The 268,628-nt window shown below is 47.1% G+C and overlaps 1 long non-coding RNA gene across 1 annotated transcript; it reads left to right on the top strand.

The window, feature by feature from the left end:
• The first annotated feature begins 85,501 nt into the window (after positions 1-85,501).
• Positions 85,502-255,237, top strand: LOC144140874 (uncharacterized). Its single transcript, XR_013316377.1, has 5 exons — positions 85,502-85,634; positions 133,322-133,461; positions 133,535-133,641; positions 175,990-176,097; positions 254,898-255,237. It is a non-coding gene; the product is annotated as an uncharacterized LOC144140874 (long non-coding RNA).
• The last annotated feature ends 13,391 nt before the right edge of the window (positions 255,238-268,628 follow it).

Raw genomic sequence — 268,628 nt, 5'->3', positions numbered from 1 at the left:
GCCCTCCTCTTTTTTCTCTCCCCTCACCCGCACCGCCGCGGTCCCTTTAACTCCGCGCCGGGGCCGCCATTTTTGTTGGCTTCTTCAGAGCAGACGCCCCCGCAACGCTTCGGGCCGCTCGCTGCAGTTTTTCGCGCAGTTTGCTCTTGTTTTCGCACCGCAATCGCTCTTTGGTAGCACAAATAGTATTTCTAGAGCCCCGTTGTACCAACACGCATTAAGTGAGGCTGTTTTGTTGTATATTTTTGTCTAGAAGGGGATATTTGCGGGATGGATGCAGCTGGCGCATACGGACAGCGCGGTGTTTGTTTACGCGTGCGGCATGCTCAGGATAGGTAGAGATAGCGAAAGGATCGAACGTGGACGTTTCAAGTTGCTCTGTTACAGTAATTCCGTTCTTGCATTTGCGTGATTAAGTTGTGGTCGTGAAAGCGCTGCACAGAGGGCTTGCGCATGGTTCGCGGTGACCTTGGTTCGAGGCAATTCGAGCGCTGAGCTGGCTTTTTTTCGTTCGCGTTTTTTGCGTTAGTTGCAGATCATTAGGCAGCGCTCAGTTTGCGTCCCGCATTAGCTACTGACATTCATGCCACCTTTATTCCGTGCACTTTCCGGTGCTTTTACGCTGTTGCAAAATTATGTCACCTTCACGTCGTTATACGCTGCTTTGGGGGTCAAAGTTCTCGCGTCTCCTCGTTGGCCTCGCCCATGACGGCTGTACTTTTGGCAGTGCGTCCGTGGCATAGCAATGTTCGTGCGATTGACGTTCACAATTACTTCGAGTAAGGCCCTGTCGGGCATATCTGGAAAAGGCTGGCACAAAGAACGCGCAGTTAAAGAATGCGCTCAGCTTACAATTAGCTGTAGTGCCCAGTTCTATAATTGTCATGTTTCAGGGCACCCCCTGAGAGGGGGACGCATCAAACCCCCGAAAAACAGGACAGAAAAGAACAAAGGAACGGCCAGTTGAAGTTCGCGCCAGGAGCGCTCCAATCAGCAAGCGCCAGCGCCGACGCACCGAGGAATCATGGGCAAAGGTGGCAGCGCACTGGTCGGCCAATCAGGGAAGGCCACGCATGGCACAAGTGGCGAGATAGCCATATAAGGACAGGGAGGAAGCAAGAAGCCAATGGGAGTGCGCCACGGGAGAGCCCAGAGGGTATAAAAAGGGGGCGCACAAAGAGAAGGGGGAGGCAAGAAACCGAAGAAACCAGGGGGCGGCCGGAGCACGTGCGCTTCAACGAACGAGCCAGGGGGACGCGGCCAGGCCATCGACCATGCTATCCGAGCCTGGGCGGGAGCGGGCCGACTTCGCAACGGCACCGTCATCCTAGGTGCAGTGGCCCCAGCGGCATCGGTCGGGCACCAGCGGCCAGCGTCCACGCTCCGTCGACGTTCGTCCCGACGGCCCCGAAAGGCGACGTTCGTGCCAAGCCTACCTGAGAACTCCAGCGGCAGCGGAGGTCTCAGCCACAGAGGAGGCTCACCGCCGAAGGGATGACCGCGCGCATCGAACGCCGGCATCAAGGACATCCAGCGGGAGCGGCTACCAGGAAGTAGCCGCAGAGGAAACGTCACGACGCGCGGAGCCCACGCAGTCCACGTAGTGACCGCGCGCATCGAACGCTGGCACCGAAGGGAGAGGAGGACGGCTACCACCGGGTCCCGGCCACGCAACGGGTGCGACTCGTCAGCGCCCAGGCGGTACAGAAAGTGTGCCCCAAGAGCGGCCCGTCTATGACCGCTTTCTGGCATGTCCGGCCAGCATCCAGGTTCTGGCAGCCACTGACCATGCGTCGAACGGCGAGCATTCGGCAAACAGCGCTTCGGTATTTTTCCGTCCGCCCATGTACGGACGCACAACGGCAGCCAACCGGCTGCCAGATATTCAGTTCTCTTACGGCTGCCGATGTTGAGAAAGAGGACGGCCGAAGTACGGCCTTCGGGCATCCCTTTTTTCTTCGGGAAGCGGTAATCGGCCGAAGCACGGCAAGCGACCGGCCACAGAATATGCGTATTCTTGCGGCAGTTGGTGTTCGAAAGGAGACCGGCTGGAGCGCGGCTGCCGTGCATTCGTTGTTTCAACGGTGAACCGCGCGTCCGGCGGTAGAATATTCGTTTTCTTCGGGCAACCAGTATTATGAAGAATACCGGCCGACGTACGGTCCCCGAATATACGTTTTTCATTCGGTTAGCTGTCCTCAGCCGAATTACGGCATGAATGGCCACAGAATATTTGGCAAACAGTGTTCAAGAAGAGACCGGCCTACGTAAGGTATATGGTTATACGTCATTTTTTTGGCAAACGGCATACAGCCGAACAACGGCACGCGCCTGGGCGCCGAGAATTCATGCACAGACGTGTTTGGAAGGAGACCGACCGGTTTTTTCCTGGGGGGAGAAAAAGCCGTTAAGGAGCCGAACGACGGGGACGCGTTTTTCATCCGCTCCATGTTTCTACGTTTTAAATGAACGAACACCGTTTGTCAAGCAGTAATGAGTGTTCTCCGTGAACGGGCAAGGTGCAAGGACTCACTGGACATTAGCAGGGAACCTTTTAGCCATCGAAATGCCATTTATTGCCACAAGAAGACTGTGCCACACCGATGGGTGAGCTAAGCCTCGCCAGTCATCGCCGCTACCACGCCTCTGCCGCCGGCTTCGTCGACGCATCAGATCGAGGCTATTCGCCCCCTCAAGAAATGGAGAGCATTGGAGACATCGACCCGGCAGAGATGTCCGGTCCGAGATGGAGATGGTTCACAAAAATAACTGGCCTTCAAGGGCGTCGAGCAAGCGCCCACCACGCAGGAGCTAAACCGCCACCATGTCAAGGACTCCCCACCAAAGAAAGGCAAGTGCGAGCAAAAGCGCAAGTTATTCTGCTTACAATTAAACTGCGACAAGCAAAGTTGCACTAGGTTGTTGGTGATAAACGTAGAAGAGACTCGCTCGTGCATTGGTAGGATCAACTTCATGCCCTGCACTATCTTACTTCATGGGATTTTACGACTGCCTATTTAGAAAAAAAATTATGTTAAATTTGCGATAAAAACAGAGCCTTGTCACTGACGAAGCCTAGCTGTTAATTTAGTTCCGATGTTTGAAGGTGAGCTTAGCTACTCTTCGGATATGACTCATTTGGTTAAACATAATCGCCAGCATCCTAGCAAACACGTATTTTGTCAGGATTTTCTTGCTCAACGCAGATTGTTGAGTTCACGCACGATTGGCTCTTGCAATAGATAAGCTTAAAGTGGTTGACTGTATATTCTTGGACTGCAAAAAAGCAAATGATGTTGTTCCATATCACCTTCTGCGTAGTACATTTCATCCTATGAACTGAATGAATTGGTTTTTGCATTGTTATTAGTATTGGCCCTATAGCTTTGTTTAAAAGTACTGTGTAGTTTACCGGACCTTAGCGCATCAACATGATTCCGTATACCTGCAGCTTTATTCGAATTTAATAACATCCTGGTGTGCTGATTCAGAAAAGTTTTTGGATGTTAAACAGTGTGTTAACGGCACCTTTACAAAAAAAACCGTCATTCCAATTGAATACGTATACCGTAAATTATGCTGATGTGGCAAGAGCCGAGGAATATAAATACCTAGGAGTTAATTTAGGGAGTGGTTAGAGGTTAAATAGGCAGGATCACACCATAAACGTTACGGCTGCATATGTTTTTGGCTTTCTGAGACGAGATTTCAGTAAACCTCCATCTAACTGAAAAGAACACCCGTATTTCACTCATGTGCGCTCAATCTTGGAGTATACGCATGTGTTTTCGTGGATCCTTACACCAAAGAGCTGGTTGATACGCTCGAAAACGTACAGAATATGTCAGTGCGGTTCGTATTAGGTAATTGGCACGCTCAACTTGTCATGAGAGAAAGTAAAAGTAAACTGAAATGGCAGGACGTGAAAGATAACAGACGAAACCACAGCTTCAACTTTTCTCGTAATATCTATCATTCGAAAACTGGAGTAGAGGGGGAGAAGTATGTCCAAGCTCCATTCTACGTATCGCAAAGTGGGACCGCTAGCTTAAAGCAAATTATTAACTCTCCTTTAAAGGTGCCGCCTTGCGCGATTCATTTTATTTTACATCAATACTGCAGTGTAATTATCTTCCACGTATAATTGCATTACTGTTTATATTGACGATTTTCAGCGCGCTTTGTAGAATTATTTTGTTATTTTGTCTCATATTTCATGCTTAGTGTTATGTATCTCCCTTCTGTAATGCATGCAGGCATCAAATAAATAAATAAATAAATACATAAATAAAACAACGAATAAACAAATGAATAAAAATAGATAAATAAACAAATAAATGAATAAATAAATACATAAATAAATAAATAAATAAACTTCCAGAGGCGCACGTTTGCCTCCGACGGGTTGAGAACCCTACGCATTCAACCTTGACCAATAAAATATTTATTGCTCTATTCGTTGCAGTATGCAAGGTTTCCTGTATAGATGCTACCATTGCTATGTTATTGGTTTGAAACAAATTATGTAACTCTAAATTTACGCCTTTTCTTGCGTGAACACATAGGGATACAACTGCAGCCACCTGAAGCAGGGCGTCATTCGCAACGCGTCTAGAATTTTCTGAACGTAGTATGACATTAGAAGAAAATTAAGTTCTTTTGGACTATTAACTGGTGTGGACGTGTACTCATGAAAACAACATTAAAATATTTTGAAAATGAAAGTACCTGTTCGCTCCTTCTTAGGATGAGCCCTGCGCAAGATCATCAGAAAAGTTGATCGAGTAGAAAATGTCTTTGCAAGAAAAATGGGCAAAAACTGGACATACTTTTGCTGTGAAGGAGTTATAATAAATGCTCCTGAGTGCTTTGTTGAGAACCAAAACGCTTCGTAAAGGCATTCACGCCGGTTTTATATATATACATCAAAATTAGTCACGCAACTGTTATAAAAATAGTTTTTGTAGTCATAGCATGAAACTGTTCCGGAATATTGCCTTAAAAGAAATTGGCTAAAACGGCGCAATTTATATCTCTGAAATTCAACCCACTAAAGTATGTGCCCTCCGCCCCCCCCCCCCTCTTCTCTTTCCCCGTTTATTACAGGTAAGTCGCCCCACAGAGGATACCAGGACCTGGACAATACATCTAATAAAGCTCTACAAAGAACTGAATATTTTCTGTGTTCGGCAGTAAAAGAGGCACAGCAATTAAAGGAACGACAATTTGTGAGCACTGTTTAATAAATGAATTTCGCTGTCAACTGAGGCTGGTAATTAAGCAAGGCTGCGCTGAAAGCTTGACAGCTGGTGGTTGCGCGCGAGCTCACTTTGATGTGGCTGCATTGGACCCAAAATGCTGGGTTTGTGCTGCTTCTGCACTGCGCGAATGAGTCATCTGCTTGCGCGACATGCAGTGACCGGCCTCAGTACAGTTAACGTACTGTGGCTGAACTCCAATGCCCGTAGCACGGCCGTATTTCCGGTAGCTTTAGTCCGGCTGGAGTCCGACGACCGCATCTCGGCTGTCCTCCGGCGGCCGTACTTCGGCCGTACACGGGTGGCTTTGGAATGGCCGGTGCCCTACGGCTGGAATGTGGTCGTATGACCGTAAGCCGGTCGACTGGCCGACGGACACTGGCCGTTGGACAGCCATGGGAGTACGGCCGTATACGGCCAAAAGGCCCACATTTCGACATGGGCCGAAGATGGCTGCCGGAAAACGGCCGGACAGAAAATCACCGGCCAAAGTACACCGGCCTGTTTTAGGCCGAACAGTCCTGTGCTGCCTGGGGGGGTAGGCCCGCCCAGTAGGCACGTAGTTGTAAGGGACATAACTAGGGAGTTGTGGTACGAGAGAAATGAACTAGAACTTGATTTGAACTGATAGTGCAGGACTTTATGGTAGATTTTTGGGTTTTGATTTGAATTGTATATTGACCTGTTAAGTTAGGGGTTTGTATGTGAGTTTTATTTTTTGAGATTGTAGAGGTTTGAGTGTTTATCGGTTGGGTGTAGTTTAAATATTGAGTGATTTGCCTGAGGGTTTTTTTGGGTGTGCATTAAATGTGTCTTGTTAAACGTGTCAACGGCTTCCCTGTGTCCATTGTTCCGAGCTGGTAAAGACCACCCCACCATCCGTTCACGTGACAAATAATTGGCCAGCCTGCGAGAATTGATTTATCCTCACCCAGAATATTTCCATCGGGCCCAGTCACGTGTCTAACCAGTTTGGAGAATGGATTTGGAAAGGTTGTTGATGCTAGTTCAATCGCGAGGTTTGAACAAAAAACAGTTTTTTGACTTCTTGAGATCAAGATAGCCGCAAAATGCATTTGAAATTGCATGCAGAAATAGAAAAGCTACGAAAGAAGGTAGAACTAAAAGCATCGAGGCGGCATTTCGTGAAAAATAGTTTGTGCGAGCAAGGAGGGAGCATTGAACCTAGCTCACCTGGCAGTAAAGGCACGCGCCTAGCTCACAGCGATGATGCCGAGAGCAAAAGAATAGAAATAGAAAAGGTGCGTTCGCGACAGAGCTTGCAGGAAGAAAGATGAAATGAGAGCGGTGGACGTGCCGCACGTGAGATCGAAGGCACGCGGAACGCCGACCGAGACGAGGCACGTGATATAGAAAGAACGCGGCTCGGAGACAACCACGAGGCCGCGAATAGAAATGAAAATAAAGATTAATTGATTGATTGGCTGTTTATTGGAGGAGGTCATAAGACCCTGAAGGGGATGGGGGAGAGTGGGAAAGGGAAAAAAATATGAAAATAAAAGTAATTCATAAATCATTTGCACTTTTTGTCCCATTTAGAAAATCAGTTCGCACTTGTCACAGAATCACTGACCCATACAGGGCTGAGTAAATCACCAATCAAACTGCTTTATAGAGACCATTCTCTAATTGCCTCTAATAAAGAGGGACTAGCACGCATTTGGCTAATATGGTCCTGTTCATCACACGGGATGGAGTGTATACCGTCCTTGTGAAAAGGCAGAGCACAGCCAGATAAGGTGGTAAAGATTGGAAACGACTGATTCCCCACAAAATATGCACTTTAGAGTATATGCTGTACGAGGATAGGTCCATTTGAAGAGAATGTCGGGGGTATATGCACAGTTTGCGTATATCTTGTTTGCAATAACTTCTCCTTTTCTGGGGAGACGTTTTAGAGGTGTGAGGAAACCCACAGGGGAGGATTCCTGGAGGCGCTGACGACTAAGGATCTTTGCTTTGCGGTAGTTTTCAGGCCAGGTCGCGTCCTGTGGGGGCGGGTCAGAAGAAACCACGGGAGGATGTGAGAGACTCTCCCGGGCAGCCATGTGGGCTAACAGGTTCCCTGTGTCACCCTCGGTGTGCACCGCGGTCCAAACCAAACGAACAGATACGAATTCTTGCCGTAGCTCCTGAATGTTTCTCAGTATAGTAGTGGCAGTTGCGTTTGGGGTGAAAGAACGATTTAATTCACGGAGCGCCACGTGGGAGTCTGTGATAACGCGTAGCTTTGTTTGGGGAAGTGACGGGCGATTCTTTTGGATGCTTTGAAGGGCACCTAGAATTCCGAAAAGTTCGGCTTCTGCTACTAGGCCATGGATTTGTGAGATATTGGAGGACCCATCCTGGGGTGGAAATTCAGGGCAAGTCCAAGCTACCGCTGCGGCATTGTTGGCCACTGCTGTGTCTGTAAAAACATCTAGTTCGTCAGTGGCTTTGTCTTGCCGTATACGCCAAGGCGCTCTCTAGCCGCCGGGTTGGAGCGCCGTATAGGCCGTCGTCTGATGAGTCCAAGCGGTGGACGTTCCCATGGGGGGATAGTACCTTGAAAGGGTGCCTCCTCAAAGACGCTGTTTAACGCGTCCCATTTTAAGATTGCTTGTCCTTGCGGTGAGCATTCTAGGCGCGTTTGAAAACGTAGCTGAGTTTCCTCCACGAGTTGTCGTATCGGGGGAAGAGGAACTGCCAACTCTAGAAGATCATTTCAGGTGTGTCGAGGGAGACCCGTGATGGTTCGAATCATAGAACGATTTAGTATTTCCAAATCGCGCAGATGCCGAGGGCTGAAGTTATATATTGGAAAACCGTATGCTAGCCGGCCATGGGCCACTGCTCTGGCGAGTTTGACAAGAGGCTTGTTGTGAACCACCGTACTTGCTTGAGATACGAGTAATAAGATGCATCGTAGCACGCCAGGTGGTACGAAGGCTCCGAATCCATGCTTGAGGGCTATTGCAGCTGCTCAGTTGGAGACCGAGACGTCGGACGGTTCCTTTTTGGGATGAGATTGATGTACCGCCGAAATGAAGGGGAAAGATATCAGACAGATCAGTTTTGCATTTGCCGTTGATGCTGACAAATTCCGTCTTCTGTGGTGAGAGTTCCAAGTTGAAGGCGGACAAAGAGCGTTCTAGGCTAAAAACGGCAGCCTGAAGTTCTGACTGCATGGCTTTCTTGCCATCGTAGTCGGCGGCTTCTGTCCAGACGACGACATCGTCGGCGTACAGGGCGAATCGAGCGGAGGTATCCTTTTCGAGCTGTCGGGCCACACGGTTCATTGCAAGGTTGAACAGCATTGGTCCGAGTATAGAGCCTTGTGGAACTCCTCGGTCTACGTAGTAAGTGGTGACTTCATGGCCTGGAGAGTTCAGTTGTATAGGGCGATGTTGCAGGAAATTTTGGATCCAGGCTTGTGCCTTGGCACTGGGAAAAGCCTGGGACAGCTCCTGTGGGATGCCGTTTTGGCAAACATTGTCAAAAGCCTTGCGTATATCTAAAGAGAGGACGTAATCTGGGATGCATTTTCTGGATTTACGGTTGATGACTCGCCGCAGGAGCCATAGGAAATCATGCGTTCTGAGATTTGGGCGGAAGCCAGTTTGAGCTGGGTGGAACCAGCCTGTGCGTTCCAGATGATACTTCAAACGATTTATCAGTCTTTCCATTATCTTGCTTAGAGTAGGAGTGAGTGCAATGGGTCGCAGATTTTCAGGTTTTCTAGCATCCTTTCCTGCCTTGGGAATAGGGTGTATGATCGTTGTTTTGAGGTGTTCAGGAACTTCGCCTGACTCCCATGACCGATTAATAAGCTCGAGAAGAATAGAATGCCCTTCTGGGGGCAGATTCCGGAGATCCTGCCAGGTGACTACGTCGTGTCCTGGGGCAGACTTAGGCTCCCCTTCGTTGAGTGCTATTTGGAGTTCCCCATGTGTAAAGGGACTATCTAGAGAAGGGTCAGATTCTGGTATCTCAATAACAGAAAGGGGTTGCAGGCAACTGGAGTCGGATGTCGCATGGGGGAACAACGTTTTCACGATAGCCTTTTCAACATCCGTGTAATTCATGTGTAGGCATAGTTCTTCGACGATTGAGAGCTTGGTCTTATTCTTGCCACACAGGCCACGAAAGATCGCCCAAAGGCGTGCGAGCCCTCTCTCCTGACCTAGTCGTTGGCAGAGATCATGCCATTTCTCGTTTTGGAGGGTTTTCTGGTATTCGTGAATAATTTTATACTGCCTTTTAAGCTTCAATAAATCGCGATGTTTCTTTCCTTGAGATCGGTAGCGATTAGTAAGTCGCTCCGCAGTTCGCAAAAGGTTATGCATGTGGAGGTCTGGTTGGGAAATCTCAACAGTGCTTTCAACAGTTTCGATAGCATTCGTGCGAGCAGTCGTGATATTGGCAACCAGTGTAGGGATGTCGGAAATGTCCGTTGGCGTAAATAGCGTCCGAAACGAGTTCCAGTTAATTGTAGAGTACTGAAATTTACGTCGGAGTTTCTTGGCATTCAAATGAAGAAGAATAGGGTAGTGATTGCTACCCCAGGTAGAAGGGGCAGTATGCCATGACTTGACTATACCAGGTGTGGAGAAGGTGAGGTCTGGCGTTGTGTCTCTTTGGGAGGAATGTAGGCCCACGCGAGTGTAAACAAAAGGCTCGTTTCGCAATTGTAGGTGGCTAAACTCTATCGCTTGCTCAAGAAGCTTCCCACGGAGATCACTAGTGGGGTATCCCCAAAGCGTGCTTCGAGCATTGAAATCTCCACCAATTATGATGGGTCCAGAAAAATTCAAAGAACATGAGAAATCCAGTCGTATGTGCCCCGAACGTACGAGGTGCATTGAGGGCGATAATAGACGCAGACTAGTAGAAGGGCTTTGCCACCGAGGGGGTCGATTCGCACAATTATTACCTCGCGAGATGAATCGCTCGCTTTGTCCCAATGATGCTGGGCAGCTTTGCAAGACTTGTGAACAAGAATAGTGGCCTGACCACTAACGCTGGGTGCTTTGTTAGGGTCTTTTGACTTGTGGGGTATGGTAGGGTCCGCGAAAGAAATATAATTAGGAATTTTGCATGTGCCTCTAGTTTCTTGCAACAGTAGGGCCAAAGGCTGTAGAGAAGAGATTTGGTGTTTAAGAAGAGAACCTGTTTGAGCAACGCTGCGACAGTTCCATTGAACTATTAGCCTTTTGAGAGGAGGGGAGGGCTAGAAGGACATCTACTGAGATTCTTTGTTTCTGCGTTTGGCTTCCTCTGGCGTCATCATTCTAGTGAATTCCTGCATTTGCTGTGTGACTTGTTGGATGTATTCTTTAAGGCTGTTTAATTCTTCTTGTAACGACGTAATGCCACTAAAAGCCTTCTGGCACTCTTTCTTGTTTTGAAATCTTAGCTGCGCCTCTCGCTGCTCAAGCATCTGCTCCGTGATAAACGCGGAGGAGGCGTCAAGAAAGGCGTTTTTTTGGCGCTGAACACGAGAACGGCTTCGGCGTTCCAAACTCTTCGGTGGAGGTGGAGAAGCCGACTCCTTGCGACGCACAGATTTTCGGAGAGACCCAAGTTCCTTCTTCAAGTTTTGCAGCTCAGTGCGTAATTCATGAAGTTCTTTTTTAAGTTGTGCGTTCTCCACCATTACCGGGTGACTTGGAGGTAGAGAGTGCAAAGATTGTGCGTTATCCTTATTCATGCCAGTCACCGGGAGACTCCAGAAGCCCAGGAGACTCCAGTAGAAGCTGGGCTGGAGGCACTCATAGACCCGGATGCTGGAGGATTGTTGCGTACAGTTGGGGTTTGAGCAGTTTTCTCTTCGGCTTTCGGGACACGACTAGGGAAAAATTTGCTAACAGATAAGTGGCCAGTCTTCTTGCATGCCACGCAGAATTCAGTGTCAGCGCAATCATCAGCTTCCGTATGACAGCGGCCGCATTCTTTGCAGAGACTGGGAGAGGAGCAGAATTTTGCCATGTGCCCAAGGTCATGGCAGGTAAAGCAGACTACGCGTTTTGGGCGATATTCTGCAACCCGAACTAGCTCCATGTAGTATTTCACCACTCTCGGTAAAGTAGTCGTGTCAAAAGTTAGCACAGCTCGGTCAGTCTTTCCAATCTTTTGAACACGAAGGATTTCCGCTTGTTCGCAGCGAACCCATTTCATAATGGCCTCGTTGCTTTCCGCCGGTTCTACTTGTATCACACCTCGTATGGTGTTTTTGTAAGTTTGAAGGGGTTCGATTACCACTTCAATTGATTCTGTCTTGTCATCCTGTCAAAAGGTTAATCTGTCTACTTGAAGTAGCTTGGCCGCGTGGTTTTCGTCATACAGTGCTATATGAGCGCTATTGGCTGCGTCGTCAAAAGTCACTGCAGCCATTTCAGCCAATTCTGCCGAGGGGGCAGTACAACCGATAGCATTGGCTATAGCGTGTCGAGGAACGCGTCTGATTCTAATTTTAGCTAGAGGTCTCAACTGCAGGTTGATTCGTGATCGACTTACCCGGTCGCTGCGTGTGGGTCTCTTCTTTTTGACTAGAGGAACTCGCTGCCAGCCTTCTTCGTCGTCGAGGTCATGCTGCATCTGGTCGTCTTGCGAGTCGTTGTCTTCACCTTCATCCTGGCGGGAGCGTGCATTCGACGGCATGGTCATGGGTTCCGATGGGCCGTTCGTGTCTTCGTGCAGCATCGCCGCTTCATGCGTCTTGCAAGAGACGCAGTGTCCACTCGATGGCTTCAATGGTGCCGGTTGAGATCTCGCAGCAACCCCCGCAGGCACAGCCGCCGCCAGGAAAGCGGCCGCCGCGGCGCCGGTAGCCGCTGTTGCAGGTATGCGAGTTTTGGAACGCCGCTGGTGCGTTAGGCCTAGCCGCCGATCCGAGGAATCCGAAGCCGTTTTCGAAGCACTCGGTGGTCCTAGGGGCCGAATCTTGGTGTCCAGGTGTTCAGCACATGTTCACGAAGACTCGTATTCACTTTAAAATCCAGGATACTAAAAAGTTCGCCAACCCAGATCAAAATTACAAGAGCCCACACACGAGGCGCTCTTCGAAAGTGGCTTTCTCGTCAGTGGGCTGCCTGCAGACACAATCGTTTTCTTTATTTTCACAAAGCCGCTTTCGAAGAGCGAGGGGGTGAACGTAGTCAGTATGATACGTTATCAGAACAGATGCGGAGAGATGAGCGCTCTGAGAAGAATCGCGGCGAGAAAGGTTTGATGCCTCCAAGTAATTATGATGTTTCAAGGTTGCCCAGCTTCTCTGCGCAAGCATTGATTGAGGACGAGGGGTCTTTTCTACCGTGTACCGGTAGGAATAGCCTGCGGCAACAAGGCTTTAACTGTGTGATTGTCGAGGAAAAGGGCAATGACAGTCAGGCAGTACAATCGGAGTCTGAGCTTGTAACCGAGGTGAACGGGGCAGAACCCTGGGACGATGTTTGCAGACAGATAGGGCCGCGCCCTGAGACCGGATGCTTTGCAGTCGACCAAAGCAAGCGAAGAAAGGAATCGGGCGGAGGTGTCGTGAAGGAGAAAGTGGGTGCAGACAGAAAGGTTGTGCGAGCCCCCACTAAGCAATCTCGCATGCACATCAGCGAGAAAGAGCATGCATCCCATATTCACCTTCTGGGGCAAAGGGAGAAAGACGGTGTGAGGTGTAGAGTGCGTGAGCGTAGCCATTCCAAGAAAGAGAGGCTAACGGGTAAAATTGTCCGGATAACAATCAAAGTTAACAAGAGGAGCAGACTAAGGGTCAAGATAAGAATAAGAAATAAGAAGGCCAAGAGTGAGCAGGAGAAGGGTAGCTCTCTACGAAGATGTTACGCGCTAAGCAGCTTGCGAGCTAGTAGCTAGTAGTGGGCAAAGAACCGCGCTAAAGGGCAGAGTGACAGGGGGGATTGTAAAGCGCTGGTTTCTTGCCAAACCATCGGGCCAGGCTGTGTGCCAGCTACACATGAGCGATGTGAAGGAAGGAAGTTGTGATAACGGAGTGGATTGTGTAGAGAAAGGTACTGAATGGTTGAGGCGGAAGAAGGTGAAGATGAAGCCATAGGTCAACGAACCTGATGGAAAGCACGGAATTGTGCTGGAAAGAAATAGGACCTATTACGGTGAGGTATAAATTGTGTGTTGTGGTAAGGGATACATGTTGTAGTATAGTGAAAAGGCAAGCTTGGTGTAGAGGTATGTAATAGAGATAGATATGAATGAGTGAGGGACGAAGTTTGTATTTGAGAAATAGTTTGTGTATTAGGGTAAAGCACTAATGTTGTGGTATCGTGCGGATTAAAAAGCGTAGTAGGGGTACTACGTGTACATGGAAATGAGGTCGCTTAGAAGTGTGTATAGATAAGGAGGGTTTGCTAGCTTGAGATTTATTCATGCGTTTGATTTGATGATGTGTTCGAGTAGGTTGTATGAGTATGGTGGTGTAAGTGTAGGAAGCGTACATGGAAGTGGTGTAGCTGAAAAGTGCGGAGTGAGTAAGAGGGTTTTCAAATTTGAGTTTTTGTGATGTTGTTGATTTTGGTGATGTTAGATCAAATTGTATGAGGAGTTAGGTGTATGTGCATGAAGTGTAGATATGAAAGAAGTAGTTGCAAAGTGCGGTTGAGGGGAAGGAATAGGAAAAACGTTAGTTTGGGCCGCTTGATGGAGTGTTGTCCAATAAGAGTTCACTGAAGTGTTTGATTGCAGTGATGTGCTAGAGGAGTTCGTCTGAGTAGATTGGTGTTTAAGAAAGTGATATATTGGTGATAGAACGCGAACATGGTGTGAACCAAATGTGTGTGTTCGGTACACGAGTGAACTACAGACAAGGGTGAAACAAGTGGTGAGGTGAAGTATGAAGTGAAAAGTGCGTAGAAAGAAGTGAGCAGTGGTGGGGAACAGTGGACTCATGAGAAGTGACCAAGGGTTGTGGAAGAAGAGGACAACGGCGGACACGATGAAGCAGTTTTTTGAGAAAAAACTCTTAAAGCGGAGGGTAATTGTCATATTTCAGGGCCCCCCTGAGAGGTGGACGCATCAAACCCCCGAAAAACAGGACAGAAAAGAACAAAGGAACGGCCAGTTGAAGTTCGCGCCAGGAGCGCGCCAATCAGCAAGCGCCAGCGCCGACGCACCGAGGAATCATGGGCAAAGGTGGCAGCGCACTGGTCGGCCAATCAGGGAAGGCCACGCATGGGACAAGTGGCGAGATGGCCATATAAGGACAGGGAGGAAGCAAGAAGCCAATGGGAGTGCGCCACGGAGAGCCCAGAGGGTATAAAAAGGGGGCGCATACAGAGAAGGGGGAGGCAAAAACCGAAGAAACCAGGAGGCGGCCGGGGCACGTGCGCTTCAACGAACGAGCCAGGGGGACGCGGCCATGCCATCGACCACGCCATCCGAGCCTGGGTGGGAGCGGGCCGACTTCGCATCGGCACCGTAATCCTATGTGCACCACGAACCTGTGTCTTCGTGGCCCCAGCGGCATCGGTCGGGCACCAGCGGCCAGAGTCCACGCTCCGTCGACGTTCGTCTCGACGGCCCCGAAAGGCGACGTTCGTGCCAAGCCTACCTGAGACCTCCAGCGGCAGCGGCTACCAGCGGGTAGCCACCGAGGAAGCGCGCCGCCGAAGGGATGACCGCGCGCATCGAACGCCGGCATCAAGGACATCCAGCGGGAGCGGCTAGCAGGAAGTAACCGCAGAGGAAACGTCAGGACGCGCGGAGCCGACGCCATCCAAGTAGTGACCGCGCGCATCGAACGCCGGCACCGAAGCGAGAGGAGGACGGCTACCACCGGGTCGCGGCCACGCAACGGGTGCGACTCGTCAGCTTCGACGACAGCGGGGTAGGCCAGTCCAGTAGGGACGTAGTTGTAAGGGACATAACTAGGGAGTTGTGATACGAGAGAAATGAACTAGAACTTGATTAAGGAGTGTATTTGAACTGATAGTGTAGGACTTTATGGTAGATTTTTGGGTTTTGATTTGAATTGTATATTGTCCTGTTAAGTTGGGGGTTTGTATGTGAGTTGTATTTTTTAGGATTGTAGAAATTTGAGTGTTTATCAGTTGTGTGTAGTTTAAATATTGAGTACTTTGCCTGAGGGTTTTTTTGGTGTGCATTAAATGTATCTTGTTAAACACGTCAACGGCTTCCCTGTGTCCATTGCTCCGAGCTGGTAAAGACCACCCCACCATCCGTTCACGTGACAAAAATAACTACCGTATTCCAAGGCCAGAAGCGCGCTAGCAAGCTCAATTGTGAATCCTTTTTATGCTGTAAAGCTAACATTGATTCATGTGTGGGCTTTGATAAATTACACCTTGCTACACCCCAGCTGCCCCTGACTGCACTGACCTTATTCTAGCAGCCGAAGGAACAACAACTCGGCATCGCGAAAATACATAAAGTGACGCCGACGTAACACTTGTTTGAAACGAGCAGCAGACTCTTCGGATGTTATCGGTTGTTATACGCTGGCGGCTTCGATAAGGCCTGCTCCAAGGCAGCTGAGCCGAAAATGGCGAATTTAAATGGACGGTGGCGGCGAAGAGAAGAACAAACAAACAATGCGGGGACGAGATACTGCGTCACTGGCCGTTGTCCAATGGCGCGCGGCGTTCGCCGGTGAAAAAGAAAATGGCAAAAAACGAAGGAGGAAAGGAGTGCGGGCGAGGGCAAAAGGCGGCGAGATCTAAAGATGGCGCTATTTTAGTAATTTCAGGGACCTGAAATCCACTGTGACCGCAGCGCCGCCACGCCAACTTTCCGCATACTGCGCCTCGCGACGAAGCAGGCGCTGAGCCGGCGGCTCGTCCCACTCAATAGCGTGCAACAGGTGCAACCGTCAGGCGCGTGCTGCGCCATTCAGTTTAAACGTGTACAGGATGAGAGCCTTGATTTTTACTCAAATGCCTACTGTTACTACTGTGAATGAATGAAGACTGTGTGCAGCTGCGTGAGTTGTGTTGTGAACTCAAGTCGTCTGCAAGAGCTCAGCGAGTCGAAAGCGCGACGACAGTTGTCACCGATGCAACCCTATTTAGAGCATTGCCGTTGCGAACTTGTTCATCGCCTTCCCCTCGTGAGTATTGTGCATCTCTACGTCATTACTAAAGAAATATCACGCTTTATTAGTTTTGGCAGCATATCTGTGAAAAGGCATATAGGTTGTACTTTGTTGGTGGGGTTGTGTGAAACGTGCCTTCGAAATAAAGCGGTGCCGTTACAGACGGGACGGAAGCGATAAGTAGAACACAAATTGCGCTTTGTTTCTTTAGTTTCCGCCCCGTCAGCTCCGTTGGTTTCCGCCTTCTCTCCAACCAACCAGCCGAAGTTCAAACTCTTGTGAAGCGTGCCTCAACAAAAACGGTTGTTGGCGACGCGATCTTCAATAGATTAACAGCGCACGTAGACGAGGACATAACAAGACAAGACAGGACAAAGCGCTTAACTGTAACTGAGTTTTGTTCAGACAAGAAAGACATAAACCGGGACACATCCGATAGGAATGGCAACACCAACTGCCAGCTACAGCCGTTGCTCCTACTGGCACCGCAATGCTGATTTGCCCCAGTGGCCTAGCTGTGTGTAATGTTGTGGCCCTATTCTTTAGCGCAGACTCGTTCCCCACTCGTGCGTAAAGGCACAACGCCTTAGAAGTGTCTTCGGGATTTGTTTTTGTTCACAGTATAGAAGGCGCCTTTTGTACAGTCATTAAAAAAAACACAATGAGAGATTGTTCACTAGAACGGGTAAACCCTGATGTGCGGCAGTGATGTAATGAACACGAGTGGCAGACATTTCCGTTTTTACATCCTGAGTGTATATATTTCTGCGATTTTGGCGGACAAACTGCAGAATGAGAAACTTTGTGCGATGGTACTTACCATGCAATGGAATGGAAGCGCCCAACCACTAGCGCGCAATGGAACGGAAGATGTTAGGTATAATAATATGCGACAAGAAGAGATCGGAGTGGATCGGAGAACGAACGCGTTTAATGACATATTAGTAGAAATTAAGAAGAAGAAATGGACGTGGGCAGGGCATGTAATGCGAAGGCAACATAACCGTTGGTCATTAAGGGTAACAGAGTGGATCCCTAGAGATGGCAAGCGTGGCAGGGGGCGGCAGAAATTACGTTAGATTGGCAGATGAAATCAAGAAGTGTGCGAGGGTAAATTGATCACATTTAGCACAGGACCGGGGTAACTGAAGATTTATTAGGGACGCCTTTGCCCTGCAGTGGGCGTAGATTGGCTGGTGATGATGATGACTCGCTTTCAGTCTATCATTTTAAGGATAAGCAGCTTAAAAGAATGCAATTGTGACATTTCTATTTTTAGAACACCGTTCTGCTGAATACAGCAACCTTGTTTTCGCACGAGTTGGTGTCTCGTTTATGTCTTGCGCTGAATTGCAAATGCAACACCAAACTCGTGACAAGACTGAATGCCAACTTTTTCTTGGGGAAGTCCTACCCCGAATAGCATGCTATACAGTCAAGTCATCTCACTTATGCAACAAACAAAGCCTGCTGTATGCCATAAAATTGAGCCAGTATCAATTGCAGATTACGTGTATCATGTTTTACTTTACGTGCATCTTGTTTGTGTCCTGAATATTTCGTCCGCCAATCAGGTTTGTTACCTAAATGCCACGCAAGTCCTTATGTTTTGCATGTGCTTCATTGCTGAGACAAAGATTTCTTGTTTTCCACATGCAGCCCCTGGTGCAACCCAATGCCGTGTCATGCCCCACCCTGAACTGCATGTAGGAATTGTGCGGTAGGTGTTCTTATGTGGCCTCATTACGGTGCATTGATGCAAAGTTGAATTGCAAAAATATTCAGCTTGCTTGGGATCACGGTATAGTAGGTGCAGTAGTAGCCAAAGTGAGTGGGGGTTATATTATTTTGGTTTTATTCCCACCAGGTTTTTAAGCAATGCCGCAGCCACCGACGTCACATGGCCGTTGTTTAAATGCAATGGCCACTGGCTAGAACATAAGCAAAATGCACTTAATTTCATGAAAGCCTGCCTAAACAACTGACTGCAGTCAAATTTTAACCTCGGCAATTCGAATACAATGGCCACTGGAAATTTGACATAGAGTTTAAATTAAGGGAAGACTATGTTAGTATGTGATTGTGCAGTAAAAATTTCTTGCCCTACTTTGATGCTTCCTGCTATAGAACGTATACTTCAACTAAAAATGTAGGCCTAACTGGAGAAGCGAACAGGAGAACAGGACGAGTTTTTCAGTGATGCACTTTTTGAAGGTTTAGTTATGCATATATACCAACCAGCCTACCTCGCCATTCTGCTGCAGGAAGTATACGTCCATGGCAGTGACGCTGTCCGGGTTTGTGCATGTTTCCTTTTGCCACATTTTGTGGACATGGCTTCATTCGTGTATATATTGTCACTTCAATCCACCAAGCGGTTAGGATAGACACAGAAATATATTTTGCAAGTTCAGATGGGACCTGTTGCTGGGCTAAAATGTCCTCAGAGTGCCCATTCACGAAATATAGTTCTTGTATATTCTGGTACCTCACATTAGCTGTCATAGTTAGTGTTAAGATTGCCTTAGAAGTGCCAATGCCGACATTACATTATATCCACTCCACCCTCCTCCTCTCCCTTATTGTTACACCCATCTTCTAGCGTTCTATTGCCTGCTAAGTCGTCCTTAATTTAAGTTAGACCCTTTTAGGTAGCCTGGAAGTTTCTGCCCCGTAGGCGAGTAACGGTAGGATGCAGCTGTCATACACTGTCTTTTTCAGAAACAATGGTAGGCGGCCATTCTGTATTATACCAGTCTTAAAAAGATGTATTAACAACACAGATTTTCCTGTACCCATGACTAGATTGATGAACTGGCTTGCAAGGGAGGTGCTACTGCAACAGTCTGCACAAGGCGCCTGCTCAAGCTACTGTTGACGGTCAACTTGGCGCAGGACCTCTCCTGGTTTGGGAAACAGGAAACACGCTTTTTTCCACCCGCGAGTGGCATCCTGCATTGTGTGTAACTAGATATCTTCGTTTAGTTACAGACATCAAATTCTTCCACCGGACAATGTATAGGGCCCATATTTTTATTGTGAAGCACATCCAGCGCAAATATCAGCTTTCTCGACAACCAGCGGCTTCTTAGTTTTTATTGCTAGAAGCGGTATTAAATTTCTTTCAGCCTTTGGATTATGAAATTTTTACTCACTTTCCAACCAATCCGGTCTGCACCTGTTTTGGCAATTTCTGGCACCAAAACGAAGAAAGCAAACTGTTCAAGAATCCCTATCATAACTGATGATGGAGGCATGCACCATTGAACCCCCATTAATCATTTCCGTGCTTCCATGCGATTTTATTTTGTTTTATTTTTCTTTGAGCGTATCACTTTGTGCGAATCACGTAGTCATGTACATGTGTCTTCTTGTAACTAATAATAAATCATTTCCGGGTTCCCCATTTTTTCGTTTGTTCCCAAATCATATCACTTTGAGTGAAATATTGAAATAGTGGAATATTTTGTTTTCCCAACCAGCATTCAATAAGTTTTTTCTAAAGTTATTTGTTGTTTTTTTGTCCTGCCATTTCACTAAGTGGAATCATTTCTTCACGTAAATTTCTACTGCTCTTGTAACCGCCGTACAGTCATTTCTTTATACACACCTTTTCTATAGATCATAACCATTTCCATGGATGTTCGTTTGTTTAAAGTAGCTTAAATTTGTATGGCACTCACAACCACCACTTAACACCACTTCTGTGTTTCCTAGGTGCTTTTGTTTTATTGTTCCACAAACTTTTCACGACGTGTGATCTATTTAGTTTCGTAAATTTGCTATGTTTTTATAACCACCATTCAATCATTTCTTTGTTTTCACACTTTTCTTGCGTTGTTTTTCAACCAATTATTTTATGTGCGAAATTTGAAGTTGCACAACTATCTTGTGCTTGTACCCTGGGTTTAAATGTTCGGTTTTCTTCCTATTTTTTGTCAACCTTTCTGCTGTGTGTGACTTATGTATAGTCATGAATATTTGTACTATTCTTGTAATTGTACAATGTGTACCCTGTGGGCCACGACAGATAGGAATGAAAGATAAAGTGGTTGTGTTGCGAAAGCATACTACATAATTTCGAAGTCAATATAAACTATTTTACCTGAACTCTTCTATGTTTTATGTGTAATTTTAAAGCTTTCTTAAAACCCAGCTGCAGGTACTTACAGATAGGATGGGAGACTGTCATTTTATTTAGTTTAATTTTTGAATTGTTTCTGTGATAGTTTATTTGCAGAAGGCCTGTACAGCCGTGCTTTATGGTACAATTCGATGGCGCTACTGTGGTTGTCTTATTGTCCAGGGCGCTTGTGCTGATGAGGACTGGTTTGCTGTTACTTACTGCCTCTTGTTTTCGATCCAATATTTCCTGTTTAGAGCTGGTGTTGGCGTTGTGTTGGCAAAATATTTGAGCACTTGGTCCGTTGATTTCTAAACACGCACCTCAAAGCAACCGGACAGTATCCCAACAGCAGTTTTGTCTTTCGTACTCGACTATCCACTCAAGACGTGCAGCTACAACTCAAAGAGCAAGTAATCCAAACCCTTAGCCGCCGCCACCCTAAAATGATCATGACTCTCGACTTGTAGGGAGCATTTGATAATGTTTACTGTTCGGCAATTCTGGACAATCCTTCCGCGAAACACTACGGCCATCGAACACCACTACGTCAAGGCTTTCCTCTACAACCGAACGGCCACACTTCGACTTGGCCCGCACTTGATCCCCTTTTTTTACAAGCCTACGCGCGGCATTCCGCAAGGCGTAACAATGTAACCTCTCATCTTTATTATGGCTTTACTTCATCAGCCCGTAGAGCTAGGCTACATCACAAATGTTCACCATGCCTTCTATGCCGACGACATCACGCTGTGTACCGTTCTAGGCTCAGTCGGTTCCCAACAAGACACCCTACGGCAAGCCAAAAACACAATAACTACGTATCTCATACTCCGAGGGCTTCACTGTCAAACCGAGATGTCTGCAGTGCTGATGCTCGCTCACGCACACGAGAGACCTCCTGAACACCCAATGAATCCTAATTAAAAACCAGAACACTTCTATTCCCCAAGTACCTACCTTATGTATTCTCGTCGTTTCTTTCCATCACGATGGTTCCGGTGTCGCCCTTATCCCTCAACTCAGCAAAACATGCGCCCAGGTTACTCATCTAATGCAACGAGTAAGCCACCAACATGCAGGGCTAAATAATCAATCAATCAATCAATCAATCAATCAATCAATCAATCAATCAATCAATCATTTATTTGCGTGCCCAAGGAACAGCCGGGGGGGCCTTTGTGCTGGCGCACGGAAACAGAAACACACGAAACTTAATGTACACATCTCTCTAATACAAAATAAAATGCGAAAAAAAACGAAAGGATAGCTTATGTTGAAGTTACGGAATGAAAGTCATTTAAGTGCATGAACTCAAGGATAAAAGACAAATGCAGAATAAGAAAAGTTGGCAGTTACGCCAATACAAACTCACAGACATGTTTGCGAAACAGAGTAGGACAATCATTAAATATATCAAGGTAATCCGAGTACCGATTGTACGTGCATTGCAGTAGGCACACAGGGCACAAGACACCCAGACAATTGGAGTTGCAAAAGGTATCATGTTTCCTGGTCCACTTTTGCGGCACATAAAGACGAACATGTTGTAGCAGCTCACCACAAGACACTATGCCGTGCATAATTTTAAAGGGCAAGAGAATATCAGCCTTGTTCCGCCTGGAAGTTAAGCATGATAGCGTCAATGAAGAGGGCGATCCAGGGTTATAATTACTACTATCGCCAAATCGATGGTTGAAGATAGATATGAACTTATTTTGGACTCTTTCTACAAGCTTACGGTTTGTTTTACTCGTGCTGTTCCAGACAACAGATGCATATTCAAGCTGAGGACGACATATAGTTGTGTAGAGCTTGAGAAGAGAAATCGGCTCCTTGAACTCCTTGGACACGCGACAGACAACGCCAAGCGATCGAAGAGCTCTACGAGTAATTACCTGAATATGTGGAGAGAAGCTCAGTTTACTGTCGAAAGTGACGCCTAGGTCATTAACCTCTACCACACGTGGGAGTAATTCACCGTTGATGTTATAGGGAAACAAGATGTTGTCAGTCTTTCTTGTGTATGTCATTACCTTAGTTTTAGATGTATTAATGAGGAGTTTGTTGCATGAGCACCAATGCGAGAAGGACGAGATTGCTCTCTGGAGAGCGGAACAGCTGGCAGAGTTGGAAACAGATTTAAATATTTTACATCATCGGCATATAAAAGAAAATTACAATCATTAAATATTGTCGCGACATCATTTATAAAGATTGAGAAGAGAAGTGGCCCGAGAACTGAGCCCTGAGGGACACCACTGGTGACCTCATAGGAAAGAGAAGACTGTCCATTTACATGCACGAAACATGACCTATCACATAGATAATTGCATATAAGAGATATCAGGGATGGTTGTATATCAAGCTCAGGTAGTTTTTTGGCTAAGAGCTCGTGGCAGACGACATCAAAAGCCTTGCTTAAATCAAAGTAGACTACATCAAGTTGACCTCTCCCTTGCACAGCTTCCGAAGCATGCAGCATGAAGTTGACGAGATTAGTGGTGGTCGATCTCCCAGCGAGAAAGCCGTGTTGCTGAGGTAATATTATAGTTTTTACGCTGAAAGAGAGTACTGTATGTAGTACAGTCTCAAAGAGTTTTGAAGCAGCGCAGAGAATAGAAATCGGGCGGTAGTTTGTGGGGTCTAACTTTGACCCTGACTTAAATATAGGAACAACCCGCGCAGTCTTCCAATGAGTAGGGAACTTGCCGGTATTGAGTGACGTTCGAAATAATCGCGCCAAGACCGGAACAAGAAGATCCCCAAACGCCTTCAGTAACGCCGAAGGAATGCCATCAGGGCCGCACGAAAATGAGGGCTTAACTCGCTTTAGAGCTCTTGATACAAGACTTTCCGAAATAAAACATTCTGAGCTTTTATCATACCCCGGAAACACTTGAGGGGGGCAGGCTGCACTTTTCTTGCCGAATACTGAACTGAATTGTTGAGCAAAAGCCTTAGGAACGTCAGGAATGCTGTCACCCCTCTTGTCAATGAGGTTAATATCTCCAGGGTTGTTTTTGGAAGTTTGTGCACGGACATGACCCCAGAAAGCTTTAGCATTGCGCTGCGCATCGGCTTCAACCGCGGCTATATAACTGGACCTATCGCGCTTAAGCAGATTTTTACAATGCGACCTGAGTTGACGAAACTCGCTCTGCCACCTCTCTTGGCCAGTTTTTTTTTTGCTTGTTTGTGAGCTCGATTCTTTCTACCAAGGGCCTTTCTTAGTTCAGATGAAAACCAGTACGGATAATTGGTACTTTTTTAGTTTTTTTGGTTACAAATCTGCTTAAGCCATCGTGAAGTACTTCGGTGAAAAAATCAGTCATTTCGTCTACGTCATTGAGAGTGTCCAATGGTGAGCAATCCGTCTCAGCAAGGAAGTGAAACAAGCCAATATAGTCCCCACGAGCGAAGTTGTAACCACGGACGCCTGGTCGGTTGACGGGAGGACTGTGGTGGGCAAGGGATACGTTAGAAATTGAAATGAGTAATGGGGGGTGAAACCTGTCTGGTTTTACGAGGTCAATATAACTACGCGACACCTCAACGTGTTCCATGTTAGTAAAAGACAAGTCCAAAACGTTTCCACACCGATTCCTAATGAAGTTGCATTGCTGTAACGAAGTGAAAGAAATAAAATCTAGCAAAATTTCACACTTCTGTGATATCGGATGGGACGCCCGATCAACCAACTGAGTTTCCCATGTAATGCCGGGTGCGTTAAAGTCACCAGTTATTAGAAAATCGCGATCACTGTGAGAGGTTACAACATTCTCTATTGAATTTAGGGCATGTTTGAAGTCAGTGGCATTTGTCTCGGGTGGTATGTAGTAAGTACATAGTAAGAGGCGTTTTCCCCGAGAGCAAAGCACCTCTAACCAGATAGACTCAGTTTCCAATTCAAGGTCCAGGCGCCGTTTACATTTAATCGAATCGTTTAGGGCAACCAAAACGCCACCTCCCCGTTGTTTGCCGCACGAAGGGTCGCGGTCATGCCGAAAGACTTGGTAGTTTGGGGGAAAGAAGGAATTAGAGCTAATTTCCGGGCACAGCCAGGTTTCTGTAAGAATTATTACTGGAAAGCAAGAAGAAACTACATTAGAAAAAAATTCGGCAGATTTAGTACGTAGCCCACGGACATTTTGGTAGAAAAAATCAAAACTGCAGTTACTCGCCATCAAACGGTGTTCCTCGACATAGATCATTTGTTCACACAACTCAACGCGGAAGGGTTTAAACAGGCAGTGCCGCGGCCAAAGCGCAGGGTCTCTCAGTTTCTCGAAACACACGTCGTCCACGGCGACGTAGAAGGAAGCGTACGAGTCATGCCTCGTTTTCAGTCGCTTGCACATGATCGGCACAGCACCCACAGAGCACAAGTGCTTGGCTACTTGCGCCGATGTTGTAGAAGGACGCAGCTTGGTGAGAAACATAGCTTTAGGGGGCCTGGGACGACCGACCGCTGCAAGTACAGTCCCGTCAGAAACGCCAACTGTCAGCGGACGCGGGTTGTGCCTTGCACGGCGTTGCTGCTGCTGCGTCGGTGGCGATACGTTCTGGAGAGGCGGAGAAGCCGAATTCACCGGCGTCGGGCTTGGAGGGGCAGAGGCAGGCAGCACGGGATTCTGCGAAGAGCCGGGCGTCCGCGGGGTAGGGGGTTTTGTTTCCGCGACCGTCCTGGTTGGCAGCGGCGGGAAATCGGCCAGCCGAGGCGCACCCCTCAGCCGGGCCAAATCGCTGCGCAGGGAATGTACCTCTTGGCGCAGCGATCTCACGGCATCGGCGTGAGCCTCTGCCTTTGTTGCGCCCTCACGGCGGAGCTGCTCGTTGTCCTCCCCCAGCTTAACAACCTGGTCAGAGAGAAAAGAGATTCCCTCCAGGGCGTCCACGAGAAGGGCACGGAGGGAAACCAGCTCGGCGGCGAGGTCAACGGGGTGCGTGGTGGCGGCTGCGAGGGAAGGGCTGGACGAAAGAGCCGGCAACGCTGCCGCTTGCGAAGAAATGCCGGGGTCCATGTTAGGACTAACCGGCGGCGAAGCAGTCTTGCACGGATTGCAGACGAAGCACCTTGCACCTGACTTGAGTAACTGGAGGTCGTCGTCCGGCAACGTGATACATTTCGCGTGAGCGCGTTTGTTGCACTCGCCGCAACGCAGAAATTTCTGTTTTCCGAAGAAAACGCAGGAACAGAGTAGGCAAGCGTCCTTGCTAGGCGCCATCTTGGAAGGAATAATAATAATAATAATAATAATAATAATAATAATAATAACAATAACAATAATAACAATAAATGTATTTATTTGTCGTAGAGGTACAGAGTACACGACGGGTCAGGCCAAGCCAAACATGCTTGTCGGGCTGCAGCCGGCAGCCAGTGACAGGACACTATAAATTACAACAGGAAATAAAAATAAAAGGAAAGAAAAGAAAGGTGAAGGCGAAAAGAAACGAGAACAGAGAGAAAAAAACATGAACAAAGAGCAAAATAACAAAAGAAGAAACGATCAGAAGCAGTAAAGCAGTGTGTTATACATACATACAGAAGATACAACGCAGGGTTACTCAACTTCAGAAAAGTTTTTCTTTAAACACAGCTTCAGAGCATGTGTCGATGAAATGGAGTAGATAGCAGTGGGTATAGAATTGAATATATCGGGAACATAATATTTGCGCACAAAACGTCCCAATCGCGTATAACATCGGGGTATGCAAAACAAAGGATGACTCCTCAGGGGTCTTGTAAGCACAAAACAAAACAAAAAATCACAATCTCAGACATGGCAGTGTGCAAATAACAGTGTGCAAAAATAATGCATCAAAAGAGGGCAATTGCAAAACAGAAAACAAGCTTTTGCCTTCGGGAATGTTGATATTGTAGGCTACATTTCGTAGCAACGATTTCCGAATACAGTTTATTTTCGAACGCCGAGTGAAAGAACAATGATAAAATACCGTGATTCTATATCTCAAGATGCTGTAACCAAGTGCATGTACGATAATCTTACGTACTTGGATGAAACGGCTGTTATACATAGTACATGACAAGCCCCGGAGTTTGTTGCAGAGCATAGATAGGTGACTTCCATGTCATATCAGTGTTAAAGAGAGTTCCTAAATACTTTACATTCGGTGATGGTAGAAGAGGAGAGTATTGACAATTATTACATCGCGAGCCATGAAAAAAAGAGGTAGATTATGATCAATTTGCTTGTGTGGATTGTGGAAACAAACCAGATTTGTTCTTTTGCTTATTTATAGTAATAAAGTTTCGGGCAAACCAGTCCATGGCAGACTGAGTATCACCTTGTAACATTGCAACAGATTTGTTGTAAGCGGAGTGCCTGGCAAGAAGAACAGTGTCATCAGCATATTGAAATATTTGGCAATGGGATGTATAATTAGTTATGTCATTTACGTAGACGTTAAACAATATGGTTGATAATACGGATCCCTGGGGGCACCAGATTTTAGAAAAACTTTTGAACTAATGTGGTCACCGGTCTTGAGTACCTGTGAACGATTGCGGAAATAGTTAGCTAATAATTTGTTAAAAGGACCTCGAAATCCCAGGAAATTTAGCTTGCGCAAAAGTATTGTTGGGATAACAGAATCAAATGCTTTGCTTGCATCTAAAAAAAGAGCCGTCACTACTTCGTTGTTTTCGAAAGCAGAAAACATTAAATTAGATAGTTGTTCCAAAAGAACAACAGTCCCTTTTCCAGGAGCTAATCCGAATTGCGAACTTGGCAATAAATTGCGTTTTTTTTTTGAGAAAGTTTGTTTCTACTCGGGATAAGTGTTTTTCTAAAATTTCACAATTCGCTGGCAAAATTGAAATCGGCCTGTAGTTGTCAGCCTGTTTAAAGGAGCCAATTTATGTAACGGTTTAACAACTGCAGTTTTAATTTACCTGGAAGATATATTGGTTTAACAACTGCAGTTTTTAATTCATCTGGAAGAAAACCAAGCTCAGTGTAACTATTCAGCATAAATAAAACAACATTTTCAAGAGCAAGAAAGTTACGTTACAACTCGTAGACAGATATACCATCTAAGCCCGCGCCGTCTGTTGCTTAAAGCTGAATTGCATGTTGTGCAAGTCATTAGAAGTAATCAAAGGAAGGAAAGCAGAGGACTGTAAACTGCTGATGTTGTCGAAACTATCGATAGAAGCTGAATGCGTAGCTGAAGATGTTTAGTGAACTGAACATTGAAATCAATAACTGCTGATTCCACATTGTCGAAATTTTTACGAAAGACATCAACTGGTTGGGCAGGATGTCGACCAAATATTTGAATAATTGTTGACAGAGTTTATGTAGGATAGCATCTGCTTTCGTAGAAGGCTTTACTATAAAATGAAGGCTTCTCGGACCACAGTGACCACAGTGGCCCAAGCTACGCCGTGTCCGTGGCGCATTGGCTATGTCTGTGGCCGTTTCCAGTGTTGCTAAGCGAAGAAATTGACAGCTAAACTTTTCAACAAATACCGTCTATAGATTCCTCAGAGCAGTGTTATTAGGAGAGCGCCTACACTTCTCCCAAAGTTTAACTTTTTCTGTAATAGCCCTGAGAACGGCAGAGGTAAGCCAAGGCAATTCCTTATTGCGTTTTTAATTTTGATTGTTTTTGTGCGCAGTGCATTATATTTCGCCGATAACATTACAAATTTATTATAACTATCACGTGGAGTTACCCCTTCCATGAATGAATTCCAGTCAAAATTATTAACTAAACTATCGAATTTAGCTACGTCGAGAATAGATACCTGCAAGTGCCCGGGCGGAACCTTCTTAAGCACGGGAAAATAAACATGGCAACCCACAAAATATTGGTCGGCCAGTTTGTGTTTGATTACTGCCGAATCAATACGATAAAACGGTGCCCTAACGTTGATGTGGTAAATACATAAAGTTACATATTTTTTACCAAGGTATTCTTCCTGTGTAGGAGAGCAGATAGTTGGAATAACCCCTTATTTGGCCAACACATTTAAATATTCGCAACCAGCTGTGCGCGCCGGAGATAAAGTATTTATGTTGATATCACCAACCAAACAAAGAAGAGAAGTGTAGGACAATGAAAGGAAGAAGTTGTCCAGTAGCTTACAAAAACATTCACATTTTCAGAGGGTCGTCTCTAATGGCAATAAGTGTTATATTTGTATTAACAAGGCGATGCGCAGTGCCAGGCATTCTGCCGAGCTGAACCCTGATATCAAGAACTACGTCACATATTGTTGATGTACAAAGGCCATGATGCCACCGCCCCTACTGACACGGCGCATCAGCGCGAAACTAGAATAGCGCAGAAGCTTAAAAAATGGAACAAGTTCCTCATGAATAATAATTTTAGTTAGTACGAAGGCACCAATAACAAAGCCGATATTTTGTAAGATACCAAGGAATTCGTCCCAGTGCCGACGGATACTGCAGATATTAACCTGCACAACCGTGAAGCGCTTGCATCCTTGATTTGCAAAACTAACAGAGACAGCGAAGCTGTCACAACTGTGAAAAACATTGCGCATTATGGGATGAGTCTAGGTCGTTGTCCTTGTTCACTTTTACACAAGCTTGTTTAGTTCAGCCTACTCCGATATGCGGATAAGGGGCAATTTCTCAGCTTTCCTGGCGAAAATAGTGGCATGTTTAGCCCAGACGTACTTGTACAGCTTTTCGTTTTCTCTTCTGTGGCTGCCCAGTACATTTCTCTGTTGCAGTTGGTCAAGTTATCAGCGAAGTACAGCGGAGGAATTGTGCCCTGTTCCGCAAGGGCCCTCAAAGAGCCTTTACAATTCCACCGCATTTTTTTCAGTGTCACGGAGGCAAATCTAACCAGCAGAACTGGCGGACAATCTCGGTTAGCAGGAAGGCGATGTATCGCTTCGATATAAGACTCAGTGAAGTCTAACTCCAGCTTTTGTGCCATATCAGACATGATAGGCAAAAGCTTCTTGCCTTTCTGTTGTGCAAGACCGTGAATTCCCAAGTTCTGCCTCCTGCTATGTTGTTCAACCTTATTTAACTCTTTGCGCAGCCTCGACAGTTCTTCCGCTTAATCTGATACAGTGACTTTCAGGGCACAAACCTCACTTTGCAGTTGACCAATAGTGGCCTGTTGCATAGCAGCAGTAGCTATGACTCCATCGTAGTTTCCCAAAACAAAGTTTACTGTTTTGTGAACGGCGTCGACTGATTTTTGAAGAACATATACAGTTGATTTCAGTTGCAGAAGCTCATGAACTTTGAGAACAAGGGAGCTGATGGTGTCCCTTATCGGCAAACCAGACTCAATTTTAGCCGAGAGCTCTGAAAGTGAGTCGCAATTTGGGACAACATCTACCACAGCTGCGGTGTTGTTTTGGGAACGACAATCTCGGGAAAGCCATGAATGAATCCTGAAAGCTTATACAAGCTCTGCTACTAAGTCGCATTACCTATGAGACGCCGTATGTTCCACTCAAACCCGCCGAATTGAGAAAAGTTGACATATTAGTACGGAAAGCCTACAAAATGGCCCTTCATCTGCCCACCTTTACGCCCGCACAAAAAATCCTCGAATGGGGTACTCTTTGAAGGTTCGCGGGCTGTTTCACCCAGCCCCAGCCTTGCCATGATCTCCTCCTGACCATGCTCCCCCATTTTGTCCCGAAAGCGTGGACCGACAATGATGTTAAGGCAAAACCAGCCGATCATGCCCTGATGAGACCTGCTGACCATGCCGTACTCTCAGCGTCTTTGTGCGGTGCGGTTCGCAGAACCCTCGTGAGTTTGTATTTTGCTTGCGGGTGTCGCTCTTCGGGAAGCAGTCATCACCAAGACTATCGTCGTCATCCGCGGTGGCAAGGACATCACTGTTTAAACTCATCGCTTCCCATTGTCAATGGCACCCTGATCTGGCATCGAAGACACTGAAGCAGTTGCTGGCGTGAAGCCTTGCCGACTACTTTTTGGTCGCATGAATATATTGTAAATAGTAAGAAGCCGGGCAGGGAGGCTTGATAGACGGAGTTTATTCGGTGAGCGACGGCAAGGACAGAATGAACTGAGCAGACTGGTGTTGATCGTTCGCGCAGAGGAACGACGATAAAGATAGCCAGATGTGGCGGCGTGGTGATTTTTATTATCGTGCAGACCAAAGGTAAAGGTAGATGCTAAGCATATTCCTCTCCCCGCGGCTGAATCGCCGGCCATCCGCGATTTAAGGGGGTGAAGAACGTCGAAGAGGCGTGAGTGGCGAGACGTGGACGATTTCGACTGAGTGGTAGCGGTGGTCGGGTACACCACAGATAGGAGCAACACAGTAATTCATCGAAGTTGTCAGCTAGTATTAGCCTACGAAACCAGGTAGGAGCTTCTCGCATGTTCCTGAGGCATGCGAAGGGGTAGAGAGGAGTTCTTCATAAACAGGCCGATTGGTCTCGTAATGGCATGACTTGCGCTCTGCTTGGCGAGCTTCTGTTTTCATCCGGGCCAAATAGCAACAGTGTACAGTGTGAGTCAGAAACTCGATATGAAAGGTTGCGCTATGTTAAGTAAAGAATCATTAATGAAGTCACCGAAGGAGTAGGCCAGCCATATACAAGGAAGAATCGATAGAATCCAGTGGCGCTTTTAAGAGCCGCATTGCAAGCAAATGTGACAAACGGCCAAATGCTGTCCCAGTTGGTTGGGTGGGGTGAATGTAGACGGACATTATGTCGGACAGTGTGCGGTGGAACCGCTCAGTTAGTCCATTAGTCTAAGAGTGATAACTGGATATCGTTTTCTGAACGGTTTCGATAGCCCCTGCAAGAATAGCTGACAGGAACGTTTGTCCCCGGTCACTAAGAAGCACCCGCGGCGACCCATGCCGGAGAAATGCGGCTCTATAGAAAACTTCGGCAACCTCAGGAGCGCTGGCGGTATGAAGAGGGGCAGCTTTGGCACAGCGTGTTAGATGGTGTAGTGCCGATGTCCAACTGAAGTCATTGTTAGGGGCCAATAGATATCAATGCCGACGACATCCAATGGCGTTGTAGGACATTAAAGAGGCTTCAGCGGCCCCGGTAAAGGAGACGTTGGACTTTTACGACGTGGACAGGGAGCACACGAGACCACATAATTGGCGACGCTGTTGCCAAGGCCCACCCAAACAAACGGCTATTTACTCTATCGTAGGTCTTACAAATGCAAGATTACCGGCGGTGGGATCATCGTGCAGTGCTGTCAAAGTATCGCTACGGAAACAACGGGGTACAAGAGGAACCCTTTTGTGGCCGGCAGGATGATAGTTTTAGCTACATAGGACGCCTTCCAAAATTCGAAACTTGGTGAGCAGTTCCGTAGGAGGGCAGAGCAATTTAGTAGGTCGATTACGCCGCGAAAGTAGCCATCCAATGTTGATACGAGGATTGTTGAGAGGCTGTCGAAGCGCAGACTGGGTCAAGAGGTGCCACCGAAAAAGAAACATTTTGAACGTTCCGTTAGCACAATGTCCTCTGGCGGCGACAAGGGGCAGCGAGAAAGGGCGTGGGCATCCGTATGTTGCTTCCCAGATTTGTAAATAATGGTGTAATCAAACTCTTCAAAATCTAAATCAAAAACTAAAGGCATCACGATTGGTTTTTCAGGAACAAAAACCAACAAAAAGCGTGATGGCCTGTTGCCAAAGTGAAACGGCGCCCTTACAAAAACGGCCGAAACATCTGAACACACCAGACAATTGCCAGGCATTCCTGTTTTGTCATGGTATAAAAATTTTCGGCGGGTGTTAAAGCACGGCTGCAGTGGGCGACAACTCGTTCTGATTAATTTTCCTGGCGCTGCAAAAGCACGGCGCCAATGTTGTGACCACTTGCATCGGCGTGGAGTATTGTTGAAGCTGTCGCATCGAAATGGCAGAGAACGGGTAGAACTAAGGGATTCCTTTAGTTTCTCCGACGCCGTTTCGTAATCTGGTGGTCCCACAAACAGAGTATCTATGATCAACAGTTTACGAAGTGGCGAAGCAACAGTTGCAAAATTCTGACTAAAGCGACGGGAGGATGACGCTAGGCCGAGAAAGCTCTGTAGTTATTTTTGTAGTTGGGGCAGGGGAAAATCGAGCACGGGGTTAATTTTTTCTTACTCGGGGCGGAGTCCATCTCGACTGACTACTTGACCAAAAACGTTTATTGATTTGCTAGCAAACTAGCAGTTTTTCGTGTAAAACTGGAGGCCGGCATCGGCAAGGCGCGTGAGAACTTCGTTCAGGCGCAGTAGGTGCTCAGCAAAGGTACATTACATATTAACAATATCGGCCAAAGAACACAGACAAGTTACCTACTTGAGGCCTCGAAGAACATTATCTACCATAACTTCAAAGGTTGGTGGAGTGCTGAACAAACCAAAGGGCACAACGATAAATTCATAGAGTTCCTTAGGGGTCAAAAGGTGTTTCTTTTTTTCACGGCCTGTAATTCACAATACGACGAGGGAGCGGCTAGCATGATGCCTTTGCAGTCACTATCATGGCTGCTTGTAACTACTGTGGATATATCGTTCCTAATAACTCATGGTTCGTGTCCGGTCACGGCATAACAACATATACATCTTTCTGTGAAGTGTAATAGCTTCCGAGTAATTAAAACACTAATAATGCGGCAGGTTTATCACGTGATTGAGCCAGTGGTAACAGAAATAAATTTGTTGTTTTAATGTGCGCGATGCATGCTACTGCAGGCTGGGCTGGCCGTTGCGTCAGAAGGCGGGCCGCCCGCGCCCACAAATTCTGCACGGCGCCTGTGGCCGACGGGTCAGGGCTGTGGACTAAAAGACGCAGACGCAGTGCTGGCGTTCGAGCCTCTGGGACCAACGTCGTTCTATTCTTTATTAGACCACGCAACCGCATAGCGATGACAATGGTGCTGTTGCGGATGCTGCTACACTACCATTAGGGCAATTTTCACTAAGCTATGCATTAGTGTATAAACATGGCTCCACTTCCAATAATGTGAAACTGTATCGACGGGATTTCAAAGCACGGCTAGGTGCCATCCCTGTTCCCAAGAGGCGTATTTTTTCGGTGGAATCCGGCATTACCCAACAAACACAACCATAAGCTAAGCGGTCAGGTGATTGGTAATCAGCGTATCCAGCACCTCGATTTGGCTCACAGCACTGCTTGCTTATACGTTTCGAGCTTATCCCGGGTTATGCGTACCAAAAGTCTGGATTCCACGTCCAGCAGAATTCAGTTTTTATCTTAAGAGCAATCCGCTTCGACTTTGAAAAGGAGCAGGTGAACAGCAAATATGTGCAGTAGCGCAGTGTCACAGTTAGGCAGGCCCGCAAATATGTGATGGTGAAGTACTGCTTTTCGGAAGTTCCATTCGTGGAATTCAGACTTTCCTTTCAACCGAATTTATGAATAGGCGTCTCCCTACGAAGTGACATAAACCAAATGTTATCGGTTTAGATACAAAAGGGGTACGCTTAAACTGCACCGCAAGGAATTTAACAAACAAACGGCCTGCCAAAACGGTCACGTCGCGCATCGCATAGCAAACAACACTTCTCTTCGAAACAATACTAAAATAAATCGTTCGGTAACCTTCGCGTGACTTATGTTAATACCGTAGCAGTTTATCCATCTGAAAAGCGGTAAAAATACCGGAACGTAGACAATTGTGTGTCAAGCAAGGGTAAAAAGACCATAACATTGTATTTTATGTTACAACAAATACATACATTTGAACTATTCCGGAGAGCTTTCATCAATCTTTCTTAAGTAACCTTTTCTTCACCTATCAGAATGTGCTGCTGCAAGGCTTAAATATAGTACGCAGTCACCGATATGTGGGTCAGGTGTACGGCAAAACAGAAGGGCGTTATTATTTCTGAATATATGGATCATTTTTTTATTATGTACAGAGTGCATTCATCAGGTGATTAGAGGTAACCTTCTCATGGCCTATGGTAATACGGTTGTTTTGCAAAGTTTAAGTTTCACTGGCAGATATAGAGGAAATGTGTTTTTAAACGTCCGGTAAACACTAAGGCGTCTTTTGTATATTCGAAATTCCACCCCTTGAATTTATCAAAGGCATTCAACATTCTTGGCAACTTTTTATTTTTGGCTTTTTATCACCATACAGCATTGAACTCACACGACCGAAATTAGACTTTCGGATTTTAGTTCTGGCGTGAGCGTAAGGTTGCCGGTTGGGGTTCACTTGCAAATGTTAAAAGCCCACCGAAATCTATACAAACTGCTTACGACCACGAGCAACGACAGTCACCCGCAGCTACAGTAAGCGTAGGTCAATGGAAGAAGCATGTCCGTCGTACCTTGAACAATGAAGGTGCCGCTGACGTGGGGAAGTGATTTTGCTTCATTGTATGCGAAGTTGTTGTCAATGCGGTGTTCGAACCAAACCTCTCAATTGATAGTTTTTGTTTTCACAACCAAGACGCAGCGGAGCTACTGGTTGGTACACGGTTTGAGGATGTTATTTGGAATTCGTTCCTGCTTTTTATGAGAATATCGCGAAAAACTCGGTACAATTTCCTCAAATGGTTCTGGCACCTTCGCTGTTGGTGTGCTACAACAAGTTGAGGTTCCTTCATCTGTTTCTTCATCTTCATCAGCGGAGAAATGTTGGTGTTGGCACCGGCGATGCTGTTAACGAGGTTGTATGTGCACGATGGGGTTACTGCTTCGAGGTGTGAGCCCATGTTTAGATGAAAACGTAGTAGTGGTTAGCCAAGGGAAATATTACTGCCGATGCTACCCCATTGGAAATATAATCAAGCCGTATGTGTTGAGGATGTAATAAAACATCTTACATTTGTTCGTAAGGGTCTGCCTGCAGGCTCATGTGCCAGCGACATGCTGGAATGAGTCATAGGTTCTGAATTATTTTGCAGAAGGCCGGTGCGAAAAAAAGGGAAAACATTATGTAAAAGGGATAACTAGCGACATCACAGAGAACTTCTTGGCACGAGAGGAGCCCAGGCAGCAAAGGACTGTTCGGCCTTACTCAAGCCGGTGTACTTTGGCCGGTGATTTTCTGCCCGGCCTTTCTCCGGCAACCCTGTTCGCCCCGTGTCCAAATGTGGGCCTTTTGGCCGTATACGGCAGTACTCCCATCGCTGTCCAACGGCCAGTGTCCGTCGGCCAGTCGACCGGCTTATGTTCATACGGCCAGATTCCAGCCGTAGGGCTCCGGCCATCCCAAAGCCACCCGTGTGCGGCCGAAGTACGGTCACCGGAGGACAGCCGAGATGCGTTCGTCGGACTCCAGCCGGACTAAAGCTGCCGGAAATTCGGCCGTGCTACGAGCGTTGTAGTTCAGCCACAGTACGCTGTACTGAGGCCGGTGGACGACCACTGCATGCAGCGCAAGCAGATGACTCAATCGCGCTGTCCAGCAGCACAAACCCACCATTTTGGGTCCACTGCACCCACATCAAAGTGAGCCCGCGCGCAACAACTAGCCGCCCAGCCTTCAGCGCAGCCTGGCTTAATTATCAGCGTCAGTTTACACCAAAATTAATTTATTCAACAGTGCTCACAAATCGTCGTCCCTTCAATTGCTGTGCCTCTTTTACTGTCGAATACAGCAAATATTCATTTCTTTGCAGAGCTGGAATAGATATATTGTCCAGGTCCTGATATCTTCTGTGTGGCGGCTTACCTGTAATAACCAAGGAAGGATGGGGGGGGGGGGGAGAGAAGGGGGGTGCGGAAGGCGCATACTTTAGTGGGTTGAAGTTCACAAAGAATAGAGTGCCGCTTTTAGGCAATTTCTTTTAAGCCAATACTTTGACGCTCTGACTAAATCAACTATTTTTACAACAGCTGCTTGACCAGTTTTTTTGTATATAAACCCGGTGCGAATGCCTCTACGAAGCGGTTCGGTACTCCACAAAACACTCAGCAGCATTCGATATAGTTTACTTCACGAAAAAAGTATGTCCAGTATATGCCCATTTTTCTTGCAAAGAAATTTTCTACTCGATCAACTTTTCTGATGATCTTTCACACGGCCGATCATAGAAGAGATCAAAGAAGTACTTTCAGTTTCAATATATATTTTACCTTGTTTTCATGAGTAACGTGCACACTCCTTAATAGTCCAAAAGAACTTAATTTTCCTCTAAAGTCGTACTGCGTTAAGAAAATTCTAGACCTGTTGCGAATGACACCCTTCTTCAGATGGCTGCATTTGTACCCCTCTGTGTTCACGCAAGGAAAGGCGTAAGACAAGAGTTTAATATTTTCTTTCAAACAAATAACTTAGCAATTGTAGTATTCATACAGCAAACCTTGCATACTGCAATGAATAAAACAATAAATATTTCATTGGTCAAGTTTGAATGCGTAGGGTTCTCAACCCGTCGGAGGCGAACTTGCGGCTCCGGAAGTTTATTTATTTATTTATTTATTTATTTATTTATTTATTTATTTATTTATTTATTTATTTATTTATTTATTTATTTATTTATTTATTTATTTATTTGAAACCTGCTTGCCCTTGCATGCATTACAGCAGGGAGATACATAACACTAAGCATCAAATATGAGACCATATAACAAAATATTTCTACAAAGCGCGGTGAAAAATGTCATTATAATTATAATACTATAGCGCAAAGGACGGGAAATGAAGACAAGTAAGGCATCACCTTAAGGAGTCTTCCTAAAGGAAAGTTAATAATTTGCTTCAAGCTAGCGATCCCACTTTGGCATATGTAGAATAGCGCTTGGATATATGTCTCCCCTTCTATTCCAGTTTTCGAATGATAGATATTACGAAAAAATTCAACCTCAGGTTTCGTCTATGATCTTTCCCGTCTTACCATGTAAGTTTACTTTTACTTTCCCTCATCCTAAGTTGACAGTGCCAATACGTAATACGAATCGCACTGCCCTGTTCTGTATGTGTTCGAGCGTATCAGCCAGCTCTTTGCTGTAGGGATCCCAGAAAACACATGCGTACTCCTACATTGACCGCACATGAGTGAAATACGGCTGTTCTTTTAAGTTAGGTGGAGGTTCGCTGAAATTTTATCTCGAAAAGCCAAAAACACGTGCAGCCGTAACTTTTATGTTGTGAGCGTGCCTATTTCTCTAACAACTCATTAAATAAACTCCTTGTTATTTATATTCCCCCGCCGTTTTTAAAGCAGTGTAATTTGCTGCATGCGCGTTCAATTAGAATGAAGGTTTTCTTGTAGAGTTGACGTTAACACACTCTTTAAGATTCAACTTTTCTGAATCAGCGCATCAGGATGTTATTAATTTGAATCATGCTGCAAGTATTCGGAATCACGTTCATTCGCTATAGTCCTGTAAATTACACAGTCATTCGCGAACATTTTTACCAAGAATTTGAGGCCACACAAACAAAAGAGGGCACGCAACTGAGCCTTGCGTAATTCGTAAGGTGGCGGGAACATATCCGGATGAACAACCATTGAGAGCGACCAACTGCTGTCTTAGAGAGATATACTCGGCTATCCATGCAAAAACCGATTCATTCAGTTTATTGCCCGCAATGTACTAACAAGAAGGTGATGTGAAACACCGTGAAATGTTTTTTTGCCGCACAAGAAAATAGTCAGCTACTTTAAGCTTATCTATTGCTAAAGCCAAATCGTGCGTGAACTCTACAAGCTGCATTGAGCAAGAAAAACCCGACGAAATCCGTATTTGCAAGGATGCTGGTGATTATGTTTAACCAAATGATTCATCCCAAGTGTAGCTAATCTCAATTTCAAACACCGCAACTAAATTAACATGCAGGCTTCGTCATTCACAAGGCTCTGTTGTTATGGCAAATTCAAAATAACACTTGTTTCTAAATAGGCAGTCATAAAATCCCATGGAGTAACATAGTGCACGGCACGAAGTTGAGCCTACCAATGCACGAGCTTAGCATCTTCTACGTTTATCACATACAATACAGTGTACATTGTTTTTCGCAGTACTATTGTGAGAAGAATAGCCGGAAACTTTCGCTTTTGCGCGCCCTTGCCTTTCTTTCGTGGGGAGTCCCTGAAATGGCGCCGGTTGAGCTCCTGCGTGGTGGCCACTTGCTCGACACCCTTTAAGGCCACTTATTTTGGTGAACCACCGCCATCTCCGGTCGGACATGGCTGCCGGGTCGATGTCTCCAATGGTCTTCATATCTTGAGGGTGCGAATAGCCTCATGCGTCGACGAAGCCGACGGGCGAGGCGTTGTAGCGGCTATGACTGGCGAGGCTTAGCCACCCGTCAGTGCGGCACAGCCTTCTTGTAGCAATAAATGACATTTAGATGGCCTAAACGTTTCCCTGGTCATGTCCAGTGAGTCCTTGCACCTTGCCCGTTCACCTAGAACACTCAGTACTGTTTGAAAAACGTACTTCGTTCATTTAAAACGTAGAAACACCCAGCGGATGGAAAACGTGTCTGCGCCATTCGACCCCCTACGGCTCTTTCTTCACCCAGAGAAAAACCGGACCTACATCGGCGGGTCTTCTTCCAACAACGTCTGTGCATGAATTCTCTGCGCCCAGACGCGTGCCGTTGTTCGCATAATGACGTATAACCTGATACCTTACGAAGGCCGGTCTCCTCTTGAACACCGGTTGCCGAAAATTCTGCGGCCGTTCGCTTGCCCTAATTCGGCTGAGGACCGCTAACCAAATGAAAAAAATTCACCCCACCTCCCCGAAGGGAATCGTGAGGAAATGCGAATGCATTTCTTTTGCGCGAGAGTGCACGGAATTTATAATTAATGAGGAGACGATGATTTGTAGCGTAACCATTTATTTAACACCTGTTTGTGTTGTCGTTGTACTTGACGGCCACGATCACTGCCTTGTGGTCGGTAAAGTGCACAGTCAAAGGGTCTTTGAGAAGCATGCGGGCGTGGGAGAGTGGGGCGAGCGTCGAGAGGAGAAGCACCGAAGCACCGCGCCTACCCTCGCCTACACTCTCCCACACACGCGGGAGCTCCGGCGAGCTCCCCCGATGCGAGCGCGCTGACACGCCCGAGCGCGCTCCTCCTCTCCACTCACTCGCCGCTGATCCGCCCGCACCACCTGCTCCGGTTGCTAGGGGAGAGGAGGAGCGCTTGCGCTCGCAGCTGTTGCTATGGGAGAGGGGCTGAGAGCGGAGAGATAACACCTGCGGGCGCGTGGACGCCGCACGGCGCCTGACATGGCTCGACTAAGACATGCATTCGCATTTAAAACGTACATTCTGAGGCCGTAAGTCGGCCGGCATCCTTTATAACACCGGCTGCCCGAAGAAAACGAATATTCTGCCGCCGGACGCGCGGTTCACCGTTGAAAGAGCGGATGCGCGGCAGCCGCCCTACGGCCGGTCTCCTTTCGAACACCAACAGCCACAAGAATACGGATATCCTGTGGCCGGTCGCTTGCCGTGCTTCGGCTGAACACCGCTTCCCGAAGGAAAAACGGATGCCCTAAAGCCGTACTCAGGCCGATTTCTTTCTCAGCATCGGCAGCCGAAAGGCAACTGAATATCTGGCAGCCGGACAGCTGCCGTTGTGCGTCTGAACACGGACGGCCGGAGAAATACCGAAGCGCTGGTTGCCGAATGTTGGCCGTTCATCGTATGATCAGGGGCTGCCAGAACCTGGATGCTGGCCGGGCATGCCAGAAAGCGGCCATAGACGGGCCGGTCTTGGGACACACTTTCTGTGCCGCCTGGGAGAGGCAGACAACGATTGCTAGATTTTCTAGCGAACGTAAAAAAGTAGTCACAAATACCTGAAGGGTAAAGATACAACTTGTCAGACAAACTGCCAAAGCTGCTGCTGCCCCCCCTGGAAAGGTGAACATTCTACCAGGCTCTTATGCAAAACTCGGCAATTGAGGTCACCAATTGCATCGATACGCACGCGGCCGCTGAAGAAACTGCCGGCAAGTCCATAAAAACGGCTTGTTGGTCTCTGGAAAATTGGTGGCTAGGTTTTTCGGTAACGAGTGACGCTGTTGTTTGCGGTAGCTTCTGTTGAAGGCCATAACAAGAGATCGAAAAGACGACCGCTAAATGAAAAGAAGCGACATGTCAGATGCTCTGGACAAGATGCTCCCATGCTTACAGCGTAAAAGCAGCCTCGAGTTGAAGCAGCTCACAGCGTTAAATCGATACCTCCAATATTCAGTTCCTAATAGTGTCTTGACCCGCACCTTGGATAGAATAAGACTCGAATGATAACACATAGGGGGTATATTTTGGCAGTCTGACTTCCCCATAAAGAGTCACCGATTTTAGTGGCTTTTACCTATATGGCAACCACCAGTGCTTAGTACTAAGACCATACATTCCGTAATATTCAGAGCGTAAAAAAGAGGATGAGAAGACACAGTTTCGAATTCATAGAAGAGAGAAGCAGATGTATTCTTCTCAGGGGCACAGGCTTTTTCATCCAAACCCAAATATTTTAGAAAAACATTTGCGCACCACGATATTCTTTTGCAGCTTTAGACGTGGCATCTAAAGGGAACCAATCTCAGTTTCTTCTTTGTTCATTATTATTCCCGATGTTTGAGCGCTTTTCAAAACCGCTTTATTAGCATCCTTCTAGCTGCCCTTATTGGCATCTGTTTTATCTTCTACCACGGGCATTTATTGGCAACGATTACATTTTGTACCTACTCTGATCAAAACAAGCACACAACCACCAATGAAACGTCCGTACCAGAGAAAAGTAGGCCAAAAAAATAAAAAACACAACAAACCAGAGAACTGAAATTCCAGCAGCAGGCGTAATTTGTTTCACCCAAGGGTTGACAGCAGAAAAACAAAGAAGCCAAAAGAAATGTGTTGGTGCTATGGTCGTGTTTCCTCTGGTGTTAAATTGTATTTTTACATCATTACGCTACACCTAGTACACCGTCTAAGCTGTTTCTTTAAAGGGACACTGAAGTGATTTGTCAACAATGCGGGATTACGACCGCAAATTGTAGTCCGGAGTCTCTAGGCCCTGTTTCGACCACTCTGAGCGCGTTTACGCGAATTTATTTAGTAGAAAAATCAATTCGAAAATGCTGTCTTCCTCTCTGCACTCTTGCCCATTTTCTTTGGCGTTTTCGTGTGACGTCAGCAGGAGAAGAGCTGGCAATTGGCTGCGCTACTGCACGGCTCGCCGACCATCCGCGACCGAGTCAGTCGGCCCAACGTTTAGTCCGCCGGCCGCCGACGGGTCATGGCAATTCGCTCGATCAGTTGAAACTAAGCCACAACACGTTTGTGCATGGAAGAATGTGCCTTTCTTTACTTCGTTAGTTTGTACTCTGTATCTGTAGCGGGAAGCACTTTTTTTGCGCTGGGCGAACAAGCACAGCGGTCAGCAGCACGATTACGCATCTGCGAACGCTTTTCCGTCTAAGAAATGCAATTGCTAGACGTGAGCTACTGTGAAAACTCGGGTGACGCTTAGTGCACGAGCACAATAGAACAAATAGTCACCTAAGCTGCTTGAAATACTAAAACTAAATAACACTGCAAACTGGTTATACATTATATACCTTATATTTCCGTTATCGGAAGCGCTCTCGTTCGTGGCCGTGTTGTCTGGGGCGCTAGGTTTATCATCACAACTGTTTTGCCCGTTACAAGTTCGAATCCCCGCGGGTACAGGCTTTTTTTTTTTATGAGGTAACTTTTTCGTTTTTCGCCGATGTTTTCTATACTGAGTTCACCTTTTTTTGGGCCGCAACGTTCACTGCTGCACGAACTAGTCCGCAGAACTCGCGCAGCCTGGCACTGGCGCGCTAGCGAGTTCTCGTTGGCGTGCTGTTGCCATAGCACCGACTGCATGCGGGCAGTGGGCACAGGCCAGAATCAACAGACTCTTGGCCTGGTGCGAACACGCTTTTTACGGTACAGGCATGAGTGAAGCAAGCTCCAAATATGGGGGAAAAGCGCATGCATTTGTGCGTCTGCGGGGACGCGGAGGGCGTTCATGCACTGTGTAGGCCTCGGCTAGTGAATGCTACGATTCCAAGCCGTCCTGGGAGGCTTATCTTATGCATTTTACAGCTGAAAACATGGCAGAAGCGCGGTACTACGATTACTGGGATATTGAGAATGCCCATCCAACGACGCCATCGGATGTCAAACATGTTGTTTTACAGAACCGAAACCGAAACTTGTTTGATTGCTAACGTTGGGCATCGTCCAATCACGGTGCCCGCTCCTCGCAACGTCATAGCTTAGTTGGTGCGGCCGCCGCAAACCGCGCATGGTAGTTTTTCTTCTTTCGCGCTTTGTAAAATAATTGCCGATTTGTCAACCGGATAAACGATGAAAAGTGTGCTAATCTGAGCCAGTCTACACAGTACAAGCAAAAACGGGAGCTTGACAAATTCACTTCAGTGTCCCTTTAAAATACAGGCGCTGATTAAGAGCACACTTCTATGATAGATTTTGAAAAAATTGGTACTGTAGTCAGTGCAAGTATTCTTTCAAGCAATTAAGTACAGATTCAAACACCTCAAATATACGGCAGAAAAGCGTTCCATTCTTTACCATGCACATGCGAACCTCGTACAGTTCGAAGCAGAACATGTAGGTTTATCGCATTACTCAGCATTGTGCTTCAAATTGTAGACCATCACCACCCGCGGCGAGTGCCAAAAAATTGTATATTGACGCTGCTAGCAATGTGGTGATAAGTTTTTTGATTACCAGAATTTTTTGTTTTGTTTTGGCATAATTTGAAGAAACGTGCACCACAAAATGCAAATTTAAATCTTGGCACACACCATGACGCTATGGTCTATAAGCTTTTCCTGCCGTAATTACTACCTATCATAAATATTAGATATGACAAATGAGATATAGGAACTTTGGTCCCAATTTGGACATTACCCATATAATTGCGAGGCGCTATATTTCAGAGGCTGAGTAATTTTTCTCCTCTTTCGACAGACCACGGCTGGCAAAGGCGATTACTTTTTCGCAATCGCTTTGCTTCTGGACGAGAACGGCCCCCAAGCCTATATCACTGGCGTCGGTGTGCATTTTAAGTGCGAATGCACTTTATAAGCGACCCCAAACCATCCACCGCCGGCGGCGGCGGCGGTGTCCGCAGTGCTCCTCCATATTTAAAAAAGGAACAGCATCCGGCGCCAGGTTTCGATCCGAGGACTTTGCGGCCGCAGCGCGACGCTCTACCGACCAAGCCACGGACGCGACGCTGATATCAGTGTTAGTGACGCGCCTTATATCTTTAACGCATTCAAACTACGTCGTCAGCGGCGTGCGTTGGCGACTCAGCGGCGTTATAGCGGCTTGATAACTGCGTGGTGTACACGTGATACTACAAACCCGATGGAAGAGATGGAAGAGCAGGCGGAGAGGCGGTGAGGCGGCGGGGGCCGAGCGCCAGCGCCGCAAGCGGGCCGACAACCGTGCATTCGCACTTTCACATTCTCCCCCTCGGGGAAATGCGGGGGAATTTTTTTGTTTCGGCGTTTTCGTCGAAATGAGCGAGCATGGGAGGGTTTTGCAGGCGTTGTTGCAGCTCGCAGAATGCTTTTAGATGCGGCGCTGAGAGCATCTCTTGTCGGCGGCCCTGTCCTTCCTGCGTGCGTCCGTCATCGTCCGCGTCCGCACTCTCCTCCGCTCACCCCCTCTCCTCTCCGACAGCGAAGACTCTCTCGCGAGGGGCATTGGATTATATTCAATTGAATGGCTTGGCTTGGCTTGGCTGGATTGGATTGCATTTGGATTGGATTGGATTAAAGTGGATTGGGTTGGATTGTCTTATGTGTCATAGCCGCGGCAGACGCACTGGCGCCGGCGCGTGCCCACGTGAGAGCGAACACTCGCTCTCAACATCTGCGGGTGTGCGGCCCACCGCGCTCTCACTCCGCTGGTGGGCGGCGCTGCGCGCGGTGCTGCGCATGTGCAGTACTCTCTCTCTCCACGATCTCCTCTCCGGACGCGCTGCGCATATAACCGGTGTGCCGCTCTCCGGTGGCCTTTCGGTCGACGGTTGCTCTCCGCTTGCGCTTGAACCCCCCTCAGCGTCGCATCACACCAGGGTTCCCGCGAGGGGAGGTGGGCGTAATTTTTTCTTGGGCGTTTTCCCAAGCATCTTCAGAGTAAACCGTGATCATAAAGCTTGTTCGGGGTGGCAGGGTGACACAATCATCGGCGATACTTACAGCAGCACGGTTTTCGGGTTGCGGTTCCGGCGTCATGGAGTGATCTGAGGAAAAAGTTATGGACTTGGCCTGTAGATCACTTATTGCACCGTTGTCCGTCAAAAAAAATTCCCCCGCACCTCCCCTAGGGGGATTGTGAGGATGCAGAAATGCGAACGTCGAACGCAACGTCCTCGGGTACCATGCGAGGAAGGCACCGCACAACCTTCGATACGTCGATGGGCACGTTCACCGCCTGTCCCTTGATTCCAAACTGCCCGTTGCCTCAAGTCAGCCGCGTGATGCTCATGAAGGGGAGTCGAGCCGCGATCAGCCGCTCTTCGACCGGGTTCAGATCGGGAAGATGCCCCGGCCGAGGAAGATAACGGTAGCCAAAACTCACGCAGCCCTCCTCTTCGCAGCTTTGTCTTCTTCTCCTTCTTCTTCTTCAGCGGTTCCCCTACAGGAAGATGACGATGGCGGTCGAACGCGAAGCTATCTCGTGATGGATTGTTTGGTTGGCCAATCCCTAGGGGCATCATGCCACAATCATCATCAGACGCGCTGCGGACGCCGGTCAAGGGACGCACGACAACCCCCGAATATAATGCATTTCTGCATAAAAGTTCATTCTAAGGATGACGTCACGGGAGCAGTTAGGCAAAATGACGAACGCCGCAGGGTACGTTGTGTACGATCGCACTGCCTCGTTCGAACTTCCAGCGTCTTCTCCATCGCGGCCGCCTCAGACGCGAATTCAGTCACTGTCTTAGGAGTGCTGCGGACAAGGCAAGCAAAAAGCACCTGCTTTAGCCCTCGCATGAGAAACCTTAGTTTCTTTTCTTCTGTCGTCTCCGGATCCACACGTCGAAACAACCTGTGCATCTCCTCAACAAAGATGTCTACCCCTTCGTTGGGGTGCTGCGTACGCATTTCCAGTAAAAGTGCAGCTCGTTCCTTTTGCACGACGGTGGCGAACGTTTTAACGAACTCGCACTTGAAGAGAGTCCAGTCAGTCAAAGAGCTTTCATGGCTCTCGAACCAAGTTCGAGCTGCATCCTCCAAATAGAAGAAGACATGCCGAAACGTTTCTTCGTCATCCTACCTGTTCAAGAACCCGCTCCACTTTCCCTACCAGTCCTCGGGATCTTCCGTGGGTGATCCATGAAATGATGGTGGTTCCCGGGGCTGCTGCAGAACTACAGGATGGCTCGTGGCCATTGTGGATGCGTTGTTCATGCCAATGGCCGTGACGTCTTCCGCCTTTAATTTATCTGGCAGTTGTCCAAACTCCGGCTCTAGGCCTTGCTGTCGGCGGCTGGCACGAGTTGGGCTTGCTTGATGATTATAAGAGGGTTGAAGGCGCATGTACCCAGCCCCGACCAGATGTCCTGTTGCCAAAGACGACGCAGTTGTCTTCAAGAAAAACAAGTTTATTGGAGCGAACTTGTGTTCCCCTAACAACTCAAAGAATACAAGGCGGCGACACAGCAATCAACAAAGTGACGTGCGTAAACTGGTGTCGGCGATTCGACTGCCATGGCATCTGCTCTGCAGGCTTTTATCTTTTGGCGCGGGTGTTTCTGGAACCGTCGATTTACATCCAGGACATTGTAGATCAAAGATCATTCTGGGCTAGTGACGTTAGGGCGAGACAGTCTGCTTATCTGAATGTGATAGCCCATGCGGCATAAAAATAAAAAACTGAGCACGCGCTTCGCTGGGGACGCAGATAACAAAGCCGGTCATGGCCGGGCAGCAAGAGCAAACAATAAACTTCCACATGGTTCGCGGCAATATGCAGTACATAGGACAGACTGATGGACCTTTTCGAATACGGTTTAACAATCGCCGCTATCACACCAAAGCACTCCCAAACTTTCGCTTCTCTAGACACCTAGCGATGCAAAATCACTCTTTCGATGACAGTAAAGTCACACTTCTACAGAGCAGTTTTTCTAGCTGTAGGGAGCGAGAACAATGTGAGTCTAACTTAATCTATAAATTTATTACCCTGAAGAGGGATCTTAATGAGAGTCCTGTTACGATGACTGTACTTCGTACGCTGCATGACCATTGAGGCATTGTGACCCCGGGACATACGAGACCTTGTAGTTTTGTTGTCCTTTTGCTATGATTGCAATAAGCCCTCCGTGTGCATCGGCGTTTCCCGCCCACAGCGTTGCACGCTCTGAGGTGCACGGGCAGGCTGTTGCTCCAGGTGTGAGGTTGTGCATTGAAACGCCAACAACCTACCGCCTTGTTCTGCCGTCATTATAACTGTCTCGTCGGCTTCCGACCCCCTAACAACACTTCCCTTCCCGCCCCGCTATTTTATATTTTTGATTTTCTCTCTCTAATTTTCTTGTCTCAGCGCTTAGCAAGCATAACACGCCTCATTTATAGCCAGATTGTACCCATTGCCTGTTTACGTCACCAGATGTCATACCCATTTTATCCTTGGGAAATGTGAAATCCAATGTTGAAGCTTTCAATTTCAACCAACCGTATATGAAGTATTTTATTTTGGTGTTTGTTGTGGTTTATGCCTCGGGTGTCTTGTATTCACACTGTGATCCCCAATGCTAATGCTCACGGGGTGCGCACGTCCTTCCTGTCTTTTCGCTCATGTTTTGCTTTGCTTCTCTTTTCCACTGTTGCCTGCTTTTACTTTTCTTTTCAATTTTTTGGTTGCCCCGGAGGCATAGCACACACCGACGGTCGCCTTTCTCTTCTTGTTTTTATGTTTTTAGAAATTGCCGCGCTCCGCCTTATTTTCGTAAAACAAGCCCAGGAGTCCCCGCGTGCCGGCAACAGGCCGAGTGCTAACAGTTAACACGCCGTGCATTGACCTGGCGCCACATGACGCGACGCCGTGTACAGAGGGAGGCGTAGGCGCGGAAGAGGACGCCTCAAATGCGCTCCCCCATTGGCTTTTGTAGCAGCCCCAAATTCGCGCAAGCTACCTCGCCTCAAAATACAGTAAAGGGCCCGCTTGCATTCTTGAGCTTGCCGCTGAAGACGGTCGGTAGTTAATTCTTGTTACCGGTGACGCGGATGTAAACTCGCTTCTCGTGACGGCATATGCTTTGTAGTTTTCCCCTCTTGGAGACACCGGATGTTTTTCGGACCTTCCCCATTCATGAACTTGTCGCATTTCCTGTCATCCCCACTACTCCGCCATTTTTTTTCGATTTTTGTTTGTTTATTTGGTGGTCTTTTTCGCTTGCCTTTGGCAGAATAAGCTCTGTATGGTGTGGGCGGTAGTTCGTGTGTTTGTTTCCCATGTGGCTTGTGTTTCGGGGCGCCGCCCCCACCCTGAGTCCGTACGATGTTTTCCCAAAGCTTTCCTTCCTGAGGAAGACCTGTCTCAGGTAGAGCGAACGTCCACCACTTTGTGCGCATTCCTCCAGCAACTAAGGACTCGACTTCACCACTAATAATATATACATATATATATATATATATATATATATATATATATATATATATATATATATATATATATATATATATATATATATATATATATATATATATATATATATATATATATATAAGGTTAGTAGAGACAGAGACAAACGAGAAAGACTTAGAAAATAAAAATAAGTTTACTGACGTTTCAGGGAGAGGACTCCCTTTCTTCAGAGTACAAAATAAGTTCGTTTCAGAGCTATATATACAGAAAATGTAGCAAGCACGAGGGCAAGGTAAGAGGAGGGAGAGTTTGTACAAATGGATTCATGGTTGGTGGGTAGCAAAAGAATGAAGGGAGAGCGGGAAAATTAATTACAACAAGGATAATAAGAACACACAGTCACGCGGTAGGAACTTGGAAAAAAAAGAGAGAGAGAAGAACCAAACACAGAGAAAAAAATAATACACAATTAAAAAATAAAAATAATAATAAATAACAAGGTAATTTTCCTCCCCCGTGGCAACGGGGGTGAAAGAGGGGTCAAAACAAGATAGGCCCATGCCCGTGTTTGACATGGGCAAAAAGATTAGTATCGCGGAAGACGTTCCAAAGAAGATATGCACACAAAGGGCGAACATCTGCCCATTCACACCCGTTCTAGGAATCCAAGTAAGGTCATTGAAACAAGAGACACGTGGCTTCTGTTGGTGGGAGGCGGGGGTCGCGTCCAAAAGCAGTAGGACAGGCAGTTTCGACAGGAAAGAGTGTACATTGGTATACAAAGAGCGAAAAAAATAAATAAATAAAAAATAACCAGGTAATTTTCCCCTCCCTTGTGGCAACGGGGGTGAAAGAGGGGTCAAAACAAGATATGCCCATGCACGTGTTTGATATGGGCAAAAAGATTAGTCACGCGGAACAAGGAAACGAAGATATGCAAATGCACACAAAGGATGAATATCTGCCCATACACACCCATTCTAAGAATCCTGGTAAGGTAATTGTAGCGTCACTAAATAAAAGGCTTTTAGAGTATCGGCACTCTTTTCTCTCATTGTTATGTGCCGCCAGGATTTTCATTGGTCGGTCGGCAGCACGTGATATTTGTTTACGTATGGGCGCAGCCATTTTGTTTCAGAGCGCCTCTCCCACCTCTCCTCTCTCTCTCGCTCTCCTGCCCGGACGCTAGAGCGGCTGGTCACGAGCGAGTTCGTGCTTCGGTGTGTGTTTTTCTGCTTTCTCCGCCGCCTGATGAGCCTCTCGCGATGCCGTCTTGTTGCGTCATCGACTGCTTCAGCAAGCTCGGCGATGGAAAGCGACTCATGCGATTTCCCTTGGGGAAAAAGGACGGCGAGAGACTCCGAGCGTGGGTTCAGCTCGTCGGTCGCGTCGATTTTAAGCCTACTCCTTCGTCGAGGATCTGTGAGGTGAGTTTGCTTGAAGCGGAATCCTGTCAGTTTCGCTCGCTTTCGTCCAATGTACGCACGGGCCTTACGGCTACACGTTCGGAGTCGGTAAAGCACTACCGTTGAGGAGTTCACCTTACATGAAGGTACTGACATGAAAATGATAAAAACTTCGTACCTCGCACGATCATTTGCTTCAATAGCATGAATAGAGTTCTAACGCGCTTCGTGTGGTTTGATCTTCCAGAAAAAAGGAAGCAGCGGAAAACAACGTAGCGGAGCTTATTTAGTATAGCGTTTTAGCTGTGGCGTTTGCGGGCCGCGATCGCAAACGGGTAGCGCCTCGTTACGCGACGGTTAGCGTGCCCGCTAACGCTATGGGCTTGCTAAAGTGGTGCTGTCCGCTATACTAAAACTCTCTAGTGACTGATATAAACAGCCTGCGCGCTCGGTTAAAATACCGTGTGAGGTCGAATATTTTAGTCTCTTCTGGCACCTAATGAACGTTTTGCGTGTGCAATCTGACTTTGCGCCTCGTAACTCGTAATAAAGCATCGTTGATACAGCAATTACATTACTGTCGCTTAGCTGCAGTGAAGTCATTTTATTTACTGCATGAATATTCAGTTTATGAATTTTCCCGTTGTGGAATAGACCCATTGGATCTATATTTATCTCAGCTTTATTTCACTACCTTCCTTCTATGTTTCCAGCAGTTTCATGTGAAGTTTTACTTTTGGAAAATATTTGAGTAGCCGTCGTCATGTCTACTATTCTTCTTAAGGACCACTTTGAAGAGGACCAGTTCGAAGGACGCCGGGCTGATGGTCGAAGGCTGCTGAAGTGGAACGCGGTGCCCACCATCACAGCGTTCGAGACTGACTGGAAGAAAAGCCTGATCGCCCACAAGTCGGACTATGGTGTGTGGCTTGAAGCACTTAGTACTTGGTCATTTCAGTGCAGCCACACATGTAGGGCAAGGAAATGCAACCTTGGAACACATTTTGTGCTTTCAGGGATGTCAGCAATCACAGGAACTAACGGAGCCCCACCCCAGGTTGGTGTTGCCCAGGGGTGTTTTGTGCAGAACGCAACGCCTGGAGCCGCAGTCGGACTTCCACAGGACAACACGAGTAAGCAATAAGAAAACAGAAGAAAACACGAGTAAGAAAACAGAATTATTAAGGATAAAATTGACAAGCTACAAGCGCACAGAAAACAGGCTTTTTTTTTGTTTTTTTCATACCACCGGTGTCGAGCGTACCAAGTTACCTTGCAATCGTATATCGAGCGATAGAACACAAAAACAAGTGAAAAATTAGGAAGACTGCGCACCTTGAAGCCAAGTTAACTTGTCAATAATTCTTTTTGTTGATACGGCATGTAGAAACTGTGTTATACAGTACAAGCTTTCACGTTTCAAAGGCCTTTGATATTCTCAGAGGTCAATTTTCGTGCTCCCTTGACTCAAATGGAATTTCAACCAAATGCCTCTGAAAAACGTGGTGTAGCATCTCGAAGGTGTCATTCAAGTCAAATGACATTCGACTCGAAGGGCTTTCAAATGCTCGTGTAGCACAGGTATTATATTTAACCATAATATCAATTAGATTATACGGGCAGAACAGCCACTCCTTTGCTCGGCCAAATTGGGACACTGTGCCTGAACTAAGACATGTTTTTTTTTGCATTTCCAGCAACACCAAGCATGGATGAAGTTTCAGAAGTGAGGGAACCTTCACCTGACATGCAAGGGGAAGGCTACGTTGTGCCACTGCTTACAGTGGAAGTGCAAGTACAAACAAGTGAGTATTGCCTTCAGAACCAAGGCACGGTGGCCACCACTGCTTTCGAGTTCACGCACACCAAGAATGTAACTATTAGTGAGTGTTGAATTAATTTAGGCAGGTTCGACGTCAGGTGGAGCAGCCCCACTGGTTTCATTAATGCGCCCTGACTCATCACTTCGCAATTTAGTTAAAATAAATCCAGGTCAAGTTTATGGCCTATTGCACACTTATTGCAGAAGAGTTGCAGAAAGAGCCAAAAAAAGCTGGGCTGATTCAATGCAATGGCATCTGGGGTGACCAGCCATCCTGTGGTATGCACAAGAGCCTGCTTTGGGGGTTACTGCCTCGCATTTCCCCAAAATTTTATAAGCAGCAAACTTTGTAAAATTCAGTGTCTTGTTGCAAGTAGCACTTCCGTTACCTAACCAAAAAGTTGTGACTGGAAATACAAACCTGCAACTTGTATTTTTTTAAATTATTTCTGAGTTTTATGTATCAATGCTCTAGCCTAGATCATGAAGCCCCTTCCAGTAATGGGCTGTGGATTAATACAGACCAGAGGGCTTTAATGTACAGCGAAATCTCGATGCCAGCATTTTTGTTTTTGGACCCGCCGCGGTGGCTCAGTGGCTAAGGCGTTGCGCTGCTGAGCACGAGGTCGCGGGTTCGATTCCCGGCCGCGGCGGCCGCTTTTCTGATGGAGGCGAAAAGCAAAAACGCCCGTGTGTACGAGATTTCGGCGCACGTTAAAGATCCCCAGGTGGTCAAAATTAATCCGGAGCCCTCCACTACGGCGCGCCTCATCGCCTACGTTGCGTCGGCGCGTTAAACCCTACAATCAATCAAATCATCAATTTTTGTTTTTGGTCTCTTTTTCAATTCGAAAGTTTGCCCTGCGGCATAACTGTACACAGGTGCACAACCAAGTTCACAGGGGCACAACCAAGTTTGCTTCGTGTATAAAGCCCAGAAGTTGTTGATGAATTGGTCCATGAACCCAGCGCTGCAGGTTTTGAGGGCGGCAGGGTGAATGGCTGGTTGCTTGATGGTGCCGTAGCCGGATTTGACTTTACAGGCACGGGCAGAGTGGTGCTTGTGCACCAGCTCATTAATCGTGTTAAGTTGGGCCTCAGCCTCCAAAGTTCGTATCGGGGTAATTTGCAGCAAGGAAACTTTTTTGATATTGAAGCTGTTAACCTCTCGTTGGTCGGAAAATTTCATGTAAACAAAACTGTTTTCTGTCTGAGCAGTTCTCGCTCAAGATGCCCAGTGCATGCACCAGGCTAATCAAACATAAAGCATAGAGCTCAGTATTCGTGTAAACAAAACCACAAGACATGCACTGAAACTACATGATGGATGATAAAGCACGATGAACAATGGGAAGTTACACCCCCCTTTTCCATAAGGATTAGGTTTGCAGCTGCTCGAAAAGGGGGTTGATGGCATTCAAGGGCAAAAGCCGGCGTCAGGCTATGCAGGACCCAGAATTTGCCACCAGAGAAGCCGAGCGCCAGGGACAAGCCCACTGACGTGTTGGTTTACAACAGCTTTGCTGGACATCCACTTTGGCAGGGTAGAATTGCGTCCATTTTTTAGCTAATGCTTTTTTCCATGCCTGTATTGTAAGCTCCAATAATGGGTCTGTGATTTTTTATTATAATTAGTAAAAATAAGATGTTGAGCAAAGAGCAGAGAATAAGAAACAAATGTTCAGTTGTGCTGTTCCTGGTGTTTTTTGTTTGACAGGTACATGTGTTGTGGAGGCCGAGACCATGGACACCTCGACAACCATGCCTGATGAACCAAGTAAGAAAAGTAATCGACCAGATTTAGGGGAAAACCCCAAGGTGGAGTAAGTTTCTGCGAATGAAAGTTTTACATCCACCTCGGTGCAGCCATACGACTACAAAGGAAAGCTATACAGCTTTCTCAGAAACTTCGCAGTCGAAGAAAAAAATTCCCCGCATTTCCCCGAGGGGAAGAATGTGAAAGTGCGAATGCACGAGTTGAATTTGCGCGGTTCGGTAATGTTCGCGAAAGAGAGCTCACACACACACACACAACTACAAAGAAAGAAAGATGCATTTATTCACAGACACCTATTTGTGTTGTCGTTGTACTTGATTGCTAGAGCGGATCTCAGCTTTGAAATTTCGTGTCAGTACTCCTTTAAGCGGGTGCATTAGCCCTTCTCACGCCCGATTCCTGGCCAATCCCCCACGTGGGTATGTGCCATGTCAGCGGCCAGGCAGCACGCGCCCATCTCCCCCCGTTGCCAAGGAAGACGAGGAGATTCCTGGCCAATCCCCCACGTGGGTATGTGCCATGTCAGCGGCCAGGCAGTGCGCGCCCATCTCCCCCCGTTGCCAAGGAAGACGAGGAGCGCGCACCCGCAGCTGTTGCTATGCGGACGGCGGCGGACGCTTCAGGCTCGCTTAAGAAGTGCATTCGCACTTAAAATTCGTCCTGGTCCAGGATTCGAACCCGGGACCACTGCTTAACCGGAGCAGTCGCTATACCAACTGAGCAAACCAGGAGGCTAGTAGTTCGTAGCACGAAAGCGAATTGATCAACAACTCGAAGTGAAGAACAAGTGTTAATCGACCAGTTTTAGGGGAAAACCCCAAGGTGGAGTAAGTTTCTGCGAATGAAAGTTTTACATCCACCTCGGTGCAGCCATACGGCTACAAAGGAAAGCTATACAGCTTCCTCAGAAACTTCGCAGTCGAAGAAAAATTCGTCCTGGTCCAGGATTCGAACCCGGGACCACTGCTTAACCGGAGCAGTCGCTCTTCCAACTGAGCAAATAACTGAGCTCAGTTGGTAGAGCGACTGCTCCGGTTAAGCAGTGGTCCCGGGTTCGAATCCTGGACCAGGAAGAATTTTTCTTCGACTGCGAAGTTTCTGAGGAAGCTGTATAGCTTTCCTTTGTAGCCGTATGGCTGCACCAAGGTGGATGTAAAACTTTCATTCGCAGTAAAAGTAGTATTGTTAGCAATGCAGGACTCTAAGGATTGAGTTACTGTGCACATGTGCTGCAAACGCAAGTTCATAACACAGTGTGTATATTTACAGGTAGGGGAGTGCACAGGAGCTCTTCGAGTAACCAACAGTGTGCTGTCGATACAACCGACCAGGGTGTTCAAACGGTATGAAAAACCTCTGCTCTTTTTCGAGACCGCATCGGAAGCCTATGAACTTGACTGCATGTGTTCCAGAATTACCTCAAACAATGCTTAGTCTACGAATGACTACCACCTGCTTTTGTGTTGTTTCTCAAGGGTGCTTCCAAAATTTTAAAATGTTACAGGAAGCCTCCTGCAGTGGACCTAGTGGAGCGAAGTGCGTGCACGAAGCCATTGTTGAGGAGCTGAAGCGCAAACTGGACCTGCAACAGAAGCAGACCAGGAAGCTGGAAAAGCAGTTGGAGGCTGTTCTGGGTGAGCGTTTTGTTTCACCCTATAAACTCCGTCTGCGCCTGCTATTCTAAATCATCAGTTCATTGATTGTAGGGTTTAACGCGCCAACGCAATGCAGGCGATGAGGCGCACCACTGAGCCACCACGGCGGGGCTAAATCAGCAGTTGTGCTCATACCTACATTGAAAGGTTGCCTCAGTGGAGCTTGTTTATTACATCTAGCAAGATTGGCATTCAAGGGGCCATGACGACAAAACACAAGTTTCGTTCATTCAGTAGGGGAGTCCTGTAGGTAACTGTCTGTGAACACCTCTTTTGTAGCGCGTGTGAAGAGCAAGACAGGTATTTGAAGAAAGGGCACCCGCAGTGCGTTACACACATAGGGGGCCAGCAGAGTCGAGCTCAGCTACCTGAAACTGTCCAGGCGCCAGTGCACCTCCCTGCCTGTCATCAGGCGGAGAAGTATGTTTACGTTGCACGTCAACAGGTCTGGCGCTGAATTGTTTACAGCGAAAGCAAGCACTAATCGCCTTATTCACCCCGTGCTGAGCATGATTAACACAGAAATGTTGATGTAATTGGGCTACTGGGCTACCTACTCCCCTCCCCCCTCCTCCCCCCCCCACCTGCCTCATGAAGCACGGAACAGTGGGCTTCACCCGCTACATCTAAAGTTGAATTTTGAAGGTACATAATATCTTTCCATAATAACTGCAGTGAATACTGCATTTCCGCTTTGTCTAATGTTGCATTTCTTTCTGGAACTTTATTCTCTTGCAGGCAACAAACTTCCACACCTTGCTCCTGACCAGGCTATGAATGCTGGACATCCTGATCCACGCGGCAACAGGTGGTCGGACAAAACCGTCCAAAAGGCTCTGCAGGTGCGACTGGCATGTGGCTCTAGGGGGTACGAGCTCCTGAAGGATGAAGTTGTACGTCTTCCATCTGAGCGGACGCTACAAAGGCGCATTGAGGACGTCAAATTCGAACCTGGTGTGTACGCTAATTTGTTGGTGGTCATATATTGTCAGAATGTTCTTGTTTATGACAAGCAGCTAAAAGATTGATTGCCTTTACTTCATTTTAAGGAATCCTCAACGAGCTTTTTCCAGCTTTGAAGGCAAAGTTGGAAGCCATGAAACCAGAGGAGCGACACTGTGCCCTACTGTTAGACGAGATGCAGCTGACTACTGGTATGGACTTCGACCCTACAGTCAAAAAGCCGATCGGCCTGGCAACTGCTCCACTAGCAAAACAAGGGCCTGAAGGCGAACTGGTGTATGCAACACATGGTCTTGTCATCATGCTCACCGGATTGTCCTCCCGCTGGAAGCAAGTTGTTGCCTACCATTTCACAGGCAAGTGCGGTCTTCTAAATAACAAAATATTGAGCAACCACTCCTTCAAACCCTTAAAACCTTAACTCCTTAAAACCCAACTGCACGACAATTTTCTATTACATAAAAATACTGGCATCTAATAGTACACATAAAAAGTCAGTAACTTTAAAGTAGTGCGTTTAAAATAGGAGTGTGTCCTACACAGACAGCTTGAAAAAGTAGGTGTTTCTGAAACTAAACCTAGAAAAAGTCAGCTATTACCAGTGGCCAGACGTGACATAGGGGAAGGAATGAATGCTGGCACGCCAGTACTGGATTCCTGGTTTAGCTGGTGTTGCATTGCAGAAAAAATTCATAGCGCATGCGGACAAGGACAAGAAAAGAGAACAGAGATGCCATGTAGCACTCCGTGGTGTGTCTGTTCTCTTATCTTGTTCTCGTCCGCATGCGCTATGAATTTTTCTGCAATGCTGCTGGGGAGCAGCTTCTGCTCTTTTGACCAGCCATGTTTGGCTTGCAGTGTTTACATTGATCTGTAGTGGGCCTGTTATATGCTTTTATTATGCTGTTTTAAAGTTGCTTGTGTTCAACCGTCTTGCAGGGGACTCTGTTGACGGCACATTCCTCAAACATTTGGTGTTTGAAGTGATCAAGAAGAGCGAGGCTGCTGGCTGCCATGTAGACGCAGTTATTTCTGACATGGGTTCGGGCAACAAGGCCCTCTGGAAATGCTGTGGCATCAGCGCGACGCGGGCAGCTGAGCCTGTAGTCAGCTGCAGACATCCCTGTGCAGCTGACACCGACCGGCAGCTCTACTTCCTTGCTGATGCGCCCCACGTGCTAAAAAACATCAGAGGCCACCTAGTCAAGGGACAGACCATCTCCTTGCCGAAGGAGACTGTTGAAAAATACAAGCTTCCAACAGAAAAGGTGAACACACCATTTTGCAGAGTTCTGGATTAGTTCATGCTACTTGTGGCGTAGATTTATAAGGTTTAGATTTAAGGCGTAGATTTATAAGATTTATAAGTGATTTGCGGCTTTGACTGACACAGCTGTGCCATCGCTGTCCCGTGTACCTGCTTGTAGAATGTGCGCTCGAAAGTGAAGTACGTGTTCTCGAGGCAGAACCTCAGGAGCCGCCGCAAATACGGGACTTCAATAGGCGTGCACTCTGGTAGAGTTGTGTCTCTTTCAAGGGCAGCGACGCATGCGTCAACTGCCAAGTCCGTTGGTATACTCGTGAACAGGGACTGGATGTCAAAAGACACCAGAATGTCGCCATTGCCAGGGCGATGTCCCGTACCTTGTCTACAGTTCCCAGGCATTGTCTACAGCATTCCCTGCGCAGACTGCGACCGAAGCTATGTCAGCGAGACAGGAAATTTTCAGCAAAGGCTCAAGCAGCACATGTACGATGTTAGAAATAAGAATGTGCCTTCTAACGCTCTCGCTGACCACACAGAAGCAACTCACCATGAAATAGATTGGGCCAATGCAAATACAATCGGAACAGAGAAGTATTGCCCCTCACGGCTTTATCTTGAATCCCTGACAACCCAGACCACGGAGCACACACTTAATCGCAATTACAGCAACTTATCACACGTGTACGCATGTTGCCTACGTCACATCTTGAAGCAAACATAACCGCATCACTTTTGCCCCCAATTTTCATTGTGAACAAGGCAGCCGTACGGGAGCCGAAACGTCTTTTTTGGTTTTGAAACATTCTTGGTCAGTGCCAGTTTTTGTTGTCATGTGTTTTCCTGACCAGACGGGTTTCCGTCCAACCCTTGATTTCAAGGTTTTGCTAGCGTTATGTATTACATATCCTATTATGTATTACATATCAGAAATATGCAGCTGTTCCTATTTCATTCTTTCCTATGCTATTTTTGCACCTTGCAGGTGTCCGTGGAGTACATAAAACAACTGGTAGAGGAGGATCAGAAACGCGACCTCAAGCTGGCACCTCATCTCAAGGCTGCCTACCTTGAGCTGAATCATTTCGACAAGATGAGCGTTTCCTCAGCTGTTGCAGTACTCAACCACAGTGTGGGGGCAGCCATGCGGGTGCTCGTGAAAATGGAATTGCTCCCAGTGGAGGCAGTGACAACGGCGTGGTTTGTCGAACAAGTATTTCACTGGTTTACGCTGATGACATCCCGCTACATTGGCACGGCAATGAGCCTATTCAAGGAGACCTCGCACAATGAAGCTGTAGCGTTTCTTGAAGAGTTCATGCTTATGTTTGCTCAGGTTACAATACGCAACGAGACACAGAAGAAGTGTTTCAAGCCTGTCCAGACTGGGGTTCTCATCAGTACAACCAGTGCCCTCCTCCTACAGCATGAGCTCCTCACAGTCTACAACTTCAAGTTTGTGTTTCTCTGCCGACTGACTCAAGATGCCCTGGAGAATCTCTTTTCGTGCGTGCGAGCGAGAAGCCCAGTGCCCAGGGCCTTAGAGTTCAAGTTGACCCTGCGGCTCATCATGCTGAGCCAGTTTTTCAGGCCAAGCCGCAAGGGAAGCTACCAGATTGACGACAGTGTCGACCTGCTGGAGTTCCTGGAGGTGAAGAAGGCAGCATCAGAGAAGAGCCTCGAAGCCGGAGAGGAGGTTTTGTTTGAGGACAGTTTCCTTGATGACGAAACCACTCCACTTGACGATGTCGAGATGGAATCGTTGGTGTACCTGTCCGGCTACATCACACGCTCTGTGAGCAAGCGGTACACGCTGTGCAATGCCTGCAAAGCTTATCTGAAGGATGAGCCCATTGAGGAGCATGATGAGCTTTTGCAGTGCAAGTCGTACCGGGCCCAGTCACAGCCAAACCCTTTGGTTCGTCCCTCAGCCCACGTGGTGAGCCTGCTGAAGCACGCAGACAGCGTCTTCCGGAATCACGAGCATGACATCTTGAAGGTTTCGCTGCCAGCGCTCACAAAGGCTACCCTCGACTCCTACCATGTGCCAAACGATTTCCCACAATGCCACGACCTGAAAAAGCACCTAACTTCGGCTTTTCTCATGCTGCGACTGCGGATAGCCCTGCGAAAGTTGAGTGCCATGGTGAAAGCTGCCAAATCCAAGTGTGGATCAAAAAGTGTTGGGATGCGAGCAGCTGTGGCTGAGGTCCGTTAAGCCTTTGGTATAGATGAGGTACCAGGGTTTTTTTGTGTGTGTGTTGTGTAGAAGGTCATGCACGAAAGCTACACCTGAACTGTGATGCGTCAACGTGCACCGAAATTTCGAAGCACACTGGCAGTTTTGCTTTTCGCCTCCATCAGAAAAGGGTCCCCAGCGGCCGGGAATCGAGCCCACGTCCTTGGTGAAAGTGATGGTTGCAGTGACAGCGCAGTGTCCAAGAAGGAAGCAGGGTTACCAAAATGAAGATCAACAACTGTGCCTCTGCATAGCTGCTGAGGTTGGAAGTCAGAAGGCCAATCGAGGAAGAGATGACAGGGAGACATTGAATGACTGCGAGCTCGGCAAAACCCGTTGAAGACAGCACTGACGAAATTAGCAACAAGTGTTCCTCCAGGTGCTCCACAACAAAACAGCCTTTCTAAAGGCTACGTACATGTTCCATGGCGGAATTGCAAAAAGCTACTCCCCCAGTATGCCCTTTCTCAAAAAAAGAAGCTCAAGCAAATGTTAAATAAAGTGTAATCAACTGCTGTTAGTGCCAAAAAGCAGCTCAAAAGATTATAATGAGCAAACCCCTGCTCGAGTGTTTGTCTGATGTGCTTTATCTTCGTCATTTGGTGCTGTTTTATGTGGCTGTGATCATCCAACATACTCAAGCTACCGCATGAATGGGACTAAATGTCCTGGGGAAGCTTACGGGTCGTGGTTGAAGCCACAAAATGTTTTGGTGCTCTTTGGACCCAGGACGTGCTTCACCAATAAATTACACATAATACAGCAATAGTCATACAAGCTGTTTTTTGGGTGTAGTCGTCAGCCGCAGTAGAATTTATTTTTATTGCAGCTGTAGAAAAAATTGCTGTCGTGGTGTGGTCATTGAGCCCTGGTTGTAAAAGACAAGCTATTTAACAGCCCTTCAGGTGTTTTCCATTATCACTCCAGGCAGCCAAGAAAGAAAAACTCCAGGTGACCAAATAAGCATTGCAACCACCTATTGTACAGTGAGCACGAAGAGACAGAAGCCACCACCCACCTCATACAGGATCAATAACCGGCAATTGACATAAGGCAAACATCGTTGTAACAGTTACTACATGTTGTGACAGATAATTAGATTTTAAAGTCTACATGCTGTGACTTAGATAATTAGAGTTTGGAGTCAGGTTTGCAGGAGCCGCTGCACAAAGGGAAGTGATTGTGAACACCCCCTCCATTGAACCTTAAGTGCCAGCCCCCCTCCCCATGTCATTAGCCACACTTCACAAGACTGCAAGTGAATGCTGAAGTTTTATTCGAACAACGTTAGTATTAGTTCATCATGCTGCTCCTACCAAAACACTGCAGTGGAGACATGGAGTACTGTCGAACCCCAAAAGTGCCGTGCTTTGACGACATTTTTTTAATATAGCTAGTACAATTAAATTTCTTAACAAACTGACTGGTGTCTGGCCTGTTATGTTATTTGACGTTAGAATATATACTTGTGCAATTACATTTCTTTTCTTGGCAAACTGACTTGTCTTGGGCTTGATATAATGGTACTGGCAATTATATGGGCTGATTGCATGTATTCTTGCATAATCCACATTACACAATTACAATAAATTGCTTTATTGGTTCTGTCTCCTTGTGTGTGTGCGCGCCCGCGCGCGTGTGCATGCGGGAATGTACGCGCAAGCGTCTAGCTCAGTAAATGTGGCAGGTTTCAGTTCGATGGCAAATGAAATAATGCACGCGTTCTGAACTCTGAAAAAGGTGTACGCTAATCCTATGTTCGTGAATCGATGGTGGTTGCAGGAGCGTACGTATTTGCATGTTTTTATTTTTGACGGGAGAAGGTGCATAATTAAAGAAATACCTAGTTCGAATGCCCGTGACCCCGTCAGTCTGACGCATTACTTTCCACGTCGGTGTTAATCGTGCAGTTTCTTAATAATGTGTAGAGTTTTGGATTAAAGGCTAGTTATTGAAAGCATTTGGACGTGGTGTAACGCCACTCTTACTATAGTTATTGCAGTTACAAATGCACGAGTCAGTCATTCGCTCGAACACGGTACGCCATAATGTTATGTCGCCGCCGAATAATTTTTTGGGCATCTAGTAAAGTTATTGTGCAAGCCGCAAACGAACTACGTGAGTCCTGTTTCAAAAGCGCGCCTGGATTCAAACTGAAAACAAACAATCGCCTTTATTTTTTTGTCCGGGAGAGCCAACGCAACTCGCAATTTAAATTTTAAACACTGCTTCTCAAACAGCCGAGCACCGTTGGAACCATTAATTAAAACAGAATAACTTACTACCGACTATGATAATATCTGGGAATAGATTTCAATTTTTAAGACCACCCCCGTGCCCGAACATAACTTGATTTTTAAAGCGCAAATGAACAACACCACGCGCGCCGCGCGTAAGCGAAAGTAAGCACAGCCCCACAGTTGACGAGCACCGCGAATGACCGCACACTCTGCCCGTCACAACCGGTGGCGGCTTCGTTGGTAGAGATGTCAACACTGCAAGCCAGAAACAAAATGGCCCCCAGACGCTTCCGGGTGCACGAAGTGGCGTTACTCTTAAGCGTAGCTTATTTAGTGACGCTAGGTAATTGAAACGTGATACACGTGGCTTCTGTTGGTGGGAGGCGGGGGTCGCGCCCAAAAGCAGTTGGATAGGTAGTTTCGACTCGAAATGAGTTTACATTGATAGGGGAAAAAGACAAGGTCAAACATGTCATGAAAAAAAAAAAAACAGGCAGGTGCACGCGTATGACGCGGCAGCAAGTGGTATTCATCTGCCCGGCGCATGGTGCCAGTTCAGGGAATGCCGAGGCGGTCAGCAACGAATATTAGAAAACAACAATACAAAAAAGAAAGAAAGAGGACACGAAAACAATCACACACGCTCGCGTTCACAAATTAATTGCAAGGTGAGAATATCAAAGCTAAAAATGGTACTGCAGCCTTCTACCCAGAACACAATGTCCAGACTTGTTCATCGAATTTGCTTCAGTGAAGCCATTGTGCTAAAAAACGTCGTGCTAGCACGAAACTATACCCAACTACGAGAGCTCGCCAACTAATGGGAGAATATTATTGAGGGAAAGAAATGAACAGGCATAACACTAGCCTGAGAAATGCAGCCGAAATTTTAATCGGAGGAAAGACAGGTTAATTTCCCATAACTTTCATTTATGCCAAACGACGCTGATTTAAACTTATAGATAAGGTAAGACTCACGAACCTCGCGATCGTTATGCGTTTTAAAACTAGATTCAAGAATTGTGGCCTTCAGTTGTTCAAAAGAATGACCAGGAGTGTTAACATGCTTTGATAGAGGCAAAGAAGGGCAGGTTTTTGCATGGGAGCGGTGATTGTTAAACCTCAAACGAAAGGGTGTTTCAGTCTGGCCAATGTATTGTTTGCCGCAGAGGGTGCATTCCAGCAGGTATACGACGTTGGCGGAATCACAGTTGAAGTTCCCTTTTACATTAACATAATAGTTTGAAGCTGTGCTGGCGGCGCGCTGTGTGGTGGTCATTTGTGGGCATACCTTACACCGTGGTTTGTTACAGGGCATGCAACCAGTAGTCTGTGGTCGGCTGATGCTGGATTTAGTGAGAACGTCGCCCAAATTTTTGCTGCGTCTATAAACAACACGTGGTGGCTCGGGGAATATTCTCTTTAGGCGTTCACTTTGAGCGAGGATATTGTGATGTTTCCTTAGTATGGAAGCAACTTTCGGAGAAGAGGCCGAATGGGTCAAAACGAGGTTGGTTTGTTGATTGGGTTTTGGAGCTTTTTTTCGGAGAATTTCGGTGCGGTTCAACTGGTTAGCTCGTGTAATCGCGTCATCGATCACGTGCTCTGGGTATTTTTGATTTAAGAGTGCGGTTTTAAGTTCTCTGCAGTTAGAATCGAAATCCGCCTGGCTTGTGCAGATTCGCCTAAAACGGTGAGATTGGATATAAGGTATTGCAGTCTTGCAGTGCCTGACATGGCTGCTGTGGAAGTGCAAATACTGGCGCGTGTCCGTAGGTTTCCTGTAGAGATTAGTCTGAAGTCTGCCCTGAGAAAGTGTGACAGTAACATCCAGGAAATGTATGCTGTGCGTAGAGTAGGAATGAGAGAGGGAGATGGTAGGATGCGCAAGGTTAAAAGCCTCAATAAACGCAAGAAGTTCCATTTCACCGTGCTGCCAAATCATGAATATATCATCTATATACCTTTTGTAGTACAATGGCTTCAAACTTTGGGTTGCGAGGAAGTTTGTCTCTAGACATCCCATAAAGATGTTCGCATAGTTGGGCCCGATTTTGGTTCCCATTGATGTTCCGCTGACTTGCACGTAATTGACACCATCAAACTCAAAATTGTTAAGTTCAAGGATAAGGTGAAGGAAAGTTTCAAGGGTGAGAGAATCGATAGGTTTGTCACCCGCCGACCCCTCATACGCACATGATACAGCGGTGATCCCATCGGCATGCGGAATGTTAGTGTACAGCGACACGACATCTAGGGTAACAAGTAAACAGTTGTTGGGAATTTCCATCTTCATGATATCTGAGAGAAAATCATTGGTATCCTTAATGAAGGATGGAAAGCTGGGGGGAATGTCGCGAATGAGAGAGTCGACATACCGCGAGAGGTTCTCGGTGACAGTACCAATGCCAGAGACAATGGGGCGACCTGGGTTGTTATTTCTATGAATCTTAGGAAGAAGGTAGAATCTACCGGCTACTGGGCTTAAGGGGATAAGAGAACGAGCAGTTGTTTCAGTTATTTCCTGATTTTGAACAAGTGCAGTGAGTTTTTCTTTTACAATTAGCTTATAATCATTAGTGGGATCGCTAGGGAGTACTTTGTAGAACGCAGATTCTGATAGTTGTCTATGAGCCTCGTTGACATAGTCAGCTTTGTCGAGGATCACGATGGCGCCTCCTTTATCGGCCGGTTTGATTACTATTTCGGGGCAACCTGCGAGTTCCTCCAAGGCTTTCTTTTCCTTGTTGGTGATGTTACAGCGGAAAGGGATTTGCTTTTGGTATGCTGCTCGTACATCGCGATGAACGGCTTTAATATACATGTCGAGGCATGTATCGCGCTGCGTGGGAGGGGTCCAGTGCTTATGGCTAGGTAATGCGGTTCGGGCTTCGTCGGTTGGAGGACGGTCATGGAAGTACTCTCTCAGTCTCATATTTCTGGCGAAGTTGTCTAAGTCCTTAAAAAGTTGAAATTCGTTGAAACCGCCAGTTGCCGGGCAAAAATTCAGACCTTTTGACAAGGCGCTCATCTGATCTGGTGACAGGGTAATACTAGAGAGGTTCATCACATTTCCGGTGAGATTTTTGTTAGTTTCAATAGCCTGGGGAGAGGTTACAGAAGGGGAATAAAAATTTGGGTTTGCGTTGGCAGACTCGCTAGTACTGGCACTAATGAGAGCTTGTGAATGGTTAGTATTTGGCGCGTTTAAGGGGCGATTTTCATGTGCATTCCCAGATAATGGACAGCCATTTGTAATGGGGCTAACTTTATTCTTGCGGATGTTGTCATTGCTAGGGATATTATCTCGGGAAAATTTACGGACTTTTGTTTCGGATATAGCGGATGCCTTTTTGGATTCTTAGCTGCGTAGAAGGCCTGATTCTCTTTCGCTTAGATCCTTACAAAGAATTTCCTCTTCCTGGCGGAGGGAATGGGACATAGTCTCGTAGTGATCTAGAATTATCTGCGTTAATTGCAAGGATGCGTTGTCTAGTACTTGTTGCCACTTTTTTTTGTTGGAAGGGGACAGTTCGGCAGTTGCAGGTCTCAGTCTAACCCTCAAACCCATGGGAGCTACCTCGGCAGACAAATACTGTGAAAGTGCGGAAACGTGCATTTGGGAACGTATGCGTTTTTCAGTAATCTTTCTTAATTTTAAGAACTGTTTTGATACTGGGTAGGAAGCTGCATTACCGGGTTTTTTGGAGCTTAGTCACTTTGTCGGCGCAGAAGACACTTTCTTGCGGAGGTTGTAGGCTGGCTTTGGGGCGTCCGATAGCAGTGCGGATCCGCTGCTGGTGGGGGGGGAAATTACCTGGTTATTTTTTATTTATTTATTTTTTTCGCTCTTTGTATACCAATGTACACTCTTTCCTGTCGAAACTGCCTGTCCTACTGCTTTTGGGCGCGACCCCCGCCTCCCACCAACAGAAGCCACGTGTCTCTTGTTTCAATGACCTTACTTGGATTCCTAGAACGGGTGTGAATGGGCAGATGTTCGCCCTTTGTGTGCATATCTTCTTTGGAACGTCTTCCGCGTGACTAATCTTTTTGCCCATGTCAAACACGGGCATGGGCCTATCTTGTTTTGACCCCTCTTTCACCCCCGTTGCCACGGGGGAGGAAAATTACCTTGTTATTTATTATTATTTTTATTTTTTAATTGTGTATTATTTTTTTCTCTGTGTTTGGTTCTTCTCTCTCTCTTTTTTTTCCAAGTTCGTACCGCGTGACTGTGTGTTCTTATTATAGCAGGGTGGCGAGTTGGGCGAGTTGGTGTACTTGCATCTTGGGGAACAGCGCGAAATAACAGGGACACAAAAAGAAAGAAGTGGACAAGACTAGCGCTACTCTTGTCCACTTCTTTCTTTTTGTGTCCCTGTTATTTCGCGCTGTTCCCCAAGATGTTCTTATTATCCTTGTTGTAATTAATTTTCCCGCTCTCCCTTCATTCTTTTGCTACCCACCAACCATGAATCCATTTGTACAAACTCTCCCTCCTCTTACCTTGCCCTCGTGCTTGCTACATTTTCTGTATATATAGCTCTGAAACGAACTTATTTTGTACTCTGAAGAAAGGGAGTCCTCTCCCTGAAATGTCAGTAAACTTATTTTTATTTTCTAAGTCTTTCTCGTTTGTCTCTGTCTCTACTAACCTTATTTTTTTCGCGCTCTGTGTGAGTTTTTATCTTTTCAGTCTATATATATATATATATATATATATATATATATATAGATATATATATATATATATATATATATATATATATATATATATATATATATATATAAGGTGAATAGAAACAGAGACAAACGAGACACACTTAGAAAATAGAAATAAGTTTACTGACGTGTCAGGGAGAGGACTCCTTTTATTCCTACTCCCTACTTTGAAGAAAGGGAGTCCTCTCCCTGAAACGTCAGTAAACTTATTTCTATTTTCTAAGTCTTTCTCGTTTGTCTCTGTCTCTACTAACCTTATTTTTTCGCGCTCTGTGTGAGTTTTTATCTCTTCAGACTATATATATATATATTGCCCCGAACCATACATTGGGTTTGTTTATTTGTGTTTTGCTTTTACCGCCCGGCTGCGCCGGTCTGCGTTATCTCTGCGCCAAGGGAAGCACTTGTTCCATTCTTTCTTTCTGTGCCGCATGTCTTATCTGTTGTGATAGGGAGAGCATTCCGATCTAACGTGAACAGCCCAGAATAATATTATTGGATTTACTATGTTCTCGATGCGAATCGACGTTTCGAGAACCACGCGCGCCGAAAGATAAAAAGCCTGCAGTGCGGACGCCGGGGCATTCGATTCGACGACACTCGCGTGTGCAAGTCACTTTGTTGACCGCTGCTTCGCCGCCTCTGTATTTTTTTGAGTTGTTAGGGGAGCACAAGTTCGCTCCAATAAACGTATTTCTCATTCAAGACAACTGCTTCGTCCTTGTCTTCGTGACATCTGGTGCAGGTGCGGGGTACGCACCCTTCATGCCCACTACAACCTCTGGAAGCCGCCAAGCCAGTCCAACAAGAGCCAGCCTCGGCGTGCAAGATTTACCACCCGAGTTCGGTCTACTACCGGAGAAGACGAAGAAGAAAGACGTCGCAACCAGCACCATGCTCAACCAAGCCAATCCTCCTGTCGTTCTGCACCAGCCACGGGAACCGCCATAATTCCACGGGAAATTGAAGTGGACGAGAGAGACCGAGAGAAGACTGCATTTATAACCCCAGACGGCCTATACGAGTTCAAGGTGATGCCGTTTGGGCTGTGCACAGCACCAGCGACGTTTCAAAGAGTCATGGACATTGTGCTAGCTGGCCTTAAGTGGCACACCTGCCTCGTATACCTCGACGACGTAGTGGTATTCGCCCGGACTTTCGACGAACACCTTGCAAGGTTGGAGTCTGTACTCGAGGCCATTCGTACGTCGGGGTTGACGCTGAAGCCTGAAAAGTGCCGTTTCGCATACGAGGAACTCAAGTTCTTGGGCCACGTCGTCAACGCCGCGGGAGTCCTACCTGACCCGGCAAAAACTTCAGCTATCGCGAACTTCCCTAGGCCGAAAGACAAGGGCGTGCGAAGATTTCTCGGGCTGTGCGCATACTACCGGCGCTTCGTCGCAAACTTCGCACGCATTGCAGAGCCACTCACGCGCTTGACGAAAGACAGCACCCCTTTCAGCTGGGAAAACGACCAAGAAAAAGCATTCTCCGAGCTGCAAAAACACCTGCAAAGCCCGCCCCTGCTCACTCATTTCGACGAAAATGCCGAAACGGAAATGCACACGGACGCCAGTGATATAGGCTTGGGTGCCGTCCTTGTCCAAAAGCAAAGCGGCTGCGAAAGGGTAATCGCCTATGCCAGCCGTGGTCTGTCGAAGGAGGAGAAAAACTATTCTGCCTCTGAGAAAGAGTGTCTGGCTATTATATGGGCGATTTCAAAATTTCGCCCATACGTGTATGGAAGACCATTCAAGGTTGTAACAGACCACCATGCGCTGTGTTGGCTCGCCAATTTGAAGGACCCCTCTGGCCGTCTTGGGCGGTGGAGCTTGCGCCTGCAGGAGTTCGACGTTACAGTCGTTTATAAATCCGGCAGGAAACACTCCGACGCCGACTGCCTGTCCCGCGCCTCCGTCGACCCACCACCAGAAGACTCTGATGAAGACAGCGCCTTCTTCGGGATCGTGACGGAGAGTGACCTAGCCGCCCAGCAGCGTGCCGACCCCGACTTACGCGTCATAATCGAGTACCTCGAGGGATGCAACGTTGCCGTTCCTAGGACCTTCAAACGCAGCTTACCAGCATTCAGCCTGAGAAACTCCGTCCTCGTGAAGAATAATTTCAGCCACGGAACAAGAGCGAATTACCTTCTCGTCATCCCCGCGGACCTTCGTGACGAAATTTTGGAAGCGTGCCACGACGACCCGTCTTCCGGACATCTCGGCACAGCCCGCACTATTGGAAAAATCAAGGCGAGGTACTACTGGCCTGGCCTTACCTCTGACGTCACCCACTACGTCCGGAGCTGCCGTCACTGCCAGCGACGCAAAACACCGCCGACAAGACCCGCCGGACTTCTGCAACCGATCGCCGTCCCATCGAGACCATTTCAACAGATTGGATTGGACCTTTTAGGCCCGTTCCCTACGTCACGATCACAGAACAAGTGGATTGTCGTAGCGACAGACTACATGACGCGCTACGCAGAGACCGCCGCTCTTCCGAGGGGGACTGCACAAGAAGTGGCAAAGTTCTTTATAAGCCAAGTTGTGCTGCGACATGGAGCCCCGGAAGTCCTAATCACAGACCGCGGAACGGCATTTACTGCGGAGCTGATGCAAGGAGTATTACGCTACAGCAACACGGATCACCGAAGAACGACGGCGTACCACCCCCAAACGAACGGACTAACAGAAAGTCTGAACAAGACAATCGCAGATATGCTGTCAATGTACGTTGACGTTGAACATAAAACTTGGGACGAAGTGCTCCCGTATTTCACGTTTGCGTACAACACGGCTATCCAGGAGACGACGCAGCTGACGCCGTTCGAGCTTGTCTACGGTAGAAGGCCGACTACGATGCTCGACGCCATGCTTCCGCACGTAGAAGACGACGACCTCAACGCCGACGTCCACGGATATCTTCAACGTGCGGAGGAGGCCCGCCAGCTCGCTCGAGTTCGTATAACGGACCAGCAGCTGGTGGATGCGGGCGCTACAACCTCCGACGCAGAGACGCCGAGTACCAACCGGGGGATCGTGTGTGGGTTTGGACTCCCATCCGACGACGCGGACTCAGTGAGAAGCTCCTGCGACGCTATTTCGGACCCTACCAGATTCTACGACGTGTTGGCCAACTTACCTACGAAGTGATCCCTGATGGTGACTCCGGCACATCACGACAACGCAGGCGGCCTGAAGTCGTCCACGTAGTTCGCCTAAAACCTTTCTACGGACGATGACGAACTTTTATTTTCATTTGTTCGGACTGTCGCTTATGTTAGCATCGGGTCGATGCACTCTTAGAGGGGGGTAATGCCGCGAACCATATATTGGGTTTGTTTATTTGTGTTTTGCTTTTACCGCCCGGCTGCGCCGGTCTGCGTTATCTCTGCGCCAAGGGAAGCGCGTGTTCCATTCTTTCTTTCTGTGCCGCATGTGTTATCTGTTGTGATAGGGAGAGCATTCCGATCTAACGTGAACAGCCCAGAATAATCTTCTTGGATCTACTATGTTCTCGATGCGAATCAACGTTTCGAGAACCACGCGCGCCGAAAGATAAAAAGCCTGCAGTGCGGACTCCGGGGCATTCGATTCGACGACACTCGCGTGTGCAAGTCACTTTGTTGACCGCTGCTTCGCCGCATCTGTATTCTTTTGAGTTGTTAGGGGAGCACAAGTTCGCTCCAATAAACGTATTTCTCATTCAAGACAACTGCTTCGTCCTTGTCTTCGTGACAATATATATATATATATATATAGATAGCGAATCAGAATAGGAAATGAGGGGCTCGTAGACATAACAGAGAAAATAAGGGTTGGCAGCCAAGAAAACCTCGGAAAGCAAAGGGGAGGTTGTGGTAAGTCATTGAAACAGATAAAGAATTTGGAAAGAAAGAAAGAAATCGGAGTAGAAATGCCCGCCAGGTGGGATCCGAGCCCACGACCTCCAGAATACCGGTCTGGTGCGATAACCACTAAGCTACCGGCGGGGCGATTTTCCCCTCAACTTTCTGGGGTATTTATGTTAAGGTATTTGTGTTTCCTGTGGGGTGGTAGCCAGCGCCACTCGGACTGCTCGGTGTGAAGGGGACCTTCCTTTTAACCCCGGATCCCACCTGGCGGGCAGTTTTTCTCGACTTTCTTTCTTTCCAAATTCTTTATCTGTTTCAATGACCTATCACATCCTCCCCTTTGCTTTCCGAGGTTTTCTTGACCACCAACTCTTATTTCTGTCATATATATAAACAGAAGATCTAGAAATTGCAACGCGATAACATGTCCCCCCAGTTTTTAGTCAACCCCGTGAAAATTCTAAGAAAGTGAAATTCACAACACCCTCAAATCTCTTGGCACGGAAGGTAATATAACTGCCGCGATGGTAAAAATTATGTCACCGGAACATCCTGTCCCTGGTCGGTTTTACTTGCTACCTAAAATACATAAGAGAAACCACCCGGGCAGACTCATGGTATCCAGTAACGGGACGGTGACAGAAAAAATTTCAAGCTTCATAAATCACATAATTAAGGACATCCCCACTACGTTCCCGTCCTACATCAAAGATACCAGCCATTTTCTACAGGAAATTGCTGGTATTATCATCTCCCCAGGGTGTTTTCTGGTGACGGTGGACGTATGTTCATTGTACACAAATATTCCCCACTCGGAAGGCATCGCCGCGACCATGGCAGCATTTACTGGCTTCAACAACGCATCAATGGACATAGAGAGCGAAACTCTCGCAACGCTTCTAACCATTGTACTAAGTTATAACCACTTCGAATTTAAAGAAATGCACTTTCTTCAGATCAGTGGCACGGAGATGGGAACCAAGATGGCTCCAAATTACGCCAATATTTTTATGACATCATTGGAAACTCCTTTCATTGAGCAGCAACTAAAGAAACCACTGTTTTACAGGCGTTTTCTAGATGACATATTCATGATATGGAACCACGACAAAGCCTTCTCGACTTCATTCCAAAATTTAACTGCCTCCATCAGTCAATCTAGTTCACCCACGACATATCTCAAGATACTATAAACGTTTTTGGATGTAACCCTTCAGGTACATGGCAACTCCCAAGCGACCACGGTCTACAAAATACCCACGGATCGCCAACACTACCTGCATTTTGACAGCAACCACCCACGACATTGCAAAGTTGGAATACCATACTCGCAGGCATACAGATACCACCGAATCTGTTCTGATGTCCAAGAATTTGACAGAAACTCGCAAAATCTAAAGAACATTCTTCTGGATCAAAATTACCCGGAAAATATAATTGATGACGCAATCAACCGGGCCCGCCGAACAGACCGCCAGTCAGCATTGTCAGAAGCCATTTCAGAAAAAAAAGGAAACACCCCAGACCAACCTGGTATTAACATACGTTGCGAACATTCCACGAGTAAACAACATACTGAGCAGGCATTTCAACATAATCAGACAAAGTGAGCACCTGTCAGCTATCTTCCCCGAACCACCCCGTGTAGTGTATCGTAAAGACAAGAACTTGAGAGATATGCTTGTTAAGGCTAAAATTGGGGTCATGAAACAACACTCAGGCTGCCGCCAATGCGGGAAAACGCGCTGCAAAATCTGTCCCCTCATCACGCCAACCGACACGCAAAATCTAACTTTTGCAACTTTTCCTTCCGAATAAAAGAAAGCCTCGACTGTGATTCCACTAACGTCGTATACAGACTGCACTGCGAAATGTGTGGCAAGGACTATATTGGCCAGACCGAGAATGTATTCTGGCTCAGATTCAAGAACCACAATTCCCACGTCACCTCACAGCCGCATCTACCATTTTCCAAACATATGCGATGGCCGGACCATTCCATTCAGCATATCAGAATCACTCTCCTGCAGTCCGGCTTCCGCTCTTCCCTCGAACGCAAGCAGAGGGAGTCCTACTTTATACATAGATTCCAGGCATTCACCCATGGCATCAATGAGGACCCGGGCCGCCTCTCACTCTTGCGGCAAAAAGCTGCGCCTTAGACGGAAATATCGGGACCTTGCGGGCGATGGAGGGGGTGAGCGCGGAACCGGGATCGTGCGTACAACTTAAAAAAAAGAAAGCAAGAAGGAAAAAAGGAAACCCCGCTTTAGGGACTCCATCCCAATCATTCCGACACCCTCCGCTGACTTAACATGGGCTTCCCCGGGCCTTGTGAAGACCTGGCCCCCCACTCCACTACTTGAGATAGTGATCACCTTCCTATACTCATAACTCTTCTAGGATAACGCATACGAGACCGTCAGACTACGCGCTTTCATTTGAACTGGGCCACTTTCCGAGAGAAGCTTCTACAATACGATCCCCCGTCCTCACTGGAGGAAATGAATGGCATAATTAGGGACTCCTACTTTGCCTAAGCAGAGACCATTACTAGCGACGAAACTTCCCCTCCTTTTGACAACCACTGGCCAACTCATGGAAGCGCATGGAGTACCTCACGCAAATCTATCGTACTTCCGGCGCAAGACATCTCTTTCTATGTCGCATACGTGACCAATACAGGACGATCACGGCTTACCAAAAACAACTGGCCGCCGACAACTGGGCGGCATTATGCAACGACTTCGGCAGACTCCCTGGAGTCAGTTCTTTGTGGAAAGTTCATCGCAGCCTTGGTGACAAAACACGCAGCCGCACACCAATAGTGGCAACTCTAATGCTCACCAGCAGGGAATACTCCCTAACTGAAGAAACTCTCCTTCGCAGCTTCTTTTCTCACGCTTCATTTATTTCTCCGCAACCATTACGAAATATTACTATACACGACCCGGTGCCTGAACTTAAAAGCCCATTCTCTTGCTTAACTCACTACAGCGCTCCGTCAAGGAAGGGCCAAATCCGCCCCTGGCCACGATGGAATTCAATGGATTCACCTACGCAATCTACCTGAACAAGCCCAGCTACACCTCCTCGAACAGCTCAATCACTCGTGGGAAAGCCTACTCGTCCCCAACCACCTGAAACTGTCGCTCATATTTCCAATACCGAAACCAAACAACAAGCAACAAATCCCCGACGACTTCTCCCATCTTCGACCGACATCCCTTACTCCCGTTATCTGCAAACTAATAGAACGACTCTTCCATAACCAAATCACCCACTATCTTGAATTCGTAAGGCCCTATTTTCACCCCTCACAAGCAGGTTTTCACCCTAATCTCAGCACCGCTGACAGCCTCTGGCTCCTGAAACGGGTTATTAACCGGCCCGACTACCTTCTCGCACTAGACTTACAAAAAGCCTTCGACTGCGTTAGCCAAAAAGCAATCCTTGAAGAACTTGCTGAGACATTTCCCCGCCAGAAAGCTCAAATCTGGATCCGAAACTTCCTAGAAGCTTGCCCCATTCAATTACACGGAACCTACCCCGGCTGGTCTCCCCGAGTCTTTTACCTTGACAGGGGTGTACCACAAAGCTCCATACTTGGCCGAACTCTTTTTAATTTAGCCATGACCAGAATAGCTTGACGGATCACCACTGCGCCCACAGCCCGCTTCACTATCTACGCCGACGATATTACTATATGGACGGAATCAGCCCAATACTCAAATCAAGACGCCATGATTACCGACTTCCAGTGCGCAGTAACGGAACTCGAAAAGGTCCTCCCCGACCTTGGCCTGTCCCTCGCACCTCACAAACCAGAATTCCTCGCCATCTTTGGCCGTCACCCCCCACCGATTACGGGCCACCTCAAGTCAGTGTCGCCTCCATTTCTAGTCAGCCAGACTGGAACCAATTAAACTCCTCGGAGTCTACATTGGAACTAGAAACAGCCCCACAATATGGCTTAATTGCCTTAAGCAGAAATGGAACTTCATGCAGCACACCCTCCGACGGCTCTCAAACATGGGGGAGCCTAACAAAGGCTATCATCACCCTCGGCAGAGCAGTAGCGGTGGGCATTCTTTCGTGCGGAGAGACACATTATGACCTCAACTGCACCCAACGACGCACGGTACAAGTTCTTCACAATTCCACCCTACGCACCATCACTGGCTTCCCACGTGATACAAAAATTGCAAACCTCCAACAAGCAGCGACCCTCCAACCAATCGACCACATCATTCAGGAACATCGAATCAATACAATTTTAAACGACAACTAACCCACCAAGGTGTGCTCCTCACCGCGTGGGATCAACGAAGCAATATTCCCCTACATAATTTTCCAGCCCCTATACCCCCCTGGCAGCGGCCCCACTTCACTCAATCCGTCACCTCTCAACCCGTCGCTCTCAGGAGGCCCAAGCTTCGACAGCCACGCAGCCGACGCCTTGCCTCAACTAAACGACCGCGTGAAATTGACGTCTACACCGACGCTAGCCACATAAACCCACACGTCGGCACAGCATGGATCAGCCCGGACAATTTATACATCATACGAGCCCAATATCACCGTATTCCCAATATTTCTTCAACGGACGCGGAGCTCATCGCTATCCACGATTCCCTCGACTACTTCATGTACACAACCTTCGCATCCTAACAGACTCATATGAAGCTCTCCAAGAACTTTTTCATTCCATGTCCACTCACCCTTCTGTCCACCACATTATTCATCAAATCACTGCGCTCCAAACATCAGGCTGCCAAGTCCGAATCGACTGGACCCCCGGTCATGAACCAGCCGCTCCTGGGAACCAAGCAGCTCACGTGGCTGCACAGGAGGCCCTTCTCACAATAGCCTCCGATGGACTCCCGGCGCTGCCCTTCTCGGAACACCCCTGGCCCAACTGCCCTGACGGCGACCCCACTCTCGCCCCCGCAATCAGGCTCCGTAGGTTAAAGCAGCTGAAACAACAACGCCTCCAGGCACACACCCCTTCAGGCCACCTCACCTCCTTCCCCACCCTGCCCGAGCACAAGAGATCTTCTTGAACAAGTTCCTGACCAACACCTGTACGACACCAGAGACCTATCGACAATGGTATTATCCCCAGCACGGCCCCCGATGTCCCTACTGCCACCACTCCATCGAAGCCGATCTCCACCACCTCATCTGGAACTGCCCCAAGTTTTCTCGATTTCCTACATTCACTCCCCCTCACCACGACACCTCAACCTACATCGACCCAACATCCCTATCACACGGCACACTCTTCGAAATCGCCATTTATGCCACAAAAAGCGGCCTAGTACGGGCAATTTAGCAGTGGTCTGCACGACTTCTAAAGAGAACCCTTGAAGCCGGCATCATAAGAACAGTGCTCCGTCCTCACCATTCCCTCCCCCCCCAACTGGCCTTTGTCCTTGCTTTCTAATAAAGTTTACAACAACAACATGAGCGCGGGTGAGTGTGAGTGATAAGGGTGGAGTTAGCATGAGTGCGAGTGAGTGCAAGTGGTGAGGGCAGAGCGGTGAGTGCGAGTGCGAGTGAGTGCGTTAGGATAAATAAATTTTCCGAGTGAGTGTGAGTGAGTGGCATCCAGTTTGACCGAGCTATCGTATTGGTAGGTCTTTTCCCTATTATTTAGTTCTGATTGTTGTTGCTGAACATTTTTGTTACTGACATTCCAGCCGTATATTTGCCTATTGAAGCCATAAGTCTATTTGTTTAACGTCAAAATAAACATTATTTTATTGTCAGTTCTAAACATTCATACTAGACGAATATTATATCTGTATATCGTAATCAATAATTTTTCTTTCTGTCGTTATCGTTACGTTATAACTGGAATACAAAACCTACTTGCCAGATGTTATCCTGAGTCTTGTTTATGCAGTCGCTGGCTGAATAACAAAATGAAAGCAAATTTCACTATTTGAGCATTGGCATATTTGGCATTGGCATAAAAGAACTCAAGTTGTATTTGCTAACGTGAAAAGCGTCATGAACTAACTGGACCAACTGAGATTTATCGTCAGCTCATGCGACACGGATGCTATAGTTTTAAACGAAACATGACTATCACCCGCCGTGGTGGCTCAGTGGCTAAGGCGTTGTGCTGCTAAGTACGAGGTCGCGGGTGCGATTCCTGGCCACAGCGGTAGCGTTTCTGATGGAGGTGAAAAGCAAAAAGTCTCGTGTGTATAAGATTTCGGCGCACGTTAAAGATCACCACGTCGTCGAAATGAATCCGGAGCCCTCCACTACGGCGCCTGATCGCATGCGTTGCGTCGGTGCGTTAACAATCAACTAAACATGATTATCTGCTAAAGTGCGCAGGAGCGAAATACTTCACAGACGCCAGGGTTACCGGTGTTATCGCTGCGATAGGGAAGAACAACACGGTGGTGGCACACTTATTGCTATAGCACCAGGCATCCCGTCTATTCCCATTTTTTCAAAAAAAGTTTGGAAAAGGTATGGGCCTGTGCTACTTTCACTAACACAAAAGCGCCTGTTACCGCCCTCTTTACGCGTCAGAAGGCTTTGTTGGCGAACTACACGAAGTTCTCAATATTTGCTCCTGGCGGTTCACCTCTTTACCATCAGTTTTATTTGGTGATTTTATTTCCTATATATAATCTGCTTCAGCCAATGTCCAATTTTTAAACCTTTTTCTAAGCATCATTTTTTAAAAATGTTTGTTCGTGTTTTTAACTAACTCAAGTGGTCAGAGAACGGAGCAGATGCCTCCGGGATTCTTCCAGCACATTTCATTTATTTTGAGGACAGACCCAGGCATGTTTTCAAAAATAAGCTACATAACTGGCCTCACTGCTTACAGAATATTGCGCTTTGCTGATAAGGTCTCTGCCCCACGCAGCATAAACACAACAAAAGTAATTTACGACAATAGTAAGGCAGACTTGGTTTCTATCAATGTTTAAATGGCTATCTATATGGACACTTATCTTGCAGAATTTCATGAGCGCCCGTGCAAGAAAATTGGGATTCATTTCGCGCCAAAGTAAATAAACTCGGATCTGCACACGCACCAACGAGACTACGTAAATGTAGTTCCGGCGTGCCGTGGTATACCAAAATCCTTTCCAGACATAGCAACAAACATAAACGTCCCGCATATTGCAAACCTACGCAACACACGTGATCGATATGAATTATATTGTAGGCTAGTCCCAGGATATTGAATGGCGATCCAGGACGCCAGGGAACATTATCTTTGTAGCACTTTGCCAAGTATGTTAACCGCCAATCGGAAAAATTCTGGAACAGCCTAAATGAAAATTTCCAGGAAAGTATCGCTCTAACTGACCCTTCCGGCAGAACCATAGCACCTTCAGAAGGTTCTCTGCTGTTTATGTTTTTCGCGGGTGTTCAGTAGTTCTTCCGTCGAACCCCCTTACCTGACGTCCAGCGATGCTGTTTCCCCCAAATGTTGCCGGTCTTTTTTGAGCAATCAGGAATCGTAAAAATCACGAATTGCTTGAAATTGCCATCCGCTTGATGTAGTGATGACACAAACTCAGAGTTTCTCAAACCGCCCAAACCTACTCATCAATATTCTTGGCGAACATTTTTGGACAGTATCAAGATCATGGGACTTTTCCATTGGAATCGAAAATAGGGAAGGCTGTTCCCCTTCATAAATCTGGCTTCACTATCAGTCTCAACTACCGCCCGGTATCTCTCACAAATATACCGCATAAGATGGTGCAGCATATTATACACATTAACGTCTTTTCATTTGTAGAATTGCATTCCTTTATTATGGCATCTCAACATGGCTTCTGACACTCATTTTCGTGTGGAACCCGGCTGCTGACAATCACACACTCATTGCACTGTAACTTAGGCTATTCTGCGCGGGCTTACTGTATTTTTAGGCGTATCAAAAGCTTTTGAGAAGGTGGATCGCAAACTAATAAGGCTCAAACTGTACACCCTCAACTTGGATACCAAGGTACCGACATGAATTCTTTTTTATTTTGACGCTTACAATATGTTACTAAGAATGGTCATCATTCTCCCTTAACAGGCGTCTTTACAGGTGTTCTGCGGGCATCCGTTCTGGGGCCGTTGTCCATATCTTTATCAATGATTTACTGGCTTTCGTTTCCTCCAGTATTCTTGTATACGTAGATAACTTTGTCTTGTACCGCGAGAATACCGATCGACCAAACCAACAATTATTTCAATGTGATCTCGACGTCATTCCCAAATGGTGTGAAAAATGGAGGATGGTATTAAAAGAGTTAAAATGCAAGTAGATGCGTGTTTCGCGGCAGGAGTCAATGTCGCCAATCTATACACTAAATGGTTCTAGTGTGAAAGTTTTTAACAATTACAAATACCAAGGTGTATTATAACGCTAACATTATTCTGGCAAAATCAAATGGACACAATTACAAATAAACCCAATTAGATGCTGCCATTTCTGGGTCGTAATTTTAGCAACGCCCCATCGTCAGTAATATTGCTGCTACATAAATCGCTTGTGCGCCCAAAAGTCCAGTGTGCAGCTGCTATTTTGCACCCTTCTTATGTCACCCGGGACACAACCTCGAGTTCGTGCAAAATAACGCTGCCCGCTTTATACTTTCCAACTGTAACCGTACCTTCACTGCTAAAGCAATGAAATCTTCTTCGTCCCTTTCAATTTTTAGCATACGCAGGAAACTGTTCTGTCTATACCTTTTTATAATGTCTATTATCACCATTCTTTGAGAGAGAAACTAATTGCGTTGTCCACGTATTGCTTTTTACGCGTAAACCGTTATAATAAAGATGGATACATATTTTGTCACAAGAAATCATTTTATTATTCATTCGTGCCCAATACCTCTACACAATGGTAGCCCCTTCCATGCCCGAAGGGGCGCCTTGTCAATTCAAGGTGACAGTAGTGGCGACACCGCGGACGCTGAGCCGATGTGGGTTGGACACACCCACGCCCTAGGCTGTGCGAGGCTTTGCCGTGTCCGGAAAAAAGGGAATTCTGGTGGACGAGCCAAAGTCGGGGTTGTTTGGACCTACATGGCCCCCTGGCGTAGGCAACACGCCAACTTGGCCCCCGCTTCTCTTAGACGGTGCCCCCCGTCTGACCCGTACTGGAAGAAATCAGTCAGTAATATTTTCCTCCCCTTTTTGCTCTTTGCCGTTCCTAATTTTTTTCCTAACCCTGTCCTGTCGCCTTTTCTCTTTCATATTTGTACATTCTTCTCCAGGCGGCAAGGGTTAACTTTGTGCGAGAACATCACCCTACATTCCGACGGTAGGGTTATAGTGGCAAGGTACTCTTTACGTGGGCTGCAAAGCCACCTTCCCTTGTGAGTCTCGGTGGTGCGCGACTAACCTAGCCACCGAATCGATTCTATATCTATGGCTACTTTCTCTATTCCCGCTAAATACCCTGATCGAAGCCCTCCGAACCCAAGTACCTCAGGCAGCTTTCAGCAAAAACCTAGTTGTACACTCTACCAACGAAAAGCCTATCACTGACTTGTCAGTCTTTTTCATTGCGAAGTGCAATTAAAACATGTTTGGGAAGGAATACAGTGCCAAAACGATGCCCTCTAGACACCTGCTTGTGTAGTTTTATGCGAAAACAAAACAAAGTGAGAACATCCTGAAGCAAGAGGAGGAGGAAATACTTTATTACTGTACAAGACAGAGTTAAAGGGAGGGAGAGGCGGTTAAGCCTCTCTTGCGTGGGTGGTATACCTCAGTCCGGGATCCCAATGGTGGCGGCTGCCGCCCGTGCCCTCTAGGCGAGAGTCCGCTGAGACTAGGTCCGAGCAGCCGGACAGGGGCGCCTCCCAGCCCTCCCTTGTTGGCTTCACTTTGACATTTAACCCTGAAGCAAGAAAAAATGGCCAACTTGGCCGTCGCTGTTACGCCAAGCGGAACGCTAAACACTGTCCACGGCATTTATTCCGACAAATAATTCCTGGGTGAGATACATGATGATCTCCGGCAGGGACTGCATGAGCAATGCGTTGTTAGTGTCCGTACATTTAATATAAGAAGGCATGGAGCAGAAATCAAGACATGACATCTCATTCTAACATTTGCAAGCTCTACCCTGCCCGAGAGTGTAGATAGCTTTTATTAACTGTCATGTACGCGCTTACATTCCCATTCGGAGATGATGCTTTAAATGTTCACACTATGTCAAGAATCTGTAGGTTGCCGTGACAAGCTCACCCATGCTGAATGCGGTGAAAATGATGACTGTTAACACAATGAGGAAAAGAGCGAACTGCAGTGGCTCACACGCTGCATACTCGCGATATTTCCCATCTTTCAAGAAAGAAAAAGTGATCATTCAGAACAAAGTACCCGAAAACATCAGTTTCCCAGAAGCAGGCAAAAAGCTCGTGTTTCCGGCTGCATCCTATGCAGAAGCCGCCCGCCGGGGGTTGGGACGACGTTTGCTTAGTACTGCGACACAATGCAGATTAGCTGGTGTGTCGCTTCCGTTAGTCCCCCCCGAGCAGCCACCAGCTCCTGCCTGTACAGCAGAGGCCCTGGTGGTTCCTCAGCCTGCTAGGCTGTCATCCACAGCCGAGCACTACACCGCAGCTTCTGCGGAGTCCATGGAGGGCGTGGCGACGGGTGCTGTTGGGACTGGCTCGGCCTCTTTTAGTCCAGCTCCATTGGCCCCCCCGACACCAGAGGGCATTGAGAGCATGACAACAGGGGGCCCCACAAGTACCTCCCTTCCCGTACCGCAGGTTCCAACCAGGAAGCCTGCGGCCACCTCATTAACCAATCCACATGGTGGATGTCGGAGGTGTGCCATTTCGGTGACGCCTGAATTGTCAGACAAGGACATGGAGACTTCAGCATCTCAACCTGCACAGAAAACACAAAATGAGCTCCGCGGCACTCTCAACAGTGGGAAAAACCACCTCCTTGTATCACTGGCCCTAAACAAGACTCACTGACATCAGCAAAAAAAAACGCGACTACACAACTACATTTTCATTATCTTAAATCCATAATTTCTGTTGAAAACCTAGTTCAATTAAGGTGTAGAGGTTCTATTAAAAACGTAGATTTATGTGAACTCCTCCATTAACATCGATGTAGTATGTTTGACTCCTAGAGCACACCTGAATACCAAGCAAACTAACTTTCTGAAACAATTCACTGTCTTCAGGAAAGATAGATATGCATTTGCTCACCCGAAAATCCATCCCAGCCCAGTAAGTTAGACTCTTCGCCTGCCTTGAGGCGGTTGCTCTCCGCGTTATCATCTTCGCTCGGCTCATTACGATGTGTTCTTTACACATTCCCGCGGAACATCGTTTGTCTACCTCAGAATTCGTGTGCTTGGCGAATGAGATTCCTGAACCCCGTATCTTATCTAGAAATTTATGTGCACACAACTCTGGGGTTCTGGGAGAAGTTATGCCCGTCGCTGCCTAATTGAACATTTTCTAGTATCGTCTGGTTCTGGTTTGTTTACCAAAAAACAGCCTACATATGTTAACACCACGTACAACACGTACTCAAACATAGACTTTGCAATTGGTTCGGCTGTTCTTTTTCGACTCGTTGAGGGGTGGATGTAGAAAAACCCGTTTGGAAGTGACCATTTTTCAGCATTCTTATAGTGCCTAGACGAAGATTCCTACACTCCCAAATCAACTATAAGGTTTAAAGAAACAGCTGCAGACTGCGCGAAGTTTAAGCAAAAACCTCAATTCTCACATACTTTCATAAAGCACTTGGGTATTGAGGAAGCTTTTGGCTTTGTCAGCACATATCCTTGACCCTCCCGAGGACTTCATTCTTCAAACTTCTGGTAACACAAGTTACCTAAAGTGGCCCTGGTGAAATGAGTGTGGACAACGGCGCCAGGCACCGAACAAGGCATGGGGCATTTTTGGCAAGTACCCAACTTCGCACAACTTTGTAGCGCTCAAGCACATCAAAGCCATGGGAAGGCGCATTCGCCGTCAGGCCAAAAGCAATACCTGGAAGTCCTTCTTAACTTCAATAAGTTCTTTGACCGATACACAAAAGGTTTGGAACAGGATAAAAAAAACTTAACGGAAGAACGTCATATCCTTAGCCCTGGTTAACAACATTCGAACAACATTAACAACATTCGCAACACTTCGAACACGTCTCAAGCTCTTCACATTACACAATCACATTTATACACTACAAAAATGTCAGCTGAGCGGAAGTCCATACGTCACCACAAGAAATCAAATGACTCCTATAATTCTCCATTCTCCTTACACGAGCTCATGACTGCGTTGGCTGGTTGCAAGTCTTCGGCGCCAGGGGCAGATAACATTGCGTACAGCATGATCAAACACCTTCATACAGAGAGAATTAACACTCTCCTGTTTAACAGAATATGGTGTGCTGGACACTTTCCTTCCCTTTTCCCTAAACAGGGAAAGAATGCTTCCTGGGTTTCATGTTACCGTCCAATTGCCCTGACCGGCTGATTATGCAAGCTGTTGGAAAAAATGATCAACAGAAGGTTACTGTACTTCCTGGAATACAATGGCATTCTTCACAGCTGCCGGGCAGGTTTTCGGTTGGGCAGATCAACAACTGACCGACTTGCCGACTTGTCACTTTTCAATCCTTTGTTGAAAATGCCTTTCTTAATAAATAGTAATATATGTCCATATTTTTTATCCAGAAAAATTATAAGACACTGCTGGCGCTACTGCATGCAGTGGAACCTAAATGCTTTTTGTATTTGTGGGAATAGGCTTAACACCCTTGAAAGCCATCTGTCTGAACGAACATTCAGGGTAAGGCTGGGGATTGTAGTATCCCCTTTGTACATGTAAGAAAACGCTGTTTCTCAGTGGGGAGTACCTAGTCGAACACGTCTTATACCTAAGATAAACTCACTTGGAGAAGATCTGCACCGTTCCATTTTTTACTCCATTTATGTGGATGATGTACATATCAGTTTATGTCTATGACGGCACGTACGACTTGCTAAAAAAAGCTTCTAAACTGGGCAGGGGAAAATGGCTTTAAGATAAATCCGTGTCTTATTTTTCAAGATGCGTGGTATTCACCCTTAGCCAACCGTCCAGACGAGGGGAATAGCTGTGCCTTGGAAGAAGGAGAACAAGTTTAAGACATGGTCCTATGTGAAAAGCTCTCGTTTATTTCACACATAAGGCTGCTCAAAATAAAATACATAGAGGCAATAATATCCCAAAAGTCCTATCCTGCCACACCTACGATTCAGATAAAATGCGGCTGCTGCGTCTCTTCAACAGTTCAGTAAATTCGTGGTTGGACTATGGGAGCGTAGCATACGGGTCTGCTTCAAAAACCGCTTAAAAATGCTTGGAACTGTTCTGCACCTGGGGCTTCCCCTTTCGTCAGGAGCCTTCCGAACGAGTCCTGCACAAAGCTCATACGTGGAATGTGACCAGTGGTGCCTGGAAGGCCAGCGCTTTTATAGAGGCTTATTCTATGCCGTTAAGACAACATTCGTAAAAGTCGCTCTTCCTCGTTAATTATCAATTACACCTTTGCGATGCACTTGTTTTTTCATCGGCCGTCTATGTCTGTGCCCTTTTCGTCAGAGTGAAAGTGCAAGCTGAGGAGCTTGGATTTCCCTTAGCGAGACTTACAAAACTTTGATCTCAGACCTTGTTGCTGCTTGGAAAATGTCCCCGGTCTCCTGTTATTTATTTATAGAGCCATTAACAAAAGATCTGCACTTAGAGAACTCACCTTACCGCACGTCTTACACCTACGACAGAAATATCATTACACAGCGTTTTACAAAGATGCCCCCATTCTCGCCTATTTTGTGCCATGCGCTGCATGTGGCCCAAATTTTGTTGTCACTAGGACAATGAGCAAAAGTACCAGTCTTTGTTCAAGTCGAGGCACACGGCATTTTATCCGATGTGGAACACATTACATAAACAAGTATACACAGTTGTAATACTTTTACAGACTCCGGGAGCCTAGTTTTAATTGTTCATTCAGGAAAACCAAAGAAAAACTTAAGTTCAAAACGTCTTATAAATCCGTAATGCCTGCCTAGCTCTAGCATTGACTTGAGTAGTGGCCTGGGTACCTGGGCACAATGGCATTTCGGGCAATGAAGTCGCTGACCAGAATGCTGCTGTGGCTGCTCTCCACAGTGTTGTAGATATCCCACATGCTCCCTACCTAGACACGAAGCCACTAGTTCAGAGTATGCTTCAGAGGCGCTGGCAGGTACTATGCCACAGAAAAATCGAGAACAACCTGTACATTATAAAACCACATATAGGGAATTACGACACAGAGAAACGGAACAGGCTCACAAAAATGTCAATATGCAGAAAAAGAATAGGCCACACACGCTACATACTCGTATCATTTAAAGAGAACCTTACCACCACCTTGCGAGAAGTGCGGACAACGACTCCACGTATTCATTGTATGCCATACCATGACACAAGGAAACGACACTACCCCGAACTATACGTCTACACCATAGCCTCATCCCCAATCAACCCCCGCTGAGAAGTGAACGCCTTTTAGCCTACCTCACTGACATTTTACTTTTAGCTCTTATCTCATGCGATGTGCGACATCAGGGCCACTCGATGCAAGTGAGGCTGTCTCTGGCAGGTTTTATAACATGTTCCAGGCACGTCACTGCCATCGCTGGAGCTAGGGGCATGTTATGACGCCCCCGTACTGCCACATTTAACCTTCGTCTTGATTAACTCTCATCTTAATCATCTTTGATCTTTAGAATAAGGGCCATTTACACCCATGTATACAATATTTTTACCAAATGCACGACAATTATCGCCACGATATTTGAACAACAAACGTGACAAAAAAACATTTTCTTCGTGGTCTGGCCTATGATGCCCTTGCCCCAACAAAACACACATAGTAGTGCTAATCACCTTCGATCAGATATTGTATCCATTTCTAATCATACTCATTTTCGCCACACCTTGTATGTTTTTTGAAATGCGATAATCTTACAAGTCTTTGTGTAACGCCGTTACAACTTTTGTTTGCATGTGTTATTCGCTGTTGGTTGGTCAATTCATACATGATTATTGTGTATTTTGGCAGAGTTTTGTGTATATCCTCAAAGAATACGCTGTTAAAATTCTGAATGTTTGCTTTGTTTGGTATTTCATAGCCACAAAATGGTGTTTTACTTTGCCGTGACATTACAACCAACTGTGTTTTTTTTGCAGTAGCTGTACAATGGCTTGCGCTGGAGTGTATGAAATATAAATAAATAAATATTACTTCTAGGAAAGATTTACATAAACCGTCTCCAAAAAGAAAGAAAGTACTTGCACTCGAAAACACGCGTGCTCCTTGTCTAAACCAGTTAGCTTTGCACCTTTTGAGGGCATTTGGCAGGGTGCTTGTCTCAAACAGCTGCGTAGTAAATGAACCAAATAAAGTTCTCAAGGTTTGACCTTTGCGACAACTATTTATAAGGAAGAATTGAAATAAAGAAGTTGCATTCAAGATGTACTCATCCGTCGTTTTGCAAAATGTTGCTTTATGGCATATATTATTATGCACTCCGGGGACGCCCGTTGAATTGCCGGAAGGGGACACTCAACGAGAGAGAACTTTTTTCCCTGAAGCTGACTTCAGACAGGTATGGTTCAAGCATTTTGGGGGTATGAAATGTACGGAAATGTTTGTAAAGCGCAATTTATAAAATGTGTAGTCTGTGTATCAGACAGTGTTTTGGTGGAAGGTGAACCTACAGTAAGTAGTGCGCCCAAACTTATACACAACACAAAGGTCTTCTGACTATGATAGTTATGTCGCGTCTGGGCCTACTTTATTTTTAAGAGCGATGCTCTTTATAAGCGACCCCAAACCATCCACCGCCGGCGTCGGCGGCGTCGGCGGCGTCCGCAGTGCTCTTTAAAGAAGAAACAGCATCCGGCGCCAGGTTTCGATCCGAGGACTTTGCGGGCCGCAGCCCGACGCTCTACCGAATAAGCCACGGACGCGACGCTGATATTTTTTAATCGGACAATGTGTGCGGCGTCAACCGGAAACTCCGGGTCGTACTCACTCTCACCGTTTACCGGCCTCGAGAGCACGTGCCTTACTACGAACGCCCGGCGTCGTCCAGGCTTGCTCTTGGCGCTGGCAAAAAATACCAAGACAACAGTTTACGCCGTGCCCCAATGGGAGAGAACAAGACAGGTCGTGCTACAGACGGCCAGTTCGCGAATCCAGTGGGCGCTGGTACTAGCCCCTGCTCGCGCTTTCCACTGTGGGATAAATCTCCAACCCTGCAGACAAAACTATCCGTGCCCGCCAGTCATGCCAGGGGAAGACGACGATATAGGTGGATATGATGATTACTACTCCAACCACAGTGAAGAGCGACGACCGAAGATGTAAACAAACAATTTCAAACCTAATAAAATGCGTGGTGATGTGTTCTTCAATGCACGCAGAGAAAGAAATCCTCCGGCTTCAATGCGGTTCACGCATTGCGCGACTTTGTGCGAGCTTTGCCATTTTCTCTCAGTGGGTGCTGTAGTTCAAATATGCTCAAAGTATTGCCTGTATTCTTCAGTAAAGTTAACTAGCACTTGGATGTCAGATTCATTCGTATTCTGTATCGGGAGGTCGAGCACACTGCCGTTTTTTATGTTGTGCGCTCAATCTTAGTACCTGGACAACACATTTTGATACAAATGACCATTGCACAGTTTGAAGGAAAATAAGTTCTTGGCGATGTTATTGCTTTGCTGCCAAACCGTTTATTGTAGGGCTCAAAAGAATCTATTTGATAGCTTCTACGAGGTAGCGCTACGCGGTACCTCTAATTTAGCGCTCGTTAATTTTTATCGGTATACACCTGTTGTACAGCCAATCACGCGCACATTTTAACTGCAGAGCACTTTAGGGGCTCGCCTTCTCGTCATAGCTCTCTGTAACGGTCAATGGCAAACGGCGTTCCGTAGTAGGGCGTCCCGCAGATCCTTCGAAAACCAAGCTGTTTAAATAGCCATAACGACGGAGTAAGATAAAGGGGAGCGCCGACTTCGCTCTCTCCGACAGGCCCTTAAAGGGACACTGAAGCGATTTGTAATCATTGTGGAATTACTAGCGCAAACTTTAGTCAGAAGTCCATAGGCAATGCTTCGACCACCCTGAGTGCATTTACGCGAATTTTTTTAGTACGAAAATCAATTCAAAATTTATGTCCTACTCTCTGCATACTCGCCATTTTCCGCGGCGTTTTCGTGTGACGACAGGAGGAAATGAGTTGGCTTGAGTCTGCTAAAAGTACTGCACGGCTCGCCGACCTTCCTACAGAGTCAGTCGGCCCAGTGTTTAGTCCACGGCTGCCAACGAGTCGTCGCCATTAGTTCGCTCAGTTGAAACTAAGCCACGAAACGTTTGTGAATGCAAGAATGTGCCTTTCAATAATTTCTTGGTTTGTATACTGCATCAAGCTCGAAGTACAGGTCGCTCCACACAAGCGCTTAAGAAGCACACATGCGACGCTTCGCTGACTGGTACGCTAGCAGGAAAATCTGAGGCCACTTGAAGGCGGGAGAAGAGTCAGCGAAGTCAATATAGGTACTAAGGAAATAAAATCAGCTGAGACTTTTGCCGTACAGCATAAAACTAGGGAGCAGGAAGCACTTTTTTTTGCTGGGTGACCAAGCAAAGCGGTCAGCATCACGACCACACATCTGCGAATGTTTTTCCGTCTAAGAAATGCAATTGCTAGACGTGAGATATTGTGGAAATTTGGGGTACTCTGGCTGCACGAGCGCTATACAACACATAGTCACTTTAGCTCTTCAAATACTACAACTAAATAGAAGTGCAAACTGGTTAAAAATTATTTACCTCATATATCCATTCCGGGAGCGCTGGCTGGTGGCCGATTGTTTGAAGCGCTTGGTATGTTATTTTGCAAGTTGCAGGTTCGAATGCCGGTGCGTGCTTTCTTTTTTTTTTGTAAGTTGATGTTTTAGTTTTTGACCGATGTTTTCTATACTGAGTTCATCTTTTTTGGGCGGTCACGTTCACTGCTCCACGAGCAAGTTTGCAGAACGCGCGGAGACTGACACTGACGCGCTAGCGAGTTCTCGTTGGCGTGCCCTTGCCGACTGCTTGCGGGCAGTGGGCACAGGCCAGAATCAGCCGACCGTTGGCCTGGTGGGAACACGATTTTTATGATACAGGCATGAGTAAGGCAAGCTCCCAATTTGGGGGGCAATCGCATGGCATTTGAGCGTCTGCGGTGACGCAGAGGTCATTCATCGACTGCGTAGGCCTCGGCTAGTGATTGCAACGATCCCGAGACGTCCTGCGAGGCTTATCTTACGCATTTTACAGCCGACAACATCACGGAAGCGCGGTATGGCAATTATTGAGATATCCAGAATGCCCATCCAACGATAACGTCTAAATGTGAAGAACGGTGTTTTACAGAACCGAAACCGAAACTTCTATGAATGCTAATCTTGGGCATCGTTCAATCACAGTGCACCTCCTCTCGACATCGCAGCCTTTAGTTGGTGCCGCCGCCGCACACCGCACATGGTAGTTTTTCTTCTTTCGGGCTTTATAAAATAATTACCGACTTATCATCCGGATAAGCGATGGAAAGTTGTTAATTTGAGCCAGTCTACGCAGTGCAAAGAAAATTGCCCCCACCTCCCCGAAGGGAATCGTGAGGAAGTGCGAATGCATTTCTTGCGCCGAGAGTACACGGCGTAGTAATTCTGCCATCGCCTTGAGAGGCGCAGTACCGGCGAGGGGGAGCTGTCAGGCGAGGGGAGAGGCGCGCGCCGAGGGTGAGTGCAAACCTAACGGGGGGAGAGGCGCGCCAGCTGCAGAGCATGTGACGTCACGGCGCGAGGAGAGGGGGAGCAGACGCAAAGGCGCCAGCGCGCGGTCACGTGGGAGTGTGACGTCACGGCGCGAGGAGCGGTGCGGGAGCCGGCGCGGGCGCGCGCAGCCACGGCGCGGGAGGCGGAGCGCGCGCGGGTCACGTGGGGTGTGACGTCGCTGCGCCGTTGCTACAGACGCTCCTCTCCGCTCCTCGCGCCGTTGCTAGGGGAGAGGAGGAGGAGCAATGCGGACGGCGGATTCAGGGTCGCTTATAAAGTGCATAGCACTTAAAAAACGGAACTTGACAAAGTCACTTCAGTATTCCTGTCATGTCCCTCACTCATGGAGCACAATGTAGATGATGCTACGAATGGCGCAGCGATCCCCCCGCTCCCGAACTGCTGAGTTCGCGGGGAGTGACGGCGAGGCGAATTCCGGCTGAATTTGTCGTCTGCTTGGGCGGCGGTTCGTTTGGCGCAGCTTCGCGTCCGTTGTGGGCCTGATAACCTGGTTAGAGAGAATCTCTTAGTCAACCGGTACCCGACGGAATTGAGTTGTCGTACGGCGAAGATACGTTAAGGATTTCTTTGCAGAACGGGAATACGAAATGTAGAGACCCCATTCAGACATCTGGCCGCTAGAAAAACACTTCCTTTTCCGCACTTCGGGCCACGAGTGGGACTACCTTTCGTAAATTGGTGAATGGGAATTCGGGTGTGTGCTACATGTATTACAAAAACCGAGAGAAGCCAACTAGTTCTGACAATTAGCGATTTTAAAAGTGCCCTCCATCTTCTCGCTACTTGTAAGCTAAACTTTCTGGTTCAAAATCGGAATGAATGCGAAACAGTGAGCTCATATGCCGAATTGTTTCAGTATCTCTACTCGTGTCACGCGGGGTTGTAGCCCCGAGCTTTTTTTCTTCTCTTTTGGAACTGCATACGACAGCACGCATTGCATTATGCGTACTGCTAGTACTGAACACCACGCTACTGTATAGCGCACGGCGCACCGGAGAACTACATCCAAACAGTCGAAAGCAGCTTGCTCCTTGATGCACAGCGCACGTAGAACGCGGCGTGTCGTTTAAAAAATGATTATTTGGGCTAGGTTCTTTTCAAGTCAACACTGAGTTTCAATTCAACTTAAAGATTGTGAGTACTGCCAAAACAGTTACGCCGGGGGCACCGGGAAGGCTCGTAGAGAAATGTTTTCGTATCACAACTTCACTTAGTACAAATATGTTCCACGCGTTTTCGAGTCATCACTTGCCTTCTCCGCCTCCATCTCTAATTTCTGAGTATTTGCGACCGATCAACTGGTTGTGCAGCTGTTCATTACGACACATAGATACGACACGCAGGGTGCAGACTTCCGTCGATGCCAGAATTATAACAAACGATAATTAGACAGGTGTAGATTCAGCACACGTTAGAAATAAGTTTAATTTAAAATATTTTAGGTAAATGTAATTTCAGAAAACACGCAAGCACTTTTAATTACGCAATCTACATCATTATCCGGCTTCTCTCTTTATTCTAGAACAACCTTATTTTCACAAAGCTTGTCATCAGAACACGTTGCTCAGCAATGCATCTGGCGGTATCCGCTGGTGGCATCGACAAGATTACACGACCGCACAGTGACAGTGAACATCGGGTCATACGTTACGACGCGGGTTGAAGCAAAGATAGCGTTCGAAGAACTTTGCTCGCGTAATGACGCTGACAGCGCCTTTCCATATTCATGGAAAGGCGGCAGCCGTAAAATGTGTGTGTGTAACTGTATGCATGATTGCCGCACGCCTATGGAAAATGCGGAAGTAAACGTTGTTTGTGTGCAGAAGAAGCATAAATCGTTAAGCGTGCTGCACGGTAGCGGGCGACTAAAAAAGAGCGAATTTTGCGGTGCACCGCTCTACCGTCAGCCGAATCAGGCTACAGCGCATATTGCACAGTGTGCGTTATCACTGTGGCTCATTTCTTGTGTGGTTCTTCCGAATACTTCGTCGTGCGATCTCATCTTAGATCACCTGGCTTATATCGATATTCTTCAGTCAGCCTTGATTATTCCAGACTAAACGTTTCTTGTTAGAGGATAAGCAGTCGTCAAATATCTGGCGGTGTGCGATTACGCCGCCGCTCACTGCGGCCGCGCACCCTGATTTAGATTCCGTGCGCGTCTCGGCATTGCGCGCGGTGTTTGACATGTTAGAAGACAGATGTCGCGGCAAAGGGAAATAAACCGCTGCGAAGAGCGAGCAAGGAGAGAGTGACGTACAAAGGCGCGAAAGAGCAAAATAGCAAAGAGAAAGCTGGGCGCCCGGTGGCGCGGGGACATTATCGTCCTTCGCAAATGAATTTTTCTGGGCCACAGTCGGCGCTTGACAAATACGTCAGCCGTGGCAAGTCGCATAATTTACGGGGAAAATGTCGGCAGTATTGTTTCATTATCTCAATCCCCTCAGTAGTAAACGCTGCATCCCTTAGATAGTTTAAAGTAACTCACTGTGATGCCCTCCTGTTTTTCGGAAGGAACACCAGGAAACGTATGACTGCCTGGACAGCCTCCTCGAAAACCGAAGGAGCATGCCAAAGCTGGTGCGAGGTTTTTGGCAAAACAGATCTGAACGTGGACAGCGTGAATACGCATTGTGCGCGCTGGCTACAGGATAAAAAATCCATTCTGGCCCGTAAGAAGACACAGGCACGGAATCGCAGGCTTCGAAAGAAGATCGCCGAGCTCAGTCCAGAAATTTAAGGCACTGTCTAAACAGCAGTGGAACGAGCTGTTTCTAGGTTGACGGCCAGAGGCATGATGGGGCAAGTGGAACCTACTAAAGCAGGTACTTGACGAATCGAATTTTAAAGGAAATCAAAAATTGGTTGTTTAAACACATTTTCCCAGCTAATAAAGGCGGTGTCGAAAGCGGATTCCCTTTAAGAGCTGGCAGGAAGATACCTACCGCTCTCCCTCTCCGTGGACGCGGAATATTCTTGTTGCCGGAGTCAATGAATTTGAAATCTAGGAGGTCCTCCACGAGCTTAACAGACGCTGGAGCCCGGGGCCTGACATTATCTCCAACAAGCTTTTACGTCACGTGGATGCAAGTTCATCGGTAAGATATCTGGGATGGTCAGTAGAATCTTGAAAACGAAGCTCGTACCTGAATCCTGGAATACCGAATCGCTTGTGCTTACCTCAACATCGGGCAAGCCCTTTGCACCCTTGAATTTTCTGTTGATCTCGCTCATGTCGTGCGTGGACAAGGTGGCCCAGCAGGCTATTCACAATAGGGAATCGCGAAATATCGAACACAAAGAACCGTTTTCCTCACAAAATCGTGGGCTTTAGACCTGCCGCGTTGGCTCAGTGGCTAAGGCATTGCACTCCTGATCACGAGGTCACGGGTTCGATTCCCGGCCGCGGTGGCCGCTTTTCTGGTGGAGGGTAAAATAATAAACGACCCTGTGTACGGCAATTCGGTGCGCGTTAAAGATCCCCAGGTGGTAAAAATTGATCCGGAGCCCTCCACTGCTCTGCGCCTCATGGCCTGCGTTGTGTTGGCGCGTTAAACCCTTCAAGTAATCAATCAATTTTGGGCTTTAGACCTGCATTGTCCACGCAGGATGTAATGCCCCTGATGAAAAACTCGCATCATAGATGACAACATAAGGAACAAGGAACACAGGGAACCAGCTTCGGTAGAGTCCACATTGTTCTGCGCACAGCTACGTTTGGACGGAAACAGTTCCCTCGTCTGGCTACCGGGATCGTAAACTGATATCGTCACCGCCACCAAATATAATTGCCAGCCTACAGCTTTTTCCTTTGGGCACGACGCCTCATCGAGAATGGGTCCCTTACCACTGTTATATTTACAGGCAACACTGCTCATAGGCTTCAGCTCGAGGCTCCTACTTCTTGGCAGCAGTGTCGATTAGAACCAGCTTCGCTCCAGTCGAGATCGTTCTGCGCACAGCCACGTTTGTGCAGAAATAATTCCCTCGTCTGGCTACCGGGATTGTAAATTGATATCGCCACCGCAGCCGGATATAATTGCTCGCCTACACCTTTTTATTTCCGGCACCACGTCTCGTCGGAAATGGGTTGCTTACGACTGCTGTATTTACAGGTTAGCCACCTTCAGTGCGCTGTGTGAAGATCGACAATCATTTTTTGGTTGCGATGTCATACCCAGCGGCGTTGCTAGATTCTGTGAGGCGGGCATGGTACCTTCCGACGCGCCTGTGCCATGCGCTGTTTGAAATATTGCTCATTGTTTGTGGAGATATCGCGACCAACTGTGGGCCTACTCTGGAAAAAAGTATCCACGGTTTTGGAGGTTCTCGGCAGGCTAGAAGCTTGTCAGGCAAGAATACTTAGTGAATTGAGCAGTGTTCAAGAAAGGCAAGATGTGACTGACCAGCAGATTAAGCAATTGACGGAAACAGCACCTCGGAAACCGCAGATTGCAGTTTATTCTACTGTACCTTCTGTACCTAATGAGTGGTTGCGTAATATCACTGATAGTCTATAGTCTACAACAATTAGATATTATTACGCGGAAACAGGCACCGGCGGGACAATCGGCGATTTTTGGTTTAGGTGACGAAAACAGAGAACACTGTGCAACACCCGTGCAAAAAATAACAACATTCTGCTCCGAAAAAACGCCGCATCTCTTTAATAAGAAATGACCACATTGAACGGGTACATAGACTGGGGAAGTTCAATACGGATAAGCAGTGGCCGATCATAGCAAAAGTGAGTTTCCTTAAAGACACACAAAACGTTTTCTGCCGCGCATAAACTAAACGGTACCGACTTTTCGATTGCTGAGGACTTCTCCCGATCGACACGATATTCCAACACAACATTATTGCATTCGCAAACTCCTAAAGAAGCAGATCAAGTTGACAGTGGACTAAATGCGCATTTACAACCAGACATACGTCAATAATCACGCAAATGAGTCAGTTACGCTTCATAAAACATAGCAAAGAAAGCTTATAAACGCAACAGAACCTACGCATTCAGACTATATGAACAAGTAACCATTCATGCAGTTAAGCTTTGCTAACATATGCAGCCTCATACCTAAACGCGATCCACTTTCCTCGTTCTCCGAAGATAGTATCCCTGAAATTTTAGTAATAACAGAGACTTGGCTACCTTCTGATATACCCGATCATGAGCTTCTCCCCGACAACAACATGTACAACATATTTCTGAATTACCGCGATAACAAAGGAGGTGGTGGCGTTCAACTAACTTGTAAAAAACACTTTCATCGTTTTGTGTCAACAAGGACTCGCTCATTAAAGTATTATGGACCGCATGCATCACATGAGCAACAAAAATATTGATAGGAGTATGCTATAGACCTCCCTACTCGGATAACGTATTTGTAAAAGAGTTGCCCAAATGCATTGGTTCAGCAATTCAGCAATGCTATCCTAATAAAATATACTACTTGGCGTCTTTAAATGTTGCACAGAATTATTCGTCCCTCTTAACTTCCTGCTGCCATGAAGCAATACAATTTGTAATTGTAACATTAGAATATACGCTCTTTTCAAGCTTTACAGGAACCAACGAACTGGGGGTACAAACAATTTAGACTAAACTTGAACTAACGCTCCCGAAACTGTTAGTGCTATTCTGCACCTAGATGGTTTCAGTGACCATAAGCTACATCAACTAACACTTAGCTTCCTAACCCACGTATTACATAGTAGCGTTAGAAAATTCTGGCTTACAACAAAGTTACTTAGGAAGGTATCAATGATGAATTGGAGGTGTGTTGCGAACAGGTTTTTCTTCTATCTTTCCCTAACCGATCAGTGAAAGAAAACTGGGTGCTCTTGAGAAACAAAATCATTACTTTGCTTGATAAATATGTTCCTTAATTTCTTTTTAAGGACAATAAAAACCACTGGTTTAACAAAACACTTAAGCCCCATAGAACAAAGAAGACGCATCTCTACACAATTGCATAGCGCATTTCGAGGCCTTCAAATTTGCAGAAATACAAGGATTCCTTGAAAGAGTACTGTTCCGAAATAAACAGAGTGAAGTGTAAATATTTTTCGCGCGACTTGTCTTCCATGTCAAATAATCAACTGAAAAAAGTCTGGCAAGTTTTTCCTCTCACAATGCTACCAATCCTGTCAGTATACAAGATGCAAACCGTATGCCTCTCTCAGATGTACAAGCGCTTCAGTTTTGAACTCTTTTTTTTTCATCTGTGTTCACGTGCGAAGACCATTCCAGAGTGCCCGATACTCCCGAGTTCGATTATACATTCATAGAACCTATTGCTATCAGTGCTGAAGGAGTGGCGAGTCTTATTGGAAAACTTCAACAATCAACTCCTTCAGACATTGATAACATAAATCCTAAGGTGCTCAAAAACACGTCTTCCTGCTCAAGTAAAATCCTGCACTATATCTTCTTGCACTATTCATCAATAGTACAACTGCCAGCTGTTTGGAAAAGAGGTAAAGCAGTTCCACTATTTAAAAGTTGTAATAGATATTCACCAGAAAATTATCGCCTCATATCACTAACATGCATTTTCAGGAAGACGACTGAACATATTTCTTCGCACGAGCATTGTCATTGACAACCCAATAACTTCTTTTTTTAGAACCAGCATTAATTTAGACGAGGTCTTTTATGCGACACCCAGTTATTCCGATTCACCACAGAGCTTCACTTCAATATGGAAAATAATTTACACACTGACTGCATTTGCTGGACTTTTCTAAAGCATGCATTTGAATGCGTACCCCTTTCCGACTGATTGCAAAATTTACAGAACTTCGTTTAGATTCGCTGAAATTATCCTGGATCCGTAACTTTTTGACTTTTCGACCGCAGTTCGCTGTAGTTTATAACGCTTCCACTCCAATTTCCGACGTCGCCTACGGTGTGCCCCAGGGTCGCGTTTTGGGGCCACTATTTTTAACCTACAATAGCGATCTTCGAAATCATATTTCCTCGTCAATACGGCTTTTTCTGATGATTGCATTCCATACTGTTCTATAACTAGTACCAATACCACCTTGCTCTCCAGAAAGTCCTTAAACTCATTCCAAATTCACTAAACGAAAAAAAATCGTAAAAAAACAGCGGGATCTACTGAACAACTTTTTTAACACTTTCACAACTAGCGCGCTATATGCAGAATTATCCATAATGGCAGAAACTTGCATATACCCGTTCACATTGCTAATGCTTCCAGTGAATACAGTGCACGATGTTTTTGCCACGCTTTCTTCTCTAAAAAATACAGGTTCTGCCCTGGATACGATTTTCATACGTCATTTAAAATTTGTTGCTCATCTCATTTTCGACACGCACAGTAACATAATAAACCTTATATGCAAAACCCGTGTTTTCCCTTCCCCCTAAAAAAAAGCAATGATCATACCTATCTTTAAAAAAGACGAACGGTTGTTAATTGTTAATTATCGCCCCGTCTCTATTCATCCCTCCAGGAGTAAATGCATTCAGCATTTAGTTGCTCAACGCATTAATAGCTATTTATGTAAATTCAATCTCCTTAGGGATTGCCAGTTTGGTTTCAGGTCGTGGCGTTCTACTAACATAGCCCTGGTTTCTTTATAGACTATAAAAAATCATTCGCCACAGGAAATTTTGTGGGTTCAGTTTTTTACATTTCAGTATTGCATTTTTACTATTATACACGCTGTTTTGTTCCAGAAAGTATAAGCATATGGGGTAACAGAATCATCTCTAACATGAAATTAAGGTTATTTGCTCAACAGGCAGTACACAGTATATGTGGCTGACACCTTCTCTGAAACCATAACATTTACAGAAGGTTTACCCCAAGGTTCCGTTATTGGTCCGCTGTTATTGTTTTTTTATATTTCTGACCTACCAAATTTACTTTATTCCTTTCATTGCGTACTATATGCCGATGATTCTCCAATATCTTCATGCGTTAAGTCGGAAAACTTCTCTCACCTCCAATCTGATTTCTGTGCTCAATAACGTTGTTACCTAGTGTAGCCAGAATTACTTAGTTTTTAACAGGCAAAAAATCAATTCAAGACTTTAAAGACTTCCAAAAGCCAGAGCAGCATGGTCCCCGCTATAATGCTTGGATCTCACACCATTCTTTCACCTGAGTGTTCATCATTTCTCGGCATCGAACTCGACCCCCACCTTTTGTTTTGCTTCCATATTTCACAACTTAAGGAGAAAACTGCATTTGGCATCCGGGCATTATCGAAGGCATGGCGGTTTTTCTCTCATCTTGCACTGCTCTCATTGTATTTCGCTTTCATTCACAGTCATATCAATTATGGCATCGCCTCCTGGGGTAAAGCGTATTCTTCCCATATCTCTTTAGTCCAACACATCCTCAGTGAATTCATTCAAGTTATCACACGTAATTCATATCTTTCTTCAGCTCCACCTCTTTAGCATGAGAACAATATATTACCAGTGAATCAATTACGTAAAACTTAGGCATATTTCTTTACAAGTTACTTCACTGTTACATTTTATACGATGTCATCGATCTTGTCGCTTAAGGACAAGACATTTTACCAGGTTTTCAGACAATAACTTTTTATTACCTACCGTGCACACTATTTATGGCAAGAATCCTTTTTGCATTGCGGCAATTTCATTTTGGAATGGCCTCCCGTTAAACATAAGGTAATCATCATCCATAACGATCTCTGTAAACGCCTCAAAATTTTTTTGTTGCCATTGACATACGAACTCCCACCTACATTTCATGTTCGTCTGCAATAGTATTTGTTCTTGTATACCTTTTTTTTGTATTCTTGTGGTTCATGTTTGTTTCCTGTTGTTTATTTATGTCGTTTTGGTTAATGTAGTGTTTTCTGATTCTCAAAAGTGTGTCTCTTGATATTTGGATATTTTTTATTGACTAGGTATGGTTATGTATATTTGTTTGTTTTGCTGCCTTGTATATTTTCCATGGGCATTTCCAATCGAGAGTCCCGTTACAGTCGTCAGACTCTGGGACCCTCCCCTCTAGTATGATTTGTAAGTTTGAGAACAAAATAAAAATGAATTTGAATTTGACTTTGAACAACTTGTGTGGTTCATGGCAAAATACTTTGAACTTATTAAATGTAAACTGATATCCTTCAGTCTAAAGGCATTAGCTGTTGCAATGAAATATTTTGTAGCTATAAAAAAAGTGCCGACTGGCTGACTGACTCATCAACGCCCAGCCAAAAGTGTTAGGTCTAGAGACTAAATTTCGCGAGTACATTTGGCCATTGCGTAGGCGCTCACAAATGCGGCATTTTCGAAAGTTGCACTCTTAACCCAGAAAAAGCAGAAAGTGTGTTTTCGTAAATTCATGTTTATCTCGCTCAACCGTTCCCAAAACGAAGTGCTTTTACTGATATGTGTGCCCTATAAGAATACCTAAAAAGTACCGTTAGGATTTCGCGCTACCCAGCACTATCAAGGTCATTCCGTATTATGGAACAAACTGGGTGTTTTTTAAAGATTCTCCAATAACTCTTGCAATGATTTCTATAGACAATATAATTTTGCAAGAATAGGTGGATAGAAATTCAGAAAACCGATTTTAAGGATTTCGCTCGGCGACACCGGCAAAAGGGTCAAATTTTTTTGCAAAAAGGACTCACCCCATGAGCCGAAAAGGCCTAAAAGGTGATGTCCACTCCTGGCCAAACTGCTCGTTCAAACGGTTCATAATTCACCAGCACATTGTTATTACCGTCCTGGAACTCGAAATTGCTAAAAATTTAAAACTTACACCAGGGAGGCAGTAAAAAGCGGTGAAAAAGTTTTTCAGATACAATTTTTTTATTGCAGGCAATTTGAGATATTCGACTAGCTTTTCTTGAGATAGGAGACTTACTCAGGTATCTAAACACTGTTTAACAACATTTTCCTATGTCACCAACCTAACAGATGGCAGCAGAATTTTGGAAAAACGGTGTTTTTACAGATTCCTCAATAACCACACAAACAGTTGATATATGCAATTCGTTTTTGCACGCAAATAATGCCAATACAATTGTTCAAAAATCCATTTCAGGATTTTTTTCTACATGCGTATGAGAATGCCAGCGAGATTTTTTAATCTGCATCTCTTTGGACGCAAAATACAGTTGATATTTCCCGTGTTTGCATAGCGCTCGCCATCTGTTGGCACCTTCGGCAACTACGCGTCTCCAGTAGGAGCCGGGGTCACATAACATAAATGTAAACGACAAGAAGTGACCGGTAAAAAGCGCTAAGGTTCATTGGTACAGCGTCTGCCCCTGTCACTCCCGGTTCCAGAGCTTTTGTGGCGTCACGTACGACGGTGGCTTTGACGTTGGTGTATGCGTGCGTGTTGTGTATTGGTTAACACCACAAAACATGCTTATGCATCGCGAATTCAATGAATAACAATTGTTAATCCTACAAAGGGCTTCTCTGAAAGGTAAGGCAAATGTGATAAATAAAAAACGCGCACATACGGCTCTGAAAGGCGTCGGCCTAAAGCAGGCCGGAAGAAATCTCGAATCAGGATTTGCGGGAGCACAGGACTTTCCCATGAGCCTTTCCACTTTTTAACGGTCACCCGGTGCCAGACTGACGCACTGACTTATCAACGCCAAGCGAAATGTGCTAGGCGTACATACTTGAAATTTAGGGCGTACACTTGTGTTATGGTGTAGCGAATCACTAAGACGCGAGTTGTGAAAAATTGTGCGCGTCAGCAAAAAAAGAGGGAAATTGTGTTTTGGTAAATTCTTGATTATCTCGCTATCCCTCAAGAATATCTTAAAAGTGGTTTTAAAATCGACACTAGTGGGCGGTTCCGCATTTTGGAACAAGATGTATGTTCTCAAAAATTCTCCAATGAATGTTTCGCTGATTCATTTATCAAATTTATTTTTCCTAACAAATGTTACTAATACGGACGCAAGAAAACGATTTTAAGGATATCGCCCTGCAATGCCGCTAAAAGAGCACCCCTTCCCACCCCTGACGTGCCCAAGTAACTGGACGTGTAATGTAAACGTACGCGAAAACTACTCTTCGCAGAGGCAAGCAATTTTACATATATATTCCTGTTCTCGTGTAGGAGAAACAAACAAAAAAATCACGCCATCTCCACGAAGTGAATGATGATGAGAGGGGCGAAGCTAAAATGCTTATCGGTAAAACCGTGACACATTCGCTTACACATCATATAAAGACTCGACACGTCAAGCTTTCAACCGCTCCCTTGACAAGCCCGTCGACGACGCCGAGGGCTTTTTAAGACGATGAGAATCTCCATGGGCAAGTTGGCGAATTCGGTGTGAGACATTTTAGCCACGTTGGCCGTCCCCTGATTTTAGCAACCTTGGCCGTCGCCTTCTGCAGAGCCTCTTGTGTCGCGTACCCTGGTACGTGTCTTCAGCTCGCGGGCGACGAACGACAACCTCTTCTTCTTCATCTCCTCCTTGTTGGGTAGCAACGTACGCGTTGAAAGTTTTGACCTCTTCGGCCGATCTTTTTTTGGCCAATCCCTAGTGAGATCCTGCCACAATCATCATCATTCCGCCGTGTATGCCAGCAACGAGGGACGGGACAGGTCCCCAGCAAGAGTCTTGAGCTCGCAGGCGACAAACAATAACCTCTTCTTCTTCCTCTCCTCCTTGTTGGGTAGCAACGAACGCGTTGAACGTTATGACCTCGTCGGTCAATCTTTGATTGGGAAATCCCTAGGGGATTCCTGCCACAATCATCATCAATGTGCCGTGTACAATGTGCCGTGTACGGCCGGGACAGGAACCGAGCAAGATTAGCTTCGAACCTAAAACTGCCAGATACTAAAAAAATCTTACACATGTTTCTTAATATTTCTTTATCCCACAGGCGCTGAGATATTCAAAAGGTTTTATAAGATGTAAGGAGCCCACACACATGTGTAATAGGTCTGCTACAACTACCTAACTTCCACCTAACAGGGAAAATCACGATTTCGACCGGTTCACGTTTGTTTACACACTTCCTTTATCCTTACAAATACTGCCCATACATTTCTCGAAAGAACAATTTGTGGATTTTGTCTTAACGTGTACATTAGCAGACCAGCAGTCTTTTTTAGATGCGAACCATCTCATGGTCGGGGCTATGTCCCTCCCTTGTTGTTATTGTTGCGCCATCCACACCCCCATTGAGCATGCTCGGCTTGCTGAACGCCTGGTGGTGTCTTACCCTTCAATGGCGACTGGAGCGAAAGTGTTGCCGGGGTGTTCCTGGTCCGGCACGAGACGAGCACGTTTCCCTTTAAGGGCTCCTGGAGCAACATTGTTGCCGGTGTGTTGCAGGGCCGGCACGAGACGAGCACGCTTCACGCGCCTTCGACGTTTCATCGTCGTCGGCAGCGGCGTGCGTGGGGGAGTCTCAGCGGACTGTGATTACAAGCAGCCCACAACCATCCGGGCAACGTGCATCGACCTCATCTTCAACAACTTTCGTGTTCATCCACTACTACAGCCCTTTACATTTCACAGGCCATAAGGCGGTCATAATAAAAGCGGAACGCCAACCACAGCTTGACGTCACCTACGTTAAACATGATGATGATAATGCTAAAAAAAAGAAACTCTAACACCTCCACCCCCTCCAATAAAATTACACCATCTTCCCGTAGGGGGACCGTGACTAGTATGCGAAATAGCCATGGGGTAAACGCAATTTCCAATTTCATCGCTCAAGGAGAATAAAAGTGTGGTAATTACCATAGAAACCAAACGGTAAATATAACGGTAGGTACGTACCTCAACCTCACGGGAACAACGAACTGTAAACTAATGCGCACTTGAATCGGCCCCATGCCTGCTTCGCATACTACTCAGGGTTGCCCTAAAGGAAGATGGTGTAATTTTATATTCCGTCCCCCCGGAAGTCGCATTGAGTTGAATTTTCGTGCGCTGGAATCCTGCGCGCCATGTCTCAAATCTTTCTTCAACCGCATACCTCGTGTAGGGGCCCATGTTATTTAATTCCACGAACCATCTCTTCAAGCTTTCATCAACCACACACCTCCCGTAGAAGTTCAATCAAACAACGGTGAGCCATGCTTTTCTAACGGACCTACAGATGACACTCATGATCGACGCACACCGTCATTGCGGATTACGTGCACCACGAGGAACAAAAGGGGGAAGAAACGCATGTAACAAGTCGCTCGCTCGTTATCTGCGTCTGCGTTTTTAAATCAAAGCTTTTTTTCTCTACACCCAATGGTTCTTTTGCGACCGTTGGTGTCAACAGAAAACTCCCGCGAACAAATAAAGAATTCACTGTCACTGCCACGAATCGAAACTGGAACTAATAGAGTAACAAAGCCAAAGACCGTTGTCTTACCGATTTAGCTACGAGCCAACGAGGAGACAGGGAATACAAGTGGTGTGCTCACCCAACACATCAACGGGTTTAACCCCTGCATTCTTGCTAATTCCCACGCGATACCGATCAAAGGAAGATCATACCAACCCTTGGCATCTTACTTCAAGTACGCCATTATGCTAAAGTCTGTGGCTTCCAGTTTTCACGTAAAAAAGTCTCACCTCCTTGTCGTCCACCGTCACGCCAAACGACACGTCAAGGAACACATTCAAATACTCCTTGAAGGCGAGGCCATCATTCCAAGCCCCAGCAACAAGATCTTGGTCCTACATCTTCAGGCCAACACAAACAGGGACGCATCCTTGCAGCGCCTCAAATACAGCAACAATAAAATTATACACGCGATGAGGAGAATTCCCACCAAGAAACGAGGCCTGAAAGAATCCAATACCTTTCGATTAGTTCAAGCTTGTCTCCTCTCGAGAATCACTAATCTCAACCCCCGGTCTTTTTCTCGGCAAGGAGGTCATAAAGATGCCTTATGTAATGATTAGAAAGGCGTTTAAGCAAGCCATTGATCTTCCCACGAGTGCGTACACAGAGGGGCTGCTTAGCAAGGGCTCTACAACACGGCGGAAGAGCTGATAGAGGGCCATCTTTCTATCCACAAGCTTCCAATGAGCAGAACGGCGGCGGGTCGCCGCATCCTTCACCAGATTGGCTGGGCAGCACAGAATGTTAATGCGCTTGATGCACTGCAGGATGTTTGGGTAACAAGAACTAAAGACGCTCCCTTGGCTTAGACATATGAGCTCCTGACACGACGGGGGTCGCCGACAAGCATGGGCTCAAGTCCTCAACCTCAATTTCGGTGGGGATCCTGCAGTTCTCTACACAGACGCCTCCAACATCGAGGGCAGCAGTATGCCATCATCCTGGATACCTCCATAACCAACCTCCTTGCTTGTGCCTCACTCAAGACCGAAGACAAGACGGCAGCAGAAGAGACACCCATCGCCTTGGCTCTCACTCAACCAGTGGTTTGTAAGGTAGTCATCGATTCTCAACAAGCCTACAGGAATTACCAGTCGGGTTTGGTGTGCCGACACGCACTGCGCGTGCTAAAAATTACTCCCCAAATGGTTATATACAGCTCATCTGCACACCCGCTCACGGTTCTATGGAGGAAACGAATACGCCCACCAAGCCTGAACTTTTTACACCCGTGCTCTGGAGCTGCGCGAGGACAGTAACCCGCTTGTATCGTTCAGGGATATAACCCAGCATTATCGCCTCCTAAGACAGACCCCACCTTCGCCTTACCCTGACGTTTTCATAGAACAACAAGCTACCCTACGGATCACACAATCCGGCTCCTGCCCACACCAGACGCGTCTTCAATTAATGCTCCCAAAACGCTACGACACTAATGTATATTTTGCTCAGAAGTAGGAACAATCTGCCACAGAATCGGGGTGTGCGACTTTAGCCGTGAGCACCCTCCTTTCTTTCTGTCAACTACCGAACAAAAGCAATTGGAGATGCTGCTGTACAGCCCCTCTCTGCCTACCCAGCTTCCGCTGGTGCAGAGAGAGAGAGAGAGAAAGAGAGTAAACGTTTAATAATACGACCCATGTCCGGGTCTGCGCTCAAGGAGGTGGAGATCAAACGACCTCCCCCCTGATGGTGAGCAGGTGCTGAAGGAGAGTTGTCCACGAAGAGGTCGTCTTGCCGAGGTGGACAACCCATGCCTCACAGGACAAAATGTGATGAGGTAGTGAGCGACGTTGCGGTGTGTGAGCTCTGGGACAGGTCCAGTAAGTGTGTTTGAGTGTGGGTATGGCGCCGCACACTTGGCAATGTGGTCTGCTTGGATTGTTCTGTATTTGATGCAGACTGTAGTCGTTGGGTAGGGAGTGTGTTTTTGCTTGCCTTAGGAGTGTCGTGTACTTCCTCGGAAAAGAATCACGTGGTCTGGGGAGTTCTCTGAGACCTATTCGGAGTGTTTTCATATACGCTCTTCGTTCCTGATGGCGATCTTTCCTGTCCTCTGCCGGGAAGTAGGTCTCGGGCCAGGCCCGGCACGTTTCAGAACGCCAGGCCGTTGAGGCTTTATCCTAAGGAAGAATAATGTCCTGGGGCCCATTCTAAAGTGATTGAGATATGAGGATGGCGCTGTCCCTACTCAGCTAGCGCAGCTCGTATGTTTGGAGGCAGTTCGTTGCGAAGGAAAGCCCGCAAGGCTGCTTGGGAGTCACAGCGAATGACAATGCTCTCTTATTGGTGGTCATGTTGAGTAATGGCTTGCGTTATGGCCATCATTTCCGCTGTCGCTGCAGAAGGGACGTCTTTGTGATGATTAACGACTGCGTTGCCAGAAGAATCTATGCTTGCAGTGACTACTTTGCCAGCAGTAAAGCTGGCGTCGGCATTGTAAGAAAGTGAGTCGGTGGGTTGCTGTATGCGGGTGCGTTCTGCTCGTCGTGCGGCGTCCTCTTCGGGGTTCATATGCTTAGGTATGGGTTTTACCTTGATAAATGGGATCGCGTCCCATGGTGGTGCGGTGAGTGGTATGACAGGTAGGTTGGCAGTGTTATATCCCATACGCTCCAGCAAGGCACGACCTTGTTTAGATGTTTTAGGACGATGAGACTCTGCTTCTTGGTGCATGATGAGTCGGTCAGTTAGTGTATTGAATATAGCTGTGCCTTCGACGAAAGTACTTGCAGCATAGCTGGGGACTCCGAGTGTGATGCGTGTTATGCGTCTCAAGATATTATTGATTTGGCGGAATTGATGTTCCGTGGTACGCATGTATGGAAGCCCGTAGATGATCCTGGTATATACAAGGGCTTTTGTAATGCGCCTGAGTTATGCTTCCTTCATGCCATCGATCTCGTGAGAAATTCTTTTCAACATATTTGCGGTATGATTTATCTGGTGTAGTGTCCGCTGCACCCATACGTCTTCTCTACCGTTCTGTTGCAAGTAGAATCGCAGTATGCGTAAGTGCGGCTTTCGCGGTATTGGTTGAACATTGACCGTGAGTTGGATGAGGCGTCGTGTTTCTTCTGTTTTTGTTCGGTCGTCCAAAACTACTATGTATTCACTCTTCTCTGGGGAGCATCTCAGACCAAAAGAGTCAAGGTATGCTTTGACAACGTTGATACCTTGTTGGATGGTTTCTTGCTGTTCACCTGGGTTTTCTTGTGTGCTCCACAGCGGCACGTCATCCGCGTAGATAACATGCTTGAGCCCGGGAACTTTCTCTAGTTGCGGTGGTAGATCCTTCAGTACGACATTAAAAAGAGTAGGCGAGAGTATAGGCCCTTGTAGCGTGCCTCCGGTGAGCGGGTGAGTTGACGGGGTAGTTGTGGGAGCAACTAGACGAATCTGTATTTGACGAACGGTAAGAAAGCTGCGTATGTAGTGTGAGAAGCGTTGGCCTGGTTGGGTGCTGCATACTTTCTCCAGGCGTTCTGGGTGTTTGATGTTGTCAAACGCCTTATGGACGTCCAATCCTACTATGGTGCGGGTTTGGGTTTGGCTTCCACGAAAGAAGACATCCTGCTTGATCAAAAGTGCTGCGTCTTGGGTCGATACGTGGCGGCAAAATCTTAAAAGCTTCGGTGGCAGATGGGCTTGTTGTTCTAAGTGCCATTCGTATCTGTTTAGGGTCATTTTCTCCAATACTTTTCCGACGCATGATGTTCGCAAAATTGGCCGAAGATTCGAAATGGAATCCGGTCGTTTACCAGGTTTCGGGATGACGCAGATGGTGGCGATTTTCAATTGTGCTGGTAAATTCCCACTGCGCCATACTTCGTTAAAAACATCCAAGAGTATAATTTTTTGGTCGTCCGAAAGATATCGCAACATGGCGTAGGTGATACCGTCCGATCCAGGAGCAGTATTTTTGGTCATGTATGACAGTGCTAAAGACAGTTCTGTTGCTGTAAAATCAGAGTCCATGCCAGAAATACTGTTAGTCGTGTCATGCGGTAGGTCCTGCACCGTCGTTCGTGGATTAAAGGTGTCAAATAACACTTTCCGTAACTGTTCATCACCCAGTTGTAAGGTAAGCTGGATTTTCCTCAAGGTATGCTGTGGTCTTGAGTGCCCCAGAAGACCTTTAAGTATCTTCCAAATTCTGACAAGGTGGCGACGTCCGTTGATGCTTTCACACGTTTCGCGCCAGTTGCGTCGCGCCAGGTAATCAGCATAGGTCTGAATAACTTGGTTGTGTGCGGCAAACTCATTCTGAATGTGGATGTTGTTCTTGTTGTTTCGGAGTCTTGCAACCATTTTCTTGCGGTTATCCCACAAAGTGATAAGATGTCTGTCTATGAAAGAAAAGTTTTCTGTGCAGGAAATAAGCCTCGTAAACTCGCGCGTACAAGAGCGGAGGTACTTATCCACTCGTCCATACTGTCCGGAGTTGAGTATGTGTCCATCTTCATGCGAACTTTCTCCTAGTCAATGATTTGCGTCTCACGCCTTATCTTTTTTTGTGCGGCTTTGATTCTTGTGTTGAAGTGACGGGGCAGGTGTAGTGGTCGCTTCCTCCATCCTGGCCTATGTTATGCCAACTTGCCGGAATCTGTCCTTTATACCAGGCGAGGTCCGGGTTAGAGTATTGTTCCCTACGGTTTCCCCGCCTGGTGTGCTCAAGAGTGTCGTTGAGTAGCGAAAATCGTTGCGTACGCATGAAACCGTCCAGTTTGCGGATCAGAGCGGTTTGGAGAACATAACCCCAGCGAAAAAGTGGTGCATTGAAGTCACCTACAAAAAGGATGTAGGGATCGCCTTTGTTTACTCTGAGAAAAATTGCATAATCTGGTAAGACACTTGAGTCCTGCTTCGGGAGCCAGTAGATTGCTAATAAAAGGAGGATGCTGCTGCAAAGACGGATGCGAACACAAACACGTTCCTTTCCGGTGTCGTTGAGTGTGGTGGTGTCTATTTGCGTGTCTGCTATATCCCGACGGACGTAAACTACAATTTGCGTGCGGGGTGGTTGTGGGGATTGATGGCCGCGCTTCTTGGTGATGATACTGGGTTGCGTGTAGGATTCATATCCTGGCAATTTGTATTCCCCCTTGGTTTCCTGTAGTGCGATAACAGCGGGGGAGTGTTCGGCCACATAGTTGTTACATTCTGTCTTCTTGCGTCGTAGGGTGCGGCAATTCCAGTGCCAGACGCTTATTTCGGTTTGTGCGCTCTAACTGGCCATTATGTATGGGTGGGGAAGTGGAGGCGAGTGTGTTTTCTGGGTGTGTGAAACGTGCGTTGAGAGGTGCTAAAGCTTGTTGAAGCACCTGTTGGATGGCTTGCTGTAGAAGGGATGGGAGAATTCATAGAAGGATTTCATTTACTAACTGACGTATGTCTGTCGGCGTGTGTGCGCAGTGTGAGTTGTGCGCGTTGTGTGTGTTTGGGGGGCCTAGGTTTCTCACATGTGCACATGGGGCCGGTCCGGAGCGCCGGTCTTGCACTGTACCCTGGTGGTTGAGAATGGGGTGCTGCTGTTGTCCGAAGCGTGGTTTCTTGAAACCTTTCTCGGACTGCATTCTTTATGTTAGCCGTCTTCTGGGTGTCAGTTGGTGTTCCCATCCTGGCAGTGAACGCTCCCGGTGCCCCTCCGTTGGGTGGAATTCCGAGCTTTGGTGGTGTCTTGTTCCTGTTTCTGCTTCTGCTCCTGTTTCTGCTACTGCTCCTGCTTCTGTTTCTGCTGCGGCTTCAGGCTGCGGCTTCAGGCTGCGGCTTCTGTCGTTGTTAGGAGCGGTGTTGAGCGTTGCACTGGTGTCTTGCAAGGATGCGAAACGGTTGAATGTTTGCAGTGTCACAGGAGGAAGCTGCGGCCACTCACTCAAGTCCTGGCTTGGATGTTTGTAGTTTGATTTAGATGTCGAACTCCTCCCGCGTTGATAGCGTGACTCGTTAACAGCAGTTTTTCGGGAGTACTTTGGTGACGTCGGGGGGTGGTCATGACGGCCACCCAAGAAACAGTACTGTTCACATTCGTTGGTCTGATGAGGTGCGTCTTGTGCAAGGGAGATCTTTTTGCTGCAGTGAGGGCAGCGAGCGAAAGTCGTGCGTTTGGGCCACACATCCACTCTCTGTCCGATTTCTTGGCAGCTGACGCATTGGGCGGTCTTCCGTCTCTCTGGGTATATGTTATATATTCCAGAGAATAGCCGGGCATGTTTCGGGAGTTCTGCCCCTTCGACTATGACAAGTATGGAGTTGGTGTTGCCGAGCCTTCCGAGTATGCCGAGTTGCCGAGTATGTTGGCTATCGTTCTGCCTGAAATGTTCAGCTCACTTTTGAAAGTTTCTTGCGTAAAGTCCCGGTAAATCCCATGAAAGACTCCCCTTGAATAGGTTTTGTCAAACGCATGGTAGCATCGTATCTGGAAGATTGTGCCACTGATGGATACGTTGCAGCAGTGAAGGAGTATGTGAGCGACGGTTGCGCCGTAAGTATCGACAACGATGAGGTTTTGTTTTTCCCGTCGTTTGATGTACCTATCGGCTTTTTCAGACGATGAGGCCTGTATTGCCGTTAGAAGGCCTTGGCAGAGCGCGGTAAATGGTAAGCTGGGTGATGTTGATGTAACCGTCAAACTTCACTACAATCGTGCAGCACTTTTCCAGTCGTTGCGTTGTTCGTTGAGAGGTTCTACCACTGGACGAGATTGACGTGTGCCTTGCCTGTTGGTTGTTCTGTGGTGTGTGTGGTCCGCACGGCAGCACAGGGATCATTTGAGAGTTTATCAGCGCTTGCGGCATCGACAGCACAGATTTTTGAGAAGCGTGTAGAGCCGGAGCGGTCTCCATGGCGACGCCACTCACTCCGTTGATTTCTTGCGTCTGTGGTCCGGGGGGCTGCATGGTAAGCACGAGCGAGTTCGCCGGCGTCTGCGGCACCAGCGGCGCAGGTGCTCCCGAAGGATGCATGGCTGGGGGCACGAGCGAGTTCGCCGGCGTCTGCGGCACCAGCGGCGCAGACGCTCCCGGAGGATGCATGGCTGGGGGTGTCTCCATGGTAACGGCGCTTGGGAACGAAGTGGCGCGTGCAGTGACGGTGGCGGTGGCTCGAACAGAGGGTGTTGCTCGACCAGGTCCCTGCGGCGGCGCACGGCGCGGGCTCGACGGTAGGCTTAGTTTGGCACAGCTGTGTGGTGGGTCTTGCACGTCGCTCGTTCTTCGTTTCCTCGCCTCTCGAAGAAGATATGTTGGTGCCAGGGGAGTCCCAGTAGGTGCGCTGACTTGTTGTAAGGGAGAGGTGGTGGCTCGAAGCGAAACTCCGGAGAAACCCAGCGAAGAGGTGGGAGCCGATACAGCCGGTGGCCCGCACTGAATATGGGCTACAGTGAAGAAGGAACCACTCTCCTGGGCCTCACTCTGTGCTGTTCACAAATCTGAATAGAAGTATTTCCTCGTCATGGTCTTCCTCCACTTGCTCCTCCTCTGTCTCTGCTGCCGATCTCGTCGCCTCCGACGGCGACGGCAAAGACGGCGAATTGAGATCGTCTGACACCGGGTTTGAGGTTTAATTTTATAAAAACGGGTTTCCACTCATGTGCTACATCAATACAACTCAACCAACCACCGTTCATGCATAAGCAATAATTTAACCTTACCAAGTATATCTCTTTAATAGAGGGTGTGGTTAAGGGCATTTCACCTGTCTCTGGTTTCACAATTTATAGAGCGACGTCAGTGAATTTATGTGACGTCACATGGGTAATCCTTCTGGGTGCCGTTTACAGCTTTGTTTTCCAGCCAGATTTACATAGTGAATTGGGGCTACTTATTTCTGAGTGGCTGTGCTTTAGTGGTGTCCCTTTGATTAACTCGTGCTATCGCTGCCCTCGGAGTGCTGCAAACGTTTTTTCAACTGTGCATTCTTTACCCCGTCTGCACTTTCAAATGAAATCTATTTTTCACCGTGATTCAGCTGTGTGAACGCCGCGTGGTGTCTAGAAAACGTTGTAGGCGGCAGCGTTCGCCTTGGGAGATGCCAGTGAATGAACCCATGGTGCAAACGTGTCCCAAAAAAGCCGTGATCGGTGACACCTACGTTGTAACGGTTCTGTGATCTACTTGTCCTCGCATGCAAGAGATGTACTGATTCTTAAGCAGCGTTACTTTTGTAATTTGTACCATAATTTAGTGCTGCCGTGCTTTATCCTTTCTTAGGTGCATCTTGATTCTTGCCGTTATGCGCCATTTTGCATCTTCTTTCTAACACGTGACCTGGCATTGCAAAAATGCATCCGTGGTAGCAAGGAACCTGTTTTTTCATTTCGATCTGACCCTACCCCTTACATTTTTCTGTTTTTCATCCTTTTGCTTCTTTGGGGCTTCCTTTTTCTTTTTAGTGACGAAAATGGCTTGTAGCGGGCACTTCGGCATCGAGAGAAAGAGCCACCATCATCATCATTGGCCGCTGCCGCCAGCGTCAGCAGCGCTTGGCCACGACACGCAGATCGAGCCACGTGCCACAGAACATCATGGCTTCCGGGCTGCTCGGCCGCACTCCGCAGGCGCTCTCCGATTCTCGGGCCCATGTTGTCGTCCGCACGCAACTCTAAATAAATGTAGGCCCTGCCGCACCGCCTCATCGGCCGCCTACATAATTGTTGACCCGGACGTCGGCAGCATGGAGCCCCATTTAGCTTGCCCTCTGCCGCCCTACCCGGCCTTCGAGCTACCCTACCCCCGAGCCTGGTTCGTCAAATTGGAAGCGCACTTCTTTATTCGCCGTATCGACTCACAGGCCGAGCGCTACCGCATCACTACCGCCCTTCTTCCGGCCGACCTACGCTCTGAGCCGCTAAAACACGGTGAGCGGCCCTACGACAGGCTACATGCTTACGTGATGGCGCGCCTCGGCTGGAGTCATTCCCACCACAAGGACGCTGCATCGCCCCCTGCATGCCATGGTATCCGCGCACGTCATAACGCACGATGATACCGGAACTGCGCCGTCCAGCTTGCAGCTTCCCTCGTGCCTCAATGAATTTTCGACACGCGAGCGAAGCAACGTTGCACCACCACCCGGCTTCGCTGAACGTCACTCATCCACGTTCGGCCACTCTAATCTGGCTGCGCCCACGCGCTCGACTCCTGGCAATTCCACCATGCCACTCGATACAACTACGTTGCCACCTCGCCCACCGTTCTACCCCAAGAACCCCGAGGTGTCGCTTATGCAGATGGACTGCTATTTTGACCTGTACCACATCACAGCCCAGGAGGAACGTTACTCCCGGATGTACGAGCTCCTGCCATCAAGCTTAGCCTCCAGCTTGGCGCAGCCTGGAGGCCAGCCCTACGACGAGCTCAGGACCGTCCTCCTGACGCGCTACGGTCGTTACCTAAAACCACCCACGCCAGCCGCCCGGCCTTGCACCACCCCGGTCGGGGACCTTTTTCCTAGCACCAGCATGCTGGCGTCGGCGGTACCACCCTGCGACGGCACCACGGCAACTGCGACCACGCTCTACCCCGTGAATGGCAGCCCAGAGGCAACGACAATGAAAGACTGCGCCTTACGCCCAAGCAGTCCGTCGCCCAATGTATCTGCACTGCCTCCCCGCAGCACTCAAGCCCCGGGCTGGCTCCTCAAGAAATCGTTCTTACCACCTTTCGTGCAAGCGGCCCCTGTCGTCGACCCAAGTGCAGCTTCGGGAACCAATACAACATTTTCATCGACACAGCTGGAGACGTCACTCGAAGGCGCTGCACCACGAGGCACCTCGACCATCTGTGCTGTGGCTGACGCGTCTATTACGGTTCCCCTGCCGCCGCCGCAAATCACGCACGAGAGGCACACGGTTGTACTCGTTCCCAACGTTGAGGAAAGCCCGTCTTCCAGCGACCTGACCACCATGGCTGAATGGACGCTGAGTTTGCGAGCCGCAAGTCCCGCACGTCTAAAGAATCAGCCACGAGGCCCATCTCATGAAAACGCGCCCTATTCGGTCTCGAAGCGGCCCCCACCAACACTCATGTGCGCCGTCGTGCGTAAAAGTCGACGCCGACGCTATAAGCGCCCACCCCGAAGGCGGTCTGCTGCACTGGTAAAACAGCAGGAATCTCACGTCGACCGCCTGCTTCGGCTCTGCCAACGCCGGAGGCGCGTGCGCTGGATCCGTCGTGATTTTAGGGGCGAAGCTCCTTAAGGCGTGGGTCTGTCCATCCTCTACGTATGTATGTAGCCACCTCTAGTTTAGTTCTTGGATTGTTTACTAGATGGCGTGGCTACCTCTAGTTTAGTTCTTGGATTGTTTACTAGATGGCGGTACTTGTATATGATGAAAAGATGCGCTTGGATTGTTTACTAGATGGCGTGGCTACCTCTAGTTTAGTTCTTGGATTGTTTACTAGATGGCGGGGAGCGTTGTAATAAAATCCGTTCGCTGTTGGCGCGCGCTCGGAGTCGCCCGATGGATAAGGCTGCAGATGTGCGAGCCCGCGAGGCAGAAGCGCTCCGTGAAGCTGCGCGACGCCGCCGCCAAGATCCTGCCGTACGCGAGCGGGAGGCCGAAGCATGTCGTCTGGCTGCGCGACGATGCCGCCAAGATCCCAGCGTTCGAGATCGAGAGGCCCAAGCGTCTCGGCAACGGCGCGAGGACCCTGCCGTACGCGAAGCGGCACGGCTGCGGCGCGAAGAGGACCTCCAAAACATCAGAGAACGGGAAGCGGCGAGAAAGCGCGCGTATCGGCAGGCAGACCCCGATGCAGTGAGAGCTCGTGCGGCGTCTGCAAAACGCATCAGGCGAGCTCAGCCCCAAGGTGCCGACGCGCGGTTTAAGCGAGACTTTCTAGACGTTACGTTCGGACACAGATGTAGTGGGCGAACTTTCACTGAAGAGTCACGGTTTTACCGATGATTTCCTCTCAGGAACTTCGCCCACTCATCATCATTCACCCCGTGGATATGCTGTGAATTTTTCTGGCTCTTCACAACCTGCTTTCGACTTCCGCAAGACGGAAACGGCGCAGTCACTGTCGGCGTCACGTACCGGCTACGCGTCACGCATGCGAACCGACGCTGCGTCTGAGGCCATTCCCTCCACTACAACTTCAACGCCGTCATGCTGTTTTTACACCGGCAAACTCAGGATGTGGAACGCTGCACTTCCAGCGCCCACCCTTCCAGACCCTTGCCACCATCATCATTATTTTTACACACGCGGCAGCCTGATATCGGTTCAGCCGATTGGTGTTCAAGATAGTCCACTGCTATACTCCCAGCCCAGACCACCGGAGGCTACAATGCCCTCCGAAAGCCCTTAAGCTGACGCTGTGGACTGTTCAAGGGCCTTTGACCATGGACACACCGTGTACATATACTTATGCAGCCTTCCTCACGACCGTATATACCTTCCAGCACTAGTTTCTCATGTTCTTGTTTTCTTGTGTAGCGCTCCGCCCTAGGGGGGGAGCCCTGTAGCGGCCACTTCGTCATCGAGAGCAAGAGCCACCATCATCATCATTGGCCGCTGCAGCCAGCGTCAGCAGCGCGTGGCCACGACACGCAGGACCAGCCACGCGCCCCAGAACATCACGGATTCCGCGCTGCTCGGCCGCACTCCGCGGGCGCTCTCCGATTCTCGGGCCCATGTTCTCGTCCTCAGGCAACTCTAAATAAATGTAGGCCCTTCCGCACCGCCTCATCGGCCGCCTACTAGCTTATGCTCCCTGCTATGTATGATTTTGCATGTCTGCCGTGATTTTATAATGTTTCGCGATTCCAAGTGCTGCAAAATGTGCATTTCATATTGCATTTCACATTTTCCGCACAAGGGAAGCTAAATTTCTGAATGTTAATGGTATGAAGGTGCTTCACACCATCGTTCCCTTTAAAGGGTACGGAGCCTGCCTGTTTCGGTCTGTTTCCTACCTCTATTATAACACGGAAGTATTGGCGAGAGAAGTACGTGAGTTAATCATTAGACACGTCGTCGACAACTGGGAGGAGTTTTTATTATGTCACATGGCAGTTCAGTAGAGCACTACACCAGCTCAGCTGAGTACTTCGATTACATGTCTCGTACCTCAATTTATGGAGGTTTTCTTGCTTGAGGTTTAACCCAACTACTCGCTTTCGTGTTTGAGGTTTAACGCAATGGTGACGTCTACGCGAGTTTTGGTGTGGAAGGCCACCCAGTTAGAAGGCGACGTTTTACGCAGGACCTCTGTACCGGGCCTTTTGATGTGTACGTATCACACGAGCCTATGCAGGTGCTTTTGCTGACCCCCCTTTTCGACCCAGACCGCCCGTTGATGCTATTACAGCCATCTGTTGCCTCTACTCCCAAGAAAGCTCCCGTTAAACGTCGTACAAAGGGTAAGCGTCGTCTCAGATACCCCCACCATATAACAAGAAAGCAACTTAGAAAAGCGACCACAAAATATACTCAAACTAATCCCTCGGTGCACCGTTCTACAGCGCAAAGGTACCAGCAACATCACGCCGAAGTTCACGGATGAGCAACAGCCGCGAACCAACGAGATCAGCTTCAGGTACACAGCAGCGGCGGCCACGTAACAACGAGATCACCTTCAGGTACACAAGGAATCGGTGGCCACGTATTTACGTGCCAGCCAAATCACGGTATCACCAAACTCATACTGAAAGACGAGTGGAAGGGTGAGGGTTTCCGTGGAACGTCAAAGATTTTTCAGGCATGGCTTGTGATCCCCACATGGATTGTGACGTGGACAGCACAGAAGCCTTAGGCAGCATGATCCACAAGTGCCACTTTCGTAATGCATTCAAGTGGACGGATGAGGCCCAAGGCATGTGCTGCAGCACTGGCAAAGTGCAGCTCCCGCCCTTTGCGCCTCTACCCAAGCCTCTCAACAGCCTTTTGAGGAGCACCCAACCACAACACGGCCATTTCATGTACCATGTTCGGATGTACAATGGTTGCTTCCAAAAGACGTTATTCGGTGCCAAGCTGACTATTGCTTCATGCCCACACTCAAAGTTCAGCGGCAAGTGTATCACTTGCTCGGAGGATTTCTGGCGGAACCTGAACCAGAAGCACAATTCTTGCATATCTATTTCGTTGACGAGGACGAAAGGGAAGTGTGGTTGAGGTGTGCAAACTTCCAGACGTAGAAAAGCCTCTGGTCATACAACTGCAGAAAATGCTGCACGACGTCAACAGTTACGTGAAGGACTTCACGACCACCCTAGAAAAAGTACCACCGACGTGTAAGTCGTTCGACGTCGTCATTTTGGAAGACAGCAAACCCGTAGACACTCGCAAAGGTCGCTTCAATGTACCCACGGTAAATGAGGTGGCTCTGGTCTTGGTTGGTCAGCAATTTCAGCACCGCGACATTGTACTGCACAGCTACGACAACACCCTGCACCGTATTAGGGACATTCACATATTCACACGACTCCTTTCAGTACCCGATTCTCTTTTGTCATGGGCAGGATGGGTAGTCCATTGACGTACGCCAGCGTGACCCCAAGACCATGGTGCCCCTAAAGAAGACAGTCTCTGCCGCCAGCTTCTACTTTTGCCGAACCATGGTCAGGCAAGCAGAGCTAAATCATCTGGTGGAATTCCGCTCGCTCTTCACTCAGTACTTGGTGGATATGTCCCACAAAATAGAGATTGGGATGGTAATGTTCATCAGGAACAATCAGGCGCAGCTAAGGGCTGAGTGCATTAACCTAAAACACGCCGCTAGAAGAAAAGATGCAGACGCTTCTCAGCTGGGCCAAATGGTGGTGCTCCCCGCAACCTTCACTGGTGGACATCACTACATGCATGAGCGGAATCAAGATATCATGGCATACGTTCGTCACTACCGCTGTTCCGACCTCTTTATAACTTGCACCTGTAACCCTCGATGGAAGGACATCACTGATGCACTGCTGCCCGGGCAGAGGTCTCACGACAGACACGACATCGTAGCCAGGGTGTTCCATCTCAAGGACATTGCGGTGCTTCCTGTTCAATGTCGAGTGGCAAAAGCGGTGTCTTTCTCATGTGCACATTTTGCTCTGGCTCGAGCACCGAATCTCTCCTGAAATAATTGACCAAGTTATTTCTGATGAAATACCTGACCATGACCAAGGCCCCCTCCTCTACGAGATCGTCAAAGCGAACATGATTCATGGCCACTGTGGAACCATCAGCAAAGAATCTCCATGCACGAACCGAGGAAGCAGCAGCAAGGGGTACCCCACACCATTTTGTAATGACACCTAGGCAGGACAAGCTGGTTACCTGCAGTACAGAAGGTCTTCGTCTGACGGTGCATTCACCATCGAAATTAAAGGAATGAAACTCGACAACTGGTGGGTGGTGCCCTATAACTCCGTCCTGTCACGCACTTTCATTGCTCACATCAACGTGGAGTACTGTAACTCTGTCAAGTCCATCAAGTACATTTGCAAGTATGTGAATACACACAGTGACCAAGCACCCTTTCCATTAGGAAATGACCGGGATGAGGTTACATAGTATGAGAGTGGCTGGTATATCAGCTCCTCGGAGGCGGTTTGGAGAATCTTGGCGTTCCCTATACATGATATGTTTCATTCTGTCTTCCATCTCGCTGTTTATCTCGAGAATAATAGGCATGTGTATTTCAACTCCCCTAATCTGGAGCAGAAACTTAGTAACCCTCCCAAGACAACGCTGTTATCTTTCCTTGAATTGTACAAAGCTGACACTTTTGCAAAAGCATTACAGTACTGTGAGGTGTCTTTTTACTTTGTGTGGAACAACTCCAAAGTAACGAAAAGGAAGAAGGGACACAATGTTGCCGGTTGGGAAGGAGTGTAGAAAGACAACACGCTGGCAAGAGTGTACACCGTCAACCAAAAAACAGCGAGTGTTATCTCTGCCTGCTTGTACGTGAGGTTCGGGGTCCCACGTCTTTCGCAGATCTGAAGAATGATGAGGGTGTGCTCCATCGCAAATTCCGGTCCACATGCAACGCACGGGGTTCGCTCGAGGACGACGGAAATTGGGACGTAACTTTACAGAAACCTGCCCTTTGTGAGTCACCTTTCAAGTTGAGAGAGCTGTTTACTGTGATGTTGGTATTCTTCTAGCTCTCCGATGCTCTCAGTCTTTGGCAAAAGTACAAAGACAATATCTTGGGGGACATTGCACGGCAGGTGCAGAAGGATGTGCAACGCAGGTCAAGGCCGGTGATGTACGAGGTGTACAACCGGTGCCTTGGGCTACATGTGGATGTAGTTCTGGAATTTGAAGGACAGGGCCTGCCACTTTAGGGCTTGCCTAATCCAAGAAGGTGTGAAGACTTCTTAAAAAACAAAGTACCTCAGGGAGACAAGCTACTACACAAAATATTTGGCTGTAGTAGTGTCAAGCAACGAACGTTTACTGACGAACGAGCATCTCTCTGTCTACCGAAAGATCCTGTCCAGCGTAAAGTCAACTGCTGGGCAGGCGTTTTGTTGGATGCCCCTGGTGGCCCTGGGAAGACCTTCCTCATCAACTTGTTTCTTGCGAAGGCAAGGAGTGGCGGTGGAATCGCATTGGCCGTCGCATCGTACGGCATAGCTTCTACACTGTTGGAAGGCGGCAAGACGCCGCAGTCGGCATTAAAACTCCCATTCAACCTCACCAAAGTAAAAACCTTCTATGCTACATATAAAACCAGAGCAGCGTGAGCGAAGTGCTACGAGATTGCAAGCTCATTGTCTGGGATGAGAGCAGTATGGCGACCGAAAGGGGTTTTTAAGCTCCAAGCAGAACCCCCAAAGACATCAGGGACAATGATGGAGTGATGGGTGGAGTGACTATGCCGCTGGCTGGAGACTTTCACCAGACTCCTCCTGTAGTGCCAAGAGGTACTCGAGCCCAGGTGAATGCTTGTTTAAGGATATCTTATCTATGGCCCCTGATCTGCAAACTGTCTCTTAAGAAATATTGGCGGGCGCTTTGTGCAGGGTTGCCTACGCTGATGTATTTTCCGAACTCCTGCTCACAATACGTGACGGCGCGTACCCCGAACCTGGTGGTAAAATTCAAATTTCTGTAGGTCTCGTCTCAATGGTGACGACCATAGCACAGCTCACAGCCAAGGTATACCCGGATGTAGCATACGTAACGAGGAAATCAATGGATTGGCTGTGCGAGCAGGCGGTTCTTACCCCCAGAACAACAGGGCTGCCTTCATTAGTGATACCTTGCTAAAGGTTTCGCAGGGCCACAAATGGAGTTCAGATCTGTGGATTAGGTGATCCAAATAGAAGATGCTGTTCGCTATCCCGTAGAGTTCCTGAACACGTCAAGTCCTCCTGGTATCGCTGACCACAGGCTCATTCTCAAAGTTGGAGCTCCAGTCATGCTGCTACGAAACCTTAACCTTCCCAAACTGTGCAATGGTACAACGCTGCAAGTGACGGCCCTCTACAGGAACGTCATCGAGGCCACAGTGTTCACCGGATGTGCTCGAGGGGAGTCCGTCTTCATACCACGCATACCGTTCATACCATCGAAGTACCCCTTTTAAGTTTAAGTTTAAGTTTAAGAGGTTGCAGTTTCCACTAAAGCTCTCTTTGCTATGACCATCAACAACTCCCAGGGGCAGTCTGTCGAGGTAGCAGGTGTTGACTTAACGGTCCACTCCTTCTCTCATGAGCAGTTCTATGTGTCTTGATCCCGAGTGAGCTCACCCAGCACCCTTGTGATACTCGCACCCGAAGGAAAAACTGCAAACGTGGTTTACAAAGAAGCGCTGGGGTGACGATGGGGAATACAGTACACATTTCATTATTATTCTACATGCTTTGGAGTAACTAAGAGCCGAAAGTTACTTTTTATGAGCAATTCGCATTCTTTAGGTATATGTAACCCTGAATCGTAGCTTGTGAAACTTGTTTTAACCCCCGGAGCAGGCCAGAGAATTGGTTTTCATTCTGTTAGTTTGTGCAACTTTTCGCTCTTTGTAGAAGTTTACGCATGTTGTGAGAAATATGGTTTGCACGGATTTCTTCACGGTATAATTTTGTTGCACTGCTTATAGTTACCAACTGTGGTGAATATCCGGTATACCCGTGTTGTTATGCAATAAGAAAAGCCTTTCATTCGTTATCTTGGGTGTTGTCTTTTATGTGATGGTGTTAAATTTCGCTAAAAATGCTTTAGAATTTTAGTGGCTGCACCTATTGCTTCTGAACAAAGGTATTGCTGTCTTTCTGGCAAACCATTTCCCTAATAATAATCATGACACAGCTTCGTGATGTATGTGCGCCGGTGTTTGCATTCTTTTGTTTTGTGGAACACCAGTAGCGATGTCACGAAACGATCTGGTGCACTTTCATTCCATGCTCTTAATTATTTGTTCAACAACGTATGTATATTCCTAAGATGGTGACATCTCTTGTTGATATTAAATTGCAATATCTTCTCTGTTTCATGGCGTAAGAGTTTTTTTCCCAAATATCTCGCGGCACCAACCGTGGAACACCCGGCATAGGCAAAATAGGCCGTAATTTCCGCAAACACATTATCATACTAGTGCAAATGGATGTAATGGCCTTATTTCAGAAACTAATAATAAAACCCCCAAAAGCAAAAAATGAATTAAATATGAATGAATTATACCCATTAGTATACTGCCCTACCCGGCCACCAGCCTGATACTACCGCTATCAATGTATAACTATAAAGACCAATGGCCGACCCACCGACCGACCGACCGACTGACTGACTCACTGACTGACTGACTCACTGACTCACTGACTCACTGACTGACTCATTAAGGCCCAGGCAAAACTGCTAGACTTGGCGTTGTTCAGCGAACACCAAGGAAGGAAGAGGGTTCAATTCCCGACGCGGTTGCCGCTTTTCTGGTGGAGGAGAAAAGCGAAAACACCCGTGTGTTTAAGATTTCGGCGCACGTTAGCGATCCCCAGGTGGTCAAAATTTATCCTGAGCCCTCCACTATGCCGTAGTGGCTAAGGCGTTGTGCTGCTGAGCACGAGGTCGCGGGTTCGATTCCCGGCCGTGGTGGCCGCATTTCTGATGGAGGCGAAAAGCAAAAACGCCCGTGTGTACGAGATTTTGGCGCACGTTAAAGATCCCCAGGTGGTCAAAATTAATCCGGAGCCCTCCACTACGGCGTGCCTCATCGTCTGCGTTGCGTCGGCGCGTTAAACTGTACAATCAATCAAATCAAAATTAAATCCACTATGCCGCGCGTTATCACCTGTGTAGCGTAGGCGCGTTAATCCCCACATCAATGAATCAAAGAAAACAGCTAGACAGTTAAAATTTCTGGAGTACGTTTGTGTCATCCCGCAGGTGCTCACGGGAGTGAGATTGTTGGAAATAATGATCTTAACAGAGGAAAACGGGGAAATTGTGCTTTTGTAAATTCATCACTATCTCGCTCATACGTTCAAATTTGGAAGTGTTTTTATTTATTTATTTATTTACATTACCTTTAGGGCCCGGGTAGGGCGTTACAGAGGGGAGTGGGAACTTGACAGTCACTAACAAAACAATGTAATAAGGAGCAGACAAAGCAAGGAAGGAAAAAAAATGAGAACAGAAACAAAAATTGTGAATGCGCAGGGAAGAGTGAAAAATAAGATATGGCCAAGTTCGCAACAAAATGCAGCAGTAAAGTTGTAGTCTTGTGTGACATAAGAGCAGGCAAACGATGCAAAACTAACGTAAATAAAATGACTAACAGATGAAAAAAACGGTACCTATTCAGGATATTTTTCACATCTAATCAGCAAGCGGTAATGTAGCACAAGTGAAGCATGACAGTAGATAATAATACAGCAAAATGACAACAAATAGGCACAAATGTTCGAGGCAAAGAATGGCACATTCATGACCGGCTGCAAAGGTAAGTCGACACAGCAGATCTGAATAAATGATTGTCACGAATTAGAACTATCGGTTCGGGAAGGTGGTTCCAGTGGTTTATTGCTTGCGGTAGAAAGGAGTGATAGAACAGATTAGCGTTACAATGGATGGGTTCAACCTTGTGGCGGTGATCTAAGCGACGCGATATGAACGAGGGACTTCAAAGAAGCAAAGCGTGAAGTGTGTCGTGATGAAACATCTTATAAAATAAGTACAAACGCTGAAACTGACGGCGTAATGAAAGATCGAGTAGGAGCAAACTTGATTTTATGGTTGTTACACTAGCTGTGCGGTGATAATTAGAGAGGATGAAACGCGCAGAACGGTTTTGAACGGTTTCAACAAATGAAGTTAAAGATGCGGGGCCAGGGCCCCAACTAGAAGCGGCATACGCAAGTTTCGGTCGAATTAGTTTTATAGAATTGCAGTTTCAGCGAGGACGTAAGATTATAAACGTTTCGTTTTAAATGGTCGAGCGTGCGGTTAGCGTTATTTGTTATGTAGTTAATATGCGGTTCCTAGGAGGGATTGGATGATATATAAACGTATAAGTATTTATACGATGTTACAGTCTCCAGAAGAATACCTTGAAGGGTATAATTAAAACTACCAGGTATTTTATGGGATACATGCAATACTTTACATTTATTAATGTTAAGAGACATAAGCCAGTCATTACACCATGCAGCGATTGCGTTAATATCGGGATGGAGTATAGCACAGTTATTATCAAATGTAACTTAGCGGTAAAGAACACAATCATCAGTAAACAGCTAAATTGAAGACTGTACTGCGGTAGGAAGATCATTAATGTAGATTAAAAAGAGGAGTGGTCCAAGAACAGAGCCTTGAGGAACACCTGAATTGACTTGAGAAAAGGAAGACGTAACTTGGTTAACAGGCCCGAACAGGGAGTGGTTTGTGAGAAAGTTACGTAACCAGGCAAAGGTGTTATGTTCGAGGTTGAGTTTGCTTAGTCTTAAAATTATTAGTTCGTGTGCTACCTTGTCAAAGGCTTTGGAAAAATCAAGCAATACACAGTCTACTTTGGAACCCTAGTCAATTATACCATGAAGTGAGTTTGTGAAGCAGGCTAGCTGAGTTTCATATGAAAAATTTTTACGAAACCCATGTTGGGAATTGTGAAAGGACTTGTTGAAATCCAAGTGACGATCGATTTCTGATGACAAAATGTGTTCCAAAATTTTGCACGGAATGCTTGTAAGTGAAATGTGGCGGTGATTATTCATAATATGCTTATCTGAACTTTTATGGACGGGAACCACCTTCCGCACTTTCCAGTCAGACGGCAGGGTACTTGTTAGTTAAGATTGGTCTATAATTCTTGACAAAATAACTGAGGAGTACTTTTTGGTATTTTTTAAGAACTTGGAATTTCTATTATCGATGCCAGCGGCTGAGAAAGGTTTGAGAGTTTCAATTGTTTTAGTGGCGCTGCATGAATCTATGAAAACAGGAGGCATGTTCGAAAATTTATGACTATGAACTGAGCGGTTCGGTGCGTGCAGGGTGTTTGAAAATTATGTAACAATAAAGTGATTGATCACGGAAGCACACTGTTCGTTGGGAAGCATGACACCATCTTTTGATGTAATAGTAATAACATCATTCTGATGAGCATTGCCAAGTTTCCAGAATTGACGTGGCTGGTTTCTAAGCAGTTCGGGCAATGTCTTTGTGTTATAAATATGTTTCGCTTCGTGAAAAGCGCGGAGATAGCTGCGATTGGCAAGATTATAATTTTGCCATTTTTCTGGAAGATTAGAGCGCTTCGCTTGGCGGAATACACGCTTTTTTTGTTAGCTAGTCGCTGAAGTTGTTTATTGAACCATGGGGATCGGTTCGTTTTTATGAAGCGAAGCGGGATATACTTTCTAGATAAATAGGCTACTTTGTCTCTGAAAAGACACCAGTTGTACTCTAATGACCGCGAAGAAAACGTTTCTAAGAAATCTTCTACGAATAAGGATAATTCGGTATTCATGCTCTCGTAGTCCGACCGGCAGTAATCACGTATCTGTTTTACTTTTTTGGGGTTACGGGTAGTAGCAAAATTTAGCTCAAATTGAAGAAGGGCATGATCTGTAAGTCCGGGTAGGACTGAAAATGATGTTATAGCTTCTGGAAACGTTGTTAATACAAGGGCAAGTACGTTGGCCGAATTTCCAGAGCATCGAGTTGGTTCTGTTACCATCTGGGTGAAGTGGAAGGTTGAACAAAGGTCAAGAAACGACTTTGGTTCGGAATTTAGAGGTACTAGGCCGGAACCATCCTTGGTCCACTTTATGCTGTGATGATTAAAGTCGCCGAAAAGAATAACCGGCGTGTGGGGGTGAAGAACAAAAATTAAGTTAACTACGCCGTGAAGATTATCAATGAAAGATTTGTCGGCTGACGGGGCCGGGAACTTGCTCCTATTATAACCTTCTTGTCTTTAAGTGTTAAGGACGCCTATGAAATTTCCAGGTTGCTGGAAACATTGACGGTAGCAGACGTAATGGTACTGTTTATTCCAATTATTACACCAACACCTTACATACAATTTCTATCTTTTCAATAGAATGTGTATTTGTTTTTGCATTCGAGTATTTCCGAGTCAGTGATTTTGCTAGAAAGCCAAGTTTCCGTCAGCACAATTATATCAGCGGATGCTGAGTCGATAAATGCACTTAGTTGCTCACGTTTTTTTGAGAATGCTGCGGATGTTAGTGTAAACAACCGAAAGCTTGCTGTTAGATCCACTCCCCCCCGGTGACCTCTAGCTGGAGTGAGCGACCGTGCTCATGGCATTATTGGGAGAAATTCCGGGTGACTTAGGGTTCTCGGTATGTTTACTGGGTGTGCTGTCGACAACGCATCCGGTATCTGGATTGTACATGTAAGTCTTGCCACCCAAAAGTAATTTGTATTTGATTTGATATTGGTCTCCTTGGGTTTTCACGAATTCAATGAGCTGTTTGTGAACAAGCCTAGTTGCTGGACAGTTATCTTCACTTATCGTTATATTCTTTTCCTTAATGTGGGCGCGATTTGACGGCACTGCACTTTTAATCTTAAATGACGCAAATGTAGCGATCAAGGGTCTACAGCGGTTTCCCGTGGCATGCCCAAGGTGGTGCGCGCAAACAATAGCGTCTGAAGTGACTGGACAATCCGGTAAATCATAGAGCAGCGAGGTAACTTTCTGCTCTGCGTCTGCGTAAGATTCTGGTGAAGATTCTTGGATTCTGTCGAATAATAAATTGTCGCGACGTAGCCTATCTTCGTTGTCATTAAGACGAGCGTGCAGATGGTGGTATTCTTTACGCAGCTCGTTGATACTTTCCTGGTTAGAATTTACATCATCGTGTAGTTCATCAATGGCTTACGACTCTCCCGATGACGTAGATTCTAGTGCCACTACACGTGCCTCAAGCGTCTCAAAACAAGCATTGAACTGCATCTTGATGTCTATTATATCACGAGCGATTTCTTTTTGACTATCAAGCTGTTGCTGAAACATGGAGGTCACGGAGGGGCTATCAGCGCTACCTTGCGCATTCGGTTCTTACAGAAAGGTCTGCAAATTTGGAGTAGCGCCTGTTTTTGACCGGATGAGAGTAGCTTCCTTCGGGGGACCTGGGCTTTGTTCGATATCGCCGCACAATATTAGACCAATAAACCGACACAGTGCTTTAGAGAACGACGCAGCAAGATTGGGTGGGCAAAGGAACAGTAGAAAAAAATGATCGCCAGACCTGACGCAGTACGCATTGTTCAAATAACATAGCTGCGTGAAAGATAACAAGAACCTGAGTATGCTGCTCTTGCTGCTGCCGCAATGCCCACTGGAGGAAAGCGCCGTGGCCGGGACCATTATACTGTCGCTTGTTGAAGTCACGTGTCCTCGAGGCACGACGATTGGACAATTCAAGATGATGTCAGGCAGACCGGGAGCTTGCAGGCCATCAGTGCACACGCTGACGTACGCAGCAGCGCCATCGCCAACGAGGGTGACTGGATCGTAGTCGCGCATGCTCAAGATAAGCTGCTCGCGTTCCCCGACAAGGTCGAGAGCAGCTGTTGTCCAAGATGCTGTAGTAACGGGCATCGTCGCGTCATTGATGGTCGGTCCGTCCAGGCAGCTAAGGAGCTGCGTGAAAGATAAGAAGAACCTGTGCATGCTGCTGCTGCTGCTGCCGCAATGCCCACATTTGCTGATACGTGAAGCCGTAAAGAATATTTGAAAAGTATTTCTAGGGTTTCGCCCTTACCAACACTCGGGTGAGTCTGCATTCCGAACAAAATGGTATTCTTAAAAATTCTGCAATGGATATTTTATGTATTGATTTTTCTAATTGGTTCTGGTAATAAATTTGGTCATACAAATGCCGAAAAAGTTTGGGGATTTTGCCCTGCGATGAAGGCAAAAGGAAAAAAAATCACTTTTTAAAGGGGTACTGCTTAAGTGGCGCCGAAAATAGATCCCAGAATCGCAATAGAAGTCAGCATCAGGACTTTCATTGAAAGCGGGCATCAAATTTCCGCCGCAGTGATACGCCTGGCCCTTCAGATAGCGCAGACACTCAGCTGCGCCTGCGGGGCCCCTGAAACAACTTTTCGGTCGGTATTTGCAGTGTTTTGCGGTCCGTACAACACGGCGAGTTCATACAGTTATTCTGTCATACGCGCCCTCCGAGTTGGAAGCGCGGGAACCAAAACGGGGATTTTGGGGCCGTTCCCTGTTTCTGCGCTCAATTATTGCGCTCAATCGTGCGCTAAATTATATAAAGGGCTGTTTTAGGTTCGTCGGGCCATTAAGCACCGATGAGTCAATATAAAAGCAGCATAATATTTTCGTGTCAGTGCTCTTTTAAATAACAGGCCCGATGAGGTAGAAAGATCTAACAGGTAATGTTAAATCCTAACGAAACGTCTGGAACAAATGGCTTCAAACTTTGTCACTACACTGTTCTTACGGTGGATTATCTCAAAATTGCTGAAAATTACAAAATGTTCCGAAATGGAGACAGCGAAAGCGCTGCAGTAATGTTTCACATTGTTATTTTTTTATCACAGGCCATTTCAGATAGTCGACTGGTTGTTTTGGATATAGGTAACCTATGAAGATAATATAGCAATATTGAAGAATATTGTTGCACCCCCCCCCCCTTGTAATACAGCAAATGAGTATTTAGGGAAAGCTGTGTGTTTTTTAAGATTCCTCCGTAACTATACTTCCCTTTGATATATCCTTTTGTTTTTTCCTTGAAAATATTGCCCGTAGATCTGTCCAAAAACTTTTTTCAGGATTTTGTCCTAACACTCGCATAAAGAGGCCAGCGGGAGTTTTAAAGCTAAAACCCTCTGGACATGCAATTCAGTTCAATATCTCAGTGTTCGCCAAGCCCTCGCTATATGTTTGGACTTCCTGCAACCTCGCGCCTCCCGTAAGAGCCCATGTTGCTGATCATAAAACTATGACCGATGAGCATCGTTCATACCGGCTGAGATTACACTTCGTTTGTGTAATAATACCTTCCCTCATCCATTCCGCCTCCATTGTATGTTCCCAATGCATTCTCATGACGCATACAAGTTCTGTTTACAACCCGGCCCAGATCCTTACATAATAGTAGAGTGCAATCAAATCCCTAATCTCCCCCCCTATTCCATCCCAACTTCCCACCCCTGAGCTGTGTGATAACCTGGTGACTAGCAGCGATCTGGATGTCCGGACACTTTTGGCCTCCAGAGCGAAGGCGGCCGCTCATCACATCTTTGCCTGTAATAGGAAACCACTCCCACTTCATCGGCTCAATAAAACGTTTTTCACTCACTCACTCACTCACTCACTCACTCACTCACTCACTCACTCACTCACTCACTCACTCTCTAGAGCGCACGTACTCGGTGCAATTTGTTTAGGGGTAATTGTGGTAAAACCCGAGTCCAGACATTTGCTATTACCACGATACGCCTCCGGTCGCAGCCCATGTATTCACAACAGACAGGACCCGCCGTGGTGGCTCAGTGGCTAAGGCATTGCGGTGCTGAGCACAAGGTCGCGGGTTCGATTCCCGGCCATGCCGGCCGCTTTTATGTTGGAGGCGAAAAGCGAAAACTCCCATGTGTGCACGAGATTTCGGCGCGCGTTAAAGATCCCCAGGTGGTAAAAATTAATCCGCACCTCTCCACTACGGCGCGCCTCATCGCCTACGTTGCGTCGGCGCGTTTAACCCTACATTCAATCGAATCACTCGTCAAGAGACAGGAGTTCCTAACTGTGTAGCACTTTAGGATGAACTAGCCCATTTTCACAACTGACAAATGAATTGGTCGTGTATCTGCTCCTTTCATTGCAAATGTCGACGAAAGAGGATAGTTTTTCAAATTAAATGCCTCCCTTTGCCAAATAAATGCCTCCATTTGCTTTCCCACTCACCTCTCTTACTGACCCGTAGTGTATTGTTCTTATTCAACAATGTCGACAAGTATGAACATTGACACTGAACTTGGACGTTTATATTTCGCTGTGGGTATACAAACCTTTAGTGCAGCTTGTGTTTCACTTTGGCCGGCTGGCTGGATCGAGTAACAGACAGACAGACAGACAGACAGACAGACAGACAGACAGACAGACAGACAGACAGACGGACGGACGTACGGACGGACAGACGGACGGACGGACGGACAGACAGACAGACAGACAGACAGACAGACAGACAGACAGACAGACCAAACCTTCTGCGTTTAAGTAGCCCAAGAAAAACTATTGTCCTTGATAACTGAACACGTAATATACCATTCGTGTCAGTATAATGGCCCACCCGGGCATCGCCGTGTATTACCGCTAGTACAGAAATACCAACGTGTCACTCGTCACCGTATAAATACCTCGGCATCCATCTCAATACTAATCTTAATTGGGCGTGATATGTAACCTACTTATCTGCATACGCATCAAGAACACCAGGACAGGTCCGTTGAAACCTACGAAACGCGCCAGATAACGTCCGCAAACAAGCTTACTTAACCTTTGTTTGGTCGCAGCTGGAATTTACATCACTCATATGGTCCCCCTTACAAGCCTATCTCACTAACCATATCGAAGCTGTGCAAATCAGAGCGTAACGGTTCATTCTACGCATTTACAGTCGCCGCTCGAGCATCACAGAAATAAAACATGACCTTTTATTACAAAATCTATATACGGGGCACGGTTTCCCAGATGTCTTTGCTTCGTAAATATATTCACGCATACAGGCCCGCACCCTTCCCTCGAGCATAACGATTGCGCATGTCTAAAATACTACACATTTAAGGAGCATGAAACTTCTCTGGAAAAACAAATTTATTCAATTCATCGGCTTTGCCTAGTGCCTCGACAGACCTTCCCGACGTCACTGTCAATTTAACCAGTCATGCAAATATTCGAGAACCATTAATGATACATCTATCTCGATATCGTTGTATAAACTCCTTCTATTATGTTTTTGTTCATGGTGTTTTCTGCGACTGAAAAATTCTTGTGGTTGCCTGTACTCCTTCTTGTCATTTGTGCAATCATTGTTAGTAGTCCTAGTGGATTGCTTTGTGATGTGCCACAAGCTTCACCCACTCACATTCTTTTATACGTACCCTCCTTACTCCATGCTCCTTAAGAGAGCCTGTATGGTATTTTCAAACAAATAAATAAATAAATAACTTCGGCTTTTCATTTCACCAAAGTGTTTGAACATATTTCGTAAAAGTGCGCCCTACAGGTGGTCTCGGATATGTGTCTAGGTCATCGTTTGAATGCCTATGTGAGCTCCGTCCTTAGCGATTGGACAGCTAGCATTCAAATTGTTAAAGGAAAATCCTTGAAATGAACCCTGCGTGCGACGTGCTCCCCACAAAGAGCCGTTATCTCCCTTCTCCTGCCTAATATTTTCCATGAAGGCCCCGTCGGGACGGATCACCAACGTGCTCGGCAACAACCACGCGCTTCACAAGGACATTGCAGTACGGTGCATGTGCTGGTCTTACACTAAAAGGTGCACACGATCCAGAGAGCCTTGGACATCACAGAAAATGTTTCAGCTGGATGGCGCATCAGCCATTCTCAAGTCAAGTATAAGCTTTTGATTTACAAGCCGAACAGGTGGGGCCTAAGGGGCCTGATTCTTCTAGAGAGGCTCCCTACCGCCTTGCGCACACGAGATGGTGAAACTTTGCTCGGGTCGATTCCATCAGGGTCTTGGGACTTGTGTTGAAATCTAAAGCTGGTAAAACGCAGAAAAAAGCTCCCACCACATATAAAATGGCGAACATGCTCAGGATTACTCTGAGGTACTTCAACTGCAGGGTCGGGTCAAGCGAGAGCAATCTCCCGCGGCTCTACCGTGCGTTTTTGATGAGCCACATCAATTACGTTGCAGCGGCGCTCGACTGTTCCAAGATATTAGGAGGCGAGCATCAACTCACTCATGCGTAGCACCATGCATAGGCGTGCGCAGAGTTCTCGATTAGGGGGAGCAAAGTCTTACCGCTGCGCCCCCCCCCCCCCCCCCCTTACAGCAACTCCCGACCTCTTCCCACTGAAGGCCTAGCGGTCCGAACGCAGTACAAAGACGGATGGTTATAAAATTTTTATTTCAATGCGATGAAATTGCAACACATACAAAATATTTCTGAGCAGAAAGTTTTACTTTAATGTGTTACATTGGCAAAATATGGGCCAATTTGGCGCCCCCCTTCAGATGACTAGGAGGGGCGGCCGCCCCGCCTGCCCCCCCTGTGCGCACGCCTATGGCACCATGAAACGTGTGCTTGGTTTGTCTGTAAGATGAAGCACATGGTTCAGCATTCTAGGGGATATTTTAGTGGCTGACCCTTTGACAACGCTACCATACTCCAATCGTGAACCTATTATGCTGGTAAAAACACGTAAAAGAAGTTGTTTGTCAGAACCGAAAGAAATGTGCGAGAAAACCTTCAGGATAGTCATTGTTTTAAGCAGGTATGCTTTAAATGTTTTTTTCGTCTTTTTGGAACTTCCTAAAATTTTTATAGAAAACCTCGGCTTGATACGTATAATCTATGCCATGTTCATTCAATATTTGCTTGTACAGTTTCTATTTTTCACGTGTCTTGAACGTTTCGCTGGCCGAATGGCATGGCTTGCAGCACTAGGCCTTTCTTTTCTTTTTTGACCCTTTGTTCTTTTTTGTCCTTCTTTGCTTTCTGCAATTTCTTTGCTTTTTTTTCTGAATTTTTTCTGTCATGCACCATTGTTTTGTCTGCTGAGGCAGCCCCGGTTTACTGAAACTCACGTTCCGGGCCCAAGCAGGGAAATGTCACCCGCGAGCGGATAGAGGCCTATTTTATTCGCATGAGCGTTGAAAATCATGTAACTGAGCCTTTGTTTACGTTTTATGGCAATGAATTTGAATTTCTGCACAGCATGGTGCATTGATAAAAAAGAAAAATGAATCTTGGTGCTTGGGGATAATGAGTAATAAAATGTGTGTAATAGTGTCCGTTTTTCCAATAAAGGCAGTTTTTAGTATGGACTTGTACTGTCTCCCCAGTCCTAGTCCTGGTTTTAGGCGCAGTTTTTCTACCCATTAGTTGATTAACCACCTTCGCTTTTTACCCATCTGTGTAGAGTGTATGGGTGCATGTTTGTTGTAGTTGTCTTGTTCTGCCCACACATGCGATACCTTGTATACAAGTGTGGTAGTAATGTTTACAAAGAGTTGGAAATGATATCTCTGTTTGGGTTCTAAGATGTACGATGCGATATCATTACTCGCCTCTCATTGAGTGTTTTGGAACAGAATTTCTGCATTTATGATCTATGCTTCAGGAGCACTGAAGGTTAGTGAAGAGAGAAAAAGTAGCAGAAAGGGTGTTTATTGGCGGTGGCCGAGAATAGACTGAGGCTCTTTGTGCTGCTGTGGCTTAAGATGCGTGTGGGAAAGATTGCGGCTGTGAAGCGTTGGTCAGTTCGAGTGAGGAGGCGGCTGCCATTGTCTCTCCCGGACAGAATCGGTTTGGTTTTTTGCGAGAAGAGAGAGAGAGAAGATTTTTATTGCGGAAAAAATGCTGAGGGCTTTGAAAAAAGGGGAAAAGATGTTTGAGAGCTGAAAGGTGTTACGGGAAGTCTAAGAACATGCATTCAGCAGCTCCTTCATTTGCCTTCCCAACCAACTGGAGCTGATCTTTAGGTAACAAGCTGGTCAAAGCTGCTTCCTATGTATCGGTGGAACAGCAATAGGTAATATTTGAGATGATCGTCGCTGAGAATACCTTTGTAGAAGCCTAGTTTGCCAGAAAGACGGTGGATATTTCCCGAATTGAGCATACTGAAGTTAATGTATAATGTTTCCACCAACAATCTTCGATCACATTTATGGTATTATTACTTGTACATACTGCCAATACAGTGAGGATACTCGCAGAAGGGCAATACAGACAAATGCATACATCTGAATAATGTTTGTAATCTCTATCTCCCTTCCTCCATCCCACACGGCTCGACGGCGCAGGTGCAGCCTGCGCCGGGTGGCGACAAAGGTTCAGCGCTCGTCTTCGTTCTCTCCTCCCGTATCCCTCCTCTGCCGCCTATCTGTCCCCGCCAACGAGCCGCTGCTCCGTGCCGGGCGCTCCGCAAGGTGGCGAGACAGGTCCCACGCACGTCTCCGTTTCCTCCTGGCCTATCTCTCAGCAGAAGCGTTGCATGCTGGGATTGATGGGAAGACATGTTATAAGATGAAACTAGCGCGAACTTGAGCAAAGACAAAGAAACTAGAATACAAGTTGTATCAGCGGGTGTTTGAACATAATGACTTGTTATTAAAGACCCTCTATAATCCCATCTTTATTCACTTGGAACTAAGTGCACCGGATGTAAACCTAATTTTATTACCGATGGCATTTCATTTACGCCCCGTGAACAAACGCCGCGCAAAAATATAGAAGCGTTGCACATAGCAGAAAGAAGAAAAAAGTGTCAGCCAAGCAAGCGTTTTTCTCCATCCAAAACAGATTGCATATCTGCGTGGGTGTTGACTGTCGCCGGTGCCTATATAGTTGCCTTATCATCGTGGCTTTCGTGAACATGTTTTGCTAATGCACATTGTTTTTGGTTGTTTCGTGTTACTGTATTCACCATTCTTGATATTAACTTTATATTTAAAAAAGCGGTTGTCGTTATGTTCCACTTCCTTTGTCTTTGACCATGTTCGCCTAGCTTCATCCAAGAACACGCCTCTCTTTCCCCTGCCGCCTATCTCTCCCCGCTATCGGGCCGCTGCTCCGTACCTGGCGCTGGCGGAAGGAGGTGTGGTTTGCCCTCTACCTCTCAAGGTCAACACTGGTCACCCCGCGAAGAGCGCCCGAGGTAGCGTAGTGTAGCTTCCGCTATAAAACGCCAGTGTGTCGAGACATCAGCACGCGTTAAATGTCCGCAGGTTGTCGAAAGTCCATGCACTAGTGCGTGCGTCTTAGTACAGGTAAGGCTCAAGCACGTGACATACCGAAAATAAGTTTTTTTCTTCCGCTGAAGAAGTGATTTGGTGCGATGGCATCAGTGGCGTGCACTGCTGCCGAGCGTGTCTGCCGAGCATACTACCACCAACCGGCCGTAGAATTACTTTGCTAAGCAAGCGCGGCACCTACTGAATATGCATGTCCTTTCTTTCGTCTTCGCCGCAGCGTTATTGTCCTCCGCTCCACTTTTCAGTTGCTGTTGCGCCATATTCCAGATGAGGCGAACATCTGCATCTCTCTGTCTCAGCCGGGTGGCAGCGACGACGTATTTTCGCGGACGCCTGAAGAGTACGGAGGCTGTTGGATTGCTAGTGGCCACGAGGAAATTGTTGAAAAGGGAGCCTGATAACACTATCATGTAAATAAATAGTTATAACTCTCTGGTTAATGAGGTAGATCGAAACAAAAGTTTTACAAGAGCTCAGCACTCAATAAGATAAGGAAAATTGGTTTGCGCACTAGGGACAGCGGGCAACATTGATCTTATGCGTGGTGTAGCTACGTGTTGGCATTCCCACGTTGAGCAGGCAGTCATACTTCCATTCGGGGATCATTCTATGTTGTAGGTGTGTGTTCATAGAGTAGCAGATATTTTATTGAATTGTGTCGGGACTGAATACTCGCTGCATCAATTTTGTGCATTTCAGTTTTGGAACACAACCGATATAATTTGGTCTATTAAGGGCCATTACAACAAAGAAAAGATGGCAGAAGTGTATTGCAAGGGTGATGATGTACTGTACCATAATTTCCAAGAAGTGCGTATGCTAAGGATGTACAGAAACAGGTACGTCCTATGAAAACAATACATTTTCTAGTTGCCATTAGTTTACAAAGCTGATTTGGTCCACATTTATTAGCACCAATCCCAGTGAAGAGAAATCTGTGGCCCTAACAGGAGTATTCTTGGGTGTCAAACAATTCCTATTCCGATATCAACCATTCGCCATTCAGATTCACGAATACGGTGCGTATTTTTCCCTCTTCTCTTTTCTTGTACTATAGATACTACGTTCTTTTAGACATTTAGTAACAGTCATCTGCTCAAGGAATATAGCTCTTGCTTAGCCCCTTTCTAGAAGTGCAGCAGTACTACGTTTAAACGACCTTGAAGCATTACTCTAACTGTTTTACGCAGCAGTTACCATTGGAGAAATTTCAGGTTCTTCTGTTTCCCAGGATGCGCCGCTGTGTACCGTATCAGCCCGAGCAACGAAACAACATTCTATCTCATAATTCTGTACGGTTCATCTGCACAAAATCTTCATAAACTACTGGAGTTCAAAATTACAGAACAAAAAAACAAAGCAAGACTAGAGGTGGGTCTTACAGCATTCTGTGGGCTTTGTTCGCCAAAGTACAGGGACCCCATTTGCGTGCGTGAAAAAACATACATAACTTCTCAGAGAAAAGAAGAAAAAAGCACTTTGGTGGTTATGCATTATGTCTCTATTGACACAATGGCTGAAGACCGTTTCCGTTATCCCCTTTCCTCCTGTAACATTTTTCCTCCCTCCAGGAGGAAAAGGTTGCTGAATGGTTTTTTTTGTGGCCGTTCCCTCGTTTGCAACCGCGCAGAGCAAAGGGACGCTGCCAGAGAGCCGCATTGCAACTTCGCCCTCTGCTGTAACACGCTTTATCATGCCATTACCCGTTGATGTTCGCGTCCACGAAGGGCTATCTTGATGCCAAGGAATGCAGTAAATGAAAAAAAAATGAATGAAGAACGCCGAAGTTTCGCCTATAGACGTTGAACGCCGTAAGAGTGTAGGTCCCATTAGAATAAGATAAAAATGCTGATCACACCGAAAAACGTCCCGCAACTGCTCGCACCCAAACTGTTGTAAAGGTGGCCTAAGATCTCGGGAGTTTGAGTGGGCTCCGCTAGGTAGCGCTAGGGATTTTTCGCACATGGTCAATGCCGCTGATGGTGTCTGAGTTACTGCAAAGCCGGATCCTCAACGCCACGTTAGTCTCCCCAGTGCAAAACAACAAATAATAAAGCAAGGACACTGCTCAAAATTACGGTGCAGAAGAAAACTCAATTTGAAAAGAGAACAGAGGTAATCGTTTTCCCCTGCAGCCTCTTTGAAACGACCAAAAGAAAAGGCAGGACACTAAAAAAAAAAAAAAACAGGTAGCTCAAAATTATACCACTTTTGTGCCCAACAAAAACTAAAAAAAAAAAACGAAGTGGCCACAAATGATTAAATTGTGTATATTTCCGCCTTCCTAATGATGCTTCAACAAGTGCCAATAGGCAGCTCAGAGTATTTCACACAGAAGACAAACCCGCACACATGTGTGGGCTGGGCTTGTATTTGTATGATCTGTGGATAGTAAGAACACCTTAGAAACGGCATCAGGCGCAGAAAAACTGCATTTTCGCGTATTATTCATAAGCGTTATAATGTTTTAAAGAGTACAGGAGCAATACAATTTTTTTATAATGAATAGTGATAAAGATTTTATTAACAATTACAATTAATAATATTATCACAAATAATACCGAAACTAGCTTAGCTCCTTTGTATAGCTTAGGTTAGCTCCTTGGTTTAAGGCGCAAAAAACGTCACCAACGAGCCACCACAAAAGCGCTAATTACTGAAACAGCAAGAAGGAAAGAAAAAATTATTTATCGCTCCAGGTGCAGTGCACAAGCCCGCCACCCTGTAGCGCCAATGAATATTTTCGTGACGACGAAAGCCAAGCCCACACAAATGTGGGTGCATTTTTCAAGCATGATCACGGAACGAACGCGAAGGGAACGGGCCAATTTTTCAGCCGATCGTGTTTTTTCCAAGTCCTACAATTGATGTCTTACTCTTGACAACCAGAACATTCGGGAATAGCAAGAAGAAATATTACTTTTCATTTTGAAGGTGGTTAGCGTGATCTCGCAGGCTGGGGCGTGGTTTTTAATGTGCAATTTCTCGGCCCCTAGTTACGAAGTGAGTGAACTACCGAAACCAATGAAGTTCCGGGAAAGTTCGCAGCGACTGCCCAGGGTTGTGAAACAGAAACCGAAACAGGTGCCACTTAGTAAACGAATTTCTTGACCCACACATTTGTGTCTGCTGGGCTGTAATGGGATATATTAGCTCACCTAAAACACAAACATACCACCTTTACGCGTAGCTTTTCTGAAACAAAGTAGAAAATTGCGGAACCGTAAAGGCAGGTATCACCACCACTGGCTATTCAGCGGAAGTAAGCAAAAAGTGGTTCGAATCGCAAATAATTTAACGGTACGCTTCCACAGGCTTTAGAAACATTTAGTTTTTAGGAATCATTTTAGACGTCGACGAATAAATAAAAAGTTTAAAACAATATCTTAAGAGCACGTTCGATACATCACGAGACGGCCACAGAAGGCAACAAGTTCGTTTTGGTTTCCATACAATAGCAGGTGCAATAATTGGCCAGTGAATTTTGTTACCCTTGAAGATTACTCTGTGAAAGCCAGTTTTATTATAACGTTCCTGTGCTTTTTCAGCGCTAAAAACTGGCACATGGATGCTTTTTTTTGGCTATAGTCAGTTTTTTTTTTCAAATTGAGAACTAGCCAACACACGTGCCTTTGTGATACTTATTATGTGGCTTCCTCGTCGTTCATTGTTCGGCATGGACGAAAGAAAACCTCAAGCGAGGCTTTAAAGATATCTCTACTGAAGCCGGAAATGTCATATTGGGAGGTGTCGTTCTTTTTTGCTTGTAGTAATCGTTCATTCGCCACCTCCTCGGTTTTCGCTCGCTCTAGTGTCGTCAGCTTCGTCTCCGCCTGGGCACCTTTAGCTGCCGGCTAGGCCGTGCACTGACGTAGATCTTCGCTGCACAGTACTTCGGCGCGATTGCTTGGACGCCCTTGCCATTGACCACCTGTGATCGTGTGAAAACCACTCGACTTTCTCCACACTTCTCCAATGCGCCGGAAGCCACTCGGGCTTTCCTCAGCCTTCCTTCCTCCATGTTGTTTAGCACATCGGTAGAGGAGTTAATCGGAATAACTACGTCAGAGTGAGATTATACAGGGAGCAAGAGGCTTATGACGAAAATTCTTGGATTCCAGCCCGGAAATATTTTGACGTTATTGTGTGAGGAACGCGAGTTTGCTTCGTATGCCTGCCGTGAGTAGGACTGCCACACCAATTCTTGCGTCGAAAGTGCGCGATATGAACTAATTTATTATTCGATCCCACTCTTGAACAAAAGCTTCATTAGTTCCGCTGTACGAAATGTATTCTCATAAGCAGGTGTCCATGGTTCCCGACGTTGCCAGATGTACAAGCGAGGCGTAATAGAGCTGGTGCGCACGGGAGGATGGTTTGACGTATAGGTGGTGGCCAACCTTCACGTCGCCTAAAAGTGACCACACTTTTCTTCAGGACAGCGTTAATACTGACCACAGGTCCCTTGCTGACGCCTTTTACTTCGTGTTCCAGAGCAGCAAAGAAAGTGGGAGTTCGGGAAAGCACGAATAAGTTTACCAAAACTGGTGAAACCACTCGGGGCGTGGCAGCATTGTATTCGGTTACTTGGTCGCTTCTGTACCGCTATTAATTTGCGCTAATAACGCTATTAGATAACGCAAATATCAGCAAGGCTTTGTGTCAGAAAATCGTTTTGAGCAAAATGAGGAAAAAATGCTCTGTTTGATTCGAGATTTCTGAGCAATTAAGATCTTTCGGCCATTTTTAACGCTAAAACCGGTATACAAAGGCCAAACCTTCGTTTGAAACAGTCTTGGTGGCACTCACGGCCCCTTTGGGTTTTGCCTTTGTTGCTGGAACGCAATAACGTTGTCAGGCTTGGTAATCATGGTATGAAAATTTCCCAAGCGGTGGAAACTTTCCGCCCCTAATCGAACCCAATTGCTTAGGGCCCCTTACCATTTCAGGGGTATAAATTCACGATCTGGGGTGAGGAATCCTTTTAAGGGAGACAAAAGGAATCCCCCCGTTCGCTTCGATTATATACCGCTCACTAGCGAAGTCTTCCGGTGCGAAAACCATAACGGACGCCAAAGTATTTTATTGGTTGTCATAAATCCCTACTACCATCATTTTTAGCAGCCTATTTAGGGCCCTTGCAGGGCAAGGCATCTCCCATTGAGCCCCACGTGTTTTTGTCCTACGCTGCCCGAGTATTTTCACTGTCTCGAAATATTCTTAGTCCATCCATTGATTGATGACCTTCCCCTTCCTCTAAACTGTCTCTCTGCATTCACTCTGTTACCCTAGTGGTACACTTGTTGTAGGTTCGCCTCAATAAATGGCCATCCGACTTCATTTTTTTTTATTTGAACTGATACCTTCTACTGGAGTTGAATGCTCGGTCAACGAGAGTCGTTTCCGCTACATCTGCGTTACTCCTGCCGTTATTCTGCCCCAAGCTAATAGGCCGACCGAATTTTGTTTTCCAGTTGTTTTGTAAGGTGCTAAGTTTCCGCTACACAAGTCACCACTGACAGCACGTATTGGTTGTACACTATTACTTTTAGGTGTAGAGGTAACGTTCCCTTCATATTTGTGTTTTAAATGAACGGCGTCCTATTCCTATAGCGCGTTGCGTTCTTTCTCTAAATTGGGTCCAGAAATGACCAGCTGGCGAAGGTAGTTAATATCTTCTACCTGTGGTGGTATTTTGTATGTTATGTGGCAGAGGGCGTATTCCGCCTCTTTATTTACCATAACTTTAGACTTATTCATGATACTTTCATCCGCAGGGTGAAGGTTTCTGATTTTGGTCCTAAAGCATTTTTACAAGTGCTCTGCAGTCTCAGTTAACAAGACTATGTCCTTTCCAAACCAGAAATGGCTCAAGCACTCCCCGTTTATCCACAAACTCGCATTTTCTCGAGGAAGATTCCTGAATACCCCTTCCAGACATGCTATGAAGAACTTTGCTAAGATGGTACCGCCCTATCGCGCTCCCTTTCGGTTTGGGAATTCGTCGCTTTGCTTCTTTGCTTTTGAAGGGTTATGCTGGCCGTACATCCCTCATAAATGTCACCTAGGAGTCTCATAAAGGCCCCTTTTATTCCTTCGTTCATTAACAATTCAGCACTGCTGCGGTGTCTTATGAATAATTCGTTGTCATGGTCTATAAAGGCAATGTAAAGGGTTTTAGTGTTCTCTGCCATCCTGTGAGTTGATTGACCGCATACATGTGATCCGCTAACCCCACCCTGCTTTGTGTTATTTTTAATCAAGGCTGTCACTTATGCGGTAACATATTACGTTTGGTAAACCGCTGCCATTGAAATGAGAGGCAGCTTATGGGTCTGTAATTGTGGAGGTCTCTGCACGAGCCACCTTGAATATTGATAGGAAAGTATATATGGTGACGGTGACTGGTGGCATCGTGGACCCCGAGCTTTCATAAATAACCGTGACCTACCGTGTCGAGATGTTTTGTGCTGAGGGTAGAAACCGTGAAAAGTGGCCGTCGGAGCCCCGGTCAAGATTTGGCCGATGAGCTCCTGCCTGCCTACCAGGCAGGGAGCTCAGTCACCTCATTCACCACGAGAGTAACGTCAATGAAAAAGGTACCCTGGTTGCCTGCTTTACTTTGATATATAGTATTTTCAAGACATCCTTTTCAAAGTTATCGGGCCACAAAAGGCTCCCTACGCAAGCAAAAAAAAAACAAACAAAAAAGTATTTGTGATACACTCCCTTAAAGCTGAACCTGTACTCACGATCAAATCTGTTTTAGAATATTACGATTTGCTCAATGCATTGCTGGTAGTCACTACATGGAAAAGAAACTGTCTTTAGGTGATGTACTTGTTGAAGTGCATACGAACGACGAATTAGCCAAACGTCTGAATCAGACCAACATCTGTGATCTCCAAATTTGTGTCTTGGCACACCGCGCCTGAACAGCTCACAGGGATCATTTGTAAACTAGAATTACTGACGAAACAGAAGATCTTCTTGAAGGGCTGTGTGATCAAGGTATAACTGCTCTGTAACAAATAACCATGAAACACGAACAGTCAGAAAACTCCGGGACATCATTGGCTGTCGCACGTCGCCCAATGAAGAAAGTACCCCAGTTTGTTTCTTTTAATATGGTGTATAGTATTTTCAAAGCCTTCTTTCAAAATGATCAGACCACAAAATGCAGCCGCACCGAAGCAAAAATTTGCTTGCTACGCATTTTTTTGTGATACACTGTATTGAGGCTGAAGTTGTGCTCACCATCAAAACCATTTTAAAATATTACGAGTTCTAGAATTCATCTTTACTAGTCGCAAAGAAGCAAAGGAATTGACATCATGGGATGCACATGTTGACGCATATACGAAAGAGCAATTACACAAATATCGAAGTTAGGCCAACATGTGTCATTTCCAAATATCTGTCTCGACCCATCGAACCCTAAACAGCTCGTAGGAGGTCATTTCTGAAACAGAATTATTGAATGAAACAGAGCAACATATTCTTGAAAGGCTGCGTGATCAAGGTGTAGCTGCTGTGAAACAAATTACCGTGAGACGAGAGGGCAAACAAATCAAGAACAAATTGTTCTCACCTTTGACCAAGGCACTCTTCCTCAGTACGTCAATGCTGCATTCAATCGTTCTCACGTTTGGCCAGGTCGAGTCTCTTCTACTGAAAGCAATGACCCCAAAGCACGAGAAGGACGTGAAACCCGACCGCTGCTGCCAGCTTTCCGCTGCTCTCTCGCGCTGCGTCGACGCCCATATTTGGCGAGCGTATACATCGGCGTTGCTCGCGCGTCAGCTCGCGTCGCCACGCGAGAAAACACAGAAAGTACGCTGCATGTGGTTGGGCCTTTAATTTCTCCTAAATGTGCATCAGCTCACCGGCGCCGCCGCCCCAGCCTCGCAACCATCGGCCGCCGCCCAAAACAAGAAAAAAAAACTCCATGTCGCATGAAGTCGCGCACAAAAAGAAAGTGACGTCACGCTGTGACGTCGCCATTTGAAAAGGGTGTGGTCGGCCTGGGCCCCTACGGGATATGGTTTGGGAATACGCGACCGGGTTCGGCTTGTCGTCCGAGTGCTCCTCGTCAAAATAAGACGTTGTATCCCGATAATTTTGCCTTCCTCCTGTTTCGTGCAGGGCAATGACGTCTGGCACTCCCCCATGGCTTTTAGAGTCTATGAATTGTTGGATGTTAGCACGCTTGCGCCGATACCCACCACATTCCACTGCCAAATGGTGTACCTGTTGCCGTTTTTGCGATCATGATTATTCGGTTGAGTTTCGATTTGCTACCGTTGTATCAACCAAGGCAGATCTCTGACCCTCTGCTGCCGGTCTCGAGTACGGCTTTGTGAATTTGATTGGACCTACTCCGCTACCCTGCCTATGATGTCTGGCTACGGTCAGTGCACTCTCTAGTGTGGCCACTCTCATTTTGAAAGGATCAAGCTGCTTGGTTACGTTTTCGGCAAAGGAGGTGAACACAGCCCTTATCTCTTCAAGTTTCGCGTTGATTTTCGCCTTAAAAGCCTTACTGAATCCCTCGAATTTTATTTCTGTGTTTTCCTGTATCCTCGTTTGCTTCTTGGCCTTGCGCTTGACTCCTGATCTACCGGTATTGCGGCCTACCCTTCGCTTTTGCGGAGGAGACTCAATCTCGGAATCAACCAGGTCTAAGTCTCTCTCGAATTCGGGTGCCTCTACCGTTGGCGGCTTTTCCTCAATCTCCGTCGTCACGGGACAAACCGATGGCACCGATGTCGGCTGCAGGTGGAGACTCGGCTTCATCTCCACCCCTTCACCTTCATCATCGGCTGCCATCACCAGCATCTCCTCGTTTTCGCTAGTGGATGCCTGATCCCCCTCAGCGCTCGGCGCGGTGGTCTTCTCTCCAGCGGATTCTATCTTCGCTATTTTCTTCTTTAGGGAGCGATTCTCTGCAATGAGAATCTCTAGCATCTGTCTAACCTTAGCTAGCTCGGACTGCTCTGCTGCGGCTCGCGCATATTTATCTTTGTTTTCCTGCGAGTTGGTTCTACCCTGCCCCTTAGGTTGGGAGACCGCGCTCGCCCAGCTTACCCTGGTTTCGGCCAAGGATACCGCCACTGTCAGCACTTCCCTGGTCTTGTTCGAGTTCTGTCCCTTGTCTTGCAGCACCGGTTTCCCTTCGCTGCTGCCTATTCTTCCCAGTCCTCCTCTCGAGGGGGACGCGCTTTGTTGTCGTCCCGGTCTCGACGGCGATCTGGAGGCCCATCGTCCTCCTCCGCGTCTGCTGGCAAACCTGGATTTGGATTTTCTGCTAGAGTTGCTGGTGCGAGACGATGTAGAACCCGCGGAACATCGGTGGCTAGAACGGGACGCACTCCGAGGTTCGTGGCAGCCCTGGCGCTGGTTCTCTCCGTCATTCCAGGACGGGAGACGAGGAAAGGACTGTGAATGATCCCTGCAGTTCTTGAGGATCCCTCCATGGTCTTGAGTGCTTGAGCGCCCCAGGTTGTTGTTCGAGGTGTTTCCTCCGCTGCGTTTCCTCTATTCCCTCTCCTGCCTCCCCTTTTTAAGTAGGTACAGAACTTGGCAGCGCTGAGGACACTTTTTGTCCGTTGTCTTGTGTTCTTTGCCGCACAAAGCGCACTTTGGCTCGCACAAGCGATGATCCTGCGGTAACGTGGCACCGCATGTCTCACACACTTTTTTTGACGACACGGTAGCCATCGTTACTTGGCACACGTCGACACTGTGACCGAGGCGTCCGCACCTCTCACACACTTCGTTTTTCTTCCTATGAAGGTAACAGCGGTATTCCGCCCCTCGATAGTAAACAGAGTAGGGGACTTGTCCCCCCTCGAAGACGGTGATGGCCGCATTCGATTTCCTCAGGTGTGCCGCTTGGAGCACCGTCGGGTTTCGGCGATTGACCAGGATTTCGTGTGTTTGCTCGTGAATTTGTCTTCATGTTTTTTTGTTCGATTACCAGCCCACTCCTCTCCTGATATATGTAGGAAGAAAATCTAGCGGACGTTGTTCTGAAAAAAAAAACTGTGACCCGTTCACTTACCCACCGTTCATTCCCGTCCAAAACTGAACTGAGCATGTTGATCGGCGTTGGCTGCTGCCACATGCACGCGAGAAATGTACGAGGTTCACAGCTGCGAGAGAACAGTTTGTGCAGATTACATACACGTCCACAAGAAGAAGTATCTCCGACAAAGAAAATTCCGCAGCGTCAAATATTTAAACATTGGTTCTTTGCGGCAACGTCTGCACCTTGACATCGATGAAAGTGATGAAATCAGCCAGCAGTGCTTTCGTCACCTGACCGAACTTCGTGTCGTCCTGGTTGTACTTCTGAAAAAACCGACCATACATATCTCCAACAAGATGAAGCTGTCCTTCAAGTGTACAGGTATATTCAACTTTCCGAAGTTTCACCATTCAAACCACATTCTGCCCTACATCCACGAAGCAGAAAATCCTACGGAAAAAGGAAACGCGCTGAAATTGAAAAGTACGTCGTTAAAGAAATGCATTCAAATCTAAGCACCACCTACGGGAGCGCCAACAATTCCGCCCTTCCGAAGGATGACTGCCAGGTGTGCGCTAGTTGGCGGCGAAACATTATTGAAGCTTTGGAGGCGTCCACATCTTATCCAGAGCGCTTGAGCCTACTGATTCTTCCAGCAGAAGTACCGCCAAAACAAATGCAGGATATCCTTCTAAATACTACAAAGTACATGATCACAAAGGCTCAAAAGCTGCGTGGTATGAGTGGCGTGTGATCAACAGCAGACCCGTACACAAGGTCAAGGCTCAGTCTATCCGACGTGCAAGCCGCGTTAGAGTACTACATAAAAGATGAGCTCGGGTGCTCGCGGCAGAGCCCAAAGAAGAAAGATGTGGGGCCAGTAGCCGTGAACATTACACGGGAATACGTGTCAAAGCGATTCATGACAAGGATACGGGAGGCTTAAAATGTCTAAAAAGAAGCCTATCCCGCCGTCATATGGGTTTCTCGAAGTTTTATTCTTTGCACCCCAAATGCGTCTTGCACTCACCTCAGCACGAAGTGTGCGTCTGCGTCTATTGTGCAAATGTCGACCTGTCCGATTTGGCCCTGCTAAACGCAACAGGGCATGACCGAAAAATGAACACCTTAAAAGAAGCGTTGTCGTTGCACCTCACCTTCGACGCAGTGTTTCTTGGATGAGGGCCGGCAATTCCCAATACCCGAGAACCTCACCATTTCCGCTTTGAGGGTTACGGATGAATACGAGGTCACGTATGCTGTGTTGAAAAAGTGGTTCTGTGATAAAAAATGCCGTACCGCCAGTTGCACTCGTGAAGAAGCTAAGCGAATGGGTTACCAATTGGATTTCCCATGACTACATTAGGCGGAACCAGGCCATTGCCATAATGAAGCGAACAGATGTGAACGGCGAGCAAGCGTTGTTCTGCACTTCGACGCCGCTGAAAATTGGACAGTTTTCGTGCCAAATGAAGTCCAGTCGTACCACTGGCACAAAAACAGGTATCACTGTTTACTTGCGTCGCGTTTACAAGAAAATCAGTTCAGAGCTTCGCACTAATCAGCGATGACATGCAACAAGATACCGCACATGCGTGCTATGCGTTCAACAAGGTTTACGAACGCCTTGAAGAAAGTGCCTGTCTACAGCCACTTTGTATACGTTAGTGGCGGTGCAGCCAGCCATTTCAAGAACAAATATCAGCTGTACGAACTTTGCGTAGCAAATTAGACGTCTTCGAAGTGGCTGTTCCCTGCTACCGAACACGGAAAAACTCGTGTGATGGAATGTGTGGTATTGTAAAACATTACAATTCGTTACAGAACCTCAGGGCAGGCAGCACCAATATTATTCGGTCAGCAGCTGAACTGGTTGCCGAGTTGCAAGGCAAGCTAAACAAAGTGACCCTGATTGACGCATTTGCTGCAGGCATCGAATTGTTTCGCATAGAAAAGCGCGAAGAATGGAAACGTCTGACCCACACCAGAGGTATCCGTTCCGGGTACGTGTGGTCATATACAAACGAATAGCGTTTAGCCGTCGCCTGAACCGCTGAAAGTGAGCCCACTGCCGTTTGCCCGTTTTCAGTTTCCTGTGCTTGACTTTACGAACGCCAGAGGGAGGTGTGGTGTAGATATTGCAAAACTTTTTTTTGAGTTGTACCCATAGGTATGCTTTTTAACGTGTTCCTGACTGTAAATAGTTAATCATGCTAGTCTACAAGGGAATTTCCAAACTACAGGGTATTTTATTTGAATAAATAATATCGCGAAAAAAAGCTGAGATCCCTACTGTACTTTACACGTGTTGTGACAGAACCAACCTAATAGAAAATTTCGACCGTTCCTACCACATCTACCCCATCCAACCACCGAAAAAACTTTCCCTGTTTCGTTTCGCATCCTCCGTCGTAAAGGAGCGCCCTTCAGCCGGTATCGGCTAGAAGCGTAGTTTTTTAAAGAACACATTAGGTAAACAGAGGTTGGCAAAGAAAATAATAGAATCTTTAGAATCGTGTTCTTCATTTAGGAATATCTGAAAGATTGAACGCTTCGAAGTGTGACAGTCGGCAATATATTACCGTTAGTTTATGTGCGCGCAACGTCCGAGCAAGAACGCATCGCGGCGAGCCGAGACGCATCGCGCGAGGCCCAAGTTCAGCCCCTTATAACTTTATTGTGGAGAAAATAATGCACGATGTTTTTCAGCTGTTTATTTTTCCAAGTAAAGGAGTCTTGTTGGCGCCAAATTGAAAAAAAAATCTAGTATGTTTTTTCTTTTATTGAGTTCTGAATTCACTCGATTTCTGAAAAAGAGCCGAAGTTATACAATGTTTTACGTACTTTATTGTTTCTAGAAACGTCATCTTTGGCTGCTGTGTTCAGTAAAGTCCGTTGACACAAATTTTTCGGAAAGCAAGAAACTTAGATAAGGGGCGTCAAAAACAGTAACAAACTCGTCTGAGCCGATTTCAAAATTTTTTAAAATTTTTGTGCGCTGCTGGACGCCGATATTGTATCAAACTGATTATCATTCAGGTCTAGTTTACGACTCGCAACACTTTATACACACCACTTTTACTCTTCGACGTGCACAAAGGCGCAAACCTTAAAAAATCTGCAGTTTCCCGAACCACCGCTGTGCTCCGTACATATTCAAATTTTTTTTCCTCTTGAACTATGCACGTCAGGAGAAAACAAACTTGATCTTCGGGGTTTTCCATATTTCGCGCATATGTAATAAAAACCCAGAATGAACAAAAGATGGTCGTGTACACGCATGTTCGTTCTCTCGTGGAATCGCCCAACAGTGGATGGCAGCTACGGGATAGATCGGCAAAGGCCACTACCTAGTGTGGTAAGTGCTCCATATTCGCTGAGTTCACCAGACTTCTGTAGTTCAGGTTGTCGTAGTTTAGAGAAGGGCTGTGTAAGGCACTGTGTATAGGTTTGATTGTTTCAAGCCGAGATAAAGTGTTTTGAAACCAAAGGTAGTGCCGAGGGTGTAAACAAAGCACTCTAAGGAATTACTTGCACGTGCCTTACTAGTAGCTGATAGTATAGGAACGGCAACGAAACTAAAGTGGGCTAGCAGCAAGAGGCGAGTGCAAACGATGGAGGACCTTAAAGTCAAGAAACTCTTCTAAATTTGCGAGAATCTAGGCGTTGACTTAGGCCGTGCGAAACAGAAGCAGGCAATTCTTGAGGAATTGCGGAAGGACAACGTAGCGGCTGAGGAAGTCAATGAGGCGATTGCTGAATTGAAAGAGCGCCGTGAGCGCGAGGTGGCGAATGAGCACAGTGAGCATGAGCGTAAAGAGGCAGAAAAAAAGGAACGGTGGGAGGAAGCCGAAAGGCAGAACGACGAGAGCAAGACGAAAGACAGCTCAAGTTGAAGCTCGTAGAGTGAGGCTCCAGCGGTGGCCCCGGCGTCCAGCGTGACTTTTCCAACGATTCATGCGAGCGGTCCGAGAATTCGGGACCAACTGACGCCTTTCGTTGTTGCGAGGTCAGGGCGTAAAGACGGAACGTCCTAGGACAAACGCGAAGCGACCGGAATCGTATTCTTCGACAGTAAAATGAGCCAGGAAAACTAGAAGGGCGTGGAGGCAGAGGAGCCGCGCCGGAATAAAGATTTCAAAACGCGAAAACAGGCCTTGAGTTGTTGCGAGTGCATGACACTCACGAGATCGCAAGCGGGGAAGCTCTCGCAGAATCTTGAGTCTTCCCCAGCGAGTGAGACACGAAAGGACGTCGAGCAGCGTAGCCCGAAGTACGACGCGACGGAAAACTATCGTGGTAGCCTAGTCGCGAGGCCAGTGGCTGAAAGGGGTTTGCATCAATCCCTTCGGTAGGGAAACCCTGGTGGCCGCGCCATGCGAGACAAACAGTGCGTTGTACCCGGTCTCCAATCATCTGTTGCGCGAAAACGAGTTAAATGTCGAAGCGCTGCCGAGAAAGCAAGCGAGTGAGCTCATAGCGAACGACGCTAACATGGAAGGTACCGCCGTCTCGCAGAGCGAAACGGTACATAAACGAAATAACCTACCAGCTAAGACTTCTGAGATAGGGCTGTAAGAGTCCGCTGATCGCCTTCATGTGTCATCCTTGGTTTCGGCGACGAAGGCAAATTGCGCGAAATCAAGGTAGGCCTTGGAGACTCTAACCGGAGCTCGCACATAGCGCGAAATAATGAGGTTTCGCGGGAGAGTGGGAACAGTGAGGCAGTGCGAGCTTTAACTCGGGCATTAAGTTGGCAAAGCCTGCGAGTGGGACACGAAAGAAGAGCGAGCAACGAAGCTTCACCGGCGAGCGGACCGAAAGCTCTGGCGGTAGCTTAGTTGAGCCCCTACGGGTTACGTCACCCCCATCGGTGGGAAAACCCAGCGGGCCGCTTTGCGAGAGCGAACTCAACGTTGTTCCCAGTTCTCGCTAACTGCCATGCAATCAAGGTAGGGCACCGTCCGAACTTTCACCCGCATTCCAACCGAGTAGAGCGAATGCAACCAATTGGAAAGTGAAAATTGAGAGCCCTCTGCTTTGAGCGAAACCGCGATAGGGAGGCATGCGTGCCTGCCTTTATGTTCGGTTTGGAGTCAGCTACACACGAGATTACGGGCGTCAGCCCTGGGAAGCTTGTACATGACCGGGAAAAGAGAACGCGTTTTGAAGGACGCAACGAGTCGCGGACAAAAAGCTGCTTGTAACGTTGCTTTCGTTGCCCCGTTCGGAACGGCCCGTCACGCAATGTTGGTTTCGGTCTAAAAAACGCGCCGTTGCTTCTCGAAACTAAAGGATCACCTGTTTCATGGCCTGTTTGTGTACGCGATTCCTTACCTCGACGATGTCGCCATCTTTTCTAACACATGGGAGGAGCATGTAAAGCCCTTAGAATCGTACTGAGCAGGACGCTGGCCCAACACTCAAACTGTCGAAGTGTCACCTAGGTTGCGCCGAAGTAACGCAACCAGGCAGGTGGTGGTAGCGCGGCCAACGAAGGCCCTCAGAAATCAAGGTAGCTGCACTCGTGAATTACCGCCTACGAACCACTAATTCCGAAATGATGGCTTTTGTGGATTTGGCTTCATATCAGCAGCATTATGTGAGAGATTACTCCGCACTTGCTTGTCCTTTAACTGACACTCGAGCCAGTAAAGGTGGAGTGGGACACAAAGAAGGAGGACGCGGTTCAAACGCTGAAACGAGCCCTGAGCAATGAACCAGTTCTACTGCTCCCCGACTTTTCAAAGGGATTCGTGGTTCTTGTGCGATGCGAGTGATCGTGGAATGGAAGCTCTGCAGTGCCAAGAGGATGCTGATGCCCGGAAACGACCAGTTTTGTACTTAAAACGCAAGCTAACTTGCTGACTAGAGGCGTACAGTACATTCGAAAAGGAATCTGGCTGCGTCATGTAGGCAGTGCAGAAGTTGTCCTGCTATGTAGCCGGTTCCCAGTTTGTTGCAGAAACTGATCATTGCCCCCTAACCTGCCTAACGACATGTCATCTAAACGTGGTCGTTTGCGAAGGTGCGGTATGATACTGCACCAGCACAATCTTGTCGTTCGCTTTAAGAAAGGAAAGTTGGACGATAACGCAGATGGACTCCGCCGTGCGCCCTAAGTAATGCAGCCTTCCTCCTCCTCGTGACTTGTTTTGTTTGTTCGTGAACAGCTTTTAGCTTAGGAGGTACATGGGAGTAAAATTTTTGCCCTCATTTGCTGCCTCAGTTGATTGTTTCCGCACTGCGCTATTTCAACTAAGCAACCTTAGCTATGATCATTTCATGATGTGGGTTATCTTTGACACGTAGTTTGAGTTCTGAAATAACAGACTTCCATTCCGCGTGGGCCTCTTGGTGTAGAGGGTCCAAACTGGGGGTAGACGCTTAGCTAGTAGAGTGTATCACGTTTTTTGGAGTCTCGTGTTCTGACGGAAGACAGATGGTGCTTGCTTGCGCTGGGTGTTGCCTGTTGTCGGTTGGTTCTTTGCAAGCTGCAGAACGATGAGCGAACGGTGCTGAGAAACGAAGCCGGAAGAGCCGGGCGAAGCTGGTCGAGACACCTCGGCCGCACAGTGATGTCCCTGTAATCGGAATATTGCAGGTGGTACCTGTTTGTGGAAAGAACCGTAGAGCCGTCCCTTCCTGGATCGCTGGAGGGGAACCTAGATGAGCCTGGCGAACGAGCGCGCCCAGCATCCGAGCCACGAGGAAACAGCTAGTCTTCCTTGCGCATTTTCTGGCGGTGGGGTGTTGTTGTTCTCGAGCGCCCGCCCCAAAACGCCCGTGGCAGACGTTCCCCAACTTGAAGGCGCCGCAGAGTCGCCTCTTTTTTTCCTTCGTGACGGCTGGCCCGAATCATGCCTCGGACGAACAGCCCGCAGCAGTCGCGCAGCGACATCCCTACAGGCTGTGCCGCTGTGTCCCCTCCCCTTTTCCCGTCGTGGTGGCTCGGCTGATGCCACCAGTTCGCCTCCATTCGCCGAACTCAGACTTCGGCCAGCGAGAGTCCTGATTAGAGTGATTCAAACCGCTCACGACTGCAATGGACCCCCGGGGGTATAGAACCAGCCCGGAAGCACAGCGAGCCCGGCAACTTGAGGATGCACGAGTGTAGACATGCTGTCGCCTTTGCGCGGGCCATCTAACGCTCTTGTTACTCTTGTAGATACTGTATCGCTCTGCTCTGCACCGCGTCAATAACGGACAGAGCAAGGCAACATCGCCGCACAGGTGACTGCGTTCGGATGGCCAGTGGCAACGATGGTGGCTGCGGTAAGATGGCCCAGTCCCAACAAGGAGCAACTGGTCCGTGACCGATAAATTCTGGGCATTGATGACAAGACGTTGCCTGCCAGACTACAACTGGAACACGACCCACCGCTTCAGAAAGCCCTGCAGTGAGCGCGCCCATTCGATACAGGCAGGCAACCGCAGGCAGAGCTCCACCCCGACCCGGCAGCTGTCAACAAGGTGGTTCTACACGCTGTGGGCAGTGCCAAAACACAGGCAATCCACCTTAAAAATCTAGTCATTGATGGTTTATGGCTAACACTTCTCAGGTTTCTAGATCTTGCTGTTAGGTTGGTAGAGGTTTCCACTCAATCTACCTGCCCAGCAAAGGACGCAAATTGCAAATCGTCCCACAAAAAGCGCCACTTTTCGTCTGTATTCCTCTCTAAAAGAGTGGGCATTGTTCAAGGCGCTCACAAGAAGCCTAGTGTGCGTTTCTTGGTACCGTGAGTTCACCTGGCATCCATAACTGGGAAGCTGCCATCATGGTGAAAGGGCAGCCTTTTAAATTAAAAATTGACACCAACGCAAATAAAACTGTACTCTCCAGAAGCCTTCGAATGATTTCAACGTCGTCCTGCTGTGGCCAAGTCGCAACGCAAGCTCCACGGGCACGACTCAACTAGCGTTCCGAGATATATAGACCACCGAAGATGTCAGTGCTCTCGATGTAGTGCGCTAGCATCTCTTCGGGAAGCCAGCAATTTAAAAACTCCACCTGACAGCAGCCAGCCGGCTACTCTGTCAGCAAAACGGTCAACATTGAAAAGAAGTTTCCGCCACTTTTTATTCACCTACGCACTCTGTCAGGTGAGTTACACTTGGCTTCAGTATGGAGTGACACCGTTTTCACTGTGCTCCAGCCAACGCATTCATATCCCCGTTTACGAGAAGACAAAAGAGGAACTGGAACAGAAAGGACAAACAGGGGTGATTGCTCGAGGGGGCCAGTCATAACAGTGGTGCACTCTGATTGTGCCAGTGGTGAAGCCTACAGGAGCCATACTTGTGTGTGTGAAATTAACAGAGCACAACCGCTTTGTGTTAGGGGAATGGCTCCCGATTCCTCCGGTTCAATACATTCTAGGACTTAACTCTGGCTAAAAAAATTTTCCAAACCTAGATGCTAATTCAGGTATCTGGAATATTGAGCACGCGATATCAAGCAATAAGCTGACCACAATTATCACGCCATTTGGAAAATTTCACTTCATTTGCCTCCTTTTTAGCGATGCTCCAGCCCCTGAGATATTTCAAAGAAAGATGGAAAGTATATTGGAATAAATACTGCCAGTCTATGGCCACACGAATGAGTTTCTAGTTTGGGGAACTACCACAGAGGAGCATAACCATATTTTTCCTACAGTTCTATGACGCCTCGCCCAACGGGGAGTCACGCACAATGCGTCCAAGTGCGTATTCAGCATCCAATAGCTCCTCACGTGGTGCACAAAGTCGGCGAAGTCAAAATCAAGGCAATCACAGTGCTGAAAGCCTCAACAGCGATGACAGAGTTGCAAAGAGGACTAAGTATGACAACACAGACAGCTCGGTTCGTTCCCAATCTTGTGGAGGTGTTACAAGTTCTTCTTCTGCTTCTGTACAACAAGAGTTTGTCTGGGATTCATATAAACAAAGCGCTTTTGACAATTGGAAGCAGCTTCGCCCATCAAGCCCAGTCCTCAGTGTCTATGACCCTGCCAAGGAAACAGTCATAACAGCAGATGCTTCTTCATTTGGACTTGGAGCCCTTCTTCGCCAACGACCGGTCAAAGGGAAAGAAAATTGACCATGCTTCTCACCTGCTGACTGACACAAAAAACGTGACGCGCCGATTGAAAACGCGGCTCTAGCGATCGTCTGGGCTTGCGAGAAGTTCTCAGACTACTTCGTTAGTGAGCAGTTCCGTTCAGAAAGCGACCTCAAGCCACTCATTCCACTATTCACCTACAAAGCATTGGATGGTCCCACGACAAGGCTGCAGCGTCTGCGGATGCGCATGATGAGCTTATCCTACGATATAACCAACGTGCCAGGGAAAGAACTTCTGGCTACAGGTGAATTGACACGTGCACCGCCCATGGCTACAGATCTCTTGGATCTAGTGGAAGAAGTCGACACCTTCGTACATTTCGGAACATCTATCGTACTAATCAAAGCGACATGCCTGCAGTGGCCGAAGGACAGTAAACAGGAAGAGATTTTGTGCATCTAACTAAGGAGGTTGTGCAGAAAACAATGACAATATTGTTACGTGCCCAAGCAGGAGGGGACGCCGGCACATAGCTCCAGGGGATCCATGCCGACGACGACGAAGCAGTGTGTTGCACGGGCTTGAGCTGAGGCAGTGCAACACACTACTTCGTCGTCATTAGCGTGGATCTCCTGTAGGTATGTGCTAGCGTCCCCTCCTGCTTGGGTGCGTAACATTTCACCCTCGAGACTAGAACAAGCCGATGTGCCCCACCCCATGTCCCCAACCCGAAATACCCAAATGAAGACCATCCGAGACGAGCCGTGCCCAGACAAGCCGAAGATGTGTTCCCTCGCCTTTCCATCGGACGTGGCTCGGGGATCTTCGATGCTTCGTCGCTTCTGAAACCGTTGCTGTTACTCGGCCAGGCATCATCAACGCTGTCATCGTCATCCGTGGCTCAAATGATTCGTGACTGCATTTTTCAACCCAACACTCATCAACATTCAATCACGAATTTGCCTCGGCGTCGACCAGGACGGTCGTCATCGACCGTGGAGGTGATATCACCGGACGGGAAAATGCCCGCGCTGGCAAGGCCCACCACTAATGACGACAAAGGAGACCATTGGTGCGGTGTGCAGCCAGCCCAGGCTCACTAATGGCTGTCTGTAAGTAGTTCGCTTCATTTAAATATATCGCTTCATCACCACATGGTATACGTTGCCTTCCAACACGTTAAAATGTCAAAAAAATGTGTCCAGAGTTCACGCAGCTCTTCCAGTTCTGTCCCGAGCTGGTTCATGAATAAGACACTTTTGGTACGGGATTAACTAATACCAGTTGGTCGCTCATGCAGACCAGATATCATGCAGCTACTGCAAGAGGGGCGTTTAGGAAGAGTGAAGACGCTGGCAAAAGCAAGAAAGAAGGTCGGGATACCGTAATTTTGCGGGTCATCGAAGATGCCGTTAAACTTTGTCATAAATGCGCCGAGAGCACCCTCAACAGCAAAATGGCGGCGTAACCAACTCCATTTCTAGAAAGACCCCGCTAGCAGATAGCAATCAATTTTTACTTCCAACACAACAAGTGTGGGCTGATGATCACAGAATCTTACTCCAGATATACGTAGATTGCACGTCCTGATCAGCTATTGTCAGCGACGGTGATAACCCGCTTGAGGTGAATATTCGCTCGCTATGGGTTACCCTAAGTTCTCACAGACAATGTACGTCAGTTCTGCAGGGTTTCAACGTCAGAATTTCCCACCTTTCGGCGTGAATACGAGCTTCAGGAAGCCACCTCAAGTTCTCATTACCTTTATAGCAGAAGAACGGCAAAATCACCCGGGAAGATCATTAGGGCATCAACTTTGAAGATGAGATACTTTTACACCACTCAGGACAACACCGGTACGAAAAGGCTACAGTCCAGCCAAACTACCAATGAGACGCCGCTCGTACTAAGCTTCCCATGGCGTTCAAGCTGCTGGTTCCTGTGCTAGCGGACATTGTATTGGTCCAAAACTTCGAACAGGTGGACAAGGAACGCCAGCGTAAACCGTAGGGTCTACGGCATGGCACACAAATCCTGCCGTGACTTTTATACGCAGATGTCTGGCTCGCAGACCTCAAATAAAGGGGTACAGCGGTACAAGAATAGAAGAGCCCAGACCGTTCATCCTGGACACGAAGATGGCGCTATGCGTTTGATTCGAACGCACCTCGTTTTTATATCTCAAGATGAACATGGGTCAACTTGAGATGGAACCATGAAAACACTATTGATGAAGATACAACGAGATGCCAGGGTACATCACAGCCATAGCTGCTGAGTATGCTGTGTCATTGGGCTAAAGAAGCATACGGCCTGAACATTTCTCGCTCATTTATTTTGGAGCGAGATGTGCGGTAACCCTACAAGGCCGCGTGGTATCTGCAGCAACATCGCGGACAATGCGTGTAAACTGGCAGCTCGAGATATTTCTAGAACAGTTCGCTCTTGGAATAAACTTGTGCCGCGAAGCTCCTTGGTCTGCCTCTTGCGTATGGTGTACACCTAGGGCCAAGTTAAAAAACTACCAACATGTCTTGCGTTTCTCCTGCTTAGCGGGGAGAATGATGAGCCAAATCACCGAACTTATATTGGCGATGTCCTTGCAACTCATAAAAGAGTTTCACGAGTAAACCACCAGTTTGCTTAACGAGATAAAACAGGACATCGCAAACTTAAAAGAACGGATAAATTAGATTGGTCTGAACATTGGCGGTGTAGCCCGTAATGAAGACAAATTTGATGCTGTCGACGATTCTGTAAAAGAAGGGAAAATGAGTATTGTCGGAACCACCACTAAAGTGTAGACATCCTCGAAATGGTGGGAAATATGGTAAATGGAACAAGGGTGCACACATGAAACACGCGCAGAGAGTAGGTATAAAGTGAATGTTTTAAAAAACTGGGCCTCTTAAAACGTCGCTTACACTATGGGTACTTCAGCGCTAAGCTCCTCAGATATACTTCCCTTAGAGAACGTATAAAATGAATGTTTTTAAACACTGGGCCTCTTAAAACGTCGCTTACACTATGCGTACTTGAGCACTAAGCTTCTCAGATATACTTCACTTGGGCCATCGTTACAATATGCTTCAGTTATCTGGAACCCTCATTACAATTATCAAACAAATTTACTTGAATCTGCCAAAGCGGGAGGCAAGTTTATCTCGTCATCATGTTAACACCATCAACGCGTGATTATCCTGAAGCATTTCTTGAACCTCGCGCCACTCACCATGTGCGAGGAAATATAACGGACTTGTATTTTTTATTCCGTAATCCACCGCGGTTCTCCTAATTCTCTGGTCTATTTTCGAAGTGGCAGGTGTGTTTTCTCAAGACTAGACCACTCCCGTAAAATCAAACTAAATTCTGCAAGAGGAAATAAATACCAGAATTCACCTCTTATCCTTAGCCTTGCCACTTCGCCTCTTGTCTTGCCCGAACGCATAGTCTGTAGAAAAAACTCCCTATCTTTTCAAACAACGCAATTATCGTATCTTCAAAACGAGTACCTTGCGCACGTAGACGGAACTTTATTTTGTCAATGTCACGCCCTGTGTTAAGTGTTCCTTTATTGCCTTGTCTATGTTAAGACTTTGTGAATTGTGAAAAGTGCTCAATGATTTAATGCTGCCTTGACTCTCCTAATACACATTTTGTGTCTATTGTTACGGCTGATGGCAATTCGGTAGCGTAAATATGGTATTGTTTGCCTCGTATAGGTACATCTTCTATGTTTTGTTTGTATGCCGATCCTGCGTATATTTTACGTTCAAGTTTTCCTTTTCTGATTCCCCCACTCCTATGTAGAGCCCTTCGGGGACTTAAGGGTATTTAAAAAAATAAATAAATAATAAATAAATAAATAAATAAATAAATAAATAAATAAATAAATAAATAAATAAATAAATAAATAAATAAATAAATAAATAAATAAATAAATAAATAAATAAATAAATAAATAAATAAAATTGGTGTTGAATAAACCAAGCCTTGTAAATCGGGGCTGCCGATAATATGGCAGTGCTTTACCACATCGTAATTATTTGTTATGACTGTACCTGGTACCAGGGGAAAATTTTTTCTCAACTGATTTATTAAACTCTAAGTGGGGCCCACTACACAAAAACATTTTCTCTGGTTTAATATTTTGCCACCTTCACGATAACGTGCCGGCGATTTGGCTACTGATGAAGTTCGCCGAGGCGATGCGGACGCAGGATTAGGTTTTTACAAAGCAAAAGTATCCAAGTGTTTTTTCAACAAACTAAAAATCCTTTCTTCCTTTTTCTGGCACGCCCCCGTGGCATCCGCAAGTCCATAAAAAATCAGCAGCAATTCAGATAACTGTCCGATTGATTATTGTGTTTAACGCACCGATGCTACCCAGGCGATGAGGGGCGGCGGACTGGAGGGCTCCGTATTACTTTTGACCACCTGGAGTTCTTTAACGTGCGCGAAAATCTTGAAACCCACAGGCGCTTGCGCTCTTAACCTCCATCAGAAAAGCGGCCGCCACGGCCGGGAAAACCACGTCCTTAGGCTCACCTGCACAAATCCTTAGCCACTGAGCCACCACGGCGAGTACAGAGGATGGTCTGCTAATGCGTAGCATTCTTATGGTCCTTGCCCAGAGTATGAGTTTTTTCCAGCCAAATTCTTTACTTTTTCGAAATTTTGGCCGACCGATGGTCTTCATTTAGGCTATTATAACGATTACATGTGTTACGTCTGCCAAACCTGCATTCTTGTTAATATAAATGGCGTTACCGCTTTCGCCATTTATTTTTTGGCTTTTGGAAATTCTGTATGACCAGCTATTATGATTCCACAACGTCTGTGTTTTTGGATGTAGCGGGATTTGCTCGGGTCGCCATTTTGTGTATTTTTTCTACCTTTCATGTTTTGGTTTTTGAAAATTCTATTGGGCCAATTATCTTCATTTATGCTAATAAAGCGATTACAGGAGTTACTACCGCCAATTCGCATATTTACAAGGTTCGCTATTCGAGCTAATTTTTTCTATTTTTCCTGTTATTGTGTTTTCAAAATTTTGTCCGGCCATTGTATCCGTTTGCAATTTTGTAACAAATAAAGTCTTACCTACAACTGTGCATTTTCGTAAAAATTCGGGGCGTTAACCGCTCACGGTTTTTGCTATTTTTTCCATAATTTTATTTCCTGTTTATCGAAATTTTGGGGGCCAAATAAACTCAAATTACGCTATTATAAAGAATTAAGGTGTTACTTCCCGCCAAATGTGCATTTTTATGAAAATTTCAGGTGTGTCGTAGATCGCCGTTCTGGCTATGTTTTTTCTATTTTTGTTTTTCATTTTTAAAGTTCTGTGTGACCAATTATCTCCATTTGCGATATTACAAGGATTAAAGGTGCTACTACCGCCAAATCTACATTTGTGTGGAACTGCAGGACTCCACGGTTCGCCAATTCGGCATTTTTCATTTTTAGTTGCTTAGGGTTTCACAATTCTCCCTTACCTATATTCTGCCATTACACTGTGGTAAAAATTTAAGGTGTTGCGTCCGCCAAATATGCATTTTTGTGGGAATGCAGGCATTACACGGTGCGCTGCATCGATATTTTTTCTATATTTCTTCTTTTTGGGGTATTTTTCAAATCTGTCCAACCAATTATCTCTATTTAGCTGTAATAAGTATTGTAGACACATCTCGTTTTTTTATTTTTGTTTCTCATATTTGTACGACCAATTATTTCTATTTACGCTATTAGAACAATTCAAGGTGTTCAAAATTATCGATTTGTTTCTCTGGGATTCTTGCGTACGTACTACATCATTTAAGCGTTTCAAAACTGTGGATTGACCTTGCATGAGGTCGGTTTTCCCCTGTGGTAATGTTTCTGACTTCCGTTCAAGGTGACCAGGATGTTAAATTATTTCTGTCCGCACGTCTTCTTTGGGCTTTGAAGTCGTTTTAGCGTTTAGTGTCGGTTCATGTGACCCGGATTGAGTTCTACGTCAAAAGAAAAAACTATGAACTCAACAAGCACATTATCGCATTTTTGGAAACATAAAACATAATATTTGGGCATGGGAACAGCAATAAAAGCCGATTGCTAGACCGCTTGGGATACAGGGAGTAGGATTACTTGCCTGCATGATAAGAAGGAACGAAGTGCAAGCCATGCTAGATGCTACGCCCCTACTATGCCCACTGAAGTCGTTCAGCACCAGAGGGCTCTCCAAAATCACTGCAGATAGGCTGACCAAGCTGATGTTGCTGCTTTGGGGCCAGCGATATAGTTCTTGATCCGGCGCAGCTCACACTTGAACTGAGAAACCGGTGGCAGCTGTGGGCCGCGTCCAGGACTTGCTTTGACGGGTAGGCAGAGGTGTGACAGTAGGACAGAAACAAAAATAAAAGCTGCACGAAAGGAAGACGTGAAGGAAGGAAGGAAGTGTCAGCCATGGTAGCTGCTCTGCCGTGCCCCTACCATTGTTTGGTAATGTATAAGCATGCCTATAGAGCCCTTTAATTTGAGCCTTTAAAACATCCAGATTTTACTGAGTTTGGACTGTATCAACCCCTTGTTTTGTTTTCTTATTTAATAGGTTTTCTGCCAGTAATCTACATTCGCTGTTTTAAAACGGTTGTACTCTGTGGAGGTTGCTTGTTATGCAATTACATAGGATTGCACGTTTAGTGTTTTCCGTAACACGCGAATATTGTTTCCGCATTAAAACATTGTGGCCACGATTTCAAGCTTGACGACGTGCTTCATTGGTGTGTCTTCGTAATGTCATTAATAATGATTTACTATAATAAAAATTACACATATGCGGGCCTGCGGCAGCTAGAGGGAGCTTGTGGAGTAATGCCCGCAACTGATAACACTCCTGTACATTGAACATTTGTAGTAATAGATACAGTTTTCTTTTGTCAAAACAATTAGTTGTACAGTTAGAACAGTGGGGACAATGTTTTTTACGGTGTTAAATAAAAAGACTTCGTCCTGTGTTTAGATTGTGTTATAGTGAAATGCGGGAGCATTGTAATACATGCTGTCTGCTTTTATGACATATCAGTTTCTTCTTGAAAAAGAACATGCCGCCCATGGTTCCAAGGGCAAGATATGAGGGCGAAGTAATTTTTTTAATAAAAGATCTTTATTCAATGACAACTGTGATGTTATTGGTGATCGCTAGTCCTAGCTGAGTTCCGACTGTCATTATCTTCTCAAGCCCTATGTGTAGATTGTGCTCCCTTGATCCCAAGGTGTAATTTTACCTCTTCTTGATGTTCGCGATGACGTCCTGTCGCGGATGCTAGTTGTGGTGGTATTGGTGGCTAGACCTCGGGAATCGCGCCGGAGCAACGAGACAGGCCCTTCTGACGGTCCTAAAGGACGGGGACACACATTTGTCTGGACGAGACGCGGTATTGGGAATGGCATAACAATGGAAACAAGAAAGCAAGCAAAAAATTCTTCCTAACCAACAAAGTTGACAAAATAGAAAAAAAACGAACATTCCCTGTGCAGTTCCCCCATACACGGCTAATAAAAGCAACGTCTCACGCGAGGTGGAGCGCTTTATGTTGAACCAAATGTCATCGATGCGGCGGCTGTTGGTGGCTCGTCACTGCGAGACCACGAAACACAGTCGATGGCGGCGATTATAATGCACCGCCGACGAGAAGCCAGTAAACATGCAGGCGCTGCAGCCTGGCTTGGGCACACCACGTCGCTTCGTCGATGCCGGTAATTCAATGCACGGCTGTGGAACGGCTGGTAGATGTGGCTTGCGCTGTAACCTGGCTGGGTCTCCGGGCGTACTCAACGACAGCCTCGCTAGGCCACGGCTACCGCATTTTGCGGGCCGCCGTAAGGGGCCTTGCCACTCTGATTTTATACCTTGAAATACTCCAACCCCGATCTCATTTATTCTTCTTCCTCAGGCGTCCTTTTTGCTTTCCTGTTATTCCGCTGGTTTACTTGTGGCAAGCTTGTGCCAACATATACGGGCAGGGGGTGATTGTTCACGATCTGTTGTCTGGTCGTATCCAACTTCCCGTCATCTACGTTTGTTCGTCGCTCACACCACTCTATCCTCTACGTCATCACAACAACCATAGCTCAGGGCTTTTAAGAGGGGTCATGAAAGATAACGCACAACTTTGTTTTATTGAATAAATATGGTGCTTGGTAGTACCATTAGCGCACTCAGGTTTCAGCTAAAGCTCTAGCACTACACATTTTCTGAGTAACTCATCATGCTGAAGTGAACTTTATCCACCACCGCACAAGCTTCCCCTCTCTTTTTTATCGCCCCTGTGGTAGCACTTAGGTTGGGGAGGGTGAAACGGTTGCTTCGCCAGTCGCTTATTGCACAGCAGTGGCTAAGCCGCGTTTTCGTGTAGTCCATCACAAACGAAGCACGTAACGGCGACGGCTTGAATTAGTTTAACGAATAAAAGAATGGGTGTGCTCATCAACAGCAATCTAACAGGGACTGACAACATCACACAGCTTACGGCCGATGCGTCCGAAACATTAGGTTTCATCAGAAGATCCCTCTCTTGCCTTGCGCAGATCGTAAACTTGACTACGAAAGCTACGTCGATGGTAAACTCGAATATGCTTCTCCAATTTGGAATCCACACCAATCTTATTTAATCGAAGCCCTTGAATCCATTCAAAACCACGTGGATCGCTTCATAACTTCCCAGTACAATTTCCGGACAAGCGTTACTACTATACAATTGTCACTGTCTCTCAACTCCCTAGACCTTAGACAAAAAATAGCGCGCCTTTTTCATTTCAAAAACAGTATTTCAATTTTGTTTCCTTACATGGCTCCCTGCTTCTACCACCAATTTGAACTTCACGCCATCTCTTCAATTTTTGAGTGTTCAAAATTTAAAAGGTTCAACTAACGCTGTCAACAAATATTTTCTTCCGATAACAATTGAGGATTGGAATCGGCTTCCAACTGCAATAGACAATAAACCCTGACCCTGACGTGGACACATTGGCATGTCCAGATCTGTCGACAGGGCATCGCTGGAGGGACGGGAACGTCATTGGTCGCTATTCCAGATCGTCACGTGATGCCAGCCTACTTAAGCAGCTTGTTTGCCGGGCTCCGCTGGGTTTCGGTGCCGACATGAGGACCGCACGCTTACGGCTCCTCTTTCTACAGGTTGGTGAATTTTACCGTTATAAACGAGTGACCATGCGCTCAAGGTCGGTACCGAAACCCAAGGAGTCTATTTGTATGAACATTGCAAATAGTCTCGTAGGGTGTATACCATGTACATTGCACAGATGTATAACAGAGGCAAGATTACTGTTATCAGGTAATGTTGAAGTTAATCCCGGACCTATAAATAAGCAAACAGAACAGGAGCTTATCGAAACCATGCGACGTATACCTAAAATAAACGAAAACCAACAAAAAATAGTATTAAAAGAACTTAGGGAGCTAATGAATCACCAGAAATCACTTGACGAAAAAATTGATAAACTGGCATCAAAACTGGAAGGTTTGACTGAAGTGACTTCCGCAAAAACTACCGAACAGCTTCAAGCTCAGAACTGCCAGTTGTATGATGCCATGCGTAACGTAATACACAAGCAGGAGGATTTAGAAAACCGGCCACGCAGGAATAATTTACTTTTCTTTGGTTTGAGCGATGCTGATAAAGAAACCTGGGATGAATCAGAGGCGAAAGTTATCTCTTTATGTGCGCAGAAAAACTAAAACTGCCGGTGAGTCCTTCTTCAATTGAGAGAGCCCACAGGATAGAAAGTGCGCTGAAGGAAAACTAAGGCCAATCATTGTTAGATTTGCTCAGTTTAAAGATAAACAGCGAACTACTCTCTGCGGCTTCCAAGCTCAAGGGTAATGACTTTTCATTAAGCGAAGATTTTTCAAAAACTGTGCGCATTTCCAGAAGCAAATTGGTAGAACTTGCGCGTGAAAGAAACGCCAAGATAACCCTAAAGTACGATAAGCTAACCATGGATGATAAAACATATTTCTGGGATGCATCGGGCAGCACTGTTCGAGAATGTGATTCGAGAAGTCGAACAGCAGTAGTTAGGCAGTGTGAGTTGAGCAATGAAGCTATTCTTGTTGACCAAGAGGCAATCAGTAGCAACCATTGCCCGCTGGTTCGCAATCATCCCGACTAAGTCCGCGTGCATCTGATAACCTGTCAATCATCGTAGTTAATTGTCGAAGTCTCAAAAATAAGTCTACCGAATTTACTGCACTGTTGAGCATGTTGCAGCCAGATGTTGTTATTGGTACAAAGTCCTGGTTGAACTCTTATATAACGAGTCCTGAGGTCTTTCCTTCGGGATTCACAGTCTATCGGAGAGACAGAGATGCTCGGGGAGGTGGTGTATTTTTTCTGGTTAACGACATTATCGACAGTGTACCCAATAATAATTTTGACAGTGTCTCGGAATCTGTACCATGCAGACTAAACGTATCACATGGAAACAGTCTTGTAGTTGGCTCTTTTTATAGATCACCCAGTTTTAATAGTATCGAACCATTTTGTAGTTTATCGAGAACGTTATCAGTTTTTGCATCGGAAAAGGTAATATTAGGGGGTCACTTCAACATGCCAGAGGTTGAATGGTACGAACGTTTACCGGTTGAAAGCAGCCGAAACACGCTTCACACCACCTTTTACGAACTAATTCAAGTGTATGGACTACATCAGTTTGTTGATTTACCAGCCCGTTTTGGTACTACTGGAGGTAACGTATTAGATCTACTGTTCGCTAACGATACTGATTTAGTCGAGTCCGTTACAATAGTCCCAGGCATCCGCGATAATGAAGTTGTGAATTTCCATTGTTTGTGAAAGACCGGTGTGCAGTAAGCAGCGTCCGCGGAAAGTGTACATGTATGACAGAGGTAATTATCACGCAATAACAAACGAACTTTACTCTTTCTTTCCGACTTTTTTAGATAAAAGTTGTCACACTAATATGAACAATTTGTGGACGCTTTTCAAAGAAAAGCTACTTGATTCTATTAATATGTATAGACCGTCTAGTGTGTTGTCGGGGAAACAGCGCTCTGAAAAACCTTGGATTAATGCTAAGCTCCGTTCCTCGATAAAAGCAAAATCACGGGTATTCAAAAAGTACCATAAATCAGGGCATCCTGCCATCTACACTAAGCTAAACTCGATGAATAAAAAACTTAAGAATGAACTTTGGCAAGCGAAGCATGCGTACTTGTCACGTCTAGCTGATAAAATCAAAACAAATCCAAAAGAAGTTTGGCGATATATAAAGAGTAGTAAAAAAGACGGCAACGCAATTCCGGTCATAATGAATGATAATAAATTGGTTAAAGATGACGTAGGTAAAGCTGAATGCTTTAGTAAGTACTTTCATTCTGTATTTAACACACACCAACTTAGTGTAGTTCTTGGATATTTCATAAAGTTGCCCAACATGGACGAAATGGCCATAACTGAATCAGGTGTACGTGCTCTGCTGGATAACCTGAACCCACATTCTGCAAATGGTTCTGATTGTATATCTAACCATGTACTGAAGCGTTACGCATCTGCTATTTCTCCCTTCCTAGTAGTACTCTTTAATAAATCACTGCATGATGCAATGTTACCAAATGATTAGAAATTGGCTAACATAACTCCGATTCACAAGGAAGGTGATATAGGAAAGGTACACAATTATTGGCCGCTGTCCTTAACATCGTTTTGCTGTATGACTTTAGAACACAATTTATTCAGGCCTAATGAAACATCTCCAGGATAATGATTTCTTCACAGCTACGCAGCAAGGCTTTCGCTCCGGATGATCTTGCACAACCCAATTGACAGAATTTATCCACGATATCACACTTGGTATAAACAACAGCACTCAGATAGATGCAGTATTTCTAGACCTAAAAAAGGCGTTTGATGTGGTGTCGCATAACCTACTTTTGTTTAAATTATCTAGTCTAGGAATTCCAGAGCGTTTAGTCGGATGGATCAAAGACTACCTACAAATGCGTGAACAACGTGTCGTCGTCAATGGCGCGTCGTCTTCCCCTGTTTAAGTTTTCTCCGGTGTACCACAGGGGTCTGTGTTCAGACCACTGTTGTTTTTAATCTTTATAAATGACATGCCAGCTGATCTTAAATCTACTGTTAGACTGTACGCAGATGACTGTGTGTTATATCTTCCAGTTACGTGCATGAATGACGCTTAAATTTTGCAGACTGACCTGGACGCTGTAACTAGTTGGTGTGATAAATGAATAATGTCATTGAATATAAAGAAGTGCTACCAAGTAAAATTTACAAATAAGATAAATAAGTTGGTAACTTCATACCGCATAAATGAAACCGCCTTGCAAATGTGCGATAAAGTTAGATATGTGGGTGTCAAATTTTATTCGACTATGAATTGGTCTGCGCACGTGGACACAGTTGCGGAGAAAGCATCCGGGATGTTGTATTTTTTTCAGAGGAACTTTAAACACGCCCGTACAGGTGTGAAGGAAACGTTGTACACCACTAAGATTAGGCCTGTGCTAGAATACGCTTGCCATTCATGGGATCCATTTACTAATAAAAATACTGAAAAGTTAGAGCGCGTCCAAAAACGAGCAGCACGCTTTGTCACAGCCAATTACGATTTCACTGTCAGAAGCTGGAGTATTGTTGACGGACTTGGATGGAAAACTTTGGCAAAACGTAGGAAAGTATTGAGATTAAAATTTTTATTAAACATTCTAAGCGATAAGACAGGAATTAACAAAAACATTTATATAAAAGAACCTCAATACATCACTACTAGACGAGATAACCCAAGAAAAATTAGACCGTATCAGTGCCGCATTGATGTCTTTAAATACTCATTTTTTCCTAGAACGATCGAAGATTGGAATGCTCTACCCAGTGAAGTAGTTGCCGCATCTGATGTTCACACTGCCATCGATGATTTTGTGATGTAACATGTAACAGTTGTGTATTATACTCCCCCAATGTATTTCTAAGTGATGTTGCCCTTCTGTGTATTGCCCTTTTTCTGTGATTGCTTAATGCATCAAGATTGTAACCCCCTACAATAATGCCATATCGGCGCTGTAGGTACATGTAATAAATAAATATAAATATAATAAATAAATAAATAAATAAATAAATACTTTAAATTTTAAAACCTAACTCGAAATCATTTGGCAACCGCACAGTCGTAATGTATGCGTGTTAGTTGTGTAACCAGTTGCTTTTTTGTACATTTTTTGCCAATTTGAAGTGTGCTATTGGTTGTATTACGAGTTGTGTTATTTTTATTGCCCTGTAAGTCCTATTCTTGTATGGCATCCTACATTATGTTCTTCATCTGCAATTGCCTATGTGTATGCTTTTTCGACCCACCCCCCTTATGTAATACGCCATCAGGGGCCCTTAAGGGTAAATACATTATGATTATGATGGCTATAAGACCACTGTGCTGGCTGAGTTTAGGGGTATGACAACTACGGTAACATATGATGCACCCACTTCATAGCCCAGGTTTCCCGTTGCGTGCTTCTTCAGTATTGCCATCGATGGCGTGCAGGCTGGGCTGTCTGTGGGTGCGCTCCAGCGTAAGTAAAAGAATTAAACCAATCACGGAGTAGAGATACCTGGATGCCAAGCTGCAAAAACTCACGAAAAGAAAAACTATCACAAAACTCTGTGTATTCCATTTCATTGGTAAAACTAGGCTTGCATGCTCTAAACCTGAGCCACTTTTTGTGGAAACGTCCTTAGGAACAGATGCACATCAACAGTATGTGATCGCCCGCGTACTCTCATTGAGGCCATCGTAACAACTGAATGCCGGCTCGAGGCACTTAGAAAGGTGCACTGCAAAGTTCTGTTAAACCAAAGCCCGCTTGATGTAAGGAGAGGACAAAAATATTAACGTTTTTTGACGACAACAGCCTTGTTTTGCTGCTAAGGTGAGTCTGCACTGCGAAAAAGCACGTGTGACGCCGCTCCTGTAGCTTTAGCGCTCCCCACTAGGTTCACTGCCTGTAACAAACGTAACGCCGCTTACAGAGCATTCAGATTTCGCCACAGTTGAGAAAGTGCTCACTGGCGTGCCGTGCCGTCCCAATTTTAGTGCTCCCGGAGCGGCACCGCCAACGAGTAGGCTAGGCATGTTGTTTTGCGTACGCGCAGTGAGCGCGAGCAGTACCTGCTGTCCTTCCCGGATGAGCAGCAAATTGGCCGCTTGGAACGTCGGCGTGAGCCAATATCACTTCTTCAGAATGCTTTAAGGGGAGAGTTCGGACCGCGTCTGTCACTTTTAAGCACGCGCACATTACCGGTTGCCGGTTTATGCATGCGTAGGTTTGTAGTGGAGAATAGTAGGAGGGAGGAGTGGGCATGCACGCACAGCTATACGTTGCATGTCCTTATTGATGGATGGTATGTCCGTTGTGCTGGTGCGAGGATTAAACACGGACGTTAAATCTCCCAATGGGACATGTCTGGAGTCCTTAGTGGTAGAGCGGAGTGGGTTTGTGTGTAGGCTACGTTAAGAATGCCGACGCAGAAGCAGTATCGTGATCTAAGGACGTAAAAAGTGGCAAGTCACGCAGTTGGGTTGGCTGAGACGTGAAATGACGTCATTCATTAGAGTTATTACGATTGTTGCCTCAACTGTTGTAATATCCTTAAAGAATGACGTCATTTCACGTTTCAGGCTACCGAACTGCGTGACAGGTCGTTCTTTTACGCTCATAGCTCACGATATTGCTGTGGCTGTGATGTCGGCCATCTGAACATAGCATTACACAAAAATAGGCTGCTTACGCAGACCGGAGGAGCACCGGCAGTTCCATGTTTACCTGCAAGAACAAAGCTTGGATCTTTCACAAGTTTATTCATCTAGTTGGCTAGGAAGTATGCTCCATCGCAAATTACGATATGCGTGTTTTGCTTCGTGCACTCCGTGGGCTGCCTCCAGCTTTGCAGGACATCCTTCTTCACAGAGTGGAAGGGCATTATTTTACGTTGTATGTCAATGACTTACTCTATGTGGCTGGTGATACATTGAATATCGAAATGATCCGCGGATGATATCATGATTTACGCAAAAGTGCACTCTGCTACCGACCAATATCGAGGAAATAAGGCCTTATGTGACATTTCCTCTTGGTGCGACAAAGGCAGCATGAATGTTAGCACTTCAAAAACAGTTCTTTTACGTATCACCAAAAAAACTACATCCTCTTATTTTTACGTACGCAGTTAAAAACACCTTATGTACACAATTAAAACACACCTTAAGACGTTTGGAAGTTTAAATACCTAGGTGTTGTAGTAAACTCTAAATTAGATTGGAATGACCACGCTAGGCACGTAACTTCATCAGCGCTAAAGAAACGGTCTTTTACAGCATAAGCTTCGAGGTGCCTTAGCCAGTAACTTTAAGGTTTTAGCATACGATTGCATCTTTAGCTATAGACTGGGGTATGTAGCGGTTGTTTGGAACTGGCACAAAAAAGAACATTAATGAATTCGCGAACGCGCAGAGGAGTGCGGGTGGATTCATTTATAATACATATAAAAGAACTGATTTTCCGTCACGTATCGTTGCACTGAAAAAAATCCAACCGCACACATTCGACCCCAAATCGTCTGCTTGTCTTTTCTAGAACCTCTAGTTACTTGTAAGGCTGCATTATCACCCACATTATTTATTAGTACGTTACCCACGACAACAATATGACATACACAAGCAATAGTTTATCCCAATACTTTGGCCGAACAAATACTTTAATTTTTCATACCTTCCACGCGCAATACAAGAATGGAAAACTTATCAGCAACCATTTCTGTGGAAATTTCACGAAAGCCTTATCAGAATATTTTAGCAACTTTTAATTACGAAAGTTTGTGATTTTAACGTCGCTTGTCTTAGTCATGCCTGATTACGATGTTCTTTGTTCGGATCACAGGCCCTGGTATGCATGTACTGAAATTTAAATTTTAACTTGGCAGTCTATTTCGCATGTCTCCAACTGAGTTTTGTGCTGATGTTACTCCACTGTTTTTATTGCATCGTATACTATCGCATTATAATTACATGTACATTTTTTAAATCTATCGCCCGTTCTGCTTGAGCCATTCACGTGGTCTGGAGTATTATCTAAACAAAAGTAAAATAAAAATAAAAACTTTTTGAAAGCAACCACATAATGTACGTCCCTCACCCAACGCCTCTGCCTGCAGTCACGGCCTGTCCATCAGCTACGGCAAAATATGTATGTACGTTTTTAGTGGTCTAGGCATTCCATTACTGCGCGTGACAGCACATGCGAACAAAACAAATGAAAAGCTCTAATAATTGCTCCTACAGGCTAAACATGCAGCCTTATTGGCCGTGAGCGATATTCATAGATGGCACAAAATGTTTTAGGACGCATCAACAATATGTGGCCGTTGTTAGTGCCCGTTCGGAGCCCGTCGCAATGCTGCCTCATGAATACACAAACAACTCATCCTTGTCAGCCGCAATATTCCGCCATTTCTTCCATCACACGAGTGTGTCCTTGCAGCATCGCTGCCGCAGACGGCACATGAAAGCTGCTTCACCGGCGTCGTTCGCGACGCATCTCGGGAGAACACGACGGTGCTCCGTCGACTCTCTCGGTGCGCGATGGGGCAATCAAAAATTTCCCAGCGACGGTGCACCCCAGTTTATAGAGGACATACGGTGCGCATTAGTGCAGTTTATCGAGGATGCTGTTAGTGCTATAGTGCTCTTGCTATGCAACAACGCTCAAACAGTCGCTTCAATTTTGTTTGCGTCACGGCAGCAGTGGAATGCTATACCATTGGGAGCCAAATGTGACCTCCTACGTCACAGGAAGAAGCTACCTGAACTCCGACACCACATAAGTCATTATCATTGACCTCTTGCGCCGTGCACAGAGGGATGTGTGAGTGATATTTGAAACCGGTGCGCGGCCAGTCAACATCATCAGGTGCAGGCGGCAACATCTATGAACTAGTTCGAGAGAACGAATGACCGTAGCGCCGTCGTTGGGTGGAAGCGGCGTCGAGGTGCAGTTTCTGATCAAAACATTAACTAATGGACATCTCTCTGTATGTAAACACAATGACGTAACCAAGAGCACGTGTGCGACGAGGGGCGCCGCCTGGCGGCCGCGAAATGCGGTGGTGGTTGGCATAACGCGCCCGCGCCGATGGGCTAACCCGGCCCCGCGGCACTGGAAAGGAACGATGGGAGGTTGATTTGGGCCGTTGCTGGCGGCCAGCATTACAAGCGGGGGGTCAAGTAGCTTACGTCAGGCCATCGCACTTCCATGTGGCTTGCTGCGCCAACAACCCCTGGGACACCAGCGTGTACCATACGATCAACGGACGCTTGAGGCGTTTATGCTTTCGGATAATACATGCACGGCAAAATTGCCGAACAGATATCATTCTGAAATCTGGGGCTCGTGCGACGTGTTCAAAGAATGTTTAAGAGGCTTTGTATGCGGCTAAGTACCAAGGAAAATTCATTCATTTGGCTTTTCAAGGTCCACATACGCCAAACGGTGCCTAAGGCAGCGTGTACGCTGCTGCTTTTGGTCTCCTTGCGTCGCCCGGAGATAGTGGCGTACGCAAGATTTCATGTCAGGATACGAAACCACAAAAAAGGAATACATAAAATTAGTAGCAACAAAACAAATATTTCAAAAGGCAAAAAATATTTCACTACAAATATCGCGATGATATCGTGCTCTACATAGGCTCCCTGTTGTTTCTTTACTTTTTTCCCCAGTAAAATCGCGCAATGGTTTGTCGCAGTTGTAAGAATACACATAGGAACTGCAAAATGTTATCGTGTAGCTTGCGACAGTGGCGCTAAAGTTGTCATCAGTAGTCATTATTTCCTGATAGTCAATATTAATGGCCTTGTACCCCTGCTGCATGCACCAGCGTAAGGAGGCCGCAACAAAAGAATACATTTACCGAGTCCGGTCGATTAGAGCAAACTCATTTTTCGAGTTCAGTGTGCAGCAGCACAGACGCGTGAGCGGCCCGTCTGGCTGCGAAGGCACGCAGCCAAACGGGGGAACGGTGAGCATCTTTGTTTCAACGCAGCCTGAAGGCAAATAGTAATTGATGAAGCGATAAATTCAGAACTTGATAAAGCGATAAGCGGTGCTCTACCTCCTTCAATGAAACCCACCGCAGTGGCGCCACTACCGAAGTGAGGTAAGAGTCCCATCGAGACTCCTAACCTACGTCCGAATTCCTTGACTTCCACTGTGTGCAAATGTGCACACACAGGCTCAATCACTACTTGAAAGAAGTGCCAGAATACGTTCACCCAAATCAAACTGGATTCCTTCCAAATCTTTGCACTCATGATAGCTTATTTCTCTTAAGGAGAATCTTGAACCCTCGCCACTTTTCCCAGCCGAACATTGTCGTTGCGGTGGACCTCAAGAAAGCGTTTAATTCCGTGACTCACCATGCACTTGTAAGAAGCTTCATGAGGAATATCCGGGCAAGAGGATGTTAAACTTCATCAGAATCTTCCCTACAAATCGAACCTTTGAGATTCGCTCTGGACATACAGAACCAACCAGCTTCACGAACTGCGTTGGGGTTCCACAGGGGTCGATTCTCTCGCCCCTGCTCTTCAATCTGGTTATACGTGGGCTCACATATGAACTCTCTAAAGTTGTAGGTGTGCATTTTACTCTGTACGAAGATGATATTACCATCTGGACTGAAGCCCAAGAACACACAAAGACGGAGTTTGCTGTGGCCGCATTGCAGGAGGCACTCTCCGCCCTGGAGTGATACCTCCAGCATACCGGCATGCGGCTGTCGGTCGACAAGACATAGTATATAATGATCGGAGGCACTCCTGAAGAAAGAACCAAGGTATCCCTTTCGCTAGAGGGCAAACCACTCAAGCGACCAGACGCAGGCTGGATGAGGATCCTCGGTATACCCATCGCGGAACGCGGAGGTGCAACCGAATGGTTAAGACAACTGGCGCCTACACGGAAAAATCTCCTCCGCCTGATCGAACGACTCACAAGCAAATTTGAAGAAGCCACATTGGAGATAACCCGCAATATAGCCCGCTCATCTCAAGCGCCAGGTATGGTGCTCTGTGCTACCGCCTGACGAAAGCAGAAACTGAAAAGTTGGAAACGATGTATAGAGCTGCTCTGCGAGTAGTGACCGGACTGCCACGGCACACACGCATCGACGAACTGTAACGTTATGCGTCCCTCCCACTTTTGCGGAAGCTATACAAGGATCGGCGGAAAGGTGCGGCTGAGTGCCGTCCGAACACTCTCCAAGAACAGTGGCTCCTACTGCGAGAAGACCCTCAGATGCAAGCCGTACTATAAGATGTTCCACCTCACATTCCGCAGTGGCAAGACATCAAATAACAGATCTCAAGCCACTATCGCGCAAGACAAACGTACAGAAATGCGCACAGCAGCGAAAAACAACAGCCCAGGCCCTTAACGCACATAAACCTGAACAGGAGAAGTTACGCATCCATACAGACTGTTCATGGGACCCCGAGGCCCGATTCGCAGCTATGGCAGCCAGAAGAGAGGACGGTGTCCACCACTCAGAAAGGTTCGTTCTTTCTAGGCCACCTCAACCACAGAAGTCGAACTCCGAGCGATCCTTAGCCTCATCTGGGTGCTTGAATTCTTGTCTCCAGATGGCACCAAGCAAGTACGACAGAGCAGGGTTTTGACGGAAAGTGCTACGGCACTCAAAAACGTGGTTGGACCCCCGCGAGGGACCCCCACTGAATATGACATAAAGAAGATTTGCCGCAAACTACAACGGAACAACAATATTGATGTCAAGGTCCTGTGGGTACCCGGACACTCTGGCAACACGGGAAATGAGACTGCGCACAATCTGGCCAGTGAGGCTCGCTCTTCCCACCACTCGCAGCTTGAGCTCTCTCCTCTCAAAGTCCTGAGCCATAGCCCTAAAGAGAAGCGAAGAAGGAGCAAGCTTCAAAGGTCCCAAAAGCTCCTGACCCACGTACCACCCCTTAAAGATCCCCTACCTAAGGGTCTTCCCTGCGGCGCCCAAGTGTTCGTGGTAAACGCACGAGGCGGCTTTGCCGTCACGGAGGACTTGGTGGCAAGGTGGAACCACGCACATAAGTACTCCAAGCAGCCGAACCCGCCACCTTTCTCACCCCCTCAGTGTAGTGTGTGCTTGGCCGCCCAGCCAGCCAACATGCGTCACCTGGTGTGGTAATGTGAAAGACTGAAGGACGCATGTTACAAACATCGCCCGTCATCCGCACCTACATACGAGGACTGGATCCGGCCAACACCCGACCACAAGAGAATTCTACACTCACTGTGGACATTTGCGTGTGAATCCTCCATAGTGCGACGCACGTAATCCCCTTCCTATTTCCCCATCCTACCACAACAGGCCTAGTGCACCCTATTCATAATAAAAATTTTACAACTACAAATCCCGTTTGAAACTCACCTGCAAATCTCACGTGGTTCGGATTAGCGCCGCACGAGGGAAAAGCCAGCATATCGTTGCATATCGTGTTCGAACTTCCTGCGCAAACGTCACGTAATTTGATTAGCGGAGAATGGCATCGCGTCTTTGGAAAGGGTCAGGGGGAGGGCGCACCTTGGTGGCGACGCATAAAACGTCTGTGGGAAAGGCAGTGAGAGAGATGGCGCCGTAGGCGCACGTGTCGTACTGCACTTCACCTTTTGCTAGACGCTCCTCTCTATTATCTTTCTTTCATCGCTACCGCCTTCGCTCAATCGGTTACGCGGATATAAACAGACGGCGCTCTTCGGAAGCCCAGGTAACGGGGCCAAAGGGTGGCCCACTAAAGCAACCGAAATTCGTCATTGCCGCTTCCACTCAAACTTACTTCGCCAAGTAACTCCGAATCCCTCCCATCCCCATTGAAGAGGAACTTTCCCAGACGAAACGCTGGCTTGAGCGCACATTTCTTTTTCAGCTTGGAACGCCTTCCAAGCGACATTTTTGCCGGTGTGTTTCACGCCTAAGTATGCGCCATCACCGGTTGCTGGTTTACGCGTGCAGGGTTTTCGGGTAGAAAAAATGGGGGCGTGCACGCGCAGCTAGGCTTTATGAAGCTACCGATGAAATGCCGGTTGTGATAGTGGGAGATTTAGATGTCGAAATTCTATGGCTCAATGCGGTTAGTCGGCTGTCCTCCTTAATCGAGTGGTTCGGGTGTGGGTTGATGTGTTACACAGACATCTACATACACACAGTAACATGCATACGAGGGGACGGAAAACGGACAGCCACATGTTTTTGCACGAGAATAGAGCTCAATGGCTTCCCGGTTTTAAATCCTAATGGGACAGATGCATGCCGTTCGTTTGGAGGAAGAGCAAGAATTCAAGCATTGTCCTGAACACGAGCGCAAATGGGTGCAAAAACAACGGAAAGCTGCTGGCACTGCCGTTACGGCCTCAAGTTCAGCTCGTCGAGTAGCGGCTAATCCCTCCCGCAAGAACAGGAAATTGCCCGCTTGGAACCAATGTCACTTCTTTAGAGGGCTTTCAGAGAATATTTTCGAAGGTGTCTATCACATCTAACCACGTGCATACGACCGGTTGACGGTTTATACGTGCGCAAGTTTGTCGTGGAGAATACTGGAGGGAGGAGGGGAGGTGTGCACGTACAGCTACAGGTTTCATGCCCGTACTGATGAATTGCATGCCCGTTGTGCTGGTGCGATGTTTTAACGCGGATGTGAAACGGCCCAATGAAAACTGTCCGGAGTCCTTAGAGGCGCAGCGGATTATATTTGTCGACTAGACTATGTTTACGTTATAGACGCAAAACCAGTATCGTGATCTATGGACGTAAAAAATGCCATGTCACGCAGTTTGGTTGGCTGAGACGGGAAATGACGTCATTATTAAAACTTATTACAACAGTTGCTGCAACAGTCTGAACCCGGCCTTACACAAGCAGTAAGATGCTTACGACGTGGGAGGGACACAGTCAGTTCCGGGTTTATCTGCAAGAACAAAGCTTGGATCTGTCAGAGGTTCACATAGTTAATTGTCTAGAAAATGTGCTCTATCGCAAATTATGATAAACGGGTTTTATTTTGTGCACTCTGCGGACTGCGTCCGGCTTTCCAGGTCATCCTTCTTCCCAGAGTGGATAGGCAATATTTTTTTCCCTAGATTGATTCCGCGCTGATTTATGACAGATTTCATTCCATTTATTCATTTTAAGCTTTGGTCTACTTTGGCCTAATTCGACGTAATGGCGAGTGGTTAAGTTTCATGATTCAAGTATCTACTCACAAGAGATTTTCAGTATTTCAAACTGTACGAATGAAGCTATCGTTTCGTTTACGCAAGATGTTCACTTTTTCCAACGATCACTATCGTACATCAAGTGTCTTGTCAATAAAAAGGAAAGCGCCGGTATAGACACGTGATTTCTGAGATAGTTAAAACAGCGTCGATAGAAATTGTTTCTTCCGAAATAGATTTGTCTTGGCTTTCCTCGTACTTTGAAGCATAGGAAACGCCATTCCGTAAAAGTATATCGCAATATATCTTCGGTAAGCGAGGCGCAAATTCCATAAACGTATCAGTAAATTTATAAACGTATCACAGAGTATTCATTTCACTACGCTGTTTGTACCCTTTTCTTCAAACACCATGCGTCAGGCACTGAAAGCGTTTCACAATTTTGTGCGGTTACGGACCGTCACCGCGATTTTTGATGGTCTGATGATGATCAAGCTGCTTTCATGCAATCGTTGTCCTGGAGCTGTTCCGCAATGCGTTGGAAAGATTTATCCCTTTAATGAGGGGCATGTGCAGTCTGCATCACGCCGACACGCAGCTTATTAGCAACGGAAGTTCTGCTTGTGGCAACAGCCCAGCAGACTGCCGTAACACTGGCGCAATTGTCCTATGCATGCGACCTACCATCACTTGTTTCGCCGCTTTCTACATGATAAACTGCTGACCCACCGGCTGGGGAATGCTCCCGCAATATTAAAAAAACATTCCTGCTGTACACTGATACTTACTGCTGCTAAATATCTTTATTTTGCTTCAGCGCTCCCACCCCGCATTGTCATCGAAAGCCTTGTCATCAACGGAACTAGGATGTAACAGCGTCCTCGTACCGTCTACCTGGGGCGGAATATCTTGATTTTACATCCAATGGCATATCAGATGAGGGCTTCTAGAGTAAAAGGTACAAGCAACCGCCATTGCTTCCCGTATTCTTTTCAGTCCACCTGGGAAATATTTTCTCATTGCAGCCGCTAGAATCAGACGCTGACAGAAATTCAGACCCGAAACGAGCCGCCGACGCTTTCGAAGCCGAAACCGAAAGTGGCGGCGCAGCAAAGTACGAAGCTATTAAATATAAAAATCGTCAATCCTAAAGTTATGTCTTGCACAAAAATCGCAAGTCTACGTCAAAAAATACGCCTCATAGTAGTTGAACGATTGCAGCAGCATTGTATTTTGTAGTTATTAGTATGAAGCTCTATAGCTCGCAATGAAATAAGCTTTGGAGCACTTGGGATATTTCCGAAATGTACGGCACCGTCGAACTATCGTCTGGGCTTAGCTCGCTGCCTTCAGTCTCCCCCCCAAAATTTCCCTTAGTGCTCTTCCCTCTTTCTACGGTCTTCCTTGGATGAAGACATGCGGGAGTTATCTTATTCGTTAAACTCACTGTTTTCTGTCTATTCTCGAAAAGAAAAAAGCTTCTAGATGCAACGCATCTCTTTAACTCGCCTTGTCCCGCGTCGTTGTCGCGGCTAGTCCGCACCCCTCCCTAATTCTCCTCGCCGCGGCAGCTGCGCGCTCCGCCGCTCTCACCGCAGCGCCATCTGTGCGTCAGCGCGGTCAGCGCGCAATTTGCGCTCGGCTGCGCTCGCTCCCGTCGCCGTGCCAGCTGTGCGTTAGCGCGCAGCTTGCGCTCGGTTCAAAATTTACACCATCTTCCAGCGAGGGGAACCATGGGGTAGATGCGACGCATCGGGGGTAAACATGCTGCGTATATAGGATACAAAACAACAGCAATCCACACGCCGACATCGCTAACATAACGGAAACGCAACGGCAACCCCCGATGCGTTGCATCTACCCCATAGTTCCCCTCGCGGGAAGATGGTGTACATTTTATTTATTAAAAGAACTTCGGATTTAGTTTAACTCTGCTGAAGTCTTTTAACTTTCTGCTTATACGACGAGCCTTTACCTTCCAGACGAGAAGATATACGTCGAAAAGCTTGCATATGCTGACACAGAAAAAACATGCGGAGTTGTATTGACCTTGACAACAATAAGTCCGCTTCAAGACCTGTACTTTTACCGTGAGTACTTTGCTTGCTTTAGTGGCCAAGTCTATATTATAAAAAAGTGTACTGCGCTTTCTGTCTGGGTAGTTCATTTACTCTAGCTGTTTATTGAATTTTCATTTGCTTGAAATTCACAAAATAACTCTTTTAAACTGTAACGTGGCTTCTGGAGAATTTAATAATAAAAATTATAATAATAATCGATCAATCAATCGTGTTACATTACGCGCTTAGAAACAAGAATAGTATTGTTGTTGTTATAATATTATTATTAATATTAATATTATTATTATTATGGCGCCCAGATGGGGCCCAGTGCAGATGTCTGTGTGCTGTGCTCCGCCGTTTTTTACGGCAGACAGGAGTTTTTTCGCTGCACGTCGTGCAAAAAACGTGCGCACTCTAAATGTATTCAGCTGCCCGACACGGAGCCGCAAGCTTTGAAGACGGGTGAGCGGCCCTTTCTGTGCAACTTCTGCGCGTCCTCGGCGACGGAGGCTGTGGTTAGTCCTAGCGACGAGTCCGTGCCGAAGAGCCAGCGCATTTCCCAGGACGGCGCTCCCCGACCGGGCGACCTTGGCGGAGACGCAGCCGAACTCCGAGAAATGCTTTTCAACGCCCTCGAGGGACTACCTTTCTTGACCGACGAGGTAGCCAAGTTTAGAGAGGCCAACGACCGCCTGTGTAGGGAGAACGCACGTGATTTCGCCCAGCAGGCAGGCGTAATTGCTTCGCTGCGGGCGGAAGTTCGCAGACTTCCAGGGGACCGGCTACGACGAGCCGGACCCTTCCCTCCCGATCGTCCACCCCTCCGTCTTCCCCCCGCCGGCCACCTGCCGCCTGCCTCCCCTCCGACGCCTGAACTTGACGGGGCGCCGCCGACACCTACCCCACATCTTGGGCTGCATGCATCGTTCGCCGCTGCTGTGGTGAAATCAGATGGAACACCTTCAACGCCGGAGCAGCTGACCTCAGCACCGGCAACCTCTGCTGTGTCTTCCGAGGAACTTTGCGACGCCTCGGCCCTTACCAACAAAGGGAGCGGACGTGCGGCGTGTGTGGGTGCGTCTGATTCGTGTCGCATCTCTGTGGTCGAGCGCTCGAAACGCCCTCGGCGCATCTTTGTATCAAAACTGTCCCCTTGCACCACCTCAGAGCAACTGACGGAGCACCTGTCGACAGGGGATGTCGTACCGCTGGCTTGCCAGCGGCTTAAAACTAAGTATACATCGTACTCTTTCTGTGTGACTGTCGATGACTGTCCAGCGTCTCCGTGATCCTTTCTTGTGGCCCAAGGGCTGTCTTTACAAACCCTTCCGTGGCAAGCTGCATGCCGACATGTTCTGTCCCACCGATGTTCGAAATGACGACTAAAAGAAGCGAAAGGGTGGACATCTATTATCAGAATGCGCGCGGCCTTCGCACTAAAGTGACTGAATTCTTTTCAAATGCGATTTCTTCAAATTTTTCGATTATTGTTATTACTGAAACCTGGCTTTCTGATGACATTAGCTCTCACGATTATTTTCCAAAAAATTACCAAGTTTTCCGTAAAGATAGGGACTTTTCTGGGGTGAAACAAAAGGGAGGGGGGGGTGTTAGTTGCGGTCGATAGCGGGTTTCTATCAATGCGGCGTCATGAACTGGAAGGCGACAGCGAGTCTGTCTGGCTGGACATTCGTCTGACTGGCGGTGAGAAGCTTTTATTAGGGGCGTTTTACATTCCACCTGATTTTCCTATATTGTCGTTTAAAAAGCTCCTTACATCTGTAGAAAAAGTCTGCTCATCACACCCGAATCACCAGCATATCATTCTGGGCGACTTCAATACACCGGGTGTACAATGGGAAGAGCTTACCCATCAACACTACAATTATTACGTACAGCAAAAATCCAGCATGATTTTAGACTTCGTGGATTTCACATCCTTGGTGCAATTAATAATATCGAAAACAGCTCTCAACATATCTTAGATCTTTGCTTTTCAGACATTCAAAGCGCGCGTGTATCGTTGTCTGACATATCTTTTGTCAAGCCCGACAAGCATCATCCTCCTTTTCTAGTGTCTGCTCACGTCTCGATTCAGCGTTGCAGTGCTACACTGAAGAATAATGAATTCGCTCCCTACTGTTATGCCCGTGGTGATTACATTGGTTTGTATGACTTTTTTTATTCGTTCGATTGGTTGCAAATTCAAGAACTCCCAGATTGCGATGCGCAGGTCGAGCGGTTCACTGAAATAGTCAAAAGTGGCATGAATCAGTTTATACCCAAGTGTAAACCATGCCATTCCAAACACCCCTTTTGGTTCTCTAATGAACTTCGTACCGCCCTTAAGTCAAAAGACCGCAGCCACAGAAAATATAAGAAAATCGGGCTTGATGAATGGAAAGAGGACTTCCGCTCCTACCGTAAAACGTGTAAAAGTCTTTATGAGCGGGACCAGCGCTCTTATCTCGATTCTGTTGAGAGCAGCGTTAATTCCCAGCCTGGAACATTCTGGAACTATATTCGATCCCGTAAAAATAACTCTCATGAGCAAATCCGTCTTGTTGATTCCTCTGGGGAAGAAGTTCGTGATGTTGGCAACCATTTTGCTCAGCAATTTAGTACTACATATGGCCAGCGCGATGACAGCGAAATAAACCTAATGTTAAACAATGTACAGGGTCCTAGCTTAGTACAATTGGACGAGCAGTTGGTGCTCCAGAGTCTAAGGTGCATGAAATCGTCGCTGTCGTGTGGCCCTGACGGAATACCTCCCGCTATTTTAAAAACATTCAGCAGGATTTTTGTTCCTGTTTTAACTGCGGTATTCAATCACTGTCTAAACACAAACACATTTCCTCGTAAGTGGAAAATCTCTCGAGTGCGCCCCATCTTCAAATCGGGCACCAAATCTGATGCAAAAAACTATAGAGCAGTTTTTCTACTTTGTGCTGCCTCCAAGCTTTTTGAGACAGCGCTGCACAAGGTATTGTCAAGTTGTCTACAGCAGTTTCTCACAAGTAAACAGCATGGTTTTATGTCAGGAAGGTCGACAACGACTAATCTCGCCTGCTTCATGGAGCAGGCCTCCGCGGCACTTTCTGAGCGAGGCCAGTTGGACGTCGTCTACTGTGACCTGAGCAAAGCATTTGATGTTGTCTGCCACGCGTTGTTACTTGATAAGCTTTTGCTGTCGGGCATTGATACACCACTCGTGGCTTTGCTGAGTAGCTATCTAAGCAATCGGTTCAGTTTCGTTAGTGTTAATGGGCAGACGTCCTCTATGTATAGATCAACAAGCGGTGTGCCCCAAGGCTCCGTGTTGGGCCCTCTCTTGTTCTCCATTTTTGTGAATGATGTGTCAGTCGCAATTAGAAAGTCTTCTTTTCTTCTCTATGCTGACGACATCAAAATTTTCAGACGTATAAAGTCCATCGAAGACTGAGATGCCCTGCAGCAAGATATATTCTCCTTTGCTAACTGGTGCTCAGATAACAGACTAAATCTTAACCCGGCGAAAACAAAGGTCATGTCTTATACCCGAAAAACGGACCCCATTTTCTTTCGCTACAGTATTGATGACGGTTTTCTGTCTAGAGTCGACGAGATCAAAGACCTCGGACTGCTCTTCGACAGCGCCTTAACTTTCTCGCCTCATGTCACTCAACTGACTCGGCGGGCGCTCCGCTCGCTTGGTGCTGTATGTAGGTTTTCAAGAGACTTCCAGTCTCCTCATTCGTTCCTAAAATGTTTTATGGCACTTTGCATTCCTCAACTTGAATATGCCTCTGTCATTTGGAATGGAACCTGCACATCTAATTGTGAACGTGTAGAGCGTGTACAGATCAAATTTTTATCCATATTTATGCATCGTTTTCCCTCGGAGGCTCTCCCGATAACTGTCTTTTTAAGTTACCGGCGCACCCGTTCAGATCTTGTTTTCTTATATAAACTGCTTCATGGTACAATTTCATGCCCGGAACTGCTTGCAGCAATCGGGTTTCGTGTTCCGAAAAAAGCAACAAGGCTTAACCACCCTTTCCACACAGCTGCTCAACTTAGCAGATGTTCTCCTCTTGATAGACTGCAACGCATATATAACCTTCACTCAGGGGAACTTGATATTTTTTGCCGTCCCCTTGGGGGGTTTTTGTCCGGGCTGTTAGCCGTGGCGCACTAACTTCATTTCGGCAGTTCTCGTGCTCCTCCGTTATTTTCCGCATGTGTATATTGTTTCCACAGAGTCTGTTCTCATTTGTTTATATTGAGAGACGATGGAAAGCGTGACCGGTTTATTCGGACACTCGGACGAAAGACCCCATCAAGTGCTGATGATGATTATGTACAGGTGATGATGATGCCGGGGCCATGAGAGCTAGCACTGATGATAATGTACCGATTACGAGGAAATGTTCGTAACGTGTTGAAGAGCACAGAGTCGTGGTCAGGCTGTCTCACATAATTACCCCTGCGCGGCCGGAAGCGGCCACCTGGCCGCGGCTGATTGTTCTGTCCTGCGGTTGAACGGCTTGAGGCGAGACACGTGTACGATTTCAGTACCACGGCGGCGCCGATCTGACGACTGTTCAACTGGCGTCACACGGTAATTAACTGGCGAAGTCTGTTCTGTGATTTTGTATGGACCAAGAAAGCGATGAAGGAATTTCTCGCACAGACCGGGTACACGAACAGGGGTCCATAACAATACTTCATCACCTGGCCGAAATTGAACAGAGCGATGTGCGACGTCGTAGCGAGCTTTGCGTTCTTGTTGTTGACTTTCGGTTCGACTTCGCGCGAGTTCGCGGCAGTGGGCGAGCCGTGAAACGTACTGCTCCCGGGATGACATTTCAGAGGGGACAGGAGCATAGAAGAAAGTCGACTCGAAGGTAATAGAGGGAGAGCGGACAAATACTAAGAAGAATGGTGAGTATCCAGTCGTTTTTTGCGTTGCAGTATTGTACGCAAAAGTCACAAATGGCAGGATGGTATCCCAGTTGCGATGATCAGGGCTGATGTACATCGAGAGCATGTCCGCGAGGGTTCGATGGAATCTCTCTGTTAGTCCATTCGTCTGGGGATGGTAGCTGGACGTTGTCTTGTGCACGGTCTTGGAGGCACGCAGAAGCTCTTCGACTACAGCGGACAGAAAAGCCCTGCCGCGATCGCTGAGGAGGAGGCGTGGCGCGCCATGGCGCAAAATAAGGTTGTGCAGTATAAAGTCAGCGACTTCAGCAGCCGTTCCAGAGCGAATGGGTGCTGTTTCAGCGTATCGTGTCAGATGGTCTACAGCCGTAACTATCCAACGGTATCCAGATGGCGTTGGAGGTAGTGGTCCGAACAAATCGATGCCGACGGTCCCGAAAGGCTCTGACGGACAAGGGAGAGGTTGAAGTAGTGCGGCAGGAGGAGTAGGTGAGCGCTTGCGGTGCTGGCAAGAGGCGCACGAGCGAACGTATTTGGCAACAGAAGTGAACAGGGCAGGCCAAAAGTAGAGACTACGTATTCGCTCGTACGTTTTTGCAAAACCAAGGTGCCCAGCGGTAGCTGCATCGTGGTAGGCTTCGAGAATAGGGCGCCGGAGTGTACGAGGCACAACGGGGACCCATTTTCTGCCATTTGGATGGTAATTTTGCCGGTAAAGAACGCCATGAAATAGTTTGAACTTACTGAGTTGGCGATGCGCACGGCTGTTTGGAGGTGTTAAACGACCGTCGAGATAATCAATGATGGGGCCACAATATGCGTCTGCGCGTTGCAGCGACGGCAAATCGACGCGTCCCTCAATGTTTGAGGAGATAACGGGGGCCAAACAAAGTGTGTTATCGGCAGGCTCCTGCGCATCGTAAGATGAAGAGGACAATGGGCAACGAGAGAGAGCGTCGGCGTCCATGTGCTTCTTCCCTGACTTATACACCACGGAAAAATCGTGCTGCTGGAGGCGGAGAACCCAGCGGCCAAGGCGTCCAGATAGGTTTTTCATGGTGGACAAACAGCATAGCGCATGATGGTCGGTCACCACTGTAAAATGACGGCCATGAAGGTAAGGGCGAAATTTCTGAACAGCCCAGACGATGGCAAGGCACTCCTGTTGAGTTATGGTGTAATTCTTCTCTGCAGGTGTCAACAACCGGCTTGCGTAGGTGACGACCCTCTCCCGAAGTTTATCATCACTTTGGAGGAGAACACCGCCAATGCCATGGCCACTAGCATCCGTGTGGAGTATAGTACGCTTTGTTTCGTCAAAGTGGCAGAGCACCGGAACAGACGTTAGGGCGGCTTTCAGATCGTCAAAAGCACGTTGACAGTCATCGGACCAAACGTACTGGGCGCCAGACTGTAGGAGATGGTTCAGTGGGGACGCAATGGTGGCAAAATTCTGGACAAAGCGGCGAAAATACGAAGCCAACCCGAGAAAACTACGCAGGTCTTTTTGTTGATGGGGACGAGGAAAGCTGACAACGGCAGCGATTTTCTCACAGATCGGGTCTGATGCCATCTTTACTAACGACATGGCCAAGCACCTTGATGGTTTTGGTAGCAAAGCGGCATTTTTTTTTAGTTTAGTTGAAGTCCGGCGATAGAAATGCATGTGAGTACCTCGTCCAGACGCTTAAGATGTTCTGTAAACGTCGACGTGAAGACAACGACGTCATCCAGGTAGCAGAAACAGGTCTTCCATTTCAGTCCTCTGAGCACCGAATCCATCATGCGTTCAAATGTCGCCCGAGCGTTGCACAACCCGAATGGCATGACATTAAATTCGTATAGGCCATCGGGAGTTGCAAACGCGGTCTTTTCTTTGTCGGACTCATGCATCGGGATCTGCCAATAGCCAGAACGCAAGTCAAGGCTCGAAAAGTATTCGGCTCCTTGAAGTCAGTCCAGGGCGTCGTCTATGCGTGGCATGGGATATACATCCTTTCTGGTAATCTTGTCGAGGGCACGATAGTCAACGCAAAAGCGCATGGTGCCATCTTTCTTCTCGACCAGCACGACCGGGGACGACCAAGGACTACATGAAGGGCGGATAACATTGCGTTTCAGCATGTCAGCCACATTTTCCTCGATGACTTGCCTTTCTGATGAGGAGACGCGATACGGGCGACGGCGAACAATAGACGACCCTTCGGTTTCGATGCGATGCGTGGCCGTGGTTGTGTGGGGAAGAACGGTTGAGTAGGAGTCGAACGATGCACGGTGCTTATTTAAAAGCTCCAAGACTGATAATTTCTGTGACTCTGTGAGGTCCGGGCTGACGGTGACTGCAAGAGAAGGCTTCGAGGACGTAGTAGCTGAAGCCAGGCATGTAAGGGGACGGGAACGCGAAGGCAGAATGGTCACCTCGACATCGGAGACAGATGCAATTGTGGATCCTTGCGGAAGCAGAACGTCTTCTGCGGTGGTGTTTTGCACAGGTATAAGAGCTTGCCCTTCGCAAAAACGAGCGAGACACGCGGCAACAGCAAGTCCACGGGAAAGGAGGCGGCTGCAGGGAACGACCAGGACATCACCGTCAAGTATAGTGCTAGCAGAAGCTGAAAGGATGTGCTCACAACGGGAGGGTACGACGTGATCGGTCGTCAGCACCAAAGAAATCGGCTCTGTCGGGGAAACAGTTGAATGATGAGTATCTGTGATGCTAATAGCAGGAGTTCGACAACAAATAACAGCGGACGTCGATGAAAGAAAGTCCCAGCCAAGAATTAGGTCGTATGGACACGTGGAGAGCACGGCACACTGGATATGATGACAAATTCCTTCAATGGAGACACGCACTGTACATAATGCAGAAGGATCGATGCGTGCCTCATTTGCACCACGTAATGAGGGACCTCTAAACGGTGTTCTCACCTTGCGTAACTTTTTGCACAGATCAGCATGAATAATTGAGACGCTTGCACCAGTGTCCACCAACGCTTCGATGCGGATGCCTTCGACGAATACACACAAAATGTTCGAGGGATGCTTTGGAGGAGTTTTTATCTTTTCCCTGTATGCAGTTTCCCCTCCAAAAACTGCATGGCTTAGTTTTCCGAGAGACGAGCGCTGTCGTGCACGACGGGGCGAAGCAGCGATACAGATCGGCGGAAAGGCGAAGGAGAGCGGCGTCGTTGATCACGTGAATTGCGCTGTATCCCAGGGGAATCGGCTGGGGGAGGAGTCTGGCGGGTCGGAGATTGGTAGCCTCGCTGGCGATATCCATAACGAGGGCTCGTTACGTCGCGCTCGTAGGTGTCGTAGCCACGCCGTTCATCCTGTGCACGCCTGCGACAGAACCGAGCAATGTGGCCGCGAATTCCGCAGTAGAAACACATTGGCCGGTTAGGTGGGCGCTCAGGGCTTGGCGGTCCCCACGTGCGATAGTAAGGCTGCGGCCGAATGGCATGGTTGATCGTTGCCACATATCCGGGCAGAGGCTGCGAGGTAACCGGGGCCATGGGCAGGGGCGGCCTTCCAGCGACTTCCGAATAGGACGGTACGGCATAAGGGGCGGCAAGATCAGGCACTGACCGACCAGGTACACAGGCAAGCTCCTCCTTGATTATCTGTCGAAGATTGGTGCTTGCTGGGTGGTGAGCAGGAGCAGAAACACACACGGAGGCTCGGCCGTCAAGCTCCTCCCGAATCAGCTGCCTTATAAGCACGCGAAGGTCTTCGTCGCCTAAGCGCGTGGCCGATGTATCCTGCTGAATGCGGATTGACTGCAGATCGTCAAGACGTTGGCAAGTAGTGGTGACATCCGAGACGGTTCTTGGGTTCTGAAGGGCGAGCGCAGTGAAAGCGAACTGGTTAATACCTTTCAGTATCTGGCGTACGCGGTCCGAATCTGACATATCCTTGTTGACCTTCCGGCACAGTGAGAGAACATCTTCGATATAAGAGGTGTAGCTTTCGCACGGGTGTTGAACGCGCGCTTCCAGTTTCTTTTCGCGTCCTCAGAGCGAGCTGCGGATGTCCCAAAAATCTTGCGGATCTCGGTTGTAAAGGTCGTCCAATCGGGTAGGCGCCCCGCGTTATTGCGGTACCACGTCTTCGCGATCTCGGTGAGGGAAAAGCCGACAGTCAGCCGTTTTAGCTTGTCGTCCCACCCGTTATATGCGCTGACCCTTTCAAAGTTCTCCAACCACTCTTCTACATCATCCCCACGAAGGCCAGCGAAGTCGGGCGGATCTCGCTGGCGGCTGATAAAACATGGCGGGGGAGGCGTAGTCGTGGCGCTGGCTGGATCGAGCGTCAGGGGAGTGGTCTCCAGAGGCAGACGGCGGCCCGAACGGAGCTCCAGGAGTGGCGCTGCAGAGGTAGACTGCGGGATCGAAAGGCACCCTCCACCACTTGAGAGACGATGGAAAGCGTGACCAGTTTATTCGGACACTCGGACGAAAGACCCCATCAAGTGCTGATGATGATTATGTACAGGTGATGATGATGCCGGGGCCATGAGAGCTAGCACTGATGATAATGTACCGATTACGAGGAAATGTTCGTAACGTGTTGAAGAGCACAGAGTCGTGGTCAGGCTGTCTCCCAATATATGTTGTTAGTGCTGCGGGCGTAATCGTTGTATGTACTATGCTACACTTTTTCATTTTCATTTCATTTATTTCGCCCTCAAGCGCAGTCGCATTACAGAGGGGAGTGGGCAACAAAAAAAAATGCAAATATAAGGCACGATACAATCAATACAATCGCATGAACAGATACGTTAACACTGCTTTGACATGCCATAACGCGAAACAAGAGCTGCCAGCGCAGTAAATACAGTGAATGGATAAAAAAAGGCAAATACAGCGGCGTAAGGGTTCTAATACACGCAACCGAGAAAAAAAAATAAATAAAGCAACGGACAAACAGCATAAGTACAGATCACAGATCTTGGTGATGAACAAACTTGGTGATGGCGGCATGAAACAAAACGTTATCAACTAGTGAGACCAAATCTGAGGGAAGGCAGTTCCACTCAGAAGCAGTACGTGGTACAAAGGAATGAAAAAATGAGTCATGATTACATGTGGTGACGTAGACTTTGTGGCAATGATCGCGGCGAGACGAAATGTAGAAGGGGCGGCTGATAAACTGATGGCTCAAGGTTTGGTGATGGTAAATTTTATGAAATAGGCAAAGCCGAGCTATTTTCCTGCGCATGACCAAGGAAGGGAGGGACAAAGTTTTTTTCATTGACGTAATACTACTAGTGCGATGATAGTTTGACAAAATGAAGCGTGCAGAGTTATTTTGTACTAATTCAAGAGAATGTATTAGCTTCGAAAGTCCGGGGTCCCAGACAGATGACGCATACTCTAGCTTTGAGCGAACCAAGGATTTGTATAAAATTAATTTAGTAGCAAGAGGGGCTTTAGAGAAGTTCCGCCGTAAGTAGCCGAGTGAGCGGTTGGCATTGTTAATTATGTAATTAATATGGCATTGCCAACTGAGATCGGATGCGATATATACACCGAGATATTTATAACTGGTTACTGAAGTTAAACTGGTATTATTAAGAAGGTAATCAGCTGGGGCAGAGTTGGTACGGGACACGCGCATTACTTTACATTTATTTACGTTAAGGTCCATCATCCACGTGGAACACCATTCAGCGATATTGTTAAGGTCAGACTGTAACTGGGAGACGTCAGCACTATCACAAATTTCACGGTAGACTACACAATCATCTGCGAATAAGTGGACAGAAGAGGATACACAGCTCGGCAGGTCATTAATATATATTAAAAAGAGCAAAGGACCAAGGACTGAACCTTGGGGCACGCCTGACGTAACCGGGGAAAGGGGGGACTCGACACCATTTACAGATACGAACTGAGAACGATGGTATAGGAATTGTTCAATCCACGTTAACAGACGTTGATCAATGTTTAGACTTCGGAGTTTTATTAGCAAAAGATCATGATTAATTTTATCAAAGGCCTTGGCGAAATCTAAAAAAATGCAGTCGGCTTGAGATCGACGGTCGGTGATAGTGTGCAAGGAATGAACTAAAGAAACTAGTTGCGTTTCGCAGGAATAATTTTTCCTGAATCCATGCTGGGAAGGTGTAAAAAAGTTATTGGAGTCAAGAAAGTTCGCTAGCTCAGAGAATATTACATGTTCAAATATTTTGCACGGGACGCTAGTAAGGGAAATGGGGCGGTAATTTAAAGGTGAATGCTTCACGCCGGATTTATGAATAGGGACCACCTTCGCCGTTTGCCAGTCACCTGGAAGTGCACCTTGATTTAGTGATTGCTGAAAGAGTTTGCAAAGAAATATTGATGAAGCCGTTTTTGTTTCATTAAGAAGTCTCACACTAATGCTGTCAGTACCACACGAAGAACACAATTTCAAGGAATCTATAACCTTAACAATGCCGGCAGGATTTATAATAATAGGGGACATAGGTGGGAAGCTAGAACACAAAATGGATGGCAACCTACAATGAGTGAGGGAACAGAAGTTGTTAACAAAAACATCATTAAGTAAAATAGCACAATCGTGGCGTGGAACAGCCGCTCCTTCGGAATCGGACAGGGAAACTTCATTTGTGTCGTTATTATTAACAATATTCCAGAACTTCTTAGGGTTTGTCGTGAGCATTGATGGAAGCGTATCGCTAAAAAATTTGGTTTTAGCCTCGCGCACTGCTTGCATGTAGGCATCAGCGGCCCTCTGATAAGCATGCCAACGGTCCTCAGATGAATGTTGTTTGGCTGCACGAAACAATCTTTTCTTTTTGTTGGAAAGCCTCTTGAGGAAGTCATTGAACCATGGCGATTTTGGATTTGCTGTTATAGTCTTAGTTGGAACGCACATGCGCCTGAGTTCCATCATTTTAGAACAAAAAGCGTCCCAATTTTCTTGAACGGAACGTTTCTCAAAATCAGGTAGATACTCGTCCAAAAAAGCGAAAAGTTCGCGGTTGAAAGTATCAAAATCAGCTCTTTTATAGTTAAATATGATTTTACGTTTCGTGGGGGCCCTGGTAATGCTAGCGTCCAAGTAGAAATGCAAGAGGGAATGGTCACTTAGTCCTGGCAAGACTGAGGTGCTGTTTATAAGTTCGGGATTGGTTGTTAAAACAAGGTCAAGAATGTTTGCAGAAGTAGTTGTTACTCTAGTAGCACTAGCTACTATTTGCGTTAAGTTAAACAGTGCGCAGACTTCAAGAAATGCCTGAGATTGGGAGGAATGTGACGTACATCGGGGTGGCTCGAACGTCCAATCGATTGAAGGGTAGTTAAAGTCGCCTAACAATGTTATAGGGGAAATCGGGTATCGTGTTCTAATATCATTGATTGTGTCGTGCAAGTCGTCAACAAAACTGGGGTCAGCATTCGGAGGACGGTAACACACGCCAAAGACGTGTTTCGTATTATTTACCAAGACATAACACCAAACTGACTCAAGTCTAGCTGGAATATTTATGCAAAACGACTGTAAACGTTTTGAAACCGCCAACAATGTGCCACCACCTTGCCTTCCGTCACGATCACAACGATACACACTGAAAGAATTCGAAGTAGAAAACAACTCCGAATCACGTATCCGTGCGTTCAGCCAGGTTTCCGTTAAGGCGATAATATCTGCTTCACATGAGTCTACAACGCTGCTCAGGCTGTCCCTTTTATTAATAATGCTCCGGATATTAGTCAATATAATCGATAAAGAACATGACGAACATCGAACACCACTTCCCTCAGTTAACCGTTACGATGGTTCAGCAACACTGGCGGATTGAAGAAAATGAGGCAAGGTGCTTGCATTAGGGGAATCAATGGCAGAATCAGTAGAATTCTCTTGTGGGAGTGTTGTAAGGCGACTGTCGGCAATAGTAGCGCCAGACACTTTCGTAGCTTCATTGTCAGTAGATTGTGGGTCAGTAGATTGGGGGTGGTATTGAGACACAAGTTCGCGAACCAAATCAACACTGTAATCATACACATAGCACTTTCTGTTGACCAAAAGTTTGTCGTGGCTAAGGCGAAATACAGGCGAGTTGGGCAGGGCTTTGGCAAATTCTGTTAACTTTTTCCGTGCGAGCCTAGTAGACTTGCAAAAGTCCTCAGTAACGGTTATATCGGTGCCCTTTAGCTTAGCGCGCCCAGAAAGAATGCTCTCTTTTGTTTTAAACGATAGAAACCTAACAACTACAGGGCGGCATTTACGTTCCACAAACTGGCTGCCGATGCGGTGTGCTCGTTCAATATTGGCAGAGCAGAGTGCAGAACCAAAGACGGGCTGTAGCTGTTCAATGAGCTTATCTTCTGTCTGTTTCCAAGTTTCATTTGAATCTGAAATGCCGTAGAAAATCAGGTTGTTTCTTCGTGCCCTGTCCTCTAAGTCATCCATACGCGACGAAAGCTGATTGTACTGCTGAAAAATGACGTTTACGTCATCACTGTTGGTTTTAACTTGCTGCTCAAGGCTATCAATAGTATCGGCTTTCGCCTCAACAGAGGAAAGCCGCGTTCCGATATCCAATAACTTGTTGGCTAACTCCTGCTGATTAGCCTTTATATCTTGTACTGTCTGAAAGAGGACATTTTGTTTCGCGGTCGTTTCTGCGCACATCGCCCGTATCTCTTCAAGTGTCGACATAACTGCATTGTGCCGGGTGTTGTCATCGTGAACTGAACTAGCAGCGCTTTCTTGGTTTTTTTTCTGGGGGCCAGGATTGCTCTCAATATCGCCTGAACACAACAGTAATAAACAAAGGGCATTTACACATTCACGAGACATGCAGCAGACTTGTGTAGTCAACTCTTCATACATATGTTTAAGTGGCCCGGGCGAACCAAATTTTATAGAAACAAATGTTTCTATAACTTATCAGTTTATGTGAATAGTTACAAACATTTCCTGTACTTTGTTTCATACGTTTTTGTGTAATTGATGCTTCAGCCGATTGCTATGGTCATTGTACGCTGTGTTTGTGCAATGTACCACAACTTCGTATAATGTAGTTTGGATACCACTTTTAATTTCTTCTCTGTGGTATTCTAGTTTATTGCTTTTCATTCACCCACATTTTTTCCTGGTTTTATATGTGTCAGCCGCTGATGTATTTCAATGCGGCATTTTTTCTTTTTTGTTTCTCAGTGCGCCAGCACCAAGGCTTCGGCTGTTCCTGGGCACTATAATAAAGGTTGATTGATTGATTATTATTATTATTATTATTATCTTCCTGATCTTCCTGATCTTCCATCACAATCTTCCTGATTGTTATGCGCAGGTCGAGCGGTTCACTGAGGTTGTCAAAAGCGGTATGGACAAGTTTATCCCAAAGTTCAAGCCCAGCCGCTCAAAGTACCCCTATTGGTTCTCCGCATAACTTCGTACCGCGCTTAAATTAAAGGACCGCGCCCACAGAAAGTCAAAGAGCACTGGACTTGCTAAATGGAGGGAGGAATTTCGGTCTAACCGAAAAATATGTAAAAGTCTATATGAGCGTGACAACCGCTCCTATCTAGATTCCGTGGAGAGCAGCATGAATTCCCAGCCTGCAAAATTTTGGAAGTATATCCGGTCTCGTCAAAACAACTCTTGTGATCGCATCAGCCTGGTTAATCCCTCTGGGGAACTGGTTCATGACGTCGCCAACTATTTTGCGCAGCAATTTAGCGCTACATATGGCCAGCGCGATGAGACAGTAATCAGCCTTTTGTTAAACCATGTACAAGGCCCTAGCCTTATACTATTAGACGAAAAGCTGGTTCTTGAGAGCCTAAAGCGCATGAAACCATCTTTGTCCTGTGGCCCTGACGGAATCCCTCCAGCCATTGTTAAAACCTATGGCAGTATTTTTGTACCTGTTCTAACTTCTATATTCAATAATTGTCTAAAAACAAACGTCTTCCCCCGCACGTGGAAAATCTCTCGAGTGCGTCCAATTTTAAAGACAGGCCAGACGTCTGACGCAACAAATTATAGGGCTGTTTCTCTCCTTTGTGCCTGCTCCAAGCTGTTTGAAACAGCGCTTCACAAAGTCTTATCAAGTTCTGTACAAAACGTCCTTATACCTAACCAGCATGGTTTTATATCGGGAAAGTCGACAACAACAAACCTCGCCTGCTTCATGGAGCAGGCCTCCGCAGCAGTTTCAGAGAGGGGCCAGTTGGACGTTGTATACTGTGACCTGAGCAAGGCATTCGATGTTGTCTGCCACTCGTTGTTACTTAATAAGCTTTTACTGTCTGGCGTTGATGCACCACTTGTGGCATTGTTATGGAGTTACCTACACAATCGGTTTTGTTATGTGAGTGTTAACGCCAGGAAGTCCGCTATGTACAGGACAACAAGTGGTGTGCCCCAAGGCTCTGTGTTGGGCCCTCTGTTGTTTTCTATTTTTATAAACGATGTGTCAGCTGCAATCAAGAAGTCTTCGTTCCTAATCTATGCTGATGACATCAAAATATTCAAACGTATTAAGTCTGCTGAGGACTGTGTTTCCCTAAACAAAGATGTGTCCTTGTTCTCTAAATGGTGTTCAAAGAATAGATTAACTCTTAATCCAAAGAAAACAAAGGTCATCTCTTATAGCCGAAAAACAAACATCCTTTACTTTCCTTACACCATTGACGGCGGCCCCCTGTCTAGAGTTGATGGTATCAGAGACCTTGGAGTGCTCTTTGACAGCGCCTTAACGTTCTCGCCCCATGTCGATCAACTTACTCGGCGGGCTCTTCGCTCTCTTGGTGCTGTTTGCAGACTTTCACGGGACTTTCGGTCCCCTAATTCATTCCTGAAACTATTCAAAACACTTTGTATTCCTCAACTAGAATATGCCTCTGTCGTATGGAATGGAACCTGTCATTCTAACAGCAAACGTATAGAGCGTGTTCAGACCAAATTTCTATCAATATACAGGCATCGTTTTTCCTCTGGGCCTCCCGAGACTGCCTTAGCAGTATCCAGATTCCCATTGCCTGTCTCTCTGAGTTGTCGGCGAACCCGCCTAGATCTTCTTTTTCTATATAAACTGCTTCATGGTATTATCACATGCCAGGAACTACTTGCACAAGTCAGCCTTCGTGTTTCGCAAAAAACAACAAGGTTTACCCCCCCTTTCCATAATGCTACTGCACTCAACACCCATTCCCCCCTCCAAAGAGTGCAGCGTCTCTATAACTGTCACTCTGGGAAACTTGATATATTTCAACGTCCCCTTCGGGAGTTTTTGACTGGGTTGTTAGCTGTGATACAATAATTACTCTTCTTTTCGGCACTTTTTTTTTAGTTTTTTATATGGTTTTTATGTATGAAATGTCTTCATAGTTCTTGTTTCTGGTTTATAAGTCCAATATATTCGTGACTTTGTGGCTGTAACTGCTTCAGCTTCATCGACTTGTCATATATTACGGTATGCTACTTGCTTTCCATCGCACCCGATTTATTGTGATGTGTCTGGTACTTTCCATCTTCTGTTGCTGTTTTTCATAAATCAGTTCCTGTATTTTGTTTCATACATTCATGTTTAATTGAAGCTTTGTGTTTTCGCCTATATCTGCGATTATGTTTTTATGTCTGCTTACTTCACCCAACTGCTGTGACCATTGTTCCATATACTTTTGCCATTGATCCACCATTAGAGTTTCTTAATCGTCTAATTGTGTTTGGAATACCTTTTTATTATCCTTAGGGTTTTACTGCTCCTTTTTTTTTCTTCGATCGTTCTTCTTGTTGACTGTTTATATTGTGAGTTTCTGCTGTATATTAGTGTCGCATTTTGTCTTCCTCAGTGCGCCAGAACCAAGGCCTCGGCTGTTCCTGGGCACTCTAATAAACATTGATTGATTGATTGATTGATTGATTGATTGATTATTATTATTATTATTCCGTGGGATTCTACATGATGATATGCTCCATCCTTCAGAGTCTGTAATTGGCAGTGAAGGTGTGTAATTTGGACATCTTTTACCAAAACGCTCGTGGTCTACGAACTAAGCCAACTGAATTCTTCGCTAATGTTATTTCGTGTTCGTTTCCTGTCATTGTGATTACCGAAACTTGGCTGTGCAATGAGATTCCCTCATCAGACTATTTTCCATCAAGTTACAACACCTTCCGCAGTGATCGTGACTTCAGTGCAACCAAACAAAAAGGTGGTGGCGTACTTGTGGCTGTAGATAATTCTCTGAGATCTGTACGCCGAAGTGACATTGAAACTGTTCCTGAATCAATATGGGTCGAAATTAGCCTTGATCGCTGCGAAAAATTGTTGATTGGGTCCTTCTATGTGCCGCCTAGCATTACCCCAATCTCTTTTAATGACATCATCTCTTCCATTGACAATGTCATAGCTTCACATAGGAAGCACAGGATTGTTGTTATTGGTGATTTTAATACCCCTGGTATCGACTGGAGAACACTTAAATATTCTCATTACCATCAATACATAGAGAATAAGTGCGGCCTGCTATTAGATTTTCTTGCTTTAATTCCCTTCAACAAAATAATTCTATTGCCAATCCTTGCGGTAACATATTAGACCTGTGTATTTCGAACAATCAGCCTATTGAAGTGTCACTCTCTGACGTTTTTCTTCTTCGTCCCGATAAATTTCACCCACCACTTAAACTAACACTCTCTCTGTCAGGGGAAAAACAGAGCTTTCAAAATAACATCAACAAATCGCCCATATTTGCTTTCAAAAGAGGTGACTACGTTGGCTTACACCGTGACTTATCCTCCATTGACTGGTCTCTGGTAACTGAAAAAACCAATGTTGATGACCAAGTAGATCAGCTTACGGAACTTATCTTAAGCAGTATGCGCAAATATATTCCACAATATACTCCTAAACTCCATAAATATCCCCCGTGGTTCTCGTCTGAACCTATAGGTGCTCTAAAGCATAAAGATCGCGCACACAGAAAGCTTAAAAGCACTCCATCTCTCGAGCGCAAGGAAGAATTTCGATGCTTTCGAACTCTCTGTAAACGCCTATATAAACGGGATGACAGTTCATATATTGCACACTTAGAAAAAAGCGCCTCTGACAGGCCGGCTGAGTTCTGGAAGTATGTACGCAAACGGTCTAACAAAAGTGAAGAGCCTTTAATACTACTGGACTCCAATGGAGCAGAACTACAAGCCGTCGCTGACTGTTTTGCCACGCAGTTCTCTTCCGTTTATAAAGCCTCTGACTCTAGCACTACCATCGAACAACATTTGGAAATCAACACACCCAATGCTCTGTCGCTAGATGAAAATCTAATCAGCGAATGCATTAAGCGCTTGAAACCATCCTTGTCATCTGGCCCAGATGGTATCCCCTCAGCCATACTAAAAGCTTATAGCAGTATATTGGTCCCAGTACTGACTAGCATATTTAATTAATGTCTAACTACTTCCACATTTCCTAGCAGGTGGAAAATTGCTCGTGTTTTTCCAGTATTTACGTCTGGCTCTAAAACTGATGTCTCGAATTATCGACCCATTTCTCTTCTCTGTGCCATGTCAAAGATTTTTGAGCTGGCCCTTCACCACATACTGTCTTTTAATGTGAAAAACTCATTGAATAATAATCAACATGGATTTGTGCCTGGCCGCTCAACCGTCACTAATCTTGCCAGTTTCATGACGCAAATATCTACACCTGTATTCCAGAGAGGACAGGTCGACACCATTTACTGTGACCTCAGCAAAGCGTTCGATGTAGTCAGTCACTCAATCCTTATGGTTAAACTTGCTCATTTTGATGTTGACACCGCTGTTGTGAATCTATTGCATAGCTACCTTCGTGACAGATCATGTTATGTTGCCGTCAATGGCCAAACGTCCTCCTTTTACAAAGTGACCAGTGGTGTACCTCAGGGTTCAGTATTAGGCCCACTCCTCTTTTTAATGTATGTTAACGACGTTTCTTCTGCCATTCGCAATTCTTCTTTCCTTTTGTATGCCGATGATATAAAGATATTTAAGGAAATTCATTCATTTAACGACTGTCGCTTGTTGCAGTCTGATTTATGTTCTTTTTCAGAATGGTGTAATAACAATAACCTTTCTCTCAATATTTCAAAGACAAAATCATGAGTTTCACTCGCAAATCATCTAGCGTATCTTTTTTATACTCTGTCAATTCTGTGCCTTTATGTAGGGTTTGTGAGATCAATGATCTCGGCGTTCTCTTTGATAGCACCTTGCATTTTTCAGCTCATACTAAGCGTATTGCTATGCGGGGTCTTCGTTCTCTCGGCTGTGTTTGTAGAATATCGAGAGAATTCAATTCTCCTATGCCACTCCGCAAATTGTACACCGCAATATGTCTTCCTCAACTTGAGTATGCATCTGGGATCTGGAATGGCATCTCTAATTCCTTAAGTAACGTAGTTGAGCGTGTCCAGAAAAAATTTTTAAGCGTTTACAACCATCGCTTCGCTAAAAATGACTCTGGCTCGTGTTCTAACACCGTTGAACTATTGTCACTGCCTTCACTTCGCTGCCGGCAAAATCGCGCCGATCTCTTCTTTCTTTTCAAGCTCGTTCACGGTACTATATCCTGTCCTATGCTGCTCAATAGTATTAATTTTCGGATTCCATGGAAGCAAACAAGAGAGAGCAGGCCGTTTCTTGTAACTACCCGCCTCTCTCAGCACTCAACCCTCAACAGGATACAAAGTCTTTATAATTTTTATTTTCTTGACCTCGATGTTTTTGATGGGTCACAGTTATCGTTTTCCTCCAAGGTTTCTACCGTTATAAGATAACATCAGATGTGCAATTTGTTCTATCCTTCTCTTTTAGTTTATCTGGCGCATTGTTGCATGTATGTATATATGTATGTATGTAGGTATGTATGTATGTATGTATATTATCTGACTTTTCGTCATTGTCATTAGCTATTTCTCATACTGTGTTAATCTACTTTTGTCCTGTCGTCCTAATATTTCTGTACTCATTGTGTCTCTTATAGTTTTCTTCTGAACAGTTATCTTGTTCTGTTGTGTTATTCATAGTTTTTTTTTCTTTTTTTGTGCACCAGCATCAGGACCTCTCGGTTCTTCCTGGGCACGTTAAATAAATGATTGATTGATTGATTGATTATTATTAATATTATTATTATTACAACGCTGTTGAATAGAGTATGTGAAACACCTATGATATGTCTGTCGTTCTTTTTTTTCTGGAATTTGATTTTTCTGCGGTTGTGTCTATCCAACTGATAGTTGCCTATTTTTGAAACTGATTACTGTCATTTGTTCGTTTTTTCATTTGTCTCTACACTCTTGCCGTTGTTTTTGTTGTATTACTGTCAAACTTTGTTGCTCTGCCTGTCGTGTTGCCTTTACGACGGGCAGAGCAACATAGGCATCTTCTTTTTTTATTTTTTACCTGTACCCAGGCTCCGCCTGTGCTTTATTTCTGTCATTTTCACTACTTCAATTTGTGTGTGTCTTGTCGCTTGTTTGTTTCTTGCTATATGTTTCTTGTATTTTGTTTTCATGTAACTACCCATGCGCCAGCACTCAGGCCTCTGGATGTTCCTGGGCACGTAAATAAACATGATTGATTGATTGATTGATTGATTGATTATTATTATTATTATTTCTGTAGGTTTGAGTGCCAGTGCCTGTAATGCTGAACTTCTTTCAAAGTTGAAACTTCCGAACATTTTGTTATAAAACCTTCGTGTTATGCGTATAACTTATCGCTGTCATGTTCAGTGAGTATTTCCTGTTTTTCACGTGCCTTGAACGTTTCGTTGTCCGAGTGTCATGGCTTGCAACGCTAGGTATCCTGTTTCTTTTCTTTTCTTATTTTTTTTGCTGTTTTGCTTTCTGAGATTACTGTAACTATCTTTACTTTATTGTTTCTTTCATGCATACGGTTTTGTGTGTCGTGTTGTCTTGATTTTAGTTTGTTTTTATGTACGATTTGTATATGGTGTACCAGTACCAAGACCCTAGGGTTGTTCCTGGGCACCGAAAATAAAGGTTGATTGATTGATTGATTGATTGATTGATTGATTGATTGATTATTATTATTATTTTTATTATTAATTTTTTAGAAATGTTGTGTGCTCCAAATTTTCTACTATTGTTATTACTGAAACTTGGCTTTGCGATGATATCTCATCTTCCGACTATTTTCCTCCGACCTGTGAAATTTTTAGAAGTGACAGAAAGTTAACTGGGCCTAAGCAAAAGGGTGGCGGTGTTCTCATTGCCATCGATCGCTCAGTGCAATGCGTGCGGCGTGCAGACCTCGAGACTGAGGAATCAGTCTGGCTTGAGGTAGGCCTCAAGAGGGGCGAGAAGCTGCTCATAGGTGCATTTTATATAACCCCGGATATTTTACCTGCTGAATATAATCTAAAGCTCACATCTATTGAAAATGTTTCCAATTCACACTCCAACCATAAGCTAATTATACTTGGGGACTTCAACACCCCAGGTGTTCACTGGAACAGTCTTTCATTTCAGCATAAAAGCCATTATGCAGCGCAGAAATGCACCATGTTATTAGATTTTCAATCATTCACATCCTTGCAGCAGTTCTGCCACATAGAAAACTTCTGTGGTAATGTCCTAGATGTGTGCTTCTCGAACTTGAAAAACGTACAAGTGTGTGCCTCCGAAATATCTCTTGTACGCCCCGACAAGTTTCACCCCCCTCTTATTGTCTCTATCTCTGTCGCTGCCCAGCATTGCTATGGTGGTGTTGACGATTGTGCAGTCCCGCGATATGCTTTCAAGCGTGGAGATTATGTTGGGCTCTATCACTTTTATTCATCTGCTGAATGGTCTAGTGTTTTTGATGTCAATGATGTTGACGAACGGTTCGACGTTTTACCGAAATTGTCAGGAGTGGCATGGAAAAGTACATCCCTTGTTATAAGCCTGTTCATTCCAAATTTCCCCACTGGTTCTCTAAATAACTTAGAAGTTTGCTTAAACCTAAGGACAGCGCCCACAAAAAGGCCAAGCGCTCTGGGCTTCACAAGTGGAAAGCGGAGTTTAGTCGGTATCGCTCACTTTGTAAAAGCCTCTACCGGCGTGACCACCAGCTCTATATAGAGTCGTTAGAGGCTTCTGCGTCTCAGAAACCGGCTGACTTCTGGAGGTATGTACGCGGCCGTTCTAAGGCGTCTAAAGAACACATTAGCCTGCTTAATTCCGATGGGGAACAAGTTGAGGATGTCGCCACGAGCTTTGCTCAGTACTTTCATTCTGTCTTTCAACTGCCAGATGGTCACGACGAACGCCTATCGTTTAATAATATGTCTAATTTTAGTACACTTATGTTCGATGAAAAACTTGTCAATGATAGCCTTAAACGGATGAAACCGTCATTTTCCTGTGGTGCAGACGGAATTCCAGCAGCCCTCATGAAGGCTTACGGCAACATTTTTGTGCCTGTCTTAACTTCCATTTATAATAACTGTTTGCTTTTCGGCAAATTTCCTCGTGCATGGAAGATTGCTCGAATTTTTCCAATATTTAAGTCTGGTGATAAGTCAGCCGTTACCAACTATCGCCCAATCTCACTCCTTTGTGTCGCCTCAAAACTCTTTGAGTCAGCTCTGCACAACGTTATTGCTGCCTGCGTCAAGAACGTTCTGATACCAAATCAGCACGGCTTTTTCTCGGGTCGATCGACGGTTACAAATCTTGCAAGCTTCATGACTCAGGCTTCGGCTGCAGTTTGTGAAAACGGCCAGTTGGATGTTAATTATTTTGACCTCAGTAAGGCGTTTGATGTAGTGAACCATAAATTATTAATTAACAAGCTTACTATGTCCGGTGTTGATGCAAGTCTTGTTGCCTTGTTGTCCAACTATCTCCTTGACCGGTCCTTTTACGTAGATGTAAACTTCAAAAGGTCTAGTGTTTACACTGCAACGAGTGGTGTACCTCAGGGTTCTGTGCTGGGTCCACTATTGTTTTCTATCTTTATCAATGATGTGTCAACAGTGTTAACAAAATCTTCATTTCTTCTCTATGCTGATGATGTCATACTATTTAGGCACATTAGCAGTGTTCAGGACTGCTGTGCCTTGCAGAGGGATGTGTCGGAATTATCGGTCTGGTGCAGCAAAAACTGTCTAATTTTAAATCCAGCTAAAACAAAGGTTGTCACGTACAGCCGGAAAACCCATCGTCTACTGTTTTCCTACAGTATAGCGGGAGCTCCTTTGCAAAGGGTTGAGGAGATTAGGGACCTCGGGGTTCTTTTCGACAGTACCCTGTCTTTTTCTTCTCATATTAGGCTCATCACCCGGCGAGCGCTCCGAAGTCTTGGAAATGTGTGTCGGATTACAAAGGAATTCTCTTCTCCAGATCCATTTCTAATGCTATACAATGCAATATGTATCCCCCAGTTAGAATATGCTTCTGTTGCCTCGAACGGCATCTCCAAATCTAGTAGTGAATTAATAGAACGTGTGCAGAAGAAGTTTTTATCCATATTTAAGCACCGTCATCACAATCACAGTCCGGGTCCTGATTCTGACTTACCCATAGTTCCTTCCATTCCTTCGTTGACCTGCAGACGTATGCGTGTAGACCTTACATTTCTTCACAAAATTGTTCATGGTGACCTTTCTTGCGCAGACCTGCTTAACTGTTTAGAGTTTAGTGTTCCACAGAGGCCCACCAGGTCGCATCGCCCTTTCTTGACCGCTGCGCGCAACTCCAAACATTCTCCTGTGCGCAGAATACAGAATTGCTACAACCGCTTCTCTGAACGCCTTGACATCTTTCAAAGCTCCTTTACAATTTACCATACTTCGCTGCTGAACACAGTATGTTAAACATCTATGATATCTCTGTCGTTCGTTTTTCTTTTTTTTTATTGCTGAAATTTGATTTCCCTGTGGTTCTGTTTAACCAATATAGTTGCCTGTTTTTGAAACTGTTTACTTATCATGCTTGTCTTATCATTTGTCTCTATACTCTTGTCATTGTTTTTGTCGTCTTACTGTTAAACTTTGTTCTCTGCTTGTTGTGTATGCATTACAATAAGCTGAGCCACAAAGGCATCTTCTTTTTCTTTTTTACCTGTACCCAGGCTCCGCCTGTGCTTTATTTATTTATTTATTTATTTATTTATTTATTCAAGATACCTTACAGGCCCATGGGGTGGGGCATAGAGTAAGGGGGAGCACATAAAATCAACAGAGTAAGTTTACAAATTATATCACACCGGTGGTCAAGACTAACAACCAATATGAAGTCAACTGTATTAAGCAAATACACACGCATACACACACACACTCACAAAATCGAATCTGCGCGCGAGCCTCGAAACTTGAAGTCCTGTTAACAGAAATTTTGTTGATTTCTGCACATTCAGTGAAAAGTTAGTCAAAAAATACACAAAAAAACAGCATTTAGTCAAAAAGGAACAGGATCATACAGGACACGATAAGCCCATCAATGCCCTTTGAAATATCGGACACTTGCCGAAGGCAAGAAAAAATAACTAGTAAAAAATGCAAACAGTCTAACTGCCTTCGAAAAGTTCAGAACCAAAATAGTCAGACACAAGGCGCCTAAAGGTTACACGGCATGACACAGATGCGATATGATCGGGAAGATCGTTCCAAAGGCGTATAGCACTTGGGAGGGCAGATGAGTTAAAAGCATGTGTGGCACCGTAAATGCGTGAAAAGCTGTAGTGGTTGAACAGTCGACGTGACGTGATAGATGGTCGTTGAAGATTAAACGGTGGCGTTGTCGACGCATAAATGTACTTATGGAAAAGGCATATGATTGCGATATAGCGACGTGTTTGCAATGGCTGGAGACAGCATTGGCGTTTAATTTCTGTGATGCTAGAATGCCGGTTATAATTTCGAGTTATGAAGTGAGCAGCTCGATTTCGCATGGATTCAATCATGTCAATTAAGTATTTTTGAAATGGTGACCAAATGGACGAAGCGAATTCCAGTTGTGGGAGAACGAAGGTTTGATATGCTAGTTGGCGAACATTTGATGGGGCATGCCGTAAATTGCGTCGTAAGTAGCCAAGTGATCGAGATGCTTTTGCACAAATGGTTGAAATGTGGTCAGACCAAGACAAATCTGGAGTTAGAATGACACCTAGATATTTGTATGTCGACGTTATTTCTGTAATTTTCGCTACTTCAATTTGTGTGTGTCTTGTCGCTTGTTTGTTTCTTCCAATATGTTTCTTGTATTTTGTTTTTATGTAACTATCCATGCGCCAGCACTCAGGCCTCTGGCTGTTCCTGGGCACGTAAATAAACATGATTGATTGATTGATTGATAATTATTATTATTGTAGCTGGTATTATTGTACCTGGATTATTATTAGTATTGTACCCATTGTACCTTATGTACAATGGGACATTCTAACTTACCAGCATTACAATTATTACGTAGAGCAAAAATCTCGCATTGTTTTAAACTTCCTCGATTTCACATCCATGACACAACTGAATAACATCAAAAACTGCTCCGAATATATCTTAGACCTCTGCTTCTCAAACATTCAGAACGCGCGCGTATCAATGGTGGATATCTCTCTCGTCAAACCTGACAAGCCTCATCCTCCATTTTCAGTTTCGGCTCCCGTTTCGATTCGGCATTGTGGTACCTCACTAAAGTATAATGAACTCTCTCCCTTCTGTTATGCACGTGGGGATTACATTGGATTGTATAGCTTTTTTTCTTCATTTGATTGGTCTGAAATTCAAGAACTCCCTGATTGCAATGCACAGGTCGAACGGTTCACCGAAATTGTCAAAAGCGGTATGGACCAATTTATTCCCAATATAAACCAAACCACGCCAAGCACCCACATTGGTTTTCGAAAGAACTTCGTACGACTCTTAAATTAAAAGACCGCTGCCACAGAAAGTATAAGAAAACCGGGAGTGACGAATGGAAACAGAACTTCTGCTCTTACCGTAAATTATGTAAAAACCTTTATGAGCGGGACCAGCGCTCCTATCTCGATTCTGTAGAGAGTAGTGCGAATTCTCAGCCTGAAACATTTTGGAGATACATCCGGTCCCGTAAGAACAACTCACATGATCTTATCAATCTTGTAGATTCCTCTGGGGAAGAAGTTCATAATGTCGCCAACCATTTTGCTCAGCACTTCAGTGCCACATTCGGCCAGCGTGACGTCTCTGAAATGAACATATTGTTAAATCGCGTGCAGGGCTCTAGCTTAGTGCTTTTGGACGAGCAGTTGGTTTTGGAGAGCCTAAAGCGCAGGAAACCGTCATTGTCGTACGGAGCTGACGGAATACCTCCAGCTATTCTCAAAACATACGGCAGCATTTTTGTACCTGTTTTGACGGTGATATTTAACCAGTGTCTAAAAACAAACGTGTTTCCTCTCGCGTGAAAAATTTCTCGAGTGCGTCCTATTTTCAAGTCAGGCTCCAAATCGGATGCAACAAACTACAGAGCAATTTCTCTCCTTTGTGCTTGTTCCAAGCTGTTTCAGACAGCGCTGTACAAATTACTGTCAAGTTCTGTACAGAATCTTCTTATAAGTAAACAGCACGGCTTTATATCAGGAAGGTCGACAACGACTAATCTCTCCTGCTTCATGGAGCAGGCCTCGGCAGCCATTTCTGAGAGGGGTCAGCTCGACGTTGTCTACTGTGATCTGAGCAAAGCATTTGACGTTGTTTGCCACACGCTGTTACTTAAAAAGCTTTTACAGGTAGGAATTGATACACCACTCGTGGCATTGTTGGGTAGTTATCTAGATAACCGGTTCAGTTTCGTTAGCGTTAACGGGCAGACGTCTGCTCTGTACAGATCAACAAGCGGTGTGCCTCAAGGCTCCGTGTTGGGGCCTCTCTTGTTCTCCATTTTTGTTAATGATGTGTCAGCCGCAATTAAGATGTCCTCTTTCCTTCTTTACGCTGACGACATTAAAATATTCAGACGGATTGAGTCCATTAATGACTGCATTGCCCTGGAGCAAGATACATCCTCATTTTCCAAGTGGTGCTCAGACAATAGATTAAATCTTAACTCTACAAAAACAAAGGTCATGTCTTATAGCAGGAAAACGAACCGCACTTTATTTTGCTACAGTATTAACGGTGGTTACTTGTCTAGAGTTGAAGAGATCAGAGACCTCGGCGTGCTTTTCGACAGTGCCTTAACTTTCTCACCTCATGTCACTCAACTTACTAGGCGGGCGCTACGCTCTCTTGGGGCTGTTTGCAGGTTTTCTCGAGAATTCCGGTATCCTTCTTCATTCCTAAAACCATTCAGAACGCTTTGTATTCCGCAACTAGAATATGCTTCTGTCGTTTGGAATGGAACCTGTAGTTCCAACTGTCAACGTATAGAGCATGTACAAACCAAATTTTCATCAATATTTAGGCATCGTTTTCCTTCGGAGCCTATCCCTCTAACGGTTTCTCTAAGTTCCCGGCGGACCCACTCAGACCTTCTTTTCATGTACAAATTGCTTCATGGTATTATTTTATGCCCGGAACTACTTGAATCAATCAGTTTTCGCGTTCCACAAAAAGCTACAAGGCTCGCCCACCCTTTTAAAGCAGCTGGAGCTCTCAGCACACGTTCTTCTCTTCAAAGGATGCAGCATCTGCATAATGTTCACTCCGAGAAGCTTGATATCTTTCAGCGTCCTCTTCGGGAGTTTTTGGCCGGGTTGTCAACTCTGACACACTAGGTTCATCTTGGCAGTGCTCTTTTTCTTCACTTATCGTCCTGACGTGTGCATTGACTTCACAGAGCTTGTTCTTGTTCCTGTTATTCGTGTATTGTGCTGATACTTCGACTGTAATTATCGTAGAATTTTTCTTTTTCTGCCGCTTTTATCATTAAAAGTTGCCATATTCACTTCATGCGTCCATTTGAAACTAAAAATGTACGCTTCCCGAATCTTGTAAAAACTTTCTTCTTTTCACTCACCCTTCCGTATAGGTACGCTTATTGTAGGATGTCTTCTTGCAATTGACCAGACATTACAGTTTCTATTGATTGTGTAATGTTGCCTAAAATTACACTATGGTATTTTTATTCGTCTTTGAAGTTCTAGTTTCTTCATATTTTTTGCTCGCTCACTGTTCTTTTGCCAGCTGTTGATGCATTTCATTGCTGTCTTATACCTTTTCTGTGCGCCAGCATGACTTGATTGTGTAAAGTCAGTTGGATTGCACTATTTTATTACTAATCTTCTTTGCCGTTTTTTGTAAGTCTTTCTGTCTTTTTTTTTTGCTCACTGAGTGTTTATTAGCAAATTGTTGATGTACTACAGTGCGGCATTTTCCCCTCTGAGTGCTCCAGCACGAAGGCCTCCGCTGCTCCTGGGCACTATAATAAACATTGATTGATTGATTATTATTATTATTATTTGAGTTATTATTATTATTATTATTATTATTATTATTATTATTTGAGTCAGCTCTGCACAAAGTTCTTGCTGCCTGCGTCAAGAACGTTGTGATACCAAATCAGCACGGCTTTTTCTCGGGTCGATCGACGGTCACAAATCTTGCAAGCTTTATGACACAGGCTTCGGCTGCAGTTTGTGAAAACGGCCAGTTGGACGTTATTTATTTTGACCTCAGTAAGGCGTTTGATGTGGTGAACCATCGGTTATTAATTAACAAGCTTGCTAAGTCCGGTGTAGACGCAAGCCTTGTTGCCTTGTTGTCCAACTATCTCCTTGACCGGTCCTTTTATGTAGATGTTAACTACAAAAAGTCTAGTGTTTACCCTGCAACAAGTGGTGTACCCCAGGGTTCCGTGCTGGGTCCATTATTGTTTTCTGTCTTTATCAATGATGTTTCAACAGTGTTACCAAACTCTTCTTTTCTTCTCTATGCTGATGATGTCAAACTATTTAGGCACATTAGTGGTGTTCAGGACTGCTGTGCCTTGCAGAGGGATGTGTCGGAATTATCGGTCTGGTGCAGGAAAAACTGCCTAATTTTAAACCCCGCTAAAACAAAGGTTGTCACCTACAGCCGGAAAACCCACCGTCTGCTGTTTTCGTACAGTATTGAGGGAGCTCCTCTGCAAAGGGTTGAGGAGATTAGGGACCTAGGGGTGCTTTTCGACAGTACCCTCTCTTTTTCTCCTCATATTAGGTTCATCACCCGGCGAGCACTCCGAAGCCTTGGAAATGTGTGTCGGATTACAAAGGAATTCTCTTCTCCAGATCCATTTCTAAAGCTATACAATGCAATATGTATACCACAGTTAGAATATGCTTCTGTTGCCTGGAACGGCATCTCCAAATCTAGTAGTGAATTAATAGAACGTGTGCAGAAGAAGTTTTTATCCATATTTAAGCACCGTCATCACAATCACAGTTTTCATCCTGATTCTGACTTATCCATAGTCCCTTCCATCCCTTCCTTGAACTGCAGACGTATGCGTGCAGACCTTACATTTCTTCACAAATTTGTTCATGGTGACCTTTCTTGCGCAGACCTGCTTAACTGTTTAGAGTTTAGTGTACCACAAAGGCCCACCAGGTCGCATCGCCCGTTCTTGACTGCTGCGCGCAACTCCAATCATTCTCCTGTGCGCAGAATACAGAATTGTTACAACCGCTTCTTTGAACGCCTTGACATCTTTCCGAAATCCTTTACAGTTTACCGTACAACGCTGTTGAATACAGTATGTTAAACACCTATGATATGTCTGTCGTTCTTTTTTTTCTGGAATTTGATTTCTCTGCGGTTGTGTCTATCCAACTGATAGTTGCCTATTTTTGAAACTGCTTACTGTCATTTGTTCGTTTTTTCATTTGTCTCTACACTCTTGCCGTTGTTTTTGTTGTATTACTGTCAAACTTTGTTGCTCTGCCTGTAGTGTGGCCTTTACGACGGGCAGAGCAACATAGGCATCTTCTTTTTTTATTTTTTACCTGTACCCAGGCTCCGCCTGTGCTTTATTTCTGTCATTTTCATTACTTCAATTTGTGTGTGTCTTGTCGCTTGTTTGTTTCTTGCTATATGTTTCTTGTATTTTGTTTTCATGTAACTACCCGTGCGCCAGCACTCATGGCCTCTGGCTGTTCCTGGGCACGTAAATAAACATGATTGATTAAGTGATTGATTGATTGATTATTATTATTATTATTATTATTATTATTATTATTATTATTATTATTATTATTATTATTATTATTATTATTATTATTATTATTATTATTATTATTATCTGAGGGATCTGGTGTTGTGGCTGTCAGCCGTCGCAAGCCCCCAAAAGCTGTGTTTATAACAAAACTGGTTCCGTCTACAACTTCAGCTCAAGTTTTCGAGCACCTGTCCGGTGTGGGGGCCGCCCCGATTGTGTGCAAACGTTTAAAGACGAGGCATGACTGTTACGCCTCTTTCTACGTCGCTGTTGACGACGCGTGTTTTGAGCGGCTCAAAGACCCTGCGCTGTTGCCTCGGCACTGTCTTTTCAAGCCCTTCCGTGGTGAATTGCATGAAAAAATTATTCATGCAGAGCAGCAATGACTTGATGATGATGGCAGGTAATAGTAGCTTTGATTGCTTTTATCAGAATGTCCGTGGACTTCGCACAAAGTCAGCTGAATTCTTCTCAAATGTCGTTTCTTCTTGCTGGCCTATAATTGTTCTAACAGAAACTTGGTTGTGCCCGGACACAAGTTCCAATACCTTGTTCCCTCCGCATTACCAAGTTTTCCGGCATTACCGTGACCCGTTGCACGATAAACAACGGGGCGGTGGTGTACTTATTGCCCTACATGACTCCATCAAGTGTAAACGCCGCCTTGACCTTGAATTAGACATTGAGTGTATTTGGTTAGAGGTGTTTTGTGATCGGGGTGAACGGCTCTTAGTGTGTACATACTACATTTCCCCCGAGACACATGCCAGTGAGTTCAGAAATATCCTTAACACAATCGAAACTACAGTAATATCTCACAGTGATCACCATTTCCTTGTCACTGGGGACTTTAACGCTGGGGACTGACCCGCTGGGAGACTCAGCGGGTCAGTCAGGCGTCTCACCCAATATCTCCGAAGTGTGACTTTCTATTTGATTTTATTTCCTTTACTTCCTTGCAGCAGTGCAACCTCATTAGGAATTCATGTGGGAACGTCTTAGATTTGTGTCTGACTAGCTTGGAAGCTGTCGACGTCTCGCGCACTCATACTAACCTTGTAAAACCGGACAAGTTTCATCCGTCATTACATATTTCATTGCATACCGTATCTCTCCTCCATTACAGTCCCCCTGTTTGCACACCAGGAAGCAGTAGTTACGACTTTGCTCGTGGTGACTACATTGGTTTATTTCACTTTCTTAGTAACACTGATTGGTCACCAATAGCTAACCTCAACGACGTTGATGAACAGACCGATTTTTTTACTGAAGTTGTTCACGATGGCTTGAGGAGCTTTGTTCCCCGAAAATTTGAAAAGAAAGGCAATTTTCCGCGTTGGTTTTCTGCTGAACTTAAACGAGCTTTGGAGAGTAAAAATCGAGCGCACAAGCAAGCTAAGAAAACGGGGCAGGAAAGGTGGCAGAATGAGTTTCGTCAACTCAGATCTCTTTGTAAATGTCTCGTTAGGCGCGATAGGTCGAATTACATTGCCGCGGTTGAGGCTGATGCAACACGCAATGCAAAAGCTTTCTGGGGCCACGTCCGTTCTCAAACATGTAAAAATTCACCTGGGAACATTAACCTCATCGATGAACGAGGAGAGAGCATATCGGACGTTGCCAATGCCTTTGCGCGACAATTCCGTTCTACTTATGGCAACAACAGTGCAGCCTGCCCCCCTCCACAATCTCTAGGTTACTGTAAAAACTCAGAAGTGCTGGTTTCGGAAAGTCTCGTTTTGAAAGCTCTGAAACAATTGAAATCGTCATTTTCATGCGGCCCTGACGGCATTCCTTCTGCCGTACTGAAAGCGTTTGGTGATATCCTAGTTCCAGTATTGACGTGTATATTTCAAACTTCTCTCAAGTCTGGCAAGTTCCCCGCTCGTTGGAAGAATGCAAGGGTTGTTCCTGTATTTAAGACAGGTTCTAAATTGGACCCCACGAACTACCGACCGATATCTATTCTATGTTCTGCTTCTAAATTGTTTGAGTCAATACTGCATAAACTACTCACATTCAGTATAAATACCACATTAATACCTGAACAGCATGGTTTTTTCGCGGGCCGATCGACCACTACCAATCTCGTCAACTTCATGCTGCATGCTTCGGAAGCTGTGCAAGGGAGAGGTCAACTTGATGTAGTCTACTTTGATTTAAGCAAGGCTTTTGATGTCGTCTGCCACGAGCTCTTAGCCAAAAAACTATCTGAGCTTGATATACAACCATCCCTGATATCTCTTATATGCAATTATCTATGTGATAGGTCATGTTTCGTGCATGTAAATGGACAGTCTTCTCTTTCCTATGAGGTCACCAGTGGTGTCCTTCAGGGCTCAGTTCTCAGGCCACTTCTCTTCTCAATCTTCATAAATGATGTCGCGACAATATTTAATGATTGTAATTTTCTTTTATATGCCGATGATGTAAAAATATTTAAATCTGTTTCTAACTCTGCCAGCTGTTTCGCTCTCCAGAGAGCAATCTCGTCCTTCTCGCATTGGTGCTCATGCAACAAACTCCTCATTATTACATCTAAAACTAAGGTAATGACATACACAAGAAAGACTGACAACATCTTGTTTCCCTATAACATCAACGGTGAATTACTCCCACGTGTGGTAGAGGTTAATGACCTAGGCGTCACTTTCGACAGTAAACTGAGCTTCTCTCCACATATTCAGGTAATTACTCGTAGAGCTCTTCGATCGCTTGGCGTTGTCTGTCGCGTGTCCAAGGAGTTCAAGGAGCCGATTTCTCTTCTCAAGCTCTACACAACTATATGCCGTCCTCAGCTTGAATATGCATCTGTTGTCTGGAACAGCACGAGCAAAACAAACCGTAAGCTTGTAGAAAGGGTCCAAAATAAGTTCATATCTATCTTCAACCATCGCTTTGGCGATAGTAGTAATTATAACCCTGGATCACCCTCTTCATTGACGCTATCATGCTTAACTTTCAGGCGGAACAAGGCTGATATTCTCTTCCTCTTTAAAATTATGCACGGCATAGTGTCTTGTGGTGAGCTGCTACAGCATGTTCGTCTTTATGTGCCGCAAAAGTGGACCAGGAAACATGATACCTTTTGCAACCCCAATTGTCTGCGTGTCTTGTGCCCTGTGTGCCGACTGCAATGCACGTACAATCGGTACTCGGATTACCTTGATATATTTAATGATTGCCCTACTCTGTTTCGCAAACATGTCTGTGAGTTTGTATTGGCGTAACTGCCAACTTTTCTTATTCTGCATTTGTCTTTTATCCTTGAGTTCATGCGCTTAAATGACTTTCATTCCGTTACTTCAACATAAGCTATCCTTTCGTTTTTTTTTATTTTGTATTTTATTTTGTTTTTGAAAGATGTGTACAAATTATTGATTGATTGATTGATTGATTGATTATTATTATTATTATAGTCCCGCAGCCTGGCGCCCAGCCGGGATGCATGCTTGCTCTGCTCCTGCCCTTTTTTCGGAAAACAACAGTTCTATCGCTGCGAAAGCTGTGTAAAACGGGTGCACGCAAAGTGTGTGACCTGGCCGGACGACCAACTGGAACTTTTGAGGGCTGGATCGCGCCCATTTTGCTGCAACTTGTGCGATTCGACTAAGTCGGGCGCTACGCCTAAAGACGAGATGGAGGCATCCCCGACGGAAACGTGTTCTCCGCAGCCTAGCGCTCCCCCGACCAGTTCCTCTCTCTCCCCTCCGGGTGACCTTTGTGGTGAGATTGCCGGTCTCCGCCGTCTTCTCCTCGACGCGCTGGAGGGAATTTCTTTTTTGAGCGACGAAGTGTCGCAAATGCGAGAAGAAAATGAGCGCCTCCGAAAGGACCATTCCCGCGTAGCCGAACGGCAGGCTCGAATCGTCGCCTCCCTCCGCTCCGAGGTTCGTTTTTTACGTGAGGAGCTGGCCCGCCCTGTGACCCCCGCGCCTGCGAAGTCCCCGACGGTTGTTCTATGTCAAGCTTCCGTGATCCCCTCAGCCTCCGACAACCCTTCGCCCTCCGACACGCCTCGAGACACCGAGACCAGTCCTGTTTGCCCTACGCCGCCAGCTCGTCAATCCCCTTTGGAGCAACGCGTTGACGATCGTGCCCGACCCCCTTTGACAACAATTGCCACAAAGGGTGAAAAGAATGCAATGAAGGGAAACAGGCCTGCATTCCTTGGAGCCATGGAGTCGTGGGCATTGTCGGTGGTTGAGTGGCCGCAGCGTCAAAGGGCACTATTTGTTTCAAAGTTGAGCCCTGACATTGCCACTGCTGACCTCAAGAAGCACATCGAATCTCAAAATATTTGTCCCATTTCCTGCCGGCGGCTGAAAACAAAATATTTGTCGTACTCCTCATTCTACGTCATGGTTGACGAAGAAAACATGAAGCGTCTGAACGACCCCTCAATGTGGCCGCGTGGCTGCATTTTCAAGCCATTCCGTGGGATTCTACATGATGATATGCTCCATCCTTCAGAGTCAGTAATTGACAGTGAAGGTGTGTAATTTGGACATCTTTTACCAAAACGCTTGTGGTCTACGGACTAAGCCAACTGAATTCTTCGCTAATGTCTTTTCGTCTTCGTTTCCTGTCATTGTGATTACCGAAACTTGGCTGTGCAATGAGATTCCCTCATCAGACTATTTTCCATCAAGTTACAACACCTTCCGCAGTGATCGTGACTTCAGTGCAACCAAACAAAAAGGTGGTGGCGTACTTATGGCTGTAGATAATTCACTGAGATCTGTTCGCCGAAGTGACATTGAAACTGTTCCTGAATCAATATGGGTCTAAATTAGCCTTGATCGCTGCGAAAAATTGTTGATTGGGTCGTTCTATGTGCCGCCTAGCATTACCCCAATCTCTTTTAATGACATAATCTCTTCCATTGAAAATGTCATAGCTCCACATAGGAAGCACATGATTGTTGTTATTGGTGATTTTAATACCCCTGGTATCGACTGGAGAACACTTAAATATTCTCATTACCATCAATACATAGAGAATAAGTGCGGCCTGCTATTAGATTTTCTTGCTTTTAATTCCCTTCAACAACATAATTCTATTGCCAATCCTTGCGGTAACATATTAGATCTGTGTATTTCGAACAATCAGCCTATTGAAGTGTCACTCTCTGGCGTTTTTCTTGTTCGTCCCGATAAATTTCACCCACCACCTAAACTAACACTCTCTCTGTCAAGGGAAAAACAGAGCTTTCAAAATAACATCGACAAATCGCCCAGATTTGCTTTCAAAAAAGGTGACTACGTTGGCTTACACCGTGACTTATCCTCCATTGACTGGTCTATGGTAACTGAAAAAACCAATGTTGATGACCAAGTAGATCAGCTTACGGAACTTATCTTAAGCAGCATGCGCAAATATATTCCACAATATACTCCTAAACTCCATAAATATCCCCCCTGATTCTCGTCCGACCTTATAAGTGCTCTAAAGCATAAAGATCGCGCACACAGAAAGCTTAAAAGCACTCCATCTCTCGAGCGCAAGGAAGATTTCCGATGCCTTCGAACTCTCTGTAAACGCCTATATAAACGGGATCACAGTTCATATATTGCAAACTTCGAAAAAAGCGCCTCTGACAGGCCGGCTGAGTTCTGGAAGTATGTACGCAAACGGTCTAACAAAAGTGAAGAGCCTTTAATACTACTGGACTCCGATGGAACACAACTACAAGCCGTCGCTGACTGTTTTGCCACGCAGTTCTCTTCCGTTTATAAAGCCTCTGACTCTAGCACTACTATCGAACAACATTTGGAAATCAACACACCCAATGCTCTGTCGCTAGATGAAAATCTCCTCAGCGAATGCATTAAGCGCTTGAAACCATCCTTATCATGTGGTCCAGATGGTATCCCCTCAGCCATACTAAAAGCTTATAGCAGTATATTGGTTCCAGTACTGACTAGCATATTTAATAACTGTTTGATTACTTCCACATTTCCTAGCATGTGGAAAATTGCTCGTGTTTTTCCAGTATTTAAGTCTGGCTCTAAAACTGATGTCTCGAATGATCGACCGATTTCTCTTCTCTGTGCCATGTCAAAGATTTTTGAGCTGGCCCTTCACACAATGTCTTTTAATGTGAAAAACTCATTGAATAATAATCAACATGGATTTGTCCCTGGCCGCTCAACCGTCACTAATCTTGCCAGTTTCATGACGCAAATATCTACACCTGTATTCCAGAGAGGACAGGTCGACACCATTTATTGTGACCTCAGCAAAGCGTTCGATGTAGTCAACCACTCAATGCTTATGGTTAAACTTGCTCATTTTGATGTTGACACCGCTGTTGTGAATCTATTGCATAGCTACGTTCGTGACAAATCATGTTATGTTGCCGTCAATGGCCAAACGTCCTCCTTTTACAAAGTGACCAGTGGTGTACCTCAGGGTTCGGTATTAGGCCCACTCCTCTTTTAATGTATGTTAACGACGTTTCTTCTGCCATTCGCAATTCTTCTTTCCTTTTGTATGCAGATGATATAAAGATATTTAGGGAAATTCATTCATTTAACGACTGTCGCTTGTTGCAGTCTGATTTGTGTTCTTTTTCAGCATGGTGTAAAAACAATAACCTTTCTCTCAATATTTCAAAGACAAAAGTCATGAGTTTCACTCGCAAATCATCTAGCATATCTTTTTTATACTCTGTCAATTCTGTGTCTTTATGTAGGGTTTGTGAGATCAATGATCTCGGGGTTCTCTTTGATAGCACCTTGCATTTTTCAGCTCATACTAAGTGGGTTGCTATGCGGGGTCTTCGTTCTCTCGGCTGTGTTTGTAGAATATCGAGAGAATTCAATTCTCCTATGCCACTCCGCAAATTGTACACCGCAATATGTCTTCCTCAACTTGAGTATGCATATGTGATCTGGAATGGCATCTCTAATTCCTTAAGTAACGTAGTTGAGCGTGTCCAGAAAAAATTTCAAAGCGTTTACAACCATCGCTTCGCTAAAAATGACTCTGGCTCATGTTCTAACACCGTTGAACTATTGTCACTGCCTTCACTTCGCTGCCGGCAAAATCGCGCCGATCTCTACTTTCTTTTCAGGCTCGTTCACGGTACTATATCCTGTCCTATGCTGCTCAATAGTATTAATTTTCGGATTCCGCGGAAGCAAACAAGAGAGAGCAGGCCGTTTCTTGTAACTACCCGCCTCTCTCAGCACTCAACCCTCAACAGGATACAAAGTCTTTATAATTTTTATTTTCTTGACCTCGATGTTTTTGATGGGTCACAGTTATCGTTTTCCTCCAATGTTTCAACCGTTATAAGATAACATCACCTGTGCAATTTGTTTATATCCTTCTCTTTTACTTTATCTGGCGCATTGTTGTATATATGTATGTATGTATATTATCTGACTTTTCGTCATTATCATTGGCTATTTCTCATACTGTATTAATCTACTTTTGTCCTTTCGTCCTAATATTTCTGTACGCATTGCGTCTCTGATAGTTTTTTTCTGAACAGTCATCTTGTTCTATGTGTTATTCTTAGTTTTTTTTTTCTTTTTTTTGTGCGCCAGCATCAAGACCTCTGAGTTGTTCCTGGGCACGTTAAATAAATGATTGATTGATTGATTGATTGATTAGGGTCCTAGCTTAGTACAATTGGACGAGCAGTTGGTGCTCCAAAGTCTAAGGTGCATGAAATCGTCGCTGTCGTGTGGCCCTGACGGAATACCTCCCGCTATTTTAAAAACATTCAGCAGGATTTTTGTTCCTGTTTTAACTGCGGTATTCAATCACTGTCTAAACACAAACACATTTCCTCGTAAGTGGAAAATTTCTCGAGTGCGCCCCATCTTCAAATCGGGCACCAAATCTTATGCAAAAAACTATACAGGGTGTCCCAGCTATCATGCACCAAGATTTAAAAAAAGAGAAGTCGCGTAACTCGAAGAAAACCTAGTGCATAATGTTTGCAGTACTATGAAGAAGCGGAGAGTTATTTTTTCGTTAATGATACTTAATTAATTAATTGTAATTAAATATCTAACTCGAAAAATACTGTCCTAATCACTAAAGTGTCAATGAGGCACTTGTAGGTAACCATGAGGGGCATCTAACTGCGCTATTTTCAGCGACGAACTAATAGCGTACTCATTTATTCTGACTGATAAAGGAAAACCGCGAAATATGAAAAATACCACGTGACGACGCTTACGCGCGCATTGTGAAGCAGCGTCCCCAAACAAAGCTGATTGAAAGCAACTGCTTTGCGTGTTACCCGCCCGAAGAGACAGCGCATCACCTTGATAATAGCATGCATGGAAGGAGCAGCAGCAGCAAGATTCGCGGGACGCGTGTGCAGATAAGGAACAAACTCGGTCGCGATTTCTTCTTTCTTTCTTTTGTCTATTTCATTCTGGCTAACTCAGAGGCAGCCTGTTTGAGGGCGTTGCTTTACAGTGCGCGCGGAGGCGCCGTCACGTGGTATTTTTCATATTTCGCGGGTTTCCTTTATCAGTCAGAATAAATGTGTACGCCATTAGTTCATCGCTGAAGATGCCGCAGTTAGATGCCCCTCGTGGTTACCTACAAGTGCCTCATTGACACTTCAGTGATTAGGACAGTATTTCTCGAGTTAGATAATTAATTACAATTAGTTAATTAAGTCTCATTAAAGAAAAAAATACTGTCCGTTTCTTCACAGTACTGCAAACAATATGCACCTGGTTTCCTTCGAGCTACGCCTTTACTCTTTTTTAAAATCTTGGTGCATGATAGCTGGGACACCCTGTAGAGCAGTTTCTCTACTTTGTGCTGCCTCCAAGCTTTTTGAGACAGCGCCGCCCGAGGTATTGTCAAGTTCTGTACAGCAGTTTCTCACAAGTAAACAGCATGGTTTTATGTCAGGAAGGTCGACAATGACTAATCTCTCCTGCTTCATGGAGCAGGCCTCCGCTGCACTTTCTGAGAGAGGCCAGTTGGACGTCGTCTACTGTGACCTGAGCAAAGCATTTTATGTTGTCTGCCACGCGTTGTTACTTGATAAGCTTTTGCAGTCGGGCATTGATACACCACTCGTGGCATTGCTGGGTAGCTATCTAAGCAATCGGTTCAGTTTCGTTAGTGTTAATGGGCAGACATCCTCTATGTATAGATCAACAAGCGGTGTGCCCCAAGGCTTCGTGTTGGGCCCTCTCTTGTTCTCAATTTTTGTGAATGATGTGTCAGTCGCAATTACAAAGTCTTCTTTTCTTCTCTATGCTGACGACATCAAAATTTTCAGACGTATAAATTCCATCGAAGACTGTGATGCCATGCAGCAAGATATATTCTCCTTTGCTAACTGGTGCTCAGATAACAGACTAAATCTTAACCCGGCGAAAACAAAGGTCATGTCTTATACCCGAAAAACGAACCCCATTTTCTTTCGCTACAGTATTGATGACGGTTTTCTGTCTAGAGTCGACGAGATCAAAGACCTGGGACTGCTCTTCGACAGCGCCTTAACTTTCTCGCCTCATGTCACTCAACTGACTCGGCGGGCGCTCCGCTCGCTTGGTGCTGTATGTAGGTTTTCAAGAGACTTCCAGTCTCCTCGGTCGTTCCTAAAACTTTATGGCACTTTGTATTCCTCAACTTGAATATGCCTCTGTCATTGGGAATGGAACCTGCACATCTAATTGTCAACGTGTAGAGCGTGTACAAACCAAATTTTTATCCATATTTATGCATCGTTTTCCCTCTGAGCCTCTCCCGATAACTGTCTCTTTAAGTTACCGGCGAACCCGTTCAGATCTTGTTTTCTTATATAAACTGCCTCATGGTACAATTTTATGCCCGGAACTGCTTGCAGCAATCGGGTTTCGTGCTCCGAAAAAAGCAACAAGGCTTAACCACCCTTTCCACACAGCTGCTCAACTTAGCAGATGTTCTCCTCTTGATAGACTGCAACGCCTATATAACCTTCACTCAGGGGAACTTGATATTTTTTGCCGTCCCCTTGGGGGGTTTTTGTCCGGGCTGTTAGCCGTGGCGCACTAACTTCATTTCGGCAGTTCTCGTGTTCTTCAGTTATTTTCCGCATGTGTATGTTGTTTTCACAGAATCTGTTCTCATTTGTTCATATATGTTGTTAGTGCTGCGGGCGTAATCGTTGTATGTACTATGCTACACTTGTGTAGTCAACTCTTGATACGTATGTTTAAGTAGCCCGGGCGAACCAAATTTTATAGAAACAAATGTTTCTATAACTTATCAGTTTATGTGAATAGTTACAAACATTTCCTGTGCTTTGTTTCATACGTTTTTGTGTAATTGATGCTTCAGCCGATTGCTATGGTCATTGTACGCTGTGTTTGTGCAATGTACCATAACTTCGTATAATGTAGTTTGGATGCTCCTTTTGATTTTTTCTCTTTGGTATTTCAATCACCCACATTTTTTCCTGGTTTTATATGTGTCAGCCGCTGATGTATTTCAATGCGGCATTTTTTCTTTTTTTTTCTCAGTGCGCCAGCACCAAGGCTTCGGCTGTTCTGGGCACTATAATAAAGGTTGATTGATTGTTTGATTGATTGATTGATTGATTGATTGATTGATTATTACTATTATTTCCAAAGATTGCGCCCAGGCAGGATGCATGTGTTCTGTGCTCCTGCGTCTTTTACTGGAAACAGAAATTTCTTTGTTGCGGTGAGTGCAACAGGCGTGATCACTCAGAGTGCATAACGTTGCCGGACGAGGACCATAAGCAATTAAGTCTGGCGTGTGGCCCTTCGTGTGTTATGCCTGCAAGACTGTTTCGTCACTTAGGAAAAAACAGCGCCAAAAAACGATACGACGCGGAGTGAAGACAAACTCTTTACTCCCTGTCGTATCGTTTTTTGGCGCTGTTTTTTCTAAGTTGCATCATGCATCAACTAGCCCATCTCAGTTCACTTGTACTGTTTCGTCGTCCAGTGTGCTGGCTAGTCCTAACGACGACTACGGTGTCCCTCTGGCAGCGGCCCTTTCGTATACCCCTTCCCGCACAGCCACCGCAAGCCAACCCGTTGACCTTGGCGCAGAGCTGCTGTTCTCGTGGAATGAATTTCCTTTCTTTCCGATCAGGTTACTAAGTTGGGGAGGAGAACAAGCGGCTTCGCCGGGATAACGCGATAAAGGCTAATGTTGACGCTGATCTCATGAATGGTTTTCGAAGCCTCTGAGTCACGGAAAATGACAGGCTACACCGTAGCGCTGTGGCGATATGATTGGTTTCAGTGAGCGAGATATGACGACAAGGCGAGTGCCTAAAGTGATCTGCACTTAAAAACATGAATAGATGCAAAAGGAAAAGCTATACCCGCAACGACTTCAATACCCATGGTGGGGTAGAGATTGCTTGCGAAGAAATACGTGGCGCCCGGTTCTCGGCGTTTCGAAGCGCTGATTCTACTGTGCGTTCTTTCCGCAACGTCTGATATTAGGAGTGAACGGCTGCTATTTTTCACTAATTCTGCTCCGCGAAGGTAACACTACGCTTAAAAACTACACGTAGGCTCCTGATATCAGACCCAGCGGCCAGAATACACAGAGCTTTGACTCGCAGACAAGCAGGCGCCACGTATTCCTCCCCTAGCAACCGCAACCGTATCTTGGGGATTCGCGTTCTTGCAAGTAGCCGTTTGCCTGCTGCAGTTCTTTATGTTTTACGTCCGATATAAGGATACATCTAAACCTTAATATAAAATTACAGGAAGAACAGTTTATTTTGACGAATAATAATATATATATTAATCAACATTATATATAGCTTTTGTATTTCAAACAAGTATTTTGAGTCGTCAAGCCAATGGCTGGGTCAAGCCAAGTTGGAAAATCACGCACCCTCCAGGCATGGCCGCCCGCCCTGGCGGTTGAAAAGCTTGCATTCGGTCGCTCGCATAAACACCAGTGCCAGTATCCCCTCTAACGTATATTAGTATGAAACTCTATACCTGACGCTAGCCTTGAAAAGAGCAGCCGTTGGCTCCTGATACCAGACATAGCGGCCAGAAGAAAAAGTGTAGTCGGCGCATCACAACGCACACAATGGGTCACCACTTATTCCTTTTCAAGCAACGGCTTCCGCAATCGGTATTCAAGTAATATAAAAATTCGAGGTGATTAATAAGCCGTTTTACACGGCCTTTATGAATGAAGAAAACGCCTTTGATTCAGTGAGCACCGCAGCTGGGTTTGAAGCATCCAAGGCACAGGGACTCGAGCTGACCTCCATACAACTCCTAGACGACGTATTTAAGGGATCTACTGGTAGGATAATCATTCACAACTCAAGTCAAGTCAATTCAAGTTTATTGCTTGGATTGATGCAAATGCAAAAAAATGTTAAAGGAAGATAAATTACAGAGGAGGTTCCGAACATAGAAACTGTCGGGGGGGGACACCCGTGCTTAAGTGAATGTTTATACTTATAAATAAACGCTGCCAGATCTCAGGAAGACCGCGATGAAGCAACATTTGTGCGTAAATAACTAAGTGGTTTCAACTCCTTCACAGATTATATCATAAAGAGGCGGCAATGTCTTGCTCCTACGCAATAATATTAGCGTAATCCTGACGTTCGAGGCCTGTTGAACCAGCAGTTTGGCTGCAGATTTAAAACACCTATTAGGCATTATTAGACCGTGATGGGCTAATTTAGAAACAGCCTTCTCGTCTATGTAGCCATGCACGGGGAGAGGTCGTTAAAATTGGTTTCGTGCATTTGTATCAGATATATATATATATATAGATATATATGGTTTGGAAATGAGGGGCTCGTCAGGAAATACAGAAAGAAATGCCGGCAGTCTACAACGCCAAAGAAGGCATAGGGGAGTGGTTAGACTTTTTTTTTACCGTTATTGACGTTACATTATTTTTTTATTAATTACGTGAGAAAGAAAGAAAGAAAAACACGCGTTCAGAGTGGGGACCGAACCCACGCCTTTCGATTAGATCTCGAATGCCTTACCAATTCGGCTATCTGGGCGACTGTGTTCTGCTTCACTTTCTGGGGTATTTATATTTACTACAACTGTATCTGACGCTTGAGGGTGGTAGACAGCGCCACTCAGACTACACGGGGAGAAGGGGACCTTCTTTTTCAACCCCCGGGGTGTGACGCGAACGTCTACAGCCTGTCATGAGCGTTTAACTGGCGGGAAACCCTCTTATGCTACCTTGGCATCAAGGCTGCCAGAACCGAGGCCCTCGCTAAGCTTTCGCACGATAATAGGGTTTAGATATGAGGGGCTCGTTAGGAAATACAGAAAGAAATGCCGGCAGTCTACAACGCCAAAGAAGGCATAGGGGAGTGGTTAGACTTTTTTTTACCGTTATTGACGTTACATTATTTTTTTATTAATTACGTGAGAAAGAAAGAAAGAAAAACACGCGCCCAGAGTGGGGACCAAACCCACGCCTTTCGATTAGATCTCGAATGCCTTACCAATTCGGCTATCTGGGCGACTGTGTTCTGCTTCACTTTCTGGGGTATTTATATTTACTACAACTGTATCTGACGCTTGTATCTGTATCTGACACAACTGTATCTGACACAACTGTATCTCCCCGTGTAGTCTGAGTGGCGCTGGCTACCACCCTCAAGCGTCAGATACAGTTGTAGCAAATATAAATACCCCAGAAAGTGAAGCAGAACACAGTCGCCCAGATAGCCGAATTGGTAAGGCATTCGAGATCTAATCGAAAGGCGTGGGTTCGGTCCCCACTCTGGGCGCGTGTTTTTTTTTCTTTCTTTCTTACGTAATTATTAAAAAAATATTCTAACGTCAATAACGGTAAAAAAAAAAGTTCAACCACTCCCCTATGCCTTCTTTGGCGTTGTAGACTGCCGGCATTTCTTCCTGTATTTCCTAACGAGGCCCTCATTTCCAAACCCTATTATCGTGCGAAAGCTTGGCGAGGGCCTCGGTTCTGGCAGCCTTGATGCCAAGGTAGCATAAGAGGGTTTCCCGCCAGTTAACCGCTCATGACAGGCTGTAGACGTTCGCGTCACGCCCCGGGGGTTGAAAAGGAAGGTCCCCTTCTCCCCGTGTAGTCTGAGTGGCGCAGGCTACCACCCTCAAGCGTCAGATACAGTTGTAGTAAATAGAAATACCCCAGAAAGTGAAGCAGAACACAGTCGCCCAGATAGCCGAATTGGTAAGGCATTCGAGATCTAATCGAAAGGCGTGGGTTCGGTCCCCACTCTGGGCGCGTGTTTTTCTTTCTTTCTTTCTTGCGTAATTAATAAAAAATAATGTAACGTCAATAACGGTAAAAAAAAAGTCAAACCACTCCCCTATGCCTTCTTTGGCGTTGTAGACTGCCGGCATTTCTTTCTGTATTTCCTAACGAGCCCCTCATTTCCAAACCCTATTATCGTGCGAAAGCTTAGCGAGGGCCTCGGTTCTGGCAGCCTTGATGCCAAGGTAGCATAAGAGGGTTTCCCGCCAGTTAACCGCTCATGACAGGCTGTAGACGTTCGCGTCACGCCCCGGGGGGTGAAAAAGAAGCTCCCCTTTTCCCCGTGTAGTCTGAGTGGCGCTGGCTACCACCCTCAAGCGTCAGATACAGTTGTAGTAAATATAAATACCCCAGAAAGTGAAGCAGAACACAGTAGCCCAGATAGCCGAATTGGTAAGGCATTCGAGATCTAATCGAAAGGCGTGGGTTCGGCCCCACTCTGGGCGCGTGTTTTTCTTTCTTTCTTACGTAATTAATAAAAAAATAATATAACGTCAATAACGGTAAAAAAGAAGTCCAACCACTCCCCTATGCCTTCTTTGGCGTTGTAGACTGCCGGCATTTCTTTCTGTATTTCCTAACGAGCCCCTCATTTCCAAACCCTATTATCGTGCGAAAGCTTAGCGAGGGCCTCGGTTCTGGCAGCCTTGATGCCAAGGTAGCATAAGAGGGTTTCCCGCCAGTTAACCGCTCATGACAGGCTGTAGACGTTCGCGTCACGCCCCGGGGGTTGAAAAAGAAGGTCCCCTTCTCCCCGTGTAGTCTGAGTGGCGCTGGCTACCACCCTCAAGCGACAGATACAGTTGTAGTAAATATAAATGCCCCAGAAAGTGAAGCAGAACACAGTCGCCCAGATAGCCGAATTGGTAAGGCATTCGAGATCTAATCGAAAGGCGTGGGTTCGGTCCCCCTCTCGGCGCGTGTTTTTCTTCCTTTCTCACGTAATTAATAAAAAAATAATGTAACGTCCATAACGATAAAAAAAAGTCTAACCACTCGCCTATGCCTTCTTTGGCGTTGTAGACTGCCGGCATTTCTTTCTGTATTTCCTAACGAGCCCCTCATTTCCAAACCCTATTATCGTGCGAAAGCTTAGCGAGGGCCTCGGTTCTGGCAGCCTTGATGCCAAGGTAGCATATGAGGGTTTCCCGCCAGTTAACCGCTCATGACAGGCTGTAGACGTTCGCGTCACGCACCGGGGGTTGAAAAAGAAGGTCCCCTTCTCCCCGTGTAGTCTGAGTGGCGCTGGCTACCACCCTCAAGCGTCAGATACAGTTGTAGTAAATATAAATGCCCCAGAAAGTGAAGCAGAACACAGTCGCCGAGATAGCCGAATTGGTAAGGCATTCGAGATCTAATCGAAAGGCGTGGGTTCGGTCCCCACTCTGGGCGCGTGTTTTTCTTTCTTTCTTTCTTTATTTCTCACGCAATTAATAAAAAAATAATGTAACATCAATAACGGTAAAAAAAAGTCTAACCACTCCCCTATGCCTTCTTTGGCGTTGTAGACTGCCGGCATTTCTTTCTGTATCTATATATATATATATATTTACTTTACTTACATACTTACAATTACCCTCAGGGCCGAAGCATTATAGAGGGGAGTGGAAAGTACAAAGGATAATAACAATAATAATAAAAAACGGTGAGCAGTGAAAAATACGTGTGGATTTCAAGTAGGCTCAAAAACAATAACATTCAACATCGAGGAGGATTTACACAGTGCTAGAAAAAATACAACACGGGTAATTCGCAAAAAAAACGTTATACAAGGCTAGGGGTTTCAGTGCCACTGGTGATAGCAGACCTGAATTTAATAACGTTATCTATAGCAGCTGTGGTGGCGGGAAGGCGGTTTCAGTCAGTCGAAGTTCGTGGAAGAAATGAAGCAGCGTAAAAACGAGAGTGACACGAGGGGACAGCAACTTTGTGCGCATGGTCAAGTCGTTCAGACACGTAAGCGGGGGCATGAATGAATTCTGTTTTCAAGAGCGGGTGATGGTAAATTTTGTGGAAGAGACACAGACGAGAAAATTTTCTACGGAGCGCTAAGGTTTGTAAATTAAGAGTTGATTTCATAGAAGTTATGCTGGCAGCTCTAGTGTAGTTGCAAAGAATGAAACGGGTAGAATAGTTTTGAACCATTTCCAGTTTATGAATCAAAAAAGCTGGTTCAGGATCCCAGATTTAGGCGGCATATTCAAGCTTTGACCTTATGAGCGTTTGGTACAGAAGAAGTTTTATGGAAGAAGGGACTTGGGAAAAGTTAGGTCTTATAAAGCCCAAAGTACGGTTAGCATTAGCGGTAATATAATCGATGTGCATATCCCACTTCAAATTATTAGTGATATGGACTCCTAGATATTTATATGATGCTACGGGTTCTAATGGTTTCCCTTTAACAAAATACATGGGAGTTACCATTGATGTACGAGTTATTGTCATTGCCTTGCATTTAGAAATGTTCAGTTCCATTCGCCGGTTATCACACCATGTAGCTATATTATCTAGGTCTGCCTGCAGGGTAGTTACATCGGCGCCGGTTTTTATTTTACGAAATACAACACAATCATCAGCAAACAGATGAATAGGGGATGAGACACACTTAGGAAGGTCGTTAATATATATCAAAAATTATAAGGTGCCTAAAACTGAATCCTTTGGGACTCCAGATGCTACTATTGCAGGGGAAGAGTTGAAATCATTAGCTGAAACAAATTGGTGCCGGTTAATAACAAAACATTCTATTCATTTGAGTAAACTACTGTCGAGGTTTAGGCTACGGAGTTTCAACATTAGTAATCGGTGACACACCTTGTCAAATGCCTTCGACAAGTCCAAAAATATGCAATCTGCGGATGAACGCGCGTGAAGAATAACATGAATTTTCTGGGTTAACGATAAGAGTTGCATTTCACAGGAGTGGTGTTTACGAAAGCCATGTTGAGCGGGGTGAAAGAAAAAATTGGATTCGAGAAATCGGAGAAGGTTAGAGTAAATGATACGTTCAAAACTTTTACAGGGGATACTGGTCAGCCTTATCGGACGATAGTTGCTAGGTGATACAATGCTACCGGATTTAAAGACTGGAACCACCTTAGCCATCTTCCACTCAAAAGGCAATAATCCTGATTCTAAGCATTGTTGAAAGAGCTTGGCAAGGAATATCGAAGAGTACTGGCATGTGCTTTTTAAAAACTTCGCATTGATTTCGTCAATGCCAGCAGAAGAATACATTTTTGAAGAATTAATTATTTGCACAATGCCTGCAGGGTCTATCAAAAGGGGCAGCGTAGGAGAGTATTCGTAAACGGGAATCTCTGGAAGTTGATAGGCATCAGTAAAAGTGGAGTGAGAGAAGTTGTTTATGAAAGTTAAATTTAAGACTGTAGGACAATCCTCGTCTGCAACCTTGTTGCCGTCACCATCTATTAGCGAGATCGATTTCCTGTCACGAGGATTTATACAATTCCAAAACTTTCTAGTGTTTTTAATAACATAGAGGGCAACGTGTTTTGTAAGAAGTTTACTTTGGCGGCCTTAACAGCAAAAATGTATAATTTAGATGCATCATCATACACCAGCCATCGCTCATTGGTTGTAGATTTTTTTGCGGAACGGTAAAGACGTTTTTTTCGGTTAGCTAACCTTCTGATATTCCTGTTGTACCAGGGGGCATTGGGAATTGAAAATATTTTTCTTAGGGGAATACATTTGTTTGTTAGTTCGTGAACCTTTCCTTTAAACATATCCCAGTTGTCCTGAACGGAGCGTGCTTCAAAGCCAGCGATAAAGACATCAAGGAATAAGCAAAGGTCGGCGTTAATTGCATCAAAGTCAGCTTCGTGATAGTCCCTAATAAACTTAGTGGTATTTTTGGGGGGTTTAACATTGGCACTAACAGTAAAGTTCAAGAAACAATGGTCACTACGGCCAGGAATGTATGTTATGTCTGAAGAAAGGTCAGGGGCAGTGGTTAACACTAAATTCAGAATGTTGCAAGCAGTCGCGGATGTCCTGGTAGGCTCAGTGACAATTTGAGAGATATTGAATATTGAGCACATATGAAAGAAGTCTTTGGCCTGTGAAGGACACGATGGAGGAATGGCTACATTGCTGGCCCATTGAATCTGGGGGAAATTAAAATCTCCCAGAAGAAAAACTGGAGAAGTCGGAAAGCGGGTGATGACCGTTATAATTACGTCATGTAGTTCGTCAGTAAACGCGGCGGGGGCACTAGGGGACCTATAACATATTATAAATATTATTTTTCTGCTACCGGTTTCAATGAGTACCCAATTTGTTTCCTGAAACGAGTAAATGTGTATCGGTGATGACGTAATGTTACTTTTTACGGCGATAAGTCTTCCCCCTCCATGCCTTTGCGTGTGGTCACATCTATATAATCTTTAACTGCTAGTTCGATCAAAGATCTCGGTGTTAAGAATGTTGCGGTTCAGCCAGGTTTCCGTCAGAACTAAGATATCAGCATCGCATGTGTCAATGATAGAATTGAGAGCGATACGCTTGTTTGTCACGCTACGTAAATTAGTGTAAAGAACAGGAGAACGCAGTCGCCCAGATAGCCGAATTGGTAAGGCATTCGAGATCTAATCGAAAGGCGTGGGTTCGGTACCCACTCTGGGCGCGTGTTTTTCTTTTCTTCTTTCTTTCTTATATTTAAAAAAATCTTAACTTGATTAACCGTAGTAAAAAATAGAGCCTAACAATACCCCTATGCCTCCTTTGGCGTTGTAGACGGCCGACCTATGTTTCTGTATATATATATATATATATATATATATATGTATATATATATATATATATATATATATATATATATATATATATATATATATGTATATATATATATATATATATATATAGAAAGATAAAACTCCTAAAGCGCGCAGAAATAGCATACGTAAACAGTCGGATACACAGCACGAACAATAACGAAGATTGTTTACTTATTTAGCAGCAACGGGATTTGCCTTAATCAGAGTACAGTTGGATGATTTTGCTGTCCCAAACATTTGGGGAACACATTTGTTATATAGATTTGCAGAAAACTGTGAGAAGGATCGGAGGGAGAGAGAGAGAAAGACGTGCTTTATTTTAGGCCTGTGCGAGAGCACTTTTCCTGTCTGCATCAGTGCTGGCCTGTGAGGGTGGTTGAGTCGTCAGGGAAGGTGGGTGGGATGGTAGGAGTGTCTGTGGTAGGTACCCGATACGCCTCTTGGACCCTCGTCGGCATAGACAAACGCGGCAAGAGAGGTCCATAACAAAGTGATCGTGTTGATATTTCGTGTTAACGGTAGCACCCAGTCGAAGTACGTCATCGGGCGAAGGCCCTCGGGGACTGTGTGCAGCGTGCGAGCACGGAAGAGAGCGTAACACTGACAGTCCCACACCAAATGTTCGGCCGTTGCAGGCACGCAACACTGCCGACAGAGTCCTTTGCCGGTGTCATTGCCGTAGAATTGGTGGCGGAGCGCAGGTGAGAATGCGGTGCTGGTGGCAAGGCGGCGAACCAACGTCTGTGCGGTCCGCGGTAACCTCTCCGGCATGGAAGCAACAGGACGCTCATGCTCTTCGGTGCGTTCCTCCCTAACCTCACGAAGACACCGGAGTATCTGTCGGCGTCGCTGTTGTTCGAGTGCTTTCCTGACAGTTAAATCGGGCGGGCTTGCATTACTGATGGGCAATACTATCATGGAGGTTCGCTGTCCAGCTGCAGCTCGCGCCTTGCTGCGAGCCTACTCATTGCCCTCAATACCAGAATGGCGGGTACCCAAGCAATGGAGGCGGCTATGTTGACATTAGAATGTAACTCCAGGAAAATTGCGACGAAGTCGGCGAGGATTCCCGGATATGAAGAGGAGGCTCCGCTCACTCGCGTGTAGATGTTGTGCAGCATGGAGCGTGCAGCGTGCAGCATGGGGGAGGGAAAGTAACGCAAGTCACGTAGTGTCACCGCTGGCGGTACTGGTACGGAGACCCGTATTAGCGTCGCAATAGCTGGTGTCAACCCAGGCCACCGCAAAAACGTGCACCAGGCCACTTTCGTCCTTCTCACCAGTATCATTTCGTGGAGGCACCTAAGTCGTCGCTATGCTGGTATATACGATGGTGGGAGTGACGGGCAATTTATGCACGACGCTGAAATTGTGCGCCTTGGCAAATCGAAGCCGGCTTGCTCATTTTCGAGGCAGACACCCCACGCCACGAGGAAGCGGCTTACCATTCGTCAAGGGAATGCTGAAAGCCCATGGAGGGAGAGAGGAGGGTAGCCCAACAGCCATAGTGGGTAATATCTCAAACGTGTCTAACATGGAAGGTCCTGAGTTAGCGCTGCTAAGGCGGTCCCTCTGGGCTGCGAGGGCTTGCTCGGCTAATTGCGTCAGCGAATTTGTCCCACCATGCGCATAAAGCTCACTTAGGGATGTGAATTTCGGCAACACGGTAACAACCCGTATGGCCTCACGGTTAATCTTTTCTAGTTGCTCTTGCTGCCGGCGGGTAAGGACATGGTAGTTGTAAGCGTAGAGAATGTGGGAATTTATTATAGCTCGTACGAGCTGCCGCGTCTCCGAGACGGATCGGAAGATGTTTCGAAAACGGCGAGTATGCATGCAGTCGGGCTAAGCCTATGTTACAATAACAACAAAAAAAGAGAGAACGGAGAGAGGGAGAGAGAGAGGAAGGGGTCGTATTTACAAGGCAGCGGTCAAAGTTGCTCCACGACGTGGCAATGTACCTGGCATAGGCTGCAAGTGCGGAAGACTATACAATCGCGGTTTCAAAAAGAAGGGAGAAGTATACGATAAGGTATTAAGTGGGTGGGGAGAGTGGTTCGGAGGGATCCATACAGGCATGAATAAAGAATGTGGTTTGGTTGTGCCCCCCGCGGATGGACAGAATAGAGACAGTACACAAAAGAGGATTGCACAAGAGCTAGCAACTGAACAGGAAATAGGTAGGGTCTATAGATAACAAAGGGTTAAACGTTTCCTATGGGGGGGGGGGCGCGGCCTCTTTCCCAAGGACAAATCGGATTGTTGAGTCGCATCAGGCTAGTACAGCGGCTGTATTTGGGGAGTTTCTGCGAATTCTGTTGGGAAACTCAACGGTAGGGTTAATGAAGAATGTGATTAAAAATATGAAGTCACACATTTTACTCGAGGGATCAGCACGTTAGTTTTAGGTAACTTTCATTAATACCAAGCGTGGCTGACGCAAACTTATAAATGAGATAGGATTCCCGAACCTCGCGGTCGTGGTGGGTTTCGAAAGCGGATTCTAAAATTGTTGCTTTAAGGTATTCAAATGCATGACCCGGACAGTTCACATGTCTTGACTGGGGAAAATAAGGGCAACTTTTTGCTTTTGCATGAGAGCGGTGATTATTGAATCGTTCCAAATGTTTGTGAGTTTGTGACAGCAAAATCATCTAACTGTACTCTGATGAAGCAAGTCCCGTTGCCGCTAGTAAGTAAAAGTTCTTTTTCATGGTTCGTGCTCTGTATGTGACTCTTTACTTGTACTATATATATATATATATATATATATATATATATATATATATATATATATATATATTGTAACGAGAAGAGTTAACGCTACACAACAATATTAGATGCCGAAGCGCCATTTGCCCGATCGGTTATGGTCTGAGGATTATCATGAAGACGACGAAGGCCCGACTCGGACGTTCACGCTCACGAGCTGATTCCGGCTGGACTTACGCTCGGCCCGTTGCCTTACGCTACGCCTCAAATAAACCCCCATGATCAATTACCATTGTGACTGCTATTCCCCTTTACAAGTGGTGGAGGTCAAGGGTCTCGGTTCCACACTGGAGCTTCGCAACCGGACACTGCCCGAGATGAACCACGGAGAGACCAGCCAGCACCCTGCGCCGTCGGGCGCACCCGTGATCTGCTCTTGCGCGATGCGACAGCGGGACCCAACCATATTCACTGGCGAGGACGACACTGATGTCGAAGACTGGCTGTCGTCCTATGAGCGTGTGAGTGCCTACAACAAATGGAATGATCCGACTAAGCTGCATAACGTGTTTTACGCCCTTGATAAGCTCGCCCGGCGGTGGTACGCGAACAATGAATCAGACATTTCTACCTGGTCTGCCTTCCGCACCCGCTTTGTGACAGCATTCGGCCGCCCAGCTGTACGCAAGCTCCATGCCGAGCAGCAGTTGCGTGTACGCGGCCAACAAGCTGGGGAAACATTCACCAGCTACATCGAGGACGTGGTTGACTTGTGCAAGCGGGTCGACCCGTCGATGACGAAAACGGACAAGGTCAGGCACGTCCTTAAAGGAGTGGACGATGACGCGTTCCAGATGCTGCTGTCCAAGGATCCCCAAACGATAGCCGACGTCGTACGTTTGTGTCAGAGCTTTGACGAGCTTCGAAAGCAACGGGCCCTAACTCGGCAAGCTTGCGCTCAAGCCGAGCCCCTGTCGAGTTTGGCTGCGACCTACACAAACGACCCGACGTTGTTCACCCGGGTAAAGGATTTTATTCGGGAAGAGGTGGCTCGCCAGGTGTCCCTCCTGCCGTACATCACGGAACTGTCGTCCCCTGTAGCTCCTGCACTGAGGCACGTGGTACAAGAAGAGGTCGCTGAGGCACTACCAACTGCCCACTACCAGGCGCCGGTCGCCGGTCCCATAACGTACGCCGAAGCTGCATGGAGGCCACCTCTGCGGCCGGCTGCTTCGGTCAACCCTCGAGTTATGCACCCGCCTGCTCCACCAGCCCAGCCTGGTGTGCCACTGCGTCCGTTGCAGACCACTCTGATTCCGAATGTCGTGCCGGCGAGTCGTCTTCCAACGGCTGTGGGTAGCCCTCCTCCCACGCGCACGTGGCGTACGCAGGACAATCGTCCTATTTGCTTTGTATGCGGAATCGCTGGACATGTAGCTCGCTACTGCCGCCGTCGTACGCCGCCTCCGAACACCTTCCAACAGGCTCCGTACTACGACCCCGCTTACACCCAGCTGTATATTGTTTCGCAGCCAATGTGTATCCAGTCGCCTCTGATCCGCCGCTGACGTCGCTGCCGCCTGACCGCTCTACTACGTCCACCAACCGCCGATCTCCTTCTCCACGTCGTCGCTCGCTGTCGCCTATGCGGCGCCGCTCTGCCAGCACTGGGGAGGAAAACTAACAGCCGCAGTTCCCGAGGCAAGAGCTGCGTCGCCCTCGAAAGCTAAAAGTCCTCACGTTCCGCCCGAAAATGTTATTGATGTATTTGTTGAAGGTATCCCCACTACTGCCCTAATCGACACTGGGGCTGCTGTTTCTGTCGTTCACGCCGACCTATGCCGCTCAATTCGAAAGGTTCTGACGCCACTTTCCGGACTATCCTTGCGCACCACCAGTGCACAACAGATTATGCCCATAGCAGCATGCACGGCCCGTGTCGTTATTCAGAATATTCTCTACACCGTTGAATTTGTCGTGTTGCCGTCTTGCTCTCATGATGTAATCCTGGGTTGGGACTTTTTGTCGCGTCATCATGCCGTCATACGGTGTGCACCTGCCCAAGTCGAGTTTTCACCTCTCTTGGAAGATTCTTTCTGTGCTCCCAACGCCAAGGTGGTCATCGCCCAAGACACTGTCGTCCAACCCCGTTCTTCGTTCTTGTTCCTCTTTGCTGCACATCTATTGCTGAGGCCAGGGTGCTTTTTACGCCGTCCGACATTTTCTTCCGCCGCAGATGTGTTCCGCTACCCCTCGCCCTTTTGACGATTCGCAATGGCGCGAGTGCAATGATGATTACGAACCAGTCGACGACTTCGTGCGCCCTTTTACAAGGCGAAACACTCGGCTTTGTAGAGCCGGTCGATCCCCGTCTTGTTACGGAGCTTCTTGATGATGCGCCCCATCTCCAAGTCGACGAGCTGAGCGCTACTACGCCATGCACACGGGACGAAACATGTCCCGAGATTTTCTGCCGCTCAATCGACGAAAATTTGGATGCCACCCAACGAGCGTAGCTTACTGCACTTCTGAGCCAGTTTTCTTCGTCTTTCGATAGTGGGCAAAGTTCTCTTGGCCGTACGTCCGTTGTGAGCCACGCCATCGATACCGGCTCGCATGCCCCGCTTCGACAACGACCGTATCGTGTATCACCGGCAGAGCGACGCACCATTGAAGACCACGTGAATGACATGCTTCAGCGTGACATTATTCGTTCCTCCAAGAGCCCCTGGGCGTCACCCGTGGTTCTTGGGAAAAAGAAGGATAGGTCCATTCGGTTTTGCGTCGACTACCGCCGTTTGAACACCATAACCCGCAAGGACGTGTATCCCCTCCCCCGCATCGACGACGCCCTCGACTGTTTACAGGGAGCAGAATACTTCTCGTCGCTAGACCTTCGCTCCGGGTACTGGGAGGTCCCGATGGCGGAAGCAGATCGAGAGAAAATTGCTTTTGTTACCCCTGACGGTCTTTATGAATTTAATGTATTGCCGTTTGGGCTTTGCAACGCTCCTGCCACCTTCGAGCGAATGATGGACAGTATTTTGAGCGGACTAAACTGGAAGACGTGTCTTTGCTATCTGGACGACGTCGTTGTTTTCTCTTCGGACCTCAAAACGCACGTCGGCCGCCTGCGGCAAGTTTTGACCTGTCTTGCAAGAGCTGGGCTGCAGCTGAATCTGAAAAAGTGTCGTTTTGCTGCGCGGAAACTGACGATCCTGGGACACGTCGTTTCGAAGGACGGGATCCTCCCAGATGATACGAAGCTGAGAGCCGTAGCCGAATTTCCGAAGCCGACCTCTATAAAGGCGCTTCGGAGCTTTATCGGTCTTTGCTCGTATTTTAGACGCTTCATACGCAACTTCGCCAGCATAATTTCGCCTTTAACTCAGCTCCTCGGTGGTGCCAGTGACATATCTGCATGGTCACCCTCCTGCGACGAAGCATTTGTGACGCTACGGCGCCTACTCACATCCCCGCCGATACTGCGGCACTTCGACCCGTCCGCCCCAACCGAGGTCCACACTGATGTTAGTGGGATCGGCCTCGGTGCCGTGCTTGCCCAACGAAAGCCCGGTTTTGACGAGTACGTCGTAGCATACGCGAGCCGTACGCTGACGAAAGCCGAGTCGAACTACTCTGTAACAGAGAAGGAGTGCTTGGCGATAATTTGGGCACTGGGCAAGTTCCGCCCGTGCTTATATGGTCGCCCATTCGATGTCGTCACCGATCATCATGCACTCTGTTGGTTCTCCTCCCTCAAGGATCCATCGGGTCGTCTTGGTCGGTGGGCTCTTCGACTGCAAGAATACGACATCCGGGTCATTTACCGTTCAGGTCGCAAGCACTCTGACGCTGATTCTCTTTCACGCTCACCAGTGCCTGCTGAAGTTTCCTGCCTTGCCTCAAGTGGCAGTGACTTACGTCTGTCGCCTCTTGCAGTCAGCAACATGTCAACCGAGCAACGCAAGGACCCGTGGATTGCTTCTCTTATTGAGATGCTCTCCGGTACGTCGCCTGCCATGGGATCTCGGGCCCTACGCCGGCAGGTTTCTCACTTTGCCCTCCGTGACGAGCTACTCCACCGCCGCAACTACGGCTCCGACGGGCGAAAGTGGCTTCTGGTGATACCCTTTCATTTGCGCAGCGACACATGCACCTCATTTCACGCTAATGCAAGTTGCGGTCATGCTGGCGTACTAAAGACCTATGAGCGTCTTCGCATGCGATACTACTGGCGTGGCATGTATACCTTCGTGCGCAAGTACGTACGATCTTGCCCTGAATGTCAACGCCAAAAATCGCCGCCGCCCCGCCTCGCCGGTCCTTTGCAGCCACTACCATGCCCAGCAAAGCCATTCGAACGTGTGGGCATCGACCTGCATGGTCCACTTCCGTCTACTGCAACCGGAAACCGGTGGATCATTGTCGCCGTGGATCACCTTACTCGGTACGCCGAAACAGATGCTCTTCCGGCCGCCACGGCTCGCGACGTAGCGTCTTTCCTGCTTCGCCGCTTTGTTCTTCGACACGGGGCACCTCAGGAGCTTCTCAGTGACCGAGGGTGGGTTTTCTTGTCTGAGGTTATTGAAGCACTGCTCTCTGAGTGCCACGTCGTTCATCGGACTACGACATCATACCATCCTCAAACGAACGGGATCACGGAACGCTTCAATCGCACCCTTGATGACATGCTCTCCATGTATGTGTCTGCCAACCAGTCGAAGTGGGACCTCGCACTCCCGTTTGTAATATTTGCTTACAATACGGCAACGCAGACGACCACGGGATCCTCGCCGTTTTTCTTGTTGTATGGACGAGAGCCGTCCTGCACAATCGACACGATACTCCCCTACAAGCCCGACGCAACAGAATTTCCGCCGATTTCAGACCTTGCTCGTCACGTCGAGGAATGCCGTCGACTGGCCCGTTCGTTTACATCGACCGATCAGCAGCGCCAAAAGCATCGTCACGACGAATGCGTCAAAGATCGCAGTTTTGATCCCGGCTCCCTTGTGTGGCTTTGGGTGCCCTGCTCAACACCCGGTCTCTCCCCAAAACTGACCACCAAGTACCAATGCCCGTACAGAGTCATTGAGCGGACTTCGCCCGTCAATTACCTTGTGGAACCAGTTGCACAAACTACAGATAATCGCCGCCGAGGGCGTGAAATTGTTCACGTGGATCGGTTAAAGCCATACTACGACCCTCTAATTTTGTCGGGCCCTTGAGTAGCCAGGATGGCTCCTTTTGCACCGGGGGCAATTGTAACGAGAAGAGTTAACGCTGCACAACAATATTAGATGCCGAAGCGCAATTTGCCCGATCGGGTATGCCCTGAGGATTATCATGAAGACGACGAAAGCCCGACCCGGACGTTCACGCTCACGAGCTGATACCGGCTGGACCTACGCTCGGCCCGTTGCCTTACGCTACGCCTCAAATAAACCCCCACGATCAATTACCATTGTGACTGCTATTCCCCTTTACAATATATATATATATATACAGGGAACAATAAAACTTGGAAGATGGTAGAGAAAACAAGAAAAAAACTTCGAACAAGGTAGAAAACACGGTTGTCCAATGTTTAAGCAGAGACTTGCCTTCGTCAGGGCAAGTCTCTTTGACAAAGGCAAGTCTCTTTGCTGAAACGTTGGCAACAATCGTGGTCTCTGTCCTTCCACAGTATTTATCTGTTTTTACGACCTACAACATTCTCCCCTCTGCTCTCCGAGGTTTTCTTGACTGGCAACCCTTATTTCTGTCCTAATTAAACGAGCCCTTTAGTCCCTATACACACACACACACACACACACACACATATATATATATATATATATATATATATATATTTATATATATATATATATATATATATATATATATATATATATATATATATATATATATATATATATAATATATATATATATATTTATATATATATATATTATGAGCATCCTTGGGCAATCTACCGGCACCGGTTGGCACAGTCGGTCTTGGTGGGAGATCATCGGACTGGCATCAGTGCTTCCTCTTCATTTGTACATCATCATCATCATTAGCGAACGTGCTCTAGCGCTTCCTCCTCATCTCTGTGAATACTCATCATCATGGTGTGTGTACTCGGGCGTTCCCTGCTCGAGCCTCCGAATAAACGGTCGCCCCGAACGTCGGCCTGTCCGGTGAACCTTGTCCTCTGAAGTGGTGGAGGGTGCGTTTCGGTCCCGCTTCGTACCTCTTCGGTCCCACTCCTGGAGCTGCGTTCCGATCACCGGTTGCCTGGCCCAACCATGCCCATGACGCGAGAATCGGCCAACACTGCCGCCAACGCGGCACCGCCACAGTGTATCATTACGACCCACCATGGTTCGCTGGCCTTCGTGGCGAAGATATTGAGGAGTGGCTGGATAGCTACGAACGAGTCAGCGCCTTTAACAGGTGGGACGACCGCGCTAAGCTGCAGAACGTCTCGTGGTCCCTCGACAAAGCAGCCAAGACGTGGTTCTTCAAGAACGAGCACCGAATCGCTGACTGGCCCAATTTCACCGGGCAGATACGCCAGAAATTTGGCTCATCCGCTGCTCATTCTGACCCCGCGAAGAAACAGCTGGACGATCGCGTACAACATGCCCAAGAGACGTATACGTCGTATATAGAGGACGTTCTTGCGCTGTGCCGTCGGGTCAACGGGGATATGCCAGAGGCAGATCGGGTGCGTCACATTATGAAGGGGATCGGCCAGTTTGCATTTTCAGCCCTTGCTGTGCAGAACCCAGCGACGGTAGCCGATGTGGTCGCGACGTGTCAACGATTGGACGAGCTGCAATCCATCCGCCTACATAATGACTCGCTGGCACGTGCCTATCTCGCCAATGATGAGCTACGCACGATGATTCGTGCCATAATTCGTGAAGAGCTCGGCAACCAACCGTCACTATGCACTGCCAGCGTTCGTCGCAGCGCTCCCGCACCTGGGCTTCCTGAAATAGTTCAAGAGGAGCTGGCGTCTCTGTCCTGCCTTTCGCCGTCCCCTCTGCCGACAGCGGTAACCTACCCGTCGTATTGCGAAGTCGTAAGCCGAACGCCCTTGCCGTTGGCGCCAGTCGCTGCTCAGCATCATCCTGGGTTTGTGGCAGCTGTTCCTGCGGTCTCCCGCCCGCAGACCTTCCAGCCGACGTGGCGGCACCCCCGCCAGGACCTCCGCACTCGCCGGCCAACGTGTTACTATTGTGGAATCCCTGGTCACATCTCTCGTTTCTGCAGGCGACGCCAGCAAGACGAAAGACGCGGCTACGATGTCAACGAACGGGATGACTTCCGTTTTGGTTCCGGTTACCGTCCACGGTCCTATACGCCTCCTATGCGACGCTCGTCGTCTCCACCTGACCAACCAGCCTTTCATCGCGATTCCCGAGAAGTGCGCCGCCGATCTCCGTCACCGTATCGCAGCACGTCGTCTCCTCTTCGCCCTGTCTCTCATGAGACTAACTAATTGACGGGAAACTAGGCCCTGCAGTTTTTTTGGGTGAAACTGCCCCAGTTTCGAAAATTGAAATTCCCCCAGGTCATCCCGCTAATATGTTATCGGTATCGGTTGAGGGGATTCGTGTACAAGCTTTGATTGGTACGGGAGCAAGCATTTCGATTATCCATGCCGATTTGTGTACACGTTTACGAAAATTGAGGACTCCCTACGTAGGGCCATCTTTGCGCGGTGCTAATGAAACTGCACTTACACCTTCGGGATACTGTACAGTTAGGGTTATGATCGCCGGAGTTACTTACCACATATTGTGTGCTGTGCTCTCCCCTTGTGCCCACAAGCTGGTATAGGGGTGGGACTTTCTCTCTTCGACGTCTGCTATCATTTCATGTCGTCAACCCGCCATCGACATATCGGATACAGAAGACTTCATTGTTTCCGCTTCAACGGAGTCAGTGACTTTGACAGCAGATTGTGATATACCTGCTAGCTGCGAGCACATCTTGCCGATTTCCGCTGGAGCCATTACTGGGTGATGTCCTTGTGGTGCCCTCTGCTCGTTTGCTGTTGCGCGGTATTACAGTCGCTGCGGGTCTTGTCCGATTTACGCAAGGTACTGCACTCATTACTATTCAGAATACGACACCAGAACCAACTCTGCTGTTTAAGGGTTGCACGATTGGATCAGTTAATGACGAAGTTGCCGCCGTTCTCCCACCTGCCGTAACTACACAGTCTCCACCCAATTCGGTTTCTGCCTCTCCCACACCTCTTCTTGGTGCCGTCATCAGCCCCGATCTCACTCCATACCAAAAAAAGTATCTTCTAGACGTGCTCTCTAAATACCAAGCTTCCTTCGACTCGTGCTTCCCCTCTCTTTCGCAGACTTCTACCACAGAGCACTGCATCGAAACTGATGGCCCCGACATAGTTCGCCATCGTCCATACCATGTCTCACCATCAGAAGGAAAAATAATTGACGACAATGTGGCCGACATGCTCAAGCGCAAAATCATGCGCCCCTCGGCAAGCCCATAATCTTCAACTGTCGTCTTGTGGAGAAGAAGGATGGCTCAGTTCGCTTATGCGTTGATTACAGGGCGCTAAATAAGATCACTCGGAAGGATGTGTACCCGATGCCGCGCATTGACGATGCTCTCGACTGCCTTCAAGGCGCTGAGTATTTTTCCAGTCTGGACCTACGGTCCGGTTACTGGCAAATTCCGCTGCGTGAGTAGGACAAAGAGAAGACGGCATTCGCTACGCCTGACGGCCTCTACGAGTTCAACGTGATGCCGTTCGGGCTGTGCAATGCTCCGGCCACGTTTGAACGGATGATGGATACAGTTCTCCGTGGCCTAAAATGGAAAACGTGCTTCTGCTACCTTGACGATATTGTTATCATCTCGTCCACGTTTTCCGAGCACCCCAAGCGTCTGGAAGTAGTATTAGCGTGCCTTGCCCGCGCTGGGCTTCAGGTTAATGCAAAGAAATGCTGCTTTGCGAGTAAGACTATTAGGGTATTGGGCCACGTGGTCAGCAAAGAGGGCATAGAACCTGATCCTGGCAAGATCGCCGCTGTAGTCGATTTCCCTCGTCCGCTCCACTTAAAAGATCTACGGAGCTTCCTCGGCTTCGCTTCTTACTTCCGTCGCTTCGTGCGTAACTTTGCGGCCATTGCTTCTCCTTTACACAAGCTTTTAAAGTCTTGCACGCCCTACGACTGGTCGAGCGAATGTGAAGCAGCCTTTCAAGCACTTAAGGACGCGCTCACATCTCGACCTGTTTTGCGCCACTTCGACGAAAAGAGCCCCACAATACTCCACACGGACGCCAGCAGTCATGGCCTTGGCGCTGTCCTTCTGCAGCGGGAGGCCCAGAATCAGGAAAGAGTAATTTCCTATGCCAGTCGTTCCCTGACAAGTGCTCAACAAAACTATACCATCACAAAGCAAGAGTGCCTGGCAGTAGTGTGGGTTGTTCAAAAATTCTGCCCATACCTTTATGGCCGCCACTTCACCATCGTAACTGACCACCAAGCTCTGTGTTGGTTGTCTTCCCTCAAGAACTTGTCCGGACGCGTAGGCCGCTGGGTTCTCCGCCTGCAGCAGTATCATTTCGTCGTCACACATAAGTCGGGCCGGAAACATCTCGATGCCGACGCCCTGTCTCGATGCCCTCTGACGACCATTCCATCACCTGCTGGGGAGGTACCGAAAACCATACTCCAAGTAGCACCCGTTACGTCTCCTGCCCTGGAAGACCCTCCAGAACTTCTTTCGTTGCAGAGGGCGGACGCATACTGTGGTCCTATCATTGACTACCTTACCGGGCGCGTAAAACCTCCCAACAGTCGTGCTCGCCGTGAACTCGACAAGTTCCAGCTCCTGCATGGCACGCTTCACCGTCGCAACCACCACCCTACCGGCCACAAATGGGTCCCTGTCGTACCCCGTTCCCTTCGCACATCGATATTGCAAGCTTGTCACGACGATGCCACGGCTGCTCACCTTGGATTTCCGAAGACTTATGACAGGGTCCGCAGCCGCTACTTCTGGCCTGGGATCTCAACAACTGTGGCAAAATACGTTTCCTCGTGCACATCTTGCCAGCGTCGCCAACGTTCGACGGCTCCCCTTGCCGGGTTGCTTCAGCCCTTACCTTGTCCCTTCGTGCCTTTCCAGACGGTCGGAATCGACTTGTATGGACCTTTGCCCATCACGCAGTCCGGTCACCAGTGGATAGTGACGGCGGTCGATCACTTGACAAGATATGCTGAAACTGCACCTGTACGCTCCGGGACAGCCACAGAAGTCGCCGAATTCATTCTACATCACATCATTTTGCGCCATGGTGCACCACGCATACTTCTTAGCGACCGCGGGCGAACTCCAACATGGTGCACAAGACTACTTCCGGCTACCATCCCCAGACAAACGGCTTAACAGAACGTTTCCACCGAACTCTTTCTGACATGATCTCTATGTATATAAGCCCCGACCATCGCAACTGGGACGTTATCCTCCCCTTCGTCACCTTTGCTTATAACACTGCACGTCAGCGTACTACTGGCTACTATCCGTTCTTTCTCGTCTTCGGCCGCTCTCCTTCCTATACCTTCGAGTCAACTTTCTTCTCCGCCCCTGTTTCCTCTGACGCACCAACCCATGAGCAGTACATTTTACGGCTCGCATATCGCCGAGAACAAGCACGCTTGCACACTGAAGCTCATCAGCAAGTCAGGAAGACAAGATACGACTCGACACATTCCTCCGTTCGTTTTCACCCTGGTGATGAAGTGCTCCTATGGACCCCCGAACGGAAGCCTGGTCTCTGTGAGAAGTTCCTTCAAAGTTTCCTCGGCCCTTACGTCGTCCTTAAAGAGACTTCTGCAGTTAATTACCGCAAAGCACCGATAGGCCCCGTAACAGACCTTCGTCGCCGTGGGGTCGAAATAGTCCATGTATCTCGCCTCAAACCCTTCAGACGCCGGGCTCCAGAATGACTCGCGGCCAGGCGGCCGACTTCGCAGGGGGGGTGGGGGAAGTGTGAGCATCCTTGGGCGATCTACCGGCACCGGTTGGCACAGTCGGTCTTGGTGGGGGATCATCGGACTGCCATCAGTGCTTCATCTTCATCTGTACATTATCATCATCATTAGCGAACGTGCTCTAGCACTTCTTCCACATCTCTGTGAATGCTCATCATCATGGTGTGTGTACTCGGGCGTTCCCTGCTCGAGCCTCCGAATAAACGGTCGCCCCGAACATCGGCCTATCCGGTGAATGTTGTACTCTCAATATATATATATATACAGAAAGATAGGTCGGCAGTCTACAACGCTAAAGGAGGCATAGGGGTGTGGTTAGGCTTTTTTTATTATTACGGTTAGTAAGGTTAACACTTTTTAGATATACGAAAGAAAGAAAGAAAGAAAAACGCGCCCAGAGTGGGGACTGAACCCAATATAAAAAAAAGGCAATCATACCTCATTCGGCACTATAAAAACACTGTGAAAGCGCCAAACAGCACTGGCAATAAGGACTGCAACTTAGATATGTGTCCTTACGGAATCCCTCGTCCCGTACGTCTCTGTTCTACAAAATGCATTACGAGGGTTCTGGCTTCAGCAGTCTGAAATGCCTTTGGCTATCCCCGACTTCCGACCACGTCTTACGTGCGGCCGCTAGGAAAAGACGTTCTACGTCTTCCTGCGGTGGTCGAGGGGCGGCGCTAGTTGACCGGGCTCTGAGCAGTCGTAAATACAAAACCCCGCTGTATAGTCGAGAGGGGAGTCGCCGCGGAACTAGCTCAATGGTAGAGCACCGCACGCGTTATGCGGAGGTTGTGGGTTCGATTCCCGCTTCCGGAAAAAACGGCGCATTTTTTCTCGACTTGAATTTTCAATTATTTATTCCTGCATAAAAAAAAGGCAATCATACCTCATTCGGCACTATAAAACCACTGTGAAAGCGCCAAACAGCACAGGCAATAAGGACTGCAACTTAGATATGTGTCCTTACGGAATCCCTCGTCCCGTACGTCTCTGTTCTACAAAATGCATTACGAGGGTTCTGGCTTCAGCAGTCTGAAATGCCTTTGGCTATCACCGACTTCCGACCACGTCTTACGTGCGGCCGCTGGGAAAAGACGTTCTACGTCTTCCCGCGGTGGTCGAGGGGCGGCGCTAGTTGACCGGGCTCTGAGCAGCCGTAAATACAAAACCCCGCTGTATAGTCGAGAGGGGAGTCGCCGCGGAACTAGCTCAATGGTAGAGCACCGCACGCGTTATGCGGAGGTTGTGTGTTCGATTCCCGCTTCCGGAAAAAACGGCGCATTTTTTCTCGACTTGAATTTTCAATTATTTATTCCTGCATAAAAAAAAGGCAATCATACCTCATTCGGCACTATAAAAACACTGTGAAAGCGCCAAACAGCACTGGCAATAAGGACTGCAACTTAGATATGTGTCCTTACGGAATCCCTCGTCCCGTACGTCTGTGTTATACAAAATGCATTACGAGGGTTCTGGCTTCAGCAGTCTGAAATGCCTTTGGCTATCCCCGACTTCCGACCACGTCTTACGTGCGGCCGCTTGGAAAAGACGTTCTACGTCTTCCCGCGGTGGTTGAGGGGCGGCGCTAGTTGACCGGGCTCTGAGCAGTCGCAAATACAAAACCCCGCTGTATAGTCGAGAGGGGAGTCGCCGCGGAACTAGCTCAATGGTAGAGCACCGCACGCGTTATGCGGAGGTTGTGGGTTCGATTCCCGCTTCCGGAAAAAACGGCGCATTTTTTCTCGACTTGAATTTTCAATTATTTATTCCTGCATAAAAAAAAGGCAATCATACCTCATTCGGCACTATAAAAACACTGTGAAAGCGCCAAACAGCACTGGCAATAAGGACTGCAACTTAGATATGTGTCCTTACGGAATCCCTCGTCCCGTACGTCTCTGTTCTACAAAATGCATTACGAGGGTTCTGGCTTCAGCAGTCTGAAATGCCTTTGGCTATCCCCGACTTCCGACCACGTCTTACGTGCGGCCGCTGGGAAAAGACGTTCTACGTCTTCCCGCGGTGGTCGAGGGGCGGCGCTAGTTGACCGGGCTCTGAGCAGTCGCAAATACAAAACCCCGCTGTATAGTCGAGAGGGGAGTCGCCGCGGAACTAGCTCAATGGTAGAGCACCGCACGCGTTATGCGGAGGTTGTGGGTTCGATTCCCGCTTCCGGAAAAACGGCGCATTTTTTCTCGACTTGAATTTTCAATGATTTATTCCTGCATAAAAAAAAAGGCAATCATACCTCATTCGGCACTATAAAAACACTGTGAAAGCGCCAAACAGCACTGGCAATAAGGACTGCAACTTAGATATGTGTCCTTACGGAATCCCTCGTCCCGTACGTCTCTGTTCTACAAAATGCATTACGAGGGTTCTGGCTTCAGCAGTCTGAAATGCCTTTGGCTATCCCCGACTTCCGACCACGTCTTACGTGCGGCCGCTTGGAAAAGACGTTCTACGTCTTCCCGCGGTGGTTGAGGGGCGGCGCTAGTTGACCGGGCTCTGAGCAGTCGCAAATACAAAACCCCGCTGTATAGTCGAGAGGGGAGTCGCCGCGGAACTAGCTCAATGGTAGAGCACCGCACGCGTTATGCGGAGGTTGTGGGTTCGATTCCCGCTTCCGGAAAAAACGGCGCATTTTTTCTCGACTTGAATTTTCAATTATTTATTCCTGCATAAAAAAAGGCAATCATACCTCATTCGGCACTATAAAAACACTGTGAAAGCGCCAAACAGCACTGGCAATAAGGACTGCAACTTAGATATGTGTCCTTACGGAATCCCTCGTACCGTACGTCTCTGTTCTACAAAATGCATTACGAGGGTTCTGGCTTCAGCAGTCTGAAATGCCTTTGGCTATCCCCGACTTCCGACCACGTCTTACGTGCGGCCGCTGGGAAAAGACGTTCTACGTCTTCCCGCGGTGGTCGAGGGGCGGCGCTAGTTGACCGGGCTCTGAGCAGTCGCAAATACAAAACCCCGCTGTATAGTCGAGAGGGGAGTCACCGCGGAACTAGCTCAATGGTAGAGCACCGCACGCGTTATGCGGAGGTTGTGGGTTCGATTCCTGCTTCCGGAAAAAAACGGCGCAATTTTTCTCGACTTGAATTTTCAATTATTTATTCCTGCATAAAAAAAAAGGCAATCATACCCTCATTGGGCACTATAAAAACACTGTGAAAACGCCAAACAGCACTGGCAATAAGGACTGCAACTTAGATATGTGACCTTACGGAATCCCTCGTCCCGTACGTCTCTGCTCTACAATATATATATATATATATATATATATATATATATATATATATATATATAAATTCAAAGGAGATAGCCGAATCCTGGGTAGCCGTTTAGAGAGGGGTTTATTCACGGTCGAGACGTGCACACGCAATAGCCGGGAGCACGGTTCCGCGAGACGAGACGCCGGGCGTTTTTCTGCTTCTTCGTCTTCTTACACCGATGCACCGCATACCCGCATAGGCGGATAGCACTGCGTTAGTTCTACTTGCTCTGGGGCGTCCACTCATACTCTTCAAAACAATCACCCCCCCGCGTCAAAGAGGAGCCATCCTAGCGTCTCACGGGGGCGATATGATGAGTGGTTCACCGTAAGCTTTGAGGCGCTGAATGGTGACGAGGTCACGGCCGCGACAGCGCTGGTCCGCAGAAGGGGTGACCGGCTCGACAACGTAATTTACTGGAAACGTGCGTTCAACAACTCGGTAGGGGTCGTGGTATCTTGAAAGCAGTTTAGTGGATAGCCCAGGTGACTTATTCGGGACCCACGGCCAGACGAGAGAGCCGGGCGAAAAGCTACAGGCAGGTCTGGACTCATCATGGCGAGTCTACTGGCGAGCTTGTTCTTCAGTCGCGAAGGATCGCGCTAGCTGACGGCACTCTTCGGCGTGTTTCACAACGTCAGAAATCGGCCTGGTTTCGGAAGCATCGCCGTGGTATGGAAGAATCGTGTCGATGGGGCGGGAGGGCTCACGCCCATACAAAAGAAAAAAGGGGGAAAAGCCGGTTGTGGACTGTGTGGCGGTATTATAAGCGTATGTGACGAATGGAAGCAGGACGTCCCAGTCAGAGTGATCCAACGCCACATACATAGCCAGCATGTCGCCCAGTGTATAGTTGAAGCGCCTGGTTAGGCCGTTGCACTGCGGATGGTAGGCCTTAGTGGTAGGGTGGACGGTACGGCACGCTGTCAAAAGCACCTCGATGACTTCCGATAGGAAAACCTTACCGCGGTCACTGAGGAGTTCGCGGGGCGCTCAATGACGCAGAATAAAATGGCGAAGAAGGAAGGACGAAACGTCGCGGGCTGTAGCAGCGGGTAACGCTGCAGTCTCGGCGTACCGGGTAAGATGGTCAACAGGTACGATGGCCCAGCGGTTGTCAGCCACGGTGCATGGGAGAGGGCCATACCCATCAATTCCGATGCCGTCGAATGGGCTCATTGGACAAGGTAACGGTTGCATGATGCCGGACGAACGCTAAGGCGGGGATTTACGGCGCTGACAGTTTGTGCAAGAGCGAACGTACTGGTGCACAAGCTGTAGATGCCACGCCAGTAGTAGCGGAGCCGAAGACGTAGTTAGGTCTTCAGGACACTGGCGTGGGCGCAATGAGACTCACTGTGAAAGGAATCACATATTTCTGAGCGCAAGTGGCGGGGGATGACCAGAAGCCACTTGCGCCCGTCGGAGAGATAGTTGCGTCGATACAACACGTTGTTATGAATGGCAAAGTGAGATGCTTGGCGCCTAAGTGCCCGAGACGCTGCAGTTGGGGTGGAACTAGTCAGATGGTCGTAAAGGGCAGCGATAAGGGTCTTGGCGTTGCTCGGTTGGCATGGAGTCAGCGTCAAGGGGAGCTACATAGCTGCTTGCGCTGGAAATGCTGTCAGCATCAGATGTCAATGAAGAACGCGAAAGGGCATCAGCGTCATTGTGGTTGCGTCCTGAGCGATATATAACGCGAATATTGTAGTCCTGCAGACTGAGAGCCCACCGCGCAAGACGACCTGCTGGATCTTTCAGGGAGGACAACCAGCAAAGCTGATGGTGATTGGTTACAACGTCGAATGGGGGGCCATATAGGTAAGGTCTGAACTTCGTAATGGCCCAAACGATGGCTATAGATTCTTTCTCAGTGACTAAATAGTTTGTCTCTGCTTTTTTGAGGGTGCGACTGGCGTAGGCGACTACGTATTCATCATATCCGCGCTTCCTCTGGGCTAGGACTGCTCTCAACCCGATGCCGCGGGCGTCAGTGTGGATTTCCGTCAGGGCCTTGGGGTGGAAATGCCTCAAGATGTGCGGAGATGTCAACAGACGGCATAGTGTGGCAAGCGCGTCTTCGCAAGCCGGTGACCACGCTGAGAGGCCATTGTCGCCACCGAGGAGCTGATTTAATGGCGCGCTGATAGATGCAAAGTTGCGGATGAAGCGGCGGAAATAAGAGCACAGGCCGATGAAGCTACGAAGAGCCTTCTGCGTGGTAGGTTTCGGGAATTCCGCCACCGCATGGAGCTTAGCTGGATCGAAAAGGATTCCATCCTTGCTAACGATGTGGCCGAAAATCATAAGCTGCCGAGCACCAAAGTGACAATTTTTTAAATTCAGTTGGAGTCCTGCTGCCGACATGCACGTCAGTATTTGGTCTAGGCGTATGAGATGCGTCGAGAAATCCCGAGAAAATACCACGACGTCGTCAAGGTAGCACAAGCACGTCTTACACCTCAGACCACGAAGAATGTTGTCCGTCATTCTTTCGAATGTTGCGGGCGCGTTACATAGACCGAACGGCGTGACGTTAAATTCGTACAAGCCATCGGGAGTAACGAACACAGTTTTAGGTCGATTTGCGTCTGCCATGGGGACTTGCCAATAACCTGAGCGTAAGTCGAGGGAGGAGAAAAATTCAGTTCACTGCAAGCAGTCGAGGGCATAACCTATTCGTGGAAGAGGATAGACATCCTTACGAGTAATCTTGTTTAGACGTCGGTAGTCAACTCAGAAGCGGATAGAGCCGTCTTTCTTCTTGACAAGGACAACAGGGGAGGCCCATGAACTGTTTGATGGGCGGATAACACCGCGCTGCAGCATGTAGTCTACCTGATTGTCAATAATGTGACGTTCAGTGGTGGACACGCGGTAGGGTCGCTGCCGTACAGGTGCGTGGGATTCGGTGTCGATGTGATGCGTTACAGTACGTTAGACCGAGTAATGTCTTTGCAGAATCGAAGGACGACTGAAATCGATGTAGTAACTGCAGAAGTTGGTCTCGTTCTTGTGGAGTCAGATTTGCGTCGATAGCATGACGGAAAACTTCCGAGGGAGGCGGCGACGTTGAACATGGAGAAGAGAGCGCGTCGATCTCAACATGTGGCAAATCGTCGGACACATGTACGACGACGGAAGAGCTTGTCGGCTCGATGGTGCCGAGACATTCACCGCGGACCAGTGAACAGGGGCAGGAGTCGGGATTTGAGACCACAATTCTGGTGCGGCCGTCCGTAACAGTCAACATGGCGAAGGGCAACGGAATAGACCGTCGATAAACGAACGGGGACGACGGCTTAAAGAGAATGTTTCCCTCAGAGACGGCGCTGCAGGATAAACTCACGAGGACGGCAGCGGATGGTGTAATGGTGGTATCCTCGGACAACGAGAAGTTTTTGAAAAGGGAAACTGGTAGCAGGAAAGTCCAGGAAGGGGGAGAATTCAACTTCAGCATGGCTGCAATTGATAACAGCTCTGTTCCGTGAGAGGAAATCTCAACCCAAGATGACTTGATGTGAGCACGATGAGAGAACAATGAACTCGATGACGTACTGAATGTCCCGAATGACGACTCGTGCGGTGCATGCGCCTAAGGGATAAATGTGTTCTGCGGTAGCGGTGCGTAATGATAATCCCGAATGTGGCGTCGTCACTTTCTTTAAACGGCGGCAAAATTTTGCGTCTACAACCGAAACGGCGGCTCCAGTGTCGATGAGTGCGACCCTAGCGACACATTCGACAGCGACATCAATTACATTAGATGGGGAAAAGTTAGGTCTTCGGCTGTTCGATGACACGCAGTTCTTGCCTCCGGAACTGTGGCATCTAGTTTTCCGCGTCGCTGGAGGCAGGACGGCGGCGCATAGGAGACAGAGAGCATCGTCGTGGGGACATGGAACGACGATTGTTGAAGTCGCGGTGCTCAGACAGGTCAGACTCGTGCAGGGGACGAGTGGGCGGCAGATTGAAAGGCGGCAAGGAACGGAAACTATTTGGGGGGATTCCTCGCGGGGGTGATATGTTGCGACGGCAGTACCGAGCCACCTGTCCCGGAATGCAACACGAAAAACAGATGGGACGGTTGTCAGCCGTGCGCCAGAGATTACAAGCGTGATATCCTGAACGCGGTGATGGCCTCACAGTGGTGATGGGAGGGGCTGCCATGGGAAAGCTGATCCTGGGCCTCGCTGCGACCTCAGCATATGGTGTCAACGCGGCGTCGTGGAAACTCCGGGGCGCAGCGACGTCGGCAAATGGTCTAGCGGTGTTATCGGCGTAGGTCAAAGAAGCGGCCACAGGAGGATGCGGGCGTACAAGGGAGTGCTTCGGCAACCTGCTCTTGGATGACGTTTCGAACAGTAGTGGTAAGTGGGGAGCGCGGCGGTTCCGTGTACGGCAGAAGAAACAGCTGGCGAGCAACGTCTTCTCGCACCAATTCCTGGATGTGCTGGAGCATGGCACGATTCTCGTGGGCATCAGTGGCTAGGCTTGCCAAGGGCTGATGCATGACTTTGCGCCTCGTGAGTGCCCGCCCTTTGCTCAGCTCCTCATAAGAGTGGCAACTACTGATGATGTCGCCAACCGTTTGCGGGTTTTTAGCCAGCAAAATCTGAAAAGCGTCGCTGTCAATGCCCTTCAGAATCTTGACTATGTCGCGTTCAGTCATACTGCTGTTTGTCCGTTTGCAGAGGTCGACAACATCTTCAATACTTGTGAAAGTTTCACCCGCGCGCTGTGCACGTTCGCGCAAGCGCTGTTCTGCGTAAAGCTTTCGCACTGCTTGACGGCCAAAAGTAAACAAAATAGCAGCCTTGAAATCAGCCCATATCTTAAAGCGATGCGCGTTGTTCCCGTACCAAAGTTCAGCGACGGCGTGCAGGGACAAGCTCACTTTGCTTAGTTTCATAGCTTCGTTCAATTCATTATGTGTATTCACTTGCTCGAATGATGACAGCCAATCTTCCGCGTAATTTTCATCAGCGCCGTTGAAGCCCGGTGGATCTCGCTCACGTATGCCACCGGAGCACATCACAGCCGGCGGCGAAGGCGTAGCGCTCTGGCTGCATTCGGTGTTCATGACAGCGGGGAGTTTGCGGCTCCGGAGTTCCAGGACTGGATCAAAAACCCGATCCTCCACCACTTGTAAAGGAGATAGCCGACTCCTGTGTAGCCACTTATAGAGGGGTTTATTCACGGTCGAGACGTGCGCACGCAAGAGCAGAGAGCAGGGTTCCGCGAGACTAGACGCCGAGCGTTCTTCTGCTTCTTCGTCTTCTTAGAACAATGCACCGCATACCCGCATAGGCGGATAGCACTGCATTATTTCTACTTGCTCTGGGGCGTCCGCTCATACTCTTCGTTACAATATATATATATATATATATATATATATATATATATATATATATATATATATATATATATATATATATATATATATATATATATATATATATATATATATATATATATATATATATATATATATATATATATATATATATATATATATATTGGAGTGGGGTTTATTGACAGGAGGTTGTAGCGAGGTCTTACTGCCGGGAAGTCCAAACGGGTCAGAGCGAGCTCTCGGCGGGTCTCAGAAGCAGTCTCGCGCACAGCACTCTCGGTGGGGCTGCCAGTCCCAGATCCAGGCACATACCCGCTTATTGCGGATTGTCCCGATACTACGCACATCCCCATTTAAGGAAGTGCCCTTGCTGCTCGTAGTATCGTTATTACAATATGTATATATATATATATATATATATATATATATATATATATATATATATATATATATATATATATATATATATATATATATATATATATATATATATATATATATATATATATCGCACCAGACCTGTATTCTGGAGGTCGTGGGTTCGGATTCCACCCTGCGGGCATTTTTTCACCATTTTCTCTCCGACTCAAAAAATTCTTCATCTGTTTCTATGACCTACCAACTTCCCCCCTTTGCCTTCTGGGGTTTTCTTGACTGCCAACCCTAATTCTGTATTTATTCACCGAGCCCCTCAGTTCCCATTTCTGATTCGCTATATATATTGAGAGACGGCGTTTCGCAAGAAGGCCTTTATTCGGTCGCCGAGCCCAGACGTTCGATCGCAGTCGAAGCGAGAGGATGATGATGATCCTTTACAGATGATAATGGCGATGGGTGCACTGACATGACTAAACGGGAAACACACCCATTGGTGTCCACAATGCAAGCGATGATGGTTATGCTGTGTTTGGGCGTAATCTCCGGCAAGAACGTCCCTATGCTCACAATATATATATATATATATATATATATATATATATATATATATATATATATATATAGATATATATATATATATATATATATATATATGTATATATATATATATACAAAAGTAGAAGTACGCTCTTCGGAGACTTTATTGCCAACATTTCGACCTGAGACAGGTCTTCCTCAGGATATATATATATATATATATATATATATATATATATATATATACGGAGTAGTAGAACTTTGAAGATGGTAGAGAACACAAGAGAAGAAAAACTTCGAACAAGGTAAAAGCACGATTGTGGCCTACGTTTCAGCAAAGAGAACTTGCTTTCCTCTTGCTTCCTCAGGGCCCTGAGGAAAGCAAGTTCTCTTTGCTGAAACGTAGGCCACAATCGTGCTTTTACCTTGTTCGAAGTTTTTGTTCTCTTATATATATATATATATATATATATATATATATATATATATATAAGAAAGAAATGCCGGCAGTCTACAACTCCAAAGACGGCATAGGAGAATGGTTAGACTATGTTTTACCGATATGACGTTAAAATATTTTTACTATTACATGATAATGAAAGAAAGAAAAAGAACTCACGCCTTTCGATTAGATCTCGAAGGCCTTACCAATTTGGCTAACTGGGCGACTGTGTTCTCCTTTACTTTCTGGGGTATTTATATTCTATTACAGCTGTATCTGACGCTTGAGGGTGATAGCCAGCGCCACTCAGAATACACGGGGAGAAGGGGACCTTCTTTTCCACCCCAGGGGCGTGACGCGAACGTCTACAGCCTGTCATAAGCGGGTAACTTGGCTGGAAACCCTCTTATGCTACCTTGGCATCAAGGCGGCCAGAACGGAGGCCCTCGCTAAGCTATATATATATATATATATATATATATACATAAGACAGAAATAAGATGGCAATCAAGAAAACCTCGGAAAGCAAAGGGGAGGATGTGGTAGGTGATTGAAACAGATGAAGAATTTGGAAAGAAAGAAGGAAAGTAGAGAAAAAATGCCCGCCAGGTGGGATCCGAAAAAACGACCTCGGATCCCACCTGGCGGGCATTTTTTCTCCACTGTCTTTCTTTCTTTCCAAATTCTTTATGTGTTTCAATGACCTACCACATCCTCCCCTCTGCTTTCCGAGGTTGTCGTGACTTCCAACTCTTATTTCTGTCTTATTTTCAACGAGCCCCTCATTTCGCATTCTGATATATATATATATATATATATATATATATATATATATATATATATATATATATATATATATATATATATATATATATATATATATATATATATTACCGTGAGCCATATGCGGGTTTATTTATTTTTTTTTGTTTTTAATGCCCGGCCGCGCCCGGATCTGCTATCTGTGTGCCATGCGAAGCACCAGTTCCATTGTTTATTTTTAAGCCGCACGAGCTATCTCATTCAGATAAGCAGAGTGTTTCGCCCTAACGCCGCTGGCCCAGAATAATCTTCTGTAATCTACAATGTTCTGGATGTCAATCGACGGTTCCAGAAACTCTCGCGCCAAAAGATAAACGTCTGCACAGAAGACGCCGCGGCATTCGATTCTGCGATGCTCGCCGACGCAAGTCACTTTGTTGACCGCTGCTTCGCCGCCTCTGTATTCTTTTGAGTTGTTAGGGGAGCACAAGTTCGCTCCAACAAACTTGTTTCTCCTTTAAGACAACTGCGTCGTCCTTGGCTTCGTAACATCTGGTGGAGGTGCAGGGTACGCACCCTTTATGACGACCTCTGCAAGCCGCCAGCCCAGTCCAACTAGAGCCAGCCTCCGACTGCAAGGATTGCCACCCGAGCTCGGTCTTCTGCCAGAAGCGCCCAAGAGAAGGAAAGCTGCAACCAACACCATGGTGCAAGAACGAGCGTCGCCAATCGTCCTGCAGCAGCCCCGGAAACCACCATCCTTCCGCGGATCCCCCGGAGAAGATCCTGAGGACTGGTTGGAGAAAGTGGAGCGCGTCCGCATTTTTAACAGGTGGGATGACGAAGAAACCTTCCGCCATTTTTTCTATCTAGACGATACGGCCCGAACGTGGTTTGAGAACCATGAAAGCTCCCTAACCAACTGGACTCTCTTTAAGGGCGAATTCCTCAAAACATTCGCTACCGTCGTGCGAAAAGAACGAGCCGCCCTCTTGTTGGAAACGCGCACGCAACACCTCGACGAAGGCGTTGTGACCTTCGTTGAGGAGATGAAGCAACTATTTCGCCGCGCGGACCCCGATATGACGGAAGAAAAGAAGCTACGCTTCTTAATGCGCGGTGTAAAGGAGGAACTGTTTGCTGGACTTGTCGGAAACCCGCCCAAAACTGTCGCCGAATTCGTGACCTAAGCTACTACAATTGAGAAGGCCCTCGAAATGCGTGCGTACGAGCGGAACTTTGTTGGCGCGACTAATGCGAACTACATCGACAACATGCGGATTCCTGCTGGAAGCCTACGTGAGACCATCCGCGCAGTAGTGAGAGGAGCTGCGGAAATTTCTCCCCACGCCGCCACAGCCCCAAGTCGCTACCCTTACCGACGTGATTAGAGAAGAAGTGCAACAAGCGTTGGGAACTTCTACGCCATCCGAAGTACCCCGAGAGTCAGAAGCTATGACATACTCCGCGGCTGGTCGTCGGCCCCGCCCTGCTCCAACACGCCGTCAAGAGGCCCCGCCATACCGCCGCCCACTGTCACCCGCTCGACCCCCGGTAGCCCGAAACCAGACGCCGAGAAAAACGGACGTATGGCGAACTCCCGATAATCGTCTTCTGTGCTACCACTGCGGCGAGGCCTACCATATCTACCGTCGCTGCCCATACGAGAGACTTGGAGAAGAGAGAATTCCTACAGTGTCGCTTGAAGCTTCTACAACCACCTTCACAGCGTGGATTGGAGCCAATTTTTTTTACGATACAGCAAGTGGATTCCGTTAGTAAATAGCATATGGGAAACCAAGTTCGAAAGGAAGGGGGGGGGGATAGATGTGGCGCCAGAGACTTTCAGAGGGGGTGTGACACCAAAACGCCCCTGCCCTGCCCCCACCCTTGCGTAAGGAGGCTTAGGTGACGGAGTAATTTTCCCTATGGTCTTGTGGCTTTCCATTGTTGTGCAATGTAGATGACGTTTCCACTGACTTGTAATAACTTGGAATGTGATATCACCATGTTAAAACTACATAATACGCCTCACTCAAATTCTGCAGTTCACTTCACCTTCCCTTAAATTAGTGTACTGTGGTTGTTGAACATTTAATTTCAAGGAAAACAACGGCACACAGTGCCACGTGTTGAGAGTATAACCAATTATCCTTGCAGAGAAACATCTTGCTCGGCAGGTTTAAACGGGAACTTTAGCGGATTTGGAATCTGAATAATGGGGTTTGACACACCGATGCTACTACGTGGGCTGTCAGCTGTGCCGTAGCGGAAACCTCCGGATTATATTCACCACCTTGAGAAGTTTATGTGTGCCGAAATTTTTACACACGGAGAGTTTGGCGTTTCGCCTACTGTGAAAAGCAGCCGTGGCCGCGATTGAACCTGTGTCATTGTGTCAGCAGGAAAACACGTTAGCCACTGAGCTACAGCGGCGTATTACTAAAGCGGTTTTAAAATAAACTAAGAATACGTTGTTACACTTGATACCTTAGTTAAATATTCCGAATCTACGCTATTTTTAGAATACAAAACTCTTGCGGACTATTGTGAACCAGGACACTATTGCAGATTTTCGTTCCAAAAACAAAAGAATCAGCTGATTTTTCAGAATAGAAATGTTTGGCACAGTTTGAGTGTTTTTAAGCTTGTAAAAATTGAGATACGGCGCTGTATCGTTTTCGCACACTCCGTGTACAGGGAATTCACACGAGATTCGGTATATACAGGGGATATACAAATTGACTGGGGAACACAACGCACTATATTTTCCAAGCGCTTGCTATTTTCCTAGTGAACGTTGTGGGCTCATATAATAGCGCAGCTAAGTACGTAGATCGCCGAGCATGTAGATGTCGCGTGTCGTTAGCCAAAATTTAACAACACCAGAAAACGTTAAGTGCTTTGGCACGCGGAATCTAGTGTGACGCTCCCCGGAGGGGAGATGGCGTCACTCTACCAACTAGGTGGGTCCACGCAGAGGTGAGGGGAAAAGAGACAACGCAGGCTCAAAGGTACAATTTAATTAACATTAGTTAGCACTGGTTCCGGTGCGCTCACCCGTTGAAAGGCTGGGACCCTGTAGGGCGGCTGGCGCTGGGTCGTGGAGCCGAGAAGTCGTTCAGGTGCGGCGCTGCAGTGTGCACGTGCTCGAGCAGGGCCGTTCGGGGGGGTGCCGGGATTCTCGTGCCGGTCGGCGTAGGCGGTCCGTGCTCTTGGCAGATCGTGGACGCGGACCCGAGATGTGACCGCTGGCTGGCTGGTCCCGAGTTGAAGGGGGGGAGCGCGCGATCGGATCACTCCTACGGGCGGCTTCCTCGTTCGGCCCGGCCAGATGAAGTCCAGTCGGGAAAAGAGCCCCCGAGCCTCGTTCGCTCGCCTTCTTATACCCTCCTTGGGTTGCGCACAGGGGGGGGTAAGGACGAGCTCGTTAACGAACCGGCCGGTCATCGCTCTGCGCGTGGGCGCGTCACCCCGCAAGCCCTCGGGGATTAACATTCTTCTGCAGATTAACATTCTTCCGCGCGTGCTTCCGCACATTCCGCGCGTGCTTGGCCTTTCTTCGTGCCACGCGAAGTGTCTGCCGCCCGCTTCTACATGGGAACGCGTTTCTGCGTGCGTATGGGTTGTACGCGGCAGTCAGTGGCGATGTCCGACCGTCACACTAGGCATGCTAACCGCGCCTGCACGCACAGCACGCGAAGCGGTACTACCCGACGCAGGTAGCGGAGCTTAAACTTGTCTCTCACCTGTAGGACGACCTTGGTGGCGAAAAGGAAGTTGCTTATGGAATAAAGAGCACGCTAATAGGGCTAGAAGTCATGCTAGACGTTGTCAATCTCGCCGCTCAAAAAACGGGCATCAAATAACAGTCACAATGCTCACCTGCGGCGGTTGCATAGCCGCTGCCCACCATAACGTACAAACACTATTACACATTCGAGAACGGGGCTGATGCTGTGCTTAAATCATGAGCTCTTGTATTAGAGGCGGAGACCTTATATCTCCATAAAGTCCTCACATCCGAAAAACCGAAGTCGGCCGCGAGTCTTTGGAATGATGAGGAGGAGGGCGGCCCGCACAGCTACTGCTTATCTCTCTCACTGCCTGCCCCCTCACGTATGTTTTTTTTTGTCGCCTCCGAAAAAGAGTTCTCTTGCTCCTCAGCCACTCAATCAAAACAAGCGTGTCTCCACGTCTCCACTTGTAAGCCCAGCTTAGTCGCTGAGACGATGGGCTATCCCTGCGCCTCTCGTCGGGCCCAGGTTCGATCCCTAGCGGGGCCAGTAGTCTTTATTTAGCCTGTTTGGGAGATTCTTGGGGCGCACCCCACGAGCTAACCGTTATTAGGTAGACGTTGAAAGCGTTGCTTTAAAAACAATTTCCAAAGCTCGCCGTCCCCTTACGACCGTGTTGTGTGTTTTTCCGGCTGGCTTCCCTAGTCTACAGAAAAGCTGTGATCGTCTGTCATCTCGCTGAAACCTTGTGGGATTGTTTCTGATTGTGAACAAAATCAGCTGTACCTGACGAGCGCTCAACGCACTTCATCAAATCCGAATAGAAAGTAGTCGACCGCTGCAAGTTGAAAATCGCAGCGAGGGCACTGCTCGTGTCATCGGGCAGAGGTCGGTGCTTTGTTTTTGAGAAAGAAGGGGTCTGCATGTATTGAAACACGAAGTAACTATATTTTTAAAGTCACTGTCGGAAAATGTATACGGAAATTACCGCAGCTTTTTTTGGGACGCACTAAAACTGCCGTTTCAAGCCGGACGTTCAGCCTGTAGTGGCGCCTAAGAATGAAACGTATTTGTTCGAATACAGCAGATTTATGTTTAAATAACTTGTAATACCTGCTTCGCACTCAGTGCAAGAATGATAACGTTTTCTTCTGATTTAAGCATTGATAACATGTACAGCACCTGTATTCAGGTTTGTCTGTGGGCTTATATACACCACGTTCAAGCACACGCCATTGGTGTAGACTGTTTCGCACATTTGGCGGGCCAGAGAAGTGAACACATGCCAAACAGAAACTCCAAATAATGGACAGCCAAATCTGGCCGAGCATTATCACGGTGTGTTTCGAATTTCAATAACACGTAGAAAATACCACCATAATTTTTTTCCTCTGGGCTGTTTTTTCTGTGCATTCCTCATGCCTGAAATTGTACTAATTCACTCAGAAAGATGTTATACGTTTTTTTTTCAGCGATGTATTACCCAAATGAAGGATGTGAACTGCGTGTGAAAGCGAAAGTTGGCGTCAAAGCTGTTAACAATAAGAAATGCGACAATGCATATGAACACATCTGCCCCGGCTCTGGCAAGGAGGAGCGTACATTATACGATGACGAGAAGTGGACCTGCGTCAAATAATGATTGTAACAAAAGAAAAACGAAGATGAATCAGATGGGGTGTCCCCCTAAAAATAAATTTGTTTCATTCATAAGAACAGTAAAGCTGAATTCATCTGCACTCAAGGAAACTGGTTACCTTCATTACATTTGTGGGTGTCCCAGCAGAATGTCAGCAATAAAGAATATGCGCAACAAGCCAAATACCAGATTGCTTATGTCAAGAAGTTCGTAATGGAGAAAACTAATGCACACTGCCACGGACTATGACACCGCTTCGCAAATATTACATTCCCAAATGGCACTGACTACAGTGACGGGGCCCCGTCACTTTAAAATCTGCACCACAGTGACGGGGCCCCATAAAGTTTCGTCCAGAGGAAACACAACTCGCGTTGAGAGCAGTCTCTCTTGATTTTTACCCAACCGGCCAAACCGCTACCACTCACTGACTCGCCAGAATCACTGATAATTATTAATCATTATAATTAATTACAAATGGTCGGACTAACTCTAGCTCTATCCGAATGGATCTCCAAGCCGCCACCCGACGCCCGCTTCACAACATTTCAGCGAGAGCAGTCGGTCTTGATTTTTACGTAGCCGGCCAAACCGCTTCCGCTCACTGACTAGCCAGAGTCACTGTTAATTATTATTCACTGGTAATAATTCCAGGACATCGGGCGTAACTGGCGATGGCTACGTCGGCCTTGGCTCCAGTGAGCGGGAGCGGTTCGGCCGCTTGAGTAAAAAACCAAGACCGACTGCTCTACCGCGTGAACTGTTTTGCTGTTACAAAACGCTAACCACGCGGCCACACACACACACACACACACACGCACACAAACACACACACACACACACACACACACACAAACACACACACACACCAATAAAAAAACACCATGCGAGAATCGAACCACGGACTACAACGTCCGTAGTCAGCGGCTGAACCACTACACCAAATCCCAGAACGAGAAACGGCGGCTAATCGGCTGGTTTTGATTTTGGTATATTGAGGGGGCCCCGTCACTGTAGTGCAGATTGTAAAGTGACGTGGCCCCGTCACTGTAGTGCAGATTTTAAAGCGACAGGCCCCGTCACTGTAGTCAGTACCTTCCCAAATATAACCGAGATAAAAATGCAACGACACGAAAAGCGAACAGTGGATCTTCCTTGGATATTAAGCATCGATTGGATCTTCTGACGTCATGGGTTTTTCTGCCGTTGGAGATTTAGCACCTTATATTACATAAATGGTTCAAGAACCATACAAACGCCCTCAAAGCCTGCAATAATAAAATTTTCTGATAGCGGCTCCTTCGGCGTTCTTATAACCAAATTAATTACGTAGAATAAATAAATATCCATTTAAAGAAGGTACAACGCATGCACACCAAATAATGCATTTACTAACACAAGCTTCATTGACGACAAGCTGAAGAAAATTGGCCGCGTATCTGCTCCTTTCGTTGCAAATGTCGTCAAAAGACGATAGTCTTTGTAGACATTTACCAAAGAAATGCCCCCCTTCGCTTTCCCGCTAACCTCTCATGCTTTTCCTGCACCGTCACGCTCATCCCAAGGCAAACACACTTAAGGTTTGCTCAGGGCGATTTGAAAGCACGGCGTAGACGCACGTGAATCGAGGCGGCCGACATCAAGGTGCTCCACGTGCGTTCCAAGCAGAACGTGAAACCTAGCTAGTGGAACCTTGCTTTGCTGTTGCCGAGTGATTTCTGTTGCCGAGTGTTGCCGAGAGAGGCGCGGGCAACAGCAGGCGGTACGCGTTGGTCTGTAGTAGATGTAGAATATCATTTGCTATCGAAAAACCAAGGATCCCGGAATTTTTAATAAAGGAACACTATAAATAACCCTTGTGTACTAATTTCCTGTCTTATATTTGCGTAATGTCTTGTTCTTGTTCAACAAAGTTGACAAGTATGAACATGTAAACCGGGCTTAGACGTGTACATTTGGCTGTGAGTATATAAGACTATTGCGCAGTAAGCATTTTACTTTGGTCGGTTGGCTAAATCAAGAGACCGACTGACAGACAGACTGACCAAAATTTCTGGGTTTAAGTAGCCCACAAAAGACTATCGTCTTTAAAAATGGGCCCTCACTCCTCTGTAAGCTGGAAAACATGCCGAAAACACGCTTGCTGGAGATTCTCCTGTGTTGATTTATGCCCACGACGTTTCGTTTTAGATGCAAAGCATCTCTTAGTCGACCCTCCGTCTTCCGTCGCCGTTCGGCGTCCGCACCTCTCCTCCTCTCCACAGCACCTGTGATAATACCACTCTCTTCCTTCTCCTCTCCACACCACCTGTGTGCTTCGCGCGCTGCTCCTCCGCTCCCTTCTCCACACCAGCTGTCGAATCACGCGCATGCGCGCTGCTCCTCCTCTCCACTCCCTCTGCTCTACAAATAAACCCGGTCCGCGCTCGGCTTAGTTGCTTCTTCGGTACTGCGCCATCCGATGACTGGAAATGGACGCCAACAATTCCGTCAGCGAACTGGCTGGCACACCTTCAACTAGCGCCACAGGGCGCTGCGAGCGTATGGAGCGAGCGGACGCCCTTCACGTCGGCTCCGTGCGGCATGAAGAATTTCGGCGGTCCATCCTGCCCCAAATCGACCGAAAAGGTGCGTGGAGTTTCAGTTCGATCATAGCTCCGATCAGCTGAAAGAATTTTCCAAATCGGCACATTCTTGGGCATTTTAGGCCCATAGTTCTGAAATCGGCGTGGCGAGTGCGCTAAGCCTAACGGGCCGGCGAAGCCTAGCGGCGGCTCCGGCCGCCTCGGTGTGTGCATCGGACCTCATCGCGGGCGAAATGTCGTCGTCGGGACCCTCGCCGGACATGGAAGTGACCCCGACGGAGGACCGGAGTGAATTTTTGGACCGCGGCTCGGGCCGCACGGTGATTACGGTGCGTGGCATGCCGATCGACGACTCGTCGCCAGAGAGCCACGCCGGATGGGTGGTTGCGACCCGACGCAGCCGCCCCGCCAAAAGAGATTCGGCCGAGCCCCAGCAGCAGGCCCGGCAGCCCGGTAAGCGTTCCTCCGTTTCTGAACCCACGAGGGCGCAATTTGCTTTAAAAGTGAACGCGGCATTCGCGAGACCGGCACGCATGCCCAACGTGCCACTGGGCGAACACAAGGTCGTGGTTAGGCCTCGTGGCGGACTACTGGTCGGGAAATCGGACCCGCTCGAGCTCATCCGAGCGGTGGCCGCCGCGGCCAGGATTGAGTTGAATGCTTTTCGGACGGACACCGCGTGCCCGAACGTTAGCCAGAACATTTTAGTGATTAGTACGCCCAGCGAATTACGCGCCGGGCAGTACGATCGCGTGCGGGAGATCTCTCTCGGGGGCCGCAGCTACGAGGTGTTTGCCTATAGAGCCGCACCGGAAAACACTGCAAAGGGGGTGATCGACAACATCTCCCAGGCTTATACGCCAGAAGAAATTCACGAATGTGTGGTGCACGACCACAATCCCACGGCGCTCGCGGCGCACAGGATCGGCGACTCCCGGGCAGTCTTCGTGCTGTTCCAGGGGTCAAAGTCCCGTCGCACGTTAACTTTGCGGGCCAGTGGGTGCAGTGCAGGCTATACAGGCAACACAAGGAAGTGTGCCGGACATGCGGGAAAATTGGGCACCGCAAACATGTCTGCCCACGCCCGGACGCGAAAGTCTGTTTTGCATGTGGCCGGTCCAATCCCGGACCAAACCACGCCAACGAGTGCAAACCCCGTTGCAAATTGTGTGGAGGCTTGCACGCGTCGGGCACCAGCAACTGCCGTAACAAGTATAAGACTCCTTTCCTGGTCCGCCAGCGCTTGCAAGAGCGCAAGATGGCGGCCGAAAAGGCGGCAAAATCGGCCGGCCAGAAGGCCAAGGTCCGGTTTCCCGGAAAAGAAAAGTTCCCGAAGCTTCGAGAAGCGGAACTACGTCACGAGAGCCGCAGCAAGAGCCGCGAGCGCGGGAAGAGCGGCGAGCGGAGGCGGAGCCAGTCGCGCAACCGGAAGTCGTGGGCTGCGGTCGCGACCACGTGCGGCGGCGGCGGTGGCGCCCCTGGAGGCGGCGGAGCAGCCGGCGGCGGCGGCGAACGCGGCGAGTGCCGACTCTCCCGCACGCCGGCGAGGAAACAAGCGGTTCCGATGACGACCAAGATGTCGCAGCTGGAAGCCACGATCAAGCTGCTACAGGACACCATCAAGCAACAGCAAGAGGTGATCAACAAGCTAACGACAGCGCAGCAACCGGCGGTATCGACCACGTGGTCGTTCGGCGCAACGCCCCAGCCCGAGAGTTTCACGGCGCTGGGCGCCAAACCCCCGGAGAAGCGGTCGCTGCCGTCGTCGTCGCCGTCGTCGCCGCCGTCGCTGATGCCGGAAACGCCGAAGGCCAAGCCACCACCCGCCAAGGTCCGGAGAAGGGCCGCCGTGCTTGACTCCGACAACGAGGACGAAAGCCCCATGAACGTGGCCAGTAACGAGGACGCCCGCCCGCTCGCGGACGACGGTATCAACTATGGAGTGCGAATCCGACAGACTAACAAACGATTAGACAAACACGACCGCGAAATTCGGTCTCTCAACGAGAAGGTCACCCGTCTCGACGAGAGGGTCGGCCGCCTCGAGGTCAGAGTGGAGAAGGGCTTTGCCGAGCTCCGCCAAGAAATGTCCGAAATGAAACAATCATTTGAAGAATTGAAACAATTTATCATGGGCCAAGCCAAACTCGCAGGCCAGGGAGTCCAACAACAGCAGCAGGGAGCCAAGCGCAAACATGGATAAGCGACCCCAAGGTGACAGATTGATCGTGTGGCACTGGAATGCCAACGGCTACCGGTGCCGCAAGGCAGTGCTGCAGCAACACCTGCGATCGCTAGAGCCGAAGGACTTACCCGACGTTATAGCGGCCCAGGAGACGCACGCAGAAGATCCCAAGATCACGACCCTGCCGGGCTACCGTGCATACGCCCGGCCGCCCAGCGCCCGGACCTGCGGGAAGGGCGCGGCGCAGGGCGTGTGCACGTTCGTCCGAAAGGGCATTACGAGCGTCGATCAAGACAAGATCCTGAATTACAAGGACTCCGCCATCGAAGCGTGCGTGACGGAGCTGGTAATCACGGGGAAGAAAGAACGAGACAAGAGGAAGAAGAGCTCAACCACGTTGTACATAGCCAATGTATATAGTAATCCGCAACACGGGAATCAGCGTTTCAAGGCACTCTTGCACAAGGTCCGCGACGCCGCCCACGGCGCTAACGCCGCGGCGGTGATGTCCGGGGACTTTAATGCACCGCACGAAGAATTAGGCTACACTCGCACGACGGTAAAGGGTAGACGTTTGCTCGAAGACGCCGGCGACGTTGACTTTGAGCTGCTCACCGACCCCAAACAACCGACGCGCATCGGCACGTGGACTGCCCGGGACACCACCCCCGATCTTGCCTTCGCGCTCCTGCCCCGCGGCGGGACCGCGCGGTGGCGGAACACGGGGTGGAACCTGGGCAGCGACAACTACATCGTCGAAGTGACGATCTCGCTCGGTCACGCACGGGCGGACGACGGGACAACCAAGCGTCTGCGTCAACAGCTCACCGACTGGCACAAATTTCTGGGGCCGACCTGGGTGAAGTGGACGACGTGGACCAATGGACGGCGAGCCTGGTCGCCGCCGCCAAGGAAGCCACGACCGAAGTGGAAGTACCGGAAGAAACAGACCGAGTGGATCCGCGCATGGCGCACCTCGTCGAAGCGCGAAGATCGCTGCAACGGCGGTGGAAGCGCCAGCGCCACATCCGCGCGCTGCGCAAGGGGGTGGCGGCTCTCGGTCGCGAGATCGAGCGTTACAGCCGCCAACTGTGCGCGCAGCAGTGGTACGCGCTGTGCAGCGAAGCCGACGGTCAACTCCATCGACGTGGAACGTGGACGCTCCTGCGCCACCTCATGAACGAGACGAAGAGTAAAGAACAACAACGGCACCGCATGGCGCAGATCCTTCATGCCGCGGCCACCCAGCTCGGCGAGGAGGAGATGCACCGGCGACTCAACGACCGCTACCTGCCGGACACCCCGCACAAAGACCACCCCGAGTACGACGACGCCCCCAACCCGGCCCTAGATCGCGAGATCGAAGAATGGGAAGTGTGCCAGGCGACACAGGCTTTGAAGTGCCGATCGGCCGCAGGACCCGATAGGGTGACGAACAAGGCGCTGCGTAACATCAGCGACACCGCGGTGTCGGCCCTGACGAAATACTTCAACGCCTGCTGGACCAGCGGCCGCCTCCCGCCGCAGTAGAAGACGGCCAAAACGATACTGCTGCCCAAGCCGAACAAGCCGCCGGGGATAGAGGGTCTTCGCCCCATCTCGCTCACGTCCTGCGTGGGCAAGGTGCTAGAGCACGTCCTCAACACCCGGTGGTAGCACTACCTGGAAGACCACGGCCACTACAGCGACTCCATGCTGGGCTTCCGCTCGCGCCTGGGAACGCAGTAGGCGATGCTGTTGCTGCAACGCGAAGTGCTGGAGCCCCCCGGAGGAGTCCCGCAGAAAGACAACCGCGCCGTCCTGGGCCTGGACTTGCAGAGCGCGTTCGATAAAGTGAAGCACTCGGCGGTCCTGGCCCAGGTGGCGAAGCTCAACATGGGAAGACGCACCTACGATTACATACAATCGTTCCTGACCCGACGCACGGCCAGGTTGGAGGTGGGCGGAGACCGACTGGAAGAAAGAGAGCTGGGAAGCGTCGGTACCCCCCAGGGGTCCGTGATCTCTCCGCTCCTCTTCAACCCGGTCATGATCGAGGTGGCCCGGTGCCTGGAGACGCTGGGACCGCGGATAAAAAATTGCATATACGCGGACGACGTGACCATCTGTGCGACCGGCGGCAGCGACGGGGACATCGAGGCCGGACTCCAGGCGGTGGTGGACGCCGTCGATGCCGCGCTCGAGGGCACGGGCCCCCGGTGTTCGCCGCAAAAGTCCCAGCTGCTGATCCTGCCCCCGCCGGGACGCTGAAGGAAACGAGCCGCAGAGGAAGCGGAGCGTAACATCATTATCAGGGCCGGCGACGGCATGCCCGTCCCGCACGTCCAGGGCCTTCGGGTCCTGGGCATGTACGTGGACGCTCACCGCACCAACGGGACAGCGGCCCGTCACATCGCGACCAAGATCGGGATAGCGGCACGCCGGATCAAGCGCGTGGCGTCGCGGTCGCGCGGAGTTCGAGAGGCGAGCCTCCTGCGTATGCTGCAGGCCTTTGCAGTCAGCCACGCAGCGTACGCGGGAGCGTTCCACCGGTGGACCGAGGCGGAACGGCAACGCATAGACGCGGCTATCCGCAAGGCATACGCGGGAGCTCTGGGCCTGCTGAACGGGACCCGGACGTCGGCCTTGCTGTCTCTGGGAGCACACAACACGCTCTCGGAGATCAGCGAGGCCCAGAGGACTACACACATGACGCGCCTGGGCCGCTCCGCGGTCGGAAGGCGCCTCCTGGAACGAGTGGGCCTGACGTCCCCGGAGGAACCGAGCCCCGAGTCGACGCCGCTGAGCGAGGTGACGACCAGGAGACTGGTGGTGTATCCGCTGCCGATGAACGTGAGCCCGACGGAGAACGTGGAGAGACGAGCGGCGCGCGCCAGGGCGCTGCTCCGCCAGTACAAGAACGACGACGGCGCCGTGTACGTGGATGCCGCCCGTAACAGGAACAGACCGAACACCTACGTGGTGGTGGCAGTTTCCGCGACCACGGGTGAAGTGAGAACCGCGTATAGCGTGCGCGCCCGAAGCGCGTGCCAGGCCGAGGAGACGGCGATAGCCCTGGCCGCGTGCTCCCCAAGCGTGCGAACAGTACTGAGTGACAGTAAGGCAGCGATCCGTAACTTCGCGCGCGGAGCCGTGGGCGGTGCGGCTGCGCGAGTGTTGCGTGAGGACAAATTCACGACACAGTTAGTGCTAAAGTGGTTCCCGGCCCACGCGGGCAGGGACTTGGTGCCGAACTCCCCGAAGCGCAAGGAGGAGGCGGACGCCGCGGCCCGCGGTCTCGCCACGTGCCAGACCGCGGCCGCTCCCGCCCCCGCAGAGGCGACGACGACCACGAGTGAAGACGACGAGACGCCGCTGACAGACTACGGCGGTATCCTCGCATGGCATCGGGAACAGAGGCGCGACTTTCCGCCCCCGCACCGGGACCTGACCCGGTGAGAGGTGGTGGGACTGCGCCAACTCCAGACCGAGACGCTAGCGGCGAGTAGCTGATTCAGATGGCGTTCGGCAACGTGACAACGTTTCGAAACCCAGCTTTGAACAGCAGATTTTTCGCTTCGAGAACGAGAAGCCGCCATACGTTCCCCAGTACTCGATAAATCAACCCCGGCGCTCGCGCGCCACGTGTGCCCCAAGCACTTTGCGAGCTAAATGTGCAGTGTTTGTGCGTGAGCGACGGCCACCCTGGCCCACCTGATGTGGGGTTGTGACGCAGTGCGCGCGGACGGTCAGACGTTAACGCCGCGAGTGAGACAGTGCGTGGGGTCCGCGGACCCAAGTGACCAAAGGAGGGCCGTCCAGCAGCTCGAGGCTGCCCTGGCCCTGCAGAGACGAAAGGGCGACCGCCCGAGTAGTCCGAGCGCACCAAATCCTTATGTCCTAGGCCCGACGTGAACTCTTAGGAATATAAGAGTAGCGTAAGGTAGGGTGACCCCCGCGCCCTGCGCGGCCGGAGGGGATCCCGCATGCTGGATGTGTAACAATAAAGTATTTTCTCTCTCTCTCACTCTCAACTAGCGCCAGCCAGAACACTGTCAGAACCGCGAGAACCTCCGAAAACAAGGCTGCACAGAGGAGAGCTCGCGACGCCGAACGTAAACGGCAGCGTCAAGAAGCGGATTCCTCGCTTCGAGAACGAGAAGCCACTTTGAAACGCTAGCGGCGAGTAGCTGATTCAGATGGCGTTCGGCAACGTGACAACGTTTCGAAACCCAGCTTTGAACAGCAGATTCTTCGCTTCGAGAACGAGAAGCCGCCATACGTTCCCCAGTACTCGATAAATCAATAACACACCTATTACGCTACTACACGTGTCTTTACTCTAACAACCAATTAACACGCTACTACTCCACGGCTTTGCATCCCCTCAGGGTACCCACGTGAGAAGATGGTGTAATTTTTTTCTGCCTCTTTCTTTTTGAGCGTGTGTTAAAGGGACACTGAAGTGAATTTGTCAAGCTCCCGTTTTTGCTTGCACTGCGTAGACTGGCTCAAATTAGCACACTTTTCATCGTTTATCCGGTTGACAAATCGGTAATTATTTTACAAAGCGCGAAAGAAGAAAAACTACCATGCGCGGTTTGCGGCGGCCGCACCAACTAAGGCTGTGACGTTGAGAGGAGGGGCGCCGTGATTGGACGATGCCCAAGGTTAGCAATCACACAAGTTTCGGTTTCGGTTTCGGTTCTGTAAAACATAACCAATGGCTTTGTTGGATGGGCATTCTCAATATCTCAGTAATCATCGTACCGCGCTTCTGCCATGTTGTCGGCTGTAAAATGCACAAGATAAGCCTCCCAGGACGGCTTGTAGTCGTAGCATTCACTAGCCGAGACCTACGCAGTGCATGAACGCCCTCCGCGTACCCGAAGACGCCCAAATGTCATGCGCTTTTCGCCCATATTTGGAGCTTGCCTCCCTCATGCCTGTATCGTAAAAGGCGTGTTCGCACCAGGCCAAGGGTCTGTTCATTCTGGCCTGTGCCCACTGCCTGCAAGCAGTCGGTGCTTATGGCAACAGCACGCCAACGAGAACTCGCTAGCGCGCCAGTGCCAGCCTGCGGGCGTTTTGTGAACTAGTTCGTGTAGCCATGAACGTTGCGGCCCCAAAAAAGGTGAACTCAACATAGAAAACATCGGCGGAAAGCAAAAAAGTTAACTTACAAAAAAAAAGCACGTACCCGCGGGGATTCGAACTCGTGACTCGCAAAACATTTGCCGAGAATTCCTAGCGCCTCAGACCGCTAGGCCACGGAGCGCGACGCCAATGTCTTGCTAATATAGGGTATATATTGTACAACCGGTTTACACTTTTATTTAGTTTTGGCATTTCAAGCCGCTTAGGTGACTATTTGTTGTACTGCGATCGTGCAGTAAGCGTCGCCCGAGTTTCCACAGTAGCTCACGTCTAGCAATTGCATTTCGTAGACGGAAAAGCGTTCGCAGATGCGTAGTCGTGCTGCTGACCGCTGTGCTTGTTCGCCCAGCGCAAAAACGTGCTTCCCGCGCCCTAGTTTTACGCTGTACGGTAAAAATATCAGTTGATTTTATTTGCTTAGTACCTATATTGACTTCGCTGACTCTTCTCCCGCCTTCAAGAGGCCTTATATTTTCCTACTGGCGTACCAGTCAGCGAAGCGTCGCATGTGCAGCGCTTGTGTGAAGCGACCTTGACTTGGAGCTAGATACAGTGTACAAACAAACCAAGTAAAAAAGGCACATTCTTCCATTCACAAACGTGTCCTGGCTTCGTTTCAACTAAGCGAACGAATTGCGACCAAGCAATTTTTTTTAACCTCCTTGATTGCGACGACCCGCCGGCGGCCGGCGGACGAAACGCTGGGCCGACTGGCTCTGTCGGCCGGGGAGCCGTGCAGTAGCGCAGCCGTGGCGCAGCCAATTGCCAGCTCATCCCCTCCTGACTTCACACGAAAACGCCACAGAAAATGGGCGAGCGTAAAGAGAGGAGGACAGCGTCTTCGAATTAGTTTTTCTACTAAATAAAATCGCGTAAACGCGCCTAGAGTGGTCGAAACATGGCCTGGGGACTCCGGACTACAATTTGCGCTAGTAATCCCGCAATGTTTACATATCACTTCAGTGTCCCTTTAATTTGTCTTCGTGGTTTGGTAAGTACAACCTTAGAAATGTTTAATAATATCAGGGGAGCGGCGACCAATCGGCGCGTCAGTACCTTATCACGGCGTCCAACGGCGAAAAAGGCGAGAGTACGCACACACGCTTACAACTATTTCGAGGATGACCGTAGCCTGCTACGCAGTTCTCCTTGGAGCAACACACGTCCTGCTTTTGATACCAGCAAAAACCGTTTGCTACGCGCCAAAAGAATTTAAGCAGCGTGAACATACCTGATGAACACGCCGGGAATGGACACGAGAGAAACCTCAAATTCGCATTGGAGTCGCCTGTGCTTCCGATAACCGCTGTTCCTCACAAACTAAGTCACGCAGGTACCATGGCAGGGGTATATCAATCTCGAGAAAACAGCGTAGCAGGCGATGCTCAGACAGGATATTGGTTTATACGCTTGCGCGTTCTATAGCCTACTTCGCCACTCCACACCGTGATAAGAATGCGTCGCGCCGATCCGTCGTCGCTTTCGTGATATAGTCACAAACTCAAAGACGACGCAGTGGCCTTCAGGGAAAAGAAGTTTATTGTAGCGAACTTGTGCTCCCATAACAACTCAAAGAATACGCAGGCGGCGAAGCAGCAGTCAACAAAGTGACTTGCGCTGGCGAGCGTCGGTTTGTCCAATGCCGCGGCATCTGCTCCTGGTGCATTTGTCTCTCGCCGCGAGGGTTTCTAGAAAAGTCGAATTGAATCCGGAACACTGTAGATCAAATAATATTACAAAAGAGTGAACTGAACGGCTTGTTGGTACATCATGTCGTTTGAAAACAACGAGGAAGAAGGGACTGAGCAAGTAATAGACGACGCAAGCGCTGACTAACAACTGTGCGATAATAATTCGCGAGAAAATATATACATGAAAAAGTAGGGGAAGAGAAGGAAAGAGACAAAAAAATACGAAATAAATTGTTAACAAAACATTTTCACAAAAAAGGTGATAGCAACTAAATATGGAGTATGGCAACGACAATCTTTCGTTGCGTGACTATTTGAAGACGACTAGTCACGTAGGTAAGCGATTTCCTTATCCAACAGTGACACGGATGGTTCGGTGATACAGTCGCTCCGTTTCCTCTTGATTTGGAAGGCCTCGAAGATCTCCCTCTTCCTTCGCTCACGGTAAGAGGTGGGAGTGGCGCATTCAGTAAACCGGGGGTGCAGCCGCACGAGGCGCTGTGCGCTGACAGCGTGCCACCTGTAGAAGACCTGACTTTGTTGGCGTGCTCCCTCAAACGTTTATTCAGGCAGCGACCCGTTTGTCCTATATAGGAGCGTTTGACGACAAAGGAATCTCGCACACGACGTTACTCACACAGTTGACGTAACGTGTCTTGTGCTTTTTGACGCAGGCTGGTGATTTGTTGCTTTCTGCGTTAACGCGCTTACAAAGGCGGCTCAGTTTCTTCGGAGTAGAAAACACAAGCCGTACGCCCGGCTTGCCAACAATCTGCTTGAGCGCATTGCTAACTCCATTAACGTACGAGATGAGGGCTGTGTTGGGTCGTTCTGGTTGAGGGCACTTCTCTGGAGCCTTCGAAGTGATTTCGCGCAGCAGCTTAGTTGCCAAGGCACGCAGGAGGTCCGTCGGATACGCGGCACACCTCAAACGGCAAGCTTGCGCCTAAACCTCTGTTGTGCACGGTGGGGGCAGGACCTCTTCAGGGCATTTCTTAGCACACTCGTGGCAACTCCCCTCTTCACCAGCTTCGAGTGTGCTGAGTTGTATGGTAATAGGCCCTTTTGGGAACTAGGTGCATACTCCCAGCAGGAGTTCTCCTTCTTAAAATGCAGGCTGAGGTCGAGAAATCTCATCTCACCGTCCGTGGGTAGTTCCATGGTCAGGGTGAAAGCCGTCAGGTGCGATTCTAAAAAATCGCTTCAGCCTCTTCACTGGTTGTCCGCTTCTCGGTTTCAAGTTGCCAACCTGGGAATTCACCCTTGGTTTGCTGCGACCGGAGCAAACACGTCTGAAAGCTCTACCGATCCCTTTTTAAGGAGCCGAATCCTTCGCCGTCATTAGACAACCACCCCATTACCGACGCCGCAGCTCTCCAGAATGGCGAACCCCTGATGACCACCCAAATTGTTTCAATTGTTATCACGTTGGCCATGTGTCTAGCACCTGCCGATAGCGCCCGTCGCCGCCGCCACCCAGGTTTCCTTAGACAAGCTACCCCAGCGACAAGACCCAGCAATTCCTGTGTGGCTCACATCAACGTGACGTTTCAGGCAGTACCCGAAGCACCCATTTTGCCCGCACACCGTCCCCACAACGTCGCCAGCCCCTGTCGCCACAACCTCGCCTCCGTGGCAACCTGCTCCTTTAGCACCTGCCTCTGAGGTCCCGGAGGTGATGCTGCATTTCCGACGTGGCCCAAAAATCCCCTCTTCACTATTCCAACAAATGAAAACCGCACGGGGCACCTTGAGCAATCTTGGTGATTGTATTGTGACACCATGGACCCCGAGCCCCCCAACATAAGTTGGAACCTACCATCATGATGTGTTTTACGTTGGAGGCTTAGAAAGCACAAACGGTGTCCATCGGAGCCCAGGTCAAGCTCAGGCGGATGGGTTCCCTGTCTGTCTACCGGGCAGGGAGCTCTGGCACCTCTTCAGCTATCAGGGTAAAAATGACAAAG

The sequence above is a fragment of the Haemaphysalis longicornis genome, unplaced genomic scaffold, assembly GCF_048455015.1.
Source record: "Haemaphysalis longicornis isolate Haplotype H1 unplaced genomic scaffold, Haemaphysalis longicornis Haplotype H1 scaffold_53, whole genome shotgun sequence".
Lineage (NCBI taxonomy): Eukaryota > Metazoa > Arthropoda > Arachnida > Ixodida > Ixodidae > Haemaphysalis > Haemaphysalis longicornis.
The sequence above is the reverse complement of the archived record's forward strand: the minus strand, read 5'-3'. Positions and strand labels throughout refer to the sequence as shown.